Source organism: Camelus bactrianus, chromosome 2, assembly GCF_048773025.1.
Source record: "Camelus bactrianus isolate YW-2024 breed Bactrian camel chromosome 2, ASM4877302v1, whole genome shotgun sequence".
NCBI lineage: Eukaryota > Metazoa > Chordata > Mammalia > Artiodactyla > Camelidae > Camelus > Camelus bactrianus.
In genome coordinates, this window is record NC_133540.1 from 18,134,280 (window position 1) to 18,416,927 (window position 282,648).

Here is a 282,648-nt window from a genome sequence, read left to right on the forward strand (position 1 = left end):
CTACAAAAGGGTTTTAAATTCTACTCCAACTGTCTCACATGGCCGGAGTCAGTGCTCAGCCCTGGTGGACAGACAGAAAGTAGGTCAAAGGCCCAGTGGTATTTTTCACTCAACAGAGCAGCACAACTTCTCCTTCTCTTCCACCAAGGACACTGGCTTCTACTGCAGCCTCAAAAGTCACCAAGCTGTGCCGAGGTAGGTTATACCAGCGATAAAAAATAATAAAATAATGTCATTTGCAGGAACATGGATGGACCTAGAGATTACCAGACTAACTGAAGTCACAGAAAAATACCATATTATATTACTTATATATAGAATCAAAAAAAAAGACACAAATGATTTACAAAACAGAAACATAATATATATACATGCATATATATGTGTGTGTGTGTATATATATATATGTGTGTGTGTATATATATATATATATATATATAAAATAAATATATGTATTATAAATAAATAAATGCCGTCCTGGAAACCAAAGTGGACTCTTTCGGGTAATCTTATTTCTTATAAAATGAGAGTCATCCTGAATAAGACTTCATTATAGGCGTTAAATTTTTGTAGGTGTGAAAATGAAGGTAAATTTTATTCAATTCACACTCTTCTTAGGCAAGATGCCTAATACCTATACCTAATAAGAAAAAAACACCAAGGCAAAGGTAGAAACATCCCTTTAGTCCAAAGAACGGTCCCTCTTCTGCAATAAATTAGAAAGAAATGGCAAATTTAAATCTGCGTTTTTTAAATAAAACTTTCAACTAATTTTATTTTTTTTTTCCCCTCAACAATCTATTACTTTAAATTTAGAGAACAGGAAACAAATACACTTTCTACCTCAATTTTCCAAGCAGGTGATGCGTTTCCAGATATGAGAGATGCTGATACTAAATTAACTGAAAAGGCAGGTTTCAAAGGCAAAACATGGTTGATCTCCACCTCCCCAACCTTTATAACCCACAGTGAGCTTAGCTCTTTATTTTTATAATTTTCTTTGTCTTGCTATTGGGGAAGGTATGTCCTCTGTCTTATCTGAGAGACGTGTGGTTCAGTAAGCCCTCGGGTTATCCTTTATTTGTCAAATGAGTAAATTATGAAACAGGGAAGTGAAAAGATTTTGTTCAGATCACTGAGCTCAGTAGTGAAGAATAGCAATGAAATTTTTAAATTTATTCTTAGAAAAATCCCTGAAGGAAGAAATTCTTGAAGTGAGAATGTCAGTACGAATATGAGGATGAATTTCTTGAGTAACTGATTTAAAGTCGACCTTTGCTATAAGGGAAACCCATTTGTGAACTCACCTACAAAACAGAAGCAGACTCACAGACATAGCAAAGAAACTCATGGTTACCGGGGAGGAAGGGGTGGGAAGGGATAAATTGGGAGCTTGAAATTTGCAAACACTAACTACTATATATAAAATAGATAGAAAACAAGTTTCTTCTGTAGAGCACAGGGAACTATATTCAATATCTTGTAGTAACCTACAATGAAAAGGAACATGAAAAGGAATACATATGTATGTATACGTATGACTGAAACATGATGCTGTGCACCAGAAACTGACACAATGTAAACTGACTAGACTTCAATTTAAATAAATAAATAAACAAACAAATAAACAAATGCCATTTGTGAATGCACTGGGTCACAAAATTAGGTATTGGTTTTATTTTCACTATTGTTAAAAAAAAAAAGTTATACAGACATAGCCTGGGAAACCCCAAATATGATATCAAATTATTCACAGGGCATTTCATTCTGGTGAAAGGGAATGATATTCTAATACAGATCATCTCAGAGCCTTGGTTTTATCACAAAAGTAATTATTTGGTGGAGAGGGAGAGAGAGAACACATTTGCATCACTGGGAATGGACACTAAATTCCTCATATACAGTTTGTGTATGAAATATTAACAGCTAGTCTATGCTCTCTAATGTTCTTTTGATTTCAACTGTGCCAAAAATTGGTGTTAACATAGGGCCACCCAGAGTTTGGGGGGAAATCCATACACCGAAGTTTTGAGTTCAACCCAACATCATCAGAATCTCCAGCACATGAGGCTGTTCTAAGCTCTCCAGGTGACTCTGAAGCTGTCCAAAGTGGAGGAGCCATGGCCACTGTGCACACGACTGACTAAGATGACATACCTCAGGGTGTGGTGTGCATGCGTGAGAAGGAAAAGAAATGTGTGTTTTAGTTTTAATTAAAAAAAATAAGCAGAACTTCCTTTCATTTTTTTTCCATTAACAATTTAATATACAGTGTCTTGAAAATTGGCTATCAAACATCTCGGTGTCTTAAAACACAGAAAATGTTAGTCAATGGAAAAGAATGCCTTTTATTTCGATTTGAGTAGGGCATACTCAGAATTTAAGCTTAAGACTTCCTGTTCACCATTAACCATTAACCTTTTTTTTTTTTTTTAAGAGAACAGCAAGACATTAAGTCAACTTAGTCAGACAAAACAGGAACTGTAGATATTATGTGAGCAGCTAAGAGGATGCGGGCCTCACGTGCTAGCTCGAGATCTCCATGCAAAAGCACGATTATAGCTTGTAATTATCATTACAGCATTGCATTACTCTGGGACACGTATGATATTACCAGAAAGAATGTGCTAAAATTCTGAGTCAGAAATGTAAGCCATGGATATGCACTTGATCACAATATTTTGTTTTTGTACAGGGGGCTGTTAGAAGAGTGTATAGATTATGCTATGAATTTTGGAGAAGCTGTATTAACATGAATTTGCATCAAAAAAAGTTTTCAAGGGTGGTTTAATATATACAAATCAATCAATGCAATACATCATATCAACAAGACAAAGGACGAAAACCACATGATCATCTCAATATAGATGCAAAAAAAGCATTTGATAAAATTCAACACCCATTTGTGATAAAAAACTCTCACCAAAGTGGATACAGAGGGAACATATCTCAACATAATAAAAGCTATATATGACAAACCTACAGCCAGCATAGTTCTCAATGGTGAAAAACTCAAAAGCTTCCCACTAAAATCTGGGACGAGACAAGGATGCCCACTATCACCACTCCTATTCAACATAGTCTTGGAAGTCCTAGCCACAGCAGTCAGGCAAGTGAGAGAAAAGGGATCCAAATTGGAAAAGAAGAGGTAAAAGTGTCACTATATGCCGATGATATGTTACTATATATAGAAAACCTTAAAAGGCCCACACAAAAACTACTAGAAATAATCAAGGAATTCAGCAAGGTAGCAAGTTAGAAGATTAACATTAAAAAAATCAGTCATATTTCTTCACACTAATGATGAATCAACAGAAAAAGAAAGTAAAGAAACAATCCCCTTTAAAATAGCACCCAAAGTAATAAAATACCTAGGAATAAATCTAACCAAGGAGGTGAAAGACTTATACACAGAAAATTAAAACACTGAGTAAGGAAATTAAAGAAGACTTAAAAAAATGGAAAGATATTCCATGCTCCTGGATTGGAAGAATCAATATTGTTAAAATGGTCACACTGCCCAAGGCAATCTACAGATTTAATGCAATCTCTATCAAATTACCCAGGACATATTTCATAGAACTAGAACAAATCATACTAAAATTTATATGGAATCACAAAAGACCTAGAATTGCCAAAGCATTACTGAAGAAAAAGAAAGAGGCTGGAGGAATAACTCTCCCAGACTTCAGACAATACTATAGAGCCACAGTCATCAAGACAGCATGGTATTGGTACAAAAACAGACATATAGACCAGTGGAACAGAATAGAGAGCCCAGAAATAAACCCACAAACTTTTGGTCAACTAATGTTCGACAAAGGAGGCAAGAACACACAACGCAATAAAGACAGTCTCTTCAGCAAATGGTGTTGGGAAAACTGTACAGCAGCATGTAAAACAATGAAGCTAAAACACTCCCTTATACCATGCACAAAAATAAACTCAAAATGGATCAAAGACTTAAACGTAAGACAAGATGCAATAAACCTCCTAGAAGAAAATATAGGCAAAATATTATCTGACATACCACATCTCAAAAATGTTCTCCTAGGGCAGTCTACCCAAGCAATAGAAATAAAAGCAAAAATAAACAAGTGGGACCTAATGAAACTTACAAGCTTCTGCACAGCAAAGGAAACCATAAACAAAACAAAACAACAACCTACAGAATGGGAGAATATTTTTGCAAATGATGAAACTGACAAAGGCTTGATCTCCAGAATATATAAGTAGCTTGTATGACTTAATAAGAAAAAAACAAACAACCCAATCCAAAAATGGGCAGAAGACCTAAACAAGCAATTTTCCCAAGAAGAAGTACAAATGATCAATAGGCAATGAAAAAATGCTCAATAGCACTAATTATCAGAGAAATGCAAATCAAAACTACAATGAGGTATCACCTCACACCAGTCAGAATGGCCACCATTCAAATTCCACAAATGACAAATGCTGGAGAGGCTGTGGAGAAAAGGGACCCCTCATACACTGCTGGTGGGAATGCAGTTTGGTGCAGCCACTGTGGAAAACAGTATGGAGATTCCTCAAAAGACTAGGAATAGACTTACCATATTACCCAGGAGTCCCAATACTGGGCATATATCCAGAAGGAACCCTACTTTAAAAAGACACTTGCACCCCAATGTTCATAGCAGCACTATTTACAATAGCCAAGACATGGAAACAGCCTAAATGTCCATTGACAGATGATGGATAAAGAAGAAGTGGTATATTTACACAATGGAATACTATTCAGCCATAAAAACCGACAACATAATGCAATTTGCAGCAACATGGATGTTCCTGGAAAATGTCATTCTAAGTGACGTAAGCCAGAAAGACAAAGAAAAATACCATATGAGATCACTCATATGTGGAATCTAAAAAAAAAAGAAGAACATAAATACAAAACAGAAGCAGACTTAAAGACATAAAATACAAACTTATGGTTGCCAGGGGGGAAGGGGTGGGAAGGGACAGACTGGGAGTTCAAGATTTGTAGATACTGACAGACATATGCAGAATAAATAAACAAGATTATACTGTATAGCACAGGGAAATATATACAAGATCTTGTGGTAGCTCACAGTGAAAAAGAATGTTACAATGAATATATGTATGTTCATGTATAACTGAAAAATTGTACTCTACGCTGGAAATTGACACAACATTGTAACATGACTATAACTCAATTAAAAAATGTTAAAAAAAAGTTTTCAAGTTTGGATTGAATAGGACAAAAATATGTCTAGTGGAGGAAGAAAATTCATGCTTTAATTTTATGGTAATTGGGTTGATGAGAGAAACAATTTTACCTGCTCAATAAGGTGAATTCCTCTAAGAGAAGAAGGAATTTAGAAGATAGAGGAAGTTGTCTTTGAAATTATTAATATAGAATCTATTTTTTCATCACATTAATTGACATTAGCATAATGCAGAGATTATACCTTGTTCAAATTATCCAGACTTGTTAAAGAGCAGATGGGGGAGGAGTCTCTCTCCACTCTTTAAAATACATGGGTCTTCATTAAATACCAAAAACGTTCCCTAATTTACTCGGATTTATGACAGTCCTGAATGTCATCTCCATCTGTCTCAGCCTGGGTTATGAGGAAACAGTGTGTGAAGCGGAGAGTGGCATGCAGAAATTTTTCCAGGGAGAACTTTCGGAGACACGCCCATAAAAAGGGAGGAAGGCAGATGGAAACTCTGAGGACACAGCGGCTTTCCCTGGGACCTGTGAAGAATCCACCAGGAACCGTGCAGCTTCATGGTCCCTGCAGCCCTGGAGGCCCATCCCAAGCCGTCCCCCAACCTCCTCCACCAGCCCGTCCAGTCTTCTCGCTTCTGGCTCCTATGTGATCAGTTCCAACCCCCATGAGTCTGTGGATTTTCTTGCTCGGTTTTGCTTCTCTGTTCACACAAAGTCCATGACTAGGGACACCACCTGGGACTCTGCCCTGTGGGAGGACTTCCCTTCCCCACGTTTTTCCAGGGCCATCCGGAATGGGACTGCCGTAAGCAGCGGACCGTCTTCAGCTGCCACTGATATGCTGAGCAAACCGGTGAATGAACCAAGTCAGCCTTCCCCTCTATCAGACAGTCACTGAGGGACCCCAGTGCCCGCAGGGAGCAGAAGGGAGAGGTGATGGGCGGGGGGGGAGGGGCTTTGCGCCACCATCTTGCCTTGCTTACCTGTGCTGTCCAGTCCTGCTTGTGCTCGGGCTCTGTGGAGTCACTTCTGACTCAAGCCCGATCACTGCTGGCCTTGCCTGACCTTATGACTTGGTGGGTCAGCAGGATGTTGCTCAACATGAGCATCTTTGACCGCATGAGCCTGGTCCCTTGATGTTCCACGGTCAGGTCTCTACAAAGGACTGGTAACGTTCCAGATGCTGCTTTTCTTTTTTTTTTTTTTTTAACATTTTTTATTGATTTATAATCATTTTACAATGTTGTGTCAAATTCCAGTGTTCAGCACAATTTTTCAGTCATTCATGGACATATAACACACTCATTGTCACATTTTTTTCTCTGTGAGTTATTATAACATTTTGTGTATATTTCCCTGTGCTATACAGTGTAATCTTGTTTATCTGTTCTACAATTTTGAAATCCCAGTCTATCCCACCCACCCTCCACCCCCCTGGTAACCACAAGTCTGTATTCTCTGTCTGTGAGTCTATTTCTGTCCTGTATTTACGCTTTGTTTTTGTTTGTTTGTTTGTTTTTGTTTTTTAGATTCCACATATGAGCGATCTCATATGGTATTTTTCTTTGTCTTTCTGGCTTACTTCACTTAGAATGACATTCTCCAGGAGCATCCATGTTGCTGCAAATGGCATTATGTTGTCGGTTTTTATGGCTGAGTAGTATTCCATTGTATAAATATACCACTTCTTCTTTATCCAGTCGCCTGTTGATGGACATTTAGGCTGTTTCCATGTTTTGGCTATTGTAAATAGTGCTGCTATGAACATTGGGGTGCAGGTGTCATCCTGAAGTAGATTTCCTTCTGGATACAAGCCCAAGAGTGGGATTCCTGGGTCATATGGTAAGTCTATTCGTAGTATTTTGAGGAATCTCCACACTGTTTTCCACAGTGGCTGCACCAAACTGCATTCCCACCAGCAGTGTAGGAGGTTCCCCTTTCTCCACAGCCTCTCCAGCATTTGTCATTTGTGGATTTTTGAATGACGGCCATTCTGACTGGTGTGAGGTGATACCTCATTGTAGTTTTGATTTGCATTTCTCTGATAATTAGTGATATTGAGCATTTTTTCATGCGCTTTTTGATCATTTGTATGTCTTCCTTGGAGAATTGCTTGTTTAGGTCTTCTGCCCATTTTTGGATTGGGTTGTTTATTTTTTTCTTATTGAGTCATATGAGCTGCTTATATATTCTGGAGATCAAGCCTTCGTCGGTTTCACTTGCAAAAATTTTCTCCCATTCCGTAGGTTTTCTTCTTGTTTTACTTCTGGTTTCCTTTGCTGTGCAGAAGCTTGTAAGTTTCATTAGGTCCCATTTGTTTATTCTTGCTTTTATTTCTTCTAGGAGAAAATTTTTGAAATGTATGTCAGATAATGTTTTGCCTATGTTTTCCTCTAGGAGGTTTATTGTATCTTGTCTTATGTTTAAGTCTTTAATCCATTTTGAGTTGATTTTTGCTGCTTTTCTGAATGCTATATCCTCTCCTGCAGCTCCTGGGTCTGCCACCGAGCTCTCTCCTGCCTGGGCCCCCGCTCAAAGCTGGCAGCCTTTTGCACAACCAGTGTATGGGTTAGAAGTGGGTTTCCAAATGTAGACTATGCTGTCAGCAGAACCGGAAAAAAAATCTACCAAGAATTGCTTTTCTTAGTGGTGAGAGGCGAGATAGGCTGGAATCTGTCCTTTGGTTTGGAAGGGACATCCTAGAATCCTCCAGGCCACTAGCCCCCTGGACACTTCATCAATGCAGCGGGTCCCTCAACCTTCACAGGGTCTGTCTCTCACCCTGTGGAGTGCGCAGGTCTTCACACAGCGCACACCGTGTGCTCCTCTGGTCCTGCCAGCACGAGGCTGTCATTACATCAGACCAGTGTCACAGAGTGACCGGTCCAGGCTCCTGGGGACCAGATGACAGCAGGAGACGTAACAGACCTGGCCACCCAGCACGTGCCTGTCCCGAGTAAGTGCGAGCAATTCCCAGTGCTTTTTATTGATGTGGATGGAGAGGCACGCATTCCCCAGGTCAGAGACAGCGTATCACAGGTCAGGATTTGCCTTCATCTGGACCAGCAAAGACACCGCATTCAGCCTGGCAACTACCAGTGTGGCTCCTACTTGATTAAGTTGTAGAGTTCCACCATTATCCGTCATGATCCGTCACATTTCTGTAAAGACTGGGCTGGCTAACTTAATGGGAACAGGATGGAGACCTCCTTGAGTCCCGTGAGCAGGACACGAGGCTCCAACCCTCACTCCCAAGGTGCAGGGTTGATGGACTGACTTGGAGAGAAGGAGGTGATTTCAGAAGCTTCGACTTGGTCTTCCCACTACAGCAGCTCTCACCCCGAAGACCAGGAACCGATTGAGGGGTCTGCCAATTACCGAGTCTGCCCACTGTGAACCAGACCTGAGCCACGATTCCACTGACTACCTGCCCACCACCTGCAGCCACACTAGCGGGAGGGGCATGTCAGTACTTTGGGTGTCCGGCTAACAATATTAATTTAGACTCTCTGTGATCGGTCTCTGAAGGTCTGAGTACCTGTCTGCCCAATGCATGCTGGCATGGGTTAACGTGCATAATTCACTTTAGGGAAGGACGGGGGAGCTACCACCGAGTGGGCTTGCGGTGATGTTGCAGAGTTCAGGGGTTGCAGGGTCCTTTCTCCTGGGAGCCCGGCTCCTCCCTCTGTAGATGGGCTCCAGGTGTGAGGACTGGGCCAGGTACAGGAACTGGCTGAGGAACCACAACTTTTTATTGGGGCATCCTCTTCAGTCTCCTACTTATCCATTCTCAGATTTTTTTTTTTTAATTCTATACGTTCGAAAGTATCCTTGTTGACTGCCTTTCAGTCTTGTCTCCAGGAACACCATCCCTACTCCTCTCTGAAGCTTAAGCCCCCTTGGCCCCGAAGGTGATCACCGCACACACCTCGCACTGTCACCTGGCCCCTTTATCATATTCTGGAATCCCACTGTCAGGAAAGGAGCCCAGTTCTGTGACAGCACATCATACATTCAGCCCTGGCCTGGCTCAGGACAGACACTACTGGGCTTCTCAGTGATGCTGATGTCACTCCATAGCAGGTTTATTTGTTTTAAAAAAAAAAAAGTATCCAAGAAAGCAGGGTCCCACTGTTAATTTAGAATCATATCCTTTGGAGAAAAAATATATCGCTCAACATCTGAGAACACACAACCACATTGCCCTCCATTCTTAATTCTCTGCAAGGCAGGTGTGTTTCCATCACTGAAACTGCTACAGAATTTTACAGAGAATCATCTCCTTCTAGCGGAATTTTTTTTAAAGTTCTCAGATGTACCGGAAGTTAGCAAAGCCTGGCAGAATCCGCACTAAGGTAAGGAACGAGATGTTACTGTAAGAGCTGAGATAGTCCTGGAATGGATACACATATGCAAAGAACGGTAATGATATCCAGCCTCACAGACTGTGGATGAAATAAAACGTGGCATTTTTCTTGGGCAACGCAATTAGGGCATCGTGGAAAGTTGAAATTAATGAGGGCATTTAGGTCATTTTTCTTTCTTACCATGGGAACTGCTATTCAATTATTCCAGGTGGGCTGTATTCCCTAGTGTTTTCCCAAATTTCAACGGCATAGCAGCAGCACTACGGTGGATTTATGACAGAGACCACAGAACTTTGAAGTTTCACCCCTGAAATGCCTGAAATTAACTGGGTAGCAACAAGCTAAACAGCTTCTATTACAGAGTTGCTGTATATTAATTCCAAATTACTGGTTTAAATATGGGTAGAAGAAAAATATTTGAAGTGTCTTTGATCAATATTTTCTTTTAGAATCATGTTTGCTTGCTTTTCACTTAAAATTTTTGTGGAGTGAGGAGGAGGAATCCAAGAGATGCAAGGTCAGTGTCTTGGTGGAGGTCAAATGGATGGGTGGAGAGCAGAGATGGCCATTGGAGAGGTAACACGTTCACATCTTCCCCTACAGACAAAGACGACTATATGATGCCACTTATATGTGGAATCTACATTGTGATACAAATGAACTTAGTCACAAACCAGAAACAGATTCATGGACATAGAAAACGAACTTATGGTTATCAAAGGGGTGGGGAGGAGAGGGATAAATCAGGACTTACCCTCACTCCACAGTGTCTATTCAGTATCTTCAACGAATCCTCTCCAACAGCTCCCTCCTCTCTGCTCTGTTTGACCCCCTCCATACACCAACAGGCACACTCACTGACCTCCACAGTCTCTTATCATCGCCTTACTTCTTTCCTTTGATGACTTCTAGAATAAGTATTCCATGAATGTAATCTCCTTTTTTTTCATCAATTTAAACAATCGACAGATTGATTTCCAACAGTACCAACAAGTGAGGCTCAGAGTCCTTGCTGATGACTCCTGACTCCTAGTCACTCCACTACGTATGATCAGGAACCTAGATTTCTGCCATTTATTTCACAATCATCCTTTCCCTCTATCTCTGCTGTGATCACTGGACTTGATGGGTTTGGAACTGATTCTTCCATCTTAACCTTCAACCGGCGCATCTGCCCTTGTCTGACTTTTTCAACGTATGGAATCGCACCTCTGCAGAGTGTGACCTCCTAAATAACACCTGGATCATGTATCTGCCTTGTATCTGAACTCGCCAAGAGTTCTTGAGGTCTCCGGACAATGGAGAAACTCCTCCACCAAACCTCCAAGCTGTCAACGTGTGGAATCTGCTCCGAGTCACTTTTCTCTTCCTCCTATCCCTGTGCCAAACTCCTCTTCTTACGTGCCCCTCCCCCGACATCGCAGTTTCCTCCACCCAGCTCCCAGGTCTCGTGTTCAGACCCAGACCTGCTCCGTCCTGTGTCGCTTCCTCTCCACCCCTCGGCCACCTCACCTCCCATGCACACCAGTGTCCTCCGAGGAGTCTTCCTGTCTCGTCCAGCAGGCTTCCCACATTTGTCTTTACAGTTTATTTGACATTTTTAAAGTTCCGTTGATCATCATTGTCATGCGTGTATATCTTGCCTCTTAAGCCAGATATAGCATTTCCTTGAGAGCAGTGAGGGATGGTGGGCCATTTCCTCCACACCCTTATGCCCTTGCCCTTCCCCTACAATTAGCAATGCAATGCTTTGCCCGTCACTGGCCACCACTCTATATTTGGTGCATTAGTGGGAGGTAATATTTAGTTAGGATCCTACACTAACTCACTAAAGAACTGGCAACCATAGATTAAGGGAATCCTGTAACAAGTGAAATAATTTCTTATTGAAATACTTTTCAGGATACAGATGGCTGGATTTGTTCCCATCTTCCTCACCCCCACCAAATAGAGTGTGTTTCTTTCTTTTCCGACGTGTGCACTTTATCAAGAGACCTTCAGCGAGCTTAGTCTCTGGCACACCGCTTACTGTAACATTAATACAAGGAAATAGATTCAGATTGCTAGAAAATTAAAAGTCTGAATTCCCTCAAAGACAACCCCACTCTGGTAGTAAAAATTTTTAAAAATGCAAGTGTATAAATTTGTTCCAGGAAGTCTTATATGAATGCTAGAAACAACAGTCTACAAATGTAGCCTGAAGCCAATTTCTCCAAAGATAGGTTAATACTATGACAAATGTTTCCATTTGTTCCTTAAATAATTCTCCATTTCATGACTTGAGTTGTCCAAGTGCTAACATCACGCTCATCGGAACAGTGCCAGCTTACTCTTGGCATGGTCAGAGCTTAGCTTTTGAGAGACTGCACTTTGAATGCTTCATTTGTAAGGCGAATTTAGAAAAATTTAGGCTATGAAAATGAGCACAACAGATAGTAACCGAAGGCGAGGAAAGAAGAAAAGAGGTCCACGCATCTAAAGAGTTGCAGCAGACCCGGAAGCATTACTTGTCAAATAAGTTATATTGCACCAAAGAGTAGAATTCTGGACGGGACTCTAGATGAAAACTTAGGAGTTATTTTCTAGATTGTCAGCTCACTGTGAGATAGAATGAAGCTAGACTCCTTACAAACCACTCTTAGGAGAGTATTAGAAAACGGAGAGTCAAATGTTACCAGAAATAGGGGTGTGTCCAATGAGGCCATCAATTATTTCCAGTCAAATACATTAATATTAAGTATTATACAGCAGTATCTCTGATATCTTTGACTGAATGATCTATATTGATTCTGCAAATTTATAACAATTGTATTAGATAACTATTCAAACTTTAATAGTAATTGGCATAAAATACAAAGCAATATTTATGTAATCATGATTAATCATTAAGATCATCATTTTAATTGAAATTTTTTTTTTCTGGACTTCTGCTTTGGGAAGGATGGAGTACATATAATTTCTCTATTCCTCTCAGTAAGTGCAGGTAATAACCTGGGATAGTATATACAAAATAAACAGAATACTCTGAAAGGTGGAGAGAAGGCAAAGCAGATAGGGACCTCGTGATGTGAAGAAGGAAGGACACAGAGGTGGGTACCCTAGATTCTCTTTTTGCCTGGAATCCCTCAGACATGGTTTATGCAGTCCTGGAGAAGCAAACAGCATGGAAATGCCAATAGGGTCAGATGAAAAAAGCCCAAGAAAAGGCTGCTCTCTCACTAAAGGAGCTGGAAAGGGACATCCTAGAAAGACAGAGAGCATACCCACTCTGCTTCAGCCAAAGCCAGAGAGAAAGCTGTGGTTCATCCCCATCCCTGTCATTGCAGTCCAGGTTGAAAGTGTGGACTCCCGCCCTCACCAGACACTCACAAGACACCCTTCCTCCCTTGTGTGGTATCAGAGAAAGCTGAAGAGGGAGACTGGACTTCACCCACCAGCAGTAACGAGGCTCTCCTCATCCTCACTAGGGAGGTACAGGAGGCCCAGTGGACTCAGGACTCCCCACAACTCAGCAGTGATGGAGCCACCCTCCACGACATGGGGGTGGGGGACAGACCATGTGAATAGCAGTAATGGAGCTCCCTCTTCCTCTCAGCTAGGGTGTTACAAATGGAAATCCAATGGAAAAGGTTAATTCTCACCCCCTCCCAGGAGCAGAAGGAGCCCCAGCCTCCCCAGGTGTCAGTGGAGGCAGATGGAGGACCTAGACTTCCACTCCCACCTGACAGTCATGAAGCGGTGCTTTCTTCCCATGCTCATGAGGTGTCAGGAGAGGTCTGCTAAAGTACATGATTTTAACGCTCTTAACATTATACCAAAAATATCCAGATTTCAGATTTCAATCAAAAAATCACTCATCTTACCAAGAACCCGGAAATCCTCAACTTGTATGAGGTAATCAACAGACAATAACACTCAGATGTCAGAATTGTCTGACAGGAAATTCAAACAGCCAACATAAAAGTAGATACATAACCAGTCATGAACACACTTGAAACAAATTTAAAAAACAGAAAGTTTTAACAAAGAAATAGAAAATATAAGGAAGAATTGAACTGAAATGTTAGCATTGAAAACTACAAAAACTGAAATAAAAACCCTCAAGAGAACAACAGAAATCACCCAATCTGAGCAACAAGAAAAGAACCGGGGCACGGCAGACTATAACAAAAATTCTAACTTCTCTGTCATCTGAGTCCCTGAAGCAAAGGATAAAGAGGATAGAGTTGAAAAAGGATTCACATAAAAAATGGCTAAAAACTTTCTAAATTTCTCCAAAGACATAAGCCTACAGAGTCAAGAAGCCAAAAAAAAAAAAACACTGAACAAGATAAACCCAAAGAAACCCATACCAAGACATATAGTCAAACTTCTGAAAACTAAAGACAAAGAACAAGTCTTAAAAGTAGTCAGAGAGCAAGGACAGACTGACCTACAGAGCAAAACCAATTTGAATGATAACAGATTTCTCATATGGAAGTATGAAGCAGGAGGAAGTAGTGCATTTTTCAAGCACTGAAAGAAACGAACTGCCTATAAGAATTCCATATCTAAGGGAAAAATGCCCTTCAGAAATGAGGGGAAAACCAGGACATTTTCCTACGAAAGAAAACTAAGCACTAAAACTAAAACTGTCAACAGCGGACCTACCCTAAAAGAATGCCTTAAGGACATGCCCTCGCTAGCTATAAAATGATAAAAATAGAAATCTTGGAAAACCAGGAAGAAAGAAAGAACAACAGAAAGAATGAAAGTATGACATTCTCTTTTTCTTTTGGGGGTGGGGATTAGGTTGGTTGGTTTGTTTGTTTTTAATGGAGGTGCTGGGGATTGAACGTGAGACCTCGTGCATGCTAAGCACATGCTCCACCACTGAGCTACACCCTGCCCCCAAAGTATGATATTCTCTTGAGTTTTCTAATTTATATTTGATGGTTGAAGCAAAAGTTTAACACTGTCTACTATGGTCTCAATGTATGTAGAAGGAATACTTAAAACAATTATAAATGGCGGAAGTAAACATATTATAAAGACAAGTAGGTGTCTAAGTAGGTGTCTACACTTCACTTGAACTGACAAAATGTTGATAACGATAGACCATGATAAGTTAGCTATAACCTTGAGTAACCTAGAACAAAACAAACAAAAACAAAACAAAACAAACAAAACAAAAAAGAAACTTAGAGCAACCACTAAAAAAAACCTATACAAAGAAATGTGCTCAAAAACACTATTTATCTCCAAACATCAAGATTATACTGATGGGGAGCAGGTTAGCTGTTGCCAGGAGCAGGGATATAATGGAGAGGAAGTAGTCCCATGAGCCTAAAAGGCAGCACCAGAGAGATCTTGAGGTGACGAAATAGTTCTGTACCTTGACTGCAGCACATCACATGGGTCTCCACACATAATAAAGTGACGTCAGACTCTGTACTCATCATTGTGACAATGCTAGTTTTCTGGTTTCATATCAAACTCTAGTTATGTAAGATGTAACCATTGGGAGAAACTGGGAAAAGTGTATATGGGACCTCTCTCCACTATTTTTGTTAATTGCTGTACATGTACAATTATTTTAAAATAAAAAGTTTTTTTTTTTTTTTTTAATTCTAAGTGCAAAGTCAGACAAGAGACGCTAAATCAGAGCTAAGTGGCTCTGGGTGGGTGGGAGTGATAGCTCAGTGGTAGAGCACGTGTTCAATCCCCAGTATCTCCATTAAAAAAAAAAAAAAGAAAAAAGAACTAACTGGCTAGAAAAAAAAATAAATAAAGATCTTAAGGTCAAAAAAATTTTGTGGCAAGTAGTTAACTCCTCTGGCAACATATGTGTAAAAGTTCATAGATACAGTATGGATGTTAATGACACTGGCCAATGTACCTAGAAAACAATAATTTTGTACTCTGTAAGAACTCCGTCAATTAGAATGTGCCTTTGCAAATGCCCTTTTGGTTCCTCTGCAGTCTCGTCAGTCTCTACTCAATACCTTGTATCAGTCGGGACAGGCTAGGTTATGTTGCTGGTTATTTCACTGGCCCAAAGCTACAAATCCTCCTCTCTGGTTCATGGTGCAAGACGCAGTGCGTTGGCTGGCGCCATCCTTCCCAAGCATCTTGCTGAGGGAGCACGTGATGGAACCACAGTGATCTCTGGGGCTGCTAGTCATTGTGACAGAGGGAAAGAGGGAAATAAGTCACTCACAGCTGTGGCTCCCGGCAAACCTCGTCTGGACTCAGTCTGTAAGCAGCGTCACCACGTCCACCACCAAGCCCCGTTTCCTCCCTCGGTTAACTTCACCCTGAGCTTGGTTCTGTGCCAATTACGGTTGCTGGGGAAACAGAATAAGCAGGGTCCATCCTTGGTTGTGTGGTTGACATCACTCCCAACCAAACCTTAAAATTTAGATGACGAAGGAATGTTCCCAAAATAAAGTCAACATACTCTTACCATAAAGAAAGGGAGATTCTTCTGGGGAGTAAACAATAGATGTTCACTACATGGTGGAATATTGCATTACAGACGAACATCTCTGCCAATAGAATGAGAGGCCGTTTAGACCTGTAGCAAAGAATGATTTGCGTGTTTCCCAGCATAGGCATCACTGGCCGGTACAGAGCAGGTGACCAATAACTCTTTGTTGAAGGACTAACCGAAGCAGGGAAGGAAGATGGAAGAGAGGGAGGAAGGAAGGGAGGGAAGGAGGCTGAGAGGAGGGAGAGATAAAAATAAAAGAAAGGGCAAATTGATAATGATTCATGATTAATTAGACAGAATTGCAATCTTTAATTTTTCTTTTTTCATTTTTATGTCTAATTTTATAAAACAAAAGAAACATCAAAACAATGTTGATAGAAAACAGAAAATGTAACAAAAATACAATATGTTAAAAAATATTTCATTTGCAATTAACCCACTAAAACATAAAAAAATTGTTACATAATATGTTTACAGTAACAATGATCAAGTTACTATTCATCTAGAAAAAAACGTGACTTAGATAAACAAATAAATAAAGCATCCTGTTTGCGGAAGGGAATACTTTGAATATTTTACCCCTTAGATTTTGTATTCAACAGTTGCTCTAATATCACAAATATAATTAAAATAAGTACCATAGTTAATAATTCAAATACACATTTTTTAGAACTGGTAACACCGGCTAGAAGAGGGGAAAAGAGGTCAATTCCTTCCGTTCTTTTCTGCTTACGGGGGTCAACAAGGATTCTGTGGTTTGCAGGTAAGACCCCGGATGGACACACAGCCCCAGGGAGCACTCAGAACGGAGGGAGGCCGGGCCACTCCCAGTGCACGGGGGCCCCCTTGGGTGTGCACATGGAACGTGGGTCATATCCTCGCTTCTCGTTTTTCCCTCCTGAGTAAGGAGACTGAAGAAGGCAAGGACTTAGGTGTACCTTCCCAGACACCACTCAGGGAATCCTTCCGTGTTTACATCCTTGAAGCCTCAGCTACCACGTTTAAGACAGAATCCAAACTCTGGCACCGTGACTGAGTGTTGTTTTTATAGCTGTGATTTGTTACTGCGGGGGCCACAGAGCAAAATATTTATGCAACGAGTCTTGTTCATGGCTTTTGTGCTGGAAGGAATGTGCACTTACTGCTCAAAGTGATGGCGCAGGGAATTAGAACGTATTTTAAACAGACATTTTGCTGTACATTTTCATAGAGGCAAACACATGCCCTAGTGTGTTTTAAAGGGCAAGCCCCAAAGGGACTATTTTAAATTAGAGATCGTTTTTATCTGGGATGGGTAAAGCATGTTTTGATGGCTGTGGATTTAACACCAGTGTGCTGTTACGATGTGACTGGTGTAGAAACCAACTTTGCACATGGCGCCCAGCGCCTACTTCCATCCCCTATGTTCTCAGAGCTGCGGTTACGGCTCACTCTGTGGATACATGTCATGATTCCTCAAGCAAATTGCTAAGATAGTTTGCATTTCCTAAACTATTTTCTGAATGTCCATCAGACTGCACACGAATTTTATTGGCCAGCATTTCTTTCCCTCCCCATCCAAGGGGACCTCACTTAGACGGATTGTCCCAGAGACCCATCCAGTCTGCATTCCCTCCCTGCAGACTGCAACTGAGAGCCGTGTGAGCAGCAGGTGTGGGTCCATCCCCGTCTGGGCGGACGACTGGAGGGGTATCTGTCTGCATCTGCGTTGGTGGGCGCTGTGCAGGGGAACCCAGATGCAGCCCTCAGGACTGAGACTCCTGATACAGGGCAGGAAAGGCTCAGCCCCTGGGCATCACTCAGGACAACTGGGAAGGGCACCTCAGGGCCAGGGCTCCCAGGAAGTTTGTTTGAGGCTTTTGCTCCCTGAACATCAGAGCTGGAGTCCCCTTCTCGGTCCAACTCTGCTGCCTTCTGACCCTTGGAGTTGTTGGTCCACCTGCCAATAAACTACGTCTGGATGAATGTATATATGTTTTTGTAGGAGTTTTATCAAGAATTGTTTAGCATTTTGGAAACCATTTGGGAACATCGCTCTCAATATGCCCATAACCATAAAACATCCTTTTCTGTCTGCATTTGCAACTGGCACTAGCACAGTGATTCTAACCATAGGAGCAAATATTAGACTCCATTATATTTCATAGAGGCTTAGAATCTGAACATTTACATGTTACATATATTAATTTATTATGCATTTATTTCCTTGTATTTCTGCTTTATATGTTTGACCATTGCATTGATTTTTTTTAAAAAAATATTATTCCTGTAGTTAGATTTATTATCTCTGCCTTATTTCAGGAATGTAAAGAGAATATTATAAAGTATTCACATTAGAAAAGAGTCACTGTATCTACTGAAATGGAGATACGGTAATGTTGGGGGAGAAGATTTTTAAAACAAGAGAAAGGTATGCAGAGAAGCTATAATAAGAAAAAATTCTGAAACCCAGAGGACTTTTAAAATTCATTTGGCCACAAAATCTGACTTGAACTTAGCTTAATAGGGAGAAACACATAAGCTGAGCAGACATCAGGCTATTTGTAGAATTTATTTATTTATTACGTACATCTTCATCCGTTCTGCTAAATTTTAAAGTGCTGGAGTCTGGGGTGTTGCCCCAGATAATAATATCCAGAGTATGTCCCACTATTTTGCCTTCCAAAAATCTGAAATAGTCTGCATTCCAAAACACAGGGACTCCTGGTCGTTCGGAGAAGAGATTGTCTAAGTGGTGAAGGTGTCGCTGGTAGCGCCCAAGCCCTCTTGGGTAGGGTTACTGAGAAGATGTAATCCTGAATTTAATCACAACTTGATGCTTTAATTAGACAACATTTAGAGTAACTGGTATTTTGAACGAAGCTACTTAACAGCTGCCCAGAACGGAACATATTTAAAAGCTATAATCACAGATCCAGCTACACTGTCAGGTATCTTAAGATCATAAATTAGGAAGGGATATTTTCCATCGGCAAGACGGGGGGACCAATCCCCCGTGAAAGTGCATTCAGAACATAGCTTCCTGTGGGAAACGCAGATTTCAGAGCTGAAACCTCTTTCACAGAGGCTCTTACTTGCTTCCAAACTTTTCTTAAGGGAAATGAAGCAATCCCGTGACTCACTGAGGTATAAAGGAGGAAAGGAAATTCTCCTAGAAATACAATATTTTCAATTTCACTCCCTCTGGTCATGTCTAATAGTGAACTGCTCTAATGGAAAAAAATGTATCCGTTTCTCCTAATTAGAAAGTGTCCCTCGCCATGGTATTGCACTGAGGAAACAGGAATAATAAAAAAAAAAAAAAATCAAAGGAGTCCAAAACTTGAAACACTTCTCTTTTAGGTCTTAGACTGTGCTTGCAGGATTTCAGATAAGATGTAAACATAACACAGGAAAGAATGAGATACAGTGGGAGAAAACAACACAAAAGATGCCAAAGAGACAAACTTGGGTGCACAGTGCACTCTACACACCTGGTCTAATCTGTGTGTGTGACCCAAGGCACACTTGAGTTCCTTAAGATGAAACACAGATTCTGGAAGGTTTTGTCAAGGAAACGTTAAATGTGGATGCTTTAGAGAATTAAACGTATTTACTCTGGGTTTCTCAGTTTTTTATTTTGTTAACAGCTTTTCTGAGGTGTCACTGATATACGAAAAACTAGCATATATTTAATGTCTACACTTTGCTGGGGTGGAACCTGTGCGTGCACCCTTGAAACCATGGCCACAATTAAGGTGATAAACACACCCATCAGCTCCAGAACTTTCCTCTTGCCTCTCCCCCACCACCCCTGCTTTTTTTTTTAAAACATGCATGTTTCAGAGCATTACATTTATTTACCCCGGGTAAACTCTCAGGATATTCTCAGTTATGTTCACATTTTTAATGTATTTATTCCATTTAGTCAACCAGTCAAGGACACATATTCATTCAGTATCCATTAAATGTCAGACGCAGTTCCAAAATGATTACACATATGTTCAGGCTGGGTGCCTCTGTGTTTGTGTGTGTGTGTGTGTGTGTGTGTGTGTGTGTCTGGTCTGTTTTATGAATGGAACATTAATAACCACACATGGTCATAAAGTTTCTTTTCTTCCTCAGGGCTGCTTGTGCAAAACACTGAGGTAGTTTTTTTATTTTTTATCTTTGGCATTAAAACCACAACAACTTGTGAGTGCAAAGGTGCAAGGATTTTGGAGGGGACGTTTTTATAGCCAGGGCCTGTTTCTCGTGGTGGTTGAAACTCTTTTTCTCCTCATTCTCTTTGAGGTTGACAATTCTTCACTGTCAAGCTACGATAGACCTTTTAAGTTTAAGCCGTGTGTCTTTGGTATTAGGGGCCAGATTAGGTTTAGCTGCTGCTCCAAGAGCTACACAAATACACAGTTAATTCCTTCCACGACTTAGAAGGGGAAGACAGCATCTCCAATAAACTTTAGGGAAAATGCAAGTCGTTTTGCTCCCGTATTAATGGCAGGAATCTAACAACAACTCCATGATAAAGGTGATCCAAGTCACCAGATAATTTAATTGACTTGATTTCATTAAATTAATAATAAAACTCGTCAAGCTAAACAGAGAGCAAAACCAGCCTGGCAATTGGTCCCCTACTTAAATTAAAGCATTTTCTAAGAAACAAAAGAGACAATTTTGTATTGGGGTTAACAATCTGCATACGAGAGACATATGGATTATTAAACATTTATTTAAAAAAAATTAACTTCCAATGTAGATGGAATCTTTGTGTAATAAAGATGCCCCAAAGAGATCAAGCAACTTCATTTTATTGCTTCCTTGATATTGCCCTGATAGTGGGCACAATTTAAGTGTAGGAAAAGGTGTCTCTATCCATGAATAACAGAGATTGGGCTGAAGAAAAATCAGTAAAACAAGAGATAACGTCCTCTCCAAAAACACTACCTGCCTTATTTGCACCATTGTCACTACCAAGAAACCACGCTCGTGTGTTTTGCTATCATTTGTTCACAGTGGGTTTATAATCCAACCACCATCACATTTACCATAGAAATCAATTCATCAGTAGATTCAAAGGTGCTCACCTAATAACAAAAAGTTATAAATGCAATTTTAACTGAAGGAGAAGATCTAACTAAGTGATGGTATATCCATGCTTTGGAATATGATGAAACCGTTGAATTCAATGATGAAATTTTAATATCATGGGGAAAATGTTCATCATACAATATGAAGAGCAAAAAAAGAGGGGGAAGTTGTTAACATTATGAGACCAAATTTATAAGAGGTAATGGAAAATAATTATGGCAAAAGTTAAGGTGAGGAAAAATATTTCCTTCATAAAATGTAATCAAGGCTTCTGAAATTTGCATTCGGAGGCAGGTTTTATCAAGGGAGACCCTTCTTGGAGTTGACACATATGCTTCAAATGTTGAAAAATTAAATATCCCATGTACATTTTATGTTGGACTGGTTTTGAAGGATGTGTGTGCATTTTCTGAAACAAATACAAAACGAAACTCTAACTTGTAAAACATCCCTTATCAGGGACACAACTTACTAGGAAGTTAGAACCCTCTGGGGTCACGCTCAGGCAAGAATCCTTTCCCTATTTTATACTATTCTAAATCTGGACTATGTTGCCTGAGCCATATGGTTTTCTTCTGAGCACATGGTGAGGGCTGCTTTCTTAAGGTTTTGGAGGCTGGGAGGGGTAATGTGAAAATTAGGTGGTCGCGATGTTGGAGGTGATCTCGGAATGGACCAGAGGTTAATGTGCTTAAGCTTTTGTTGTACGCCCTGTCATCTCCCCAATAATTTCACCAAAGAAGGTTCTGTTTTCTTTCCTAGTAATTATCACTGACATGCATCTGGCAACTTAATCCATGAGAATCTTCCTGTAGTCCTGGAAGGCAACTTCACCTTGCACTGAAGCATCCTCGAACTTTACATTTTTAGTGTAGTTCGGCTGTGAGCCAGATTCCCACGGGCTTTCACTGGTGCTAAATACCAGTTAACAACTGCAGTACTGTTCCAAGAGATGGTCTCTGAGTGAAACAGCCTGCCTCTCCCGCATGGCCGCCTCCAACAGAGCAGGTCTACGGCGTACTTTAACTGAGAGTCAGGTTCAGTTCCGCAGAAACTAAGAAATTTAAACACCATCACTGCATTGTTTTCCAGCTTCCTCTGTGACGTCACGGATCCCTAAACTTTTGTGAGTCAAGTCCTCTGACAATGTTGGAAAAGTGTATGCATGTTTACAAACTGTCCATGTACCACCTCCTGAAGTTCACAGGGAATTTCAAGTGCGTTCATGGACCTCAGTCTAAGAGCTCTTTTGTCTAAGCCTTAACATAGATAAACAGATTTTTTGTAGTAGACTCTTGGAATAGGAACTCATGGAAATTGAGAATTATGCTGATTTTCTGAGAAGATTCTATAGTTGAGTCCTGTTTTCCCACTGGTTGGCACTGAAATTTCAGATGCATGTCTAAATACTTCTTTTTACCAAAAGATATAATAAAGTGATGCTCAGATACAAGCATCCTGGAAAACAGTAACTTTCCAATATTACATCATCAGTAAACAACACATTCTGAAACTAAAAAGCCTGTTGAGAGGCAGGGTGAGGACGTGTATCTTCAGGGAGAAGTTCTCCATGGATATGTTGTAACAAAAGTTGAATTTGTTCATTCTTCACCTTTATAGTTCCTAGATCTACCTCCAAGTACATCTGGTTTGGGGGAGGGGAGAGCTCAGTGGTAGAGAACATGCTTAGCATGTACAAGGTCCTGGGTTCAAACCCCAGTACCGCCATTAAAAATAATAGAAAACAAAAACAGATAAAAATTTTAAAAAAACACACATCTGGATAAGATACCTTTCACAGGTACTGGAAGGGATCTCTGGCCAGTGATCTGGCGACACTGTTAAATGGCTTGCAACTGGAGGCAGCAGGAGATTGATAAGAATGCTTCAAAAAGTACAGGGATCTCTTAGAAAGAAGAAAAGAAGAAGAAGAGAATCTTTTTAATTGTTACAAAGGTAAAAACCTGAACTGATGGGTGGAAGTTATAGGGAAATGTTTTCTGAAGTGTCCAGAGGAATCCTGACCTAGTGAGTAGGGTCTTCCCTCTCTGTGAAGGTTTTCAAATGGAGTTGTCAGTGTAAGTGCTGGGAGAAATCTCAGAGATCATCTAGCTGAAACTACTCACAGATCTAAATATGAAGGAAAGAAATAGAAGTTTCTAACAGTCAGGTTTTGTTTTAAAACTGGCTCTTGTACTGAAGACTTGATGACCTCAAAGGACGGTTTTAACTGAATGATCTTTCACATTCATCAACTGGAGAAATTAACATACAGATCTTCGCTCCGGGAACCAATTTTATAGTCAACTTGTTAAGTAAACGAAAAGGAAACTTAGTGGGTTTTTTATGGGGAGTGGATAGGTTTCTGAGAAATATCAGAAATTTGCACCTATGATAGAATCAGGACACTATCTAGGTACTTAACTGTGGGTTACATGTGATCAAACTGATTAAATCATCTCATTGACCAACTGGAACCATGAGAGGTCTTAGGAAAGTAATCTGAATTTTGACTTTTCAGTTTACTTATTCAAAATTCATTGAACAATTATTGGGTATGAGATCTTAGGCTGAGGTTATTGATGAATTTACTCCTGTGGGATGACTGAAGGCTGCCTGTGAAACTTGAGGAGGAGTGAGGCTGGGCTGGAAGGTTTGAGCCATTCCTCATCAGAGCATCTAAATGTCTTTGAGCCAAGACTGTATCAACTGTAACCACAGGGTGACGAGTGGGCTCACTGAGGACTTCACACATCTCATCATTTCTGATAGAGACAGCAGCAGCCTGGGGTTGGAGGGAACAGGGCTTTGTGACTTGTTTTGATTCCAGGATTGGGCTGGGCACCCACGGTCTAGGTGTTCCTAAACAGACACTGGGCAATACCTTGGATAGAGTTCAAGACTGAAAAATGAAGCTTGCTTTACGGAGATAAGAACACAGATTGTGTTTATTCATAGGCTAATTGTAAAAGCAGATGCATGTGGATGCAAAATAGTTGCCTTCCCCCATGAAGAGAAACCAAATATGAGCCTTGTAATTTTCTTCAAGCATTTTTACATGTCTGTGTGTGACGTCGAGTAATTATTCAGTCACATCACACTCTCACTTCCTGACTCAATCTCCAGCTGCAAAACTTAAGAGAAACTTTACACAAAAGTAATCATTGCAAAGTATTTAAGTGTCTTTGGATAAAAATCTGTTTAAAAACAAATCACTCTAATTGATTACCATGCCACTTAAGACTGAAACAAGATGTATGTCTTGTTGATAACAATTTGTATGCCTTTATTCCACAATGATGACACAATGTATTGTCAAAGCACATAAGCCTATGCAATACAGGAAGATTTTGATTTAGCAAATCCTGTACATTAAGTTATCAAAACATATCAGATGGTAATCAAAATTCACTGGTTGAATTGTCATGTCTTCTAGAAGACTTCTAAAGATATTTAGGATATGATTGGTCAATATAAGTCTCCTCATTTGATACTTTTTGCTTCTGGTTAGTTTCTTCTCACGGTGGTTGAGGACAGTATCCCCTTAAGCTCCAGGGTTTCCATGAGCTGAGTTGGAGGAAGCACTTCCTGCTTGCTCCCTCCTACTTCTGCTCAAATTCTGGCAAATCACATATTCAGATCACAGCTTTAGGATGAAAACAAGGCACTGCTTTCTTTCCTTGTAATTGACTTCTTTCCAGAGATACACAACCTACAGGTGCTGATGTCTGAATGCTCACTGAAATGGAGACTGCCAGGCTGGAAATCTGGCCATTTGTACTCTCTTTAAACAAATTAGCATCTGCATTAGGAGGTATTAAATATAGGACACTAGGAATATATCTTACTGTCTGGATTTTGGAGGGATTGATGCTCAAAATTTATCTATTGCTTACTATTATTGAATATATGAACATTTTAGTTGTGTCAAGTTATTATATACAAAAGATATTTTATATACCTCTCTCTCTCATCTGGGATGTCATTGGAGTTACTTGTCTATCAGTAAATCCCGCAAGTACTTTTCAAATAACTGTATTAAAACTGATTGTTTTTTCCCCTAGGAGTTCTTTTGGTTAACAGGAAGCTCAAATCACATTTAGTGGGTTGTCATGAATTTGGCTTATATTGGAGGTATCACTTAAGGAAGTGATACTAAGCTCTTTAAAAAGAATTAAATTTTGTACTCCTTTGTAAGATATGTACTTATTAAACGGATTTAAGACCATTACAAAATGTATAATAGTTTTGTTTTTTCCTAAACATGAGACAAAAAAACACTTGTACAAAATTATTTTAAATTTAGGTTAGAAAATTATTGTTTGTCTACCTGAGTTCTGTGGAAAGCCTTGTAACAAACGAGGCTAGGGTAAGATCTCAGTTTTCTCGACAAATGGGCAAAACATCCACCACCTACCTGGTACTGAGCAGTAGTAATACTTTTGATAAATGTGTAACAAAAGGTAAACACAGAATTCAAAAACTATTATAGGGTCACACATAGTATTTAGTTTATAAGTATAAAATGGGAATAGCTTATTTCAGTTGCAAAAATAAGTATGTAAGCAAAAATTAAATTATTGTTAGAATCATAACAATTTATGGTATTAAAATATTTTCTAACACCAGGATAATAACAGCAAAGGGGAGTGGAACCTCAGAAAATTCCAACAAAGGGCTAATTTGCTAACAGCATCCAATGAAAGAGACGTAATCTATGCTACATTAATGACAGTTTTAGAGTGAAAGAGTAGCTTCTGGTGAGGCTTAGGATAATCCCCATTCCAACTTCCCTTTCCAGATATGGTACTGAAATAAACGTCGAAGCATCCTCACGGATACGGCTAACTTTAAAGAGCAGCGGTCAGAGAAGGTGCCATTATCCTCTCTCTATTGTGCGTGAAGGGAGAGGGGCAATGATTTCTGGGGAGTCAGATGAAACATGCAAACTGGAGAGTGAGGACCCATGCCCTCGCATGAAAGTACAGCCTCAAGGTCTTTACACTGAGTCATGAATAAGACCTGAAATCCATCTCCCTTCCCCACTCCATGAAGAACGCATGCATGCTTCCGCCAGAGTGAATCCCACCAAGAGAGATTTTGTAAGAGGGATGAGCAGAATTCTCTCACCAAAGGTTACACATTTCTCCAAGTCCCCTTGACCTCCTGCCTCCACAAGAAACAGAAAATTAAATTGAATGTAAGTCTAATCCTCAAACTGTAGTTCCGTTTGGCAAACAAGTTTTTGAAAAGTAATAATGGAATCAAGAATTCATCCTTCCCACATAGAGTAAACAATAGTCTGGCCATAAACTATGCATTATGTAAATGATCAGAAAAAAAAATTAAAGGCATGGAAATTATGCAAATAACTTCATAAAAACAAAAAGGAGGGAGGAATGAAGGAAGCAGAGAAGAGAGTGAAGTTTGGAAACAAAAATAACTGAAAGAACAGAAGAAAATTTCCCAAAGTGCTTCAAGTTATAAAAGTTTATTAAAATACAAACATGAGACATTTTTGTAAAATGGTTTTTAATGTTTTGTATTACTTATATGTATTAAAACACAAAATAAATAAACAACAGTGATGATAGTACTGAAGAGGTGGGCTGTATGTCCAAGTGCTTATTTCCTCTTCTTAATAACAAAACAATAGACACTGACTGAAATAGAATCCAGTGCTTAGCAAATGATTCTGTGCTTTTAATGTTTTCAGCATCATTTTTTTTCACAACTTTAGTGGGAATGTTTAGAAGGGCTATCTCTTAGGTTGATAAAACATTTTCAAAGTACATTTTTTTCTGTTCCATTTCAATTTTTTTTGTTGTTCAAAAGTTCCAAGTGAAGGTATATATGAAAGTTTCACTAAAATATCTTAAAGGAAATAATATGTATTGGTCACCACTGTCAGTTAATGCTGCATAACAAACATCCTCAAGCTGCCAGCAGCTTACAACAAGAATCATCCATTTTTCAGCCAAGAGCTTGGGGGTTGCCTGGACTCCACAGGACGTGACCCCATGGCAGGGACTGGGTTCAGATCTGTGGCAGGAGTCTTCTGGGACCTATGTTTCTCTGGACCATTTTTTTCTCCTGGTGATGACAGCAAAGAGACCAGACCCACCTGTGCCAGCATACGGCAATTGTCAAGGCACTTTCATCCTGCTGGTTAGACCAAGATGAGGCAAAGACCAACTTCAAATGAGAAAACATCCCCCAACCACCATTAAGCCATGGCAAAGGTGTAGACATTAACTGTCACTACCAGGGACCAATGTGAGCCTGGGAATTCCATCACACTGCCCACTCATTTATCTATGCACCGACACTACCAGAGAGTGGACAGAGATGGTGTGGACTAGGTGACTGCATTTTAGATAATTTCTTTTATTTTATTCCTTTTTTTTTTTTTTTCAGGAGGAGGGGCTTTGTTTCTTAAATACTGTAGTATATGAATGAAAAAAATTCTGGAGTTCTAATTAAAAAGAAATGACTACATGGAGGTATAATTCAAATACAAAAATATTCACCCTTTTGAAGTGTATACTTCAGGAGGTTTAGCATATTCAAACAACTATGATCACTATCTAATTTAAGAATATTGTCATCACTCCAAAGAGAAAACCTGTTAGTAGTCACTGCCCATTTACCCCTTCCACCAGCTGTGGGAAGAACACTAGTCTACTTCCTTCCTTGATAGATTTGTCAGTCCTTAACATTTCACATAAGTGGAATTATCCATTCTGTGGCCTTTTGGGAATAGCTTCTTCTACCAAGCATGTTTTCCGGGTTCACCCATGCTGTTTGTATCAGTACTTCATTTAAATTTATTGCTTACAAATACTCCACTTGTATGGGTAGACCACATTTTATTTATCCATTTATTAGTTGATGGGCCTTTGGGTGGTTTCTATTTTTGACTATTATGAAAACTGTTATGAACTTTCATGTGCAGGATTTTCAACTTTCTTAACTACATGCCTAGGAGTGGAATTACTGATTTGCATATTAACTCTGGGTTTAACATTTTGAAGAACTGAGTAACTGTCTTCCAAAATGGCCACAAAATTTTACAATCAGACCAGCAATGTATGGGGTTCCAATTTCTCCACATCCTCACCATTGTTTGCCTTTTTGATTCTAGCCATTCCAGGGGGAGTAAAGTGATTATCTCAGGATTTTAATTTGTGTTTCCCTAGTGACTAATAATACTGACTACCTTTTCATGAGCTTTTTGGCCATCTGTGTATTTTTTTTTTTCTTTTGGAAATGTGTAATCAAGCCCTTTGCTCACTTTCCAATTGAATTACTTACCTTTTTACTGTTGAGCTGTAAGAGTTCTTTACATACTCTAAATAGACTGTCTTCAGAATATGAATTGCAAAATTTTCTCGCATTATGCGGTTTGTCTTTTCATTTTCTTTTTGGTGTCCAATGAAGTACACAAGTTTTTTTTTTTAATTTTTAGAATGTCCAGTCTATCTATTTTTCTTTTTGCCATGTGTGCTTTCGGTGTCATAGCTGGGAGATGACCACTTGATCTAAGGCCATCAGAGTTTTCTCCTTTCTAAGAGTTTCAGTTTTATCAATTGTATTTTAGATCTTTGATCCATTTTGAATTAATTTCTGTGTATGGTGTGAGGTAAGGGTCCAGATTTATTCTTCTGCATGTGGATAACTTGTGGTCCCAGCAACATTTGGTGAAAAGAATACTCTCTCACCATTGGATTGTCTTGGCTCCCTTGTCAAAATCAATTGACCATAATCGTAAGGGTTTATTTCTGGACTCTCAATTCTCTCTGCATGCGTAAACTTATTAGCCTTACCACACTGTTTCTATGGCTTTGCAGTAAGTTTCAAAACTGAGAAGTGGCAGGCAAGGTCAAAGGCAAGGCTCAGGCACTGAAGACACCTACCTATACACCTGCCTGTCTAGTGATCTGCATCTGAAACTGCGGCACCCACCTTGAGGTGTCCTGGGTACAGCGTGTGGGTTCATATTCGAGACGGACCTGCGCTCACCTCACCTAGTCTCAGCCCTTGTTAATGAAGACATGAGTGGAAGGCGACAGGGTTCTCCCCCAGTCTCACACTGCCATACGAGCTATCACCAAGCATTTCATTCATCACACACAACTCCAAGTCGCTGCCATTTAATTTAACCAAAAAGTCAGCATCAAGATGATGGAGAAAAACAAAACTACTGCTCAAAAGCCCTGAAGCCAAGAGACAGCAAAGTTTTAATGAAAGGGCTCACTTTTCTGCCTATTTTTTGAATTGATAAAGTTTTTTCTCACAGTAAATTTTTTTTTGCGTAATAATTTTTTTGTGTGTAATAAAAATAATTTTGTGTAATAAAAATCTTGGTAACACAAAACTTTGTCACTTTTATTTTCTTGGAGTTTAAGAGACAGATTTTGCAAACACACACTCAGTTTCTCCCTAGAATAGCTGCATTCTTTTATTTGGTGATTCAATCCATTTTTAATTCAAATAGTCACCGCATAACCTAGGCAACAATATTAAGCATTTTACAAGCAAAGTATTTAACTGATTTTCCTCTCAGTTGCCGGTGAGTACAATAAGCAAACTGGTTAAAGGATATACTTCTGTACATAAAAATATCCATGTATTTATACAAGTGTATGGAACTGAGTTTAAAGATAATCTAACCAGAACGTCACAATAAATAGCACGTGTTCCTACAGGACAGCAAATCGCTTTGTCAGGAAGCTGTCACGTCTCTTTTTTCAAGGTGCTTTACGATCTTCTGAGCTAGGCTCATGTTTCCCAAAATAAGGGTTAGGGATTATTAATGCCTGGATTTGGACACCTGTTCCCATGTGCTGCTTCTTACTGGCGCCTCCAATGATCCAAGTGAATGATAGGCTAATTTATTTATTTTCAAACAGTCTTGGCAACTTACCAAATTCTATCCATTCCCCGCTCCAGTATTTTAAAATGCAAATTAATCTAAGCTCTAGCACCATACAAGAATGAAATACATGTATTTTTTTTTTTTTTGTCAGAGCAACAATATTTTATATCATCTTTGTCCCTCTGGCTATAACAATTCTGTTTAGAAAAATTTACCAAGCTAAAAATAGTTGATCTAGGTTGTCATAAAAAAAAAGAATATTAAATACCTTTGGTAAAAATAGATATATTTAACAAGATTAGAAAAGCAAACAGTTATAATGTCAAAAGGAGAATATAAAAATGTACACAATGAAACAAATAAACTGACTTATAAAGTGAAAATAAGGCCACTCTTCTGAAAGCTGTCTCTTCCTGGCCATGAATGTAGTTCTCTGCTTCTAAGTGGTAGAAACTGTAATAAGAAATGTGGAAACTCCAGTCTTTCTTATCAGGGTGACAGAAGCTTAATTCATGGCAACAGAGTTCCTTTTTAAAACCCACACTGGCGGGACATAGAACACTCTGGCTTATATATGTGAATAGAAGAAGAAAATCCCAGATTTCCGTCGTTTTAGGCCCAGAGCTCAGAATTGGAGAGTTAAGCGAGGTGACAGCATCAGGTGCTCGGCGCCACGCGTTTCTCCCGTGCTGACGTGAACGCCAGCCGCCTGGAGACCAGGGAGCACGTGGGGACGGGCCACTGGCCAGCGGCCGACAGCCCTGCATCCTTTTCCACGCCTGGACCGCGCCTCCCCGCATCCGAGCATCCCCTGCAAAGAGCGGGTGCCAGAGCCCTGACGCCGCGGGCCGCCTCCTCCCTTGGATCGCCTGTAGGCCCCGCAGATGGAAGGGCCCTGGAGAAGCACCGGGCAGGGGGCCGGAGGCCGGTGCGGGCCCTGTCCCCCGAGGCAGCCCCAGCCCGCGCTGGCTGGACTGCGGGGCCGTTATCCTCCCGCGTTCCCTCGGCACACGCAGTCACACTCCTCGTGGTGCTCCAGGGCCACGTCGGTCAGGGACTTGTGCAAACCCCGGACACCCGTCTTGGGTCTCAGCTGAAGGACCTGAAAGGGAACAAGGCCACCACCTTAAAGTCAACCCACGCCTGTGACGTCTGATCCCAGGGACGAAGACGATCTCCTGGCACAGAACCTCGGGGCCCCAGCAGCCACTCAGCACATCTTAATTTTTCCCTAGAGCATTGGGAACACGTTCCCCCACCCCTCAAGGAATTCATAAACGCTCGCCATCATTTCCTGAAAAAGAAGACCCTGTAATACCAATCATTTGGAAGGAGGCTGCTAGGAGTCACCAACAGACCGTACGTCCAAAGACCCGCCAGCCCTCTTTACTTTCCATATCCGATCGCACTAGGGAGAATGTCACCCTGGTTAGGGAGTTTGGAACCACTGCCGCACCCTTCACACGATTCATTTCCCCATTTGTTGGTTTCTTTCACTCATTCATTTCTTCACGCTTGGAACAGATACCCATCCTTGCAGCAACGCACCGAGTCCCGCGCTGCTGTAGGAGGAAACACGACCCCTCCGCAGCTGAGTCTGCTCAATTAGGCCGCCCATTAATTTTCTTGGCCACCGTCCAAGTCCGCTATGAACTCGATGAGACGGATTAGATGTACTTCACAGACATCAGCCTCCGTCACAACTAACACTCGGCAGCTGGGTCCTACCGGGCGGAGATGGCTTGGCATTAATACCAAGCATGCCTCAATTAAAGAAGTTATTTGCACTTTGAATGGCTGAGATATTTCTTTTTTAACAAAAAAGTATAGCAAAATTAACAGTGATACAAAACATTCCCCTTTAATGCTGAGACAAAAGGACGGAGCTATGGATTATCTGACGTATTTGATAAGAACCAACTACTACTCAACGTGCATTGCCTAGAAATGATGTGTGTTTGCATTATGAACAAAGCTCAGAGTGTAGAATGATAAGAGACTGTCTAGCTTCTATGCTCTCTGGGTCTGACACACATAACTTCATAGAGCCACTTCTGAAAGATACCATTCCTGGAAATAATCATTAATCCAAAAAGGCGCCTAGTTTAAGGGGAAGGGTGTAGTTCAGAGGTAGAACACGTGCTTAGTAGCAAGCATGAGGTCCTGGGTTCAATCCCCAGCGCCTCCATTAAAAAGACAATAATAAATAAACAAACCTAATCACCTTCCCCAAAGACCCTAAAAACAAAAACAAAAACAAAAACCCCCAAAAGGTGCAAGTCAGGTTTTCTGACTATTCTACTTGAAGATTTAAAAAAGAAGAACAGAGAACGGGTCCCTCATTTGAAGGATGTGATCATATTAAAGGTTAATTAGCTAACATTTTTTGAATGCTTACTGGGTGCCAGGCTCTATAATAATGTTTTTACATGATTTGACTCCCAGGAATTCCATGAAGTAATTTACAATTATTACCCCTATTTTACACATGAGTGAACAGCTCAGGGAACACAAGCATCTGTACTTCTGCCAAAGAAGAATTAGTCAAGTTTGAGTGACAGTTACCAATTTCATGAAGACTCAGAACATGACTAGTCATACTCTATTTATTTAGTAACTTTCTTTCTAAAGGGATAAACTGCAAAATCTTGTAAAACTATGAGACATAGTTAACTTTTTAAAAATTTAAGTATAGTTGATTTACAATGTTGTGTGACTTTCAGGTGCACAGCGGGAAAACATCACAGCAGTAACATCCTTGCTATATTTTATGAGACTTTTAAGTTTGTACACTTATTTTTGGGGGGCTCACAGTGGTTGAACAAAACCCAATGAAAATGCCAAAGGAAACCAAGAGAGGGAATAATTCAGTCACATCTGTGGTGACACAGTGACTATGATTCATCTTAGTGTGTCAGGAAGCTGGTGTAACAGAGCGAGATGAGAGAGAGAGAAATTCCACCTTCCAAGCCGTGTCCTTGCTTGTGCCTTCTCCGTGAAGTGGAATGATCTTTAAACTGAAAATTGGGAGAATGATCATCAAAAAGAATCAGCCCAAGATGGGCTTCACTTTAAATGAGTTAAATCTCTAGATCCCAATTAATGGTATTCAATGACTTCATGATTTTAGAACTATTTTAAGTTATGTTTTTTAAAAGTTGCCATTTACTTAGGAGTACTAGGAGACTCGGAACTGCCTTCCAAAATCTAAGACTGGGAAAAATTTAGGCCTCGGAAATTATGAATTCCACCAAGCAAATAATCCTTTTTTTCCTAGGGTAATTTGATGGGTAATAAAAAGACCACCACAGAAAAATGTATAATTCCCACAGAGCAATAAAACAAAGCAAGACACGACTGTTACTGGAGATATCTGAGAAGCGTGGAGAAGGTAACATGTAGTTTAGAGATATTGGTGGGAAACTTGCGCTACACGTCACATGATTAAATACACATCCAGACTCGTGCGTGTGCACACACAGATGACACGTGTGTGACCAACCCCACTCAAAGGCAGGAGAAAGGCGAATTATTGTCATTCTGGAAGGCCAGTGAGTCTACGCACTGCCCATGGTCTTTCCCTGCACATGAATTTTATCTGAGACTTTAAAAACAGATTGCTCACGCTCTGCAGTGACTTTCTGGATAACCCGAAAACTAATGTAATTTGCAAAGAAATTTACAAGTCTAGGCTGGAGGAGGAAATGCCTGATCTGAGGACTGAGTCAGCTGACACCAGAAGTATGATCTCGACTGATGAGCTTGTTTCAAAAAGCTAGTAAGACTACTCTGGGTTTTATAGTTCTTAGAAAGGTGGTGCATAAACCCAAGACTTGTTGGCTCAAATCAGGTCCCCAAATACACTTCGCTTAGTAAGTACCTGCTTCAGAGAGCTCAAAATGGAATGACTTCAGGTGGGAAAGGAGCCCTCTCATCAGATCCTTGTGTATCACGCCAGTCAGCTCTGCTATCTGCCTACCCTTAAAGGCATTTTACTTCAGCATGCCTTAGAACTACCACAGGGAGGGTCTTCTCCTGACTAGACTCCCAGTTCACAGCACAGCAACGAAGCCATCGCCGGGGCAGAGCCGGCGGGAGCTCCAGTGAGCTCCTGCAACAGGCATGGAGGCTGACCCGGCACAGGGATCTTGAGAAGCGTGCGCTGCAGGAATGAAAGTGGAACACGAGTGACGGCAGCCCGCAGCCCTGTTTTTAGTCACAGACCGCCAGCTCTGGACGTCCTCTGCTAAATCTCGCCATCTAGTAACTGTCACAGAATAACACCTCTAGGGAAAACCTGGGAGACTCTCACAGTTCTCCCTCGCTTGACTAAGGTTAAGTGTCCTGCATCTGGTCCCAACAAGGTGATGGTCGATCTGGGATCAGGAACCTGGAGCGTTTGTTTTCCCACTTAATCAATTGTCCACACAGTATTGTGAAGGGCATTTCTGACCCCGTGTGTGTTCAGATCACCCGACAGATGGGGTTTCTTTGACGTCTGCATGCCTAGGAAAAAAACCACTTAATTTATGAAGCAGATATTTATTTATATTCTTCTTTTACTTAGTAGGAAAAAAAATAGCTAATGAAGCCATACTGAAATGATGTCAGAAGGCAGATTTTGGCATGGTGTGGTAAAAATTAGTTTGTCAAGAACGTTTTGTAAAAATTAAAGTTGGCCCATCAAGAGGGATTGCTTCCTGACAGATGAAAGCTACGTGAAGCTAGGGGAGAGAGGGTGGGGTGTCACTAGGGACAACGAAAATCTGAATGTACAAATTCTAAGGTTCCCAAGACTCTGAGAAACAATAACTACTCACATTTAATTTTACATTTTCCTTAATTCCATAGAATAGAGACAGAAGGATGAAGAATGTTTGAAAGAGTGAACATATTATTGGGGGCAGCGTGAAAAACAGGATGATATAAATTGTGAATAATAGGACCTATAATTATGAGTATGTCTCTTAGGATTTATGTGCCCACAATGCTCCAAATGGAAACATAAATGTCAAAGATCTCTTTTCTCCAAAACAGACGATCATTTACCTCCTCAAGTTTCTCTTGAGAATATTATCCCTTCCTATTTCTTTTTTGTACAAGAGATAAAAACCCAGAGAAGGAAAAAAGCAAGTTTCTTCTGTATGGCATAGGGAACTACATTTAATATCTTGTAATAACCTTTAAAGAAAAAGAATATGAAAACAAATATATGTATCTATATGCATGACTGGGACACTGTGCTGTACACCAGAAATTGACACATTGTAATGGACTGTACTTCAATAAATAAATAAAGACCTGAAACCACTTAAAAATAAGTAAAAAACAAAAAAACCCCAACAACTCCACTGATCATCCATGATGAACTCTTAGAGGATAAGTTTTCTTAATCCTTGCTGTCTAGGTTTCTGAGTTCAAGGTCCTAATTAAAAATAAAAATAAGATAACAACATGAACTATTTTATAAGCCTTGTTTCTGTTTTGTTTTCACGAACGCGGCATCTCCTTCCCAACAAGAATCCAGTTCAGATACACTGTTCTGTTCCTGTTTCGGACACACCCCTCCCTCCCCAGAGCCGCGGCGGGAAGGGCACGCCTACCTCGTGGTACTTCTTGGTGACTTTGCTGGGGACGCACTGGCACTCGCTGCAGGTGTGCAGGCAGCAGGCGCAGTTCCCTCCGCAGCGCTTGACCAGCAGGCAGCCCGGCCAGAAGATGGTGTCCGCCCTCTTCAGCTCCTCCCTGACGGACACCGAGAAGTTTCTAGGCGTGCAGCTGTACAGCCTCGCCTCCTCCTTCAGGAGGTTCAGATCCACCGCTGCGGGGCACACGGGGGGCAAGCAAGACAGGCGTTCACGCGCTGAGCCGTGCGCACCTCCGCAGACTCCCTGTCCGCATTCGTGCTCAAGTCTAGCTATTTCACGAACAGCCCCCCCCCCCCCCCAGCAGCATCCTCATCACCTTCACCGGGTCTGAGCGTGAAGCTGCGGGAAGCCTGGCCTCTACGCGATGGTAAAGCAAGCTTCCTACGCCTCAGGGGCCAGTGAAGAGATGGCACTGTGCAGAGGGAAGAACACAGCCACCCAGAGTCCGGAGCTACAGGCAGGAGACTTCAGAGAGAAAAAGGAGGGCTACACGCGTAACCTTCGTGGAAAAGTGAACAAGAGGATCACTGGAGGAAGCCTGGAAGGTCCAGCGACGAACGCTTCGATGAAAAGGCAAGTGCAGTTTTTGAAGGATGACAAAGCTCACGCAACTCATGAGGAATGACTTACCAAGCTGGTTAAGAGAAATTTCTACAATCTTTCTGGCAGTAAGAATCGTAGAGTGTGAAGAGGAATGAGAAGGAATGAATTTCTGAAGAGGGCTGAGTGGACCAGGAGTGAAAAAGATACATTAAAAAGGGCAGAAGCATTGGTGTATTGAGTAATTTACGGACTTTGAAATTTAGTGTAACTAGACTCCTTCAGATTTCTCTTCTTCTAAGGGATGAAAGAATATCTAACTTAGAACCATTGTTATTCTTTTAGCAAGTTGGTTAACTATGTTGTGCCTTATTCTTTAAAAGAATATCTATTTGTGAAGACCAAACAGAATTACCTTTCATTAGATTGTTACAGTAAGTTCTCAAAGAGCCACTGTTTTTAACTACAAAATGACACTGAATAACACTTCATGTTTAATATGAACTTATATGTAACATGAAGTCGTTGATAATTATTAGGATAAGCATCTCTAATTTAATTTTAATTTCTGCTTTACAGCTTTGCCCTCTTCCCCTAGAAACATTCAAGAAAAGCAATTCCGATAAAATTGAAGTTCTGAATAACAGACAATTCATCAAAGCTCTTCTTTCCTCAAACTAGAGCTTTTGTTAAAATTTAGGAACACTATCTAAAATAAAATAAATCTGGCTAAAAACCTTTTTACTAATATTGGGAACATTACAAATAATAGGTTCTGGCTAAAGAGAGCTTCAGATAATAATAATCACTCTGTAACCCAGTTTTAAAAATTGTGCCAACATGTTTTTAAATACTTTTAAAACGACAAGGTAATTAAAAATCAAATGCTTATTTTCTTAGCTATGTTATATTTGTATTATGTGGTCAAGTTTTTCTAAAATGTCAAAGGAAGCCAATATAAGTATTTTCAAAAAATATGTTATAGATTATGCATGTGCAACTGTAAATTAAAAGTGCCTATAAACTATATGGTTTACTATATGGTTGACTAAAACCTTGCTCAGGTAGAGGGAAACACCAAAGAAATGTTAATTCAATTGGCTCATTTCAACACCTTATTCAGCTAAAAATTGTTTTCTCCACTGCAAAAGAAAAATCACTGTTTTATCTCAACAGCTAAAGATTTCCTTTTTATCGGAAAACTGGTCCTGTGAAAGGATAGCTTTTCAATTTTTAAGAGGAAATGAGTTTATTCTTTTTGAGTGTCATAAAAGGCCAGCTTATCCCTAATAAAATTAATGAGATAATTAGGTTAAACGATGTCACGCATTTATCTGATTTCATTTTGCTGAACTAACGGTCCGTGTGCACGTTACTCTTCTGCTGCCGAACGGCAGATGAGCGTCTTTAACTCTTTTCTCTGGAAGTTAGTACTGAGGCCGGGGGAGAGCAAGCCTAAAGCAGGCACACACCTACCAAAGCCGGCTGCCAACATTTTTAATGCTTATTGAAGATTTATGCTTCTTTATGCCGTGAATGAAGCTCTTAACTTGCAAAAGCTATTCATCTACCTCAAAGAGTTTGAAGCAGACTATTTCATGAAACTAGAAAATGAGACTGTGTATGTTCCCTTTCAAATGTTTACTTAACCACAATAAAAGGTTAGATGGATTTCCCAAGGGAACGAAGTTAGGGTACCTGCTACAATGTGAAAATTTAAACACGCTTTCAACCTCACTTCCACTCATTTATCATGTTTGACACAAAAGTCAAAAGCCCTTTTTAAAGTACTAGTTAAGCTTGACTTAGAAAATATGGTGTTTTTCTTTTTTTTCGGCAGGAATAAGGTATGAATGAAAACCCTGAACCAGAGGAAGGCAGGGCAAATAAAGGAACGGAAAAAACATTAATGCAGTGCACCCTGGGCTGAGAATGCAAGGAAGGACCTTCAGTCTGGCATATCTCATTTGAAATTCTGGTTTCCTGCTTTCAGGGCTTCAAACTCATCTAGGCCTCATTAAAGTTAAGTCACATGACTACAACTTGGTGTCATAAATTCTCCAAACGGGCAGAACGTCTAGGCAGCAAAGAGACAGAGAAAGAGGGATCATGTACCAACACATACGTTTAAAAATAACTCAAATATTTTGAAGTTTCTCCCTGCAAAATATTTGTAAAGTAAAACTTGGCCTTCAGAAGTTTTATTTCCTTTTCATAACTGTTCCCTAAGACAGTACATGCATTAGCCTGTCTTTCTGAAGAAGGAAGATTTTCAGCCTGTCATCAATGAAGACTTATGTTTCTAATGCGTATTTTCTTGTTCAGAAGCAGAAATATTGCAGGTTTTACTAAAAAGGATAATACTGTTTGAAAAAAATTTATGATCACATTTTACTTTGTTTGTGTTCATTCTCTTAAGATAGTCAGTCCAAAAGTATTCTATTACTATAATGCAATCTGAGGGTGGTCCTTCTAAGATGAATGTGGTAACACTGTGATATGTTTATTCTGTGGAAAATCTATTTCAGTGTTTAATTAGAAGCTTTTAAACGTTTTTACTCCTGGTTCCTTTGTAGAAAGGCTCTTGGGAGGGGAGTTGGTTTTGTCTACATAGATGTTATCTCACACCTGCGTTTTAGTTTATGTAAAGTTCCAAAAATATACACTGCTTTTCTCACACTTACTGTATGCTTAAAAAAGTTAATAGCTTTGGCAAACTGCAAAGGGCTTCAATTTGGAAAGTGTTCAACGAATATTTGAAAGATCTGATGCGGTGGGTGCTGGACCTTTTAAATACACGCTAGCCGCTGGCCAAACCCTCACTGAGCACCCAGAGCAGAGAGAGATACAGGCAAAAGAGGCATGGCCAGAAGGGAGGTTAGCAGGCTTGAATCCCTAGATCAGCTGTCAAAAAACTAGATCAGAGCTCAGAAGCCTGTTGACTCCATCTGCTCCTTACAGATCTGCATGAAAATCTACTTCAAATTTGCTCACAAAAGCTCTATTCATGGTGTTTCAGCTAGCCTTGCAGGTCTGCATTTTTCCCCTGTTCCTGAGTGGGAGGGGAGGGAAGTGTTGCTTGTAAGTTATTCATCAAGATCAAATCTTATAAATATGTAACAGCTTTCAGCATCTGGACAAGATTCAGCTGCCTATGGACTTGAACCGCGATTCCAAATATCGCTGAGGGAAACAGCCAAATACCATGGCTGGGCAAGTCGGAACAGCACCCACGGAGCTGAAAGTTCCTGGGGCAGAAAGGCTGCACCTCTAAGCAGGAAAGGGCAGGAATCCGGTTTCTTTCCGAAGAAGAACACGCCTGATGCAATCTGCCCTTGTGAGTTGCTGAAATTAACACTGCTGTTTCTACAGACACTCTTCAGACTGTCCGTCCCTTCTTTAAAGTGACCCTGGGTAGATTTCAATGTGTCTGACAGACTGAAACAGATTTTTGCATTCTAATTACCCAGTTAACATTTTCATCTGTGTCTGACTGGGATGCTTTCCAGTTCCAATGGTACTGGGAAGATAAGCCAGCCTTTGAGCAAACTCGGCTGGCATTATTTCCAATATCTTGACTATGTGGAATTAAGTTTAATTATCAACACTTTCACTGTTGAAGGGAGATGAGCTCAAACAGTCAGAAGTGATCATTTTGGAAGCATCACGCAGGGAGCAATTACCACCATGTGGGCTCCTCCAGGCCATTATTTTCTTACAGTGCACCCTAATCTTGGAAACTACTAGTTCTAGTTTATGACAAGCCACTGTTATTTTTCACATTATTTTCAGAAGTTTCTAGGCTTAGGAAATGGGAATTGATATAATCCTGACTCAGGGACATGTGGACAACGATTTTAATTGAGTTTTCCACTTTTCTAGCCCCAAACTTCGGTTAGCAGCTACAATAATCTCCCTTGAGTCTCTAAATCCATTTACCTCCCCATATTAAATTTGAAGAAGCAATGATTCTGGTGAAATGTAACAGAAGACTTCATCAAAATATTTTTGCATGAAAGAAATGAGAATTCTCAGCAAAAGCATCTCTTTAAATCTTCCAAGCCCACTACGTCAGGGCCTCCTTCTGTAGGTTTTCTTATTTCACAGGTAAAGAGGCTAACGTGTTATGACAATGGATTGTTTAAATATCTCACGGGAGAATTTCAAACTCGACTCATCCAAAGGTGGGGCAGAAGAATCTGAAACATTAGCTGTGGAGAAAATTAAATGAGGTTCTAACCTGAAGAGGGTGCTTACCTCTGGACTTCCTCCCAAAAACAAAAGCTTTGCCCAGCAGTTGCCAAGTTGGCCTGTACAGGTCTTCCAAGTCCAACTGCCATCTGTCTGGTTCAAGATACCGAATCAGGTCTTCCAAGGTACTGAAGGCAGTGACCGCGTTATTAAGGAGGTCCAGGGGCAGGGCCGCGGCGGGCAACACTGAAGGACTCACGGTTTCTGTGAACTGCTGAAAGGAAAACGGACCTATGTCAACTGTTTTAAAAGGGACAACGGGCTCCTTCCGGGCTCATGTGTGAAGTTAGGTAGGTGGCTGAAGACCAGGCTGAAAACCCCCAGAGGTGAAATTATGTTCAGCCCCAGCGAGCAGCCATTCCTTCACAAAGACTTCATGGAGATGAACTTGGACAGGGCCTCTGTGGGAAAAGATTTTCAACGGGAAAGACGTTCACTTTCCTCACCACAAACCATGGTGGGTGTGGGTCTCTGGTGTCTGAACAAAAAAGAAAACATCTCAATGGTTCAGGTAGGGACTTATACAATGGAAGCCCGTACAGAGTCTACCCAATTTTTTTGTTTCCACTTTTCACTCTCCTCATTCTGGAAAATCACCTGGTTGTTACACAAATGAGTGTCAGTTGAATTAAAAATTTATTATAAAGCAATTAACCTGTAAAGAATTACAAGAAAATACAGCTGAGAGCCTATGACACTGGAGAACTTGGCAATCAAAATAAAAAACACCCAAAACATAAGAGATAACTTTAATAAATTTGCCTAAATTTTATACTATACAAGAATCAAAATCCAGATACTGGGAGAACACCTTGGCAATCCATATACCTGTCACAGGATAGAATATGTATTAAAAAAAAAAGACAAATAACAGAAAATGGGCAAATTTCAGGTAAGAAGCTTGAATGGCCACTGGATGTACAAAAACATGCTAAAATTCATTAGTTATCAGAGAAATGCAAAACAAAGAGGTATTTCAAAAAAAAGGAGATACCATTTCACTTCCATGAGCTTGGCAAGCACGTAAAAGAAAGGACTGCCAAGGATGCAGGTAAATTGAATCTCTCTGCTCTGCCTGCAGAAGTGAGTGTAGGTTGGTACCACTTTGGTGGATGTAACTGATGGACACAGGATGCTAGAGTTGAAGGTGCGTCTGTCCCAGGGCCCTGTAATTCACTTTGGAGGTTTGTATCCTTTTATTTGTACCCTTGGAAATACATGCACGTGAATATCAAGTCATCACAGTATTGAAAAGGAGAAAAAGTGAAAACCCCCTAAATGTCCAGGTCTAGAGCAATAGATTAAAATACACCATTTGAAACAGCAAGCACCAAAAGGAGGCGATAGTTTCAGGAAAAGTTCGATTAGAAACATTAGAAACTGCCTCCCAATTTTTATAGTGGACTATGGATGGGGAGTGGGAGATACGAACCAAAATCAAAACAGGCCAAAAAAATAAGGAACAAAGGCTCCACTGAGTTTTTTTAATTAATTAGTTTATTTGCAGGGAAGGGAGAAAAATCATATTAAATAAAATATTTATGTTGACTATGTTGACTGGTGCTTATCAGAATAGCATTTATAGTAACAAAACATTGATAAAGATCTAAATTTACGATAGTGGAATAGTTAACAACGCTGTACTCTGTACTCTTAAGGTGAAATACTGTACAGGCATTAAAAATGAGGACTTCTAGGATTTTTTTTTTATTAAAATAAACAAATTTCTTCCGTACAGCACAGGGAACTATATTCAATTTCTTGTAATAATCTTTAATGAAAAAGAATATGAAAAGGAATATATGTATGTATATGGGTGACTGGGACATGGTGCTGCACACCAGAAACTGACACATTGTAACTGATTGTACTTCAATTAAAAACAACACCAAAAGAACAACAAAAACAGAAATGGCCACTAGGTAGTAAATTACAAGAAATCCAAGCTATATAAAACAGAACATTAATATACCATGATTCTTTGACACACATTAATTGAAATAAAACAAAAAAAATCAAAAGTGCCAAATATGCCAAGAGTTTTCATCTCTGGTTTTAATGAGAATGGGTGATTTTAATTTTCTTCCATATACTATCCATGTTTTCAGCATTTTCTGTATGATAAGTCTGGATTCTTTTTGAGGACCAGGTAAAAATGATAACATTTGCTATAATAAAAAAAAGATCCTATTAGGTCCTCCCATTTCTTGGATGTCAGGTAGAGACCGACAACCATGGATGACACAGAGCAGCCTTGAACTGTTCCTTGCTTCAGTCTGTCCTTACTGCTTTTATTTCGTGCTGCATAACCTTGGGTTAATCTACCTAAAACAAGTTATTGCTGGTCATGTGATGAATTTGGACAAACGCCTAGAGTGATCTCTTATCTGGAGGATAAAATCCAAATTCCTTCCCCTGCACTAAGGATCCTCACTGTCTGACCTCGCTCGCCTTCCCACCTAATCCTCAGATCATCAAAGACAAGCACTTTGTGTCCCGATCAGTCTAGTCTGTTCACAAGCTGCCGCACAGGTCACATGCGTCTCAGACCTTGTACCTTCCCCCCTGCCCCTGTGGGCAAGACTCTCTCTCCCTCTTGTGAGCTACAGAAGAAACCTTTACACTTGCAACAGCCTTTCTTGAAACGCAGTGTATCCCTGAAACCCTTCTCAGTGCCGTCACCATCCCCTACATCTCAGCTGTGTCAAACTGGAAACACCTCCTCTCCTCTCCAGGCTGTCCCAAGGGGAAGAGGCTGGAAAAGCAGAAGCTGGTCTGTCAGTCAGGAAGAAGGACATCTGTCCTCTGGGGCAGACCCTGCCCCTGCTGGGACTCACGCTCTGTGGGCGTGGGGCCCCGCTTTGCCACAGTGGGGAAGCGGGGCAGTTTTACAGAAAAAATAATTGGCAGAAATTAATGTGGCAGTCTTGGGTCAACACTGATTTTATCGTTATTTAAATTTTTTTAAATTTAAATTTATTATTTATTTATTTATTTTTACAATGTTGTGTCAATTTCTGGTTTCAGTCATCCATGTACATACATATATTTGTTTTCCTATTCTTTTTCATTCTAGGTTACTACAAGATATTAAATATAGTTCCCTGTGCTCTACAGTATAAACTTGTTATGTATCTTGTATATAGGCATTAGCATCTGCACATCTCAATCTCTCATCTTATCCTGTCCCACCCCCTTCCCCCCGGTAACCAAAAGTTTGTTCTCTATGTCTGTTAGTCTGTTTCTATTTTATAAATAAGTTCATTTGTGTCTTTTTTAAAGTTCCACATATGAGTGATATCATATGGTATTTTTCTTTCTCTTTCTGGCTTACTTCGCTTAGAATGGCATTCTCCAGGTCTATCCATGTTGCTGCAAATGGCATTGTTTTATTCTTTTTTATGGCAGAGTAGTATTCTGCTGTATAAATGTACCACAACTTCTTTCTTATTTTAAATCTCTATTTTTAAAAATGTCAAGATTCTGGCTAAAATATTAGCACTAAGCTATTTTCAATTATTCTCTCCAACCTTAAGAGTATAAACCAAACTGAATATATTTGTCTTCACTCCTAGTAATTTTCTCATTGTCCAAGAAATGCAAAACTGCTTTGATAGGGAGTGCTATTATGATTGATAACTACAGTATAGCTGTAAATAAGCAATTATCTAATAAAAGTTTTCATGATGAATTTAACCATTCTGGTTAATATTGATTCCACTTATAATCTGAAAAAGTTAATGCAGTTTCTTTTGCAGATTTTTAAGCTATAAGCCAAAATGTGTATGTTTATATAAAGGGAGAATTAAGGCTCAGAGATGCTCAAAGAATAAGTGAGTTACTACTCATGACTATGATGATACAAAATAAAGGGAATGTGTCGATCTGCATGAAGGGAGTAAACAGCACACAAAGCCAATACAAAAAGTGTATATTCAGTTATATAGTGATTAACTGAATCACTTTGCTGGACACCTGAAACTAACACTGTACATCAATTACATTTCAAAAAAATTTTTTTAAAGTATATACTGTTCATTGAGGTGTCAGAGTGCAGATGTGTATTTCAGATATGATATAACATTGTTATTAAAGGTATGGATTTGGCTTATCTGCTTCCACATCTGCTGGAAAGGTACAGAGCATTCCTTCAGAAGCAATGAAATGTTCCAACTGAAGGCAGTATTGGGGAGATAAGGTTGAAAGAAGTTCTACAAAAGGAAGCAAAACAAAATTAAGTCCGTGATGTGGGACAAACAGAATATGCACATCTTGGGTTCAGTGAAGTATCAGACATCAATCCCCTCCAATGACAAAGGCTGGAAAAAAATAACTCAGCAAATGCTACTGCAGGCATATACTAGTTGCTGCTATTAACCTCCATGCTTTTAAATATTTAAATTAAAATAAGATACAGTTTTAAGAAGATCACCACACACCCACACATTTCAAGCACACCCAGCAGTCCCCACCCAAAAAAGCAGGAGCGGAGAATGAACTCACTTCCGCTGGATTCAAAGATTCAACCCTGGGACAGAACAGAGAAAGCCAGTGCTTTTATTTTTTAAGGGTTTTCTTATGACTGTCACCCCACCCACTGGTTCAAGGAACAATTGAGTTGTTCACTTGTGAAGTTCTGCTTTTTGAAGCTGTCTACAGGGATTTTCAGAGAAAAGGGGGGGCAATGGAAAAAAAATAAAAAGAAGTTGGAGGAGAAAAACACCGTTTACTATTTTTTAAGTTTTAATTTTTCTCCTAACCAAAGCCTCCCTGCCCTCCTTTACTTACTATCTAGAAAATTCCAACAATGTCTTAGCTGTATAAAAACGCTGATGATTGGGCCAAGTGCCTCCAAGTGAAAACTGGATTTGCACACCCCCACCCCGTATCTCAGTTGCCATGAAAACTGACGCGCATTCCGAGGTGACAGATTGCTCTGGGGCTACTGAGTGAGTGACCGTGGTCAGCAATGGAAGGCAGAGTCTTGGTTCTGTAACATACATCACTAACTTAATCCACGCCCCTGCTTAGTAAGCCAGAAGGAAGCTTTTCTGCTCTGACCTGCAGGGTGGCAGCAAGCCCCTGGGTGGATGACCCGTTCGGGTACAGCACTTTGGGAGGACAGATGGTGGAAGACCAGAAGACAGATCTGAAACCTCGATGCAGCTGAGCTGTCCTGCCCAAGCACGCATTTCTAAAACGTCGGGCACGTGGCCATGATCCTACACACGGTGAGGTCGTGTAAGTTCTTTGGGGAGAGTCGCCCCGAGTGGTAGCTCGATATGAAAGAAGCCCCTGATCGGGAGTCGGGGAGCCTGCAGGGACCCAGAAACTGTGGCACCAGGAAAGGGATCTGAGCCAATCCGGTAGCCCCATCAGCCTCCGTTTCCTCCTCTGTAAAGCATGGCTGCTAAACTCAGTCACCTTTAAGTTCCTCTTCAGCTTTTAAATTTAAGAATTCTAGGTAATCGCCGGATACAAGAGGGTCTGTTTTCTCCACTTCCCCGCCACCACCTGCCATCTCTTGTCTTGATGAAGAAGACAGTCTAACAGGTGTGAGGTGGTATCTCAGGGGGGTTTTGGTTGGCAGCTCACTTGTGATCAGTGACGTTTAGCATCTTTTCCTGGACCTGTTGGCCATCTGTACATCTTCCTTGGATAAATGTCTATTAAGTTCCTCTGCCCATTTTACAATCAGATTCTTGTTTTGTTCTGTTTTACTGCTTATTGAGTTGTGTGAGTTTTTTTGTGCGTTTTGGATAGCAACTCCTAATCTGGTGTTTGGTGTGCATGTGCTCTGTTCCATTCCACAAGTCGCCTTTTCAGTTTTGCTGATTGTGTCTTCTGATGTGCGGAAGCTTCTCAGTTTGATGAAGTCCTACCAGTTTGATTTTTGCTTTTCTTGCTGTGCTTTTGGTGTCATTTCCCCGAAATCCTGTGCATCACTGGTGGGAATGTACATCTGTTGAGCCACTATGGAAAACAGTATGGAAGTTCAGCAAAAAAAAAAAAATTACAAACAGAGCTACCATATGATCTGGCAATCCCAGCAAATCCCACTGCTGGGTTTGTAAGAAGAGGACATTTGCAAGCAGAGGTCCTTGTAAGAGGAGAAATTTGGGCACAGAGATGCACAGAGGTAAGTCCCCATGAAGACTTGGGGAGAAGGTGACAGTCCCCAGTCAAGCAGAATGCACCCGGAGGAAACCAGTCTTGATCTCGAACTTCTAGCCTCCAGAACCATGAGAAAATAAATTTCTGTTGTTTAACCCCTGCATCTGGGGTACTTTGTAATACCAGCCTTAGCAGACTAAAACATGCTGTCATGGAATTCTCAACTCAGTATCTATTATAGGGGCAAACGAAGGTTAATGGTATATACCACGTCCATTAAATCATTGAACAAATATTTATTAAAAAGTCCATCACGTGGGCACGGTGAGCAAAACAGACCAAAATTCTTGCCCTTGGGCAGCTGAACCTCTACAAGACAGGTACTTGCATCACAGGAGAGGTTCTGCCCTCGCCCAAACACAGCCAGACGGAGAACTTCTATCACAGATCACCTAAGCAACTCAAGATGTATGCAACAAATCCTGCTGAGTGTGACCCATTAAAAGCGACCTTAATCTGAAAGAATAACTGAAAAGCCAACATATTTCTGCTTTTCTTGGTGAAAAATAACTGGCAGCCCAGGTGGTTGGACCATGTAATGACCACGTGAATCCCTGTTTACAGCTCAAGACAGCAGCCTGCAGGAGGAAGTTCCCCTGCTGACTTCTCCCGTGTTCATTAAAAAAAAAAAGCAGCCTCTCAGCGTGTTTGTACTTGATCGCGGCCACCTTAAATATGTTACATGTGGATTACTGTCTCTGTGTAGAACAAGGAAAGCCTACTTCCTATTTGGGGAAATGCTTTCAGAACTGCCTGTCTTTTCACAATAAATCCTTATCTCTAAAAACACCGAGCTTATCTTTTTGTTGGCATTTCTGTGGGGAGGGCGATCTTAAAAATACAGCCTTTACAATGAACCGTCCCTGGGCAAACACACTCACATACACAAATGTTTACCCCGAGTAGCAGTGTCTGTCACCAAACTTTTAGGGCTTACGAAGCTGCTTCTTCCTTTCTTGGTTTTTTTAATGTTTTAAATTTTAAAAAAATTTTAATTTTATTTTTTTAAATGTTGGGGGAGGGGGAGGTAATTAGGTTAATTTATTTATATGTATTTTTTCTTCTTTTAAATTAAAATTTAATTGAAGTGTAGTCGATTGACAATGTTAGTTTCAGGTGTACAGCAAAGTGATTCAGTTATACATACACACACATATATATACGTTTTTCTGAGACACTGGGGATTGAAGGCAGGACCTCACACTGCTACCACTAAGCTATACACCCTCTCCCTAAAGCTGCTTCCTTTTTTTTTTTTTAATGTTTTAATTTATTTTATTTAAAAAAAAACTAGGGGGTAATTAGGTTTATTTTTATATATGTATTTTATTTATTTAACAGAGGTACTAGGATTGGACCCAGGACCTTGTGTATGCTAAGCACATGCTCTGCCACTGAGCTGTACCCTCACCCCAAAGCTGCCTCTTTTTGCTTTTAATGTTTTAATTTTTAATTTTATTTTTTAAAATTTTGGGGGGAGGGGTAAATAGGTTTATTTTTATTTACTTATTTATTTTAACGGAGGCGCTGGGGATTGAACCCAGGACCTCGTGCATGCTAAGCACACGCTCCACCACTGAGCTCCACCCTTCCCCCCCGAGGCTGCCTCTCTCTTAGCCAGCTGGACACAGGCCACTTCAGACTGATAAGCAACCTGCCGCCTCATTCATACCTAACAGCAGGGTTAGGAATGCTGATTAGGTTTTATTGTGGCTACTAAAAACAAGACAGCACCACAAGAATAAAACAGTAACAAACAGAAGAGAAGGAAAAGTCGACCCTGAAAGGGTCTCCCGTCTCAGTTCCCTAATGTGAGCTGATATTCTGAACACACGTCTGACTTCTCTAAAGAGGCTGAGCAGCAGATGGGGCACGCAGACACCAATTCCCGCCAGGAAGGGCTGCCGGGAGGTGCTGGAAAGACAGCAGCATGCCCTGGAACAGTCGAGTTAAACGCACTTCTTGGTCTTCCCCTCCGTTCTTATCGGAAACCATCCAAACAGTCATCTGGGTTATTGTCTGAAATTACTTTCAAGCCAGCAGAGAAGATGGACAGCTGGCACCCCTGCTCAAGGATGCGTTAGCACTGTGAGTGCTGCAGCTTGTGTGTGTTTAAGTGAGAAATCCCAGGGAAGGAGGCAGCTGTGTCACATCGCGTCTCAAGACTGGGAGCATCTTCCTCCCAGCGTGTGGCAACTGAATAAAACCTGGCCCGTCTATACAGTCCTCTCTGGTGGTGGTCCAGTCTGAGCAGGGCGCGGTATTTACCCTTCGGCACCGAAAAGCAGGCATCTTAAGGCTGGAACCTAGAGCTGACCTCCTAAGGCCACGAGCATTGGGGTTCTGCCTGGGCTCAGTTATGGAAAAAGAGGTGCCCGCTTTGTGGAAAATGTTGCCCCCCTCCCCCCTAAAAGGAATGCTTTGTTCTAAGCGCAGTCCTACTGAATTAGTGGATGAAACAACCGTGTCTAACGGCATGAAACTCCAGCACCACCACGATCTGACAACACTTGCAGACGACAACACCGTTACCTCATCACCTAAAGTCCAAGGTCTGCAGTCACCCCGGTTAAAGCACTTCACCCCGACACCAGCGCCTCAGGGTGGAAGTTCTCGAAGCCAGCGCCCTCCCAGGGCCGGCTGGACTGCACGCCGGTGCAACACACAGACTTCCCACTTCCTCGGTAAAACTGCGGATTGGACATCCAAATCTTGACGGAAAACTGGGATTCCAGGGGCCAACTCAGCAATCTGGTCCCAAGGGCATCTTCCACGTTGGCATCTGCGGGAAACCAAAATCAGGGGGTTGTTCCTCCTAAGACTTTAAAAATTATTCCTTTGATCCAAAAAATGTGACAAGCCATGCGAAGCTGAAACGAGATGTCGCCGCTGCTAGCGTCTGACAACAGAGCCCACGTCATCACACAGACGGCCTGGGATCTGCTGCATGACAGCGCTCGGGAAACACCCCCAGTGAGGGGCCGCAGGTGCAGGAGAATGCAAACCAAGAACGGCTGGAAGGAAAACGCACCTCCCCTGAAACACCGCAACAGCCGTGCACCTCAAACCAGGATCCTCAGGGATCTTGCTTGCAGAACCTTCTCTTGTTGTTCAGTATTTATTCAGGTATCACTTAAGGGCCATTCAGGGAAATTTGCAGGAAGTTTCGTGGGGATCGAGCTGAAAAATGGCACCTGTGTTGGTAGGTATTTTCGATTTTCAGTTCAGTAAGCTTAATGGTCATAGAAGACCCTCAATCTCTGTGGGCAGAAGACTTTATTTTGGAGAAGAAACACTAGTACTGAGTTTTTTATTTAAATAGCTTGACAACACAAAAAGTGTGAGCAAAGAGCTGAAACTGGGAAGGGTAATAAAGAAAAAAAACCTCAGGACATTGCTTTGAGGGGAAAAGTGAGATACGCTCTAATGGAAGGTGAACGTCTGCCCAGACTGCTTCCCTGGGGTGGGTCCTGTCTTTGTTTTGTCACTGCTCCTCCAGGAGGCGGTCACAGCCAGACTTCTGTCCACACCGCCCTTCCTCAGCTGGCCGCATGACACTGAAATTAATGCACATCTCTCTCCCACGTGCCTGCATGCTCCTTCCTTCCTGGCGGAGGACTGGTCTCCTGTCTCCTGGACACTTTGGATCCCTAACGCCTTTTGGGATCTGGCCAGAAAATATTCACGAGGCTGCAGGAGAACACTTGATGAGGTGATGACCAGCACCGAGGCAGAGAAAGGAAGGGCGTGTGTCCAAGTGCCTGACTGTGGTCGTATCCACGGGAGTCGGGAGCTGATGGAAGAGGGTGTAAGGGAGGGAAGGATCCGTGGGGGGTTGAACACTGGCTCATGAGAGGGGCTGCCCGGGACATAATCGTCCAGTGTGCGCACAGCAGGCAAGGATGGGAGGAAAGGGAAAGTTCAGGCTGGGGCGTTCTAAGGAGGAGTCTTGGGGCGTGGACATGCAAACCACCGCCTCCCCTGCATTAAATACAGAGTTACTCACATACACTGTGAGTCACGGCCACGACTGAGACACAAATAACATGAGAAGAGACCAGGACCAAGGAGCGGAACCCGGGTGTCCCGACACTCAGACGCGCGGTGGGGGCAGCGGAGCCGGCGCCGGGCCTGGGCTGGACCAGTCAGAGGACCTGCGTGACCGTGATGATGCAGCCGGAGAGGACAGTGCTGAGCAGCGAGACCGGGGCAGCCGTAACGCGGCGGGAAGACGGAGGAGAGGGAGGCAAGAGGTGTGCAGTCACCACCAGGGGCCTTCTGTATCCCAGGATCTGCTGACTTTTATTGAAGTCGTGAGGAAGAAAGAGGCCTTTGAGGAACAAGAGCATAAATGGAGGACGGGAGGGGAACCTGGTGAAGTCTGACCGTGAGAAAAAAGAACGAACAGTGGATTCCTGGGAAGGACGATAAGGAGGCTTAACAGAATAAGGAGAGAAGTCTGTGTGTGTCTGCAGTCAGAAGAGAAGAGCCCTCCACTAGGGAAAACAGCATGGAGAGCCCTTAAAAACCTAAAAGTAAAGTTGCTGTGTGATCCAGTAGTCCCACTCCTGGGCACATACCCCGAGGGGACTTTAATTGGAAAAGACCCCTGCACCCCAGTGTTCATAGCAGCACTATGTACAACAGCCAAGACATGGAAACAACCTAAATGTCCATCAACAGATGACTAGATAAAGAAGCTGTGGTATATTTATACAATGGAATACTACTCAGCCATAAAAAAGAATAAAATAATGCCATTTGCAGCAACATGGATGGACCTCAAGATTGTCATTCTAAGTGAAGTTAAGCCAGAAAGAGAAAGAAAAATACCATATGATATCACTCATATATGGAATCTAAAAAAAAAAAAGATAAATGAACTTATTCACAAAATTGAAACAGACTCACAGATATAGAAAACAAACTTATGGTTACCAGGGGGAGAAGAGGGTGGGAAGGGATAAATTGGGAGTTTGAGATTTGCAGATACTAACTACTATATATAAAACAGATAAACAACAAGGTCCTACTGTACAGCACAGGGAACTATATTCAATATCCTGTAGTTACCTGTAATGAAAAAGAGTATAAAAACGAATATACGTATCTTCATGTATGACTGAACTATTATGCTGTACACCAGAAATTAACACAACATTGTAAACTGACTATACTTCAATTAAAAAATTAATAGATCAAAAAAAAAAAAAACAAAAAACCTGGACTAAGATTCAACAAGGGTCTGTAGAAATCTGTTTTAGAGGCTTTTAAAGACAAACTAATACAACACGTTTTTATAAAAAGAGGTAAATTTCCATGTCAGAAACTCCTTAACTGAGTCGGGCACTTGGCTAACTTAGTCATCACAGTGAATTCAATGTCACCTCTTACTAAATGTGAAAAAATGCTGACATTAAAATTCTACTTTTAATCACTTTCTGAGCACTTAGCTTCCAGGAAGAGTACTGGGTTGAAACTACTCACTTCATGGGGAACTGGAAACTTTGAACGCAAGCAGTATGATTTCAGATAAGTCAGTTTCAAAGAAGCTCACTTAACTCTGAGAATATGAATATTCATGCAGTGACTATGACGCCACTTCCCCAACTCCTCGTTTTTCACAAATGGTTGCTTTAAAATAATTTATCTTTCTAAACGTCTTTCCTATTCACTGATGTGGAAATACTTTCTGGCTTCTGATGATTTTCTGCAGAATATATGGAAATAATTACACACTAGTCCCGGCAAAACTGTGGTTTTAGCTGCTCTAATCAACTGTGGTTTCAGCTCTCGCTACTGCTCCTCACCATCTAGGAAGTGGTTAGTTTTGTTCTGGGGTTTACGGTATAGAATTATATAATTGTTGACACGGGGCTAACCTCTTCCTTTGATATTCGGAGCACAGTCTAATCCCTTACCAACTGGGTAGAGCACTTCCCCAGCGGACTTTGGAAATCCTTAGGTTTTACTGAGCCCACTGCTACAACCCAAAAGCATTTATTTCCTGAGCCAGCCAAGCTGAATGAAGTTGCTCAGACGGGAGGTTTTCCCTGGAAACAAACACAGGGGGCAGACAGAGACACTGACGCACGTTAAACAGCTGTTGAGAAAAATACGATTCTCTGCTTTTACTAAAGACTAATGTACAAAATCAGGAGGAGGCCCGTAATTCTTCAGTTGGAAACTATGGATTCTGAAATGGTACATGAGGTCCACATTTGTTTTTAAAAATACTTATATAAAATTTTACATAAGATAAGAGACTCAGATTAGTCAAAAGTATCTGTGTGGGGGTGAGAGCCTACGCAGACTGGCTTTGATTCCAAATACATGACAACCACCAGAAGGCTGTGGGCTTTTTCCAAGATCTGCATGAGCAGGTACACCTGCATGCACACACACACAGACGCACACACACACAGCACCTAGAATCACAAACATTTTTCTCACTGAAAACCAGGTCGCTTGAGGAATGGCTGGCAAAACTGAGAAAGTAAAGAAGCTGAGGCGATCAGGTGTCTGAAGGAGGAAAGAGTACACGGGACGTCACTCACTGCTGGAAGGGATATTTTAAGGCAACACAGCACCATGGGAAGAACGTAAGATTGTGAATCAGAAAATCTGGGGCCCAGTCCACCATTCATTATATGTAGGCGTGACCACTGGTAAATTGCTTATTTTCTCTGTGCTTTAGAGTATTTATCTTTCCCTTAATTTATTTTTTAAAATTTACATATATGTACTGTTTATTGTTTCTAAGAGCAGTATAGAGCTTTAGCTTTTTGAACTTACATGGTTATCAGAGGAATAAAGCCAATCACAAAATAAGAATCAACAGAATGCAGTAATCCAATCATAAAGGACAGTCAGATGTGCTCACACATATTCAAGAAACCAATCATCAAAGTTATAAATAATAAGTAGTTCATTTGTGTTCTTTTTCTTTTTTAGATTCCACATATAAGTGACATCATGTCGTATTTTTTTCCTCTGTCTGGCCCACTTCACTTAGAATGACGATCTCCAGGTCCATCCATGTTGCTGCAAATGGCATTATTTTATTCTTTTTTATGGCTGAGTAGTATTCCATTGTATATACGTACCACAGCTTCTTTATCCAGTCATCTGTTGAGTATTTATCTATATGCCAAAGATAATAATTTCCTGGGTGGTTTTAAGCTCAAATCAGATAATGTACATAGGTATATTTTTTAAGATAGTAGGTGATTATGCATCACTAGTGAAGGAAAAAGTCATAGAATAATTACATGCAGTTTCAAAGGAACAATTAGGACCAGTAGGAGGCAGTGAAGACAAGAAAGATTTTTGCTTAATATAAGAAAGAAATTTCTAAAAACAATACTGTTTTGAAATGGAGTGACCTCAACAGCTAAAAGACAATGAAATCGTAAGTTTTGTGTCAAAGTCACAAAGTCCTTTTGTTTGGTAAACAGAACTGTGACTCAGATGGAAGTTATGCAACAGAATTAATTTAAAGGGTTCTCCCAATTTTGAAACTCTCTGAAGTTGGGTAGAGTAAAATATTCAAATATTAATAATACAAAGACTCTCTGCCCTAATTTGGCCACCAGGACCCACTGCTCTGTGTGCTACTGCAAACCCTACTCATCCCAAGCTTTCAAAATAAAAATATTAATAAGAAGTAAACACAGGAATTTGCACCAATTATTTACTGACACTTTAAAAGTCTCAGTCACCTATTACAATGCATACGTGAATGCATGTAAAAGTACCATGTAATTTGAAAGGTGTGATATAAACTTAGGTATAGATATTATGGTGCTCTACTAAGAAATGAGCAATTCAGGTCATTCACAGGGTAGGAATTTGCGCATTTTTATTCCTTCATATAACCTGAGTTTTTTCTCCTGTCTCACTTTTAAATTTACATAATATAAGCATCGATTTCATATCTTGAAAGTGACAGTGATTTCCCAGGCAAACCACCAAGGTTTCCCAGGACAAGCATTCCTGGTGGACACAGGGCTACCCCTGCCTGGCTTCAGGCTCTAGGACTTGGTGTAACCGACACAGAATGCAAAGCTGGTGTCTGTCCAGCTGGCGCCACTCGTGCCTGTGCAACTGGCTGTCACAGGATATCATCTGAGCCCAGAACACCCATGAAGCTGTCAGTTATCACCCATTCACTCGCTGAACACCATGCAGTGCTCCCCGGGCACCGGCCACCCTGCGAGGTAGCGGGAACACAGAGCACCAGGCAGTCCTGCGGAGCAAGGTGTGCTGATGAACTACCACGACCCCTGCAGAAAGTGTAATTACTGTGGTTCATGTGCAATTTGTGATTCTGTGAAAATGAGAAAATAGGAATCCCAGTTAGAGTCAGGAGGCCAGGAGATGGAAGTCTCATGCCCTGTGGTGATAGCAGAGCCCTAAAGGAAGAAGACGATGCCCTTCTCACCTGGCAAGAGCTCAGCCAGTGGGAGCCTGTCAGGCTCAGACAATAAGAGTCTGTTCTGATTCAGCCAGTGAGAGCCTTTCTCAGCTCAGCCAATGAGAGCCTGTCCCAGCTCAGCCAATGAGATTCTGTCCCAGCTCAGCCCAGGAGAGCCTGCCCTGGCTCAGCCAATGAAAAGCCACCACACTTCCCTCTCCCAGCTCCTCCAATGGACTCTCAGTTTACTGCAGCCTCACTTCCTGTCCCCTCTATAAAAGAGGTCTTCTCTCCCTGCTATGGGAGGACCTGTATGCAGCTCACCATGGCTGTGGACATGAAATTGCAATTCTTTGTTGACCCCAAGTAAATCCACTTCTGCTGGAGAAATAACTGGCAGTCTATTTGTGTTAGGTCAACAAAACATTTATAGGGAACTTGAACATTTAAAAAGGACCACGTTGAGCTTGATGTGCCTTTAAAACATCCAAACTGAGAGACCTCAAAGATGGATTTTCTTTTTTATCAAGAAAAGAGTTAACAACTTTTGGAAATCAAAAAGCAAAACAGAGGAAACAATGTGAAAAATGTACCAAAATGACACGATAAATAAGGATTATGTAAAATAAGAGTTGAATGCTAAAGAACTGATTTCCATGTTGACTGTGGAGAAATATGCTGAATACAAAGCACGTGGAAACAAAGATTTTATAGCAGTTAAATAAATCTTAAAAACAAAGTTTTACATATTAATTAGTTAGCTTTAATTGTTTAGTATTATGAAATCCCCAACACAACTGTTCTAAGAGTAAAAAAATATGTTAGCAGCAGTCACTTCACACAGACACAATGCAAAGGTGAGTCTTAAAACATATTAAAAACGTGTACTCCCTACGTTCCACTGTGGTGGAACCAGTGAGATACCCTGCCATGATGGGGCTGGAAGTCTAATCTCCATTTGGCCATCAACTTGCAAATCTATTCTAGGAAGGCCTGGAAACTTTGATACACTTAATGAAACCCTCCTGTTTATTATTCATGGAGATCAAAAGGGCTTTATGAAAAGTACTTTCCCCATGGTTAACATCTGTAAATATTTTCCCTCAGTCCCAAGGGTCAAGAAAAAAGTCTGGCGTCTTTGTCTGCTTAAAACAAATGGGACAACAGGCTGAAATTCTCAATATTCTCAAAAGTAGGCTACTGGGGGTGGGCGGGTAGGTAGGAAGATTCTTAAATAAGTATTAATAGCTGTATATTTACAAGTGGATAAAAGAGGGAAAACATACAGATTTCATTGGCGCCATAATCCAAATAAAGAAAGGAAAAATACAGTTGTATTAATATAACTTATTCAGAATATGAATAAAATGGCAGTATTGGTGGGAAATTTGAGCCAATTTGGAATTGAATTAAGACCTAAGTATTTCCCACTCCATGAGAAATGCTTAGCTCTAATTATTTAGCATCACGTTTATCCCAAGGAAATTGTTCTGAAGGTACTGAAACACATCAGCAGCAGTCACCTTACACAGATGCAAAACAAAGTAAAAATCTCAGAGCGGATGTTTCACAAAAACCAGCGTGTCAAAATCAGAACACCTAAGATGAGCAGAGAAATGTCGTGAAACGAAAATACCTTTCAAGCAAAACGTCTCCACTGAGTGACAAGTTATTTATTTATTTTTTACCCCAAATGCTCTCTCTTCAGGCAGAAGTGTCATTCATACACAAAGAGTAAATGCCACTAAGGGCCCCATTTCACGGTGTGCACAGTTTAGGAAGCCTAGAGACCTGTCTAAACAATGAAGGATTGTGCTTTCCAAAACCTTTCATCTGTGTTTCCAGTTCTGCCACGGAGTGCACAGAGAACAAGTTCATACTCCCGTGTTTTATGAGCACCGCCCTGAGACCTTCCACGGCAGCGCCAGCCTCTTCTTAGCTTTCCCTGAACATGTGCAGAGGGCCGGAGGGTCTGCAAGAGCAGACCTTCACCTGTGCTCACAGCCCCGAGCACCAGCCAGTTCCGGGGGGTGGTTGGACTCCGGGCTGTTGACTCTGACACCACGAAGTGAGCCCTAAATTCCTGCACTAAAAGGCGGATGAGTTCTTCAAAAGCCAAGTGGGAAAGCAAACTAAACCAATAGTGCATCATCACAAACAAGTTGTCCATTTTAACGTCATATAGGGAGGCATTCAATCAGCAGTTCTTATCATGACTGAGGTATCAGTACAATCCTGGAAAGTGACCCCCCAGGGACAAGTTCCGAAAAGGAGTTACGTTTTCAACAGGTCAACATGGATGGTCAACATTCAACCCAACACTGAATCTGGGCTTCCTAAAATCCATTGTAGGTATTGTAGGTTATAAAGGAAGGTGTTCTTTAATATCTGTTTGGGGATTTTAAGAATGAATTCTTACATATTTTAGCATAATATGGTATTTTCCCAGAAAAGCAAGTAAAATGGTCAAAAGTCATACACTTTCAAGCACAAATGGTACACCTTTTATATGCTAGGTCAGATTTTTCAAACTCAAGTTGTGACATGTTTAGTGGGTTGTGAAATCACTTGAGTACATTGCACCAACATTCTTAAAAAGAAGAAATGAAAAAGAAATTATAAGACTGAATTCATATGTTAAGGTTAAGTATTACTTCATAATACGTACATGTACACATACACATATATTTTAAAATGCAATTGTGTGTTTGTGCATGTGCATGTGCATGTGTGTGCCCATGCAGATATGGCCAGAAATTTTAAATATGCCGATTTAGGGAGAGAGTAGCTTGGACCCAGATCATGCCAGTGAATCTGACTTAAAACAAAATAACACGTTTGTTGACTACTTCACCCCAAACACTGGGCTAAGCATTTGATGTTTTATCCTCAACAAGGCTGTAAGGCATTAACTTTGGTCATTCACATTCTGGGGGCAGGAAAACTTGCCCAGGGTTACAGAAGTAGTTTAGAGGAAGAGTGAGGATTCCAGACTCAGGGCCACAGGCACACAACCCCCTCGCAGTGAGGCCTCGGGAAAGAGTCTAGGTCAAGGTTAGTGATCCTGAGGTCAAGGGCACCTTGGCAGTAGCCACGACCTCAGAGGAGTAAATACTCCTGCTGAGACAGGTTGGGGGGCAAAGGTCAACAAATACATTACCTCTGTTTTCAGGTCAGATTCACAGGCATGATCTGACTCCAAGCTACTCTTGCCCTAAATCAGTATATTTAAAAATTTTTGACCATGTCTACAGTAGCACACGTGTCCGCAAGGTGTAACAAACCATGGTTTGAGCCAAGCCTTCACGAAGGTGTGTTCTGTGTGCATCATGATGGTTCATGAGGAAAATGAACTGTAGCTCATTTGAAGCTGGGTGTCTTCAGCTGATCTGTTCACCATCCTGGGGAGGCTGGCACAGGGCTGGGGGGTGGTGGCGGCTGACAGACTCAGCCCCCTTCTCCCGCAGCACGAGGAGACGGGCAAGTCAGCGCACAGCCTGTGTTGGAGGGGCAGGTGGTCGCTTAGAAAGCAGGACACCTGGTTCGAACTAAGGAGTTGGTTTAACTTAAATGACCAATAAGCACATGAAAAAAATGCTCCGTATCACTAATTATCAGAGAAATGCAAATCAAAACTACAATAAGATATCATCACCTTACACCAGTCAGAATGGCCATCATTTAAAAGTCCACAAAAGATAAATGCCGGAGAGGCTGTGGAGAAAAGGGAGCCCTCCTGCACTGCCGGTGGGAATGAAGTTTGATGCAGCCACTGTGGAAAACAATGTGGAGATTCCTCAAAAGACTGAAAATAGGTGTACCCTATGATCCAGCAATCCCACTCCTGGGCATATATCTGGAGGGAACTCTAATTCGAAAAGACATCTGCACCCCAGTGTTCATAGCAGCACTATTTACAACAGCCAAGACACGGAAACATCCTACATGTCCATCAACAGATGACTGGATAAAGAAATTGTGGTATATTTATACAATGGAATACTACTCTGCCATAAAAAATAATAAAATAATGCCATTTGCAACAACATGGGTGGACCTAGAGATTGACATTCTAAGTGAAGTAAGCCAGAAAGAGAAAGACAAATATCATATGGTATCACTTATATGTGGAATCTAAAAAAAGGACAAATGAACTTATTCACAAAACTGAAACAGACTCACAGACACAGAAAACAAACTTATGGTTACCAGGAGGGGAACGAGGTGGGAAGGGATAAATTGGGGGTTTGAGATTTGCAGATACTAACTACTATATATAAAACAGATAAACAATAAGTTTCTTGTGTATAGCACAGGGAACTATATTCAATATCTTGTAGTAACTTGTAATGAAAAAGAATATGAAAACAAATACATGTATTTATATGTGTGACTGAAACATTATGCTGTACACCAGAAACTGATGCAACATTGTAAACTGACTATGCTTCAATAAAAACAAAACAAAACAAGGAGAGTTGAAAAACAAACAAGAAAGCATGGCATTTCCCTAAGTAAACACAGAGTGAGATACTAACTTCAAAATAACAAAAGTCAAACATTAAGGAAGGAAGGAGGAAAGGGAAGGAAAAAAAGGAAAGCCCGCTCCCCCACTACTCTGGTGAATATCTAATATGTTTCATAAGTCATTTTACTTGTTCAATAAGATAAAACTATCTCCTTCGAAATCTTCACCCGGAGTTCTCCTTAAAGGGCAGCTCCCTAGTAGAAAACTCACTCCTTCAAACTAAGTAACTTCCAGGGGTCAAGCTATCCTCTAAAGCTCAAAACACAGTGAAGCTAAATCATAGGAAAACTGACAGAAGAGACTAAAAATGCATTCCCCGTCTACAGTGTGCCGGGCAGACCGTTCCCGCCTTGACAGACACACGAAGGCAGTTACCAACGACGTTTCCATTGGCCCCACTCATTTCATTTCCAGTTTTCCAGGGACACAGCATCAGGCAGTAGCCATCTGAAAACTGGACAAAGGACAAGAGGCATTATCTCAGCCGACCTTCACTCAAGTGGCCTCCTGCTTCAGGTAACTTTCCTGTCGTGCAAAGCATGCAGACCCACGATTCCCATAACCCACAGAATGCTACCGGCATCCTTTCTGCTCCACCAGCTGGATTTGATGGTTACCAAGAAATACCTGTATTTGTTCCCCAAACTGTTCCTATCAATGGTACTTGTTCCTGTAACGCTCCTTACTTATACATTATGTAACCCAGTCAAACAGAGGTGTCGCCTCTTTGAAAACTTAGATGAACGCGCTTTGGAAGGATTCCATCCCAAATGAGTTACTATACAAAGATGCTGTTCAGGTAGGGATGACAGACAGGGCACAGGAGGGAAAAACCTCACAGCATCCTACAGGAATTCTGCACTTCGTCTGCTTCGAAAGGTAGTTTTGAGTTCTCAGGTTGACTTAAAGTCAACTGCAAGTCAACATTAAAGCATCATGGCTGTGATTCTTGGAAGAAATACATCAAGACTTCAAAGCGGCATATCCTTACTTAAAGAAAAGGTCGTGACCTAAATAAAAAATCAGCCCCAGGGTGTTCGTAAGCTGGATTCCACTGAATTCTAGGGTTAAAACATACCTGGAAAACATCGCATGCTACTGTATTTTGCTTCTGTAATAGCTTAACCTTACAAATGGTACAGTTCCGCGGACTATGGAAATATTCCCACATACCATACCTATTGGAACCAAATTACACACATTCTGCATGAGAACAGATCTAGTAGCCCTGAAGTCATCAGTCTATTCTGGGGAAGTGATGGGCTTTTCAAGCAATCAGTTCTGAATCCTGACATCAGTTTAAAGCTATAGATTATATCTCGGGCTCTCAGCATCCTAAAAGTTCATTCGTCTCTGTCTCAGAGGCAGCAGGGCCTTACTCACGGATGTATTTATAGCGACGAGGTTTCCCACACTCACTCTGAATCCCAGGTCCCGAGGGGTGATGGGCGGTATTATTTTTGGTTTTGTAAGCTTTCGTCTATGATAGATGTCCTCCTCCCAGCTGCAAAGGATGGTTCTGTGCCGCACTACTGACTTTCAGATGAAGGAGATGATGAGAAGCTCCCCTCCTGGCTTCAGCTGAAATTCTGAAGCCACCGAGTGATACAAAAATGTGTACTCTCTTGTTCGTCTCGATGGAGGCGTTTTAAAAACTACAGATTCACAAAACATCCTTTTAACCTTTATTTCTGAGTCTTTTCACAGAACACTTTCATGTACTACCTACTACGGTGTCATGCATTTTCATTCAAAAATGTCTTTTGGAGGTCAGGGGGCTGTGTCAGCGTCACTGTCGTGATACTGCCCTATGGAGAGCCACATAAGATGCCGCCCTTGGGGAAAATCAGGTGGAGGGTACGGGGCTCTTTCTTACAAATGAAGGTCAACTTGCAGTTTTCTCCAAATAAAATGTTAAGAAAAAGTTCTTACTGGGGAAAGTTGATTAGGGATATCATACACGGTGGGTGAGATTCATGGTTTGACTATAAATTTTTCCCTATGTATTTGCTCTGCACCTTAGTCAAGCTTCCTATTTTTCTGAGTTTATTTTCTCCCAGGTAAAATGGGAATAATTTCTCCTAAGAGTTATTTATTTAAAAATTAAAAAAAAATTTGTTTTATTTATTTAATTTTTAGGGTGGAGGTAATTAGGTTTATTTATTTACTTTGATGGAGGCACTGGGGATTGAAGCCAGGATCTCGTGCCCGCTAAGCATGCGCCCTGCCACGGAGCTACACTCTCCCCCCTCATAGAGTTATTACAAAGAATAAACAAGATGACCTGTATCTACAACCCAAGCCAGTAGCAGATATTAAAGAAATGGGTCTGTGTACTTCTATGATCTACGTAGGAAGGCTGGAGTTGTAAAAATCAGCTTAATACAAAACTACAGCTAAAAAACAACATCACACATTTCTCCAAGTCAAATGACTTGAGCACCTACTTAAGCTAAATTGCATTTGGCCACTGCCTTGCAGTCTAAATAAAGAAGAAAAAAACAGATGCAAAGGGCCTGCAACAGAAGGTCCAAGATGGTGCTTCTAAAGCCTTCAGGCCCTTGAATTGCTCAGTGACGCAGAAGGATGTCACACCACTCACACCGCAGGGACTGCGGCCAGCCAGGGCCGACAGCGAAGCCCTCCTGGGTAAGGAGGAGTTCCATCGGAAGAGAAAACAGAACCTTTTAGGGTAAATGAAATGCATGATTCCAAGATGTTGGGGAACCGATTTAACTCTGCAGTCCAAATGCACAATTCTTAATCAGTACTGTCACTTAATTAATGTTCTGTCACCATCATAGACTTCCGTCAGCTGCACCCTTCCTGACGTCTGCTCATGGAGTAATTTTTGGAGTTCCCAAAGGTGACAAAGCAGCACAAAAACATTACATTCAGGGGGAAGTCAGGAGAAGACCAAGTCTGAGAGGGGTCCCCTGGCTTTAAAAACAAAACACCGTCAACCTGGGTGGACCCAGGGGTTCTCTTTACTACTGTGAGCAGCGCTGGGGTTAGAAAACCACAAAGCATCACTCATCAGGTTCCCAAAAGAAAGCAAAACATTTCTGTCAGAAGGTTTGAGATGGTTTCTAAAGAATCTCACCCAAAGGACATGTCATGTCTTAACATCGCCTCACTCAAGCATGGGAGGTCAAGTCTTGGCAGGCACTGTCTCTGTCTCTGGAACAATCCAGTGTCTTTAGCCTGTCTTTTCCTAAAACAACTAATTATACTTAATACTATTTCATTAACTTAGACCTGGCAGGAAAATGCCTTTAAAAAAAAAGAACTCCATCAGAATGTTATTCTTCTGGAAAAAGGCATTTCCTCTTTAGCAATGCTATGAAATCTAAAAGCACAATTTCAAAGAAGTCATCAGACCCTTGCACAGGCTGACTTGGAGTTACCCACGCTGAGTCCCAGTTCCCTGCTCAGATTTCATCTGAAAGTCTTAGATAATTGCCACCTCAGAGCCTTTTCCATTATTCTTCCCAAGGGGCGGGAAAAAAAAAAGAAAAGGCTTTTAATGTAAATCTTAGCTTTCTTAAGCAAACCTGCTTTGGAAGTACTTAAGACAATTCATAGAGTATTTTCAGGCAACAGATGACAGCCTTTATCCAGCTCCTGAATTACTGCTTGCAGTGGGGAAAGCATTTCCATAACGGCTTTTACTCACACTTACACAAAAGCTGACTTCCTTAACCAGAGTGGAAACACCCAGGCAGGTGCAGAACCTCTGCCCTGGGGCCGAGAGACCAAGACATCCTGGTGCAGAGATCTCCTCCCCCAGTTCAGCGGGTGTCTTGGGGCCTCCAGGCAGTGATTGTGCAAACAACTGCCAAGTAGCATCTCCCTGCCCCACATTAGTCTTATGTGTTTCCACTTGCATCTGCGTGAAATCTTATCAAGAGGCTAGCATATTTCAGACACTGGGCACAAAGTGCTTAATTTCAAACCAAAAATGCTGTGTCCTCTGTATTCCAGAGTGAGTGACACACCACGTAGGTGCTTCATAGACTTTCCAGGAAGTCTCGTTTGCCTAGTTAACGCCTGTATTCCAATTTTATTTTCCTATTTCTTTATATGAATTGTAGCCTCCCAGGCTTCCTTGATGATCACTTTCTGAAAAGCTGCTCTGGGGCTGAAAAGGTCGCTGGGGTGCTTACATGTAACTGTGTAATTTCTCAATAGTGATGGAATTTGACTGATCGGTGAAATCTGATCAGTGAAATATTGACTTCATATGCATTTTTACTTTTTTGCCTTAACACTGTGTTTACTTTGAAAGTGACTCTTAAAGAAATACCTGTCTTGTTTGCATTTTAAAGGGAACTGTGTGGAGAGAGGATGATAACCGTTGATATTTATTACCACTAGAATTTTTTTACCAAATTGGTGAATTCTGATTTAGTTCACCAACTTCTCAAAGCTCCTAAAGTATCCATGACACCATAATCAACAGAAATTACACTCAGGTGTTTTAATGGGAATACATTTGCTTCTCCTTTCTAATATATTTCCCAAACCAGTCTAGAGGCAGCCTGGCTTTCAACAGAAGTAGTGAGGCGGGAAGCCTCATAAAAAGACCGGCAGGACCCCCAAGCAGGGCCACTACTCTCCTGCCAGCACCATCCAGCTCCACAGGCTCTATCTCACTTTTTGCCTCTGAAATGGCTTACTTACCCCTAAAATTCTATTGGTTCCCTGAGCTCACTTCTGATTGGTTATTTCCTTCACTCCTGATTAGTTATTACTCTCACTTCTGATTGGTCCACTTCCCTAACTTCTGATTGGTCCACTTGTAGTACTTCATTTGCATGGAGTTCACTCCTGATTGGTTATTTCTCTCACTCCTGATTGGTCTATTTCTACAAAGCTTGTTCCTGGTTGGTCAACTTCTGGTATACTTTATTTGCATATGATGTTGCCAAGTGTAAAACTGGAAGCCTATAAAAGGCCTGTGTAAACCTATAGACGGGGTCCAGAGCTTGGAGTGTTAACTCTTCTGGGCTTGCTGGCATAATAAACCTCCAACTCGCCGAGTGCTGCTTGGTCTGTTACCCAGAGCCAGGTTGCTGTCACAACTGAGCTGTAACACATTTTTCTGCAATAGTAGGAAAACCTTAATTAATATCCTCACTTTTCTGAATTACACTCTGCAAAACGGTGGTAACATTGCATTACGGGGATGAAAGGATATGAAAACACCCCTCAAGCCTAGTGCATCCTTCAATATACGTCCATCCTCCTCTGCCTGATTCAACTATTTCCAAGCTGATCACATTACGCACTTCCTTTCCAAAATATGTTTAGAACACACCTGACTTTCAAAAATCAACCTCTTCAGAAGTACATAACACTGATTGCACTCACCTTTTAGTTTTGTTCTAAGACTGTCACAGGATGTAAAACTGATGGTTATAGTATAGAGAAAAGCAGATTCATGTGGTTTCAAAGTAACCTTAAATAAACGACACTCCAAGTGTGTCACCTTAGTTAAAGGAATAGGGAAAAGTTGTGAAACTCCAGTTTTAATGTCTGAAACATTCAAATACACAAATAGCGCTACTCAAGCAGGTGAATATTTGAAGACTGTTTTTAAGGATAGCGTTTTCCCAAATGTATGGATTATATACGGAGTTGTTTGGTTACAACTGATATGTGTAAGGAATAAATCATGGTTGGTGTTCTAGTGGTTACTACTAATACTGAAACACAGTTCAGAAAGTGTTAAATAGCTAATCAAGCCCTCTTTGCCTCTCTACTGTAAAAAAGTAAATATAATATTAACATAATCAACGCAGAGTAACTTCTGCAGGGGCTAATTTTATCCGGCCTGGGGGGGATAACGGAAGGTCCTTTCCAAAAGCCAGTTACAGAGGCTGGTATCTGCTCGCACTGAGTCTTTGATATACTGTGCTGACTTTCTCAATATTTTGTTGAGCAAATATAACCTTAGTGTTTAATAAGGACTTTGTTATATGAATAAAGGGGAAAAAAAAAGGGAAAAGATTGTGGTGTAGGTTCTGTTCTAAAGGTATTTTTTAAATGCACAATTAGTTAAAGTTAAAGAAAATTGGAAAGGAGCCAACTGAGATAAAATTTTGAAAACGGAAAAGCAGGTGGATGTGGAGACCTTGCCTTGGTGGATCTGACAGTTCAGCAGGAGGCAAAGCCAGGAATCATCTGTGTTACACGGAAGAACCACCCAAAAGCTCTGGGACCACGTGGCATCAGGTACCTACGACCCCGGTCATGACAGGGAGGCTGAAAGTGCGAGGACGGGCTGGGATCCCGAAGCCATCAGACGCCCCAGACCGACACCCCTGCTGGGGAGAAGAATGATGTCCTCCCTGCTCAGACGTGTTCCCTGAACAGAATAAACCTGAGGATCTATGGTCCGGGAAGCCCAGCCGAGCTGGAAGCAGGGATGCTGTTCTGAATGTGGGGTGTGGAGGAGGCTGAGAAAAAACCTTTCTACTGAACGCTGAGTCTCTCAGTCTTACTCTACGCAGCTCTCAACCCAGAGAACTGGCGGGGTTATGCCCTCAGAAAAGAGGTGAGAGGAGTCTGGGGGGTTTCAAGAAACTAGCGTGACAGGACAGCTCACAGGACAGCAAACAGCGACGTCAGCAAGCCCCATCAGGTGCACAGGATGTCCAGTCAGCTTCCAAACAGTCAACTCATTCTAGACTGAGCCACGTATTCAAGTTCGAGGGTTCAATAAAGGCATTTTCAGTTATGCAAGGTCGCAGACATTTCCTCTTTCTTTTCTTTCCAGGAAATTCATGGGGGCCTTACTCCCTCCACAAACAAGAAGTAAATGAAGAGAGGAAGACAGAAGATTCTGCAGACAATGGATGTAACTCACGAAGGTGGCCAAGGAAATACTCAGGACAGGGATGGAGGAGACCCCAGGGATGACAGCTGTGCAGCAGGTTTGGGGATAACCAGCCCAAAGCGGAGGAGCCCCGACTGTTTCAGCAGGGATTTCTTCCAGAAGATGACACCAGCAGGAAACCTAACACATCTGACTGTATTGAGCTCCACACCATTTGAGGGATGGTTTGGGGATGAATCGGTGATAAACATAGAGAAAGCTAAGCAAACCCCGAAATGACACAACTCTAGGGAACAGAAAACACAACACAGGGCAGGAAAGGAAATGGAACCAAAGCTTCATGGCTCAACTGAGAAGAACGATTCTGCGGATACCAGATGCACAGTGCACGTGGGTCTTCGTGTGATTAGGACCTAGTGGAGGATGGGGTGATGTGAAGAACGGGAGAGCCTCACCTTGCAGAGTCTGAAGTCAATAGATGTGAATCCACAAATAATTATTAAAACCAAAGATGCAGGACATCACAAGCAAAGTGCGTGACCTGAGGGTGAAGGTCAGTTCTCAGAGGACCAGATAACAAGAGCTGGGAGGGTCTGTCTCCAAGGGAGCGGGACAGTGGTCGGGGCAGGGAAAGTGGGGGCGACCGCTGTGTCTGTCACCAGCCCAAGGGAAATAATTGTCTCTTAAAATGACGTACACGTATGTGTCAGATGAAAATTAAAATTACATGTTGAAACAAAGAGGAGGAGAAGGAAACATTTCTCGATGGTTGGCACTGTCTTGTTTACTGAGAGCATCTCATACCTGGGAACGAAAGGATATATCGTCCGGAACTGTGCCCTAGTGCCGGACCAGCTCCTGGAACCCCAGGAAAGGTGGCAGGTGGTCATCTGTCCTGGCTCCACGGGCAACGGACGTGGACAGTTGACAAAACTGACAGGCTTTCACATATAACTTAGAAAAGTCGGTACAATAAATGCAAAGACTAAACACTGAAATCCATCCAATTCTACCAGGACATCCCACTCTGTCTGCAATCCTGAAAATAGAGAACACAGGGGGATGCCAGCTAGAAAATATGCAAGCAGTTTCCAGTCTGTTCCACAAAATATTCATGCTTGCTTGATTCTAAAAAATATTTCCCCCAAAACTTGCTACATCCTGCCCAATATACAGTGTAGAGCAATTTCTTCCCCCGAGTTCAGGGTGGAAGTATCTTTCCTAGGTCAGAATCTCTAAGCAAGTTTGATGAAAATGCAGAGAACTGGGCATCGCTCCTGAACCAGAGAATCCTAATCTCTGACATCTAGTAATATACATTTTAATCAGCTCGTGACAGGTTTTTATAATATAGTTGTTATCAAACTTACACCCGGCAAGTCTCAGGGGTTTTGTTTGTTTGCTGGTTCTTTTTTTCCCTTTAATCTAAGAGTGATGAGATCCACTCTGCTCTCAATAACTGCCTCTCTTCCTTCTCAAAATCTTTCCCAACCACTAACAGGACACAATCACATACTGTATTTTCCACAGGTGTGTCTATTTCTTCTCCAAAACAAGCGAAGTTCTCAGAGACACAGAGCAATAGCATACACATCTTTGAATTATCTCATAATAAAGTATATCATCACATACTCTTCAATAAATGCTGAAAGCATTAACAGGCAAATGGTTGGGGGTATTAAAGAAAAGTATTTTATCATTTTAAATTATAACAAACTTACTTCCAGAGGACAGTTCTTCCCATTGGGTTGAGTTGCCGCGTTAACACTAAGCTTTTAAATCTTTGCGGCTTTAGAGGTAAAATGTGAATCAACTTCTGAGCTTTCAATTAGTCTAAATTCTAATTTACAGCCCCCTTGTATATCAACTTAAAACGGTCTGTCTGCCTTTTACCCCTCCTGCTATACTAACAGCTGCCTTTGCTAACTACAAATCACACTGTCTGTGAAATTCATTCTTAGAGGGCCAGGAATTAGGTAGGGCAAAAAGAATCAGTAGATACGGAAGAGAGACCATGCTCTTCGCGTGAAAGAGTGCGTGGTGGTCCGGGCGGCGAGGTTGGCTGAAAAAACATCTTAAACATCTCTTAGGCAAGTAAGAGTTTAGCCTCTGCAAAAACAACTGCATCATTTCTTTGACGCAATAAAATGCTGCCACCTCAAGACTCCCTGCATAAAGATACAAATACATTGTATATTTTAATAAAAATCGTATCATCCCAAAGCGTGTCAGGCTGCAGTTTAGACATGCAATACTGGAGATACTTCTATGCTCTCTTACCAAAAAATTCAGAGAACAAAATTTCCTCTTAACTGTCTCAGAAGGTACATGAAACTTTATTTTGAAAGGTTTGAACCTAAAGTTTTACTTGATCAAATCAGTTGAATGTAATAATATGGGAGGGCAGGAGTTTGTTACAAGGATTTAGGATTTTTACAAATCCTAAGTATATTATCTGACACTTTTTTCCTGAGGGATTTGGGCTGTGATATTTCTCTAAGTGTTGTGTTTTTTTTTCCCCCCTAGCCCGGCTGCTTTTTTTTTTTTTCTTTCCCTGAGAAAGTGAACTAGTGAACCGGATGCCTTGTTTGAGAGTTGGCTGGAATTTTTCTTACCCTGAACATAAAAGCAAACTTGGCCTCAGGTAAGACTTTTTTTTTTTTTTTATGAGATATTAACACTGATAACCCTACTGGCAGACCCAGAAGGGATGGGGAAAAATACCCAGCCCTTTCCTTCTTCCCCCAACACCAATATGCACTGAGCTGCTTTGTTCTCTGCATCCTGCATAATTAATAACTACTTTGGCAATCGGTCATGCATTCCTTAGTGGCACCTCGAGCATCAAGTGTCCTTCTAAGCCTTTGCCCCGAGAAACCACACACCCTCGGCAGCCAGCACTGGCCGAGCACGACTTCACCCTCGACCCAAGTCCTTTACAAGATCGCTCTTCAGGAAAACACACAGTTGGGGTTATAACTGACCGCAGAAATAGTACCCCTCTCTCATGTACATCAGTGTCTGGATGTAATTTCACTAATAAGAATAAAAATATGTGATATCCAACAGGTGCCAGTGGTTATACATATTTAAAAAGAACAAGTAAAAACCATAAAAACAATAGAAAAAACTGGGAAGCAACTTAAAGCTTTCAGTTCATTCATTCCCCCACCCGCCCCTTTTCAGGCAATAAAGAAAAAATCTAAATATAAGGAATCTAATGGCATGGAAGCTGTAATTTCCATTGCTTTTCATCTAAATTGATCCATTCATTAGGTTGAAAGTGAGAGCAAATACACTGTTGAAAATACTATGGTATTACTTCTGACCAGAAAGCTTAAGGTGAAAACTCTTAAAAAATAGAATATTCAATCAAACCGTTTTCCAAGAAAGCCACAGTAGTTTAAAAACCCTTCAGAATGTTAGCCAGCTTGGAGAAAAAGAAAATCCTCAACTCTCATCACCATTTAAGCAAGTGCGGATTACAAGTAAAATTATACTCAAGAAGAATAGTTCTATATAGAGAGGGAAAAAGCTGTAAAAATATTCACATTTGGATTTGTGTATTTCATTTCAAACACGGGTACAGCTTCGTGAAGTAACCACCTGACAAAACCGTGCGATGTACTTTACACGGAGGCTGAGATTTTTAAAAAAGAATAAAATTTTTTCATAAGGGTTTCTGGTAGTAGGAGAAAAGACGATGCCTCTCAGCTCCTGGAGATTTCTTAACATTTTAAAATCATGGTGCTCATGCTGCAGTCCCCAGAGTAAAACATACGTAATCTACCATAAATTACTCCAGAATTAAACAAGAAATGCTCTTCTCCTTCAGAGAGAGCTGAACTGTGCGTGGGGCTCTCATTGTGTGTGGCCTCCAAGCAGAAACAAGCTCGTACTGTTTTACTTCAGTTTTGCTTCATTTCTTCCCAATCTCTCACTGCTAATCTACCAGGCCTTTTTTTTTCTTCTCTTCCAGCACGAAGGGAACAAAAACCAAAGACTAGTTATTAACCCCTTACACATAATCATAAAGCTGAATGTGTTTCGTGTGGCATCAATTTGCATGAATTTCTTTTCTATTATTTACTAACGGGGCATGACTGGGAAATACTTGTTTCTATAAATAATTTTTGAAAATAGCATGAAAATTCTAAAATTTTAAATTCTGTTTTGTTTTGTTTTCTAATTTTATTTTTTATTGAAGTGTAGTTGATTGACAATGCTAGTTTCAGGTGTACAGCAAAGCGATTCAGTTATGCATACATGTACATATATATATTTTCTTTGCAGATTCTTTTCCATTATAGGTTATTACAAGGCACTGAATATAGTTCCCCATCCTATACAGTAGGGCCTCGTTGTTTATCCATTCTATATATAATAGTGTGTATCCGCTAATCCCAAACTCCTAATTTATCCCACCTCCCCTTTCCCCTTTTGGTAATCATAGTTTGTTTTCTATGTCTGTGAGTCTGGTTTTGGTTTGTAAGTAGAATTTATCATTTTTTTTGGATTCCACATAGAAGTGATATCATATGATATCTGTCTTTCTCTGTCCGACTTACTTCACTTAATATGATCATCTCTAAGTCCTAAAATTTTAAGTTTGTATAGTACATCTAGAACTATTTTCCTAAAGCTGCAAACAACTAGCTATAATTTCAGGTGAACATCTTATGCTGAAGTTTTTCTAAAGTAAAACTTAGCTTGGAATGCCAACTTAAAGTAGCCAAATGGAAAGATAAATTTTATTTATGCCTTATCCTTATTCTAAGGTACCTGGGAATCAAGACAAGGATACAGGAAACATATCATTACTAAGGAAAGTGTATCTATGTATAAAAAATATGAAATATATTAGATCAGCATCACTTTGTTCAAAACAGTAAGAAACTCCTTAACTACATGCTGTCTCATTCACTAGCTGAGGGAGAAATGGTAGGTGAATCATCTTACAAAGGCAAACATAATTTTTAATGACGTGTGTGGCAAAGACCGTTTCTGAGAACTTTAATGCCTTAAAGCTCTGCTTCTAAGATATATGGTAATCGGAACCACGGACCCTTAGGGCTTGACTGGAATCGAATATTCACCCGTGCTCCCAAGGAAGGCTGCAGGGGTGTCCCCCTTATCTGTTAAATAGAAAGAATATTAAAGTAAGCTCTCTGTCATTATCCCAGAAAAAAAAATGTGAGTAAACTCAACATTTTTTCTACATGTGAATAGATGCAAATTATTAAGTTAATTATAAAAAGCAGGTAAGGGGTGGAGGGTAGAGTTTAGTGGTAAGGTGGATGCTCAGCATGCATGAGGTCCTGGGTTCAATCCCTGGTACTTCCATTAATTAATTAACTAATTAATTAATTAATAGTATTGCTTCCCTACCCCCAAAAAACCAAAACAAAGAAACAAACAAAAACCCCAAAACAAACAAACAGAAAAAGCAGGTACACATCAATTATACACATGCATGCCTACAAAGCCATAAGTATGCACTCATTTCTTTAACTACCTTAGAGGGTCCAGCCCTCAGTCAAGAAAAAAAGAAGAAAAGGAAAGGAAAGAAAAAAAAAAAAAAAAAAAAAAAAAAAGAAACCAGTTCAGCTCTTTAAGGAGGATAAGAATGTGTCCTTGGCAATACAGCCTCATATTCCAGGACCAGGAGACTATCTGGCATCGTTACCGCGATTCTTCAGTTTTCCGGTTGGCGCCTCATTACTGCTGTGGGACACATGGTAAATCAGAAGTCAGCGCCAGCGCCGCTCCACACAGGCTCAGACAGCCCTGGGGCAACAGCGGAGTTTCTGGGAGGTACTGCTGAGCAGCTCGGGGAGGTTAACAGTCCACTCGGGACATGTGGTTAATACCATGTTATCACTACAAATTTAAGACCCCATGTGGCCAGTGGCCCCTAGGGTCCTACTCTGCCCTAGTGGGTTTGCCATCAGTGAGACCGCTGTCTCTGGAGGGCTGGGTGTGCTCATTCTCAGGTTCATCTCTGGCAACAAAGAGAAAAAGGAAGCATCAGAGATGAACCAGGGGCTGGGAGGCGCACATGTCCCTGGGCAAATGCCACAGAACTTTACAGTCTACTCTGTAGAAGGCAGACCTTCTTCCCTTAACTTTTTTCAGTGATGGACAGGACTGATGGAAGCTGTCCTCCTGGCGAGTGTCGGGGGGCGAGGCAGGCAGGGAGGGGTGTCATTTAGCCAGACACAGTCAGAGTTTAAAACACTCTGCAAGGCTTAAAGGCAAAATCACTCATCGAGTTTTCGCTCCTCACGTCTTGGGGAGATAGTGGAGAATGAGTGTGCCCTGAATGGGAGGACAGGTGGATCTGTGGACTCAAGACAGGATAACTCAGGGAACAGCAGATACGCCATCAAAGTAAACCAAAACCCGAAAGATTCAAAGCTAAAAGTCATGGATCGACAGTTGCTCCGGAAAGCGATCCGGCAAGATTAACATCACCAGGTCACACTTATCAGGCAAGGCAGGAGCCCACGGCCGTGTTCTCTGGTTTCTTCCAGCCCGGGCTGCTGTCTCCTAAGCGTTAAACAAACTAGAACAAGGTCCCCTGTGCTGTTTCCCCACGGGTCCCTGGGTCCTGCAGCCTGGCCCGGGTACGCTTAGGTACCAATAGAGACATGGAGAGCTACTCAGCAGAGGCCAGGAGAGTGTGAGTCTCCGGCCACCAAGGTCCACAGGGACAATGTAGCAAGCTATTTCGACAACTATCTGAAAATGCACTGACTCCGACTCTGATGATGTGACCACGAATACCTTTTCCACAAAGTCCCTCAGGTGCAGTTTCCGGCCTTGGTCACAGCGCATCTCCGGGGGCAGGGCCCTTCTCGGTCTAGAGGATGGACTTACGGTTCTTTTTTCATCTCCAGGTTCACAAACATGATACACACTTACATGTAGACACATGAGCATTGGGGAATCTGCTGTTAGTTAAGCTGGGGTGACTGTGTTGTAAGATCAGGTCCGCATTCAACTACTTACTGAGAAACTACAGTGGGGCTAGAACTGAGCCATGCTATACGTGTGCTGCGTTTTTGTATTTACATACTTCATTTCATCCACACAACTCTTTGGGTCACACAACCAGCTAACTCACGACATGGTAAAAACAGAAAAAGACAACCCCTAGTGTCGGCATAGACACCTTTTAGTTTTCATGTCTTATTCCATGGTATGGTGCTAGATAGCTATTCACAGAATATGAAGACACTAGTTCATTTAAAATACAAATATCTTCTCAGTTCCAAGTTTATTTTTGTCACAGGTTTGGGATAGATAAAACCTTTGCTGTGATACGAGAACTACCATTATGTTTTATGGTAAAATTGAACTGTTTCATATTTAAATATTTGAGAACATTAGATGTGCTAAAACCCAAACTGAAAGTAGGGACTGAATAACTCTGTGAAAGGGTAGCCATGGCTCCCAAGGCCATTTTAGACTTAAAAAAAATTACACTCATAAATTTTGTGAAGCAGGGCACCGTGAAAGTGTGTTAAACAGATTCTTAGTGGCTTTATTCAAAGAAATAATCACAGTACCAAAGTGTCTTTAAATAAGTTCATTCTTTTCTACTATTGACACATTTCTAGATGAAATTACCAAATTTTATTAAATTTAAATAAAAAACGTTAAATTAAGAAAAATTCTGGAAATTAACAAAGGAAATGGTAGCGAATCTATCCTGGGAAAAATATTTTATAATGGAATAGATACAGATATGGTAAACAATCTACATAAGGAAACTGGTCAAGATACACCATGTAAACTCACTGTATATAGTTTAGAGATGTCTCCTTTAACTTCAGTTGTACCCCCATAAATGAGTCTGTTACTAAATAAATAAATAATCATTTTCAAACTTCAGTTTACACTCTGTGGCTTCTTTTCAGCTGTATCTCAAATAATACTTAAATTTCATAATTGAATCAGCTGTTAAATAACATTCCACAGAACTGAATTTGGGCAATCAAAAAGGGAGATTTCTGCATAACATTACAATAGAATATAACGCGTTGAGTTAAATACTGCTTGTTTGTCTCATGAATCCCTAGCCTGCTGTGTGCATTGTTTTCGTGCCCAATTAGAATACACGTATTAACGCATGTAACCCACACTACTGCTGCCAGCATGTCTGCTGATTTGCTAAACTTGTCAAAATCATTAAAGGTGTCCATGTTATATCGTTTCAAATAGCGATATTGATCATATTTTAAAAGTATAGTAGATGACAGCATATTTATAGAAGTACTTCTGAATGACCATTTTCAGCAGAATGTGACAAAAAACAGCAAACAGGTTTTCAGTATTTTAGTTGTAGTGCAACAAATAGACACAAATGTTTGAAATGATATAGAAAATACAGGGTACGAGCAATTGCAACACAACCAAAAATACAGTAACAATTATAATTAGAGAAAATAGACAGGTTTCTTAAATTTCCGTGAGAAATTTCAAAAGATGCTTTTTGGGGGCACAAAGGCCATAAATTATTATTTAAACAGAATAAATATTAAGATAAGTAGGAAAACTGAGATAACTACTTTTTAAAGTGTATTTTACTAAAACAGTGATTTGAAATGAACAGTAAGTTTACCTTTCTCCAGAAAAAGATAAAAAGAAACATGTTACATGCATATTTGTAAACAACACGTCTAAGAAAACCCAACTTTTGGTGGGTACAGAACGGAATGACGTCGCCTTAACGGGGGAAAAAGGTAAAACATCCCATAAGACCATGGACGTTGAGGGCAATCCAGAGACTAATGATCCACCATGACAAAATTGAAGTTATTTGTGATAACTAATAGCGACATTTAGTAAAAAAATACATGAAGTGAGGGAAAGGTTTTTGGTTCTTGGTTTTCCTAATTCTCTGGTTTAATGGGCGGGAGGAGTAACCAAACAACCGATCGGGATCAACAGGATCTCTGAGGGACTCTTACCGGCACCACGATGCTGTAGTGGATGCAGAACCCCGGTTCCGAAGGGAAATACTCGTCAGATACAAATCGTATCCTGATTTGATTTCCTTTAGAAATCTGTTTTCCAGGCACACTGCCAGAACCGCACCAGCGCCCTAATACACTCCCATCACTTGGCTCCTCCACTTCCACAAAATCATACCTGCAAGAGACGAAGACAAAAGAGACATAAAGCCACGATTTCAGTGATTCATGTTCCACGTCCACGGATGGCGCCATGGATCCATCTAGGGACCACGGCTGGGAGTTCACCCCAAATTCAGAGTCAGAGACTCCAAAGAAGAGACACACTGAAAATGCATTTACAAGCAAAGAACCACGAGCTTTCTATTTTCCATATGGATTTTGAGTTTTGCTCCAATCCCTTTTTTTTTTTTTTCATTTCAGTTATTGTGCTTTTCAGCCCCAGCATTTCTTTTCGGTTTCTTTTTATGTGTTCCATCTCTTTATTGATATTTCCATTTTGCTTATACAACATATTCTTGAGCATCTCTTTTATTTGTATGTGTGTGGGGGGAGGTAATTAGGTTTGTTTGTTTATCTATATTATTTTTTTCACAGAGGCACTGGGGAAGGAACCCAGGACCTCGTGCGTGCTAAGCACACACTTTACCACTGGGCTATGCCCTCCCCCTGCTCCAATCTTAATTCTCATTATCACTGCCTATGACCTCCGACAGTACCTTCCGCACCTGGTCAGACTCTGCTTCCCCTTCCTCATCTGTGTTCCAAGCCTGTCTAGGGCCACCTGTTACAGACACAGCCTCCAAGTCTCCCTCTGTCCTATGCAGAGACCCTGTGAGTGAGACCCTCCTGGGTGCCCTCAGCCCGGTGCTGCCATCTTTCTTTTTTTGATAAACACACATCTTCAATATTAAACACATCTCTGCAGGTGGTCCAACTTGGTTGCTAGGCTGCCAAGCCCTGGAAGGAACGAGCCAGTTCCTACATTCTTCTGTTTTACACCGTGCTATACTCAGTATCTTAAACCCAAGGATTGAGTGACACTATTTTGCTAGCAAGTGTTAACTAGGGTTTGAAAGTTTCCAGCAGTGGCACTCATGGAGAGCAGCGCTGCCCCTGAAGACAATGTTTCAGACACATGTCAAGGCATTTTGGGTTGTCCCAGTGGCTGGGGATGGAAGGGCCAGGCCAACAGACATCCAACAATGCCAAGTCCCGAAAACGGGTGTCTGGCCCCGTGGCCTCCAGGCCTTTCCAACAGCTCTCTGGACATTCATGTAGGTGACATGGCTGCTCTTTACTGGAGTCTGGAACCTAATACTGTCTCACCTAGAAACACAAAGACGTTTTGCGGGTTTAGTTTAAGCCAATCTTTCTAGAAATTCAACTATCGAATAAATCGAAGGAAGTTTCTATACTTTGGAACCTCACCAAGAGTTATGATTTTGGAAAATCACATGACTGCCTGGAACACTGCTTACACTATTTGCATCAAATGAAAACAATTAAACATTTCCATATTAGTCTATTTCTACAGCTGTCATACTCACAATGAGTCTGCTACTTAAGGGACATAAACATCTGACTTGTAACTGTGTATGTGTATTTATGTACTTAAATACATTATTTTGCTATCAATTACTGTTATTATTTCAGCTTTCCATAGCATTTAAACCATTATATTTACTTTTTAAACAGCTGCACATATAAATAGATGATCACTGTTATGAGCTGCATTTCAGAATACTACAGAGGACATTGCAAAACTTTTCTTAAGGGAGGTCTGACACAGATGAAAACCACTGGTCAATTTCTTCAGAAGTCTAAATTCAGTAGATACTGGACAACTAAAAGTAATACATTTTGAGCAGTTGTGAATTTACAGAAGAAAAAAAAAACTGTTGAAAAAGGACAAGGTAGCACAGGGAACTATGTGCAATAGCTTATAATAACCTTTACTGGAAAAAAATATGAAAAAGAATATATGTATGTATGTGCATGACTGGGACATTGTGTTATACACCAGAAATTGACACATTGTAACTGACGGTACTTCCATTAAAAAAAAAAAGAAAAGAAAAAGGACACAGTGTATAACAAACCAATTATACTTATGAACTTCTTTCCTAAAGAATTAAGCAGAGCACTCTCATGGCATACAGTGCAGCCTGTTTCAGCCTCATTTTCCTCTTTCTTAAACTGAGGCTAATGCGACCTAGTGTACAGGGGTGTTTCAAGAAAGGTACCTGGGACAGCACTGGTACCCAGTGGCCACTCGGTGAAGTCTGTCCCTCATCTCTGCCCTGCATCCCCTGCCCCCAGCCACACCTACCTTTTAATATAACCTTGGGAGTTGAAAGGAATAAATAAGAAAACTCAGGTACAAAAGGAAGAGAGTGTTCCCGCTCCATCATGTGACAAGTCCGGGTCACAAATGACGAAAGCACACGCCAGCCGGTATAACCATTCTGGGCGCTCTGCTGGATGTGGGGGGGGGGGACCCAGCAGAGGTGGGGGCGGGGTGAGGGGAGGGGGCGAAGCAGACTGAGTGGTTATTTCAGACGCACCTGGTACAAGAGTTACAGCTAGAATCTCACATCAAAGGGTGATTTTTAGATCACGATGGTTTCCACGTGGAACAAAGCTTCCGTCAAAGTACCTGCTTGTTCTGTGCTGGGAGGTAACCTGTGGGATACAGGCCACCACCACGACCAGCCGGAGGACAACCTGGTCAGTCGTTCCATGAGGACGCAGGAAGCACTGCCTTGGCATTAAGTGCTGTGTGACATGTCTCAGGGTGAAACCACAGCTTTATGGGCTCAGGGTTCCTAAAACACTGCAGGGAGAGCTCACATGCGAGGATGCGGGGAACCGTGTGGGACGCTGGCGGGTGAGGGTGATTCCACACGGTGGGACTCAGGTCAGCTCACGGAGGGACACGGGGGCTGTCACTGAGGACTGCCTGACCGGGGTTGGGCAGGGGAAATGGAAATGCATTCCAGCCAGAAAGACAATACTTACAATGCAACAGAAGAAACAAGGGGCCGGGCATGGGTGATCCTGAACAGAGGATGAGAAACCAAGAGGTGGATGGAGGTCAGGAGGGAAAAACAAACAGGTGCGGGTGAGAAGGCCTGCGGATGTCAGAGCCAGGCACTGTGATACTGTTTTGTGGACTGATGTCCCAAACAGGTAAGCACCGTTCTAATGGGATCTACCCATCTTGAAAACATTGAAGTCAGCATTGGTGAAGGTCGCATTTCACAGGAAAAATTGAAATTCAGTCTTTGTCTTTAAAATTTTTTTCTTTCTTGGGGGGTAGTGGTAGTTAGGTTTATTTATTTATTTGATTTTACAGGAGGTATTGAGGATGGAACCTGGGGCCTCAGGCATGCTAGGTGTGCTCTCTACCATTGAGCTATACCCTCATCCCTTGGATTTCAGTCTTTTTTTTAAAAGCAAATTTGAATCCTCGGCAATGCTAAATGTTATTAGGCCTAATGTGCCTCCCTGAGGGCTCGGGGCTCTGGGATGGGCATCAGCCCCAGGGGAGGCAGTGTCTTTGTTTAATTCTCTGCCTCACCCTGGCACGTGGAGGGTTTGCTGCACCAGATCAGGGTGGCTGGTCCCCACTCCTTCACGGAAACTGCAGCTGGGCCAAGGGGAAAGGCCTTTCGATGGGATGTCCTCTTCCTGGTTTTTAAAAATCCTGGTCTCCTTTCCATGTTGGTGGGTTTTTTTTTTGGGGGGGGGTTGTTTGTTTTGTTTGTTTTTAATGCCCAGATCTTCATTTATTTCCATCCCTGGCCCACACAGGCACCTGAGTGCATAGGAGGCCCAGTGTGACGGTTTCGATGAGGGAGCAACAGAGACTTCGGATCAGAACATGTCTGAGGAGTGCCCGGAAACAGCAGTATCTCTGCTGTGGGTGGAGAGAAAAGGCCTTGTGACAGAAACACCCAGAAACAGGAGGGAAACTGCTGCGAGGAAGGGCACGGCACTGAGAGGGGAGGGAAGAAGGGTGTCCAGGGGGCGGAAGCGGCCGCAGCTGTTCACGCCAAGGAGCCGTCAAAGGCAGTGAAACCAAGCAGGACCCACCGGACTCGGCATGACTTCACAATAGTCACTTTCGATAAACTGGTTGGGCGAACATGGAACATCCAAAATTCTCTCCAGCCCATTTTCCAAATAACTATTTACAATCTTTCCTAACAACTCACGTCACTATTTTACTATCTATAATTTCCCTTCCATCTCTGTTGAAAAAGAAACACCATTATGTGTTAATCTGATCTGTAAGCGCTTTAAAAGTTAAGCAGTTTTTAAGCACACTCAGGAATATCTGGATTAAAAATGTTAAGAATGCATTAAGGAATAACTAAGTTTTATACTTTGCCTTATTTAACTTTTATCCTGATGCAAAAATCACTATCCTGCAAACAAAGGAAAGACAAATACATTATTACTTTTTTTTTGTCATGAAGATTTTCCACTGAATTTGATGCCATTAAAAAAAAAAGTACCCTAATCTTTATAACAATTTCTGGATTTGCAGTTAGATAGCTGGTAATTAATTCTCACATGCTCACACAAGCCTGGTGCATTCATTTATCAAAGTGTTTTAAAGATCTACATAGTTTCACATTCCATGGAGTTAAGTGAAATGAACGTCTAAAAAAGTCCTGTTTTTTGCCTTTAAAACAGCAGAACTTAAAGTTATGTGACTAATTCTTTCATTGTAAATTAGGCGTTTTAAGATTTTTTTTTCAGACGTGGTGTCACATGACACTGTAATTCTAAATTTCATCCCATTATTTTACCATTAATTTGATGAATCAAAACAGTAAATCCTCTTGCTAAAGGGTATGATTACAAAAAACAGTGTTCTGTTACTTAAATCACAGTCAAGTCGTGTAAGACAGAACCAGTGAAGATGTACCTGGAAAGGGTTCCATGCCTCATGGTCGCTATCAAATCTCCAAAATAGAAAACAAAACCAAACAAAAATATTGCCACTGGATTCCCTGTTTTCTTCCAACTTGCCTTAGTTGGAAAAAGACTCATGTATTGAATCCACTCATCTTCTCCAATAATTTGAATTTTCGAATACGCTGGCTGGTTGATCGACCAGGACTTGGCTCAGAACATCAAGAAGACGACGAGGGAGGACAGTGATGAAGGATGGTCTGGGCTCCGGCAAGGGAACGGGAGGAGAGGACACCAAATGACACTTGACCCGTAAAAGTGAAATTACGAATCAGAGTCATCTGCAGAGTCAGGACTCTGCACACGCCCAGGTGACTTTCTGGAGACACAGCAATCCCTGTGAGGCCCCCTCGGGTATCAAGTTCCAAGGTGCGCAGGTGCCCACATCAGTTACTTCAGGGATTTACTAAACCTCTTTTACGAGCCAATCAAACGTCACTTTCTCAGGGCGAACCTGATACAGAGCACACAACACTGAGTGCTTTGTGCTCACTCCCCGTCTCCGGCATAGCCCTGGGGCCCGCGGAGGATTTATGTTCTTTTATGTTTAACAAACAAGTCTGGGATTGTAGACTAAATCTTCCTTCTCCCGTGGGAATTTAAAAACTGTGACGATAAGAGGAACCAAAGAAAGAAATTCACTGGTAAACATAATTGTCCCACACCCAGCCTGTCCTTCAACAGGAGTAAACCAGCCCAGCCAAGCAGGTGGTTTCTGGTTCCTACTAACTAAAACCCTGTCGATGAAACCCACCGCGTGACTTGTGGACGCTGATGGTCCTGTGAAACTCTGCCAACAGATACACGTGGGGCCGAGGAGACTCCTCGCCCTCCTAGTGTCCCCTGGAGCCCGGGCTTGCTGGGACGGTAATGACATGAGTGAGAGGACAACCACCTGACCGTGCTGGCTGCTTTACACTTCAGTCATCAGAATGCGACTCAGACGCGGAGGAAGACGTTTACATCCCTGTCTGGACACCAAAATGGTTATCCATGCTTTGCCTCATATTCAAAAATAAGTTTAAAAATAATAATTACACATATTCATTGCAGTTTATACATTAATTTGTTCAATCCTCACAAAAATCATGAAATGTCGACAGTATTATTGTGCCCATTTTCCAGATTATAAAATACAGAGAAGCTACGTGCCCAGCCAAGGTCACACAGCAACCAAGTGTGAAGTCAGGGCTCCAGTTCTGCGGGCTGACCTCCAGAGCCCATGCTCTCAAGAGCGAAGCCACACTGCCTGTGATATTTAAAATACTTCTATATACTTATACTTGCTCTGTTTTGAGGCCTAATTGTGTAGAATTTGTGTGTCTTTGTTCAGATTGGCCAAAACTTGTTCAGTGGCTGGAGAAACACCAAGGGTCATTCAGATTAAGTTGATCAGTCAACTGGATAATTTGGACATATAAGTTTTACAGATATTTATTTTAATTGACTCAGCACTATGTAATTTGGGGCACACTAAATCCTTTATGGAGAATTTGAAACCTACATAGGAAACGTGCAAGTCAAACCAATCAGCAAGGGAGACAGAAAAAGACAGCATACGATGGAATAGTTCTCAGGAAAATACGAGAGTTCTACCTGCAAGAAATGGGAAGGTGTACGTGTGTGTGGTGGAGCTGTCCCTGGTAGGAAGGAGTAGCTTTAAATGATCTTATTACTAAATAAAAATACTGCAAATATATAAGCCATGAATTCCATCTACAAAGCTAGAAAAAATTTTAAAACAAAACACGAGTATAAGGTGAAAACAAGTGAAGACAAAAGCTATAAAAGATATAATCAAATATAAAATTAGAATTCAGAAATAAAACCAAAAGCTGGTTCTCAGAGAAGAGGAAGGGGGAAGGGGGGAGAGGGGTAGGTAGGGGGAGGGAACCTAGAATTTAGATACATTGGGAATGAGGATATAATCACAGGTAAAAATGTATCAACATCTGTAAGTATGTTTTCAGTAACTTTATGCCAATTAAATCTGAAAAGCTAACAGAAATAGATGACTTACTAGGAAAACATAAATGATAAAGGTTGACTAAAAAAGTAGAAAAAGTGAATAGACTAATAAGTGGAAGAAACTGAAAAGACTGTCAAACGGTTATCAATAAAAAAGCAGTGGCATGGGGTTTACAGAGGAGTTCTATTTGATTTTATAGGAACATATCATTTCAACTTTATATAAGCAATTGTAAAAAAACTGAAAATGGCAAATATTCACTCAATTAATTATAATAATAAAAAAGCTAGCTTAAGTGAGCATAGGTAACAAAACTGCATCATATGCTTGAACACTGCTAAGAGAACAGATCGTAAATGTTCTCACCACAAAAAAGAAACAGAAGTATGTGGTGTGATGGAGCTGCCTGCTAACACCACAGTGGGAACCCTACTGCAGTGTGTGAGTGTAGCAAGTCAACGGGTGGCACCTCTTAAATTTACACAATGTTCTATGTCAACGATGTCTCAAGAAAGCTGGAAAAGATAAAAATAAAAATTTCTAGTAAATGGAAAAAAAAGTATTGTATCCAAGTTCTTCGAAATGGCAGTATCAAACACGACAAATTAAGACCAATTTCCCTTCGAAATTGAGGGAAATACAAAACTTCTAAATAAAATGTAATCAAATATCATCAATCAGTGGATTAAAAGAGAATACTTCTTGACAGCGTATGGATTTAGTTCACGAACTTGAGGATTAATGTAAGAATGACCTTTTAGAGTATTCAAGGGAGAAAAAATAGATGCTCTTATATTAACAAATGCTGAAAAAAAATGACAGAGTCAACTCCTTAGATAAAAACTGAGTAAACTGAAAAGCAAGAAACTGTCAGTAAAATTGACACATTAAAAACTGTCATGGTAAAATTATGTAACAGACACTATGTGTAAGTATTTTATTAGGTAAAATCAAAGTCACTCTCATTAGAACAAAGACAGGACTGGACATCCTCACCACTATTTTCAGCATTTGGGGGGCGGCGCTAGCTAATTTAATAAGAGAGGAAAGAAAATAAATGTAACAGAAACAGAAGAGAAAAATGATCCTGAGATGATCGCAGATTCCCTTAAGAGCAGACTGGTCGAGTAAGCACTGAGGCCGGAAGGGCTTGGGGGTAACCCAGCTGTGGGTGGTGTGGCTTGGAGGACGGTGGGGACGTGGATGTAAACAGCATCCACATTGTGAATATTCTGAAGGCAGATCTGATATGAGATCATGTGGGTGTGAACAAAAACAGGTGTCAGAGACAATGTCAAGGTTTTGGTGTTAATAAATCATCTGGAACGAAAAGTAGAATTTAGTAAAGTGGATAAATATCAGATCAACATACAAGTATCAACAGCTTTTCTTTAGGACAGCAAAAAGAAGTTAGAAACTGAATAGGGAAAAATGTCTTTCAGCAGAATTATAAAAAAATGTGGAGTAATATAAATAGACTCACGGACAGAGAGAACAAACTGTGGTTCCTGGGGGGGAAAGGGGCGGGCAGGGATGGATGAGGAGTTGGGGATTAACAGACACACACTACTGTATATAAAACAGATAAACAGCAAGGTCCTACTGTAGAGCTCAGGGAACTTTATTCAATTTCTTGTAATGAGCTGTAATGGAGAAGTAGCTGAAAAAACATACATGTATATATATGTATAACTGAAATACTTTGTTGTACACATGAAACTAAAATTACACTTCAATAACAAAAAGAATAAAAATGTGTAGTAATAAATTTAACCAATAAAACATAAACACTATGAAGAAATGCCAATAGTGTTACTGAATGACAAAAAGGCATGTCTTACAATAATTTTGATCAAAATCCCAAGTCTTCTAAAATATTTGTGCAAAAAAAAATCATCATAATAAAGCAAACAGTATGAAGTCCCTACTATGTGCCAGATAATTAGTATTGACTCATTCAATCTCCAAACACAGCCCCATCTGCAGGTCCCATCATGGGACCCATACTGCAGACAGGGAAACTGAGGTACAGGGAGGCGCCGGGACCAGTAACAGAGCTGGGGCGGACCCTTCATCCCAGCTGCAGAGCCCGCATTCTTAACCATCACGCAGGACTGTCTCCAGCTGAACAGGACAAAACAGACTCTTTGAGTCCCAAACCCACTGTTGAGAATTCAGATTAAACTCCCCAGATTCCCTTCTTACAAAGGAGGATAATATTCATTAACTCTCTAGGCTGTTGTGAAGATTGAGAGACTGTATGTAAAGCACTTAGAACGGTGCCCAAGAAATGAGCTGCTGCGTAAGTGGTAGTTTTCCTTCAATACCTGCTGTCATCACAACCGCATCTATGCAGGGAAGAGCCCACAGCTCCTCCCCCGGCCAGAAGGCGCACAGAGCACCGCTTCTGCCTCAGCGCAGACCTCAGATCCAGCCCCCCGGCCTTTCTTCCTGAAGTGCACCTGCCTAGAACAACACAAGCGAGCATGTGTTGCTATTACTACTATCAGTTGGTCCTTCCACTGTAATAATAGAAGGCAGATTCATCGACAGACTGTAAAAATAGTGAATTCTTAGATTTTGTGTCTGTATCTTACGTCCTACAAAGCAAGCACACCACCAGTATCACTGGTGACGGCTGTGGGCAGTAAATGAGTCACACTGTGCAACAGGCACTCACCTGCCTGCTCAGATCCCTTCCGAGACTGACCCGCCCTTGAAATGCAAAGTCACCCATCCCCAGTCGACAACGACTTGTGCGGACGGTGCACCTGGACAGAAGCATCACCTTGGATCACTGTGCAGTTCCTGACACAATGCCAGGGTCTGCGCAGCCAACGCTACTGTGTGGATTCAGAGATCGCGCTCCAGCCAAGGCACAGCGTTCAAGCCCCTCGCATCATCTCTGCACAAAACCTCATTAACATCCAGGCACCTAGTGTGAGGCTTCGTGGTGCGTGGCTGTTTATTAAAACATGTATCGTGTGAAGCACTATTAAATTAGTAATAATTAAGAAGAAACAGTTCCTGTAAATGTGAGGCAACACACCTTTATTACACGTGCCCACAACTAAATCATCATAGTACTGACGGTTGAGGAAATAATTGAAGAAATGAAATGAACATGGGGATGGTCGGGGGTAGAGCACGTGCTTGGCGTGCACGAGGTCCAGGGTTCAATCCCCAGTATCTCCATTACAGGAAAAAATAAATTAAAAAAAAAAAAAAAAAGAAATGAAATTAACATTTCTACTTTGACTTAAGCAAAAATTTTCTCTGATGAATTATCATCTTGTTTTCCCGTCTGCTTTCAATACATGGAGTAATAATAAAGGGAGCACATGCCTGGAGAGGTAGGTGGACAGGGGAAAACGGAGGACGTCCTAGATTCAGTTTCTTGAGGTAACACGTAATGGAAAAGAATCTGAACAGAAAATACATATGTATGTATACGTATAACTGATCCACTTTGTCATACATGTGAAACTAACATCGTCAAGCAACTACACTTCAATAAATGTTTTTTTAAAAAGGGGAAAAAAGAAAAAGAAAAAAAAAAAAAAAAACAGGAGGACTTCCTGCCATGCATTCCACCTCCTGAGTTCAGGATAGCAGGAATGTTGGACTGGAAATGTAGGTAGCAAAGCTTACTCAAAGGGCATCAATATTTAAGCCAGGAAAGAGGAGGTATGAATACACTCTCCTCCACCCAACACCAGGACAGTTCCGGGCTTAGGAAACCACAGTTAACCATCACCCAGACCCCCCAGAGACCACTCCTTCTGTCCACGGTCTCCTGCCCAATCACGTATGTTCCCTGCATAGCTGGATTCCAGTGCCCACACATATTAACAGGAGGCCATTTCATCATTCATCAAGACATTTTTAAAGAATGACGATCGGTTAGGTTGTTTCATTTTTTATCTGTGCCGCATTGTTGGTACACGGCACACACACCAAGGTCCACTAGATATGGGCTTATCTGAAGCTGAGGGAAACATTTAAGGAGTGTGATAATAAAATTTGGACAGAGTTCAGGCCACGCTTATCACAGCGCTATTATGACTTCACGCCTGACTTTAAAAGAAAAAATTTAAGTGGCTGCCCAGCGGCAGAAATCCTTTCAAAAGGCTCATCTGTTTGGACACACGAATTTACCTTCTGGTGATAAAATGAGTTTGTTCAAGAATACACCGAAGTGAAATAAAAATATTCTTCCTCTTAAGATAATTGGAAAAGTTCAGGTACAGTTCCTGGATGTGAGTTTTTGGGTTTTTTTTTTTGTTTTTTTTTAACTCTAAGCATTTGCTTTTAGCATTTATATTTTCTATTATCTGTAATTTATAGCTTTGTCTCTCTCACATGCTGTGTAGCCAAGTCATCCCCTGGAAAACAAGAACACGTTCTGGAATTCATCTGCCACAGGTGTCACCTGCCTCTTTATTTATTTGATGGAGGTACCGGGGGTCGAACCCAGGACTCGTGCCCAGGACCCTGTGCACGCTGAGCATGCGCTCTACCACTAAGCTATGTGACTCTCCTGATACGAAATATATCCTCATCCCGCATCAGATACACCAGTCAGAGGGGCTCCAAGAAGTAACAACAGGACATAAGGAAGATGCTTAATTAATGGAAATTTTTTTATCATCTAATGAAAATTCTATCCATTTTCTTGACTTCCCAGTTTCTCATTCACCTTTGTTGTCAAAGTCGTAGAAATGGAATTTTGTGTTATCTTGTTTGCTCCTCCTTCTGCCTTACCTCAGTGACCACTGTACAGAAACATGCATATATTTGTGTGTGCACATACCCCACCCAGATGTAAATACACACACACACATACATGTATGTATGTAAGGTATAAATATTTACAGTATAGGTAGGATAGTTAAAGTTCTGCTTATACTTTTCTTTTTATGCAATGAAATCAGACAGGTATTTCCTTTAAAGATGTTCAGTATCAATCTACACAATTAATCTCTTGGAATACTATGAAAACATTAAAAAAAAGTAAGCTCCAGAAACTCGAGCTGGGATAAGTTATTTTTAAGTTTACTTGGCAATTTTGAAACCTTCCATCTTTGTGTTTTTCTAGGGTCAGTCACCACCTTTATTTCCGATGACTAAAGATTTATGGGGTCTGTGGGGTGATCTCTCCCTCAGAACCTGATCACAGAATGAGGCAAGAGGCAAAAAAAAAAAAAAAAAAAAAAGACTGTCATTTCTCGAGAAACTACCCTGAAGCCTTCAGATTCAAGGCAACGTTTCAGATGGTGGGTGGTCGGGTCGGTCTGGTGAGTCCCGCGAAGGTGACGACCTCATGCTTCGCGGCGTGAAAAGGGGAAGAGCCCCGGGCTCCCGGCCACGCGGCTGCACCCGCCGCCCGGGGCAGCGTCGCCGAGCCCGGCTTCTTTGGCCCCCGGTTTGTCGTCTTTTCCTCGTCTCACTTTTAAAACGTTCCCCCTGCTCTGGATTTCTTGTCTCGTTCTGGTAAGACGACCCCTCCAGGGGCTCCGATGTCCAGGCGTCCTACCCAGGCCCTTAACGGGGTCCTGGGCTCCCAGAAGACCCCGCCCTTCTCAGCAGTTTCAAATGCGTCATTCACTGTGTTTCCGCATTTCTTTTTTAAAATTTTCTTACTTTCAACTTTACTTTTTGTTAGGCAGCATGCTTACTTTTTTCAGTTTTTTTAATAGATTTGTTTATTTTATTTTAATTTATTTTCTGAAGGGGGGGAAGTAATTAGGTTTATTTATTTACTTATTTATTTAGTGGAGGCCTTGGGGATTGAACCCAGGACCTCATGCATGCTAAGCACACACACCGCCACTGAGCTACACCCTCCCTCATCATTTCCTCTTTTGCTCCAATGTTTTCTCTTAGATTTCTCACTCTGTGATGGAAAGGGCAGAACAACTTTTTTTTCCCACCTTAATTTCTTTGGTTTTCTTTTTTTTTTGAAATATAGTTGATTTACAACGTTGTATTAATCTGATATACAGCATAGTATTCATTTATACATATACATGTATTCCTTTTCATATTCTTTTTCATTATAGGCTATTATGAGATACTGAATGTAGTTCCGTGCTGTACAGTATAAACCTGTTTACCTATTTTACATACAGTAGTTAGTGTGTAGCTGCAAATCCCGAACCCGCAATTTACCCCTCCACCCACCCCGACTTCCATGGTACACTCAGAGATTTTTATCTACCTACTTAGTCCACTAAGCCTCAGTTTCCTCTCTGAAAATGACAAGAATCAATCATGCGTTTCACCGCTTAATTTTATTAATCTTATAGATAAACAAGAAAATCATATAAAGTAGGCGAGGACCAAGTCCTGTGCTAGTTTGAGAAACCTCCTATTAATATGACTCTGGTAATTTAATAGAACCAAACAGAAATGAGACCTCATTGGTTCAGAAACATATCTGAAAAGCCGTGGTAATCACCCCACATACAGGCAAAACCAACGTCTGACAAGTAGGCACTCAGAGCAATTTACGTTCCCTGGTTTCAGTGACAGAACTGTTGATACTGTCATTCAAACTAGAATTTAAAGACCCGTGAAATGTCTTTATAATACCGTATTTGCGTAAGACACGAGCTTAGAATATAAGCGCTTGGAAGGCAGGGGCTGCGTTTCTTTCCTTTTTTCCTTTATTTTTAAATCTCCAAGTCCCCAGTCTCCACTATGTGACACGTGACACTAAGGCAGGAACACCGACCTATTCATTCCCTTGGGTTGACGTGACAACTGAAGTCCTTCAAACAACACAGCAAAGTGAAAGATAAGACAAAATGTGCGTCCTCTCCCTGCCCCCACCCTCTGCAAACTTCAGGGATCTCATGACACAGACGGCTTTCCAGTCCACGTGTGGGCCTTTGGGCAACTGAGTAATTGTGGGCTACTCGGCTTTAGTCATCCGTGGACCTCAACCCGGGCGAGACAGCACTGCTCACCAGATGGCGAACATGATCACATCTTTCAGAGCAGCAACTCGACAGTAATAATCCTGTCATAGGTCAAGAACACACTTTATATCACTAAGTTATGACTAACGGGTTCCAAGCGCATAGGGCAGGACGCTTCACTGGGTGCACTTAGAACTTGCCTAGTGGCAGCTTTTAAAATACACAGCGTGGACGCCTCTAAAACAAGGGGTCCCACGCCCAGTACTTTAACAGTTGACTGAGGCCACCCCCATACTGCCAGTAGCATTTGCTCCCCCACTTCACTCGGCACAATGCCATGTATCCTCCAGATTTCAGCTGAATAGGATCTTCTGAGAGACGCCGTCTGGGAGTCCCACAGGCAGAAGGATCACAACCTTTTCCAGCATGTCCGCACCACATCCATTACAATTTTCAATTATATTTTTTGCATGCCTGTCCCTTTACTATTCAGTGCCTCCTGGAGCCTGGGGCTCCAACTAGTAATCGTTTTATTCCTATTATTTACCATGGCATTTAGTTCATGCATAGTAAGGACTAAATACTGCTGAGTGATGGATGGGTGGATGGATGGATGGATGGATAGATGGATGGGTGGGTAGGATGGGTGGGTGGATGGGTGGGTGGGTGGATGGATGAATGGATGGATGGGTGGATGGGTAGATGGGTAGATGAGTGGGTGAGTGGGTGGATGGATGGGTGGGTAGGATGGGTGGATGGATGGGTGGGTGGGTGGATGGATGAATGGATGGATGGGTGGATGGGTGGGTGGATGAGTGGGTGAGTGAGTGAGTTTACACATACATATATGCTAACTTACATATTTCTATACAAATGTATGCAGGCAGAGTAGGTAACCAAATAGTCATGATTCCACGTATGGTCTTGAAATAACCCTACATAACTAATATTTATACTCCTGAGTATTTCTTTTCCTTCTTTCTCTCATTCTGGCTATTCACATTACATACAAGCATGACTGAGTTTGTCAAAAATAACTGCAAGTGGCTTTTAAAAAATGAGGACACTGGACTTTATTCAGAGTAATAAATTAGACACAATTTTTTAGAAGTTCATTATGATGTTAATCATCCTGCATTTTCTCACACACTAATCATTACCATGGTGGGCACTCTGATTTGCACACTAGCACACTGGCACACTCGCCTGATACTGGTTATGCAACTCACTGTGCTTGAATTCTGTGGTCGAGGAATCTCACTGTTTGGTTTTGAAATCTGTCTCTATCTCCAAGTTGGGAGACATACATCTCAATCTCAAGAGTGGTCGCTGGACTGAATAAAGGAGTGCACAGCAGTATTTACATATTCTCCAGTAAACCTCCGGCCTTGTTTTTATTATCAATCATTCTCTTTGATTAAACATTTTTACCTCTTCCAAGGAAGTAGCAAGCAGAACTGTAGCGAAGGCTTTCTAGCTCTCCCCACCTGCTTTGTTAAACAGGAGATTAATGAGTCATGAAGTGGTCTCCGACTAACCCTTCCTTATCACACGCAGCCCGGCCCGGAAGTTGTGAGTGCAAATACTGTTGTTCATTTCCAAAGACTTCAGTCTACTTCCTCCCGTCATCCTGAAATCCCATGACTTCAGGCCCTCCCTAACACAACCCAGAGGATTCCAACAGCCACCCCGACTCTGGATCTTCCTCCTCCTCCAATTTCTCTACACGTTGGGAGATTTGGTTCCCTTACACACCAGCCTTCTTTCATCAGCCACTCTCTGAGGACACCCTGGCCCACACACCACATACACCACAGACAGAACCACCAACGGTTATTTATCTGCCTCTCTGTGGGATCAGAACCTTGGACAATTACATTTTTCATTTAAATTTAATGTATTTCATCCTGGTTTACAGGTTGGTATTTAGGGAGTTGTGTTCTCATACCCCTGTCATCCAGAAGCTGGTCACCGTTCTGTGTCTAATTCACACCAGATTTTGGATCCCCTCAGCTAAAGGCCACCTTCCAGCGATGAGTTCATGAAGTTAAATATCAACTTTTGACATCTCCTGGACTTGTGACCCTCCACCAGGCTATTCATTTCTGCTCAGACTTCTCTACACTTTGCAAATCTAGTCTTTGTAATTCAGTGATTAATTTCATATTATCTTGTCTCTTTCAAACACCGCTGTGTCTGGCTCCTGGGATGTTCCCCAAAGCCCGTGCTCTGTCCCTGAGGCATCCTTACACTTAGTGGCCCTCACTTAGCTCACACTTAATCTCCGTCCAGGGAGGGGAAGCTCACGTTGTCCAACGCAGCACAGTAAACCAGAGCCTAAGTAAGTAAACTTGAACTTTGCACTGACTGACCATAAAGATCTGACGGCCATAAATTCCTATTATTAGCAAATGGTTTGGGGAGGAATGACGTGTGGTAAGCCAGTGACCACTTAATCATCAAAATCATCAGAGAGGAAGTAAATTGGTCATGCGATCCTGGCTGTATTAATGATTTACTCTACAAGGTGTTGTTTTTATTCGGTTTTGTGACGAATGGAAAAGACAGATAATGATGTTTCTCTTGCTGAGCAAGTAACATGACAGCCGGTAGAGACAGGGGTAATTCTACTCTTATATCATGCTTCACCTTCGAGCCAAGGTAGGAAGACAGTCTCTACCCTTTACCAGCTCTGTCTGTTTGGACAATTTCCACGTCGTCTTTCAGCCTGTGTCCTCGTTTGTAAATTAGGACTAATCTCTACCGAGAAGAGTGGCTGAAAGAACTCATGTGATTAACTAGCCCAGGTCAGGGCTTCCCAAACAGCTGCTCTGTAGGTGGTGGCAGCGGTCACATGGCCACTACCTGCCAGGGTTCTCCGCCCCAGCCCCGTGACAGGGACTTCGGGAGAGGAGTGTCCCCTGCAGATGGCCCGTGGCATACAGATCATCTTCCTCCCACCCTCTCTTCCTTCTCTCTTCCCTTCTCTTCTTTCTTTGCAGGCTGCATGGAAAACTCCAAATGGGGTTTCAAACCTTCCTCTTAGCTCCTAAGAAATTCCCCCTTTTTAAGTTCTTGAGAGAAATAAATAAACCTCGGAATTTTGCTGAGCCTAAAGGAGGAGTGGCACCACATGGCGAGTGAGGTACCACTCTTAGAGTCACGCTTTTGGAAGCTCTTTGTCTACATAAGTGATGGATAAACTATGATTAGAGAGTTGGGGCCACAATTCCTAGGATAACATGCTGTGTGGCTGTCACTACCACTGAGCTTAACCCCGATGCCTCAGCACAGACAGCGCCTGCCACAATCCCATGAAACACTGTTGGCAATAAGTTAGGACTGGATCTGTTCACACAAATATTTTGATATCATGAAATGGCTTGCTTATTCAAACGGACGGGCTGAGATGGGGGTGCCGCAGACAGAAAGGTCAAGAAGTGGATGACGGTTTTGAAGTCAAAGCATGGGGTTTCTGCTGAGAAAGGAGGAGGGGTTAAGTCAACGGCCATCTGGGGAACAACCTGTGGCTCTAGGCGGACGGGGAGCACAGGGTCCTTGAGCTTCGAAAATTTACTCAAACATTCTTCCACGTGCTTGAAGGAGCTCTGAGGAGTAACTCGGGGGTTGGCTCTTTGAGCAATGAAGCTTCAAAGTGTCCTGTGTGCAATGGGTAGGTCCTTTACTATGACCTCTCAGCAGCACGTTCAACCAAAGCTGTCGGTTCCGGCACATTTAGGGGTCTGTCCTGGGCTTGAATCACAAAGCTTGAAAATGACAAAAGAAATAACTAAGCACCTGATAGGTTCCTAAGCAGGGAAGTTTCTGTCCCATTAAAATTAATTTAAAGGAAGGTGATTTTTTTTTTAAATTGAAGTACAGTCAGTTACAATGTGTCAATTTCTGGTGTACAGCACAATGTCCCAGTCATCCATACACATCCATATATTCTTTCATATTCTTTTCCATTAAAGGTTATTACAAGATATTGAATAGAGGAAGGCAATTCTTAAAGTTCAGAAATGGGAAGGAAGGAGGCCAAGTGATGTGCGAGGTGTGGAACCTGAGAGAGGACAGGATGGCGCAGTATGGCATTTCCAGAAAATGTGTTTACTGACAGCACTGTGAACTGACTCTACTCCAATTAAAAAATCTTAAAAAGAGAATTGATGCACAATAAGATTATAATAATGATAAATGTTAGGGTCCCAGAAACCAGGTTTATGCTCATTCAAGAAAAAAAACAAATCCAGAAAAGATTATCTGATGAAACTTCCACCATTCTGCACACACACACAATTACTTTCATAGTAGTGGTTTTTCCCATAGGAACAAAAGAGTTATGATGTTATCTTGTATATTAACATTTTCAAAGAACTTTTATAAAGCATTACCTGTTTGGATAAAGGCAAAACAAATGTTACTGTGACCCTATGTGTGTGGGCATGCCGAGGAAACTGATCTTTCTATGTTGGAAGTGACTTGAATCTTCATGTGGAATCCAGCCCCCTTATTTTATTTAATTTAAAGAATACAATGATAAAATAAAACAGGTTAAGTAACTGAACCCAGGCCACAAAGCCAACTACAAATGACACAAATGTGTCTGAACGGTGGCTGGCAATCCAAGCCAGTGTTCTTCCTAGTGAATTAAATTCTCTCACGTGCAGGAGTGGCCAATTCATCCTATTAAAAAACCTAAGCCATCTGTGTGGGACCTGGAGCAAAGTACAAATGGAATTTCTTCAGTTTCCAAGCTAGTAGTCTCAATACTGTGTGCGCTGAAAAATGCACCCAGAATTTCACCTTGCTGCATGAGGAAGAATCCATTCTCATCATGGTGTCCCCTGGGGTTTTAATAACAGAATAGGAACACACAGCTCTGTGTGCCAGTAACCTGAATGTTCCTATAGACAGAAATTAAAGACGGTACACGTTACTCTGGGCAAGACCATATATCCTGATCTATATAAAAAGAAGTGTCTCCCTACATTACTAACCATTCTTGGGCTCTGAATTGGAGGTCACGGAGGCAAAGTTCACTCCCTGGGGATCAGACTTCTGCCCTCCTTCCACACCGCCCACCTTTGGGTCGGTATCTTGGGACACACAGAGGTCCTGCCAACTGTTGTCAAGCCAGGCGGTGGCTTACACAGGCACCCATCATCACCTTCATTCAGTTTCACCCCATCTGTAGGCAAGTGGTGAGCACCGTAAGCCCTTGCGTTGGAGCACTGTCCTTCATTAAGGCGAGGTTCCCCTGACTTGGCTTAATGAGATGTTAAAGGTCTCTTCCATAGCATTTACTCGGTAAGTATTTTCATCCAATAAAAGAAATTCCTCTCTGACTTCTGAGAGGAAAGTCCTCTTATTTCTGTTCTTTCTGTTACTTTCAGTGAATGATCGTACTTGCTTCTTGCCTTCACAGAATCAGCCCCCTGGGGCACACAGGGGCCCTGCCTTACCTGCAGTGAACGTGGACAAGAGGACAATACTCATGCCATCCCTGCTGCCACAAACGGAGCTGTAGGGGCGACCAGCAAGGCCAAGGAAGCCAGGAAGGTGGCCCTTAACTCCCATCCTCACCTTCACACACAAATCAGGCGCGATGACATTGCTCAAGCTGAACTTGGAAGGGTTTTGTTAAACACTCCGACTTAACCTCTGTCAATGGCACAGCAAAATAATCATCTTTTTGTGAAACTTACGTCTTCTGATTCGTTCTGTCAAAAACATTAGATGGGAACTCAAATCATAATTAGAAACAACTCCATCAATCAGTTAGGAGTAAACCCTAAGTCAGCATCTCCCTGTCCTATAAAAGCCAGAGGAGGTGGCCTACTTAAAGACGGACTTCTTCAGAAGTCAGACTGTTCCCTAAAGAGAGCTGGCATCTGAACCCAGCCCAGCTCTCAGAGTCACGGCCAGCTGAATTGAAAAAAGCCTGCGGTTTGAAAGCTATATAGCAAAATGGTATTAATAGTTTAACACAGGAGATACAAATTTTTCTTTCCTTTATTTTTTTTAGGTAGGCTCAGTGTGATTTTTAATATGCTAATCAATGTTGATCAAACACAAGTCAGACAAGTGCAAACATATTTTAAACCAAAATTAACAGGAAAGCAAACAATAGAGAAATTCTTTTGGGGTTTTTTTGTTTTTTGCTTTTGCTTTGTTTCGCAACATCTGTTAGCCAGTATTGTTAGTCAAATGGCTAATCACAGATAAAATATATTTAGTGGAAAGCTTGGAATAGTCAGAAGTCATTCTGGCATTTGGAACAGCCATGCTCTTATCACCAAGATGAGTTTACGTCCAGAAACACTGAAGAGAAACCGGGCAACGCATTTCAAAACAGACCAACAGTACAATCAAGTTCAACACTTGGGTGGAGGGAGGAAACGTTTTTTTAAAGAGTCAGGGAAGGGCAAAATCAGGAAAAATTACAAAACCAGTAATAATTGTGCTATATTAATACAGCACTCCAGAAAGGGGAAAAGGTACGTTTCTCCAATGCACTGTCTTCAAAGTTCGAACAACAACAAAAAGCAAATAGCTGGTTTTTGCCTTTTTCAACTGCATAAAACACTAAGTTTAGGAGTGAGAGGCCAGTGCAGAATTATAACAGTATATTTAAGGTTCATACACGTAGAGGTCCTTTGTTACTCTGGTGCTGTATATTGATCTTGGGTGGTTTTTCTTTGGGGGTAAAAAGATACAGAAAGATAACCAGCTAGCTAGCTAGTGATATGGGCATTTCTTTGGTCCCAGAAGTTGCCCATGTGTATCACTGTGCCAGTGGGAAAGTCAAACCGAAGATCCCACCATCACCCCAAAGGAAGACACGGTAGCAACTCCAAGTACAGACCTGGCACTGGGTGGTACCTAAATACTCCCCAAATCCTCGCAGACTGCAAAAACCATCAAACTCCTGCTGCATCACTGCGGGAAAGTAGTACCTGGGCAATAAACAGGAAGGGCAGGGATGGAAAGCAAAACAAGAGGGTGGTATTGGGAGCAGGGGAGGGTGGACAGGCCCCGGGACAAAGGTAGACGATCTGAAACAGACAGCACTGGGCGAGCCAGACATGTGTGCTGGGAGCTACACGACTCATTCTTTCTCGGCTGGAATGTTGATTTTGAACATTTCAAAACATAAAACCAAAACATCTCATTAAGCCAAGGGCAGAGTCCCTTGATCTCAGACTTGGTCAGATCCCCACCCTTCATTTTGAGCCCTCTCGGGAATGCCTTTTTTTTTTTTTTTTTTTTAAGTTACAAAAGTAATTGCTACAGAGGTCAAAGGATAACAAAACTATAAATTACGACATTGAGCTAACTGTACTCAAAAGAGATGCTGGAAAGGGCAACGTCTTCACTCTAAAGAGAACTGGATTCTGTGGCCACAAGTGCCGGCAAGAAAAACAATAGGTGTACATGTCAGAGCTGCCCTTAACTCCTTCTGGGTCTCAACAGCAATCCTGGGGATGGTGATTTTTGCACCACCAACACTTCTTCCTCCTTTTGATGGGAAAAGAAAGTTTGGCTTTCAGGAACCATTTTTCCACCAGTACAGTCCATCACTTCAGGATGGGCAGGTGACCCAAATCTCGCCAGGCACCGTAACACCTGCTCGTAGCTCCCCCTGTGGTAACTGGTCCGGGGTGGCTACCTGGCTCAAACCAGGCCAAGCAAAACTCTTTCGAGAATTTTGGCAGGAAAAGTTCTGGCCCTTTCAAAGACCGCATGTGCTAAAATCTGGGCACTTCTCTGGTTTTTTCTGCCATTTTACGAAAACGGACTGATGGAGGAGAAAGTCAACCCTGGGGGAAGCAGGTCTACGGACGCAGAAAAAGAGACAGAGTGGGTGACACCATTCAAAACCTGGATGAAGCCCATTCCTGAAACGTTCAGTAACAGATCCAAACGTTTCCTTTTTAAGTCGGCTACTGGCTAATTTTTTGTGATTATTTGAAACTCAAAGAATCCTAGAGTGACTCTTGTACGAATCCCACTGTCAACTCACGCCGTTCCCTAGTAGGGGGATGTATTCTGTTCCAGCACACTTGCAGCAGGGCTGTAGCAGCAGGGCTCCCGGAAGCTACCCAGCAGCGCCTCGTACCCTCGGCTCCGCTCTGAGCCCGTGGGAACCTGACCCAACCCTTGGAGGAATGAGGAAGGCGGCTCTTCCCTGCAACAGAGCAGCCACTTAACACACTAAGTTATTCCTTGGTCTGTCTTTAATATAAACATTTAGATTGTCAGCAGTGTTGAAATTGGTTATTGTGTTCCTCCCAAAACTTGTGCCCTGGGACCAAGAGGATGGCGTTTTGAAGTACAAAGCATCCATCCCAATGGAGAGTTCAGGCGCACACAGTCCCTGAGCCCCCACTTCCGCCCTCCCCGACACGGAGTTTAACAAAGAAGCAGGTGACGGTGAGAAAGGAGGGTGCGTGCTGTCCTTAGATGAAGAGGAGAACAATCAGGCCAAGGGTGGGGCTGAGCAACTATCAACCTGTGAAGTTTTGTGTCTGAGAAATAAAATTCTTTTCATCTCTTCTAAGTGCCCTTAAACTCTTCTTCCATCTGTTTTGCGTGGCTTCTGTCAGTTTTTCATCTAAAATAATAGAGACCAGAACATGCTCTGTCTGCCACTAAGGGTTTAGCTTCGGAGAGCAAAAGAAGGCAATCCAAACCCATCAGCCCAGCATCCCAAGGGCTCCGGAACCAGCCCCGCCCCCGGGACAGCCCCGCCCCCAGCCACACCCCACAGCCCCGCCTGCTCCCGGGAACCAGCCTCGCTCTGTCTGGAGGGCTCAGTCCTCCAAAACCCACCTATTATTTTATTTTAACTGAATTTTCTCCCCTTCTTCCTTAAAAGGGCAGTGATCTGTTTAGGTAGCCCACCTGCACTTGCTTCTGCTCAGACAGGCCCTTTCAGAAAGTCTTGGGAATGAATAATCAGGGCTCCAAGCCAACCTGGTCCCCTTACCCCTGGAAAGGGGTCCGGGAGGCACACCGGAGAACACCAGGCAAAGCTCATCCGGTCTTACGTCAGGGTTCCCACAGCGCACCTTCCAAAGGCACCGACGCTTTTGTCCCACCTGAGCTTTTCTTCCATCTGAACAGGACTGGGATTCTCAGTCAGAGGTGCTCATTCCTGCCCAGCTGCGCACTCCGAGCCCCGGTTCTGGAGATCACGGAGGCCTGGGGCTTCCCGGGAGGCCTTTGGACCTCTCAGGGCTAAAGGGTAAGGTCCTTTATGCCCAATCATGACTAGCGCTGCCTTTTCCCTCCCTTCGTCAGTACAAGGGGCTCAGGCAAACATCTGGCTTGAAAAATTAACTCTTTATGACGCACGGACGGGTCTCTAAGGGTCATTACCGGCTAAATAACACTGTCTCCCTTTATTTCAGTTGCATGGCAGCGGAACTAAGAAATATTTTCTGTTCCTTTTCATAAAATAATTGTTTCCTTCAAAATGTTAGCAGCTATAGCTTGCACTGTCCTTGAGAAGCTGATATAAGAAATCTACACTATGCTCGAACGTTCTGGCTACTGGAGGGAAACAGAGAGAGTGAGTGGGTCTTTGAGGTCTGCCTGGTGGGTTCATGTCTGCACCCACTTTCTCCATAATAATGAACAGCAGTTTTTTGGAGACTGTTGCTGGTAAGATACACAGTTAAGTCTCAAATAGAGAATGGTCAACAGAGCAATCTAGATGCCGCCAGTTACGGTAATGACCGGGCTCTGTGTTTACAAACATCCTCGGGGGCTGGTGGCCTTGATCTTAATTGCCTACTTACTCGTCTGCCTCTTTCCCCAGACTGTGAGCTACCTGAGGGCGCAGCCCCCTCCGACCTCACACGGTGATCAGAACACGCGCCTTGAATTCAAGAAGTACGTGAGCAAACAACGAGGCCACATGGATTCCACTGCAAACAGCAGGAAGTGAGGAAAGTGTCTAAGAGACGGCTTCAAAAAAGAACAATTTTGATCACCTCAAATTCTAAATATTAAAAAAAAAAGTGTTTATTTCATTTAGTGTATTTAGCATTTCTATCGTTAAATTCTTTCCCCATTGGACCGATGAGTTTCCTCCAAAAGAAAGTCAGCTGTTTTTGGTGAGACAGAGACACTATGTTAAATTGGACTGATTGGTTTTAAATGCTGTTCCCTATGGTCTTTCTCTTTGTAAAATACACCGTATAGTAAGTATAAGTTATTTAGGTCAGAAGGAAAACAAACAAAAAATATTTTTTAAAAAGTTTTCCACTAAAAATAAGACCGTTTAAGGACACCATATGTCACTCATGTAAGAGCCACTCAGGCACAGACAATTTTAAAAAACAAGACCTATTTCGGTATTTTTTTACACCAAAGTGCACTCGCATGCGCGCACACACACACACACACACACACTCCCCGTCCCTCTGCTCCAGCCCCACACCGACACCTCCACCATGCTGCCTGCACACCTTCTCAGGCTGTTAAAGCAATGGAACCTAATTTGCCTCTGACTTGCTTTGCTCTTTGTAATAACATCCATCTTCAGCAGCAGAAAGACACAACTCTATCTCTTTCTTTATAAAATATGATTTGAGAAGCCTCTAGGGCCATGGGGAAAATGTCAAACATCTCACTGGAGTCTGTCCTTTTACAGACATAGCTGAAACACTGATTCACATTTTCCAGACTCTCCTATGTTTCAGGCTTGAAAAAAATACTGAAAATGGGGCAGTTTACATTCATAAGATGCATTTCAGCAACAGCACATCTGTATTTTATTTCTCTAGCACTGTCATGGAGAAAAGTTGATTTTGCCATTTTTTAAAAAATCAACTTTAAATTTAAACTTGAGATTGCTGAATCCTGTTAAGAGAAACTTTACTTTGCTTGAAACAGTCTTGCTTCCAGCCACGCGGTAGACAAAGGCAGTGAAATTCCTCTTGGCACAGCACGATAAAAATTGCTGAATAAATGATTCAAAGAAAACCACTGTCTTTAATGCAATACTGAACTGTCAGGGCAATAAGAGAGTTCTCAGGAGGACAAACAGGCACAAGACACCAAGATTACAGTGAGACAAATATGCTCTGGATCCTGTGGGTCTCCGCCGAGCCTCAGTACGCAGGAGCAGGGGTTCACGGGCCACGGGTGGTACACAGGGGCCTGGGGCAGGGTCCTAGCTCCATCCTTCCTTCCCACCCTGAATGTACCACCCAATGGGAGGCTGCGGGGGTGTCTCAGCAGTATTCTGACCTAACTTCTCAACACTTAAGACAGTGGAATGGCATCTTCACATTATGGAGAAAAACACCAATGCACAGCCAAAAATTCCTGTCCAGCCTGACCAACTTCCAAGAATGAGAGTGAACCTAAAATTCCATGTCCAGACTGATCAACTTCCAAGAATGAGAGTGAATCTAAAATTCCATGTCCAGCCTGATCAACTTCCAAGAATGAGGGTGAACCCAAAATTCCATGTCCAGCCTGATCAACTTCCAAGAATGAGGGTGAACCTAAAATTCCATGTCCAGACTGATCAACTTCCAAGAATGAGGGTGAACCTAAAATTCCATGTCCAGCCTGATCAACTTCCAAGAATGAGGGTGAATCTAAAATTCCATGTCCAGACTGATCAACTTCCAAGAATGAGGATGAACCTAAAATTCCATGTCCCATCTGACCAACTTCCAAGAATAAAAGTGAACCCCAAATTCCATATTGAGTCTGACCAACTTCTAAGAATGAAGTTGAAACACAGAACTTTTCAAATAAATAAGAATTGAGTATTTACTTCCAACAGGCTTTCACTTGAAGTTGAAGACTGTACTTAAAGAAATAAAATAATCCCACCCCTACAATTCCAAAACGCAAGAAGAAATCATTTGCACCAAAAGCAGACACAGAGGTACAGCTACAGAAACAATGATTACACGAAACAATAACAACACGTGCTTAACTTGTGACATCAAAACATACAAAGCATTTGAAATCCAACTTCAAATCCTCAAGAAAATCTGGTCCCGCTCCCGACCCCAGACTCCCCAAGGCTGTCCGGTGGTCTCCCTGTCACCGCGGTGAGCAGTAAACTCTGCCCTGTCTTGTCAGCAGGGCATGTGAGCTGGGCCAGGGCTCTTCCCATAGCAGTCCGACGCCCTCAGATGATTTTGTATCTGGGAAGGTGGGTAGATATGAACTCGCCCTAGATATTAAGTTCAACGTGGATTTCCAAGGTAGCCACTTAAAAGCAGAAATAGGTGTATACTTTCTAAATTAGCACAACAGAAAATGGGGTAAGAAGAGAAACTAAACCAATGCAAGAAAAGAAACAGAGAATCAGAAAAATGAGCAGAAACGGAATGGGCAAAATAAATACCAGCCTTTAACCTAAAATATGCATACTGATTTCTACTGAGTGGAATACTACTCAGCCATAAAAATAATGAAATAATGCCATTTGCAGCAACATGGATGGACCTGGAGATTGTCATTCTAAGTGGAGTAATCCAGACAGAGAATGAAAAATACCATATGATAGTATCACTTATATGTGGGATCTTACCAAAAAATGACACAAATGAACTTATTTATAAAACAGAAACAGACTCAAAGACATAGAAAACAAAATTATAGTTACCAGGGGAAAGGGGTGGGAGGGATACATTGGGAGTTTGGAATTTGCAGATACTAACTACTATATATAAAATAGATGAACGACAACTTTATACTGTATAGCACAGAGAACTATATTCAATATCTTGTAGTAACTTACGGTGAAAAAGAATATGAGAACAAATTTATGTATGTATATGTATGACTGAGATATGATGCTGTACACCAGAAACTGACACATTGTAAACTGACTAAACTCCAAAAAATAAAATAAAATAAAATATGCATACTAAGAATCAATGTTCTGGAGTAAGTTCCTAAGTGAAACTATAAAGTTTTTTTAGTTGCATTTTTAATGTTTCTCATGTTCTTCTCACAAGAGACAACCAAAACACACAGACACACAGTAACATGCATGTACGTACACACACACACACACACACACACACACACACACACACACACACACACACACACACACACGAAGGACACAGGAAGGTTGAAAGTAACAGGGGAAAGATTTCCAGGCAAAAAACAACCACAATCACCTGCTGCAGCTACACAAACATCAGACACAATACACTCTGAAGTAAAAACAAAACATTAATAATGAGTAAACCAGCTCAGACCTCTGAGCTCACACGCACCAACCGGCACGATTTAAAAACATAAAAACCCAAACTGACAGCCCTACACCCTACAAGGCAAAGCTGATAAATATACTTATCCTCTGTTAGGAAGCTTTAGCACGTCTCTCTCAGTAATTGGTGTATCAGGAAGAAAACAACATCAGGAAAGATACGGATGCCGCCATCAGCACAAGTGCAAAAAGTGAGGTACCCGCACATCAGGCGACGGTGCCGCCCACAGCGGAAGGGCGGCGCATTCGGAAAATTTAAAAAATGGAAGCAAATGAAGCCAAGTCTTAACTTTCAGATAATCACAAAGGGCCGTATTCACTATCCAAAATACAATTAATTTAGGAATCTATAGTAAAAATGCATTTTAAAAACCTTATAAATTTAACGTAGAAAACCAAACAATATGCTCCTATATATGATCTATGGTTTAAAAGAAGAAAACAATGGATATTATTAAAATCCTCAAGTGACAAAATTAAAATACTACATTATCAAAACTGGCAGGACGCATCTAACACGGGATAGAAAAAGCAAATTCGTGTCACCGAGAATACAATAAGCAACACTCTGAGCAGTCAGTCAGGAGCGCCCATCCCCTCGAGAACATTCCGGCCAGAATCTTTCAGCAAAGCTTAATTACTAAGACATACGCGGGAAAACTGAAATTGAGAGATGTTCTGCAGGACAAACAGGCTGGACTGGTCAAAGAAAACAGCAGTGTTGAGAGAGCCAACAAAAGAGTTACAATAACTGAACGTAATCAATGGTCAATTACTGAATCAAAACATAATAGGAGAAAAAGAAAATAAAGAAGTGGTAACATTTTGGGATCATGGGAAACACTGGAAAATCCACTATGTATCTGGTGATAGTTCGATACTAATGTTACATTTCCTGCACGTGACACTGTTGTAGACAATTGGTTGGAAATCTCCTAGTTCATGAAGTAAAATCTCATCATGTCTGTAACTTACCTTTGAAAGCAAAATGAAAAGAATAAAACATGTTTCTCAAAGGGGGAAAAATGCCTCGTAGGTAAAGAACAAATAATACAAGAAAATCATATACTTCAAATAGTAAGAAAATCTGCATCGATCTTCTTAGTCAATATCAGTATGTAAACAGCAAATCTTTAAATTCCAGGGGCCAAAGGTGAAACAATTTCAGCAACAAACTGAACAACAATAGCACTGGATTATAACACGCTGAATATAATGAATATCCCTGAGTCTATACTGATATAAATGATGGAAGAAATAAAGGAAGGAAAGGAGGAAGGATGGACAGTGTGGGGGAGGGAGGGAAGGAGAAGGCACAGTTTTCTTTACTGAAGAATTCCAAATGGTAGATTGTATATATCCCCCCCTCCAGAAGGTGGAACTTAACCACTACCTCCTTGAACGTGGGCTAGACTTGGTTACCTGTCTCCAAACAACAGCTCATGAGAGGGACTGCGACTCCTCCCCAGACGAGAAGCCCGCCCTGCCCAAGGGATCACAGTCAACAGCATCAGGGTAGGCGGGGTTCACAGCAGGCACCCTCCGCTATGCTATGAACAGAAGGGCGTCTCACCGATCTGGCATCCCTCCTCCAAACTCATCACCCATGGGGAATCATGAGAAATCCTCTGAAGACCCTAAACTGAGGAATATTCTACGAAATACCTGACTAATACTCTTCAAGAGTGTTAAGCTCATGAAATACAAGGGAAGAGAAATTGCCACGGACTGGAAGAGACTGAAAGGCGAGAGGCTAAATGCAATGCTCATACTGGAGAGGCTCCTGAAACAGAAAAAGGACAGGGAGGGGAAAGATGCTGACACCTGAAGAAAGTGTGTAGGTTAGTTAACAGTACTGTGTGAACACTAACCCCGTGGTTGTGCAAAGGTGTCCTGGTTCCAGAAGATGTGGCCACGGAGGGACATGGCATCATGGAAACTCTTTGTGCCACCTTCACCACATTCTGTAAATCTAAAGTTACTCCAAATTTTAAAGTGTTTGATTTTTAAGAGAAGCAAACTCTAAAACCAGGAAGAAGCTGGAGATACGTCCCAATGCAATCGACAACTTAGTAAGAGATAGAAAAAGAGTGAAAGAACTGAAAGCCAGAGAGAATCTTTTTCACAAACCACATGATTTTTTTGCATAAATCCAAAATAACTGCCAGAACAATGATTAAAGTAAAAGAGTTTAGCAAGTTCGCTAGACAGAAGATCGATACTAAGAATCGACTGCATTTCTATACATCAGCAATATACGATTAGAAATGTCACTTTCAAAAAGGGACTTTAGCAACAGTCTATTAAAAACCAAAGAAATAAATGCAAATAATGATGCACCACATCTTTATAAAAGATTTATAAATCCTTAGAAAGAATATTTAAAACCATATGGACAATAAAGACCAGAATAAAAGGAGAAACAAAGTTCTCAAGGACAGGAAGTGTCATTACTATAAGGATGTCAATTCTTTTCCAAATAATCTATTAAATAACCAGAGAGTCCATTAAAAACTGAGCAGAAGGCATGAGGAGGCATGTCACAGAGGAGGAAATCTGAGCAGCTGGAAACAAAGTGAAAAAATCCTCAGCCTTATTAGTCATAAGAAAAAATAGATAGAGCTTAACACTGAGGCACAATTTTACACTTAACCACACTACCCATAATTAGAGGAATGCCAGATGAAAAGGTTGGGGAGGATGCAGGAAAACAAGTTTTTGTATACTGTTGGTAGAAGTGTAAATTGGTCACTGCTAAAAATAATTTGATTCCACCTCGTAAAGCTGAAAAGTATTAATGTCTTAAGATAGCAGTACTGTTCTTAGCTACAGACTCCGAGAACATTTCCTTGCACTTTTGGAGAAAGAACTGGAAACAAGCCAAAGATTCATCAAAGTAGAAGATTCCAGAAAGACTGCCTGTTTATTCAACAAAACACTGTCCATCAGGGAAAACAGAAGATGGAAGCTATCCACATCGACGTGAACTGAAAAACACAGTGCTGCTTAGTCTGCTTGTTTTGAGATGCGTACCAAGTCACAACAGTGAACACACAGCATGGTCCCATCGGATCACGCAAAGCAAGCAAAAAGTAATTTACTTTTCATGGGATAGTACAGAGGGAAATCCGTACATGCAGTAAAATAGAGAAAATCAGGAGACAGAGTCAAAAAGGGAAGTCAGGACAATGATTGTGTTGCAGGACTGAGAAGCAGGTGCTCTCAGGCTGGCACAAGGAAAGGGATCTCAGAACTATCGGAAGAGCCACTTTTCTGGGGTTGAGTCTCAGGCTGAGTGAAGCTGAGTCCCACGTGAGGTGAGGCATTCTGTACGACAGTTTATTTTTTTTTATCATCTGACAATTAATAAATGCATCACAGTCACCCACACATGCACTTCCAGTGCTGCCTCTCCTGCCACGTAAACCACCAGGTGCGCAGGGGCCACGTGGCCCTCCTGGCCCGGACCTGTGGGGACGGGACCAGAGAGCACTGGTCCTCTGGCGAGTGCTGTCCTCAGTCCCTTGTCAATGACCCGGGAGCCTCAGGTCTGCGGTCGGCGTCCATGCAGCCGTGCTAGGCTCACCTGCTCCTCTGCGGGGAGGGCAAAATCTCAGACCCTTGGCAATTTTGACAGGATTATGTGACCCTCCGTATGACGAGAAGGCAAGAGCTGCGGTTTAACGTGGTGATAAACTATCTACAGCACTGTGGGGAAAACGGATTTGAAAATCAGTTTAGTTAGAAACCATGAATGAGACTTCACGCTGCTCACTTGGCTTCTCTGGCCCCTGTGTCCTCACCTATAAAATGAAGGGCTGGAAAACACCATCTCTAACAACAGCTAGGACAACGTCTAGTTCTCAAAGGCTAAGGTTACACATGTAAGGGAAAAAATAACCTGAGCTGCAGAGCCACAGAAAGAAGAAACTGAAACAGAATGTAACTCGCTATATAAATGGTCAGGATACAAATTATGGTGACAGCAAGTATAAAGTTTATTTCATCTGGACTAAAATATTTATCTGTAATACACCGTAAAGCGAAAATTCTCTTTGAACTTGTATACCAAAGAGAAAATAAAGAACCCTGCAGAGAAGCTCAGGGAAAATATTTGCATGATACACAAATGCCACTGAAGTCAAAGTCTCCCATGAGACCGCCCAACCTTGACAAGTGTATGCACACAGGGTTTACGGAGTAGTATTTGTATGCCATGCGGCAGGTGGTCCTTTGCCCGGGTGAAATGCTCTAGCTGACTTTGGTTCGTGAGCACTTCTAGGAGAATTACGGTGAATTTCTACCTGGCCAACTGGAATGTCAGCTGACATTCCTAAATCTGCTTTCAGAACGTGTGTTTCTTCCTTGTGATGAAATATTCAAACTTCTTCGTCCTGTATGTGTATTTATCTATATGTGTACCTGTGGGTACTCTAAGTATCCATGCATACTGCTTTTTCTTTTAATAATTTACTATCTGTTTTATTGAATTGGCTATGAGGAAGCTCAAACGTAAAATTGTGGGCACTAACGGTAACTCTGGCACACTGCATCCCTTTACGTGGCTTTTTAATTCTCTATTCCTTATTTTTTTTAATTAATTAATTTACTTATTTTGACTTTTTCTTTGGGGGGAAGGTAATTAGGTTTATTTATTTACATGTATATTTTAATGGAGGTACTGGGGATTGAACCTCGTGCATGCTATGCTAAGCAGACACTCTACCACTGAGCTATACCCTCCCCCCTCTATTCCTTATTTTAAATTGTTTTACTCTATATGTATTTTTGACCACACATCACCTCAAATTATTTTCGGAAGTAGACAGAAACATACCATAAACAAGGCTGTAAATTTCTTGGCTCATCAGAAAAATATAACAGAACAAAAGATGGCATTGAAAATCACATCATCAAAGTGAAGCAACTGGAAAGACTGTAAGAGTTGTTACACTCTGCGGGCATTTCGAGTGTGATAACTTACTTGCATATGTCATCTTCTGGGTCTTCGAGCCCAAATCTTTCATCAAATGTGAGCTGTATCCACACATTTTCCTCTACTGCTACTAATCTCCACACCAAGACCATATTTCTCGGGTAAGTATGAGGGAACCTCGGACTGTGAATACTTCCATTAGTAGACACAGTAATAATTCGCTCATGCTGGGGATCTTGTACTCCTAAAAGTAAAAACACAGGCATGAACACACACTTAGACATTTTAAAAATTATGGGTTTCAAACTAACTTCTGAAAAAAGTTATCCAATACAAGCCCCAAGTTTCATATGAACCATAATTACCAGATGATCCCAACCTTTAAATGACCTTGAAAAAAGAAATGGGATCAAAATAATGGTCTCAATTCCTTGTTGTAAGGGAACTATCAGCACTCTGTGAAGATACTAAATTATAAGAAATGCTGCAGGACTTCTCAGTGACTTTAAAAAGCTCAAATGAATTTTAAATTTCTAAGAGGAGACTACAGTATAAAATAGCTTCCAAGTTTATTAGACACGGCAACCTTCTGCTCTGCAAAATGCTAAACTACATTCTTAACAACTTCATGTTAATGATCTCTCTCTTTTGATTAGATTGTTGGGGAGAGATGAGGGGAAGGGTGAATTGGTATTGTTGAAAGAAAAGTGTTCATATATCCAGCCACTTAAGAGTTAATGAGACAAAACATGGAAAATGAGCAGCTTTTTATCTGCACAAAGAAAATCCAAGAAGTAAGAGAGTTACACTCTCTCAGGCCATGAAAATCCAATCCATTTAAGTATGCTAAATTCCATTTAAAAAAAGTTTTAAACAATCTTTTACTCAATCTCTAAAACAATTTAAAAGTCCTAAACCAGACGTTGAAGACAGGTGCACGGTATAATTCCCAATGGGGCCTTTTTTTTGGTGCAACTTTCATATACTTGTAATGTTGGGACAACAATTTTAAATTCTACGAGTACCTCTTTGGTTGTCATGATTTAGAGATACACTTTATGATAGTGGACGTTGTATTTGCAGTAATTACAGAGAGATAAAGAGTATTGTTTTATATTATATTATAAACACCACTTTTTCCTTTATTTGTCCTTCTCCCAACATCCAGTCTCAATAAACACATAGTTACTTCCAGAAATATGACAGGTTTCTCATTTTATTTTCTCCTTTCAGGCATGTCCCATCAAACTGTGTAATAAAGACTTGTCTAAGGCCTCTTCAGTCATATGACATTTTACACTAAAGTACATTTTTCTTCTCTCTTCTTTTTTCTATTATATTTTTCTGCCTTTTCCTCTTTAATGCTTTCACTCCCACACCCTAATCCCCCCTCACTTTTTATTAAAGTGTAGCTGATTTACAATGTTGTGTTAGTTTCAGGTGTACAGCTAAGGGATTCAATTATTATATATTTATATATATACTTTTTTAGATTCTTTTCCATTATAGGTTATTACAAGACACTGAATATAGCTCCTGGGCCATACAGTAAGTCCTTGTTGTTTATCTCTTTTATACATAGTACTGTGTATCTGTCCAACATAACTGCCTTTTAACCAAAGAATTCCCTAGTGCCCAATTTCCCTACTCATTACTTTAAACTCTGATTTCACACTGATAATCTCACTTCCCACTCTGGAAGGCAGACTCTAAGTGACCCTGATGTCCCTCACGTGTGTATGACCCCTGCCCAGAGAGGGCAGGAGCTGTGAGGATGGGCTGTAACTCCCCTGATCAGGTGTGTTAACTCTGACTTAATCAAAAGCTAGACTGCAGGGTGGGCCTCGCCTAACAGATGAGCCCATAATGGAAGTTGGGTTCCTCCTAAACTCACAAATTCACAGTGGGAGAGAGACTCAACAGGAGGGAAAGGCTGTGTTTTTTTGGCCTTGAAAAGAGAAGCAGCCAGGTGCCGAAGGTGTGGGAGCTGAGTGCTAGCAGGAAGGCGGGGACTCCATCCCGAGGCCACAAGAGACATCCGTGACTTGGAAGCAGACTCTTCAGCAGCCTCCAGAAAGGACTCAAGGCTAGATGGCACCATGGTTTCAGTCTTGTAGATACTGAGCAGAAGCCCAGTGGCCCAGGCCAGTGCCTGGACTCCTGAGCCCCAGAGCTGCGAGCAAGCAAGGCGTGTTTGATGCTGCTGGTTAGTGGTCCTTTCTTAAATAACAGGAGAGGACTGGCACATCTTACACTATGCACAAAGCTATTTGGACTGCTTGCCCCCAGTCTTCAACAGCAGTTACGGTGATGGTAATGGTGATGACATTTCACTTAGTATTTATGTGACTCAAAATACCTATTTCATAGGGATAGAATCCAATTTAAGAACACTGCTCTAAGAAACTCTGAATTGAAAACACAATGTCAAGGGTCATTCATTAGTTAGAATACGATTAGGGTTAAAGAATATCTGTTTTGATATACATTACTACATATAAAATAGAAAAACAACAAGGACCTCCTGTACGGCACAGGGAATTACATTCAATTTCTTGTAATGAGCTGTAATGGAAAAGAAACTGAAAATGTACACATGTATGTCTATGTATAACTGAATCACTTTGCTGTACACCTGAAACTAACACTGTAAATCAACTACACTTCAATTTTAAAAAAGCAAAAAAATAAAATAAAATAAAATAAAATAAAATGAAATAAAATAAAATAAAATAAAATAAAATAAAATAAAATAAAATAAAAATATCTGTTTTATTGTTAAAATGCCCAACATGATTTTAACAAGTTGTAGTTATAATTCTTAAAGCAAATTTTTTGTTCTCTTAAATGGCTGTTTCAGCAATGAGTCTGGTAGGTGTTATTTTACAGTGTGAAACTTTTAATTAGGAAGACAAGATAAAGACAAACGTAATTTCCTTTAAATATATTCAGTGCATATTATGTGGAGTATCATCATAGTGGTAAATATGCTTTAAGCACCATGAAATTTTTAAATTAAATAGTTTAATTTCAGATGCGCTCCTCCCAGTGCCTAATCTTGTCCCCAACAATAAGTAACCTGAGCAGAAGCAGGCTCCCTCTTATTGGGTACTATTGTTCAATACAGCCATAGGCAATACTGCCAAATATGAGATGATCAATATTTCTCCTATGCACATCATTTATCACCATGACCTATCTCCTAAGAACACAGTTAAATGAATTCTCCTCTATACTGACAAATTTTTTTAAGAAAACAATGATAATTTACTCCTAAAACTAAATTAATATATTGTCAGTTTTCAAAGAATTCTTTTAAAAATGAGACATTTCCCCACTCTGTAAATAGTAATACAATAATCTACATATTTCAGAGGAGTTTTAAAGCACTAGTTTATATCAAGAGTCCTTCTCATTTTGGCAACTAGCATTTTTAAATGAATTATTTTTTTTTCAGTCAGATCTATTAAAATTTACTATTTGCCCCATTCGGTCTCAAAAAGAAAAAAAAAGAGTGCCTTATATCATTCAAGGCCCTCTTTACAAATACAGCAGTGTTTATTCTCTCATATGGAGTCTAGAACACTACATTGCCACTGAAAGACCTGAAGTCTATTTTTATAACTCCAGTCAAAAACACTCATGGCTAAAATGTATATACTTAAATTGAGTTTGCATCTTTTTTTCCTTTATAGTTCACAATTCCATTAAACTATAATTGAACATAATTTAAAGACTGAAAAGCTAGGCCTTAATTGTGGTAAAAGAATTGTAAATGTCCTTTTAAGTTAAATTGCTGCTCCCTCAGATCATCTCAGAATACAGTGAGGTTTGCACCGAATACATATGATTTGCACACGACTGTCAACATTTTATGTAAATCTCAAACAACCAGGCCTTTAATCAAATAAAAGAAGAAGAAGAAGAAACAACAAACACTAGACTAGGTTCTACCAAGTTAAGACTCTGCATTTATAGTTTGGTTGTTTAAAAAAATCATCTTTTCAAACATACAGCTTTACTGGGGTTTTAGGAATGAGGCAAGTATAGATTTTGTGACTACTTTATGGAACGTTTGCTTTTCCTGTGTCCAATGGACAGCACGCTCAGAGAAAGTGCCAATGCAATAAACCAAGTGCTTGTAGCCAAATCATTATCTACGACACGCTCCTTGCAAATGTCCCCTAAACGGGACTAAGTCTTGTTTTATCTAGATAATCAGATTAGCCATGAAAAATGAAAATGCACATAAACACTAAATTTTTAAAAATTAACATTATACACCATATCATTATTATCCTGCTCAACCCTCCTTAAGGCAAAAGCATTGAAAACTAACGTGAAACAAAAACAGAAAAGGAAAGCATGTAAGATTAATAATGTAAATACTGCAAAACTGTCACCTGTGCACAGACACACACAATTCGGAACAAAGAGACATCACACATCTGTACGTAGTCAGTAAGCGTATCATTAAAATCAGAGCGATTTCGCGATATTTGCCCTGCATTTCATACTGTCGGTCCCTTTCAGGTGCCTTTATTATGAATGAGAGAGGGCAGGGATAAGAGAATCATAAAAAGCAATAAAAATGTAATGATTGAAGAAGTTGTATTATTTAAAAAGATAACATCAAAAAAGAATTTTCTGGGCAAGGTAGAATTTGCTCTGCTCACCACTTTTTTTTTTTTTTTTTTGGTCTGTGATAGTATTTCTTTATCTTAATCTTGCTAGTTTTTATATGGCTATTTCTATTTTCAATCTCATTAACTGTCCATTAACAATTTCACTTTTAACAAAAGTTGATTAAACTCATATGACATATATATACATACACACACATATATACATTTGCATACCTATATATTATATGTATATATGGCTAGTTGCTCTGGCTCCATAAATTGGCACCTTTTTGCCTAGAAAATCCAGAGTAATCTCACCTAATCTTTTTCTGATTTTGTAGAGAAAAGGCATACTTGAATTCCACATGCGAACAAGTCACTCTATATACATTCCAAACTATATACAAGTACCCCATTTTCGTGCTTAATATTCTAAATTCTGACGACTAATATAAAAGTACAATAATATGCTAGACAGAAAACTCAGACTCTAGTTTTGGTTTCATCATTGGCTCAATCTACCATTTCCCATACCTTTAAAACAATGGCAAATTAAAACAAAGACAATCAAAAAAGTTAGTGATGTCTACCGCACACCTTTTACAAATTACAAGAATAAATGTTCGCTGAGGAAAAATAAAAGAAGAGATTGCCAGATTAAGTAAGCCATAAAAAACAAATATAACAGTTTAAAATATGCCCAACTGAGGATCTTGAATTTATTCCAGAACGTTGTTAATCATTTTACTCCTCAAGGGGGCGAGCAGTCAGAAATCATACATTGAGAACCCATTAAGGTTCATTCTCTGCACGGAGGGCTTGGGACACCAGAAACAAAACAATGCCTTGTCCTCTTAATGGGACAGCTTCTGGGACTCTAATTTAGGATCATTTCTAGACTACGTATACTAGTAAGCATATTCAATTATCAAAACCCACGTCAGAAGAGCCCTTTTTGGGGATGTAATCCTTCATCCTCATTGTGCACATTCTAATCATCACGTATGAGCTGACCTCTCTCTCTTTCCCACCGCACTCTGACCTTCTAGTGAGGCAGAAAAACTTCTGGGGAAGACGGATTTTCACGTCCACACCTGTACCTCACTTTGTACCTGGCACCTGGCACCTGGCACTGCCTAGTATACACTGGTGCTGTAAAGAAACTTGCTATAGTAGAACACGGCAAAAAAAAAAAAACCCAGTTTCACATATGATTTCAACATTCCATCTTTCATTCCTAAGCTTCCTCAGACTGTACTTATAAGAATAAGCAGCTTTTACAATGCATATTCTTCTCCAGCTAAAGTCCCTTAATTCAAATTGATATTTTACTCAAAGGTCATGCAACCTATGATTATAAGAGATGAACTTTGAGTAAAATATGTGTATGTTCATCTACATATGTATACATATATTTTTTAGCTGAAGGTGACAGGTTTCAGATTACTCATTACTGAGATTTGCCATTTTCTAAACATGGTAACTTATTTTTAAATAAAACATGTTCTATAATTTTACCAGACTGAGAATGCCACAATTATTGTCATTATTTTAACTCTGAAATATGAATCAGTGCTGATAAAACCTGTGATTTTAGGCAAGACACTTGATATCAGGGTTTTTTTTTTTGAAATAAATTAAAGATAACCAGAGGCTGTTTTAAAGTTCAAATGAAGTGGTATTTGTATAAATTAACTACCTTGATAATTACAAATCAGTATTACATGAAGGAGACACTTTGGTCATCATATTCTGTCTAGTTCAAATACAGTGAGGAAGAAAAGTGATTATCAGGTACCAAGTTTTTCTGATAGGAGATTGCTAGGGAAGATAATCAGAATTGTTCAACACGAATACGGAATCCAACTTTCACAAGGATCAAACTGATTAAGCAAGAAGCTGTCATTTTTTGGCAGATATGGCCAATTTCTGATTCCCTCCTACACGCTGACTGAAGAAGGAGGGGAAAAAGATAACTTTGAAGAAATGTTGTCATTTCATTAGCCTGACACTGTAACAGAAAAGAACAAATCTGACTCCTCATTAGCTCTGTTCCTTGGCTCTAACCCTGTGCTCTGTTTCCTGTGCTCAGTCATGCTGGCTCTGCACCTTTTGTAAAAGACTGTTGCTTTAGCCTGAAATATACAGAAGAGCTTATTCTCAAGGCTCTGACCTTTAAGGATATTAACACTTTTGCACTTATATAAAGATAACAAGTTGCAGAACAGAAAATGATGTTTGTTTTGTTAGAGGTTTTACAGGGGCACCATGCCCTGACATACATGGACAGCTGCAAGAATGAAGGATTCCAAAAAGTTTGTACAACCAACCACAGCCCCCCCCCCTTTAGTATAAAAGAAGCCTGAATTCTGACTTGGGGAAGATGGTTCTCCAGAACATTAGTCCCCTATCTTCTCGGTCTGCCAGCTTTCTGAATAAAGTCACTATTCCTTGACCCAACGCCTTGTCTCCTGATTTACTGGCCTGTCATGCAGTGAGCAGAATGAGTTTGGACTCGGTAACAACACTATCTTTTTTAAAAAGGTTTGAATTCTTCTGTGTCTAATAAGAAGTAAAAGAATTCAGCCATTGGCCTCCTATCTAACTATGAGCAACAGCAGGAAATGAGGCCCTGTGTCCAGGGCGTTCACAGCAGACCTTTCACGTGCAGAGAGAGTCTTCACAGTGAGCACCCTCCCAGCTCCCCTCGCCCCCTGTGAAGCACACCCACTTTGACAAAATCCAGAGATACATCTGGAAAGTCAACACGAGTCCATCCCCCTCACTCTATGGGTGGCTCTAATGGGCCAGTCAGAGTGAATCCAATGATTCATTTATTTATTTTTTTTTTCTCAATGGGGATTGGACCATTTTGGGTGCAGACATGAGCTTTAGAACTGCCGTATCCAATAAGCAGTCCTGTTGAATCCGGTCTGATGGAAGAGTCAGTGCCCAGAGGTAGACAGATACACAGTAGAAGAGCCCCTGGGAGCCAGATTCCAGCCCAAACCACACAACAAACTCAGCCCACCTCTGCGCCTCACTTTTACTATTGAAGCCAATGAGAGTTAAGATTTTTATAAATGCAACCAAAATCACTGCATAGTGAACGTGTTTAGGTTTTCCAGGAGTGGCCGTGGTTCCGGCCTGTTATCCTGGTGTGATTATCACTGGTGTTCCCTGTCTGTGCACTTAAATACCTTAACTTTGAGTCATAAAGGACACATCAAGGAAGATCTACAAAATTCTTCTGGTGTTGAGGCGTGAGACAGAGAAAAAGTAACGATTTGACTGTATGGTGTTTGAGCCTTAAGGTAATGGTAAAAATCACCTATTTTGGTTGTATACAATAGGATATAATGTTTTAAAATTACGAAAGCTCAATTATGAGAGGCAAATAGCAATAATCTTTGTACCTATCACCCTGCAGGATGAAAAGCCAAGTATATATACACAGAATCTCCTTAAAGCTTTTGATTGATTCATACCAATTAGTAATGAATATAATTGCCTACCACACATTAGATGCACCACTACAGGGAAACATGTCTGGGCAATGCTATTATTTTTCATTCTGCGTTAAGTTGTGTTACTTCAGATACCACAAGGAGGCCAAAACCAGAATGAACAGAGATAAATAAATTTGGATTAATTCGCTTTACAAAAGAAACATTCACTTTAAAAGTTCAATAGTGATTTCATTTTTCAATACTGAATCAACTGTCTTGTTGAATTAAAACTATTATTTAGTGTAGAAAGTTTACATTAAAAGTTAGGAGCTCTGAAATGTTTTAAGCAGCGAAATGCATTTACATGAGATATTATGACAAAAACTGGCTAACGTGACGAAGCACAAAATCATATTGTATAGCCTATAAACAAACATGCTTATTTAAGAAAAAGATGTATTCAATAGAGAACCTCGTCTGTTTGGAGACCCACGTCTGTCAATTTTCTATCTGTACTGGACATATAATTTATAACATTCAGATGGAGTTTACCAGCAATTTCATCAAGAGTAATAATCATGAAAAGGTAATCAAATACAAACTTCCTCTGTCAAAAAAGGCAAATAAGGCCATTCGTTCATGAGCTCAGGGAATATTTAAAATATTTAAAATTCTCTTTTAGGGTAAGGTCTGCATTAGGCTAAGGAAATGATTCCTAAGAAACGATCAAATAGGAATGCATTTATTTCCATCTTATTATATTTAGCAGTCATTAACACTGAAAAGTCAGATTCTCTACTTATATTTAGGATTTTATGTTCCAAGGTGAATGCATATAACTTATATGTAATGAGCCTATGAATTTCTTACGAGTAACATCCAAAGGCAGGCAAAATAATAAATTTGGTCACTTCTATACAGATCATGTCCTCCCATCTGATGTTCGGAATGCTGTCAATTACTGATAAAGGGTTTGTAGTTCCATAAGCAATATTTGAGATTTATCAGTTATATGTGTAGCAAGATCTTTGGTTTCTGGAGTAATTCCACACCAAGAGAGCAGGAATAAATGCAGCACACTTACACTGGACAGGACTGCCTTTCACAGGCTAAGTTCAAACCAACTTAACACTCATGAATATCCACACCATTCTGCCTGCACGCAAACGTCACCTCCCCATCCCACACTCCACGTTCAACAACCCTCGTCAATCTTAAAGGGAAGTTAAAATGCGATTAAAATATAAACGTGAGGCTTTTCAAAGACATGAGAGTCATAAATTAGTAACAAAACACATAATTTTGGTGGGAAAATAGATCAGTTAAATTATATTTCTCAAAGCAAACACAGTTTTCATCGTGATCCTGAGAATACCTAAGCATGCCAAGCTATCTCCTGTCAGCTTCCTTTATTTTATCATCCCGTGGGTCTATTATTAAAAAATAAATAAACATACACATGAAGATATTGTGTAACTGTCTTGAATATAACCATTAGCAGAATTCTTCAGCCACAGCTAGTCTTAGGATGGTAGTTTAAGAAACAAACCAAAGATCCAGAAGTAAGTGGTCTAAAAAGAGGAGCTGAAACAGAGGACAGGACAGATTCCAGAAGATAAGTCTTTGAATTTTTAGTAAAAATTCAAAATAGGGACTGGACTGGACTTGAGCAAGTCCACCAGAAAGAAGTTCCATTTGTGAGGAGACATGATTCTCTAACACCTCATTAGCACTAGTTCCTTCAACATTATCCAAAAATATCTACTCCCCTCTCTTCTGACCCCTAGGAAGACTTTGAGGACACATCTGGCAGATGGGACGTTGTCAGATGCCACAAGATTTAAGAATCCTTCTTTATGGTATTTGCACTGTCAATGTGAGTTTAATCCCCCGGCCAGCAAAGGGACCTGCTGCATCCGTGGCCTCCCATCACGAGAACACACCTGTCTGAACAGAGTATTTCCTTGAAAACTCATGGCCGTACAGTCCAAGTTTGAAGTTGGAGACTCTCCACCCATGTTCCCTGTAAGTGCATCCATTCCTGTCCTGAAAAAAATGGAACATTGTCCAAAGTATGGAGCAAAGATGCAGAAATGCAAGCCCAGGGGGCAAGGACAAGCCGAGAAAACTCACAGAGGAGGAAGTACCAATTATATTTAATTCAATTACAGCAAGTGTAGTAATACTAATAACGTGGCGGTTATATTCTCAAGCTGAGATAACGGGTTTTTAAGAAAGCTATGCCTAACAGAAGCCCTAAGAACAACTAACCATTTAAACGACACGATTTAAATTTCCAGAGATCTATTCCAGCACCACCACACACACCATCAAAATACTTATTTTATAACAACTAGTGGTCAGGCTTTAAAATCTGATCGCCCTGTGGTAATCCTGTGAAAAGTCAACCCAAACAAAGGATCCATGATGGGCAAGCAAAACATCAAACCAAACCAACAAACAAAACTCACAAAACCTGATATAAATATGTAGTAAGCCTTTTACTCAGTAATTAACAAGGTCCTTTTATTCAGTATTTTCCTCCAAAGAAAATAAATAGATGTGAAAGAGGGGGAAAAAAGTCTAAAAACACCAGAATAATCAATTACACTTTGCAAAACATACTTCTAGCCCCTCGCTACTCCGTAACAGTCCAAATAATATGCCAGATCTTTGACTTATCAGACAATACAGAAATGAGACCAGAGGCGTTTCAGCAAGCACACTGCAGTCTGAAGACCATGAGGAATATGACAACAGTACTGGAACACTGGCAAGCTAGGCGGAAACTTAGAAGCACAAGGACAGAAAAGAGTCCCACTAAGAAAGGAGGGTATTCAAGCCTACACTTGTTCCTGTTGAAGAATCAGCAAAGAGTGTCAGTCCACCTAAAACGTTCTCTTCTTTACTAGGGTTCACTGGACAAACCTTAATCATGTGAGATTATCTTAGAGTGTGGGAGAACAGGCTAAAAATGTAGAGTAAATAAAAACACATGTTTCGCTTACCTTTTAAATGTTCTTTCTCCTCTTTTCTATGCCAGTCCAGATGCTTGAGAATAGTTCCTCCCTGCCAGTAGACAGAGATAGTAAAATTGAGTCTTTTGGTGACCTCAAATCCCAATCTAGGTGGTTCAGAATCTTCAATGGCAGATTTTGGAAGTAAAAATAATTTGAATGATTGAAAAGACACAAAAAGCCTGTAATAATTCCTATCTGAGTCAGTCAAATGAACTTTTCTTTGTGGTCATTTGTACGAATCTATAAGGGAGAGGGTCTTGGCTGGCATAGAAAAAAAAATAAAAGAAAGAGCATTATTTGTAGGCTGTGTTCCCTTGATGCCTCATTCTTTCCAAATCTCGCTCATCTACTCAACTCACATTTATAGACGAGCCACTCAAAATTGCAGGTCACTGACCAGATGTTTCCTTATCCACTAGCTATTTACTATTTTTAACAACCCTGTGAGATAGTCATCATTATCCCCTAATATCTTGCTCATGAATTATATTTTTAAAAGTTCCAAATGGTGAGCTGACTCTTGCTTGCTGAGTTTTTTCTGCAGTCCATACGCTGTTCGGTGAATGGCTTCTTAGATTTCGGCAGAATTAGTATCTTCTTCCTGGAAACTCGTTTGCTATTGGTAAAAACTGTTTTTGCTTGCTTTTGTTTCAAATTAACACAGGTCCTCTAGCAGCTTTTCAGGAAGAAGTGCAAAAAGCTAAGATGCAACCATTTGATAGAGATTAAATGGTACCATCTGAAATAAAACAGAGTCCCGGAGTAGCACTCCATGGAAACTGCTTCCTTTGAGAAATTGCTCACTTAAGATCAAATTCCTAAGGATACTAACATTTGTGATTACTGGTGTAACAACAAAGAACAAATCTGACTCTGTATGAGATCTGTTCCTTTGGCTCTAACCCTGGGCTCTGTTTCCTGGGCTCAGTTATGCTGGTTCTGGTACCTTTTGTAAAAGGATGTTGCCTAGATCCTGAAATAGACAGGAGAGCTCATTCTTGGGGCTCTGACCTTTAAGGGTGTAACATTTTTCCTTTCATATACAGATAACAAGTTGCAGAACAGAGAATAACATGTGTCTTATTGGAGGTTTATAGGGACATTATGACCTGATCTACAGGGACAGGTGAAAGAACAAAGGATTCTGACACCAAGAAGTTTGCAACAACCAACCACACCCCCTCCCCTTTTAGTGTAAAAGTAGCCTGAATTCTGACTTGGGGAAGATGGTTCTCCAGGACATTCGTCCCCCATCTTCTAGGTCGGCCAGCTTTCTGAATAAAGTCATTATTCCTTGCCCCAACAAACACCTCATCTCCCGATTTACTGGCCTGTCGTGTGGCAAGCAGGACGAGTTTGGACTCAGTAACACTAGCAATGACTTACAAAAAGAATAAAATTATTATCATTCTCCAAGCTCATAGAAGGATGTGTAAGTACCTCTTAAAGATGATAAGCAAATTGTAAGAGCTTGAATTCAAAATTGAATGGAATATTGATGAAATTTCGCAGTAATTGGTTCCATTTTTCTCACTTAGTTTAGGAAAGCCATTGAAATTTTAATACGATGGATTCTATCCCTTTTCCTAATCACAAGTCAAGTCTAGGTTTCAATAATCCTTGTTGTCATGGTCTGTGCCTTGATTTCAACATACCATACTTTGGGAAAATAAAACTACCACACAAGAGTAACACCATCGTGTCCAAGGATGAGTGACTAAAATAAACCTACTCTCATTTCTACATTCACCTTAGTCATCCTGCCCAAATGAATACACTAATATTTATATACCTCTTCATAGTTCTTACAGTGATTTTCAGATTACAAAACATTTTCTTACACAGGTTTTTCCCAGCTCTCACAACCACCTTCAAGACCAAATGCATTATGCAAACTTCATTACTGTAAAAATAGGGTTGGTTGTCACAGTTAGATGACCCTATAACTTCCTGTCCAAACCAACACACATCTGAGAATGAAAGAGGGTGGTATTTTCAATTGTGTCAGGACAAAGACAAACCATGATGGTCCCCAGAAAACCTGGATGTAGGGTGACCCCAATGACCAATGACAATGTTAACCTTCAGTCCAGGTCTTTTGAGTCTAAATCCTACTCTTTTCCTGAGACATCACATTACTCCATGAAATCTTTCAACCTAAACATCTGAGTGATGAATTCTTCAGTGTCTGTTTCCCTGGTAGCCTCCTTACCCAACTCAGCACACCCACACCGAGGAGAACTTTTCCTTTGTTTTCATAAAACTTGGTAATACCTATTACTTTCACAGTGCTTTACTTCAAGGTAGGTGCAAACAACAGCAGCAAAAATAACAATCCTACACTGAGATTTACGTCAGAGAATGTTTTGCCTATGTTTTCTTCTAAGATGTTTACAGTGTCTTGTCTTACATTTAAGTCTTTAAGCCATTTTGAATTTATTTTTGTCTATACTGTGAGGGAGTAGTCTAACTTCATTGATTTACATGCTGCTGTCTAGTTTTCCCAGCACCACTTGCTGAAGAGATTGCCTTTACTCCACTGTATGTTCTTGCCTCCTTTCGCGGGGTGGGGGAAGGGGCTGGGAAGGGATACATTGGGATTCGAGAATAAATTCAAAATTTGCAGATACTAACCACTATATATTAAATAGATGAACAAGTTCATACTGTACACCACAGAGAACTATGTTCAATATCTTTTAGTAACTTACAGTATCAAATGATATGAAAACAAACACATACATGTTCATGTATGACGGAAGCACTGTGCTGTACACCAGAAATTGACACAACATGGTAAACTGACGATACTTCAATAAAAATACAAAAGAATAATCCTAGTAACTTTTTTCTGTTTAACCACTTTTTAATGGGTTATTTGTGGGGTGTTTCTAATCCTACCAATGAAGTGGGAGACATTTTCACCAATTACTATTCATTTGGTGGATTCTGGCTTCATGCCACTGCTTGGCATAGGAGAGTTGCTATTAATTGTACTTCTAACTGTAAATATTCTTCCAGAATTTGGTACTCTTTTACAAATGACAAATTCCACATTAATTTAGAGAAGATAAGAGCATTTAAAAGATCCATTATCATTACGGTTAAAAAGTACAGAAAAATGAAGCTATACTAAAAGCAAAAACTGTTTATCTTTCACAATGAACATAGTCTCACATGCATATTCATTTATTTACTGGATTACGTAGTTTTTAAAGTATCTGTGTGATTTAATTACTAAACTCTTAAAGGATCCTGGACTTTGCTGAGGGAGTTGTTTTATTTTCATTGTTTTTTGACTAATGTAACCCCCAAAGCATAACAGAGCACCTCACCCACCATAGATAATTAATAAACAAATATTTGTCGACTGGCTGAACGACGTAGGAGTAAAGCCCACATTTCACCTGCAGACACATTTATAAAGAAAATTTAGTGGGTAAAGAGAATGGCATGTGGATCGACTTCCAGCCCACCGCTGCTTTCTGAGGACAACTCGCCTAAAAGGAATTGATCCAAGTCCCTCACTATATTATAAGCAAAGACACCAGCACCCTCTTGCGATGCCATCAAATCTGTTTCTGTGGAACTGAGTTGTACTAAATTCATATTTGGAATGACTTCACCATCCCTTTGAGATCCCTAAAATAAAACTGAAGGCAACTGCAAGATTTCATCCAAAGAGCTGATCACATTCAGGGAAGAAGCTATTTTTCCCTTTCTGAAATCAAAAGTCAAGTACTTGTTTTAAAAAAAGAATCCCCATTCTCTTGGTCAGACTTGAGAATCACACATATATCCATTTTAAACAAGGAGAATTTTGAGATTTTCGTCTCACAATTCCCTTTCTTACCACAATTCCAAGATCGAGACTTGTTTTAGTTAGCCCAGATCTTAATTTTTCTGTGCCAGAAGAGAGGTATGACAGGCAGTGTGCAGACCTGACTGTGAGTATTATGGTATGGTAGAAGGATCCAGTAGCACCATTATGGTGGAGAGCACGCTGTGGGACGGTCTGGGCAGAAGAATATAATAACGTAGGAAGCTCATGAGACAAAACAAACCTTGACATGATTTGCTCAAAATGCCTATAATTCTCTGTTCCTTTATAATAGCTCCAATTATAAAACCAGGCTTCAGAATTCCTCAAGTAGGTTAAACTTCTGAACCAAGTATAACAAGAGCTACTTTTTTAAAAAAACCTTGTAAACCAATCACTTGAGAAAGTTCTGAGAATCTGATGAAAGGCAGGAGTGTTCAAGCCAGAAAATTATATCTCTCAATACAGACTCTCATAGTTTTCACACAATGGCATACAATTTCACAGGACTCACCCAGCCCCAAGAAAGTATCCAGGAACCCTTTTACCTATGAATAGTCAAGGTTAAGAACGCTCTACTCAAAAATAACATGCCCGTCAGAAAGCCAAACAAACTCAGTACCTGTTTGGTAAGACAACATCAGTGTAAAAGAGTAACCAATTTAGCAATTAGGGATGAAAAAAAAATCGGGGGGAGGGTAGAGCTCAGTGGTAGAGTGTGCACTTAGCATGCACGAGGTCCTGGGTTCAATCTCCAGTACCTCCATTAAAAATGAATAAATAAACCTAATTACCACCCCCCAAAAAGGAAAAAACACAAAAATATAACAGTGCTATATATATATATATATATATAATATATGTAACTATGTTTTTTTACTCAATAATTGTAACTGAAATGGTTTTCTCTTGACCAATATACATTCAGTAGTTTCTTTCTTTAGTCAGCATGGTACAGAAAATTTATGGGAAAATAGTGCACAGTAAGTATCTTCTAAATTATCATTGGATTCAGGCTCATATAATGCTCTGGAATCACCATTAGTTTCTACTCATCATTGCAGAGTGTAAGCAGGATGGAGAAGACAATTAGTAACTGTGATCTCCTTAATTTTTCACTTTATCCCTTCTCCATAAAAAGTCCAGTAGAATATAGTATTTATACTATTAAAGTCCAGTATAATAAAAATCCTAAAAGGGGATTCAATTATAATGACAAAAATGTCTTCACCCCCAAATTTTACATTTCAGTCAAGAGCAGAATATTTTAGCATGCACACGAAGCTGAAATTTTTAGTTAATCACATATAGAACATATCCAACTAGAATTAGAGTTCAGAACTGTAACTAAATGTCACAGTCAACAAATATTCGTTCACTGCCTACTGAGCTCAGGGCACCAGCCGTGGAGCTAGGCTGCTGCAGGGGTCGGGGGGAGGTCCAGGTCACTGCTACCCACTCAGGTGTTACATACTTGAACTACAAAGCTCCAAGCAATAATACTAGGGGACCCTTCTACCTCTTGAACCAAGTGACTTTTAAAAGCATATAATGTCTCCATATTCATAATCTTTAAGGCTTCTTCTTGCCCAAGAGATGGTGGGGGTTGGGGATGGTCCAGGTGGTGGAAGGTGGTAGAAAGCCACCGTTTTAACATCACAGCCATGGCCAGGTGTGTGTGCCTATAAATCCAAGAGAACTTATCTGCCAGTTCTCCCACACTCTGCTGCAACCTCAAGAAAACCAGCCAGTCATCTAGAGAAGGCTTAGAGAATTGAAAAATATTCAACAAAACCTCAGGAGGTTCATGTTTTAAGTGATGGTCTCTCTTGTGGTTCACAAGCATGTGATTATAGCTAGTTTTAATACTTTCTCTATATTAAACAGAGTCCCTAAAATTAAAACCATAAACCTTTAAATACCAAAGAATTGATGGGACTGCTAAGAATCTATGTGAGTGTAAAAGAAAAATGTGAAAGTTAAGTTCAAGCAAAAAAGTCTGAAGCATTTCACTCACTGACAAAAATAACGTCATGGGAAGAAATTAAATGAATAAATATTTCGTGACAATAGAGGCAGTAAATTAAAGACTATGAATGTCATGCAAATACCACTCATACCTGCCACTAAAAAGAAAGAGAAGCGTTTTGGAACTTCAAATGAAACATTTTTATCTAATGTAAAACAAACTGTGGAGTTGGAAACCAAATCTTTCACAGGTCATTTTAAAGTCAAATAAAATTTTAGTACTGCAAAAATAGACGGTTCTGAAAAGGATTCCTGGGCAAACACTGTTATTTAAGGATTATCTGTCACCAACACTGAAAACGTAAATGATGAGTTGGTGCATCTGTTAAAGGGTCAATTTAACAATGCTTGACAATGAACTAAAACAGCCAAGGAAAGAATGGATGTGTAAAAATAACTCTCCGAAATTAGAAGCCTGTACTATTTTCTCAGACATTTTCAGAGACTGATTTTTTAAACTGTTTTCTATCAATGAACCACCAATCACCAATGGGAAGATATGACAGAAACTGATTGATCTTTTAATTGGTTTATTTTTGTTATCTGGCACCCCTCCTACTCCCTTTCCTTCTTCAGATGTCTTCGCGTCTACAGAACTGTCTCCTTGTACACTGAGAGTTTGTTCTTCTCTAAGATGTTATTCTCGGTCTTCTTCCAAATCCCTGGCAACCTAAAATACTTCTTGGGTTGAAGTCAGTCTCTTCCACAAGCATATGCTCTTTGCATCTGTAGTAATAGCTCAGAACTCTTCCAAGTCACAAAATCACATTCCCAGGGGCCTCACTAGCCCTTTAAATCAATGGATCCTACTCCAAACTCATTTGTAAGGTCTAGTCCATTTTCTATTTTGTTTTTCTGGTTTCTACTAATGGAATCCCTGTTTCGCCAGCCAGTTAGCCTCAAATTTTCATTATTTTTGACCTTCGCTTTTGTTTCTGCCATTACATGGCCAATGTAATATGACTGAGATGACTTTTAAACAGAACGTGGCCCAGCACATAGGTAACAGGCATGCGTATTGGTTGCTGTTGTATCTGTAACTGTCTTCAGTATAGATCACGCATCGGCGCACACGGAAACCTCCCTCCTCCTTAATGAAGTCTCTGTTCTCCAGCCCAGTGACCCACCTTCAAGCAACAGTGTATTAGTGTGCTACCCGGACACATCTATAAGTGAAACAAGTCTCCCGTATTAAAATGAATACTGGTAACCCCATACTTCCTTAAGGAATAAGCTTGTAACAGGGAAGAACAAATCTGACTCCATATTGAATACGTCCTGAGCTGAGTCGCGCTGGTTCTGCACCTTTTGTAAAAGAATGTTGCCTGGAGCCTGAAATAGACAGGAGAGCCCATCCTCAAGGCTCCGACCTTTTAGAGTGTAACACTTTCCCATTCACATAGAGATAGACAGTTGCATAACAGAAACTAACATGTCATGTTGGAGGTTTACAGGAACACCGTGACCTGACCCACGTGGACAGTTGCTAGAACAAAGGATTCTGATACCAAGAAGTCTGCAACAACCAACCACGTCCCCTACCTTTTTAGTATAAAAGGAGCCTGAATTCTGACTTGGGGAAGATGGTTCTCCAGGACATTAGCCCCCATCTTCTTGGTCTGCCAGCTTTCCAAATAAAGTCATTATTCCTTGCCCCAACACTTTGTCTCCCAATTTGTTGGCCTGTTCAAATGAGTTTGGACTTGGTAACAAACTCAGGAAGTAAACGTATTTCACCAAATATGCTTATTCATGTTTGCTTCTATTAGAGTGAATTTTTAAATGAACACAATTGAGAGGAAAGCTATTTGATTTTTTTTTTAACTTTGGTGTGGTTTTTGTCATACACACATGATAGTTTAATTTTAATAGTCAAAGTGTGAGTCTTTTGTGTCTTATTTAATAAACCATGTCTTATAAAGTCAAAAGGATATTCTTTTATATTTCACCCCGAATGTTTCTAAAAAAATATTTTTGTTTATGGTATGAGTCATGTTTAATTTCATTTACTTTCCCATATAGATGGTCAATATTCTAAACATTTCTCCATTCTCTGTCTCGTAAACCAAACTGCTATATGTATGTCAATCAATTTCTGGTCTTTTGTTCTTTTCCATTGTACAGTTTTGCCTGTTCTTATACAAAAACATCATATAGCTATTATGTCTTTATAATAAGCTTTGATGCCTTGGCTACTCACGGCCGTATACTGTTCTATATCAGCTTTCAGATTAGCTAATCAATTTCCATGAAATTCTACAAGAATTTCATTCAAATTTTGTTTAATTTATAAAATTAATGGACAGCACTGTACATAACTGTAATATTAAATTCTACTGCCAGTAAATGTGGTATTCCTCTTTTCATGTATTTACATTTCATGTATTTATTTTCTTTTTAAGACTGTTAGAACAACTCCAAAGACAGCTACTGAAAATGAAAGGAACAGTATAAAACTTCTGATCAGTGTGCCTTTGTCACCTAGGAAATGCCAACATCAGATGTGTGACAACTTCCCAAAGCTGAATCTAAGGGTGTGGAACACAAACAGATGCCCGGTGACCATAGTAACCACTGCTATCCTCGAAAATGTCAGATGTTCAAATTTTCTAAATCTTAGCTCACTCACCCATCAACAGAAGAGACGCAACCCCACTGAAGTCACATTCACAGCCTTTAACAGTTGTCGAGCTACTGTTTCAGTAACATTTTCATTATTGTCACAGAGACCCTGCACATCCTTTTTCAGGTGAATTAAATGGTAATAACTCTGTGGCCATTATGAATAGGATAGTTTTTCCACTTTATTTCCCATGGGTTCCTCATCACATCACTTTCAGTTTCTCTGTGGTACTTACAGGTCTGATGCCGTCTTACATAACAGGCATCTGCTCCACTGCCCATCCCTCCCTTCCAGAAGGTGAGTTCCTTGACAGCCAGCATCTTGTCTATATCTCTCATTGCTGCATTTCCAGCAACTAGCATAATCCGCTGTCCCAAGGAGGTGCACAATATGTACTTGTTGAGTTAATCAATTCATATTGATCTAATGATATGTCTTACATATAACTATATGATCGTCGGATTTGTCCTGTTTCATGACTCTGGAATCCTGCCATCCACTAGAATGAGACCAAAGGACCAGCATCATGGCCAAACCAGGAGGATCTACTAAAGGAAGATGAACTGACATCCCCAGTTCATGTCTCCTCCAATCTCTTCTTCCCTTCTCTTCTTTCCACACATTTATTACACTCAGACAAGTCTTTGCTTGTCTAATTCTACCTTCATGGGATTTCCTTTTTCCTCTCCTCCCCACTCCTATCTGTTTATCTCACCCAAAGAAATTTCATTAGGAGAAAAAGTTTAGAGTGTTTTGAACAAACTTCTTAGTGTTATAAAGCCACGAGGCTGAAGTGAACTTCAAGACATACTTTTGTCTTAAATCTTGCAGGAAAGGATGAACACAACGTATTATTTTCTTCTGCTTCTAAGAACTTTCCCTTTGCACGATGCTGTCTTTTTTCTCTGCAACTAATTCTGCCCCATCATCTTCTTGAACCAGATGGTGCCCCTGCTGTATTTAAATAGCTCTTATCCCCTTCACCTATAAATAAATTGATATTACAAAGTTCCTTCCACCAGGCTTATTCATCTAAATTTATCTTTAAAAAAAGAAACATGGGGTTACTGCTTCAAAAGCACACTCAATCCCTACACAGCAGATACGTAAACACCACGAAGATTAAGGAATCCTTTTAGAACAGAGCCACTGCCGACGAAGAACTCAATGACTTTCTCACCCGTCCATGTTCACAAGGTATTCCAACCTTTCCCCCCATTTTAATGCCGCTTATTTGTATATTATATCTTGCTATAGTTACACGATGACAGAATCGATGCTTTGTGGAATTGTTGGAAAGTTTCATTGAAGAAACTGGACAAAGGAAACATAAAGGGGAACAGATAAAAGAAAACACTGAACACTGAGGGACTCAAACGACTGAAAGGAAATGTGGAGGGAAAATCCTAGAGGTAAACAGCACAGCTGTTCTCAGGCGGAGCGTTTTTGTGTACCAGGCATGGAGCGAAGGAAACCAGCGTGGGAGGGAAAAGGCCACCTTCCTCGGACGCCTTCCTCTGAACTGCTCAGCTTGAAGGAACAGCTGTGACTTCTCTTAAATAGATGCCAACACAGGGGTTTTAATCAGCTTACGATGGGAAGTGTGTTCGGAACTCCTTGCAAATATTAGCACTAAAAACAGAGACAAATGGACAGAACTGGAACAAATCTAGGCAATTTATAGGCTGAAAAGGATTAGATTTTAAAATACTTTCCTGGTGAGGACTGGAAATCCAGAAAACATGAACGCAATCACAAGGACCCAGGGAGTCTAACCGAAAAGTTCCTGTGTCACCCCGAGTGTGGGGTTTACAAGTGCAAATGAAGATAAGAAATGATGCAGGTATAATAATAATAATAATAAAAAAAAAAGAGGGATGAAGAAATTTACTCTAAATGGGCCGTGCATAAAGGAACTCATCTGTTACGACTGTCATCTAGTTTAGTGCTTTCAATCATTTTTGCTCAATATGTATATATTTATGTTTTGTTTATGGATTCATATAAAGTGTGCTTAAGTATTTCATTCAACTGAAAATGAGTTATGACAGAATCCAGGAAAATGTATTAAAGCAAATACACTGCTTAGAATATACTGCTTAAGACACACACTACTGTATGCAAAATAGATAAACAACAAGGACCTACTGTAGAGCACAGGGAACTATATTCAGTATCTTGTAATAACCTATAATGAAAAATATGAAAAAGAATATGCATATATATGTATGACTATCACTATGCTGAACACCAGAAACACATTACAAATCAACTACACTTCAATAAATAAATATATATATATGTATGTATATAGCGCTTAACTACTTTATGCACAAGCTTAAATAAAAACTTTTTTTTAAAGCTACAGGCTAGTCTGTAACATGTCAGTATTACTGTAAATAAACATTGGAATCTTGATCATGTGTTGTACACAGAAATATAAAGGTGGCGCCAAGGACATGTCGGTTTCGGAATTTTAGCCCTGTGCGCCTGCCTGTTGCAGGACTCTGAAGACTAGCTCTCGAACAGTTTTCCTCATAAATCTGCACTTTTTTTAGGTTTTCAATCATTGAATGGCACATTTTAAAGGAATAAAACTAATTAAAGAATGAATAATAAAAACCCTAATTTAAGGTTATAAAAATAAACCTCTTAAGAAAACCCACACACAATATAAGATCACTAAGCCTCTAATTTCCCGCTGCAGGTTAAAAATAACAGCTTGCCCACTCCAGCCACACCTGGGCCACTTACCACAGCAGTCACATCTGCTGTCATTTACCGTGCTCTCCCTAAACATGATGTGATGAAGTTTATTTGTACACATACACACACAGGCACACACATCACTAAACCCAAGTGCAGAACAACGGACCAGAAGTGTGGATTTCTGGGAAGCCAAAGCCAGGAGGCTGCGGCCTGAAGGAAATGCACACGAGGCTAGGTCTTCAAACGCCAAAAGCTGAGGAGGATTTGTTTTCCTCAGCACACACATTAGCAGACACCGCTGGTGGTGCCGCTTTGGTGCACTCCAACAGGAGGACCCTGTTGACCCAAAGCTCCAAAGGACCGGCCAGGGCGGGACGCGCACACAGCCCGCCGTGACCTCATCCCATCCGAACGCCTGGGGCCCACCTGTCCGACTCCCACAACCTGCAATGGATGCTCACAGGCCTTCACTGCTCTTTAACTGAAGGGTATGTGTAAGTTTTATCTCCTTAACTAGATGGACATTACTTACGGCCACAAAATACACCTGATTGTGTTTTCCTTTTCAACCCTCCCCGTTAATTCTACTGAATATAGAATTTCCAATGGTTCCATCTTTGAGAAGAATGACTCTGTACACAGTAAGCACTGAGGTACATATGCATTTTGGGGTTTCTATGAATTACAAAATTCGTTCAGACTGTTGGTTAGTCTTTTGTTAAAAAACTCTTACACTGACCAAGAATGTATACATAACGTTAAACCCATAATGAGCTTCACAAAAGACACAAAACACCTACTATTTATTACAACTGCCCTCTTCGAACACTAGGTTTTTCCAACTGCCTTCCACCCACCAATATTAGCAGCTCGCTGATTGGCTGAGGAAAACCGCTGGACCACAGCTCTCATCCCCCACACCCAACGCCCATGGTGACAATGACAACCGCTCCTTCCTGGCGGTCTAGGTCAGAACCCTGGTGGCTGAAAGCATGGGAATTGTACCGCTAGAAGTTGTTCATATGATTTTGGTTAGCACATAAAAATGCCATGCTATTTTAACAGTTGATAATTCACTCTAATAGATATTAAACATCTGCAAATGATACTTTGTTTTCACGGACATTTCTTGCTGCTTCTGTTTTAAAATCTATTCCTTTAAGAGAAAAGTTGTTCAATTTTAAGGAAAAAATATTTAGTGACTAATTTAGTGAGTAACAGGTGGGGATAATTTTGCTAAAAAGTGTGAAAGCATGTAATGCCAAGTCGAGTCTGGAGGAAAGGCGTCAAGGTCCTGACGATGGGACCGAGGCTGATGTGTTCATTGTTTTATACCAAGGGCCTCGTGCATTCATTGGGCTTATCATGATCTTAATAAACATTTGTGGAACACATATAGCACATAGGTCTTGTCACTGGATTTTAAAAATAATGTATCAGCTTTGAGCAAAAGACATCATAATTACATATGCAAAGTAATTCAGTGACTATGAAACTCTCGGTGCTGGAAAGACCTTTCTTACTAAACTGTCTGAAACTACCACAAGTCAATCTGGTCAAACCCCTGCAAGCCAGGTTCAGCCACGAATGACAGCTAGATAACAGATTTGGCATCTCCTGTCACATGTGCACATATCCTCACTCGCAAGAGCAGTTCTCAGGCGATTAAGAAGACTGAAGGGGTGTGGCATGGCCAGATTCCAGACACGAAGTACCTTCTACGTTCCAATCAAAGCCAACAGCTCATCAGCACTTTGGGCATCAGCTCTAATATAAGACATTAAATTACAAGATGTTCAAAAACCACACTGTGTTGTTGTATAATTGTACAACAGTATAACCGTGAAAATGCACAGCTGTGTATTACACAATTAATAAATTGTCTGACCTCTAATAAACATGGGAAGAAAAATTAATACACCATAAAGACGGCCTCTTTCAAAGAATTTAAGAAGTAAAATACTCCAGACCGCAGGCTGTATATCCATATTTATTTCAATCCTTAAAACATTGATTAAATATCCAGTTTGAAGACTCAAACAAAAGACCATCTTGCGTTTAAAGTGGTTTCTAAGACAGACCCGGGGGAGCCATAAAGACGCAAATGTAATTACAAATTATGATGAGCGAAACCGATCTCACGCAATCGGGGAGAGTCTCCACGTATAAGAACGTCAGTGCAGCTGAAATAAAAAAAAAAAATCAGTAGCTTACCTACGATTTAGCTCAAGAAGTCCAAAAAGCCAACCCGCCTGAAAAAAAGGAATCTTCCCTCCCGCTGCCTCTTGGTCAAAAACACTGGACACGTGTCAGACAAGATGAACATTCCTCTATTTGATAACTTACTGTTGAAATGACCAGGGTCACTTTAGATGTATGCAGCGCCTTTTATGGGATGGGTCACGTAGATACTGCAGCCATCAGAACGCAAAGCAAACATAATGGGTGAGTGAGAAAGTTAAGAGAGATGGCATTTAACATGTGTGAAAACGGACATGTTAAATGTTAACCTGTCACGAGCAGAGTGCACCCAGAAACACAGGAGCTAAGTGCCCGTGGAGGGATGTACGGGTGTCTGTGCTGTCTCCCTTTGCATCAGAATAACAGAATAGGAGGCCATGAAGATTAAGGACAGCATAGCTCACTGGGAACTGGCTGGATCTAAAGCTCATGGAGCTTCCCTCTACTTGGTTGAAGAGGGACTGTGACCCTCATCCAAGCAGATGCTGACCCTTGAAAAAGTCCCCCACCTCCCTGCCAGTAAAACCCAGTGCCCACCAGATGTCTCTTCACTCAATCAAGGTAAGTGGTAAAATAAATATACGGATACTATGAAAAAAATGACTGCAGCACAGACAAAGGGTACTATCATCCCGACAAATCAGATCAAAGATGACCGAGCACAGAAGCGTGACGAAAGAATTCTAAGACTGTTCTACATCGTCAGTGAATTGCTGGGGAACCAGGACCCCCGAGCTGTGGGAGATGTGAGCTACGGAACACAAATAACAGAGATTCAGCCATGATACACACTTATGGGAAAGAAAATGGAAACTTGGGACAGAAACAGAATCAAATGCAAATACTTGGTTGTGTGGAAGAAGAAAAAAAAACAAACAAAACAAAACAACAATGTGAGTAAACAGATAAAAAGTTCCCCCACTGTCCTTTACAAACTTACTGAAAGCAGCTCTGTTCCTAATCATTTCCCCACAATATTTTAACGTATAAAAATACAGGGAGAATCCTCGAGTAAACTTCAGATCACTTATTCTGTTTATTCTTCCCAATACATCTTTGAATTAAGTACTACTTAATCTCCTAGTTAATAGCTAAGAAAACTGAATCACAGAGAATTACACAGGACCCTGGAGGCAGGGTTTATGGACGGCACCACAAGGAGAAAGAGGGAAAAGGCCTATATAAACGTGAGTCACTGTCCACGTCGCTAAGAGGCATGGTTACTCTGATTTCTCCTGATTGCACTGCTTAACTCTTCTTTAAATGTGAGTTTACAAGGGGGAGCTCAGTGGTAGAGTGTGTGCTTAGCATGCACGAGGTTCTGGGTTCAATCCCCAGTACCTCCTCTGAAAAATAAATGCATAAATCCAATTACCTTCCCCCTAAGAAGAATAAATAAATAAAAGATAAATATGAGGTTGTAACATCAGTTCCTTCTTCATAACATAGAATTTCTGGTGAGAACTTTGGAATATGCTTAAAATATTAAAACTATACATTGTTTTTCATATTATTTGTTAGGATAAGAGGATCTTTATTAAAATTATGGAATGTGGATGGTTTTCTCACCATTAACAGCCTACTTTCATTTGCTGAAACACCATCAAAGCAAAACATGCCAGAACAAAGGCTAAGCACAACACGCTGTTCCCTTACGAGAGTGTAAGAAATGCATCTTCCATTAACAGATCAAACAGAGCTATATTATGCCTTTCAGCAGTCAAAAACAATACCTAATCTAAAAAGAGGGGTGCATTTATTTAAATATCTCAGATTAATCATTTCAATATCACCTAACAATGAATAGCTTCTACACATCCTCCTAATAAAAAAATGTTTTTTTTAAATTGAAGTATAGTTGATTTATAGTTTTGTGTTAGTTTCTGGTGTACAGCACAGTGAGTCAGTTTACATAAATAAATGTATATTTTAACATACTTTTCATTATAGTTAGTTATTGAATATAGAGATAGTTTTGTTTTTAACATTGCTCTCTTTTAATCTAAAATTACGACAATTTTTAAGGGGCACATTCAAAGGGCCATAACTTAATAATTCTAGGTAACTTATAAAATTATAATAGGATTAGTGATGCATTGTGTAGGCTATTTTTATAAAAATCTCTTCTTTCTTCTTGATTCCATTCCAAACCCTGCAAAAACTATTCGTATATTGTAATCAAGTATCCCGCTGAGAAAATACTATATGTAAAGCCTTGTTCGAGAGACTGTGGAGGTAAAAACAGAAATTCCAAAATTCTACGATTGTACAATCAGGAAGTAAGGCAAGATGTAATAGCCAACTTCATATTTGTATGTAATGAATACTAAATGCCTGTTACAAACACTGGAGTGCCAAGAAATTCAGAAGCACTGTTTCCTCCTCTGAGGTCATCTCTTTGGGGTCCCCACCCCACCCCCTTAACCCACATCCCAAATTTTCTTCTCAGTGGCCGTCCTCGGCTCACGGAGACTCCCCGTCATTGTGCAGGCTAGGACAGGACCCCGCTCGGAGGTGGCTGCCCCAGACTGTCTTTCACAGCACACACAGTAAATGCAACAAGGCTGATCAGGTCTCTGCTGCTCACGTACCCAACCAGACGGTAAGCTCCTTAGGTAAGGAACAAGGTTTGTCTTTCAACCAGCACACTGCAGGACTCACCCGTGGGCTTTGCACGCACAAGGCACTCAAATATTTGCGGAAGTAGCCAATGGCTGGGATAGAGAGTTATCTGTGATTTCGATCCAGGAAAGGAGAGCAAGAAAGTCCTCAGCTTGTTGGGGAAGGTATGAGCCAGGGGCAGGCAAGTCCCGTCTGATCCAACCATCGTGAAATGGCTGAGGAAGTAGGATGCCGCCGAAATACAGCGGCATGCACTTGGCTAGGGATACAAGTCACCACAGAAATGATTTCAACATTATAATGAACAGATCGGTATAGATAGTATCATTCTGTTGCTCAAAAACATTCATGGCTTCGCAGTGCAGACAACAGTAGTAGAGCATCACTGGTCTAGTGTTCAAAACCTTTTCCTCTAACTGGGAGAGAATCTTTACACAGCCTGTAAGCTCCACCTCTAGCACTATCCTATAATAAACGAACAGGGCTAGAACTTCAGAATCAGAGAATAATGACTCACTTCCGGAAGGAATTCCTCCAAAGCATTTCCATGTCTGATTTATCCTGGCATTTCCAAAGACTAGTATTTACTACTCGGCATCTTAGAGGTCCTAAGCAACTGGAATGCGTCTGACTTTGAACCTTCCCAAACCTTGGCTAGCTGTGTGACCACGACGGATTTACGTGACATCTCTGTGCCCCGGATAGTTCTTCTGTAAATGTAGATGCTGTCAGTTGCCTTATGGACTGGTTCATGCATAGTATCTGCTCCAAAGTCAGTCCACTCTTTTCCCCATTCCTCTTTCTTCCGGAGGTTTCCTTGCTGCTTTGCTCTACAGTGAAAAGCCTTGATAAATCTTAGAAGTTTAGTTTGAACAACACAACAAAAGGTGACCCTTAAACCATTCTGTCCGTTGACATCACAATAAGGAAAGGTTTGTCCCTGCAAGTTGATGAGAATAACTAACTCATTTCTGTTATTGTCACAAGGTATTTTGAAAGACTTACTTGCACATTTCTGGATAACAAAAATCTACCAAGATCTGAGGGTCCACCATCCAGTCCCGTGGAGCAAAGCCGGAGGAGGCAGGTTGATTTAGATTTCAATTCCTCGCTGCCTCTTGTAAGTTGCTTACTTTCTTAAAGCCCTCCCCCTTAGTAAAAAGCCTCAGAGTGACATATATTTAAAAAAAAAAAAAAAAGCCAAATCTCTAAGGCACAAGAAAACCAAACAACTGGGTGTCACTAGCAAACACAGTACATTAATAATAAAGGATAAAACTGCTGACGCCTTTAAGCCTTTCTACAAACAAGGGGCATTTAGTCCAAATTCCAGTATTCTAAAGCATGACTTACAGACATTTTCTAGCTACTGAATAGAACATGCAGATTTTCATTGTTTTGATTTTAAACAATAACATGCTATTTTCCCTCTCCTGAAATACAGTTCTTTCAAAGCCTCCAGTGAAAAAGAGCCTTTCACTCCTATAAGTGAAAATGTATCAGTTACTTTTCTGACCATAGATTTCCAGGCAGACTTAGAATTCTAAGCCACATTTTTTTATCTCAAATAGTAAGTCTCCCACATACATACCCGGCTGTTTCATTATTTTGCAACCGAAAAATCTGTATTAACTTTGAAAGTTGAGTCTTTAGTCTCAAAAATCTTAGCATTCATAAATCTGTCTTTTACTCCTTTTGTAAAATGGTAACCAAGGCATTTTCTGACAAAAATATTTTAGGGAATACAAATTGCATCAAGACTCAAAAACTTTAAGAGAATTGTCTCCACTATTTCTAAGAAGTCATGATTGTATGTACAGAAATACAATTAATCATATAATCAGCTGAAGATGAAGAAATACTAAGGCAGTTATCCTTAAATGTGCATTTAAGGCCCTAAATATAAGACAACCTAAGAAAGACTCCAAAAAAAATACTGTAAGATAGTAAAAATGACCGTGTTACATACATAAACACACAGGGCAAACAGAAGCCGCACCTGATGCTTATGATTCTAGAAAGTCGCATATGGATAACGATAACTCTTCTCTCTTCTTAAAAAGCTTAAACGTTCTTCAGTGGAGCTCTTTTCACTAAAAGCAGTCGGCAGTAGATTCTGAAACAGGTTTCCCTACAGCCATTTTAAGCACAAGTTTAAATGAACTCTATCGTTACGATACCTGCACCTTTCAGTCCCACCGTATAAGCGAGGAAAAGCCACTCAGTGACTCTGGCTTGACGGCCTCACTGGTCTAGCCCCAATGTCACGTCTACGCACTTTTCTGAATGTGTCTTCGTCTAGATCAAACCATACTGCATTCTTTCACATACTGTCGTATTTTTTCTATTATTTCAGAATATTGTGCAGTCGGAGAAGACCTCAGAGATCATCAGCTCCAACTCCTAATTTACATACAAGGAATATTTGACTGAGCACCATGGTATGACACAAAGCTGCTGGATGAAAGGTACCTGGGTTTTCGGACGCTGAAATTGGAAATGCAGCCCGGTGATCTCGGACTCTTGGACTACAGCTCATCCTAGCTGCTGCATCACGTTCTCTTCACATGCTCACAAGCAGCCTTTCAGGGCAGGGGCTAGGTCAACTCTGCTTGTGAAATGCTTTAAAAATGCGCACGTTCAAATATAGTTGCCTTGATCGGTTACACTGCCCGGGTACCATGTGCCGAAGAAGACAAATTAGCTAGGATGATTCCAGCGATCATTTACTATTAGGCGTCACTGTCACTGGATTATAGCAGTCTTTTTTCTTTACAACTGTTTATTGTTGCTTGTTTTTTAGGGTCTTTTTTAAAAACTTTTTTGTTTGTTTAGGGGGAAGGCAATTAGGTTTGTTTGTTTATTTACGTATTTATCTATTTATTTTTAATGGAGGTACTGGGGATTGAACCCAGGACCTTGTGCATGCTAGGCATGCACTCTACTACTGACCGACTACTACTCCCCCACATCAACCTTTTTTTTTTTTTTTAACAACTTTTTAACCCACCCACCAGTGGGTATCCATCTCATGTGATGCCTTCGAGGTGAGTGTTGGCTGATGTGAGCGCAAGAAAGGCACCATGGACATGGTAAGGTGTTAATTTTGTATTCCTGGTCTACCCCTGGTCCTGAATCTCTCCCTGCTGCCTGCAGTTACCACCCACTAAGCCTGGAAGAGTAGATTTTTCTGGAGACAGATGTGAATTAGGGGAAGTCTGACTTTCTCTTTGACCTCCTTTAATATATTTTTTTCAAAACCTTCTCAAAGTAGTCCACGCTAAGCTCTTTGCTATTCCAGTGTCTTCAGGATCCGCCACTGGGTTACAGAAGTCTTAATGTGGCTTCTTAACTTTCTTTTCGATAAGGGTATGGAAGTCTTGGATGACCTGGGACTTCTTTCTCTCCCTCTCAGTATCTTAAAGAAAACCCAAGTAGCTGCTTATCTAAATGATTATTTTCTAAACTGTTGTTTCTATGCACTGAAAAATTAATTAACAACATCATCCTATCTGATGGAGCCCTTCGGACTTCTGCTTTTGCTAAGAGTATCTACCTAAATCCAAGCACAAGGTCCCCTGGGTCTCTCGGCAACACCACTCACACACCGACCTGGGGGGAAGGTGAATGGGCTCCACCTCTTCCAGGTCACTTAGAATTGACCCACCCTGACTTCTAGCAGGAGAAGTAAAGGCGTAGATTCCATTGTAGGTCCCTATGGACCTTTCTCCTCTTTAAGGTCATGTCCTGTCTGGAGATCTGCCTCCAAGAAGGAAGTTAAGCAAGATCAGGAGGAAACTCGAGGGAAGGCAAACCCAGCAACTTGGTTTTACGTTCAAATACATTTAGATTCCACGACGCCACATTTACTTGCTTTATATTAATGAGATAAAATCAGCTGAAATAATGTATATTTAACATCTGTGAAATTTGAAGGACTCTCTATCCTGAGTTTTCCCCTTTTCCTTGTAACAGAAATAAGTCAGGAAAACAAGGACAGTGATAATTCTTTACATTTAGGGAAACATGCGTACACCATGCTGCATTTTTATTGGGTGTTAAGTATTTGTTTCTGAGGCTGATTTAAATACATACAGATATCTTTATGGACGTAATTGTTAATATCAGAGACCTGTCATCAACAGAAAGAAAATTGCGTTTGTATTTAGAAAATGACTTTTGCAGATGGCTTGGTTACATCTGCCGCAGCGGTGTAAGCTGTATATAGTATCTACTTCAGTCAATTTAAAAGTTCCAGTTCTCTCCAAAAATGAGAGAAAGAACCTACCAACCCTGAAAAAATCATGCTGAGTTTGACAAGCACGTTCACATAGCCGTTGGAGGTTAAGGAGACACTTACCTGATGCAAATCTCAAATGCAAGCCAGCCAAGGCTTAGCAGACAGGGACCCCAAATTCTCCGCAGAGAATGTGGAAGTCACTTTACACGCGCACTTGTATGAAATGGCTACCTGGCTGTCGTGAGACACACTAAGTCACCTAACACATTCTACAAAAGCAGAATCTTACTGATGCTTTCTTACAAAAAAAAAAAAAAAAAAAAATGATGGCCCATCTGTAGCTCTCAACTTTCTGGGAGTTCAGGCTTGGCTTAGGCAGACCTCTCACAAAAAGAACCCGTCCAGTCCCTGGAGATGCATTATAAATAAACCTTTAGATGAAAGACACTTTCAGTGTTACTGGCACTGTTGCTTCGGGAGAGACCGCAATCATAATATTTCTTCTGCTAGACATTTCAGGATGGGTGACCTAACCCAAGCAGAAACAGAACAGGAGGGGCAAAAGGACTCAGCCTGCACGTGTGTGCATCTGCGCGCACGCACTCGCACGCACACACACACGCTTACACAAACATTTAATCTCCAAATATTTTACCAACTGTTCTGCTCCACAAAGGGACGGTATACGTGTGCCTATGTTGTCTCCTCTCTTCCATTTCAACAGCGTCCAGTGAAACCCTGCATTACCCACACATCCTCAAACAAACCACGGGCATTACTTTTAAGAATCAGAGGCACAGAAGTGCAAGTCTCGGGATTCTCTAGACAGCAACAATTAATTAATTAAAGTGAGTTTAATCAGGCTTATTAGACTATTTGAGAAGCCTTTCAAAGCAGCCTGTGTGGCTTTATGACTTGAAATTTCTAACTGTAAATACGAATGTCATATAAAAAACGTAAGTTTTCATGGCTAATTTGAGGGACGCACTCCCTACCGCCAAATTGGTTCCCACTGCATTTTGTGTAATGAGATTGAGGCGTCCAGCAGTTCTTACTCTCAGCTCCCAATATAGTAACAAAATAATTTTGCCAATTCTCTTAGTATCCCAGCGCACTTAGAGGAATATTTACTCTTACGCTACATTTTATCTCCTGGGTTGATAATTAGCACCTAGAATTCTTACGAAATCATTAAAACTGTGCATTGCAAAAGCCGAGCTCCAGCCAATTTGCTACCAGGAAATAAGGCTGGGAAGAGGCAGACGTGAGACAGGGTCTCAGTTGGGGAGAAGAATCCGGGGAGGTTCCATCAGAGCAAGAGAACCTGGAAGCCAGGTCTCTTAACTAAAATAACTCTTTTTTGTTTTGAATATTCACCTATGAAAAGGCATTGTACTTGGATATTTTTCCTTCCAGATTAGACTTCTTTACTTATTTTTTATCACCCCTCCCCACCCAAGATACACACACTGGTAGTCTTTATGTTTGGAACATATTCTGGAATTTTTAGAGCTTGAAGTGTCTTCAATCAATGGCCCATTCCTGGGATTTTATATCCATTTTTCCTTTTTCTCTATTTTGATAGCTCACCTCAAGAAAGTCTGTTTCTTACTGAATTCCTAACTAAATGTACATTTCCTTCTGACTGATTATTTATAGACTAGCCCCATGGCCTGTGAGTCAATCCAGTAAGGCCAATCGGGTTCCTTGTGATTCTCAAACAGCACAAATAAGGCCATTTCTGGAAATTAAGCCACTGTCAGTTGAAACATTTGCAAATATTTTCTCCTATTCCACAGGTTGTCTTTTTGTTTTGCTTATAGTTTCCTTTGCTGTGCAAAAGCTTAAGTTTAATTAGGTTCCATTTGTTTATGTTAGGAAACTCTAATTTGAAAAGATACGTGCACCCCAATGTTCACGGCAGCACTATTTACAATAGCCAAGACATGAAAGCACCCTAAGGTCCATCCACAGGTGGCTGGCGAAAGATGTGGTATATTTATACAATGGAACAATATTCAGTCATAAAAAAAGAATAAAATAATGCCATTTGCAGCAGCATGAATGGACCTAGAGATGAGTGAAGTAAGCCAGAAAGACAAAAAAAAAATTCCATAGGATACCACTTACATGTGGAATCTAAAAAGTGAGACAAATGAGCTTATTTACGAAACAGACTCACAGACATAGAAAACAAACTTGTGGTTACCAGGTGGGAAGGAAGGCAGGTGGAGGGATAAATTGGGAGTTTGGGATTTATAAATGCTGTATATAAAATAGATAAACATCAATTAAAAAGGCCATTTCCAAGATCCTAGAACAGAAATGACAAAGATAATACTATAATAATAAAATCTTATCTTTTGATGTAAGTATATTTGGGGGAGGCATTTTTTAGAGATGTCACTTATCTATCAGTAAAATGTCAATGTTCTCTAAACTATCTTTCAATGAGCAGTGTGCTCACAGTTAAAAAAAGATTAACTGCTGCTCCATCCTTAATGATCATTCCCACAAGACTTGTTCCAATTGAAACACTTTTTTAACTCTCCTGGAAAAAAAGTACTTTTTACTTTTCAGCAGCTTAGATGAAATATTGTGAGTTAATATTTGGCAGGCACATTCTCGTTAATACCCCAACTGTCATCCTACACTCAGTACACTCTGTTAACAGAATCTGGATTTTTTTTTCCTTCCTTCGCAAAGTGGCCAGGTCCTTTGGGGGAGGGTGACCACCTCCCCAGCCCAGTGGTGAATCGTAAATGAACTCGCACAGTTCATGGTGGTCTCCTTGCCCTGTGGCCAGCGACTGTTTTAGACAGGGTCCTGAGACCAAGTTCTGGCCGAGGAAGGAAAAGCCGCACTTAAAAAAGAGATAGCTGTGCAGAAGCTTCCTTTTTCTGTGTCTGGACACAGCTGTGTGAGGAGGTGATACTGGACTATGCCTGAGGTCTAAAGTCTACAGACTGAGGATGATAGGAAAAAAAAAAAAAAAAAAAAGGTCAAGGAGCCTGGTGGTGATGCCTCTGAGCCCTGGAGTTAAGAAAGCCTAAACTTGCCTGAACTCGAGATTTCTTGTTACATGAGACAATAAACTTAACATTCAAGCTCTGTTCCTGCAGCTCTTAGCACCTGATATAGATGACACCATATTAGAAATTGCATCTGGATAGATACATAATGTGCATCCTAAAACAAAGCCATGTGACCGACTGTTAAGAAACGTCTTTCATCGCAGGTTGCTAAAAGATACTGAATAGAGTTCCCTGTGCTGTACAGTGTAACCCTGTTCTTTATTTGATATATAGTGGTCAGTATCTGCAAATCTCGAACTCTCAATTTATCCCTTCCCACCTCCTTCCCCCTCTGGTAACCACAAGCTTGTTCCATGCTGGACACCAGAAACCGACACAACATTGTCACTGACTATACTTCAATTAAAAAAAAAGAAACGTCTTTTTGCATTCAAACACCCTTTAGATGTCACCTTCGTTAGAATTTGAGGAAGATCATCGTAAGTTTCACAGCATCCCGATTTAGTGGAGGTGTGAAAATCTGACTTGGGAATGAATTTACACCACTTATTTATTTAAAAGTCTAACTGCTGGTGGGTAGAGCTCATGCCTAGCATGCATGAGGTCCTGGTTCCATCCCCAGCACCTCCATTAAAAAAAAAGGAAATAAGTAAATAAAAACCTAATTACGCCCCTCCCCCACAAAAAACAGATAAAACTAAAAAAAAAAAAAAAGTCTTACTGGTAAATTGTTAGCAAGCCTTCCTCTAGCTCCGCTGCGTAGTAACAAGCCAGGCAGGGAACTCACTGCACTGCCCACTTCACTGCTGCTGTCTGCTCTGCCTTGTGACATTCTCACTTCTTTTTCAGGAACAGGAACAGAGGGTGTGAGTTATCCTTAAACAGGAGCATGAATATTCTGCCTCAAGTCATGTATTTTAGTCAAACTCTTCCTGAGTCATGGGTGAACTGACAGCATCACAGAAGTAATAATATCTTTTTAAAAAAGAAATCAATCCATTTTTAAAGACAGTTTCGGAGTCCGTGTTGGTCTCGGACCCGGAGGAGAGGCGAGGTCAAGCTGGAGATGACTCCCTGCCGCAGAGCAGAAGCAGAAGCTGCCACACACAGTTCCAAGAGCGTTCTCTCAGGAACCTCCCTGAAAACGGAGCACTTGCCTTCATCTCTTCTTGATAAATATCCACAGGGAATTAAAGCCTGGTTATCATGTGTGTGTCCCATGGGTCATCACAACGTCCAACCCGGGAGGGACCATGGGTAGGGAGAGTCAGGTGATGGAAAGCAACCCCCTGCTCGTAGCCCCAGGTGTAGACTGTCCCCTTTGCTTGGATTTCTCACAACCATCATATTCATCCTGGTATTTAAATAACGTGAAGAAAAAAAAAAAAAAAACCCTCACCACTGTGACGCGTCATTTAAGGCTGTAATTATCCAGCCACCAACAGCGACTTAGAACTCAACTTTGTGCAGGTGTTTATACCATTTGCATAGTTATAACATAATCAGTTCAAGGGAGCCCGTAAAGAAACCAGGCCTTTACGGATCATAAATTCAGATGCAAAACTCGGTTTGAGATCAAAAGATTCCCTAAAAAGCACCCACCCCCACCACGTGACACTGCTCCCCCTTCTCAGGTCGTCACCCAGAGCCTGTCCTCAGACGTCCCTTCCTGCACATTCTGCCTAATGTTTTCATCGACTTACTTCACCCGCTGCTTTGATTTCTGCTCAAAACACTCGGCCTTGCTCCTTCTTTTGTTCATCTGCAGTTCACATCATCCTCGCTTAGTGTTTAATCCATTTTCCCTCCAGGGTCCCCCCCACAACAGCGTATATTTACTGCCTGCCAATTTTGCATCCTTTACCAACCGGTGGCTGAGGCTCCAGCAGCTCCCTGCACTCAGTGTTCACAGTGGTTTGGAAAAAGATGTTTTAGATTTCACATATAAGTGATATCATATAGATTTTGTCTTTCTCTATCTGACTTATTTCACTAACATAAGATTCTCGAAGTCTATCCGCATTACTGCAAATGGCAGGATTTCATTCTTTGTTATGGCTGAGTAGTATTCCATCATATAAATACACCACATCTGCTCTACCCAGTCATCTGTCAATGGACATTTAGGCTGTTTCCATGTCTTGGCTATTGCATACAGTGCTGCTGTGAACATTAGGGTGCATGTGTCTTTATGAATTGGTGTTTTCATTTTTCCCAGATATACACCCAGGAGTGGGATTGCTGGATCACATGGTCATTCTATTTTTAGTTTTTGAGGAATCTCCATACTGTTTTCCACAGTGGCTGCACCAACTTACATTCCCATTAACGGTGTAGGGGTTCCCTTTCCCCCACATCCGCACAAACGCTTGTTACCTGTAGACTTTTTGATGATCACCATTCTGACAGGTGTGAGGTTAGTCTTCATTGTGGTTTTGCTTTGCACGTATCCTTAACATACTCAACGTTAAGGCTTTCTCCTCCCGCTGCTCCCACGTGGACCCCTTTTGTTGGTTTACTTGTGGTTGTCACTAACCTGCGGTCTTGCTCATGCAAGATCTCTGGGCTCTCTTCACTCAGTTTATAACAGAGTAAACTGATGCTCAATAAATGTGTTGAATAAAAAGCTAATGTTTAAAAAAAAACTTAGTAAGCTGTACAATGTTTCGTGTAAATATTGCTATGGCCACATAGTAGCAAACACAAATTTAAAGAATAACTTTTACAAACATAATTCTCCCTAAATGTGTCATTTCAACATTTACATTTTTCTGCTGCCCATCACACACGTCATTTGGTAACACAGACACACACATATTACATTTTCACTGAGGACGGCGAGGCTGTGGACATTAACCTCACAGTCTGATGACATCCACCCTCAGACAGGAATAGTGACTTCCACCCGGCTGGCCACCAAAGACAAACTGAAATGACCTCAGATTAGCCTTGCCGCAAACTTTTATAGTGTTGAGTTAACTAAGTTAATCACAGACTCAGGCAAACAATATAAACCTTTCCCCCTTTCTTAGCATGTATGCTAAGATGTCGCGGTGACTGAAGGTAGCAGGTTTTCCGGCTGAATGAGTCAGCAATCATTTATACCAAAAGGGAGAGCTTTCGTGAAAAGTCTGATCATTTCCCACTAAAAGTGAATTTTCTATCAGCATCAATATGGGAAGGCCTTTCATAACTGAAAAACCTGAACACAAACACAAACAGTGCTTTTGTTCTAAAGGCCATCACCGAGATGAACAGAGTTCTGTTTCACCCAGACATGATGGATGTCTGCCAACCGGCATGTACCGAGCCCTGCTGTGTGGGTTTAGAAGTCTTGCAGAAGCTCTGAACACAGCCAAAACCAGGCTCAGGGCTAGCTCGACCAGCTATATAATCTGGAACCATTCAAATCCTGACCTTGGAGCTCCTTATCTATAAAATAATACATTTTATTATTATTAAATAATATCTACCTATAAGACAAATGAAAAAAGATATGAGGGGGGAGGGTGGAGCTCAGTGGTAAAGCCCTTGCTCAGCAGGCATGAGGTCCTGGGTTCAGTCCCTAGTCCTGCCATTAGAGAAGTAAATAAGTAAATGCACTTCCCTCCCTCCCTCCACTCCCCCCCAAAAAGATGGAAAGCACCAGTAAATGCCAGGACCACGGAGACACCAACAGTGGCAGATACTGTACAATAATGATGGTCAGTGTCTTCAGGTAGATTACACTCCAGCTGAGGTGTCATCAACAAAAGTGACCTGTGCTCCTCAACTCAGCTTTGAGGCCCTGCTAGCGACTAAAATGCACCCCATGAAAAGCAGAATTAATGGTCTCCTCCCCAGAAACAGTTCTCAGACAGGGTCTATTTTTTTTATTTTGTTGTTGTGAGTTTTTAATTCCTTTTTAATTATCTCTGAGGACACCAACGTTTTTCCTACCATGACTCTCAAACAAAAATGAAAGGTAATCCTCATAGAATACCGTCCTGACAGTGGATACCTGGTAGACTGGGCATCCAAAGCAGGAGATGAAGATCCTGAGAGATTATTATGAGGGAAGTTGGAGAAAGCTATAAAAATGCAATGAATTAAAATATGGGAGGAGGGAATAATTGGGAGCTTCGGATTGGCAGATACAAATTATTATATAGAATAGATAAACAACAAGGTCCTACAGTAGAGCACAGCGAACTATATTCAACACCTTGTAATAGCCTATAATGGAAAAGGATCTGAAAAGGAATATATATATATATATATTGTATAAACATACCACAGCTTCTTTATCCAGTCACCTGTTGATGGACATTTAGGTTGTTTCCATGTCTTGACTATTGTAAATAGTGCTGCTGTGAACAATGGGGTGTATGTATCTTTTTGAATTAGAGTTTCCTCTGAATATATGCCCAGGATGGGGATTGCTAGATCATAGGGTAAGTCTATGCTTAATTTTTTTAAGGAATCTCCATACTATTTTCCATAGTGGCTGCACCAAATTACATTCCCAGCAGCAGTGTAGGAGGGTTCCCTTTACTTCACACCCTCTCCAGCATTTATCTTTTGTGTACTTTTGAATGATGGCCATTCTGACCAGTGTGAGGTGATACCTCATTGTAGTTTTGATTTGCATTTCTCTCATAATTAGTAATACTGAGCACCTTTTCATGTGTCTGCTGGTCAATCAGATGAGTTTTAAAAGCACTTCATAACATCCTTCCTCAATATTTTGTATTGCAATACTGTTCATTAAATAACAGACTAACAGCATTTGCCACAATTCTTTTAAAACACTGTGAGTCAATGACAGAATTTTAGTGGAAAAACAAAGGATAAGGTAAGAAGAGTGTCTGGTTTTCTGAATGTGAGACGCACTCTCCTGTTCATTACATACACCAGCAGCAATGCCTGTTTTAAACTTCAGTCCTGGCGTTGATGGCGAGAAGGTACGCGTGGTCAGAACGGATAAAAAGAGGTCTACTAGACCTACTCACGAATGGGAAAAAGTAATGTCAACACAAAAGTACTCTAAAGTATACAAAAATCTAAATGCTTTTATATTGAACTTGGGATAACAAAACAATAGAAAAAACACAGATTCATAAAAGTGATAAATTCTACCTGAATTCCTCATAAAGGCATAAAATCTACGTATAAGTGCACATGTCTGTGTATATATAGTACAGTATACATGCACAACACTTCTGTGGTTTTAAACCAAACCACAAGACTAAAGTAAGTCACACAGAAAGGCAAAAGAAAGTGAGGGAACAGGGAAGAATGAACTTGAAGCAGAAAAGTCAGGGAAGTAACACAAGAGCTGAAAATGTTGATTCACCAGGAAAACAAACATGACTAATATATTAAACATTAACACAGCCACAATAATAAGTAATCCTCTTTCACCGAGTGAATCCAAAGAAGGTAACTTAGTCAAAACTCCACAAAACTTAAGTAAGATTAGAAAAGATTATAGCATTTCAACTACAGATTACGAAGAAAACGAATGATAATGGAAACCTGATAGCAGGATGAAGGAATTCTGACTGGTTAAATAGTAAAGCAATTCATGTATCAAACATGATGTACCTTTTTACCAAACACACAACACAGAAATATACAGGGCATAATTGAATCTTTCTTAGCATAATTCAAAAATATATCACAACTCTCTACTGTCTAAAGATTAGACATAAACATCATTGTTGCCTTGAAGATGCTTCTGAGAGCCACCACTCTCCAGCAATGTCTATGAGGGTCTGACCCATGACTGGCAAAATGCTGAATGCTTTCATACATCCCCACTCTCTCCCCAAATGACCCTGAGAAGAAGTGACAGCTTCATTCTACAGTTTAGACACCTCAAGATCAAGTCGTTCACATGCTCCTGGTCACATAGGTCTACAGGTCTGCTGTCAAGAGAACTGCCCCCTTGATCCAGCAATCTCACTCTTGGGCATGTATCCAGAGGGAACTCTAACTCAGAAAGACACATGCACGCCAATGCTCATACCAGCACTATTTACAATATGCAGGACATGGAAGCAATTTAAAAGTCCAATCAACAGATGACTGGATAAAGAAGCTGTGGTATATTTATACAATGGAATACTACTCAGCCATAAAAAACAATGAAATAATACCATTTGTGGCAACATGGATGGACCTAAAGATCATCATTCTAAGTGAAGGAAGTCACACAGAGAAAGACAAATACCATATGATATTTCATATGTGGAATTAAAAAAAAAAAAGACACAAATGAACTTACTTACAAAACAAAACCAGATTCACAGACACAGAAAACAAAGTTATGGTTACCACCGGGAGAGAGTGGATAAGAAGGGATAAATTGAGAGTTCAAGATTTGCAGATACAAACTAACGTATATAAGACAGATTTCAAAAAACTATTCTGTATAGCAGAGGGAACTATATTCAACATCTTGCAGTAAGCTATGATGAAAAAGAATATGAAAACGAATATATGTATGCATATATATGACTAAAACATAATGCTGTACACCAGAAATTGACACCACATTGTAAACTGACAACACTTCAATTAAAAAAAAAAAGAAATGCCACCTGATGTGGATTCCTCCAGCCCACATCACAGCTCCTGCTTATTCAAAGCTTTATCACAATTTTAAACTGACACATTTTAATTAATAGATGGATACAACACAATTATCAACAAATCAGAATTTCAGTTCTACATTTGAAAAAGTCATACATCTAACAAGTTACATGTGCATTAAGAGGTGGAAACACAGAAAACTATGCAGATTTGCTGTGCTTACTGGACGTCAGTTACCACGGCAACCCAAGGAGTCAGAAGGTAGGAAGCTACTCAAGCGTCCAGTGAAGCCCAGAAACATGGCAGCTGCTGAAAGAAACTTTATGAGAAAACCGAGCAAGTTTTCAGCACCACTGGGTGACATATCTGGAAGTGAAGTTTGGAGGGGGGGGGGGTTTGTTTTGTTTTGTTTTTTAAGAAGAGTAGATTCTAATGAAGGTTTGAAATGGAGCCAGGAAAAGACCAACAACATACGTCTCTGGATCACCTGCTAAAATGAAGGCATCCCTTTTTGGCAGAAATGATCTTACTCACTTCACGAGGAGCATAATTTAATACCTACGGTGAAGAAGGCCTGTCAATACCCTGCTGCAGGAATGCAGAAATCTACAGATGCTCAGGTTTCTACGTGTAACAGGACAGAGGACAGAAGCTGATTTGGGGAGGGAAAGGCAGTGAGATTAATTTTTTAGGTTTTATTGAGGTATACAGAAAATCATCTTGACTCAAAAACAGAGATGTGGTCTCACTTTTTTGAGTTATTGGAAAGCTACATCTCCTTTGATAATTCAACAAAGGAAACTGCTCGAATTAACAACATGATAGCCAAAATCATTCTTTCAAACTCACCACGCTTTAGGTCAGCCTTCTTTTTTGACTTTTCAGTCTGCCTTCTCTGCCCCCTGCACATACACACATTTTCTGGCCCCAAATCACATGACTTTGTCCATATGAAACTGAATGAATGAGTTCCACCCGACCTATCAGAAAAGAGCCCCACCAGGGTGCAAAATTGTTCCTTGTTCTATATTAAATGTGAGTTGAAAATAGGGGAAAAAGCTGAGACATCTGAATGGCCTAGACAGATTTCCAGAAAGGCACCATCAATACTCACATTCGTGAGCATAGCATTTTGGAAGGTATATGTTACTTGCAAGTGAAGTTAGTTCCGTTTTTAGAGATCTGAATGAGCAAACCCAATCACCAAACACAAGCGACAGTAAGACACATGAAACCCACACTGCGAAGAGATTTGCCTTAACCCTTCATCAGTGATTGAGACTTCGAGTCATAAATGTTGGCTTTAGGATCAGACTGATCAGCTTCCCACCAGAAAGCTGTGACTCTGGGTGAGATGGATGAGGTGAAGCTCTATGGTATCTCAGCAAACAGGCTATATGCACTATTGAAAGTGATCAGCACCCACCACGGAGGATCAGATAAAGGAGTCTGGAGTGGACCGACCTCCAGGTCTCTCTCTCACTTCTCCACATGCATGTCTCCCGACGGGGCCTGTGTCCCCTCTTCCCTGTTCACTCCGGAGGAAGAGGCGTGTGTCCCCTTCTCAAGCTAACGTCCCTCGTTCCTCCACTTATGCTCAGGGACCCAGCCTCCATTCCTCTCCATGTCAGTAACGTCCAATCCTTCCTGGTTCCTAAGGAACTTTCCTTTTCCTAGGATTTCTATCTCTTGGGCAATTACACGTGCTCAAGTTACAGGGACCAGAAGGAAAACCAAACTAAATCACCCCCGGGAAGAGCACGCCTCTTCGCCGTCCTGCTGCCCTCGGTCTAAAGCTTCCTGAGCACGGAGGTGATTCTCAATGGCAGCATCTTCACTGACCACCCCAAGGGCTCCCACCCCTGTCACCCCATTAAAACTGCTTGCCTTAATGTCCCTGCTGACTCCTAAATGCAAAGTCCAAAAGACAGCTTTCAATCCTCACTTCACTGGATCTTTCTGCAGCATTTGTCACAGCCGACCACTCCCCGTCTCCATAAAACCTCCCCTCGGCTGCCAGTCCCTCTCTCTGCTTCCTCCTCTGAAGCCCTCATTCTCAGTTTCTCTTTAAATACAGGTCTTCTCTATCATCTACATCCTAAGCTGTCCATTCCTTCCTCTAAAAGATCATCTAATCACGTTACTTCAATGACCCCAGCTTGGCTGGTATCTTCCAGACAGTTCATTTCTAGACTTTAGATCATGACTGTGTGTCTCTAAATGAATACCCTGATCATCTTTGTTAAATAAATAAACAGCAAGTTTGAACCAAATATGTGTAAAACATAAAGCCTCTGCATCCACCTGGCTGTGGCCCCACGATGCCAATCATCTCTTCCTAGATCTAAGGCGAATCTCCAGTCGTGAGCTCCTAAACATCCAATTTTAGAAATTCTTACTAGAATTCAACATGTCCAGTTTTGACCTTCTCTTTCTCGTCTATCTCTTGCGTGACCTACCTAAAACGCAGGCTCAGCTTCCATAGTGGGCTCCCTGTCCACTAGAAAGTGGTGCCATCTGTTCACCCATCTAAAATTATTTTTTGAAAGATTTTTTTTAAAGGTCTACCTTATGCCAGATACCTTGCTATGTGTTGTGTAAACACGACTCTCCAGCCTCAGGATCGTCATCGTCTAAAGGGAGGGAGGGGCTGAGAACAGGATAAGAAGACTGACAGAGAGAAGCACGTGCAGTTGGGCGGCGGGAGAACAGATTAGACCCTGGGATGAGATGCTGCTGTCTCTGGTCTTAAAGGATGAGCAGGAGAGGCCAGGGGACCGGGTGCAGGAGGCAGAGAGGAAACAGGTGACACGAAGAGTCAAGAATGAGCTTTGCACACTCCATTCCAGAGCTGGTATTTTATCTAATACATTGATGATGCTCGGATCGTATCAAGCATGTAAGTCATCTGGGCTGTTTCTTATAAATATTCATGGGGGTCCCACCTCTAGAGGCTCTGATTCATTACATCAGCGTCTATGCCAGGGAACTTGCGTTTTTGACAAGGACCACAGCTGTCTTGATGCTGGGACATCCGTGGATTATAAAAAATGCCCTTAGAGAGAGTGGGGAGTCACAGAAGGGTTCTCAGCAAGGACGCTGCTCTTAGTAGTTCTCTCTAGAAAGTCCGCAAAGGATTTACATGCAGAGGGAGCCCAAGAGTGCCACCAGCAAGGCAAGGACACTGCAGCAGGGGAGGACAGAGGGACTGGGGGCCTAGCCTCAGTTAATGATGGCAGGAGGGTTCCATCACTTATAAGATACAAATAGGAATCAATCTTCTCTTAAGATGTTTGTGTGACATAAACTTTAGGAGATACAAACAAGCTTTAAATAAATTTCATTCGCGTGCGCATGTGTTTTACAATCATTCCGACTATCGACTTTACCCCGAAGCTCAAAAGTGCCTCCTCTGTGAAGCCTTCCCTCACTACTGAAACAGCACCTGCCAACCTGCACATCTGTCACTCCTGCTTTACTTCCCTCTTAGCACTCCTCACCACCCGGCACATCTACACTTACAGGTTTACCGGCTGTCCACCCTCACAGGGATGAAAACTCATTGAGAACAGAGAGACTTTATCTGTATTTTTTCACTGCATAATGGGTGCCCAGTAAGTATTTGCTGAATAAAAGTGTAAGTTAAAAGGAAAATTACCATCTGCAAATCAAACATCACAAAAGGAACAGCATCCTGGCCTAAATTCATGTGTCTTAGCAGCAGGAGCACCTGGGCACTGCAGGGCCGGCAGACCAGGTTTGGGGCTTCCTCTACCCAGATGTGAAATATAAACGGATGGAGACGCTCAATGCCCCTCGACAGATGGCTGGATAAAGAAGCTGTGGTGTATTTATATAATGGAATACTACTCAGCCATAAAGAGAATGAAATACTACCATTTGCAGCAACACGGATGGACTTGGATGGTGCTATGCTAAGTGAAGTACATCAGACAGAAAGAAAAATACTGTAAGATCTCACTTATATGTGGAATCTAAATAAAAAGGACACATGAACCTATTTACAAAACAGAAACAGACTCACAGACATAGAAAACAAACTTAAGCCTTATGCTCACCAGGGGGGAAGTGGGGGAGGGAGGGGTAAATTAGGAGTTTGGGTTTAGCACAAACTACTATGTACAGGATAGATACACAGCAAAGTCGTACTGTTCAGTACAGGGAACTAGATTCAGTATCTTGTAATAACCGATAATGAAAAGGAATATGAAAATGAATATATAGATGTATAAATGAATCACTATGCTGCACACTAGAAATTAACACAACTTTGTAAACAGACTAGACTTCAATAAAAAAATTTTTAAATTAAAAACATAAACAAAAGGATGGAGTTGTTACACCTAAGAGCAGGCTTCCAGCTAGAAATAAACACAGATTTCACGTACAACCTTCAAGCTTCACCGAAGGAATTAACCCTAATTGTGGAGAACATGAGCACAGCAATCTGAGAGCACCGCTGAGCAAGGAGGACCCCACCTGAGTGCCCACCGTGTGCCGGACGCGGCTGTAGACATCTCACTCGTACGATTTCACCAAATCACCACTAAAACCCTGCATGGCTTTGGCTCTACTCTTGAATTCTGACTCCTCAGACACCTTGGAAGGTATTTCACAAAATCACGTGTTCATTTTGTTTCCCAAAGATAAGAGAGTTTCCCGTATCGTGCAGATGTGTGAACTCAACTGTGGCTCAAAGGTATTAATAAAATTCACCCAAATGACATAGAGACTTCGGTACCAGAACCAGGATTCATACTCCTGCCTCAGATTTCAAAGCTTCTTATTCTGTCTAAAATACTGCACGTCCGCTCCAAATTGCTGTCAAACAGATCTTCTAAATTATCATGTGGTTCACACCTTGGGGTGGGAAACAGGTATCGGCTTCTCGCCTTTCTGTCAACTGTTTAGAAGGATCTGCGTCCAATCGCTGATTCATTCCCAAAGAAATACTATTTGCCCAGATACCAAAGTGAATCTCTTTAGAGTTTAAAGAGCTCAGCTTTATTTTAATTACATTAGTAAAGCCTTTCTGTATTACCCAAAGGGCACCCAAAGCAGGCGTTCTCTCTCTCAAATGGAATAAAGGAACACAACTGTCCTACAGCATCTCACATTTAATTTACTGCAGATAAATGGCCTTGAACACAGAGATCAGCTCTGCTTACAAGTCCATTATGCAAATGTGTCAGTGAACAAAAGTAAAACATGAAACCAGTATTGTTGGGAGAAAGGTGTCCCCTCCTTTGTCTGCTTGTATTGTGGGGTGGAGGGGGGCGTGTGTGTGTGAAACAATCGAGAGACATACGTTTATAATCTACACACATGCATTTAATGTCTGTTTGTATACATGTAATAGACACAAAAAATACATTTTAAATGCTGGCATTTCTGGACTTATAAGGTCAGAAGTTTTAAAAACAAACAATAGAAAATTTCATGGGCTGACTGTACCTAAACAGATACAAATCACTTAAAAATACTGCTACTTGGACTTGTTAATGTTCTAAATTTAGAAAATGGTTAAGTTCAAGCTTTTTCCTGCTTTTCCTTTCCATTACAATGGTACCCATCGTTAAATATAGTACCTGAAATCCAGTTTCTGTTTCCTTGCTTAAATTCTCGAGTGTCTGCGGCTCATGGTAAGGGGTCGTCTGGCCTCATCTTTTGTAGGAATAATGACTTTCTCTCTTCGATTTACTCTGTTTTTTACAATCACTTGTAAAACGTGGGATACAGCGGAACGTAAAAACCATAATCTTAAGAGCAAGCAGATGAGTAATGGGGCTGACTTTCTGGTCCTTTAGTGCGTTGTAATTAAGCATTCTTGGAAGGTGGCTTAGGGGGGCAGTTTATAAAAAATGATTTATGAAGTACTTTAAAGAAATTCTGAGCGTGGACACAGGTTTCCCTTTGAGGCTGGGGGAAATGATTGAAGTGGAAATAGACGTATGACTCATGAGCTCTTACAGCTTCCTCTCTGCAGTCCTGGGCGCTGGCTATCCCCTGGCATTGCCGGAGGGAGTCCCCAGGCGGGGGTGGCGCCCGGTGGGGTCTACCTGTAGCTCAGTGACATCAGGCAACAGGGATTTTCACTTCAATTACATAAAGTTACACGTAGTTTTATTTTATTTTATTATTTTAGAGAAATTTGCGATTCACAGAAAAATTGTGAAGACAGTACCGAGTGCCCCTTAACCCTAAACGTTGTCTCCCCATCATCAACATCCTGACCACCCCTGTGGTAGCTTTGCCATCAGTGAACCAAGACTGACACGTGTTACCACTAACAGATGTCAAACAAAACAGATGTACTCATCATGTGTCCTCAGTTTTTACTGACAGTCCCGTCCCTTTTCTGTCCCAGGAGATCACAGTAATACTTCGATATTATCTTACGTTAGGCTTCCCTTTACTGTGACAATTTCTCAGACATTTCTTTTTTCTTTTTGCCGGCCTTACCGGTTTTGAGGAGCACCAGCCAGGCATTTTGTTGAATGTCTCTTAACTGAGATTTGTCTGGTGTTTGTCTCATGATTAGTCTGAGGTCATGGATTTGTAGGAGCAAGACCACTGAAAAAAGGTTATTCTTTCCATCATTATTAAAAATCCACAAACAATAAGTTCTGGAGAGGGTGTGGAGAAAAGGGAACCCTCTTACACTGCTGGTGGGAATGTAGTTTGGTACAGCCATTATGGAAAACAGTGTGGAGATTCACTAAAAAACTAAAAATAGAGCTATCATATGATCCAGCAACCCCACTCCTGGGCATATATCTGGAGGGAACTCTAATTAGAAAAGACACAGGCACCCCAATGTTCACAGCAGCATTATATACAGTAGCCAAGACATGAAACCAACCTAAATGTCCATTGACAGATGACTGGATAAAGAATATGTGGTGTATTTATACAATGGAATACTACTCAGCCATGAAATAATGCCATTTGCAGCAACATGGATGGACCCAGAGATCATCATTCTAAGTGAATTTAAGCCAGAAGGAGAAAGAAAAATAGCATGACATCACTCATATGTGGTACCTAAAAAAAGAAAAAAAGAGGGCACTAATGAACTCATCTACAGAACAGAAGCAGACTCACAGACACAGTAAACAATCTTATGGTTACTGGGGGAAAGGGACGGGACGGGATAAATTTGGGAGTTTGAGATTTGCAAATGTTAGCCACTATATATAAAAATAGATTAAAAAATAAATTTCTTCTGTATAGCACAAGGAACTATATTTAATATTTTGTAAAAACCTTTAATGAAAAAGAAAATGAAAATGAATATATGTATGTATACGCATGACTGGGACATTGTGCTGTACACCAGAAACTGACATATTGTAACTGACTGTACTTTTATACATTATGCTAAGGGAAAGAATTATATCACAAAAAAACACATATACATATTTATATACCTGATTCCACTGATGCAAGATGTCCAGAATAGGCAAATCTCTAGAGATGGAAAGTATATCAATCTCTGCTTAGGGAGGAGGACATGAGGGGAGACGGAGATACTAGCTGGAGGGTACCACTTTCTTTCCAACGTGATAGAAGTATTCTAAAGTTCACTGTGTGACAGTTGCACAATTCTGTGAACATACTAAAAATCACTGAATTTTACACTTTAAACGGCTGAACTGTAAGGTACATGAATTAAATCTCAATAAAGCTGCTATTAAAAAAATTCCTAAAATGAAGTGAAATTTCAGTCCTATACAAACAGCACTAGCACAAGTTCCTCTATCTAAACATCTCCCAAGTTGGGACATGCAGAATTCTCTTTGCCTTGCAAACATGAAGACTATAAAAGAAAATTCCAAGGAAAAGAATGAGTCAAGAGAGACAGATGCACAAACATATTCGACGTGGTATAATTTACAATGATCTATATAATTATAATTACATTTCATTCAATTCAAGTTGACCTGGAAAAGATGTTCATGATACAAAGCTAAACGAGAAAAGAAACATATAAAACCTTGGCTATAACATGACTTCACTTATACAAGCATAGGTATTTTTCCATAAATATCCACATGCAGATATATTACAATATTAAAACAGTGGTTATCGCTGGAGAATGGAATTGCGGGTAATTTTTCTTTGTTTTCGGTTATTCTGGTGGTTTTTTCCCCAAAAAAGACAGTGTAGGTCTTAAATCTCTGTACTCGTGAATGGGACTTTCCATGGAAATAACTTCTTGCAGAAAGAACTTGCATTCTTCAGTTGAGGGTTTGGGGATAAGACCATCTTGGACTTAAGGTGGGCCCTAAACCCAATGACTGGTCCTTATAAGAGAAAGCTGATGGAGACGTGACGTGGGGAGACACAGGGGAAAGCCACGTGAACACAGGAGAGACTGGAGGAGTGAATCCACAGGACCAGGAACACCAGAGGACTGGGAAAGGGACCTTCCCCAGAGCCACCAGGAGGGACCAACGCTGCCGACATCTTCATTTCAGACTTCTGCCCTTGTGAACTGTCAGAGGAGGAACCTCCGTTATTTTAAGACTTGTGGTATGTGGTCATTTGTTACCATGACCCTGGGCAACTGACACTGTTATACTTCATAACTTTTTTAATTCTAAATATTTTGGAAAGACTACAGACTCAAAAAGTTGCAGAAGCGGTGGCCCTTTGACCCTCACTGACTCGGCTCCTCTCAGCGGTGGCATCCTCAGTAATTCTAGTACAACAGCCAAACCAGGCAGCGAGCAGGGGGACAGGCTGATAACCAGGCCGCGGCCCTGCCTGGGTCTCCCGAGCACGCTCACCAGTGTGTGAGCGTGAGAGTTCCAACCACCACACCAGTCGCAGGAATCCTCCACCCTGTCCTGTCTGGTTTCTAACTCTCTAGTTTACATCGAAAATTCTATATAAATGGAGCCATACATCACACACCTTCCTAAAACTGTTTGTTTTTTTTTTCATTAGCTGTCATGTTACCATCCACCCAGTGGCTGCACTTTATCCATAATCTGCTCTTTTTTATTGCTGAGAAATATTTCACTGCACAGACGCACCAGATTTTTTTTTTTTTTTTGACCATCCACTGGTTGAAAGACACTTAGCTTGTTCCCAGTGAAACTTCATATACAGATTATGTGTGAGAACATAGCTTTCATTTATCTGGAATAAGTGCCCAAGAGCACAGCTCTGGATCAGATGGTAAGTACGGGTTGAGTTTTGTAAGAAAATGCCAAACTATTTCCCAGAGTGGCTGCATTTTACATTCCCGCTGCATTCCCCACCCCCTAATAACCCCATTTCGCCTGAGGCCAGGACTTCAGTGGATGACACTGGTGGGGACACAAACCTTCAGCCCAGAACAGCGAGGAAGTGGCAGAGATGTGAAATGAATCCAATTCTGTCTGATGCCAGGATTAAACCCTTAGGCACAACACATGTATAATTACCCCAGACAGACAGCTGCACAGAGCGGGTGGGGAGATACAGGAGATAACCTAATTACTGGGAGGGGGAAGCTATATTCCCTGTGGGTAGACAGATTTTTGACTTACATACAATAGTACGAGACTGGAGAATTTGTTACAGCTACACAACAAATATCTATATTCTTGGGCAGATATTAAATGGTTTTCGATCAAGGTTTCAATATGAAAAAAGAGGGGCTAGTGTCTGGATTTGAGGGATTAAGGAGAATTTTGTTAGCATGTAGACAAAAACAGAGAAGGAGACAAGAGAGTGAATTTAGTTTAAACCTTGGAAATTGATTTTCTCTGGAGGTCAGAAAAAGGGAATCCAGGACAGGAACAGGGCACCTAACTTTTAGCAAACTGGAGTGAAATCTGGAGATTAAATGAAGGAAACCCTAAGAAAGTCACCAACATTACAAATAGGTGACTCTGCGTGTGTCCCACTGGGCTAAGGCCACCACCACCTGAGGAACGAGCTGGTACACTCCTCAAGGCCGGGCGTCCTGTGTTTTCTGACACTGAATGTGCTCCACTTAGGAACTCAGTCCTTGTACAAAGGAGATGCCCAAAGCTCACAGATTTGTTAATCCAAGCCTCTCATGATTGGGAGTGGTTACTGCACTCAAGACAAACGTCCTTAGAAAACACCCTCTCATCTTCCCTCCGTCCCTGGGCAGCCCCCTCCTGCCTCCTCCCCTCTTTCCTTTCCTTCTGTCTTTCTGGTAGGTGAGGAAACGGCATGGAAGGCAAAGCCAAAAAGGCTCCCTAAATTCGGATAATCAGCAGCATTCGAAAAGGCTACCATGAATTAAGTTAGCTTCATTTGTCCACTTCACTGAGATTTTACAGTGGCAACAAAAATGTATAAAATTGATTCAATAGTAATATTAAGGGGAGGGGCAACCTCACAAAGCATGTGGTATATGGTCCATATCATATAAATATTTACATTTTTCTCTACATTGGAGGTAGTCAGTAGGATGCCAGATAGTCTACATATATATTTTTTAAATTATAGACTATAAAATTAAAGGAATGCTGCTAAAAAAGCTGGAGGGGTTAAAAAAAACTTTAAGAGCTATTTTCCCTTCATTTTGATGATTACAGTCTTTTGAGACACAATCCACATCCATCCTCACATTTTGGACACAGGATTCCAGTTGGGAATTTGACTCCCATGATCCCAGAGCAGAAAAACCCAGATATAAAGTCTAGGTTTAAAAAGCCTGCCTTTAAAAAGCAAGTGTCATGTGTCTCCTTTCCATTCAAAGAGGAGAGCTCCTGAAAGACTTCTTACACATCCTGGGCGTCAACTACTGCTACGGAGGCTGTTGCTCCCAGGATCGTGCCCCGCCCTTCCCTCCAACGGAAACCAGTTGCTCTGATCTAAGTTTCAGGAGGAAGCTGCAACGAGAAAAAAACAAACCCGGTTAGAACCAACCAGGCCCAAGATGGTGGTGGATTTGACGTCCAGGGCACCCTGAGCCTCATTATGCGCTCACTGTAATGCACTAACTGCTAAATGACACACCCATCACATCATGACAGTTGCCAGTTGCCATGACAACAACGGAAAAGCCTGTACAAGGTTGGAAAAGGAGAGCTGCTGTCAGTCCAGGGTCCAAACCACAACCCGGTTCTCAGATAACTCGTGAATGTCCTTCCCACTCGTTCCAGTCCCCTCCCACTTACCTCCACCCTCTATCTATTGGCTGTCTCCGCCAGAATTGGGTTCAGAAGCTGATCTGCGAACCAGGTTCCCAGTGCTCCGTTCTTTGGCCACAGAATAAAGCCCGTGCTGTTGCATCGGCTTTGTTACTGGCGGCGCAAATCCGATCAGAAAACGAACCTCCCTGACCAGGATGGGGGTCTCGGGCCAGGCTAGGACCTGACCAGTTCGGTAACACTGCCACATGTTTATATATCCAGATGCTTCCCAGTTCCCGACCCACCCCCATCCTTCGGCTAGGAGGCAGCCCACCTGCATCCCGTGGGTCAATAATTTACTTTCTGTAACAGCTTTACTGAGATATAACTCACAACCACACAACTAGTTCAGTGGTTCCTACACATTCACCATTGTACGCCTCGATGCATTTTAATTAATTAGGATTGAGTATGGAGTTCTCTTTTAAAAATTACCATTTACTCTTGTCATTTCCTAAAATATCGGATCGCCAAGCTCTCAGAGCATTGTCTTTCGTAAAACAAGACACTTAATCAGTTAAGTGACAGGTGTATACAGGCACGAAAGAAACCGGTCCAATTCTCTCTCCCAGCCAAGGGTAAAACACCAGCAAATGGCAAGGGTCCCAGCGAACAGCATTTCAATCACGTTCGTGCCGTCGCACCTGTACATGATGAACTATGCTGAAACTTCATGAAGGTAAAAATTTCCATTTAAGCCTTGAGTCTGGTCTTTCACTTAAATAGCAAAAAATAAATATATAAATATAGGATCTCCTGAGCAGAGTTGGAAAATAAGATCATTAAAATGTTTGTTTTGCAAAATCTTCAACAAATTTAGTTCATCCAACTTTAACTCACCTACTTTGCATGAGTTACATTCGGTGGAATATTTTGCTGATATGTGGAGTCTTCAGCTTTCAAGCTTTCAGAATAGGAGAAAATAATTCTACAAGAACTGTAAAAAAAATGCTTTTTTGTTTTCATCAGTTTCTCAAGTAGATCCACACTTAACATCACTTGTCTCTTCCAACATTCAGAAGAAGTTTGTTTCAAATCTAATTAAATTCTATTCATGAGAAAAAAAATCCTCTTTAAATTTTAAATACGTGCTTAAATGCATTTGGTTTTCATCTTCACAAACTTGACATTGCTAAATAAATCACTTCCACCACATCATCTTTAACTCATAATTGAATACATTTCATGATTTTTTGCCTTACTGGCACTTTTCAAATTTGGTTAAACTATTGTTTCTCCTTAGGAATAACTATTCTGGGGAAATTTACTGTAAGAAATCATAATTATTTTAATACTGCTACATATATGGAGTTAAAAAGAGTCTATATTCCATTTAGGAAAAATAAAGGCGAAAACAGGAATTTAAAAGGCTGTGTCTGTAGGACCCGTCCCCTAGACAGGGCTGAGTATTGCTACGCTAATTCGTTTTACTGAATATCCTTGAAAGGTAAAATGCATGAAGTTATCAAAAAAGGTATTATCAAGTTTCTTAAAAAGACCTTTCTTTGAATGTATACTTTACAATGGTTTCTAGTATTGTGTTAAGGTTTAGGGTAATAAAGACACTGACAAAAAGCAAAGCGATCGTACCACGTGACTTTCTAAAGACCAGCATACTTCCAGTGCTATTTACCAAGTACCCTCTTTTCAGGACTATAAAGACACTCACTTGTTTCCAAATACGCATTCAGTCTGACACACATCAGCTTGTGAATGAAGAGTATAAAGTGTACAGTTCAAAAAGTGTTTGTATCAGGGTGTCTGAAAAAAGCAAAGCAAAGCGTTATCCTTCAAAGCAGGCTGGCCTTACCGATCACATTTTCTCACTGATCTCACTATAAATTAGAAAGGGAAGCTAACAGTTCATTACAGAGATACACATGTCCTAGTTTCTACATACAGGTAATCCCTAGCTTTCCTAAGTGACCCCAAATTTAATCATCTCAATCTGAGTAGAGAATTTGTTGGTATGGAAAATGGAACAGATAAACCACAAGCTTATACTGTACAGCACAGGGAACTATGTTCAGTATCTTGTAGTCACCTATAATGAAAAAGAGTATGAAAATGAATACATGTATGCACATGTATGACTGAAACATGATGCTGTACACCAGAAATTGACACAACATTGTAAACTGACTAGACTTCAATAAAAAGAAAATGGAGCAGACCAAAGACCTTACTTAAAAGTTTTCTGAAACTCCAGACCGAAAGAGGGAGTTACTCCAGAGGAGGAAACCAGACAGTCCAAAGGACAGCCCAGCCCCATTTCCTCGAGAGCACCCTAGTCTGTTCCTCTGCGTCTTCCTCTCTCCCCAGGTTCCACTTATCAGACTATAATCACTCTCACGCAGCTGCGTAAGTGGGCTTTGTCCCCGGGGGGAGCACAGAGGATGAGGAGAGGACCAGAGGGCCAGAGAGGGGGCTGCCCAGGATGCGTCATCAGCCCCCCAGGGACAACCAGCACAGAGACATCACCTGCCTGAGCAGGGCTCCGTCAGCTGTGACTTCCTGAGTCACTGGGATATACCAGGACAGTATTCGTTTGGACAGGATCACCTGTATGAAACTCCACTGGAATTTCAAAATATCTTAACTCTCTAAACACAGAACTCTTCTTATTATGGTGAAAAAGAATATGAAAATGAATACGTGTATGTTCATGTCTGACTGAAACACAATGCTGTACACCAGAAATTGACACAACATTGCAAACTGACTAGACTTCAATAAAAAAAAATATATGTATAAAATATATAAGCCTATGGTCAACTTCTCAGTTTTGATCTTTTAATACATCCAAGAGGTACATTACACAGGAAGCAGGGTATGGCCTAGACACCGTCTCATTTAGTGCATTAAAAAATTCCATGAGGTGGACACTGCCATCACTCCCACAGATGGAAACCACTGAGACCACAGATCAAACAACGAAAACTGGCAGACAAAGGTTTGAATGCAGAGGAGTCTGCCTCCCAGTTCTACACTGTCTCCAAAGTCCGGCACGACCTCACGAAAAATGTCTCCATTTTCAAGATAATTTTTAAATTAGCTTAAACCAGCAGACTGCTCCAGTTAAAAGAAAAATCCAATGATCTGAGAGAGTGTGTGTATTTTGAGAAAATATAAATTCTGCTTTGGAAAATCCTCAAAGGAAGGGAAATTCACACACACACACACACACACACACACACACACACACCTCTGCAGTTTGTCCTCTGGGTCGGGAACAGGTCTGCCTAAGAATTTTCTCTGGCCCAACTTAAGTGAAAACTGTAACTGCAAACCCTTTTCTCCTTTTTTTCTGGTTCTACAAGTGCATGGCCTGGTAGACGGCACTTCTCTTCAGGGGAGTATAATGCCTCCCATTGTAAGTTGCAGCCTAGAGGTGGCACAGTGAAAGTTAAATTTCTCTGCAAAACCAGAATCACGAGTTTGTAACTTTCAGGAGACAGTACTGGAGACAGAAGATGAGTCGCAGTAGAGAGGGGGCCCCTCAAGCAGTAAGAATACGACTGGGATCCGGGGAAGGAGCAAGACCACCAGTAAGACAGCCTCTGTGAAAGGAGCAGCCAAGAGGTTTCCAAGTATCTAAGCAGTTGGAGTCGTTTTCTTCCCATGCTGGGCAGACTGCCTTCCTTCCCAGTCTCCATGCAGGTCTCAGAGGGAGCTGGCCCCGGTGTGAGCAGATCCACCGAAGGCAGGATGCTGGAGGGAAGCACTGGGGACCAAGAGTCAAGCTGCACCCAGGCATTCAGAGCAATAGGTGCTGGAGAGTAAGACCTCACACCCTGACCTCCAGCTGGAGTGGCAGTGAGCCTGCCGTCATCAGTGGGCGGGGGCTGGTGGGTGCAGAGGGAGCTGAGCCCAGGAGGGTCTCTGCTCCCTGCCTCTGCCTCCACTTCACCCACTGGGGCCGCCAAGCTCTGAAGGTTTCTTTTTTCACCTTGTGTGTGTTTTTTTTGGGGGGGGCAGGGGGTATTTTTTATTTTTATATTTGGTAGTTTTGCATTTTTTTAATTGAAGTATAGTCAGTTACAATGTGTCAATTTCTGGTGTACAGTACAATGTCCCAGTCATGCATATACATACACACATTCCTTTTCATATTCTTTTCATTACAGGTTATTACAAGATATTGAATATAGTTCCCTGTGCTGTACAGGAGGACCTTATTTATCTATTTTATATATAGTGGTGTGTATCTGCTAATCCCAAACTCCTAATTTATCCTTCCCCCATGTTCCCCTCTGGTAACCCTAAATTTGTTTTCTATGTCTGTGAGTCTGTTTTTGTTTTGTAAATAAATCCATTTGTGTCTTTTTTGTTTTTTTTAAATTCCACATGTGAGCAATACCATATGGTATTTTTCTTTCTCTGTCTGACTTACTTCATTTAGAATGACGATCTCCAGGTCCAACCATCTTGCTGCAAATGGCATTATTTTATTCTTCTTTATGGCTGAGTAGTATTCCATTGTATAAATATACCACATATTGTTTATCCAGTCATCTGTCAATGGACATTTAGGTAGTTTCCATGTCTTGGCTATTGTAAATAGTGCTGCTGTGAACACTGGGGTGCCTGTGTCTTTTTAAATTAGAGTTCCCTCCAGATATATGCCCAGGAGTGGGATTGCTGGATCATATGGTAACTCTAGTTTTTTGAGGAATCTCCCTCCTGTTTTCCATAATGGCGGCACTAAACTACATTCCCACCAACAGTGTAGGAGGGTTCCATTTTCTCCACAGCCTCCCCAGCGTTCATCGTTTGTAGACTTTTGAATGATGGCCATTCTGACCAATGTGAGGTGATACCTCGTGGTAGTTTTGATTAGCATTTCTCTGAAAATTAGCAACACAGAGCATTTTTTCATGTGCCTGTTGGCCATGTATCAGCTCTATCAGGGACTCTGAGCCTCAGCTCTCCGTTCCCAGGGCCAGGAACAAGGCCTGGCACGTCACAGATGATCACAAAATATTTCTGAGTTAAAGACATTCCAGACTGAGAAGAGCTTTGAAAGGAATAAGGCCACCAGGGGACAACTTCAAAGGGACCAGCAGGTAGGCAGGTGGCGACAACAGTGACACAGAAGATGAAACGTAGAAGACAAGTGCAGGTACCACACTGGGGGAAAGCTCAACAGGCGGGGGGAGGGTTAGGATACAAGAGGATGCAGATGATCAGTACATCACTTATTTTTCATTGACGTGCAGTCGACTTACAATGTTAGTTTCTAGTGTAAAACATGGCGATTGTCATATATATATATACACATATATATATTTTTTCAGCTTCTTTTCCATTTGAAGTTATTATAAGATGTTGAATATAACTCCCTGTGCTCTACAATAGGTCTTTGTTGTTTATCTATTTTATATGCAGTAATTTGTATCTGTTAATCCCAAACTCCTAATTTATCCCTCCCGACCTTTCCCCCTTGGTAACCACAGTTTGTTTTCTAGACCAAGAGTCTATTTCTGGTTTGTAAATAAAATTTGCACCTTTTTTTTTTCAGATTCCACATATAAGCGACATCATGTAACATTTGTCTTTCTCTGTCTGGTTTACCTCACTTAGTATGATCATCTCTAGGTCCATCCACGTTGCTGTAAATGGCATTAAGTCGTAATAAGAACATGTCTTAGGTGGCTCTTCAGCTTTAAAGGTGACTGCCTAAGGGTACCAATGAAGCATCCCATTAGCACTTCCTAGGATGCTAGGGACATCTTCACTGTCTAATACACTAGCCATACGTGGCTGCCGACTTCAAAGTGACTACAGCAAGTGAGGAGGTGAACTTCTGTTTTCACTTAGGTTTACTTTGCTTTAATTCATTTAAACGTGCACACCCCGCTGTGGCTGGTGGCTACCGTGTTTGTCTGCACCACCAGGCCACAGCCGCAGTCCCAGCACATTAGCAGAAGCTGGTGTGTAAGAAATGGTATCGCTGCTTTCTCTCCCACCAGCACTGAAATGAGAGTTCCCCCAAGCCCTTTCCAACGCGCTGGATTACCAGCATCTTTACTGGTCTCTTACTCGACTCATGAATGTAATAGCTATTTGACTTTCCATCAGTTTTTAATTTCTCTGAACCTCAGCTGCCTTATCAGTAAAATAAATGACTGTGAACTAGGCAGCTATTGGACACCTTAAGGTCTTTTCTACATCAAATATGTAGGATTTACTTTAGTATACTTCACACTTTGAAAGGGTTACTCTTTATATGTAATTAACGTCCCTAAAATGTCATTGACTTTAAGATGCATCATTGATTTAACAGCAGCTCTGAAGGAAAAAGAAAAGGACATTAAATGCATTCTGACTCAAAGGTCTACTGCAATTGCAGCAATAGAAATCCTGTTAAAAAAAAAAGAGTAAAATAAAGTGCATCTTAGAGTCAAGGAACTAAAAATATTAGACAGAGGTGTAATAAATTATTATAATACCATCAGCAGTTTTCGTTCTGTTAACTTAATCAGACAGTACTTTTATAAAAAATAAAAAAATTCAGACATACCATATTAACCCCATGCAGTAATTTCCCACAAAAGTAACAAATAACATACACAATAAACGTCTAAGTGGGGGAAGGGCACACAGCTCAGCGGCAGAGCACGTGCTTAACATGCACGAGGTCCTGGGTTCTATCTCCAGTACCTCCTCAAAGAATAAATAAATAAGCCTAATTACCTCCCCCCACCAAAAAATAAATAAACAAATAAAAAAAAATGTATAAGAGGAGTAACTGGTAGTGTCTCCCATAGTGAGGCCTACCCATTTTATTTTTCTTAATCATGGCAAAGTCAGTTCACAGGAGAGGCGTTTGTTACTGATGAAGTATCAAATTAAGCTTTGAATTTCCTAGCTTTTTACAGATAAAAGCCCCTAAAGTGACTTAAGGATTGTAGAATATTGTACATTAGACATGAAATTCCAAGCCATTGTTATCTGTTCTGGCACTGTCAAACCTTTGTTTAAAATATCCCAAAATATGTTTACTCTGTTGTTTTTTGAAGTAGTTATTTTGGCCGAAAGAATTACAGAGTAATTAATTTCTTCTTCATATAAAATTAAAATGTATGAGAAAAATTAACATGTATTCATAATGAAATAAATTATTAATTCATTATGTTTGCATCTCACGTTCTGCTACAATTATAGGAAACTATTCAAAACAGCGAGACCTAGTGATACACCAGTTAGACCCAAATGAAGAATATTTCAAATCTATGGATGCTCTGTGAGCCTTCCAAAAAACAGCTAAGAAAACCAGCTCAAGAACAAAAAGAAAATAACCATGCTATTCAATTTATTCAATGAATAGATTTAAGAAATCAGGACTGGATGTGGTTACTAATTATTTTTAAATACATTTAATTACCAGCACTAAAGGGAAATGGTGGAGAAAGCAATTAATTTGTAAATAAACAAAGAAGTCGTTTCCAAGAAAACTCAAAGCCAGTTTTTCAAGCCGTCTTTTGAAACGAAATATAAAAGCAGAGATTCTTTTTCCGAATTCCATTCAATGTCATGAGAATGACCAACGATGGTGAGTCACTCCTTTTGAAATAATGTATATCATTCTCAAAAGAGGAAAAATCATGCAACACATAAACCCATATTCCAACAGACACAGCGTCTAATCAGTCAGCAAATATTTATTCATCGTTTACTAATATATGCCAGGAACAGGGGACAAAGAGATGTTTTAAAAGGTCAGGTCCTGTAATTCTGCAGTTCATGATCGGGAGACCATACAGGACCAAAAAAGCAGCTAAGATGGAAAAGTTGGGGGGTTCGGGGAGGAGGGTTAGAGAGGCCATTAGGAAGACACGCAGCTGCGTGGTCGGGGAGGGAAAATGAAAGAAAAGATGTCCAGTGTGGAACGGCTGGTGCCTATTCCAAAAAAGAAATGTCGCCCCGCCTCATGCAGAATTAGAGCAGTTGAAATATTATTATTTCAAGGTCCTGCTTAATATGCCGCCCCAGCCACGCATCCTAGCCTCAGATGCAAAGAGGAGGCTCTCAATAATCGTGGGCCAAGTGAATAGCCATTTTTTTGTCTCTGCAGAGCTGGGTCATATAAAAGTTTCCAACTTCATTAGCCTGCAGTCAAGTGTCTATTCAGGAGCAGATGAACCTGCACTCTGCATTCTTGAATTTGGGCTTTTTTTTTTTTTTTCCTGCGTAAACTCATTACCTCTTCTTTTGTCAATCATTGACCAAGTGCCTGTGATACACAGGGCTTCCTTCAGTTGCTGGGTATACTGACCTGAGAAAAATACCCTGCTCTTAAAAATCCCATCGGGAAGAAAAACAATTTTTAATAGATTTTATCTGAAGTAATGAGAAAAATATCAGGCGATGACATGCGCTTCGCAGGGAATTAAAATGCTGCCATGTGACACAGACAGGTGGATCCCCTGGGGGTCACAGGTGTCTTAGTTCTGCTATCCCAAGAAGCAGACCGGGGGGCAAGGATTTAGGTGCAAAATGTTTATCTGGGAGGAGGAAGAAACATCAGTAGTGAGGGGGACTGAGACCAGGGAATCAAGTAGCCAAGAGAAGTAAGGACAGCGCATCAGGACAGCGACCACTGTGAGCAACACCACTTCATCCCTGATGCTAATTATCTGGGTAAATGCTGGGACCCTGTGAACACACACGTTTCTGACTTTCCCAATCCTGTGTGATGGGGAGCTGGGGTACTGATACACCAAATTCTGCCAGTCATTGGTTGAGAGCTGATGGAGGAGAAAGCATCCATTCTGGGCAGTAAAGGGAGGCTCACTGGGGAAGAGACAGCATGCAGGCAGTGAGATTGGGGGGTGGGGCTGCAGGTGTGCAGTAAGGTGGGCAGGCAGCGTGGACGGGTGCCCCTGCAGGACCAGGAGGCACCTGTGCTGGCATCTAAGCAGAAAGAAGGACCCAGGGCAAAAGATTTCCTGACAGAAGGCCTTGCTAGATCAGGGCAAGCTTGGTGTGCTTATGGAAGGTCCCCTGGACGGAATGTCAGGAGGAGAGCGGGAGACTAGTGACAAGTCAGACCACGGGGGCTCTGGAAGCCAGAGTAAATGCCTGGGGGACCCTGGGGTGGGGGAAGCGCAGGCTTGTGCATTTCCAGAAGGGGACTCCGGTGCACATGAACAGGGAGGCCTGAGAGGAAGCAGAAAATGAGGGCGTGGCTGCAGGGAGGGGTGGACGTGAAGAGAGAGACGTGGGCACAGAGGGGAGAGGATGAATCAGAACCCTTCGTCCTTCTTCATCAGCAACTCTGTCCATGGCGGGGGCAGTGGGATTTCCACCAGAAGGAAGACTTGGGGAGGAGCACATTTGTGGGGGGAAAATGAAGGGCTCGTTTCAGTCAAGTTAAGACGCCTACGTGATACCTGCAGACAGGTAAATAATACAAGTTTGGATCAGAGAGACATCGGAACTACAGACGGACATAAGAAAGTCATCTAGACACATACAGCATCGAAGGCAAGAGACGAGATGATGTCACCTCGGATTACAGATAAGGAAGAAAGGTTCCAAAGACAGACTTTTGTACTGCAAGGAATAATTTCATGTCAATAGCCTTTTACTGGACCAGTAAAAGGTACCTCAGTTATCATAGCCAACTCATTATTTCATTCATTCATTCAATATTTATTGACTATAAAATAGACTTAAGGCATTATGCTGAGAACTACAGGAAATTAAAAATAGATATTAATCCTCCTTTTTAAAAGCTAAGATTTGCAAACCATTCAAGATTAAAGATTGACCACAGTAACTGTCCTAAGAGGTACAGAAAAAAGGACCATGAAAACTCGGGAGAAAGGGATTACTTCCACCTGGAAAAATCATAACAGGTTTTGAGCAGAAAACAGCATTAAAGCTGAGGCTTAACACCTTTTCAAACTTGTAGAACTTGCACTGTAAACACTTAGAAAGTGGATGCATTTCAAGACTTAGTGATTTACAGAACAGAACCACAGACCTTGGAGGGAGTAAAATTCTAGAGTTCATTAAGTAGCTGAATTTGCTGGATGATAAACTAGATGAATGGGCAAGGTGGTGAGTATTTCTAGAACACCACATTTACTCAATTCATTTCGAAAGTAGCCTATGTGAGGAGACAATTCACTTTTTATGTGCCAAAAATATACTTGGTTGAGTTTAAGAAAACTATTTCAGAAGCCACAATTTCAGTGCACTTCCATTTTCAAGAATACTACTTCCGTGGTACTAATGCACTGTGAACCGTCATTACGACCTGAAAGTGCACTTCTCAGTTACATTGTCCATTTTGGTTACATTTTTCCCACAATGTAGATAATTTAACAGCACCTTTTCCATCTATCTGCCTGTCTGATTTTTATCTTTAAAGACTGGAAATGCATGTATGAAGTTGGATCTGCAAGGTGGGGTTACTAATTATTGGTCAGTGTACAGGGAAAGAGCAGACCTGGGCTGCGGACGAAGATGAAACAGGCTCAGGACAGCAAAGTGCAGGGACTCGCTGCTGGGAAGAGGCCGACGGAGGGGACGGGTGGACACACGGACAGTTCCACGCTCCACACTGGTCTCCAGACAGCCTGCCCTTTACGCCCTTCAGCTCAGTTTCTGCCATTCTTTGAGACCATGCAAAACAGCCTTTTATGGTGGTGTTTAAAGACTTCTGAGTACACAGCTCCTAAAAACACAAATTTAGCCATAAAGGACTTTGTGAAAAACACTGTGTACCCAAGATGCCACATTTTCTTGTACTGCTTGTTGTCAGAATAAAGTTTATAATAACTGAAGGACCGAGTGTTTATCTCCACGGTGGGTCTCAAGAGGGCTGTCACGATAACAATATATGATTACGCAGACAGGAGCGCCAAACCAAACAGCAAACAGAAAGCATGACGGGCAAAGAAATGGTAAATTCGATGACTGTGCGTGACCTCTTTCAAAAAGAAAGGAGTCGAAACAGTTGCGATAAATGAGTGCCCGAGGAGCATCGCAGGGGGTCAGCTGGAAGTAACAGACAGAGAGGCAGTGTCAGCCCTGCACAGACCCAGCGTCTGAGACCATCAATGACCTGGAACCCCTGAGATAAAAAAAAAAACGTGTGCAAATGACATTGAGCAAGAAGGTACAACATACACACCCATCAACCGATTTGGAAATAAGACTTAATAAAGTGCTAATCCAATATTTAACTCTCTGTGCACTCCCAAAGAAAACTATCATTGTCTGCTCAACACTTAGAAATTATGAAAACATAACATATTCTCTGTCCCAAGCCAAATAGGTAAGATGCCAACTGCGGAAGGAAGAGGAGAAAAAGGAAATTAACAGGAGGAAAGTACGGACATCTCATAAAAATAACTTTTATAGTTTGTAAAATATCGATATTTCATAGCAAAGAAAAGGGCAATAAAATATAAAACTACTCTCCAGCTAAAAAACAAAACTGGCTCTGCCCCGTGGCATCTGCACATGTAATTTCTATTCTTCCAAACTCCCAGAAAGCACCAGAATACAAAAGAATGATCCAAAGAGACAAAAATGGGTCCTCTTCCTTCTCCTCCTTCAATGAATGATTTACTGTTCAACAAGGGTTAACACAGGTCAGCTTAAGGGGGAAAAAAAAAAAAAGAGGGCACTCGTGCTCAGCCTTCACACAGAGCAGAATGAAAAATTGTCCCCAGTTATTTACCCTCCCGTGACTTATGGGTCCTGGGCACAGTTGATAACGCTTTTAAATACTTGGTTTCACATCAAGCCACCTCTCCTCCTTTCAAATGGCCTTTTCAAGATATCTGTGTTGACAGGCTCGAACTCGCAGGGTCCTGCTCGGGGGGCCACCCAAGTAGAATGCTGAAAAAACCCTCAGCTCACAGATGGTAATATGCCAGGTGCCAGAACACCAAGCGGGCTGCCTTTTGGGTCTGGATGGAAACCAAATGAACTGAGCTACTCACTGGATTAACTTGTCATTAGACTCACATTTCTAACCTCCAAAGGGCACATTTTATTTTTTTGCCTCACCTGCGTGCCTTTGTGAAAATACTGGGTATCTTACATGCACTGGATGTAAATGTTACTTAAAACCGCATGTTAAGAAATAATCTTGTTCAGAAGCAGGTTTTAAAGAAAAAAAAAATTCTCTCAAGGTCACCCTTATTGCTATATGACTTTTCCAGGGAGACGCTTGGAAAAAGAATTTCAGGCAGTGGGAAGAGTGTGTTCAAATTCATGCAAAAATCATCAAATTGGGGGAATTGAAAGGAGTTCAGAAAAGCTGAGGCTTAAATAACAGAGGTGGATGGGTGAAGGCAATAAAGCATTTGAGCTTGATCTGCGAAACAGGAAATCCTGCTACTAGGTTTTTGAGCGGAGAGGCAATCAGGTACGGAATGAATTGTTGACATGACCTTAAAAGGTATTTTTTAAAAATATGGTGTCACCGCAATTGTTACAGAGTTGTAAACAAAAATGAAATCCCATTATAAAGCTGAGAGTCCTTGTCACAAAGGCCACAGCGTAGGACCTAGGTTTCTATGTTGAGCACACGTGAAATTCAGCCTCACCCTTCCCCCTTTATGACTGGTGCTAACGTCCCAGCCCAGTGATCCCATAATGGCATTTCACCTTCCCCTGCTCCCTACCAGCTGGGAAGGGAGGGTGGGCAGCGAAGTGTGGGGCGCAGCCGGGTGGTTCTCTGTAGACGACACTGACAAGAATTGTGAAAGCAGAGGATGTGACAGCGTCAGAGTCCTGATCTGCAGAACCTGAAACCAGAGGTACGACCCAGCTCCCCGAGACCCCAGGAACCCCTTCATGTGATGGGTAAACTGGCACAGATTTCCTGTTACTCCAGCATTTGGGGTTTCCTGCCTTGGAATACTGGGGAGCTTCTGAACAGATAACTGCTCAGCGACAATAAAAGTTCATTGGGAGAGCTCTCAGCACCGGGACAGGAGTGTGCTATTTCTACCAGGAAAAAGGCTTCAGTTACAGGCAAAGATCTATGGAGGCTGAAGTCTCCTGGGATCACGTTCATCCCACTGTTCAGTGCATGTGCCTCGGAACAAGGGACAGTCGCCGGGCAGGCTGGCTGCGGGGAGGGGCAGGGGGATAACCTTTCCTCACCATCCAGGAATCACAGCCCCAGGTTCCCTGGCAGCCCATCACACCTTGACCATGGGTTACAGCTGGACAACCAAGGCCAGGACAATGGACAAATGCCAGCTGTTACCATTGGCCCTGCCTCCCTAGGAGGCCCGAGTCCCAGGAAACCCGGGGCCACCCAGATGCTCGCTATGTGAACCATTCTCTTAAACTGAAGTGGAGATATTTATTCAGAGTTATAGTTTATACTTACACTGGAATGTATCTTTGTGTGGGTTTTAAACACTACATTTATAGGAGTTTATTATTTTTTTTTTGACTACATCTGTTGAACAGAAAACTCTCAGGTGGTACAAGATGCTTTCCTTAGGTTTTAGAATCTTCTCTCCTTTGAAAATTGTTCCATACAGCCTTCAAGGAAAGTATTTTATGGCAACATTTAACAAGCACGTGATGCTTGGTCAGGACATTTCTAGTATAGGATTTGGCTTAAAAATAGCTCAAAGTTTTAGACAATGTATGAATAAAGAGCGAGGAGGGGCTATTTACTTACTAACATGATGCTAATTTAATTTACTATGAGGAAATTTTTTAATACGCCAAAAAGTCTTGTTTTGATCAGGAGTCTGTGTTAATTTCCTCCCCACCTTTTCTACCATCTCCATTTCTAAGGGCAATATTTAAAAAGGTTTATGAATGAATGCACTTAGGTTTCGCTCTTGGATCTCCAGGCAGGTATAATATTGACTTTATCTGGTTGAAGAAAGTAAACCCAGAAATAGCCCCTCTATTTGTGCTGAAAGAGGGAACCAAAAAAGTGCGGAAAGAGAGTTAATATGTAACCCAATCATCGCCAAAGGGGTCAGACACACCTGCTGGGAACCCAGGTGTCGGCCCTCAGGTTCTGTGCCACACCTCCCTGAACCAGGAGCCGGGGTCTGCTCCAAGACCCGCCTGAGGGACAGTGAAGGAAGCCCTGGTCACAGGAAGTGTCTGGATTTCAGCTTCACATCCTTCTCCTAAACTGAAATGCTGCTCACTCGCTTGATAGAACATTCACACCCACTACAGTATACTCACTGTTCGTTGAGTCCGTGATCGCTAACGTTCCAATCAGCTCAAACGTGTTTGTAACCGGAAATCCATACGCAGCTTTCCTGTGGTCATTTGGGGACAGGTTGTACGGGGTCCCCCAAGGTACCTGGTCCCCGCTGGTGTCCATCCAGGGGACGCTCCCTTCCTGTTTTCAGTCCCATCCTGTGACCAAGTGTCCTTTCCCCAGTATACTGAGTGCCATATCTTCCTCATTTTTATGTTTTGGGGGTGACTTCACTGTTTTCAATGGCCCCAAACACAGTTAAGTGCTGGCTAGTGTCTTGAGATGCCCCCTACGGGTGTGCGACAAGCCTGGTCCAGAAGTAGCCATCAGCCATGAGTTCAATGGTCCTGAACTCACAGTACATGTCAGATAAGGTGTCTTTAAACAGAGACACACACAGGACCAGGTTACCCAGAGATCGGCTGAGGAAACCTGTGACCAGGGGCTGGCGGGCCCCGATCCTGTATCTCCCCCAGGTGTGATGGTTCTGTATTTGCCAGGTCAACATTTCCAGTGACCGATCCAATGTAACTGCCACAAGTAACCAGAGCTTATGTTAAACCACAGGCACACACAATTAAAGACCACTGTCCCTTGCTCTCGGGGAAATTAAACTGTCAAGTACACACTCTGTAAAACATCCAAATACAATCGAAATTTGTGCCATTCTTCTCCAAATTTTAAAAATACATTAACATCACGTCACTGGGGTTAATATTAAAATATAAATGCCCACGGTCTCGGGCTGCTGTCAGATGATGCTAAAAAGCGCGGGGCTCCTTGCTAGCTCGGTGACATCCTACCCCAGCCTGGTGTGTCCACGAGCTAAATCCACACACGCCCTTCGCCTCCATAGGTTTCAAGAGCTGTGTCTGTTTGTCCAGGATGTGAACTGATTCCCTGGAGACTATTTAAACGTCGAGCCTGGACGGCATCTGGAGAGTAAGTTGTGATAGAGACTTGGGGTCTCGGGTAGGGGAGAGGGGTCCTTCCTTCGAGGACGGTTTCCACCCTGCTCCACTGCTCCTGCCCACATCCTCCACCCTCAACCCCCTCCTCTTAGAGGGACAGGGAGGAGCTCATGTGATGAACTTTTCTTGCTGGTGTCTTACGGTGTCTTTAAAGCAAACACAAGCAGCTTCTGGCTTCTCTCTGTGACCCACAAAGAGGCCCGCACTCAGTGCTGTTCTGTTCTCAGGTCATTCTCTGGTCCAACAAGCAAACAAAGGCAGGCGGTGCATCGGCCATTCTCCCCACCCAGGCCGCCCCCTTCTCACCTGGTCCCGTGTCCTCAGGTCCTGAGCTGCACAGGCCACAGACCAGCCACACCCCCTGCATCCCCTGCTGGGTTTGCTGAACAGCAGGCACAAGCTCAGGGGGCAGGAGGAGGAAAAGCCTGGGTGTTTCTCCCCCAACTCCCTCCTCCTTCCCGTCCCCTAACCCCCCAAACCCCTGTCCTCAAATTAGGGGCTAAGTGAGTGTGGTTCAGGCACCCCTTGGGGTCTCCCAGGGCCTTTCCAGGGGTCCGTGAGATCCAAATTATTTTCATAATAACATTAACACACATTTTGCCTCTTTTAATCTCAGTCATGAGTGTGCAAGTTAAAGAAAGATCCCTTTGATTACCTATTTCTTATCTTCTGTGCACAAGTTGAAAAGCAAATAAACTGGAAAACATATTCACCAGGTATGTATCAATGGATTACACATTTAATTGTAAATATATTCTTACACATAATGAGAGAAAGACACTACATGATCCAGCAGTCCCACTCCTGGGCATATATGTGGAGGGAACTCTAATTCGAAAAGATACATGCACCCCAATGTTCATAGCAGCACTATTTACAGTAGCCAAGACATGGAAATAACCCAAATGTCCATCAACAGATGACTGGATAAAGAAGACGAAGATGTGGTGTATACATATGCAACGGAATACTACTCAGCCATAAAAAAGAATAAAATAACGAGGAAAAAACAAACAGACCAACGCAAACATAGATCCAGGGCATGAAGATGCACTCACCAAAAGCGAAACCCAGATGGTGACAAATTATGAAGAAAAACATTCCATGTCACCAGTACTAAAATTGCGCTATGCAAAATGAGAAATTGCTTTCTAAGTGTTTTAAAACAAGATGTAGCTACAGAGGGTAATCATCACCTCACTGCCTACAGAGACACAAAAAACTGGGCCAAAATGTGTGTATTGTTCAGTGGAAAACTGGTTGAAGGAATTACAGAACATGAAAAGACCTGCACATCATGAACAAAATAATGCTGTCAACTCATATTTTACATCCATGGTATTCTATTATTTAGCAAAAACTCCTATGACAAAGCAGATGGACCGTAATATTCCACTTTGGTGAAAAGAGAAATGTAAACATGCACACTAAGAAAATGGACGGTGTCACACCAAAATTTAACTTCAGTGAACACGCAGCCGAGATTCATGAAAGCAGAGAGCAGCAGGTGACACAGGGAAGAGATCCTGGGGAGGCTTCCTGGACCGGAGAACACAGAACCTGGGACTAAACTGATAGCCGTCCCAGGGCGGAGGGGTGGGTGCTCCAGGAAGAGGGCAAGAGGCATGCAGAGCTGGGAGGAGGAAGGACAGCTCCACCTCTGCTGTTGGGTTCCCACGTGGGACCAAGAGGTCCATGGAGGGAGGAAGAGGAAAGACCGGACTGAAAGATGTGAAAACCACGCTGAGGAATGTGGATTTTACCAGAAAGGCAACGGGGAGGGTGGAGGAGGCTGTAAGGGTCAGACCCTATAAACACAAGGAGAAGGAGACAGGGGAGGGCACTGCGGGGGCCCGGGATGCTGTGACCTCGCCCTCAACTCAAGCAGCAGCAGAAGGACTGCAAGGAATCCTTAAGATGCACTGGGAAGTAGAAACAATGGCTCTTGGGAAACATTTAAATACAGGGAGTTCATAGGGGAATCAGGGATTCAGATTTCTGACTCCAACACTTTGGTGACACGTGTTACCACTCCCCAGCTTCAGGCTGAACATTTGGGTCTCCTCAGGGAATCCCCGTGTTGAAGTCTAGCCCCTCCCTGCGATGTTATCAGCACTCAGGACCTTCTGAGGTGGATGAGGCCACGGGGGTGGGGCCCTCACAACGGGATCAGTGACCCCAGAAAGGGACCTTCCACGCGGTGAGGTCACAGGGAGAAGAGTGTGTGAACAAACGGAACCAGCTCTCACCTGACAAAAAGTCTTGGACATCCCAGCCTCCAGAACTGTGAGAAACAAATCTTGAAGGCTCCCAGTCCATGGTCTTTTTGTTCCAGCAGCCCAAATGGACTGCCAACCTTCCCGTATGGTGGAATTCACGAGGGGTCTCAACTTGGGGAGGTGAGATCAGTTTTGAACATGTAGAACTGAGGTTCTAAGGGACCATCCAAGTAATTATGACCAGCAGGCACTGCCTGTGTGGGTCTGGAGCATGACAGCCAGGTGTGGGTTGAAAATACAGATCTGGAAACTATCGAAGGACAGGTGGTTATTAAAGCCATGGTTGTGCCTCCACGACCTACATTTCCCAAGAGGAGGTCGCAGTAGGAGAAACGGGTCAAGGGAGCCTCGTCTGCCAAGCCCTGGATCCCTGTTTCTCGGGCAGCAGTGGCATCAGACCCTTTGTGGGGCTGAACACAGGGCTCCTGCCTTTCTGTCACAAACCCCACGTGAGCTATTTCTTCTGCACGTCCAACCATAGAACCCGGGGTGAAGAAACCAAGCAAATACTTAGATGGCATAAAATAAGGAAGGCACGCTCACGGGTCTGAACACAGTGGGCAGTGTATTTTTTAAACTGTCTGACATCGCTGAGTAATTTTCCGAGTTTACTACTACCACATGATCTCTAAGATTGGTTGGACGTCAAATTTCTTTCTGTAGGAATTTTATTCTGGGTGGGGGGAAAAAAGTCACTTTAGATAAAGTTCTTTAATAATTAAGAAATAGAAGAGTCAGAAAATGAGGACCTGGCAATTTGTCTCAACTTTAATAACACATTTAATATTAATATACTACGTTTACTAATTAAAAGATTAATATATTACATTTGCATATCCGCTTGGCAAAGACTAGAGGAATTATCCCAAATAAAGGAAAGTGGTACTCTTATATGTTTCTTATGAAAGGACACTTTTATGTTTTTTAAAAGGCAACATGGTAATATATACCAAACATACTGAAAAAAGTGAAAATCTGACCCAATAATTCAACTTTCTAGGAAGTCATTCTAATGAAATAAATAAGAAAATATTTAAAGAGGTATGTATACATCAAGGTGTTCACTGTACAGTAGTTTTATGAGAGTGAAATTAAAACTAACCTTTAAGTCCAAACCTATGGCACTGGTTAAACAAAAAGCTGTCCATTAGTCAGAATGCTGATGTGATCAAGGCTTCTTATCTGAGATCCACAGCCCTGAGACCCCTAAACTTTATACAGTATTTTCCTCTATATGCATATTTATGCGACAGAGAGAGATGTTGCACAGACTTCTTTAGAATATCAAGTACGTTACAACCCAGAAGAGTTTAAGAATCACTGACAACACAAGCAAGTACTTACAGTGAAAGACAATGACAATATTTGGAAGAGTGAAAAGAGGCAGGTTTAAAAATAACACATTATGTGAGATCTCATTTTAGTAAAAAAGTAACTTGAAATGAGTCAACATCATATGTAGAAAAATTATAAAAGCTGTGCAAGAAATATTAAAATTGGTAAGCAAATTTTAGACATTTTTATTTAAAAATCTGGAAATTATCAATATTCTGCATAGTTAAAGCTTTCTTGTATAAATCAACTATTAATAATGTAAGCAGTTTATCTAATGATATTTTTCAGTATTTAGGAAAATATTACAGTAATTTAAAGTTTTTAAATCAAATTTGATTTGGGATAAAGATTGTATTACTATCAAATATTATATTTCATTTAAGCAGATGTCAAAACCAATACAGAATAAACTGCCTTAGGGTCTGGGATTTGTGATTTAGTACTGTGCACGAATCTACCCAAACTGTATGATGGTCTCTCCCTCACTCAGCCTTTGGATAAATAAAGTCTAGGCCTGATTTATTTATTAATTAAAGAATCTTTGGCATTTAATTTATATATCATTATTCTTTAAGCTCAAAGGTGTGCCTGGCCACACACCACAGTCCAAGCTCTACTGTAGTTACTACACCACCACTCTAGAGTTATGTCTTTTTCTGGTTCCAAATATTTTCTTAAATTATATTATATGACATGGGTGTAAACTTGTAATGATGACATCGTGAACAAAGTGAATTCACTAGAAAAATAACTCAGTGAGTCAGCTACAGAAACAAGAAGCAACAAGCTCGTTCAGCTCAACAAGCTCGTTCATTTTCAACATGAAGGAAAATCCTACCATGGGCTGAATTTTCCTCTCATAACCTAAAAAAAGGAGGCTCATAAAAGAAGGCTTGAACAGATGAGTCTATGCGAATCTCAGAGTTAGGAAAACGCATTTTTCATTCAAATGGCAAAGAGGAGTTCACTTCAGAACTGTATTATGAGCCAAAGAGTGTAGACAAAGAAAATGTCTTATCACAGCATGGAAATAGCCTAAATGTCCATCAACAGATGACTGGATAAAGAAGATGTGGTATATTTATACAATGGAATACTACTCAGCCATAAAATCCAACAACATAATGCCATTTGCAGCAACATGGATGCTCCTGGAAAATGTCATTCTAAGTGAAGTAAGCCAGAAAGAGAAAGAAAAATACCATATGAGATCACTTATATGTGGAATCTAAAACAACAACAACAACAAACAAAGCATAAATACAAAACAGAAATAGATTCACAGACATAGAATACAAACTTGTGGTTGCCAAGGGGGTTGGGGGTGGGAAGAGATTGGGATTTCAAAACTATAGAATAGATAAACAAGATTATACTGTATAGCACAGGGAAATATATACAAGATCTTATGATAGCTCACAGAGAAAAAAATGTGACAATGAATATATGTATGTTCATGTATAACTGAAAAATTGTGCTCTACACTGGAATTTGACACAACATTGTAAAATGATTATAAATCAATAAAAAATGTTAAAAAAAAAAAAGAAAATGTCTTATCACAGCATAATTAGAGTGATTTGCTTAAATAAAATAGCTTATGAAAACATGATGACATCGGTGTGTCTGCAGAAGAAATAAAATTAACATATTCATCTAAGAAACACTGATTCTAAGCACTTGATATGTAGTAACTGTGAGTCCTAACTTTAAACCTCCATCTTCAAGCTACTTGGCAGGTGTTGCCCGTGGGCCACAACACTGTCCACCCCGATACCAGCTTCACGGTGAAGGACGCAGAGTGAAGATGGAGCTGAACCTACAAGGGTTCCCGACAGACGACGCCGTCTTACTGGGAAAGTCTGGGGAACTGGGAAGTCACTGCAGTTGCTGTGCAACTCTGCTTTCTCCGTGCCAAAAGAAATAAAAAATTAAAAAGAACTGACTTTCTCATTTCTTTGTAAGACCTGAAACAATTAACAATCATTCAGACAGACCTTCATACACGAAAGCCTGTTATCCCGCTGAACTAGGTGAATTACCAGAAATACGCATTTAAAGAATGAAACTGCCGACTTGCAGTCGAGGAACGACGAAGGAAGCCATCTTATTGTTACATAAAATCAATTATCTTCAAATTTGAAAGTAGCATTTTTTCCCCTAAGTGTTTTAGTACAGTTGAATCTTGAACAATGCGGGGGTCAGGGGTGCCAACCCTCTGCGAAGCGGAAAACCCACATATAAGTTACAGTCAGCCCTCTCAACCCACGGTTCTCCTGTAGCCTAAGATTCAGCCAACCTTGCATTGTGCAGTACCATATATTTACTATGGAAAAAAATCCGAGTATAAGTGGACCCATGCAATTCAAACCTGGGTTGTTCAGGGGTCAACTGTATACAGTCCCAAGTATCCTGAAAAAGTTCAGAGAGTCTAGCACTTCACCCAGAGGGGTTCTCGAAGCTGCTGGAGTCGTGTCCAGACTTGTAGAATAAACGGCCTCAATATGGAATTAGAAAATTTATATTCAACACCATCAACAGTTGATTTTATCCACTCACTCAATGTTTAATAATGTGAACCAGAAAAATAAACCAGGGAGTGAGAATCAAAAACAAGGAGTCTTTTTGTAGACTTTACTGAAGCGGGAGAGTTACGAGTATTAATTAAGAAGGAAAACGGCACGAACTGTGAGGAGCCACCCCACTCAGGTCCATCAAAGCTGGGACTAGTGGCTCTTTGTGGAGGAGTCTACACTCACGGCTGGCACAGGGGTTCTCAAAGTGCGCTCCGGGAGCCTTTGGGGGGTCTGAGGTCAATGTTCTTTTCCCATAAATGTGCAGTGGTGTTGTCTTGGGGTTCCCCAATGCACAGCATCACAGAGCGCAGAGCCAGACAGGAGAATTCAGCTGCCTTCCAGCAAGCCAGACACAAGAGCGACACCCAGACACTATAAACCACCACCACTCTCCTCACTGTGTCTGCTTTGGAAGAATATAATTACGTTTTGATAAATCATAGTAATATTTATCACAGCTATTTCTAAAGAAGTGTGTTTAGGCATCCTCAGTTTAATTTCTAACATGGTAAACTCCGGTAGTTTGACACAGCATTGTAAAGTGACTGTACTTCAATACAAAAATAAAAATTTAAAAAACATTAAAGAAGAAAAGTTAAAATATATATCGATTGATTTTTTAATATATTTTTATTGAAGTATAGTCAGTTTACAGTGTTGTGTCAATTTCTGGTGCATAGCATAATGTTTCAGTCATATGTGAACATATATGTAATTCATTTTCATTATTCTTTATCACCGTAAGTCACCACAAGATATTGAATATAGTTCCCAGTGCTGTGCAGTATAAACTTGTTGTTTATCTATTCTATGTATATTAGTTAGTATTTGCAAATCTCGAACTTCCAATTTATCCCTTCCCACCCCCTCCACTAGTAAACATAAGTTTGTTTTCTATGTCTGTGAGTCTGTTTAATCTACAGAAACAAAAGATCTTTGGCATCATCAATAGTCTTCACCAGGATAAAAGCCTCTGAAGATCAAGAGGTCTGGAGCACTGGTCCTGCATATGGTTGGTGGTCAGGACTGAGTCAGGAACTAGCAGGGACGCCACACAGATGCAGTGATCAATAGACACAATTTAAAGTCGTGCTATTTAAAATGTTCTCCATGCAGGGGAAGTATTTCCTTACAGAGAAGAAGCTGGACAGGACGAGGCGGCCGCAGCCATGAAAAGTCATCACTTCTCTGCAGACTCAATGCTGTGATTTTAGAGAAAATCTTGGATTTAAAGCTGGGCATGCAGGCATCTTTCATAGCAAAACTGTGCTGAGGGGACAAGTGTGGTTTCTTGTTAGGTCCTTCAGTTTCTAGAAGGCATCACTTTTCAAATAATGTTACTATGATCAATGTTAATAATATCTGCTACTAAAAATAAGGTCAAATCAAAAGAAAAACACCAATTAAGCATTTGCTCAGAAATGTTTCCTAAAATGACTCACCCACGGACCTTTCAGGCTGGCTAATACTTTCCTTGCGTATAGAATTCCCCGAGACTCTTCCTCAAAGACAAATGTGGAAGTTACTTAAGCCCCAGAATAAGATACCGTATATTCCTGGAAGGAGCACAAGCGATTCTGAATGTAACAAAACAAAAATAATAAGGTCCTGCCTACTTTGTCAGCAGAACCTACTGATAAAACTGAAAATTGAACAGGATTAGAGGAGACATTGACAAAAACAAAATAAAAACGCTGTCTTTCTGCATAAAAGCCTTCACAAGTTCCCAGACGAACTTTCACTGAATAAAGGGAAACACCGCAAAACCGTTTCTAAGATTTCATAAAAGGAAGCCAGCTTGGGAAACCACTCTCAAGGATGGTATCATTTAAAATACACTTGGGGGCGGCGGGGAGGGCACAGCTTAAGTGGGAGAGCGCGTGCTTAGTGTACATGAGGTCCTGGGTTCAATCCCCAGTACCTCCTCCAAAGAATAAATAAATAAACCTAATTACCTCCCCCACCTAAAAAAAAAAAAGAAAGACTAACACTAACATACACTGGAGCACTGAGCCTTGCCATCTGCCGACAGGCCAGAGGGAAGCCCCTGTTGACCATAAAAGGGCCTGCACGCCCTCGGTGGACAGCGCTCAGGGTCTGCCTTCCCCGAGCGTAAATGCATGCCATTCCCTTGTGCTCACGCGCCTGGAGGCTGGCCAGCACAGGAGGGTCCGGGGCCCACGGCAAGCAGGATTCAGACAGCCTGTGCCTTCACCCCTCACCCAGCGCCCTTTATTTTTCTAGCTCGTCTTGTCTCATGGTGAAAATACCCACAAAGCGTAAGATCACGACCATCCCACAGGTGACAGGTCTGGAAATCCTGGAAAATACGCCTTTACGATTGAGCAGGAGGAGGGGAGACACACTCCCCGGAAAGAGGCACTGCTTTCCCAGTCACGTTCCAGCTGTGCGAACACTGCAGAAGGAAGCAGAGGGTCCTTGTGTCCCTAGGACGGCCTGTCCACTTACGCTTCTAGAAGATTAGAGTTCGAGAACTTTGGAGAAACAGCAAGTGCACACACTACCATGGCGTGGAACTGAGGGAAAACACTGGTCACAGTAATTAAAGACACGGCACCACATGATGCCTAGTGGGGGTGTGTGGGGTGTGTGTGCAGGTGTGTGCACGTGTGGGTGCGCGCGCGTGTGTGTGTGACTAGAACACTGTGATCAGAGAGCAAACATATAGATATGACTATGAATACAGTAAATAGCTTCCATGTAAAACTCAGGAAACCTGAGATTTCAGGTTAGTTACTTGTGTTAAAGAGACAATATAGGGATCTCAGATTATGGCTTTCCCCAGGAGACCGTGTTTGACTTTTTTTTTAATAGACTTTTATTCTTTTAGAGCAGTTTCAGGTTCACAACAGAATTGAGCAGAAAATACAGAGTTCACATATAGCCCTCCCCACCCACACATATACACTCCCCTACCCTCAACATCCCTCATCAGTGAGGCATATTTGGTACAATCAATGAAGCAACATGGGCACATTATTATCAACCAAAGTCCATAGTTCACATTAGGGTTCACTCTTGTTGTACATTCTATGGGCTTTGACAAATGCATAATGACACGTAGCCACCACTATAGTATCATACAGAATAATTTCATCACCTTAAAAACTCCTTGTGCTCCATCTATTCATTCCTCCCTCCCCCCGCTGCAAACCCCTGGAAACCACGATCTTTTTATTGTTCCTGTAGCTGTGCCTTTTCCAGAAGGTCATTTGGTTGGAATCGTACAGTTTGTAGTCTTTTCAGACTGGCTTCTTCCATTTAGTAATATGTCTTTTAAGTCTCTTCCATGTCTTCCATGGCTTGATAGCTCATTTCTTTTTTTTTTTAATGGCACCTATATTTTTAAATTTACTTATATGTACTGTCCATTGTTTCTAAGAACGTTTAGAGCTTTAGCTTTTTAAACTTACATAGTTATCAAAGGAATAAAGCCAACCTCAAAGTAAGAATTAACTCAAAAAGATACATACAACCTGCTATTAACAACAACACTATTTATAATTGCCAAGATATGGAAGCATCCGTATTCGATTTAAAGTCCATCACAAGGCTACAGGGAACATGTTCACTTCGCCTGACCACCTTCTCAGCGACTGAGTCCCCTCTGAAACATCTGGTGGTCTCACTGTCCAGAGAGACTCAAACTCCCTTCCCCAGGAACCTATTGAACCGACGCTTAAATGCTGTCCCCACTTCTACCTGAGGGTAATGGGGACCAGTGGGCAGGAAAAGATTCGGGTCTGGTTCACCCTCCAGAGCATCAGCAGTATCCACATGTGAGTGGGGACGCAGCTCCATCACCTCAGAGAAGCTCTGGGAAAATGCTTCCCTGATACTGACCTGAGCATCGGCCCCTGTAACTTCCCGTGTGCTTCATGGACCATTCTGGATAAGTCTTTGCTAGTCATGAAACCAGCGGGACCCCAGGGAGCCCTCCCAGGTACAAAAGGCCCTCTGAAGCCCCTGTTTCTTGTTTGCAGAAAAAGGCTTCGGTCTCCTAGGTCTTGCCTGAGTCCCAAAGAGCAGACTCATTCAGTGACTAATAAGGGAAGGGAGGGAACGCAGAAACACAGGAAAAACAATTAAGCCAGAAAAGTAACAAAAATAGTTCAGAGATAAAACAGAGTCCTGGTTCCTCCTCAGGGGATACACGTTAACAATCTGACACATATCTTCGCCTTGTTCTGCAGAAACTAAGACCCCCGTCCATGTGGACGAGGGTGACTACTTGCTGACCTCAAGCAGGTGGACCCCAGGCTGGTTAGAACCAGAAGGTTGATTATTAAAGATTTCCGAAACACCACCCTGCTTCCTCACCACCAACCAATCAGAGGAAAGACACACCCTGCAGCTTCACCCCAAAGGTGGCCTTAAAAAACACTTCCCTGAGAGACACGAGGAATTTGGGTCTTTTGAGCACAAGCTGCCCATTCTCCTTGCTGGGCGCCTCAGTAAACACTGTACTTTCCTTCACCACCACCTGGTACCAGCGGCTGGGCTCTGCAGTGGGGCCAGTGAGTGGACCCCAGTTTGCTCCACTAGCAGCCAGAGTGTGGTCCACAGAACAGCATCGAAGCAGCTTGTTAGAAACACAGCACCACAGGCCCCACCTCAAGCCTACTGAGCAAGGTGTGAACCTTAGCAAGGTCCCAGAGGGGTCAGATGAACATTCCAGTCTGCCAAGCACTGATGTAAGTAAAGGCAGGCAGGTTATATCTTTAACCTTCTCCAGTGGAGTGACTCTGCACTGCCCTGACAGCCTCCAGCATCAAATCTCTTTTTTCCTTTCTATCCACTTTGTTTTTAGAAAGCCCCACATTCATTTTCAGCCTCTTGGGCCAGAAATATGGGCAAAGGATGTCCAGTGTATTAAGCAGACCAGACCCGCTGCTTGTTTTCGTGACTTGCTCTGTGAGGTAGGTATTAAATTTAAAATTTTACAGAGCAGAGACTTGGCCGCTTAGAAAGGTGAGGCCGCAAAGATCACATCACATAACTCACAAGAGGGTGAACCTGGGTTGAAACTCAGTTCCAGGCTCCAGGGAGCCATATTTTCACACTTTTCTTCCTTTAGGGGTTCTTCTCATCTTAAATACCAAGGCTTTTCCTGAAAACGAGCATATGATGCAGGAGAGAAAAACCCTGGCGTTCAGAGCCCTTGCTGACCTGTGGACACAAGATGAACACGTCTGCGCAGGTCCTAACTGGACTTCAACACGCAGAGTGGCAGTTACAAGCAGGAGGATGCAGAGGTCACGGGCACGCACCTGGGGCCGGGCTGCCTGGCTGGAGACACTGACCTTGGCCGAGTGGCATCCTCCTCACACAGGCGGTTATCCCAGCCTCTGGCCCGAGAGGGTGCCGGTGAGGGTTAAAGGAATGGATGTGTGTGAATCGTACATCACTGCACGCTAGGTGCACAGTGAGCATTTGGTACGTGTTAGCTATATTTACTATTAAATGGAGTTTATTGCAGTATTACCTGCCTCTGCTACAAATAAAATGGGCCTGTCTTCCACGGAGCCACGCTGTTTGGAACGTTCTCCCGAATCCATGCACCATTTGCTTTCTTCTCTTTGGATGACCTGAAACTCACCTACATTGATTGCTTATCATTGTTGAAAATGAACAGTAAGATACTAATTCCTGTAGATAAAACAGGTCAACAACAAGGTACAGCACAGGGAACTACATTCAATACCTTGTAATAACCTATAATGACAGAGACTATGGAAAGGAATCTACGTATGTGTATGTATGACTAGCTGGACACCAGAAATTGACACAACATTGTAAACTGACTATACTTCAATTTAAAAAATATATAAGCCTAAATTTTTTTAAAAAATGAACAATAAAATCCCTCACCAATTTGTATCTTTTACATCCTCTCACGGTCAACAATTGAGCTGTGTGTCCACTGGTACAGTTACCAGGCGGCAGGAAGCCTTCGAAGACGTCAACAAAGGCCACGGACCAAGATGTCCAGCCAGACATCTTGGGCGAGAGCGTCCAGCTTGTCCTGATGACTCAGTCACTGGTTCAGATGCTCTGACAGCTCTAACACCAGAGCAGACCTGAAATCTCATCAGCCACTGACTGCCTGCAGGTCCAAGCCACCGTTTTCTCCCCTCCCCTGGCAGAAGCAATAATCCTTTTGGAAAAGTCACTCACCCGCTCCCACCGCTCCAGCCACTGCCCGGTGTCCCCTTGGTGTCCGGCACAGTCCTCGCTAAGGGCCCCGCCTGTGAGGCCTTCTGTCCCACCTCCTCGGGTCTGAACACAAAGCCGCCTCGAGAGGCCCCCACAACCTCAACTTCAACACACACAGCCGCACAGCCCCCCCCACCTCAGTGCGCAGCACCGACCACACAACAGCGACCTCGGTGCGTGTCCTCGCCCGCTCTCTGCCCTGGAACACAGGCGAGGCGCAAGCTCAGGGTATCCACACGGTTCACCGTGGCATCGCCTGCGTCCAGGAGCCTGTGGCCTCCGTGATGAGAAAGCAGGAGGCTGTCACTGAGGGAGCAAGTGGACAGGGGGCTTCACCTCCTCGCCCCCGCTCACCCCGAGACTAAGTCTGCACATCTCCTGGGGTGCACCCGCCACCTTTATGGTATATATATATCCTACCTTTATGGTGTGTGTGTGTGTATACACACACACACATACATATGCTGCCTTTGTATTTTTATAGTACACACACTAAACATTTTATAGTATATAGATACACTACCTTTATTTTTTATAGTGCATACACTATACTATGTACTTTGTAGTATATATATACTACCACTAAGCATTTACAGTACATATACTACCTTTATATTTTTATAGCATATACATTACCCTATATATTTTATAGTATACACATACTACCTTTATACTTACATATATTTATGTGTATATACATTTATTTCCATGTCTCAGGTACAGCCATACCACAGATTAGATCAGGCACTCATTATTGACGATACAAAGTTACTAAGCAAATTGGAGCAAAAAAATTCTTCTAAAAAATTTTTTTCCCAAGAAAAGTATAAGTTCTGGGAAATACACTAATATTTAGTCATATTTAGAATTATATGTGTGTGTGTGTATATACACACACATATAATATATAAATACATATATGTATACACATATATATATATAAATCTCAGAAGCAAAAACTTAAAAGACAGCAATGTGCATCCTCCTGCACAAAAATCTAAATCAAAAACCATATGCCTGTCAGTATCCACAAATTTTGAACTCCCAGTCTATCCCTTCCCACCCCCCAAAAATTTAAAAGAAAAAAGGGGGAAAAAGCTAAACTCCAATTTATTTAGCTAAACCACCACAGTTTCATTTCCCAAAGCAAAGAAAAAAAAAACATAACTGTATGGGTTTGTTAATTAAAGAACCCGCCCCCTCCCAGTTAAAGAGGTCACTCTCCCTTAACATGGCAGTTTAGCTCGGGAGGTGGACGCAAAGAACTCGTACTGCTGAAACCGCAGAGCTGACTGGCAAGGCGATTACTCAGGGTGCTGGCTAACAACTTGGAATCTGGCAAGAAGCACCTTGAGGATTTTCATGACCATCCAGACTTAGCAGTGTGTTTCCTTTCTAATCTCAAAAGTATCCAATCTGGCTTCCCTCCCTCTCGGTTGTGGTACCCACTCCCAGGTTCAAGATGACTCCCGCCTCTCTGCCTCACTCCCACACGACTGCCTCACTGCCTCACTCCTGCATCACTGGTCCACTATCCCAAGGGTCCAGCCCTCAGCTCCCACACACCCATCACATCGCATCCATGTCAGCTGCTGAGAACTAAGAAACTGCTACTCATGTTCTGTCCTCTTCTCATAGTTGCTTTTGTAAAATTTATCATCCCAACCACAGGATGCTTCAGCCTGGATATTTCTTCTTGTAAATCACAGAGCATTTATTATTTACAAAAAATGGATAAAAGTAGGTTATGTCCTACCTATTACAACAGCCTACAGAATCTGAAAAACAGGAGTACAGTGAGTCCTGCAGAAAGCACTACTTATTAATATGCACACCGCACAGAGAAAATAGAAAATTATTTTAGAAATCAAGAAATTTAAGGTACTGAAATGCTGAAATGTCTCCTTATCTATCACCTAGAATATGAAATATGTCCTCAGATCAGACAAAATAATAATAGAAATTGGTAGAACATTGTATACTGACTATATGTCAATAAAAATATATTTTAAAAAAGAAATATAAATAATAGCTCTGATGTCACAGCTTAGAGTAATAAACTAGCCAGAAACACAAAAGGCATACGTCAGAAAAGGAGACCAACCCGTTTAAAAGCATACAGTAGTCACCCCTGGTGATTTTATTGGTTATCAATGAAAATTACAAACAAATATGTCAGAGCAAGGGTTTCAGGTGTTTCTCCATTGAATGGGCACGAGATTTTTTTTTTTTTAAGCAACAAATCCCTTTTCAGAGGCAAGGGTGAGCTCCAGTGGGCCAAGGTCACCTGAAGGCAGAGCTCTGCTTTTCGCAGGGCGTCACCTACTTGCATCAGGACCACCCGAGCGGAAGGGCAGGTCAGGATGCAGCCCACAGCCCAGGGCCCAGAGCCAACCGCAAGTTCTGGTCCTGCTGCCAAGCCCTCTGTGACTCAGAAGATGAGCTCACCTCCCAGACCAGAGGAGGAGCCCCTGACGGCACCCACATCCCTCGCAGGGCCTGGTCCTGGGCTTTCAAAGACTCTGGTCGCCCTGAAAATTTCCAGAACAGAACAAGCATGAAGAAGACATCCTCAGGTCTGCTGCAGCATGCTTGAGATAACGGTTAGGGCTACGTGGTGAAGAAGGCGAGGCCCTGGTCTCCCAGTTTCGACACCAGGAAGGCTGGAGGCAAGCCTGTCACCGGGGCTGAGAAAGCCCCGCCGCGCCGCCCAGGCATGAGTCACCCTGAAAGTCTGCAGCCGCAGGAACGAGGTCAGCAGGACGGACAGAGGGGATTGCCCGTTGTTCTCCTGGGATGCTGGGCCCTAGGAAGTAAACAGGATGGAGGACCAAAGGCAGAAGACAGGAGGAGCCCAGGCTGGCCCAGCTGAGCACTTTCTTGCTCAGATCCATGTCCAGACACGGCTGCACCCCAGCCCCCTGCCAGGGATGCCCTGACCCCCACAGTTTACACAGGGGCAGCTGGGGCACTGGCTACCCCATGCAAACTTCCAAATCTACTTCCTTCTTCAAACTCCCCCCGTTTTCACTGAAGCACAGTCAGTTACAATGTGTCCATTTCTGGTGTGCAGCACAATGTCCCAGTCATGCATTTACATACATATGTTCCTTTTCATATTCTTTTTCATTATAGGTTATTACAAGGTATGGAATGCAGTTCCTTGTGCTATATACAGGAGGACTTTGTTATTTATCTATTTTATATACAGTAGTGTGCATCTGCAAACCATAAACTCCCTTTTAACATAGAGTTCTCCTGAGATGGCCAAGTCTCGGGGGCCAGTGCACTTGCAGGGGTTCCAGGCTCTGCAGACAGAATTTTGCATTTGAATCCTGGAATCATAATAATTAAACATCAAAATGAAGACACAGCCGTGAAGGATGAGGGCAGCATGAAAAAAAAAAATCCAGTCATGTGTGTGGTTTCTTTGTTATTTTGGTTTTTGTTTCTTTGGGTTCTTTCATTGACGACTAATGTCACTGCTCCTGTGACGACTGAACTGCTGAGTGGGGAGGTCCCCACATCAGTCTCTTGCTCGACGTATAACTCAGCCCACAGGCATGAAAAAGAATATTCCTTTCTTTTCCTCATTCCCTTAACTCAACCTTCGGTGTCACAGACACTGCAGTGTTGCTTCCAAAAACAAAACAGGGCGGGCTGCTCAGAGCAGAGTGTTCTATGTGCCTTACACCTAGAGCCTAAAATCATTTTTGTTCTTTTTTTCCCCTTTTTTAAGACTTTTTTTAAGAATATGAAAACGAATATGTGTATACATAAATACACGACAGGGACATGATGCTGTACACCAGAAACTGACACATGGTAACTGACTATACTTCAATAAAAAAAATTTTTTAAAGACTTTATTAAAGTGTACTTTATTTATAGAGTTGTGCTAGCTTCAGGTGTACAGCGTAGTGATTCAGTTATACAGATACATATATACACACTCTTTCTCATTATAGGTTATTACACACTTTCATTCTTGCATTTTTAGAAAGGTAGTCACAGAGCAGGTGAGCTTATATGATCTGAAGTGTGAGAGTGTGAGGCCCCAGGGCCACGCAGCCCCGGTGGAAGCTGCCTGACCCCAGCAGGGGACCAGGTGTCTGTCCACAGGACCTGCTGGACTGAGAAGGTCAAGTGCTGTCCGTGCCTCGATCTCCCTGCCCCGGCGAATGGGACCAGCAGAGTTTGCGGTCCACACGGACCTCGTATCACATGTGCCGGGGATGTGGCTGCGGGAAGGCAGGTCTTTTACTCCCTGGTGGTTCACATCGCACACTTTATAAATGAAGCCCGTGGCATGCAGCCTAGTGGCATGTTCCAGATGTTTCCAAGAGTGCACAAAACAAGACCACAATATTTTCTCCATCTTTACGGCTTAAGAGCAGGATGCACAGACTACACACTAAGCTTAAAAAAAAAAAAAAAAGAGAAAGAAGAAAACCCCGTATGGTGCCAAATGTTGGCCACTCTCCTCTTTCTTCCCAGACAAATCTCTTAGGTCTTGGGAAAACAACACTTCCTGTAAAGTGCCAGAAACAACACAGATCATTGTGGTGATGTTCACCCTTGGCCACGGCTGCTCGGCGGTGCCTGGAGCCACATCGGCCACATCCAACCCCCCGGGAGAAACTAAGAGGCAGCTTCAGCCCTCAGCCCTGAAGGGCCATGGTCAGACACGCCATCTCCTCACTTCTAACCACAGGGTTGCCTGCTGGGCGCCTTCCTTCGGAACAGGAGAAACACTCTTGCTTGTGTCCACCTACCCCTCACTGAAATTAGGTTTAAAAATTTGGTACCCCATTGCTTCCACTGTACAAGAAGTATGTCCTAATTAGAGGGGATTTTTAAACACTACCTGCGTGGTGGGAGGGAAAACATTAGCCCACTGCTTCTCTAGGACCCTTGTAGATAAATACTGATAACGCGTGAGTCTGTTTCATTCCAGTCCATCTACATCCACGGAAAAATGTGTGCGGGCATATGTGAACGTCTCCCAAGTCCTCCTTCCACCCTCCTTCCCACTGTCAGGGCGGGCTTGTCCCTGGGGAGATGGGGCTTTGTTCTGTTTCACTGAAGTATGGTCAGTTACAGCGTGTCAGTTTCCGGTGCACAGCGTCACGTCCCAGTCATGCACATACACACACATATTCGTAGGAGACAGCGTTTGGATCACCATCTCGTACCCCATGAGCAATGGCATATTTGGACACTTCACAGCTTTTCTCTTGGGAGGCTGACTGCCCTGCTGGCCCCTCCTGGAGCCGTGTGAAGTTCACCGATGGCGTATGGAGCTGAAACAGGAGACGGTGAGGACGGACCACAGGGCACAAGATGGAAATCCGGAAGCCCATCTGCGAGCCCATCCCTTCCTGGGTGATTTCTTCAGGAAACTAGGAAGAACCTCTTTTTGTTAAGAACTGAAAAAGACAAATGCATTCTGTTTCCTGATCTCAAGGAGCCTTAAAAGATTCGTGATGATTCCTTTAAATATTCGAGCTACTCACGTGTGTGTACAATACAGAAAATGAGGCATCTGATTTGGATACTGGAGAGAAGGTAAAAAGCATCCGTTACCTTCTGCCTAAGGCTGTCATGTCCTTGATTAACATGCAAACTAGGGAGGGGGTAGCTCAGTGCTAGAGGGTGTGCCTAGCATGCACAAGGTCCTGGGTTCAATCCCCAGCACCTCCATTAGATAAATAAATAATTAAATAAATAAACCAAATTATCTCCAGTTAAAAAAAAGAAAAAATAAAAAAAAACATGCAAACTAAAGAAGCAAGCACAGTGGGGGGGGGGGTGATGGTTTAGCCCAGTGGTAGAGCACATGCCTACCATGCAGGAGGTCCTGGGTTCAAACCCCAGTACCTCCATTCAAAAATAAATAAATAAATAAATAAACAAATAAAGAGGGAAGCATCCAATGCTCACTTGTTTCTTTCCTGCAGAGCATGAATACCAGGTAATTTGGTCATTAAGGAGTCTTCATACACACACGCACACACACACGCACTGCCTGTGCTGCAGTGTTTCTTTATAACAAACCAGCCTCAGGGAATTATCACTGAAGGGTTAGGGGGTCCCATGGCAGCGAAGCCCAGAAGACTGTCTAAGCAAAGAGAGAGCCACCTCTTCAGAGGGATGAGGACCACTTGCCGCCCTGGGGATGGGGGGGACCGGCAGTGTGAAAGGCATTGCTTTCCCAGCCCGAGGAAGTTTCTACACGGTGCAAAGGCAAAACACAATGCGTCATAACACTGCACACTTCCTCCCTGTGCGTGACTAGAAGGGCCTCCAGTTGTCGATGGAAATCAAGGATGACACAAACGAGGATGTTTCACCCTCCTTCCCTGCAGTGTTTGAGGACATAACTGAGATCATGCAGATTCAGTCCCAGCAGAAGCCACTAAGATCAGATGCCACGTTATTTGTAACTTTCAGCTTTCCCAGGAAGAGAAGGAAGGAGTGTGCCAGAAAATACAAGTCGCTTTACACAGAGTTGCACGCCCTCTGGCATCCCCAGCCACCAGCAGCCCACCTAAGACCCCTTCTCTAGGCTGCATGTGCTATTAGCAAAAGTCAAATGTTGTCACCATTGGTGAGCGGTCCAGAGTATGACACCCAAAATGTGCCACTCTGGCACAAGGATTACTTCGGGTGGGAGGCAACTAAGGATGGACACAGGGAAAGTTCTCTGCCCTCCCCTCACCTGCCTACAAGCAGAGCATCAGCTTCCCTCTGTGAGGGTGGCACATCTTCCTCCCCTCTACCCCAGTCCCGGGATGAGAAGAGCTTCCCTCATCCCTGGAGACGGAGCGGAGCACCCAGACACAGACCCTACTGAAATAATCATAGCCCTCATCTTCCATTAGCTTCCCCCATAAAGTTCCCGGTCACTTTCACTCAATTTCCAGCCCTTTGTTAAAATGGTATTTAATAATACGCCCAAGTCTAACTGCTTCTTTGTGTTTTTCTTTCCGTGCTGTGAAGCCTCTCTGCACATAAAATTTAAAATATCACAAAATGTGTTTGCCTTTCTCCTGTTAATCTGTCTTTTGTCAGTTTAATTTACATACTGCACCACACGCACCTAAGAGTGTGGAGAGAAAGCCCCCACCTTCTACAGTTCAATAGACAATTTGAAAAGCAGCTGAGTTGGAAAAATCCCCCTCTCTGAAATGTTTATAATTGTTGAAGTGCTAGCTGACTATAAGTTTATGAAATGTAAAAATTGATAAGAATTGGCCAAAATGTCCAAATAGAAATGTTAATTGACAGGTCTTTATCACAGATAAAATCAGCAGCTTACATTTTTGTACTTTGTAAAATTTATTCATTCATTCTTTCAATTTCTGAGCACCCGCCACTACCAATGCAGACGGTTTAAAGAGAACACACAATAGACATATTTCTGCTCTTCTATATGGTTGCTTGTGAGTGTACCACCATCGGATTGTTTTTTAAAATTTTGAAATCACTGTCAACCACACAGTTCTGCTGAGTGGACTGTGAGGTTCTCAGTGGTTTTGTTTCTTGCTGAATGATCTGTTAAAAGGGTACTTTCCCCCGGGAGACCGCCTCCCAGGGCAGAAGTTAACCAGGGCTCCTGAGTGGTTCCATGTTCAAGGTCACGATACTTGTCTATTAACTACAATTCAAATGGCAAAGACAATGGGAAGAAGGCAACTCCTGCCGGGTCCCAGAGGCAGCCTTAGTTCTGGTTCTACTCTAACCAGAGAAACACTTTCTCCATTGAGCCAAAATCTCCAACCAGCTGGAAAGATGAAAGTCCTTGCTTTCCGCTGCAGACTCACGCACAGGGGTCCAAGATGTCACTCCTAAAGCTGCAGTGTACCCAGGTTCCTAAAATGGTCCACATCTGAAATCTCCAGGCCATTTCAAGCATAAGTTTTAGGGACAAAGAAAGTGACAGTGAAATGTCTACACTGGCAGAAAAGAAACCAAATCCTCGCCCTAGGCACATTCTTCTGCTTCAGACTTCCTTCCCCAAAACAGTGAAATGACAACCGTCGGTCACATTCTCTTATTTGTAACAGAACCTGTTTGAAATAGACAGTGAAAAGAAACATCCGATTTATAACCCAAGACAGTTTATTTCGGCAAAAAGGATCAATTTGCTCGGTTCCACAATGTTGGGTGTTTCGAATAATCCAATTTTTCTTCTAAAGCTTTTACTAAATATCTGGTTTTACCTACATCCTTTTCCCCCCCAAATAAATAAGGTATTTTCCATAAAATTTAAAAAGAGTCATGAAACAAGCAGAAGCCAAGAATTTCAAGTCACAAAATAATGATGGAGTTAGCCTAAATTATAGGTTTGTTACTACATCCAGACTTACGAGGATACAGTCAAGTTTCTTAGGAAATGTAATGTTTACTGTTAATTACCATGTAGAAAATCAAACAGAAATCTTCAGTTCTTTAGTTCCTCAGTTCCTTAAATCTACATTGAAAATACACATAAAAAAGGGTATTTTTGTTATCCACTAGAAACACTGACAACCCTGGAACTTAATCGATTAATGTTTTAAGACATGACTGTTTATTTACCCCAGCATCTACTCCAGCACAAAGACCCAAGTTGCATACAAAATGGGAGAATCAATTTCGGCAGCTAGATGAGAAGGTAAACAGCACAGGTCAGTTCTCCCAGTGCCAGCGGCCTTGCCTGGTAAACCAGAGACCTACCACTAAACATTCAACAAATTGATCCACTGATGGACTGCAAAAGCCAGTGATCCTCCTAAACCTTCTAATATGCAGCCAAGGAAATGTCCTTGGTTTTTTTCTATCAGTCTGCCTAGGACTTAAACACCCAGAGTAACGTCTACAGTTTTTTTTTTTTTTCCCCAGCACCAAAATAAGTCTTCAAAAGATCAGTGCAAAAATCTGTGATCAAAAGGATTGAATAATTCATCTGAAAAAAATTGCAAAGTTTGTTGTCTGTTTTGTCTATTTTTAAGAGAATTACTTACAAAGAAAGGACATACTGAATTTTGTCTTTTTAAGGAAACACCAAGGGAAATCTTAATAGTCAATGTTTGGACGACCAAAAAAAGAGCTTGAGCACAATGTTTAAATTACAGAACTCAAGAAAAAATAAAATAACGTCTTAAATATCTTGGATTCTATTGCATCATAAAAGAAGGATTTACATAGTCAAGCTTCCATTGCTCATAGGGGAGTTACTCTTTGAAAACTTCTTTTCTCCTATAAATGAGAAAGATTTCCCCCTTGTAGAAAAGAAGGTCACTTGCTGTCACCAATTGTGAAAAACTTTCACTTGACACTGACTTTAGGGGACCATCTCCTGAAGAGCCAACCTGTTAAAGATATCTGGTAACCCAGTTCCTGTCCACATTTTTTCTAGACCAGAGATCTCAGCTAAGGATAGAATCAGAAGGATCCTGACAAAAATCTAGGCCTTTCAAAAGGATCATTAAGAATGCATTCCCACTCCAGTGTCACCCTCACCAGCAAATGGGATACACTGTTTCCAATAAAACCACTGTAGCTTTTGTATTAGCTTTGTCACTTACAGGGCAGCAGGGGTGCCTAACAGTGTTATTACAACTTAAATTACTAGATTCCTTTGTCTTGTAAAAGTGGAGAACTAAGATGTGCTTCCAGCAATGCTTCTGGACTTGCACTGTTCTTAAAAGTCTACCAGCTGGTAATACTTTAAAAGTTGCCATAAAAAGACATAAAATATGTCTTCTCATCAAAAATAAGCTGGTCTGTTTTTTTCCCCCCCAAACTAGTGTAATCCAGGTCCTCTCCTCACGTGAAAACAAAACACTAGATAGAGCAAAGACTGGGAACTACCACCTAATGGAAGCAGCTGTCCGTGCTCACGAGTAACCAGGACATCCGTCTCCTCCCCGTGCCTGAGAGGACCAGGGTGCGACCGCCCTGAACACAGCACGTGTGAAAGCACAGAGCCAGTGTGCCCCTCTGCTAAAGGCAAGCCCTTCAGAACCAACAGAAGTGAAGACGATTCACTCTCCAAGAGCAAAATGTGAAAATAGAGTCTGGTCCCTCGGCCTCCTGCGCGTTTGTCTTACCTCAGATTTACTGAGAAACAGGGGCACAACCTTGTGCAGTCGGGGTGCCGCACTGATGTCAAGGGCAGAGGGCGTGGTTTGCAGCTGGTTGTGACACTGGAAACCCTGGCTCAGTGAGCCTGTGCCCCCTGCCAGGAGTCCTGAACCCTCCCCTCCAGGGTCTGCTGCTGGTCCGTCCACAGGTCAGAACTAAAGACAACATGCCTGCAGTCTCATCCGGTCAGAGCTGAGAAAGTCAACTGTATTCCAGGCGGAAAAGACATTCTCTGATCATCTTACACAGTATATACATAATTAATTACTTCTGTGTACATTACTCATTTGTAGCTTACATAGTCTATTATCTTATATAATCTATACATAATTACTTAATTATCTGTTACAATTACAGTTATGTACTGTAGTAAATGATTATAAAAAATAATTTGTTTCAAGATGTTTGCCTTCCAGGGGATAAATCACAGTTGTCAATCTCAAAAAGAAAAGTAAAGAAAAAGGAGAAAAAAGAAAAAAGAGAAAAGAAAAGAAAAAAGAGGAAAAAGAAAAAAGAAGAGAGAAGAGAAAAGAAAAAAAGAAAAACAAACTAAAAATAAGAAAGTACGTGTGTCAACTAGAAAGAACACAAGGTGGAAACAATCAAAACAGAAACAAGTTAAAGTTCTTAAAAACTGGACTTTTGAGAGTTATGCTCTTCTTCCAATACACGGATTGCACTCAATGGTTTCGCGAAGTTCCCTATTTAAAAATAATTTCCCTGGAAACAACACATTCCGTGCTCGCGCTGAGGAAATAAGATTCCAAGCAGTCATCATTATCGCACAGAGCGAGGCTCCCAGTCCCCTGATTTCACTGTCTAAGCAGAAAGACGGACAGGCCCTGCAGTGTATCCCCTTTTACTTCCTCAAAAAGAAGCAGACGGTGGTGGCCTCCCTTGGTTGTGAAATAGGGCGGCTGACTTCGGGGGAGCCCGTCCACGGGGACCTCTGGGACCCCGGGACCGGAGGGCCCCATGGACAGAGCCCACTGCGTTGGGCCAAGCGGGCTTTTTTCATGTCGCTTAGGAGACCTGCCGGCCAGCGGGGCTCTGAGCCACAGGCTGCTCCACATGTAACCCTCTGACCTCTGCCACTTGAAAATGACGGGCGATAAGGTAGGTGTGTGATCAGGCTCTGAAGTAGAAAGTGGTCCATTCTGCACTATTCTGGGAGTTTAGAGAAGGTATGGATGTCAGACTGAAAAACAGGAAGGCCGGCCTGGTTGTGAACACCAAGTGACAGAGACATCATGCGTGGCCCTCATCCCCCCCAAACTGGTCCATCTCTGCCCCTCCCCCTCCATCTGAACTGCCACCAACACCTTCGCATAGGTGTCCCTGCCTCTGGCTTCCCCGTCCTTTATGATCATCCCGATGCACCTTTTTTTGAAAGCAGAAAATAAATTACACGAAAACAAACAAACAGGAAACAAATCTGACCGTTCAGTGGACAGTTACTGGCCTGTGGTAGGTGTAAAAATATGAAAATGGAGGGAAAGACAGACCTTTATCTTTGGAGCTAGTGCAGAGGAATCCAGCCTTCTCCCTGCATCACCCCTTGGGTCTAACACGCCCCTCAGGATGTCAGACAGAGCTCTTCATATTTAAGGAATAACTTTTCCAATCTTACTTCCCACCAGAGTTGATCTGATAGAGTGTCCTCACTCCCAAGTCAACGCCTTCTGCTTAGAACTCTCTTCCTTTTCTGTTGAATTCTCCTTATCCTCCAAGACATGGCGGGCCCAACAGCCTCCTGAGGAGCCTTTAGTGGCTGGGAAAGGGAGCCCCCAGGTTTCCTTTGCTTCCTCAGTGAGCATCTGAGCACTTGTCTGCGCGTCACAAGCCACATGACTGCTAACATCAAGGACCCCAAGGACTGCACTCTGGTCATCCGTTTTCAGGATGCGACCTGGTACCCAGAACACAAGGCATTTGATGTTTTTTGGACTGAACGGACCTCTTGATTAAAAGGGCTGCATGAACGGGGTGCAGAGGCATCTCTGTGCTGAGCAGAGACGGGCTCTGTGCAATCCTTTTATTAGAAAGATAATCAAAGTGAGGGAGGTCACAGCGGACCTCGAGAAGCTCAGGAGACCCTCAGAACTCAAAGTCTGGTCCTCAGCCCAGCTGGGGGCTGGCTAGGATGCAAACTCCCCGGCCCCAGCCCTGACCCACAAAATCAGAACAGATTCACTCAGCTTCCCCAGTGCTCTGTAAGCACATTAAGTCTGAGGGGCACAGACCCATCTCAACAAGAGTAACAACAACCAGAACTCGACCGCGGGGAGGTTGCCTGACATCAAACTCCTACAGGTGCTCAGCTGGAGCGGGGACAAGGCCCGGATGCAGAAGGCAGAGCGAGGACACGTCTGCCAGAGTTTAGACAGCCAGCCCCTGCCGCGGGGTGATGACGGTGAGGACGCAGGAACTACAGACACAGTCACTCTGCCTAAAACCAGACACGCTAATACTCAGGCGTCAGCTAACCAGTAACTCTTGGCTTGTGCATTAGGAATTCTTGTGAAGGAATGATATATAAACGGGACCAAAACTGCTGGCTTCAGGCTGCCTTCTCCGACTTGGAGTGCTAAGATCCAGCCCAACTATGAGGCCCGGGGAGACTGTAAACCTGTGTGTAACTGGTATCCCTCTAATGGGACTGAGGTGCCAATGGCAGGTGCCCAGATACCAAAGCCACAGGAAGTCAGGGGCCCGCCATGCGCAGAGTTCCGAGGCCAAAGACCAGAAGCCGGTCCCTGAATTTGGGTCCCTCAGGCACAGCAAGGCCCCAGCCCCTCCACCCCACTTCCTTCCCTGGACAAGCCCCCACCCAGAAGCAGCCCTGGGGAGGGACCCCAGGGACCCAAATTGGTCACATTTAGAGTTTTAGTTACTTCACAGGACTGGGCCATCTCATCTCCAAACCATAAGGAATTTATACTCGAAGTCACTCAGAAGCCTGCATCTCTTCTGAGTGAGCTGCAAGAAACCACAGTTCTGCAGACCCATCCGTCTGGGGACAAGGGAAGGTTCCCCCTGCTCAATTAAATTCAGGAGAAACAAAAATCACGTTGTATTTTGAGCAGGATCCAAGGGTCATGATCCTTCAGCAAACCAATTCCAAGTCCCTGTTGCCAAGGGTCACAGGGACGCAGAAAAGGGTTCCCTAGGACAGGAGCACACACGGCCCCCACTCTGCAGACAGACCCAGAAAACAGCTGTCTTGCGAGGCTGTCGAAATGCTCTCTCCTCTCGAGCAAACGACTCCCATAACTTGACACCAACAGGTTTCTCCATGGCTTTACAAGGCGTTAGAACAAAACAGAACAAAACAAAACTGCGCGGTGCTTCCAACAGATTGAAAGCGGCCCAGCAGAGAGCCCGAGGGCCTGCCGTCTTGTCGGCCCACCGTTTATGACTTGAGGGCACATTTTTTTTCAGGGCATCAGCACCAGGAAAATAGAAGGCATTAAAGTGGTCACATCACGTGCATTCCACTGGTTCATTTTTCAGTCCCGCAGCTTTTTACAGGTTGCACCAAGTCCTTTCTCCACGTCGGTCTCTTCTGCGTAGTTATATTCACTGCTACCCGCACCCTGGCTCCCACCGCTGCACTCCTGGGTCCTCGCCTGCCAATCCCACTGTTTCCTGCGTCTCCAAACCCCACGCCTGTCACCTCATCCTCCCTCTGGACCACGGACCCTGCAAAAACCCGACGCTGGTGACCTCTGCTCTCCTGTTACTAGTGAGACTTGAGGCTGGACCAAAGCCGCACTGCAGGGCTCGCTCCGCCTGCACTGCTGGGACCTCTGAAATCGCTCCCTCACTTGTCAAACATCCTCTCCGGACTCACTTCCCCCAAAGCTGAACCCCGCTGCTCCCCGGGGGGGCTCAGTCCTCACCGCCCCAGCAGCCGCCCACTGAGGTCAGGTCACAGCGCCGCGCGTTAGACTGTGGGTCCCTGACCCCTCACTCTGCACGCTGGCTCTCGGGTCCCCTTCCCGTCCCCTCCGCCCGCCCTGACCCTGCCAGCACCCCCGCTGCTCATCTCCCGGTCCCCTGCCCGGACTCGCCTCCCCCAGGGCCTATCTAAGCCTTTTCTTAACTTTTTTAATACATACATTTATTCGTTTTCATATTCTTTTCCACTAAAGGTTATTACAAGATATTGAATATAGTTCCCTGTGCTGTACAGAAGAAATCTGGTTTTTACCTGTTTTGATATCTAGTGGTTAATGTTTGCAAATCTCAAACTCCCACATGTACCCCTTCCCACCCCCTAACGTGGATACACCTGCCTTTCTTTAGGTCCCACCAAACCCTGTCTTTTATCCACATCACAACCAGCAGGGCCTGGCCTCCGTGCTCACGCGGAGCCCCTGAAGCCTCAGGTCCGAGCATCGCCTTGTGGGAGACACCTCCGTCCATCGGGGGAGCTTCACTCAGGGAGGATGTCACCGTGCAGAGCTCTGGGCCACATGGGGGAGGTTAACAGGTTGTGAATTGCTGTTTTCAACATCACAGAGACTCTGACTTATCATAGACTTAAGGCCATCCAGCCCTGAGTTATTCATTAAAAAAAAAAAATAAAAAGGACCAGTGAACTAGCACGCCCCAACTCCACAGCAACTGGTACGTCCACCTTTCCCCCTTGTTTGTCAGGCCCGTGAGCCGCAGCCGTGTTTCCGCTGCCAAACCTCCAGCAGCACCACGTGCAAGCTGCCAGGACGGCACGGTGCCATCGGCTTTTAAAACTTAGAAAGGCTCATTGATTTTTACTGAGGTTTCTTACACAATCCACTTCCTTTCAGGCCAAGGGAGCCAACCCTGACTGGGAGAAGTTACAGGATGAAGAAAAGCGATAGGACCGACGTGAAGGGGTTCCGTTTCCTTCCCCACTTTGATCTCCAAGTTGACATCCGCCTCCCGCCCGTGGCCGCGGGTCACCTGATGCCACCAACCTACCGAGCCCCCTTCCCACCCACCCAGCCCGGCCCCTTGGGCACAGCCCTCCCCCACTTGTGCAGGAGGCGTGTTAATGTTCCAATGCAACACAGCAGCTCTCCAGAGCAGGACCACCTGGGGCAGGACTTTCTACCCAGGCCTCAGATGAGACCAGAGATGTCACAGCACGCTGGCCATCGTCACCGTTTCATTACAGGATGGGCAGAGCTCCAGGGACTGTAAATCATAACTGCTGCTGGATTTCTGCTTTGCAGAGTTGCAGTCATGCATCTCCTCCTGCTGCCAGAACAATTATTTTACAATTAGTTTAGACGCGTCTGAGCCCGGAAGGAAAATTTCCATTTCAATCATCTTATTTTCCTTGAACAGAGAGAGCTGAGGGCTACCCAAACCAGGTCACCTCCACACTTCGCACAAGGGTTTCTCACCGTTCTCCAAAGCTGAGTGGAGGAAAGTGTCAACGCTCCACGTCTTATGTGCTTTCAAACTGCGGTATGAAACAGCAGTCAGGGGTCTCCATGCACCAAAGCAAGACACACAGATACACGACCCCCCCCCCCCAGAAAAAGCTGGTAACTCCGTTTTCAAGGCAGAACACCATGAGGATCCTATAAAACGTAACACACACCCCTGAACCAGGGCTGCAAATCCATCACTGAAACATCCAGTAAATGACTCCATTTGTTTACATGGTTCTGCACCTTTTTACGGCCTTTCCATAAAGAAGTTATTACGTCCACTCCCTTTGTCTTGTTTAAGAGTGTCTGAATGGGCCCAGGACCACAAGCCAGTTAAACAAGCTCCCCTTAGACGGACTCAGTCTCATATAATTCACCACCACCGGGGACGTTCTCAAAACAACATTTGTAGTTTGGAAACCCTGCCCATTTCCACACCCCGAAAGTACTTCCTGTGCTTTCTGCAGGTTTCAAATGTCCAGCAGATATATTCAAATAAGTCCAATTTTTTTTTTTCCATTTTTCAAGCAAAAGTGTGGCATTTGCACGTCTTCCAGAAGATTTGCACCTCTGAGTGTTCTGCTACAGGAGGCTGGCCCCTTCGGAAATGACTGCCAAGGAACACGGCAAGGAAACCGGAAATCCAGGCACCCTGGTTGATTTCCGAGGATGTGAATGTCAGTTCTAAAAGGAAACCATTCTGAAGCAGTTAGTTTAATGGCATGCCCAACCGATCGATGCCTGTTAAAAGTTATCAGCACAGATTACAGATACATTTTCTAAAGTGCCGGAAGAGTGCTTTCTTTTTTTTTTTTTTTTTAACATACAGAGGTTATTTAATCCCTAATTTTACATTCTTGAGCACACCCGGGAACTTCAAGCCAGTTACTATTCTCAAGAAAACAGAGGTTGCCAAGAGGGCGGAGGGCGGGAAGGGATAGATGGGATTTCAAAATTGTAGAATAGATGAACAAGATTATACTGTATAGCACAGGGAAATATATACAAGATCTTATGGTAGCTCACAGAGAAAAAAATGTGACAATGAATATATATATGTTCATGTATAGCTGAAAAATTGTGCTCTACACTGGAATTTGACACATTGTAAAATGATTATAAATCAATAAAAAATGTTAAAAACAAAGAAAAGAAAAGAAAACAGAGGTGAAAACCACTTTTTCAAGAATCAGCATTTATCAATGTGGCGTCTAAGGCTCTCTCAGCATCTCCCAGGATCCTGACCAGATTTGACCACTGAGAAACACCTGCGATGTCGATCTTTCTACGAACGGTCAGATGGTTTTGTGACTAACACAAAATAACGATACAGTTGAAGCCACAATACATAACTACAATCCACGTGAAACTGCATCTGAAACTCTAAAAAACACTAAACGGGCTTTGAGATCTAGTCTCCCATCACAGGGTCAATTCATTCTCCTGGAGGCCTCCAGAAATAGAGTGCACTTCTGTTTATAAATAAAAGGAAAGGCAGTCACCAAACACACGTATTGAGACACTGCTGCTTATTCAAGAGGTAACCCCTCAATGTCTTTTTTTACTGAAGTGCAGTCAGTTACAATGTGTCGGTTTCTGGTACACAGCACCATGTCCCAGTCATGCACGTACACACGTATATCCATCTTCGTATTTTTTTTCATTAAAGGTTATTACAAGATACTGAATATAGTTCCCCGTGCTATACAGAAGACAGGTTTTTTTAAATTTATTTTTATATATAGTGGTTAACATCTATAAATCTCGAATACCTTGTATCACCAACAACATGAACTGACTGCCAGCAGAGGACAGCTGCCTCCCGCAAACCCGCTCCATCTCTGCTCCTCGAAGTACACGAGCCAACTCTGTTCCTTGTTTTCATAGGGTTCCATCTCTGTCCTTCGGATGCATAATCAGACGGGAAATCACACTCTAGTAGGAAGGAGTCTTCAGTGTATGTCCATAGGAAAGTAGGGAAATGCTGGAAGTCACTGTGTTTCCTGTGTTCATAAACCACCTGTCGGCCTGTCTCAAGGTTTAAAGTTAAGATAAATCAGAAAGGAACCCTGCAGGTTCCCCTTTCTTCCAAACCCAGCAAGAAATTTCCAGTAAGGAACTGAACATGTTTTTTTTTTTTGTTCTCCTCTGTTCACATCTTAATCACATTTTTAAGCTAGTGTTCCTTCCGAAGACACTGATTTTAAGCACGACTTGCTGCCCTAGGAAGAGAAATGATAAGACAACCAGTCCCAACTTGCATGTCTCCTCACCTCAGACTAGGAACGCGGGTGGCAGTGCAGGAAGCAAGCTCTGATGCATTCCTCAGTGGAAAAGAAAAAAGATAAATAATATGACTCTTTAAAAGACAGATGTCCTCGTAAATACCCAGCAAAAATAACTGCCAGAAACAGCAGCAGATAAGCACCGCGGAAGTCCGACTTCTGCCGCTAATGGTTTCTGAGCTCTGCAGCGATTCTGGAGGCAGGTGCAGTGGCCAGCTGGGCATGTGTAAACTCAGAAGCACATCTCCATCCTGCAAACACTGAGAAGCTTAAAATAGAGCCCGCTCACGAACAAGGCTGTCTGTCCTAGGATGCCGGGAGCCTGGCTTCCAAAACCTGGCATGGCATCTAGACAGCACCTCCAAGAGAATTCACTCACAGCAACTCCTTAAATACCTGGAAGTATTTCCAGCATTGGGTACAAGGGAGCAGAATGCCCTCCGCCCACCCCACCCCACCCCGACTCTGGGGGTTACTCAGTGCAAACTAACATCATAGGATTCAGTTTTCCAGGAAACTTGAAATCCTTTCCCCGGCTAGTAGGAAGGCTGCTGTCTCTGCTCCTGGAGACGGAAGAGCTCTCATGATGTTAACTCTAACTACATCATAATCTCCTGACCCTTCCCCAGCCTCCCTCCGCTTGCCATCCCTGTTGTGAAGGCAGTGTGTCATCAGCTCTTTGTTTACATAAAGCAGGCAACGGAGAGCAGTGTGGACGCACCGAGGCCAGGCAGCCTGCCCCTGCACCTGCTCAGAACTTCCAACGCGCCTAACGATGGGGGGAACCCCGCCACCGAGTCTCAACCACGCACACCAAAGCCGACCCCTGCTACAAGCCTGCCCAGAAAGTCACTGGAAAGATTTTGACTCAGTCTTAAACATGAAGAGCACCTTTCCTCGGATGCCGTCTGTGAACTGCACACTCTGGGGGGGGGGGGGGGGGCTGCCCTGCAAACAGCATTAGGGCCTTTGAATGCGCACACCCAGGACCCCTCTCCACTTCCCTCCCGCCTCTGCACCTGCTCAGCCCTGGACCCGGCTTGTCTCTCCCCCATGATGCACCTTGTCCAGCCCCTGCTCTCTGGAGCAGGCGGTTCCCTTGGTCTAGACCGCCTTCCCCTCTTTCCCTCTCGAGCCCACTTCAAAATATGTCACCCCACCGCCACCGTGGGAACTCTTCATGCACTTGTCTTCCAGGCAGAATCCACTGTGTAGTCCATCAGTGGAGGAGTCCTGAGTGCAGTAAACCCACCGCCTTCCCAGAGCACCTGGGGCCCAGAACTAAGTCCCAGATCTCGAAGCAGGAGATGCCAGCCTCCTTGGCCACAGTTTCTCAAGGGCAGAGCTGCATCTTATTCTCTAAGGCTCTGGGGCAGAGCTTAGCAAAGAGCAGATGCTCGTAAATAGTTGCTGTTTCCAAACAACGTTCTCATAAAACATTAGGCCATTTAACTCAGGAAGGAGGGGGCATGCGGCTCTGAGTCCTGGCTTGGAGTCAGACCCTGATCCAGACACCTACCAGCTGTGTGACCTTAGCTACTTGGCCAGTAAAGCCTCGGGGTTTTTCCAAATACTGCACTGGGAGGTTAGAAAGACAGACTGGGTACTGCCTGCAAACACTCAGCATAGTGTGATGCCCACAGGCGCTCCTGAGGAGCTGGCATGAAGCATCGCAAATCCAGAGACCCGCTAAGAACCCAGCCCTGAGGCCATCTGATCACCCTCAAAGGCTGCATCCAAATGCCGCCCTTCCCGGGAGCGCTTGCGTGGTTTCTCCTCAGTGGACCGGGACACGGGGCAACGCAGACCTACACCCCGCACTTAGCACCGATGTGCCGCGTGCTCTTTGGGGATGTTGGTTTCCCTCCAACACCCAGACATCCGCTTCGCCTCCATCCGCCCAAACGCTATAACAACACAGTGCCTCCTCCTTTGATTGAGAAATGGCTTGATTTCAACAGGGGAAATGCCAAGTACAAAAAAAAAAAAAATACACAGTTTGAAAATTAATTAAGAATTAAGCCCAAACCAAGAAAGCAAAGTTAGGGAAGCCGGCCCGGCAAAGACGGTTTGGCTTAGAAACAAGGCGGATGTCCAGAGAGGAGTCTGCGCCATCACCAGGGGATTGGGAATAGCCACTCGAAGACACACAGGGTGTCTGACGTGGAGGCAGGTAGCCGAGAAAACTGGCTGGACTCCGTTAAAAACGAATTCTCCAGAAGCCAAAGGTAAAAGGAGCTAATGCAACCCAAACACTTCACTCTCAACCCCTTGGCTTTAAGGATCAGTGTAATTAAGATAATTCCTCTTTAATCACTTTAGCTCCTTGGGTTCTCACATTTTGAACTTAGCAAACAATTTTTTTTAAAGGTAAATTAATCCTGTTTTGGGCAAGCCATTCAAGGCCACAGCTAAGAATTTATTTCTTGACGCTCTGGACTTGAAAGAGAAACCTGAGCCACAGAATAGAATATCCTATATAATATAGGGGTAAATAAAAGTTAAAAGTTGCTTATTAAGCCCATTTCAAAGGAATCCCAGGCTGTGCGCTCTAGAGTTCACCAAACCACACCTATGGACCCATTTCTATGGAACTCTTACCATGGAGACAGCCTGCTGTAAAAAATGTTCAAAGTTGCTTAAACAAAGCAAAGCTCCCTGTGGAACCAAGTTTTCCAACGTCAGCCTTTCTCTTCAACCTCATCAATAAACACACCAAAATACGGAAATAAACATTGTCCACCCACGGACCTGGGACACCTGCTTCAAATAAGACCCCAACACATAAGAGTAACGATTCTAAAGGAAGTATTTCAAGTCATTTGCCAAACTATCAGATTTCTACCCCAACAGAGTGTTACAGTAGACATGACGCAGATTACCTGGTCAGCTGAATTAATGTGATTATTCTGAGATGGTCGCCTTTAGTGTTCCTATAAATAATGCTTCAGGATCAAGGGAGTCCCACCTCCTCTGAAGACCCCCAAAGCATGAAACGTCCTGAAACCATAAAGAAAAGCTTTTATACAAAGTTCTGGGATTTTGAAGCCAGAATTCCATTTGCCTACTTGGGTCCCCTGTAAGGAAGAGATATCAGCATGGGAGCAGCTGCGCACAGGTGCCCTCGAGCGTGACCTTGACAAAGTCACCTCAGGGCTCTAGTCCCCGCTCCACATGTTGGTGAGGACAGGCTTCTGGGACCCCCCTCCCAAGTCCTAAGAGTCCACACACCAAACTTCCTACTGATTTCTAGTCTGTGCAAGTTCTCCGTGAACCACACACAGAAGATGGAAAGCACACTGACTTGAGGTGGGGTGGTGTCAGCCTCTCAAAATTCACCACTGGGAGGGGTCCCTGGTCCAGATCACCAGATGGCCCCATCTGCAGAATACACAGGGGTGTGCACAGCAGTGGTGCTCATGAGAGAGGAACGCCCTTAAATGTTCACAGCAGCAATGTTTACGGTAGCCTAGACATGGAAGCAACCTAAGTGTCCATTGACAGATGACTGGATAAAGAAATTGTGGTATATTTATACAATGGAATACTACTCAGCCATAAAAAAGAATGAAATAATGCCATCTGCAGCAACATGGATAGACCTGGAGGTCGTCATTCTAAGTGAAGCAGGTCAGAGAAAGACAAATACCATATTATATCCCTTATATGTGGAACCTAAAAAAAAAACAAATGAACTCATTTACAGACTGGAAATAGACATACAAACCAAATTTATGGTTCCCAAAGGAGAAAGGAGATTGAGGGAGGGATAAATTAGGAGTTTGGGATTAACAGATACACACTACTGTATATAAAATAGATAAACAACAAGGTCCCACTGTACAGCACAGGGAACTATATTCAATACCTTGCAATAGCCTGTAATGAAAAAAAATATGAAAAAGAATATATATGTGTATAACTGGGAAAAAAAGGTAAAAAAAGACCACACAGAGAGGATGGTCTATTTAATCCTGATGACAGCAGGTGCTACCCAGGCCCCGTGTGCCAGGACCTCGCTCTCCCCTCCCAGGCCCCCATGCCGAGAGGCCACAGGCAGAAGGCTGGCCCAGGGCCAGTCGCTTTCTTCCTCCAGGACCTTCAAGCAGCAGGTGGGTCGGGCCTGAGTGCCAAGCAGTGGGGAGAAGAGAAGGATAGTTTTAATCCCCATATGAACTAAATCGTCCATAGCTCAAAGTGTCAAAATCTTTGACCATCAGGGTGGCAGGTGCACGGGTCAGTTGGGAAGGAGGCCAGCAGGGTTGCCGGAGCGTCCCAGGTGTCCTGAGCCTGCCAGGCATCAACCCCCAGTTTCAGGCTCATAGATGGTCCATTTGTCCCAGAGGAACAGCCAGGCTCCTTCCTGACCCCCTGGGAATGTTCTGATGCTTTAATGACCAACGTGGTGGTACCAGCGCACGACAACTGAAAATCAGCCACGAGACAGGTGCTCCAGGGACAGACAAGGGAGATGTTGGGGGAAAAATACCACAGTTGGAGGCAGGGGTGGGGAAAAATAATTCACAGAGGCTATTTAACCAATGAGTTACACAGACATTACCCAGCATTAGACAGACATATGCTGGCTTAGTATCATGCTTTCAAAACCATCAGAGACAGCAAAATTAGACTAAGTAAATCGACGGACTTTTATTATGACTTCTCCTATCTGGGCTGATATCAATAAAAACCTATGGGGGTGGAGGGATAAACTGGGGATTTGGGATCAGCAAATATTAACTACTATATAAAAAATAGATAAACAGCAAGGTCCTAATGTACCGCACAGGGAACTATATTCAATACCTTGTAGTCACCTATAACGAAAAAGAATACGAAAAGGAATTTATGTATGTATATGTATGACTGAACCATGATGCTGTGCACCAGAAACTGACACAACATTGCAAACTGACGATACTTCAGTTAAAAAAATAAAAAATAAATAAACTGTGGGGAAAGGTCTAGGAGTCTTGGCCACATTGGGGGGGGCGGTGGTTGTGGACATTATGAATGCATTGATTCAATTATTATTTATTTAACACACATCATCACATCGTCATCTGAATGCTGTTTCTACCAAAACTGTGCAAGTTCACAGACAAAACGCAATTCCAGCGGGCCAAAGACTGAAAAACACGAGCTGGCAGAGGCTGTGAAGAAGATACGCAGGAAACACATTTCAGGAAGGATGGAACAAGAGCAGACACAGCTGGATCACAGTGCCCGCGGCGCGGTGCTACCAGACGCGCCCAGGAGCAAGGTCCGGGTCTCGGGTCGGACCCCAGCATCTACTTACAGCCATTTAACAAATGAGACACTCAGCCCTGAAGTGTCTTACAACCTTTGTGCTTTCTGATCTGTTCTTAGAGGTAAACACCAAGAATGGCACATTAAGTGTACAAGATGACAGCGGGCAGCGGCGGGGACAGTTACCGTAAAATAGAAGGGGGCTTTCTGTGACCCAGTGTGAAAAACAACATCATCATTACATAATGGTTCTTCACTGCTTCCACTTCCTCAACTGTCCCAAGCAAAGAACCAGGGGGAAGTTAAATAAAAAAAAAAGTATCTAAAAAACAAAAATCTATGTCACAAAGGTCACGCACTACAGCTGACAGACGAGCTGGCAGGAAAGCCCCTGTGGCCCTCGGGCAGAGCCTTCTCACTCAGGGACACAGCTCTAAAGGTTGTGACGATCTGCTCTGAAGCCACCACCTAAAAAGGGGGATGGGGAGTGGACTGGCAGCAGGAGGAGGAGGAGAAAGACAGACAGGCGAGCCACGCACACAAGACTGTGTTCTTGGCAAGGGGTTACGAGGGGGCCACTTGTCCCCAGAGTAAACGGCCCCACAGGCCACAAGAGCCCTGGAGATAAAGAGCAGGAACCATAAATGACGCTCGGTGGGGGGATGAGAGGAAGGAGGGGCTGGAGGGGGAGGGGGTAAAAGGTACAAAGTATTGTGCATAAAACACAAAGATGGCTCGCACCACACAGGGGCTGCAGCTGATACTTTATAATAACCATAGATGGAGTGCAGCCTTTAAAAACCGTGCATCACTATGTTGTACACCTGCAACTTGCGTCATATCGTACAGTGACTACTTTAAAAATGAGGTTCACAGGGATAGCCCAAGCAGGGCATGTCCCAAAGCTATCCTCGGAGTGGGAAGAGAAGAGAACAGAAGGAGGCTTGTTTCAGGTCAAAAGGTGAATCAGAATCCCCCTCCTGGCTGGGGGAAGGTAGAGCTCAGCGGTACAGAGCCTGCTTAGCATGCACAAGGTCCTGGGTTCAATTCCCAGTACCTCCACTAAATAAGCAAATAAATAAATAAACCTAATCACGTCCCTCTAAAACAAATAAGCGTTTTCAAATAAAATAAAATAAAAAACTCCCTCTCCAATGACACGAGACCTTATTCCAGCAACAACGCTGTGACTGGTGTCTCTTAGGGTTTGTTCCATTTTTGATGGACGTGACCTCTTCCCTGAAGCACCACCCCAGGACTGACCCCCTCCGTGCTGGGCATTCTTTTCAACGAGCGAGCGCACACAGATGGCGGTCATTTTCCCTCTGCTCTTACAGGGAGGCCAGGCCAGAAGCCCCACCTAAGTCAGGGTTCTTACCTTCTCCCTCCCTCTTTTGAGTTAAATCTGGGTGGAGACCCTGGGGTGATAGGTGAGACTTCATTGTGAGTAGTCAGGTTCAGGATGAAAGACACAAAGGCCACTTAAAATACTGGAGGATGCAATTACGTTTACAGTCAAGAGGCAAGAATTGCGGCAGGGTTTTAAGTAAACAACCAAGTAACTAGTAACAGGGTAAAGGAGACTGAGCCCTCAAACCTAACTGTGAAGCGCCTGCACCTGTCCCAGCCTCAACCCCAGCCCCTAGCACTGACTATAGCAATCAACATCCACCGATAACCACGTCCCAGGACACCCAGCTGACCCTGACACTGAGCAGGCCCGGGGGTCTGACCCGGTCGGCCCAGCAGGGGGCCTGGGAGTCTTCAAGGTAAGAGACTACCACTGGCGAGGGGCGGCTGAACGCCAGAAGGAGCTCCCACAGTCATGACAGATGAATCTGGACATTTCCTATTTAGCACCGGGAAGACCTTTCACAAAAGGATGCAGTGTGCAAACTGGGCTAATGGCATTTTCTGTGTGGCCTCCTCAGGTGGGCGGGCACTTGCAGAGCCAGACAGTCATCTAAACTGAGAAGAGCAAGCAAGCAGGCACTCAAAAACTGGTTGGAGTTTGGGATTCACAGATACACAATGCTGTTCACAAAACAGGTAAACAACAAGGGCTTACTGCATAGCACAGGGAACTGCATTCACTATCTCGTAATAGCCTATAATGGAAAAGAATCTGGAAATATATATATATATGTATGTATATGTGTAATTGAGTCATTTTGGAGGGAGGGTAGAGCTCAAGTGGTAAGAGCGCATGCTTAGCGTGCATGAGGTCCTGGGTTCAATCCCCAGTACCTCCTCTATAAACAAACAAATAAGCAAATAAATCTAATTACCTCCCCCCAAAAAACAAAATAAATAAATACATTAAAAAAAATAACTGAGTCGTTTTGCTGTACACCTGAAACTAGCATTGTAAATCAACTACACTTCACTAAAAAAAATTTTTTTTAAATCAACCATAATTCAAGAGGATGGCCAAAAATACCCACATGAGGGAGTGGAAAACGTGAAAGCCACAAAAAAAGAAGTTGCAGCAAATCTGTGGACATTCCAGGGGGCCCTCCTTTAGCGTTCACCTGCTAAACTCCAGTCACGGACCCAGGAATCCTAAGATCACCCGCAAATCACTCTGAGCCTGTGCAGGGAGACAGCTCCACACTGCCCCCTGGTGCTGGCCGGCCCCGCGGCTCCAGGCTGGAGGGGACAAGGTGTGGGCAGGGCCTCTGCCTCCAGGGACTTCCGGCTGCCCACCCTACAAGCACTAAACAGAGCCTCATCCTCGCACGCCCATTCAGAAATAAATGGCTATTTTTAGCAGCATGCATCTTAGGAATGGAAATGGCTGGGCCCCAGAAGGCAACAGACAGTGTGTGCCTGGCTTCCTGGACCCACCTCTGGGAGGGTGTGAGCCTCCCCCCGCCCACAAGGACCCTGGTGAAGTCCGGGAGCCCAGGCAGAGGTGATGATGCACGTGGATCACAAGAAAGAGGGACAAGGTCAGGGCGAGGACTGGCACAAGTCGCACAGGTAATCAGGAAGATGAGGGCCGATGAGTCAGAGCTGCAGGAGAAAGGACTTAGGACAGAAAAAGTCAAAAACAGAAGACAGAAGCCAGGGAGGGCGCGCATGGCCATTGTGGAACAGCTGGTCCGGTAAGAAGTGGTATTTTGAGCCGCATATTTTTTTTCAAAGGAGAAAGCACAAAGGTGGGTCGGGCCGTTTCCTGCCAGGGTCCACCTGGGGCGGGAGCTGCTGGGATTACTGCCCCCAGCCCTCCGCAGCTCCCGTGGCTGGAGACCCACCCGTGCAGGTGCCCCGGGCTGTCCCACCCAGCAAGCTGTAGGCAGCAACCGCGTTCACAATGGCTTTTAAACCCGGTCCTGCTGCACATCCTGCAAATGCAAACTGCCAACAAGGTCCCAGGAATCCTTATGGTATCTATTTTTTGTACTCTAGAACTTTCTGCACTTTCTTAAAGATGAACACTTTAGAGAGTTTACGTTCAAAGCTGAAGCTCTGAAACTCCCCCAAAACATAAAGTTGCTGTGACTTAAAAACCCTACACACCGATCTGATTTCCTAAGTATGCCACTTGCGTTCATTTCGCCTGGTTAACGAAGGGACAGCATGCTGGCATTCCCAATAGATGGCATACAAAGCAGCGAAAAAACATATACATTTCTCTTCAAATAACACTGAGAGCCACCTCTGGTAAACAGGGTGTTTAATATTCTAATTTTAGACAGCCTACATTAACATGGTGGTTTCACAGGCAGGATAAGATTTCTATTTACAAAGCAGTCTCAAAAAATGACTTCATAATGGGAGATCAAGAGGAAAAGAGTTTAGAAATTGAATGATGTAAATCATATGGGGTTCAGAGGCTAAGCAAATTACACACCCTGAAGCAGCCCTGGCTTTATGAAAGGAGCCTTTCTCCAGCTCCCCACAATCCCAGCCCAAGAAAACTTGCATCTGAGAGTTTTCTAAACATTTCAGGTACACTTGAAAGCTGAAAGTAATTCTCATTTCCTCGGCAGGATTAAGTCGTTTCCAGCACACACAAAATAGCAGTCACTCACCATCACGCAGAAAAACACACCACCAAAAAGGTGAGGGCGTCAGAGTACAAAGGCGCAATAAAAAAAGAAAGAAAAGAAAAGAAAAAAAAATTTTGGGCAAAAGAGAAATCCATGTTTTAATTCCCCCTGAAAATGTCCACACGGCCTCTTGACCTCTTTATTTCCTGGCTACTTACTGATTAACTGATGCCTTTCCATTGCGAGCGCTTCAATTAAGGGGGCTGATACATGTCTCGGCAACTCCCCCAATAGAAAAAAGCTGAGGAAAGTCAAACATGCCAAGACTCATTCATTTTGGACTCCTTTTTAGAGGCACTTCTTGAACTTAGAACTCTGGCAAGGAGAGGTCCTGCAAGGCGCGTTAGGGCTGACGTCCCCCACCGCCCCCAGAATGTCCCCTCTCCCGCTGCGCCTGCGGTGGCCCTCGGGTCACCCGGTCGGAGTCCGGCGGCCGCTTCCGAACTCGCAAACGCGGCGGATCCTCCCCACGTCGGTGCCCACAGGGGCGGGTGGGCGAGGGGACCCTCCCGTATCCCGCACGGGCGCACGAGGCGGCCTCCCGCAGCGGCGGGACCGGGGCCGGGGGACTCACCGTTCTGCTCCTTGGTGCCAGAGAGCTGGAGTTTACTGCTCAGGTGGGACTCAGCCCGAGTCCCGGGTCTCTGGCCGGCCAGGGCGGATGTCAGCAGGAGAAGCCCGAGGAGGAGCATTGGGCTGGGCGGGCGAGCGCGCTCTCGGCGGGCACTGGGGAAGCCGGGCTCCGGGTCGGGCTCAGCGCCGCCGGGGGAGGGCCGCGCCGGGCTGGACGCGCCGCGCCTGCTCGGGCCGCAGGGGCTCGCGGGGTAGCTTCCACATAATCGCCTCCGAGACTTTCTCCGAGGGCCCGCTTGTGCGCCTCCAGTTTGTGAAAGGGATCAAAGCAAAACCTGGACCCGAACCAGTTTCCCAAGGTTTCCACAAATCCTGCGCTCGGCCGACGCGGTGGGGGTGGGGAGGGGAGGGGTGCGGGGGGTGGGGACGCGGGGGGCCCGGGCGTGCCCACCCGTCCCCAGCCGGTCGCCAGGAGCACCTGTCAGCTGGGGGGGCCCGGAGCGGCGACCAGTCGAGGGTCGCGCGGAGCCGCCCGGAAGCCCAGGCGGCGGCGGGCGCTCTCCGATCGATAACAAAGCGGCGATCGATGCGGCTCCGCGGCCCCCGCTCCCGCCCCGCCCCCACCCCGCGGGGGAGGGGAGACGCGGGCGCGGCGCCGGGGCCGGGGGTCCCAGCCGGGCCGGGGGTGCCAGGCGCGGGGAGGCCGTGGGTCCCTCTCCCGCCCCGCGCTGCGCGGCTCCCGGCACCTGGACGGGCCTCCGCGACCCCAGCTCCCCGCTCCGGGCGCGAACCCGCTCCGCGCCGCCGGGAGGTCGGACTCCGGGTGTGCGGGGCCCTGCTCGGTGTCCCCTCCCCCGCGCCTTGGGCCTCGCGGCCGATCGGCCCCGGGCGGAGAGCAGGCCGAGCGCCGGGGCTCGGCTGTCCCCTCCCCTTCCCCACCGTCCGGGCCGCGGGGAGGAGGGGGCCGGGGGCCGGGCCAGGCGGGGCGCCGCCGCCCGCGGGAAGGGGGGAGAGGAGGGAGGAGGGAGAGGAGGGAGGAGGGAGAGGAGGCCGGAGCCTGCGCGCCCGCCTGGGCGGCCGACCGCCCGTCGGCAGGTGCCGGCGCGGCCTGGGTACGAGGGGCCCCGGCGGGGGTGCGGCGCGGGCTCCCCTCCCGGGACGCCCTGGCCCGGGATACAGAGCACGCGTGGTGCTGCGGGGACCGCGGAGGTCAGAAGAAGTGGGAAGAACTTCCTGCCCCTCTACACCCCCGTCCCCACGCCCCCCTCGCCCGGGCTGCTCCTTCCCTCCCGAGGGCATCTCCATCCCCAAAGCGCTGGCGCGGGGCCCTTGGGCCGGACTTTCTGGCCTGAAGGAATACGGGAAACTGGAAGGCAAGGATTCCCCTCCGCTTTCCAGCTCTCCCGAGCAGGGAGTGGAAAAAGCAGAAGTCAAGACATAAGGCCAAAATGATAACCACGTCGTGCATTCATTCAGGGAACACCGCATTGACTTGACTGCCTCCTGGGTCAGGCAGTGTTCTGGGAACTGGGGCCGGAGTAGTGCACAGGGACCAAAGTCTCTGTCCCGAAGAAGCCTGCCTACAAGTTGGCCCGCCTCAAATTTACAGCAAGCGAGGGCCACGCAGAGCAAAGCAGAGCGAGCTTTGGTCAGCCGGTCAATGCAGAAGATCAGACCAGGTCCGGTGCTCAGTACAGGTTGGGGGAAGGACGGAGCCTTAAGGTGTGGGCTGGAATCAGGGTGGAGTCTCGACTGTAAGGAGCTGCCCTTCCTGGCCTTGCGAGGCCATCTGTGAGTATTGAGGAGAGCTGCCCAGTAAAGGGGTCCAGGGGTGCTCAGACTGAGGCATCCTGTTAGTGGACCAGACCAGGGCTCACCCTTCCTAGGTCTGGCGAAAGGGTCAAGCCCTCTTCCTGTGCCTGGACGCCCACTGAGACCAACCAACTTGTGACGTCCTAGTCCTCTTCCTTTTTTTTTCCCTTTTAAGGTTCTCCTCAGCTCAGCTCCTCCTTGTACCCTTGAGTCACCCATCCTATCCCTTCATTCTTACTCCTTTCCGCCTTCTGTCCTCAGACTGCAGGATATGAGGGCCCATAAATCAGGCCCAGTCTTTGACGTTCGAGGATTTACAGTGTAGCAGACACAAGCATTGTCATTTCATTCACTTCAACAGCAGCTCAGCACCAGTGTGAATCCCTCTCGGCACAATAAATATGTTCCCAAAAGGTCTTGTAGATGTGGGACAGAGTGGGTGAGGGTTCCCGGTTCTGGTAGCATGAGACTTGCCATCTAGAAGACATGCTTTCTGAGCACATTTTCATCTATTTGTAATAAAACTCACTACTCCTCAGTCTTTTTAACTTTGCAAGTTTAATTTTCTCATCGAGATGTTTCTTGGCCACCTACCGAGAGAGAGTGAGTGTGTGTGTGTGGCTGCAGATTTAATCCATTTGCTCTCACAAGATTGTCAGGGTGATGACTACTCTTTATTCCGTATCATTTCATTTTGGCCAGAGCAGTGCCTGGCCCAGGGGGACAATAAATGAACACTCCTGACTGACTGACAGGTTTCTTTATTGGAGTCACTTACATTCTCCCTGGAATTTCAGCGTGAAGGTTGTATTTGAAAAGTTACAGATGATCTAGCATAATACCTCACCTCTGCCTTTCACCTCATCCACATTCTACAGATTGATTTGACAGCCGCCTTATAACTGAAGCCAGCCAGGTTCTCCCGAGTGACCCCCCCCCCAGACTAAACTGCGTCCACGTTGCCTTGTTTCCTTCCAGGGGACCCGCACTATTGTCTCTTGAACGGCCCTCCCCCTTGGCATAGTTGATTCTTTCAGCACGGTGTCCGCTGCCTGTCTCCATGCTCCATTTTGCTCATAAACCCTTCCTAAGAAAGTGAGATCCTTGCATCGAAAGTAAATTTTATATAATCCAGACTCTGCACAACTACTAAACAAGACATTTTGAATGAATGTGGCTTTGTTTTGGCCTAAAGCATTTTCCTTGAGGAAAAGCATCTGTTCCACCAACCAGGAGAACATAATTGCGAGCATTCTTTGTGGTTTTCATGTTTTCTTAAACCTTAGGAGGGAGTGCCCACTCCAGCTGGATGCCTGCAGAGAGCTACCTGCAAAGCCCTGCTGAGGGACATGCTAGAATGTACTTGGGTATTAACCATGATAATTTGGGAGAAGGAGGGTGGGTGTCACTCCTAAAAAAAGGGTTTTTTGAAGTGAAATAAGATTTAAAGCCAATTCTCCATTCAATTAATCACTTAACACCCAGGAGGGCAGGAACCATGGGGCCTGACTTTTTCTCAGAAAATCAAATGTTAGAAGTTTTCTTGCTCTCTCTTCTGATTCAGCACAAACACACACACACACACACACACACACACACACACATGCATGCAAAATTAGTTAAGACTTTTCCCAGAACTTTTCAGTATTGTAGTGGCAGGTAATGGAGTTTGAGTTTCTTTTCTGTGCGGAGAACTATGACCCACCTAAATGTCCACTGTGTGTCTATAATGGCTACTGAGCAAAACTTCTCCACTCACTTTGGTGAGGCTGGGAGCTGGGGGTGTCATTAGTGAGCAAAGCGAATGCCGGCACCTCAGCAGGAAAAAAGACTGCTCAAGGGGGAAAAAGGAAATGCACTAATCTCTCAGAGCATCCTTTTCTCTCTCCACTGTCTCTACCCTGAGAAACACACAGCCTTGCTATGTCTCAGTACTTCAGGTCATATTAATACTCTGTTTTCCCAACCAAAAAACTAATAATACAACACACTTTTCCTTCTACCTTGTTTATCGAGATCAGTCACCCTCTACCTCCCAGTGTAGCAACTGCCAACTAACCGAGAAAGGCTTGCTTGCTGAGACCAATGGTCGAGGGTTGTGTTAAGGCCTGGCTCTCGAAAGGAGCAGGTGCACGTTGGGAGATGGAATGTTAGAGGTGAGTGGCCACGAGAAATAGGTGACAAGGACTAGCCTTCAGGTGGCCCTCTGTGGCTGTTCCCATTCAAGTGAAGCTGCTTTTTCCTTTGGGAAATCACAGTTGAGTATGCAAGATTTCTTTTTGAAATCTCAGAAGGGCTTGTCTGACTCAGAAGTCAGAGGGAGTAGGCCGCCTGAAATAGCCCCAAATAAAGAGGAGCCCTGGTGACCTTGGATCACCAAACAAAAGCTGATTTCACCGGGAGGCGGGAGACCGGGGACTTGGTCCGGCTTTACTGCTAACAGACAGCACAAACTTGACCTCAAAATCCTCTCTGCTCCTCTCCTTTACAGGAGAGATTTGCCATGGAGTCTGCCTCATTCTTCTCACCCCTTTGGAATTCTTCCATTCTGTGAGCTACCACAGACAGTGATGAAAAGGCTTTACCAACGTAATGGTGCCGCCATGACAATACGCGCATGGAACACGTTGCAGAGGCTCAACTCGAAGGCGCCTTGGAGGCCAGCAAGAGATGTTGAACATGCACTTCTCCCTACATTCGTCCCATCAAGGTATCTCTCTTTTATCTGTTATTACAGTTTGGAAAGACAAGTTCTACTGAGAACCAAAAAAAAGAGGAGGAAGAAGAGTTGGGAAATCCCTGGCCAAGGCAAGTCTCGGGAATTGTACTGAATTTGGGGAAACTGAACAAATTATGTGTGGGTATCCTCATTTCAATTTTTATGTATTTACTTTTTCATTTTTATTGAAGTAGAGTCAGTTTCCAATGTTGTGTCAATTTCTGGTGTACAGCATCATGTTTCAGTCATACATATACACACATAGGTTCCTTTTCATTTTCTTTTTCATTATAGGTTGCTACAAGATATTAAATCTATACAGAAGAAATTTGTTGTACACATTTTAATTTTTAATATGTGTTTGATATCATGGGAACAACAACAAAAGGGGCCAGTGTGGTCCCAAGGTCAAGAAAAATAGCTGTAGCACATCGGTGAGTTGTAAATAAGAAAGTGACATTGCTGTGAGCCAAGAACGGAAGTCCAGTGTCCTGCAGTCCCGTAGAGTCCCCCTGGTGACATCTGTACAGCCCTGAGAGCAAGGGGCATCCCCTAAAATGTGGACAGCCACCAGCGCTGCGTTTGGTTGCATCCTCCCGTCTCTAAGATGCCATTTTTCTCTCCCCGGAAATCACGTGTCGGATAGGAAGGCTTTTGTCCGTGTCATGACAAATCGTAGTCAAGAGGTCAAGATGCAGCTACAGATCTTCCTTTCTTGGATACTGACCCTCTCCTTTCAAAGGTCCTGGGAGAAGGACCCTTTCACTTTGTGATCATTGTGTCAAACGTGATCCTTCCCTTGGCTACGAGCCTTTGTAAAAGAGGTGCGTGGCCCCAGTCCACTACTCAGTGGACGTTAAAGAAGTCTAGTTGGTTAGCAGAAAGGAAAATAGAGCTTCACTCATCTGCCATTAAAGTAGCCTCAGCTGCTTTTGAAGTTCAAGACAGTTCAAGGGATTTTCAAGTCCTTTTCTTCTGTGATTATGACTGTCTGCCATCTGCCATCTTCATAGGAAGAAAAGGACTTGCTCTCTTCTGTCCTAAAACAGCCCTGCAACATCCTAAGGCATCATTTTCTTCTTCCAGTTTTATTTTTATTGGCGCAAATTGCTCTGATGCATTCCCCATCTTCCTGGACCACCTTTTCTCCTTCCTCATCACCTGAATTGTCTTTTACACATCCTCCAGGACATTAAGAGGGTAAAAAACAGTTTTTCTCCTGCTGACAGCTCAGAAGGATTTATAATTAAACAAATGCCAACCAGGGAAAATAAATGGAGGGGAGAGTCATTCATGTTCAAATTTACTTTTTGAAGCACCTGTCATGTCCCAGGAGCTATCAGATGCCTGAGGATATATTTTCTCATTTCATCTTCCCACCAGCCCCTGGAGGAAAGTTGGAGTTTCCCTCGGTGATCACAGAGAAATGGAGAATTAATTTTCCCAGAGCCACACTGATGCAGGAAAAACCGATGTGGGGCGTGAGGAGGGCTGTGTCCCAGGTCTCGGTTGAGTCCCTGGGACATGCCCCACCAAGTGTGGGCCCTTGGCTTCATGCAGGAAAGAATTCAAGAGTGAGCCACTGTTGAGTAAAGGTAGATTTATTTAGAGAGATACATACTGCACAGAGTGTAGGCTGTTTCAGAAGACAGGAGAAAGGCCACGAGGTGTGGGGCTGGGCACTCAGATGAGAGTAGAAGTAGGTGCACACTCCACAGACAGTGTGAGCCGTCTCCGAAGGGGAGGGAGCAAAAAGGCCGCCACGAGGCACCATGTTGCCAGTTTTTATGGGCTCAGTGGCTTCATGTGCTAATAAGTGGAAGGACTAACTACCCTGGGGAAGGGGCTGGGATTCCCAGAAATTGGCCATCTCTCACTCTTTGACCTATTGTGGCTAGCCACAGGACTGTCATGGCGCCTGTGGGCGTGTTATTCACCATACTAGTATATTACAATGAGTGTGTAATGAAGCTCAAGGTCTACTAGAAGTCAGATCTCCCACCATCCTGAGCCTCAAGGCTTCTGGGGGTTGAATCTCTCACCATTCTGGTATTAACTTCTGTCTTACTCCTTGAGTGGCTGTGCCCTGTCCACTTCCTTCCTGTCTCAACACCACAGGGGACAGGCACGGTTATCATTTCTCTCCTGGTCTACCCCTTCGACTCCTGTGACTCTCACTGGACACTAAGGCCCTGGATTTTGGACAGAAACCTTCCTGGGTGACGCTTTTATAGGTTTCTCTAAGTTCTCTTCCTGATGACTGCCCTCCCTGGATTTCGCTCAAGGTAGACTCGTGGGATGGGAGACACACGTTCCCACGTGTCTGAGAACAGAACACGACACTCAGACAGCTATCTTTCTGGAACAGCCTAAATAAAACAGTTGAGCCAGGAGGCAGCGGTGGTGACTAAGACATCATGGGGAAGCTGGCCTGGGGGTTGAAGCCCACCCAAAGCGCGGGCTCCCTGAGCCTCCTGTTCATCCCGGGCGAAGCCAGTCACCCCAGATGCCTTCCCCTGGATGTCTGTGGGCAGTTAGATCAGAGGATCCATCTCCTGGTCTTGGAGGACAAAGGGAATGAATTATCATTCCTCCTTCTGTACTCATGATTGCTACCGAATCACAGCATCGGGGCTTGGGAGAAATACACTATTTTCCCAGTTGCTCCCTTTGAAGACTCAATTTATGATTCACCGTAGATGTCAGCGTCTCAACCTCTTTTTCATAAGATTCCTACCGGTCTCCCTCCACCTGTTTCTAATTCAAAATTCCTGGTCAAGTTTTTTTTGGTTTGGTAATTTTTTGTTTGTTTGTGTGTGGGAGGTGGGTTTATTTTAAAGTCTGATGGCAAGGCAAATTAGCATCTTCACTGATAATTTGACAAAGGTGTTTTTAGATTGGTTGGAGTTACTGAAAGCACAGAGGCTCCAGGAAATGACTAGTGACTTATTAAGCCCTCAGGCAAGCAAATATCTTCCCCCTTGAAGTTCTAACTCTTTAGATAAATTCCATTTGTATCTGAAAGGATATATTAGAGAAAAGACACTAGTGGCTGTCATTTTTTTTTTTTGTCCCACTGGACAGTCAGTGGAAAAAAAATTCCTTACTTTCTTTTGTGAATGGCTTTTTAGACACACATAAAACCAAAGTGAAAAATGTGAGAATCGGCTAATTATTATAGCTACTATTATTCCTATTTACTGAGGCAAATGATTATACTACACACCTGTTAAAAACAAAAACAGAAACAAACAACAGCCTTTTAAGAATTCAAAGTACTTCCTAATATCTTTTTCTTTCTGCCTACCAGATTTCTGTTCGAAGATGATTATCGCTGTGAAACCCACTGTCAGGAGTCTCAGCCCAGCTCAGGGGAAAGAAATCTCTTGTTCTGCAGAGTCTGTTCAGTCTGGCCTGGGAACCCACTGTCACCTGTTCTGGGAGCTAGAGTAGTCTGCTCATTTTCGTTCTGCATCTTGCCAAGCTGGTGACACCTTACTACCCTTTTTAATGAAATATCCACAGTGAGGTAAAGTGCGCTGCAGCAGAATCCTCTCCCACTTCCCAAACAATGGGGAAACTACAACTCTGTGAGTAGATACTCATTGAATCCCCATTTTTGAAAAAAATGGGGTAGGGGGAGTTAGGTTTATTTGTTTATTTTGTTTATAATGGAGGTGCTGGGGATTGAATCCAGGACCTCATGCATGCAAAGCACACACTCTACCCCTGAGCTATACCCTCCTCCTCAAAGCCCCATCTTATAGTTGAGAAACTGAGCCCCTGAAAGGCTTTGTAAAACTGGACCAAAGTCACACGTTTATAAGGACCAAAGGCAGAATTTGAATCTGGGGAGCTGGTTTCAGAGCTGGCATGTTAATCCATCTCGTTTTTAGTCCTCCCTGCTGTTAGTACAGTGCTAGGTGTGGTACGACCCCAAAAAAGACGTTTCAAACCTAGGAAGTGCACATTTCTATTAAGCACTTGGTGTTTATTTGGTAACTCCGCACAATTCGAGTCATAAGTATGTAGTTTAAAACTCTATTGCCGACAACAAACTAAGTCATTCTGCTTTTGTCTGACATGGAAAGGACAGTGCCCAGAGTGTACAGGAACTAGACATTGAGTCGATGAAACCGTCACTGTGTCTCAGATGGAATACCCTTTTCCGTGGCTACAGACATGAGAAATGAAGCTTCTGAAACCTTATGAAGGAAAAAGGGTCTGCTGCCCTGATTCTTAGCAATAAAACCTGGCTGTAAAATCACCGTTACTGTCTTGCTGGTGCTGACAGCCTGTGATGAAGGAAACTTACAATATGTATTCAAGTATGTTTCTGAAGGACAGAAGGAGAAAAATGCGAAGTTAGGGAGATGACCTCCTAGTTTCTGGGTGAAGGTGAACATTCTAAGTTGGAGACAGAGTTTCTGTTCCCAGTGACCTTGAGATTCTCATGGACTTGACCAAAAGAGCAACCTGTGGAGACCCTCAATGCATCCATAAAAATGGATCATTGTGCCCTCGGTGAGTGCCCTCTAATGTGAGGCCTCCAGTCATCTTCCTTTGTGTTTGTTCCCACCCCGGATAAACCCTGGTCTTCTTGCAGTGTCTCCTCCCCACAAAAAGCCCTCCAGACCGCTCTCTGCCTCTCCTATGGTGATGTTCCTGCAAACTGTCCTCAGATTACCAGCCTGATCTGTTTAAACACAAATTGATCACAACCCGAGCCCCAGGTCTTAAGGTCTCAGTCTCCCTTTGTCTGCAGGATACAAACTTCTCCTTAAGCGTGATCTGCTCTGCCCTGTAGGCCGGGCCTCCCACTCCTGCAGGTCTCGGGGTTTCCTGACATACCTCAATTCCTGTCCTCAGGCCTGCCGATCTTTGCTTCCTTTCTCATGCTCACGCCACAAGGATAGATTCCAGAACTTATTCTAGAACATTCTAGAGTTCTCTTCCATTACACTTTTCTTTAGAGCCTCTTTTTCCTAGAACTTAACGTATTGCACTGATCATAGTGTAATAGCTGATTGACTACGCGCCAGGTGCTATCTTAAGAACTCCATGTGTCACCGGAGTTGTCACCGTAACCATAGGAGACAGGTGGATTTAGCGAGTTTTACAGAGGAGCTGTGTGGGGTACTGAGAGGCTGAGCAATTGGCCTGAGACCATTCAGGAGGAGAGCGGCAGAGCTGGGATTTGAACTCAGGTAGCCTAACTCTAGAGTCCATGCACTTGACCATCACTCTGCCTCTTATCAAGGTTGTCCAACAAGTGTTTGGAGGCAGTGTAGACAGACGCCCAGTCATGATCCAAGCTTTGAAGTCAGAGGTCCCCGTTTCTCTCTCTCTCCAAAGGCTGTTATTAATTCACTGGAGAGTTTTATAACTAATGATGTCTTAAAATGAAGATAACCCTCACTCATTTTTTGACTAAAGAGGTCTTTCTGTCCCCTCTTCTTTATCTCCGTCACTAACTACATTACCAGGGAAGTCTCTCATCCTTCCGAGAACTTTCTAGGATGAGTCCTTAACCTCGCTGCTGCAAATTAATGATTATCTCCTCTAGTTTATTTGATAGACCCTCCCTGCAATTGACTGTAAACTCTCTGATGGCAGAAATTTTGCTTTCTTGCTCTCTTTCTTTTTTTTGATCAGCTAAGGATCCCTGTCCTGCCTCTCAACTGCAGTGTCCAATGCCAGGTGCATGCGGTTCCACGTTTAACACGTCTTTTAATCACTGCTGAGTGAAATTAACAGAACTATGAAGCAGCCAAATGTACTTACACCCATGATAAACCTTCACAGAAGAAAACCAGGTTGGACAACAGCTACTTCTGATGGAGTTAGGGAGACTGGAGCCACTGAAGTTCATGGTCTTGCTTGGCTGTCAGAGGATTTTATACAAGGAAGACCTACATCATGGAAAACAGCAGTCAAGCAGCACTGATTTCTGAGCTCACACCTAAGTGAAATTTATTCATCTCATTTCTTTGATGAGCTGGAAGAAGACCAGGGAAGCATTTTCCAAGATGGAACCCATGCAGAATCTGTGTTTTCACAGATACCATGGTCACGTTCACTCCACAGTATTACTGAGGCCTGGCAAACAGCCTCTACTTCCATTCCTTGACTGGTTTAAATATATGGTAGAGAAATTTTACATGACAGGTGGTTCACAAGACTCTATTTAATAGCCTACCTGTTACAGCCAAGATGTAATGATTTTGGAGACTAACTTCTAGGAAAGACCTCCTTCCTAGTTTGAAATCATGATGTCAAATGAAGTTCTTCTTTTTTAATTTTAGATTTTGAAGTTTGTGTTACAATTTAAAATATGTGTGTGTGTGAAAGTGTGGTTTTGAACTAATAATTGCTGACTGCTGTAGCCTGGCTAGAGGAAAATTTAAGAGCCACCAAGCTAAAATGGGACATGAAATGTCCCTGTTTTATGGATATTCTTATGTAAAGTAAATTAAGGAAGTGACGATTCATTTTGCATCTCGTGTGCTTTGAGCAGTTAATTATACTGTGAAATCGGACTAAAATTTTTCTAACTACATAGAATGAACCAAACACACTTCAACAAAAATAAATAAAAATGCTATTTATAATATTTCCTTTTTCCTTAGTAGGTTTCATCTGATACACTTAGTAGGTTTCGTCTGAAATAGTGCATTGGCAACTGACAAGGTATGGAGTTTCCAAGCAATGCTCCATTTAAATGTGCCTTGTGAAGCTGATCAGACACAAAACTGCATGGGAGAAAGGGAGCATGTATTTCTGAAACTACGAGTGAGTTTTCATTAGAAATTTAATTTTGAAAGATATAAAAAGGGCTTTAAAATATACCAAATGCTGGTGCAGGATGGTAATTTATCATAGGGCATCGTGTTACAATGCTAAGTGCCCACAATAGAAATTCTGTGCTCTACCACAATTAGGTACATGACTTTAATAACGACAAGAGAAAGTCAACTATTCTGGTCCTCAGCTTCTATAACTGCAAAAATAAAAGTTCAGCTAGTTGATTTCAAGATTCTGTTTCCAACATTTTCTGATTCAATTTCCAATTCTCTGATTTTTTTACTAGAAAAAATATATTCTCATAATCTTTATTGTGAGTAGACAATTGCTTTTTAAAGAATCTTTTTATTTTCTTTAAAGGGAAACAGCCTGATTCCAGAGAGATTTTTTTGGCTGGACATCCCATCAAAGCAGTCATGATGTCTTAGAAACCTGCCTACCTGAACCTTAAAGACTTTTCTAGCCAGAGGCAGAGTATAGCTCACGCTAAATTTTTTTTTCAAATGTTTAAATAAACAAAAAAACACACAAACTTACTAAGGAGCAGGGCAAAGAAGGTGGAATCTAAAAAAAAAAAAAATAAAGAAGAAAGCTTCCAAGGGAGAAAGATAAAGATCCTCTAATCAGAATTTCCATTTGTTTAGAAAAGTCTATTATCTGAATTATTCTCCAAGTGTTGAACAGTTTAGGATTCTTAGACTCCCTTTGGTCCTTATCTTTCTATATAAATACGAGTTATGAAATGACAGTGGCCACTTTCTGTTTGGGCCTGTGCCGATGGTTCTGTGATGTGTGAACTCCTTGGAGCACCAGAAAGGGACAGTGATTGATGGCTGCGGCCAGTCTTCCATACACATGCAAATTGTGTTTGCATTAACATTAATAGTGTTTAGATGTAGAAGGAAACATCGCCTTTATCATTACATAATAAAATGACAATGAATATTAATAATTTCTAGATTTAAATGTAAATTAAAACCACTGCAATTATTAAAACTTGTGATGTCTGCTATGGGTTTGTTCTTTGCCATTCTCTGAATCTAACATTGTGTGGTTATGCACATTGATAACCCCAGGAGGCACATACAGGGGACTCTGAATCTGTTACTATGGAGACTATTGGCCATATTTTAAAAGAAAAAGCAACCATTATTATGCATAAATTTAAATATCATTCTCCGCTTTTTTAAGAATTGTTACTGAAAATTAAACATCACGTTAAAAAAAATGTTTAACTCCTATGCCTCCTATTTTTCTTCCCAAGGAAAATACAGCTGGTTTCAACAATATGAACAAATAAGCTGAGTTTTTAAAAACAGTGAGCTACAACTTCTGTTTTCCTCTAAAAATGCTCCCACATTAGTATGTACATGGGCTCTTGAGACTGATCTGGGTCAGACCATAGCTCTGTCCCTTATCTGATGTCTCTTACTGTTGGTAACAGGAAAGGGATCACAGAGAGGAGTTGGAAAACACAGGGGACGTATTTTGAGACGTATCTGAGAATGCTGACCAAAATGATTTTTAGGATGAGTGGACAGAACAGCACATTTACCTTGTAGTATTTACCAATGTAAATTGCCATTACGAACATTTTAGAAAGAGACTCTTCCAGATCAGGACTCGTTAAGACTGTATTGATATAGCTGCATTCTGAGCTTGGTAATTTGCAGTATTTTATTTATTATTTACCCTTTTTCTAACAAATATTAACTATGTGTGTCAGGCACTGTGCAAGGTCTTGGGACAATTGAGGGCAGCCTAGATGAAGCCCTGAGAAAGTCTGATTTGTAGGCTTTGGGTGGAGAAGAAAGATTGAGGAGAGGGGCTGAAGAACCAATCTTGTAATAAATCAGGAGGCGTGGTCACAAGGGCTGGGCCCAGAGTATGCATTCCATTGTTGGAGGTCAGGAAGGTGGTTAATGGAACCAGGTAGAGAAGGTGCTGGATCTGGGAATGTGGAGGTCACTGCTGACTGTGAAGAAAGCCGTGTTAGTGGCCAGGCAATGACAGTAGGTGGGATGGAATGAGTTGGGGAGGTAATTGGAGATTGCTTTTCAATTTAAAAAAATTCATTTATTATGACGTCTATGAAATTAATTTGTGCACTTCAGGCACACAGTTTGGTAAGCTTTGCCCGGTGTAGACACTGATGACACTGAACTGATGGGAATGACCGTATGAAAACACAGCAAGAAAGCAGCGCCTGTCAGCCACCATTGTTCCCTGTTGGTGTTTGTTGGGGTCATTTGCAAAAACACTTATTGCGCTTTAAGCCTTGTCTCAGGAACTGCTTCTAGGGGAATGTAAGCCCCCGTTGTTATGGACAGAACAATTTAGTCTGACGCAGGCCCCAGGACTTCAGCACTGAGCCAGGCCCCCGACTCTTGGCAAGTTTTGTGTGACAGAGCACACGTGTGTTTTCGGGGCATCCAGAGAACCTACCAGGTCCTGCTCAGCAAATCTGATTCCTCAGCCCCACCTTCTTGAGACAGGAGGGAAGGGGGCAGAGCACAGCCATTAAGAGAATGGCACAGCCCTTAGCACCAAGATGGCAGAAGACTCAACTCCCAGTAGACCCTGAGCTTCAGTCCACACTCATTGAAATACAGTAGCTGCCAAATGGCACTCCCACAGGCGCTGGGACAGTTTCAAGGCTGCCCATCAAAGGTCAAAGGGTGAGTGGTGGCCCAATTCCTGGGCATCCCAGCCCCTTCCCCAAAGTGGTTGGAGTAATCCTCCCACTTGTTGGCATGTGAAGTTACCGAGCCCATAAAAACAAACAACCCTGCAGCTCGTGGCCGATCTCATCTTCCTGGCCAGCTCCATGCTCTGAGGCCCCCCCGCCCCCCACTCTCCCTTCTGAGGAGGACAACCCACATTCTGCCTATGGAACATACATGTTCCTGGCCTTTCTCTGGCCTGTTGAGACGACCTGCACTCTGTCTATGGAGTGGGCATGTCTCTGAATAAATCCGTCTTAACTCTACTATGACGCACTCTTGAATTCTTTCCTGCGTGAAGCCCAAGACATTCACTTAATGGGTGCATCCCAAGGACCCGCCTGGGACCTGGGACGTGACCATCCTCTCGCCCCCTTTCCCTTGCATCGCTCTCAGATAGCGAAGCCCTCTACATCACGTGTATGGGACTCTGAAATGAATATGCTCCATGAGTCTCATTCCAAGGGCTGATCCCAAATATTTAACTGTTTGTATGACACCCACATATTGGCCTCAGTCCTGGAGCTGATTTGTGGAGGCTTTACGTTGGGCTGGGGTAGATCTTGCGACTGGATTTTGGAGAAGACCAAGGGGCCCTGGTGAGGCAGACAGGGGGCCAGGGTGTTTGAAGGGGGGACTACAGGTACGGAGAGGGAGCCGGACAGAGACAAAGCCTCATGACGTGCCGTGGGACCTGTGTGCTGGAAGGAGGAATGTTTCCATCTCACTTCTTTTAAACCCGGTTTACAATGAGATTTCTTTTGTTGTTGTTGTCTTGTTATTTACTTGTTTATTTGTTTACTTATTTATTTTTATTGAAGTACAGTCAATGACAACATGTCAATCTCTGGTGTACCTACATGCAATGAGGTTTCTGTCACTTGTGAAATAAACCCTTCAGGCTGGTTGATCACCTGAGGTGGGGTCTGAGAAAGCATCCCCAATTCCTCCTCTCCCTCCTAGTGCAGGGACCACCAATGCCATCTTTGAAATAGTTCTTCAATCTGCATCCCCCCGTCCTGGTGTTATTGTTCTATTTAAGGGCTTCGTTATCTCTGCCTGAGCTATTTTAGCTGCCGCTAAGTTGACCTTGCTGCTTCGGGTCTTATCTTTCTCAGATTCACACTCCTTCTTTCCAGGTGTGACCGTGTGGCTCCTGTCCTTGAAATTCTGCAGTGTTGTCCGTCGGGACAGATGATGCAGCTGGACAGTCACCAGCCTGTTGTCTCTGCCTGTCCTTCATCTTCTAACTCTGCCGCTGGTCCCCGCGACATCAAACCACATGCATTTTCTCCTGCGCATCAGGCTGTCTCTTGCCTTCAGACTTTTACTTCTAAACTCCTCCCCTTTTCCTCCCTGGCAGGTGTCTGTTTACATATGAGGTCACAGCCCTGACACCATTTCCATCTGGAAACATTCTGGATAACTCCGTGCTGAGTCACAGGACTCTTCTCTGTGATCCTGGAGCCGGAGAACCTCTCCATCCTCCCACTTGCCACACCATGTTACTTCTATTCATTCACATGTGCTCACCTCCCATCCTGGTCCCCAGAGTCTTGGGAGAGGACTTGGGACACAAAAGCACATGGCGGACATTCATTAAATGTTGGCTGACTCAGAAAATACCCATCCATCTGAGCTTAATACACAAATGGAACATGCTTTAAAAACTGTATTTTAAGCAATGTCAATCCTCTTGGAATTTGTGACTGACATCCCACAGACTCTATGGAGTATAACAGAGTCCTTTGGGAAAGGTGTTTGTTAAAAACAAAATTAGCCACATTAATTTATAGATAGAGTTCTATTAGGAGCATAAATTTAAAAGTACATTATTGTTCTGTCATGAAACTACTAGAAAGGTATTGAAACTACACGTGACAAGTGTGCGAATTGGAGTCACTCGTGTTTCACTGCCTCCTTCACCCCAACAGAGCCAAAGAAAAAATTGCCAAGAATTGTATTCATAAAATAGCAATAATTTTTCAACAACTGGTAGGCTCCCCTCACATGAACAGGAGAAGATTAAAAATATGGGGTTATTGGAAGCTCATGGCATCAAGTCAAATGTTGACAGGCCAAGTCCTGTGAGCATATTCTAAATCTAATAAATTCCAAACAGGAAATGTGTATCATTGAATCAGCACACCCCTGTTACCAGGCACATGGCATTGTACAAAAAGCAACATTATATACTTTTTTGATGGTAAACAGATGTTATTTAAAAATATATACTAATAAGTCCACAAAAACTTGAAAATTTTCTTTTTAAGTGTTAAAGAATTATTATTGTTCATTAGGCATGCATTAAGAGATTAATAAATATTAGAATGGAGCAAATTTTTTATTGTAGTCAGTTTATAATGTTGTGTTAATTTCTGGTGTACAGCATAGTGTTTAATCATATATATGTGTGTGTGTGTGTGTATATATATATATATATATATATATATATATGTTCCTTTTCAGATTCTTTTTCATTATAGGTTATTACAAGGTATTGAATATAGTTCCCTATGCTATATATATAGGTCTTTGTTGCTTATCTATTTTATATTCGGTAGTGTATATCTGCTAATCCTAAACTCCTAATTTATCCCTTCCCCTTCCCCTTTGGTAACCATGTTTGTTTTCTATGTCCATGAGTCTGTTTCTGTTTTGTAAATGAGTTCATTTGTATCATATTTTAGATTTCATATTTAAGTGATAGTGTATAATATTTGTCTTTCTCGGTCTGACTTACCTCACTTAGCAAAATGCGCTTCAGGTCCATCCATGTTGCTAGAAATGGTATTATTTTATTCTTTTTCATGGCTGAGTAATATTCCATTGTATAAATCCTATACCACATCTTCTTTATCCAGTCATCTGTCGATGGACACTTAGGTTGCTTCCGTGTCTCGGCTATTGTAAATAGTGCTGCTATGAACATTGGGGTGTATGCATCTTTTTGAATTAGAGTTTCCTCCAGATTTATGTCCAGGAGTGGGATTGCTGGATCATGTCATAACACTATTCTTAGTTTTTTCCATCATGGCTGCACCAAATTATGTATTTTTTAAGTTTAAATTATTTAGAATAAATTTGAAAATGTATTTAAATTCCTTAAAATACATTTTAAAATTTATTAATAAATCTTATCCCACATTTGTTCTTTCTCATCAATAAAAAGGTGTATAAAAGACAAGTTATTGCTAATATCATCTAACAAAATCAATAGACCAAAATTTAATTCTCTTGCTATATATTTGGCTGAGCTTGTTCATAACAAGCGTTTTGTCAAAGTGAAAGTATGTACTAATGTGGATTATCCACTAGAGGGATCACATTTCTGAAAAGATTATATCATGCACCAGGTTCCATGAACATTAGCAAGTGCTGTTGAATGCCTACACTGTGGGTAACCCAGTACCAAAATGAGGAAAACATGTTGCCCATATGTTGAGAATCTAGAATGAGGGCACACTCATCCCTAAATTTTTATAACAACATGTAGAAGTTCTGTAAACAAGAAATATACACAACTTCAGGAACACAGATGATCAAGGAAGGTCCTTGAAGTTGACCAAGTGAGTCCTGAGATCAAACCCTAGAACCACAGGAGCGTTGGAAAGCTGACACTGGTCCTGTGTCTCCATTTTGGTTTCAAAAGTCAAATTCTGCAACTCCACCACTCCCTGACACCCTGGCAGAGTCCCAAGGGTCTCACTGGTGCTAGCACGTCCTAGGTACCAAGGACCTACCAGTGACCAGAAGCTCCTGGCTCTCTGGGAGCCTGATGGCAACTGGAAAAGGCAGGCATGGTGTCCTAAATGCTGTGGGAGGAAGATCAGTATCTGCAGAACAGAAAGGAAACCTCACCTGGACGACGGGGCAGAAATGGCTTTCCCAGTGGGAGGTGCTTCTAAGCAGAGATATTATGGAAGGTGTTCAGGTAAAGGTGGGAAGGCAGAAAGTTCTAATAAGAAAAAAAATTAAAAATCATCTGTTAAAACCTGGAAACAAGGGGAAGCTTGGCTTATTGAGGGAATTGAAACAAAACTGTGCAGTGTCATTGGCTCTTGAGGACTAAGGAAGGGGAGGGGTCAACACAGAGGAGGAGGAGGGGCTAGAACTGAAGATCTCAAGATGGTCCAGCCTCTACGTGGACTATTTAAAAGAACATCAGATCTTAGATGTGAAGTTTCACTTCTAGCTGACACCTTCTGGCTAGCACGTGGTTCCAGTGGTAGGATAAACCAGGGTCTGTCTCTCCTTCACCTCCAACTTGTTTCTTTAAATACCTCTTATGATATTATTATTTCCCTCCACCCCTTTGTTTTTGCCCCAGGCTGCAAGTGGATAGAGAGTGGGTTGTCATTGATGAAGGATGTGGTCGAAGAGGAGAAAAAAAAAAATCCTTCAATCATACATCAACATGTTACTTCCACTAATGTTCTCAAACAACAGATGTGCAAAACTTATGACATTGTTTAGTGCAAAAGGCAAAGACAGAAAGAGTGTGAATGAAAAATATTTCGGCCATATCAGTAAGCAAAGGATGCTGTGACCAGCAAGTGATCACCGCTACCGTCACCCCAGACAGTGAGCAGAGGGAACTTGGGATACTGACAAGCAGGCAGCCTGGCCTCTGCCACCACCCCCAACAGTTGAACTCAGGATGTGAAAAAACAGGATACTGGTCCTCAATGGCAAGGTGCACATCAAAGCAATGATTTCAATGAGCGCAGACCTTCCCACCTTCCATACGTAGAAAAGTGCTAAACTCATTAACTTGAGACATCTGGCTTTTTAAAATCAACAGTCATTTTTGATGTTCTGACTTCTTGGTCCTTGTGGCAAAAACCCCTGTATATCTTGCGTCCTCCCTTGCCTGGGTGGAACAGTCTCTTAGAGTGATCTGAGAGGCTGCCTCCCAGGCTTGAGGCCTCAGAAAGTGCACCGAATAAAACAGAACCCTCAGCTTGTAGCTTGTGCATCTTATTTCAGTCAACAAGAGGGAAAACTTGAGTGTCCTACTAGTCCATGGAAAGAAGAATTTCTGCAACCATTTACATCTGTTGAGCTTGATGTTAACTGAAGGGTGCAAGATTCAGATGCTGAAACAGGTCATTTCCTCATCAGATCTTGACATAACTGTGAAGAGTGACCTGGAAGGAGGAGCTTCTGTTTGGGCAGGAAGGTTTGCTGTGACCGATGAAACAGGTTCCTAAAGTCAGCTGTCCATTGTCGGCGGAAGTAAAACGCACAAGCTAAAAGTTGAGAGTTACGTTTTAGTTGGTGGATTTTGTTAGGACTCAAGCCCGGGACACAGCCTCTCAGATCACTCCAAGAGGCTGTTCCAAAGCGGTAACGAGGAGCCAGGGTTTATAGGCGTTTTTGCAACAAAGACCAGGTGGTTGGAACATCAAAAGATTACTGTTTATTAAAGAAAACCAGATACCCCAAGTTAAGGAATTTAGTGGTTTTCTACGTAAGGGAAGGTGGGAAGGTGGGAAGGTCTGGGCTCATTGAAATCATTCCTTCAATGTGCACCTAGCTGTCTAGGGCCAGTGTCCTGCTCATTCCCATCCTGAGTCTCCTCAGGGGGAACCGCTGGGGGTGGCAGCAGAGGCCACACTGCCTGCTTGTCTGTACCTGAGCCCCCTCCGCTCACTGTCGGGGGTGGCGGTAGTGGCTGATGACCTGATGGTCACAGCATCCTTTGTTTACTGATACGGCTGCAATGTTTTCATTCACACCCTGGTGGGGGTGTGACTGAGATGGTTTTGTTTCCACACCTGCCATTGGGCTCCTGTACAACCCACTGGGCAGAGGCCCCAGCCTCCCTGGGCCTTTTGGATATTAGCACAATGTCATTTTAGCTTTAAATTGTTGCTCCAACCTAATGTCATCATTTCAGTCTCTCAAATCTCCTCCCCTTCCAGCTCCGACCCAGCCTGGGAATCCTGCCCCAGTGTGGCCTGGGCGGGGGGGGTGGGGGGGCAGGTTGCCTCACTCCTTCCCCAGCTGGCTCCTCCGGTCCCCCTCTTCCCACCTCCCTGCTGATGCTCTGAGGATGAGGACTGACTGGGTGGAGGAAGGAGAGGAAAGGACTAGTCCTTCAGGGACTGGTGCTCTCGCAATACGGAATGTGGGCCTTCCCAGAGCCTGTTTCTCTCCTGCTGGGTTGGGGACACCCCTACACCCACCCCTTCTCCAACGGTGGTTTCCTAACCCAAGCAGTACAAGTTTTGGCCAGCATTTCCCTGATATTTGCCACCCCACTCTCGGCCCGCGGGCACTCACGAGGAGCCATCGCTGATGTAACATGCCTTCCGCCTGACTCACACCTGGCCGCCGTCCAGACCACGGCCTCGGGCTTTGGGAAATGTTCCACTTCTTTTGCCCATCAAATTCTTTACGGCCCGGCCACACCCCTGGCAGCTGCAGTCTGTGCTCTGATTTTTCAGTAACTCCAACCCTGGACTTGGACTCCTCTGGGGAAGAATCCGTCACCTCTGCCTTGACTGTCCCCCACCCCCAGCCCGGGGGACCACAGAGCCCTGAGCACTGGCCACTGTGTTCGGAAGGCCTGAGTTTCTGCATCTTCACGGACAGCAGCCTGGGTCCAGAGATACATTTCTGGGTTTCTGGAACGCTGCTCCATTCTCCACCACTGACTGTTTCAAACCATCCACATCAAAGGTTCTTATCATACTGTCCTCGGCTTTGGAGGCTGAGCCAAAGCACCCACGAAGCGGAGTCTCACCTTCACATCCTACTCCAGGAAGATGACTCATGATGGTGTTTCCGATGGTGGGGCTGTCCCAGGAGACGCAATCCACACACACGACCAGGATCGAATTGAATCATGAAATTAGTGACTCTAGGTTGAAATCCTCCACAAGACATGCAGTCCAGTTCCAGAATCAAAACAGTTTAATAAATGGTAAAAGAATCCTGATAAGATTCTGTCCAAACTCTGCATGAGCACCCCTGGAAACAGGAAATTTCTACATCTCAAAGGTGACCACACCGTTTCTGTACAGATCTAACTGCTGGCAAGTTTGGACTTACATTGTGTCAAAATTTCTGTGTAAATTTTACCCCATTTTTTTCAGATTTATCCTCTAAGAACTCATCAAACCTGACTGGTCACATTTCTGCATGGGAGCCCTTTAGGTTTTTGGAAAATAATAATCATTTCCTTTTTAACTTATTTTTAAAAATGTTTTTAATCGAAATATAGTCAGTTTACAATGTGATATTAATTTCTGGTGTACAGGATAGTGATTCAGTTATATATATATTTTTTTTCTTTTCATTTTTTTCATTACAGGCTATTACAAGGTGCTGTATATAATTCCCTGTGCTGTACAGTAGGACCTTGCTGTTTATCTATTTTATATATAGTAGTGTGGATCTGCAAATCCCAAACACCCAATTTATCCCTCCTCGCCCCCCTTTCTTTTCCCTATTAGATTAATCTTCTCCAACCTAAATTTTTCCCACTTGTTCTCTATAAAGCAGTTTCAAGGTTTCCCTACTACTTTTCGCCACCCCTCTCATTGTTTTCCAGTTTATCCAATGTCCTACTTAAAAGCTGGTAGTCAGAATTTACAACACCAGGAACAGTGAAACAGGAACACATCTCTGTCTGAAGTTAATTTCAGAAAAGGGTTCAATCACAACTCTCATGCAGATGTAAGATGAATACCTGTTAAAGATTCCTTAAGCTCAGAATCCACGACAAAACCAGGCAGATGCGATAACTGGTTCCAAAGAATCCAAAGAATGGACATATTTATAGGTCAAGAAAACTGAAATGACGGCGCAAACGGGGGCAGAGCTGTTTATTCCACGATGGGCGGCGGGGAATCGTCCATGAAGCCTCCATGGACAGGACAGAATTTGCATGGACGTGGATAAGAATGATCTTGTGTTGCTGCCAGTTGTCTCCAGTTCATGGAGTCAGGGCGACAGCTTTCAGATCATCTGAAGAGTGAAAATCAAATCACCCAGGGAGGGTCCACTTCCCTTGCTAAAGATACTGTCTTACCTTGAACTCCACAAAATAATAACACACATAGAACCCAACGCCTACATAGTTATAAAACAGCCGTGTATCTTTTTAAAAAGTTTCTTCATATGTATAAGGACTAGTAGTCACCCCAATAAACACTGAAATTAACCTTAGCTTATGTAAGGGGGAAAAAAAAGTAAGCATTAAAATCGTGTTTGCCCTTTGGTGGTGTGTCCTAAATGAGATTGATATCAGTAGTTTACTAACTGTGCCCCATCCCTCAAGTTCCCCACCTCACGAAGTCTCTAGGTTTGTCAGTTCCAGATCAGTTACTAAGCCAAGTAAATTCAACAAACGTCAACTGAACTTGCAAACCAACGATATACACGAAAAACAACAATAAAATAAAAGTCTAGAGTTATGTGAAGGTAAATCATATTCCATCTGGACAGGGCAAGGGGAGGGCGTGTGTAAATAAATTGTAAGGCAAAATATAACTTAATTACAGGCAACAAAAATAAGCTATTGGAATTTTTTTTAATGCATTAATGTTTTCGGTCAAAAAAAAATCCAAAACTTAATGGGAAAATTGCATTTCCTTAAATTCTGTCAGGGTACAGACCACTCACGGAAAAGGAACACAAAGAGAATGCATCTTAGATTAGAAGAGTGGGAAATACAGCTGGGTCATCCAAGGGTCTGGAATGTCAAGCGGAAGAATTTTTATTGAACTCATAAGCGAAGGAGGGCCATGGGAAGTTTTCGAGATTTTTCTTTGCATGAGAAGAGCGACATTGTGATTGATCCTGGCGGGGCTGTGAGGAAGATGGTCAAAGGCAGAGACTGAGGAGAGGGTGCCCCCAGGGAGTAAAACTGACACGACCCGGCTGCCGCATTTTGCCTGGACGTCAGCAGGGGTGTGTGTGGACAGGGGAGAAGGAAATGGAAGATGCTTCCGAGTCTTCCAGTTTAGGTAAAAATCCGTTGTTTCCTGGGGCTACCGGAACAGAGTACCACAAACCTGGTGGGCTGACACAGTAGAGATTTATTCTCTCACTCTTTGGAGGCTGGACGTCCCAAGTCCACTCTGAAGGCTCTGGGGAAGGGTCCTTGGCGTGCAGGTGTGCCCCTCCAGCCTCCGTCTCTGTCTTGACATCCTCCTCCTCTGTTTCCCCTGTGTCTCTGAGTGTCTTCCTCCCTTCCCATAAGGACACCAGTCATTGGACTGTAGGGCTCAGCCTAACCCACTTTGATCTTAAGCCTTAACCCTTGGCAAAATAAAGTGACTTTCGGAGGTTCCTGGAGAGGGCAGCGGGAAACAATGACTTTGTAGGAGACACACTTCAACCCACTGCAGGTAACTTGGACAAAAGTGGGCTCATGGAGGCAAATAGATGTTTCCCGGCCTGTCCGCTTGGGGAAGCAGCTTCCTGTGAAGGTAGATTCACGTCGGGGTGCTGACGGCAGGTGTGTGAATGGTAGAAGCTGGATCCCACTGACTCTTGGCCATGAAGCACAGAGCCAAGGATGACAACTTCATCATAATCATCATTATTATTATTAATAACAATAGATGGGGTCAGTGGCAAAATTAAACGTATGGAAAAGAAGATATTTTTAAACAAAATTGACTCTAAATTAGTGAGGCAGAGAGGCAGAAACCAGACAAGAGGTCGTTTCCTGGCTCCCCGAACACTAGCAACGTGGTGTATTGGTACCAACGCAAAGCTAAGATCCGGCTCACTGTGCACGAAGAGCACCACCTCCACCCAGGCTGGAGCCTCTGCACGTGGGAGAAGGAGGTCGGAGATGGCTGGCAGTGCAAAGCCTGATCTAAGATGGGTCTTTTGACTCAGGGGCTTGATCGGGGTTGGGAATGATCACGCACAGTGGTCCAGGGCTGCTGGAAACAGGCAGGCTGGGATCTGGAGGAGAGAAATTCAAAGTCGTAGGGCTCAAGATATCGATGCTTTCCACCGAAAAATGGGTGGGTCTCTCCGAAAGCTCTTGTCATGAGCAAGCACGTCACTTGCCTGAGTGAGTCTCCAGGAAAGGGAGGGAGAGACAGTCAAGTCAGTGGGCCGGCAGATCGCTGACGCCATCGGCAGCGAGGCGTGGCTTCTGCTCTCAGTGTCCTTCTGGAGGTGAGGGCAGACAGCTCCGCGGCAATGAGAGAGACCAGGTCCCCGCCGGCAGGCGTAGGGCGAGAGGTCGGAAAAGGAATCTGGGTGAATTTCTCAAGGCATAGACACGAGGTCAAGGTGATGGTAACGCTTTATTTCTGTTTATTTTTTTTAAAGATGCCTGTACAAATACAGATGAAAAAAAACCCCTGATTTCTTCTGTGTAGCACAGGAAACTATATTCAGTATCTTGTAATAATCTTTAATGACAAAGACTATGCAAATGAGTCTATGTATATATATGCATGACTGGGACATTGTGCTGTACATCAGAAATTGGCACGTTGTCATTGACTGTACTTCAATAAAAAGAATAAATAAATAAATAATTTTAAAAAGATGCCTGCAACTTTGGCCAAGGGTTAAAAAAGGGGTTCTGAGTATATCCAAATTTTGGAACAGAATTAATACGTGCAGGATGGAAATGATAAGATTGATAAATAGAAGGCATTAGGGAAGCATGCTTATGTTAACAATAGTCAGGATGGTTTCAATATATTGGTCTGGAAAACGTTCTAGAGCATCGCAATATCCAAGTCTCTTCTTTCTGGATTGTTGGAAGAACCTTACTCACCAGCGCTCTTGCAAACAGGCAAAGCCATGTGGTTAGTGATGACCCAGGAGCTGAGCTGTAAGGAGACATAGCTTCTGCATGTCCCTTCCGGGCAGAGGCAGTGACATCTACTGTGTGACCCTCCAGCTCGCTCCTTCCCTGACTGTGATCTTGGGGGTGCGGAGGGACATGCTGGAGCCACGGGGCAGAACACTTGTAGACCCCTGACCCATTTGAAGGGAGTTGCTTGGGACAGGTCACTGGGCTTGCAGCAGACTCTCTGAAGGCAAGAAATATGCTGTGTGTGTGTGTGTGTGTGTGTCCATTGCCGCTTTGGATTGTACTTATTCCTGCAAAAAGTCTATCATACACTGTATGCCAAATGCTACAAAGTAATAAAAATGACCAAGTGATGACAAAGTGGGTAAAAAACATATTGATTAATGTTTGAAGGACTCTGATGATGAAGAAAAGGAGAAAAAGAAGGGTAATTTCAAGGTCTTAAGGGAAAATGCACATTTTGGCTGTTTTATTTGATTTTATAAAATTTGGATGGGAGGGCTGCATTCAGAGATTCCAAGTTAACGTTTTTGATTTTTAGATCATAAAACACAACCTGTTTTAGCGGATCCTGCCACTTTTTACCTTCTGATCCCATACTTGGTTGGAAACTCATGTCAGAATTCACACATTTGGTGATTTGCCAAGAATTTGAACTCGTCATTGCCAGGAACTTGATCTCATTGAAACTAAGGGCCCAAAATTAAATCACTTTATTCTTTCCCAAAATATTCTCTGTGACTTGTTTGCTCTAGATTATTGAAATATATTTAGGTAGCATTTGACAGAAGAAATACTTTAAATTGTTCTTGATTTTATCGTACACTATTTTCGTGGGAAATTATTTTTGTACCCTTTCCACCAATTGCCAGTTCAGTACAATGTGTTCTCATAATGCCAGGAAGTGGTGCTCAGGTTGTCAAGATGATGTGTTGCATAATCGGTAACAGTAAATAGGCTAATTCTTTGAAGCGATTCCTGCTGGAAGGTGTGTAAAATTATCCACTGGAAGGTGCCAGAACATACCTGCCAACGACGGAAACCCAGGAGTTGAATAAGTCAGGGAGATAAATAAGGAAATGTGCTATAACTGTCTTAAAAATTGAAATATTAGGCTGGGAGGCACTGTAAAAGTACACAGTGATCCCTTGTTTTATGAGGAGAAGTGTTCTGGTAGAAAAAAAGATGTATCTATCACTAACCCACTATTGCTGCTGGACTCGGAGTGCGTGCTTTGTCAAAACATGTCAGTATAGAGGAAAAACAACCCTCTGCTATTCAACATCTGTCCATATACTTTTGGTAACAAGGGAATGAATGAATGAGTGAATGTAGCCACTGAGCAATTGGTCTAAAAGATGAGAGGATATCCCTTTGTGAAATTGAGAAAAGGCTTGAAAAACCAGGAAAAGCTTAACCTGTTAGTGGGTAATCTCTCTTCCTGGAGGACAAGGGAGCCCAGTTGCTGGGTTTGGTGCTGGGTTCGGGCCTGGGTAGGAAGTCACTGAGCTGGGCTTGGAGGTGGGGGACGTGATCACTTGACAGGAGGCTTAAGCGGCTGAGCTTTGAGAAGCAGTCATAGGAAGAAGCCAAATTAGAAGGAAGACAGATGTCCAGAAGTCTTCTTCTGAAACCCCCCAAATCAGAGGAAGGCAAGAGAGCAGAAATCGGGATAAAAACTGGAGGGTCAGGACCCAAACCAATTCTTGGAAGCAAAGCGTAATCATTGCAAAAAATTCTTAGAAGACGAGGCAAACATGCTGTTGCAGGGATTGCTAGCAGTATCCTAATGTCTAGTCTCCCTTACTTTCTTAGTAGTAATAACTTTGAAGGTCAGTGAACAACTTGTAGTCCAGGAAAAAATAAGGACATTCTCCATTCTTTCTTGCAGTTGGTTATGGCCAAGTAGCAACATTTTAGCCAATGAGCTGCAGCAAACGTGATGCACTACTTTTAGGAAATGTACTTTAAAGGAGCTGGATATTCCCTTCCTGGATTTTCCCTGCCATTCTGCTACGTGAAATGCAAGTGTGAAGGCTGGTGCTCCAGCAGCCATTTTGGGCCATGAGAAGAGTAGAAACTACAAAGGATCCTGGCTCTGTAAAGACTTCATGAACCTGGATTGCTTATCTCTGGATTTATTTTACATGGGGAAAAAAGATCCATCTTTTCTCAAAAGTCACTATTTTTGGAGTCTGTGTTACAGTTGATACAGAGTACAGTTAGCCTTGGCAGCTGCAGATATACCTCCATTTACTCTCTAAAAAAGGAGTCATCTTGAATGTAATGAAAACATTTTCTAGAATAGCCCTAGAAAAGAGCATGGATAACTGACTTGGATACTGACTGATGATACTAATCATTGACCAAGCTTTTTATAATACTTAAATTTTTATTTGGTTTTGTGTCACAGTACAAAGCAGAACATATTTGTAATGATAGATTTTATATATTCTGGTGAACTGATTGTCATATTCCTATAATTTTCGAATAGCAAGAAACTGATTAATCCTCTAAGTTTTTAGATGAGAAAGCTAATTTAATGACTCCACCAACGGAAAAAAAAAAAAAAAACAATTTACTGTAGAAATGAGACTAGCAGCTAGCTATCCTGGTTTTCAGTCCTGAATCTTTCTATTCTACTATGATGCTAGTATTTCAAGAGGGATAACATGTCCTCAGTTCTGTCAAAATGCAATCACTTAAGTACTCTCCAAGCCAGCAGAGCCTATTTAGTATAAATATTGAAAACCTAAGAATTTCTCCTTCAAAAAATATAAGAAATAATCTTAAAATTTTGAGTTTCATTATAGTACGTTTGTATCAATTTACTTTCCCACCAGAGCTACACTTTTATATCGACATCTTAAGACACAGATAACACTGTATTAATATTCGAAAATATTTCCCTCTGGCGGGTGTAGCATTTACATGGTACTGTCTGATACATACCTGTAGGAAATTTTTCCTATAGTATTTTGATGCATTTGATGTATTGTCTAATCCACCTCTTCATATAACTATAATTTTATAATATCAGCTGCTGCAGAGAGAATAGAGAAATAGTCTATTCTGTCCTATACCATGGTGGATCCAAAATTTATTTCTTCTTCTTAATGATTTAGAGATGATTGTTGCAGATTTTCAACTTGTCAGATTATGCTGTAAATTTTTTGGATTGCAGCCACATTTAAGAAAATCTCTGTCCAGCTAGTCTCCAGTGTGAGCTGTGTGATGTAGGGCATTTTAAATGCTCTTGTACTGTGACGAATCTTAGCCAGAATGTCAGCGTCATCCCTGCAGGGTCGATGCCCTCACTGTAGTGGCATCATAGGAATCGTATATTGTTTTTAATTCATGTTAGTGTTTCATGTTAAATCAGCAGAAACTAAGAAGCTCCTGGATAAACAAGATACAGGCAAGCCCATTTCAGGCCAAGGGAAGGGTGTGATTAAAGGCGCCAGCTGGGGACAGCAGAACAGGATGCCAGGCAGAATAGGATGTCCTGGAGGGCTGGGAATCACCAAGTGGTTGATCAGAAAAGTGTGTCAGAGCCAGGTAGGAAGGTGGGCGCTAGCATCAAATGCTAATGACTTAGCAAGAATCAAGTATCACATGCTGGTAAGTCATCATGGAGAGACTGTATTTCCTGAAAATCAAGTAATTAAGAGCCGGATAACAGATCCCAAAGACAGCGGAAGGTAATTTAATGAATGTGCCATTAAAATGATGAAGAAGTGAGAAATGGCTCTGTTGGCAGCCAGTCCATGGTGTTCCCACCCCTCCAGGCGGGAAGAGATCATGCTGCAACCATAAAAGAGTCACAGTGGTGCACGGTAGACCTCCTGCTGGGAGACCCCGTGGCTTCCAGCTGCCCCATCTGTGGGACCTACCGTGGTATCCACATGGAAATGACACTCTCCCTGGGCTGCTTCCAGCCAGTGACTGAATGTGGCAGGGGTACCGGAGCTGGGTGTTCTGCCCAACGTGGATCTCTTCTCATGGACTCTGGATGTCCGGCCAAGGTGTCCTCAGCACAGCTCTGCAGTCAGAAGTGCTTCCCATCCGATCTCCTTTCACAAATGTCACACCAGCATGGTAGTCAGTGGGCTTTCCCTCCTTCCTCCTGCTCCCTCTTCCCTTTTCTCTTCACAGGTGTTTCCCCAAAAGACCTCTTGCACGTCTGCTGTCTACTTGGCATCTGCTTCCCAGAGCATGATCTGACCCAGGTGGTGCTGCAGGTGGATGGAGAAGTCAGGAGGAAGGATGGGTCTGTAGGTCCCAGGACTCATCACTGACTGGCAAAGAGACAAAAGGATGCTGCCCCTTTTTGGTGTACAGGCCACAGACACTCCCTGGCACAAATGGAGGCCCAGCCGCTAAAGATGTCACCAGTGGTGACCTGGGAAAAAGTCCTGCTGGAGGGGAGTGCTCTTGCCAGGGTGGTGATTCTGACATTTGAAAGGTGTAGGGGAACAGGGCGTATGTGAATGGGGACACAGGAAAACCTTCCCGATGGGTGGAGCCTTACTTTCATGGAGGGAAAAGAGGGAGCCAGGTGGAGAATTTGTACAAACTTGTAGGCAGTGGTCCATGCCCTGGCCAGTAGCTCAGTGGTCTAGAAAGAAAAGTACCAACACATCAGAGACAAAGAAAAGGGAGGGAGAGGCAGGCATGAAGGTGGATATTTAGGAGTGGGCATAAAGCGTGATGATATTCTTAAAAATCACGTTCACATCTGCCAGAAAGTATCCATCTTGGGAAAGGCACGAATAACAACGTGACTTGGCCAGCTTTGTCACAGGCCATCCAAGAGCCGGCACAATGAGCCCATAAGCAGGGTGACCACAATGGCAGAGACGGGGAATAGGCACGCAGTCGCCGTACAGACTCCCACATACTGAGGCTGATCTGGGGCCTGTTGCCTTTAAATAGCTAACTTGCCAGCATTGAAGCCTCCAATGTGCTGCTGTTTCTCCAGGAGACCAGCTGAACCCAGGGCATCCTCTGCATCCTTTTTTAATTGAGGTACAGTCAGTTACAGTGTGTCAATTACTGGTGCACAGCACAATGTCCCAGTCATGTGTATACGTACACACGTTCATTTTCATATTCTTTTTCATCAAAGGTTATTACAAGATATTGATTATAGTTCTCTGTGCTATACAGAAGAAATTTGTTTTTTATCTATTTTTATATACGCATCCTTTAACTTCAGTATCTTCTGTGAGAATGGTGTCCTCGGGAAGGGAGTGATGTGGTCACGACGGACAGCCTGTGGATTCATCTAATGGAAGGAATTGCTGGAGTTGGGTGTCCGGGCGGGGATGGCAGCAGGCAGACAGGAATGGACGGCAACCCAGGCATTGGATACATTCTGTGTTCTGGATACGACTCTGCATCCTCTCCTACTTCTGTCTTTCTGTTTCCATTCCTGAACAACGGGAGACAGGGAGCTAGAAACCAGGTTTCCTGGGCTGCCTGGTAGCCCAGGTCTGGATGCAAATTAGGTTGTGCTAATTAGACACGTTCCGGTGAAATTTGCAATGTGGCTTTGTGGTGGAGCCCTTGTCTCGCTATTTTAGGTAGCAAATGATACCGTAGAAATGTCAGAGTTTAAAGACAGTTGTAGCAGCTAGGCTTAATGTTCCAGCACCCCGGGGGTCCAAGGCAGTCAGAGTAATTGCAGGAGCCGAAATCAGCACACCTGGGCCTCGTTGTCACCATCCAGGGTGTCCTTGAACTCCCAGGTCCGGCAGCAGCCCTGGGACTCCCTCCTCCTCCAGACCTTCAGTCATTTCGAAAGCATTTAATTTCCTGTGTCAAATCCCTTCTGCTGAAACTATCTGTTTACCACACTCACTTCTGGCTGATACAGCTTGTTCGGAGACCAGGAGATGTGAGAAAAGAAAATCCTGCCATCAGTGAGTGACTGGCAGCTGGGTAAGTTCCAGCCAGAGGTGGGGGCAGGGTGTAGCTCAGTGGTGGAACGCATGCTCAGCACGCACGAGGTCCTGGGTTCAATCACCTGTGTTCCCTCTAAAAGTAAATAAATAAAATAAGTTACCCACCGAGAAAAGTAAGTAACATTTTAAAAAATGAAAAATAAAACATTGGAGCCAGAGATGGAGAATGGTGGAAAAAGATGGAAGATTATTTCAAAGATTATGAAGTTTTCAAGTTTTATTTCTCCCAAATACTTGGCATCTAGTAGATTTTCATTGAATGTTTGTTGTATGGAATTGTATTTAAAAGCTTTAGCGTTTGGCCTTAAGAACTATTGAGGGCTTTTACTTAAGGGAATAACACAGTGAGATCCCTGCTTCTCATGGAAAATTCTCTGTGGATGACGTGGGGAAGGAATTGGAATGGGCTGAAGACAGAAAAACTATCACATATTAGTCTGTAGCTTATAAGGCTATTGAAAACAGTCTATAAATGTGGTCACATTTTATGCAAAATTTACTATGTGATTTTAAGTTGCCAGCATATTAATACTGTCACACTTTGAGATATTGAGAATCTAAAAAAAAATTTAAAAAAAAGTTTTTTTGGGGTGGGAGGTAATTAGGTTTATTTATTTATTATTATTTTTTATTTAATGGAGGTACTGGGGGTCAAACCCATGACCTCATGCATGCTAAGCATGTGCTCTTACCACTGAGCTATACCCTCCCCCCTGAAAAAAATTTTAAATATTCATCCAGAGCACATACTTTTAAAGCTGTTGGCAGAAGAAATCGTAAACCGTGTAAATATTGTTGCCGCATGGCGGCACCAGTCTGGCTGGTAAACAGATACGCCTTCCATCCGTATTTAGTCGGCATTACGTGTATTTGTTTATGGGCCTCAGATGGTCTATACATGAAGCTGCATTTTCTCATATGATATTATTATGTAGAATATTTTTATATCCTTTCACAGCAGCATCCGGAGGTTATCTGTACTGGTGGTTTTACTGCATTTGCTGAAAACTCTGTCTGCAAACTTTGGAATCAAGTCAGAAGTGACGAAAAGCCCAGAAGGCCCAACACTGCATGAATCTTGCAAATTTATTTAAAATGAGAAACTTTAAAATATTAGACCTACTTTGAGAAAATGGAAGGGGATAGGGTCAAGCAGAAAGGTGCTAAAATTGGAGATTAGTTACCCAAGTCATACGATATCCAAGAGCACACCTCCCCTAACAGACATTTGTTTTAATGGGAAAATTAGTTGAATTATGTGAGTTTCAATTTAACGCCTTTGGGAACCTCCCCTCTGAATAAAACTGGACTGTTTACACGTCTTTGTTGTGTCACTCACCACACTGTATCATAAATGTTTCCTTACATGTCAGTGTGACAGAAAACATCCCCTTCTGTATCAATCCCTTTTGTTTCTTCCTGGCCACACAGGAAGACTCTGCCTTCCTCCCTCCTTTACAATTCGGTTGGGACCGTGTGATGTACGCAACTGGGAGGCTTCCTTGTACAATCCTTACTCAGTCTCCGCATCCTCTCTTCCTTTTCCCCCTTTTGGCAATTTTTACAGCCACACATCGAAGCTGATGAAGCCACTGGATAAAAAGAGCCTGAATTTCTGCATCACCGCGTGGAGCACCCTCCCCCCCCCCGATTTCTGCCCCCACCAGGTGCAAGGGGAACCACACCAGGCTGCGACAGGAACTGGAAAGTCACCTCTGCTGTGTGAAGCTGCTGAGATTCCGACGTGGTCCATCACAGAACTACACCCGCATTGTCTCTTTAGATTTTGGGTGCGCCTTGAGCTCAGAGGTCTCGTGTTACTTATCTGCACCTCTCGTTCCCCTGAAACACCCAGGACCATGCCCAGCAGACAGTAGGTACTCAATATACGTTGAACAAATAAGTAAATGCGTATTCTAAGGAAGAGATAATAGGTACTTTTAACTCAGGCAATGTCAGGAGGCAGTGTGAGTAAAGATCCTTTCAATTTCAAAATTGTTTTAAAAGACTGTACTTTTAAAAATACATGGTTTAGTGGGAGGGTATAGCTAAGTGGTAGTGCTTAGCACACACGGTCCTGGCTTCAATCCCCAGCACCTCCACTAAAAATAAATAAATAAATAAACCTAATTACCTCCCCCCCAAATAAGAAAGAAAGAAAGATAAATTTAAAAATTAAAAAAATAAAAATATATGGTTTAAAAAATAAACTATAGTTTAGAAATATACAGCTTTTAAACACTCGGCAAATACTGTGCCAGTATTCGCTCTTCCTTTGACCTCTTTTCTGAATATATCTGGGATGATTATGAAATATGAAGTAAAAAGTAATGTTTAATGAAACTTACTGCCATGTATAACGTGGTATCAGTTTGATTCGTTTTAACTCATAGTGTTGCAACGTAATTCATTCTCTCCACAGCTCTCTCTGTCTTCTTAAACTCTTTTTCTTACAGGAATAGACTTTAATTGTTTTGAGCAGTTTTAGGTTTACAGAAGAATTGAGCGGAAAGCACAGAGCATTTTCTTATACCCTTCCTCTCCCTACAGCTCTCCCTGCTATTAACAGCTTGGATTATTGTGCGAGATGTTACGGAGGCAGGATGTGTGTCATTATTTGTTTCTTTTTCTTTTTAAAAAACTTTTTTGTTTATTATTATTTTATTTTTGTAGGGGAGGTAATTGGTTTTTTTCAATTTATTTACTTATTTTCACTGGGGATTGAACCCAGGACCTTGTGCTTGCTAGGCACTTGGTCTACCACTGAGCTATACCCTCCCCCTTGTATCATTATTTGTTATTGATGAGCCAATATTGATGCATCATTGTGACTAAACTCCATTGTTCACAGCAGAGTTCACTCCTTGTGTTGTGTTGTAAATGTGTAATATTGCACATCCTCTATTACAGTCTTATACAGAGTAGATTCCCTGCCCCCTGGATTCTCTCTATGTGTTCTGCCTTTTCCTCCCTCCCTTGGGCCTTCCTTCTGAAGCCCTGGCAACCACTGATCATCATGGTTTTGTCTTTTCCAGAATTTTCTATGATTGGAATCCTACAGTGTGTAGCCTTTCCAGATTGGCTTCTTTCACTTAGCAATATGCATTTAGGTTTCCTCCATGTCTTTTCCTGGCTTGATAGCTCATTTCTCTTTATCACTGAATCAGATCCCATTGTCTGGATGGACCACAGTTTATTTACCCATTTACCTATCAAAGGGCATCGTGGTTGTTTCCATGTTTTGGCAATTTATAAGTGAAGCTGCTTTAAATATTCATGGGCAGATTTTTGGGTGAACATACATTATCAGCTCATTGGGGTAAATACCAAGGAGCAAGATGGCTGAATCATATTTGTGAGTATATTTAATATGGTAAAATACTGCCAGACTGTCTTCCAGGGTGGCGGCACCATTCTGCACCTCCCTCTGAGTGATGAGAGCCCCTGTTGTTCCACATCTTTGTCAACATTTGGTGTTGTCAGCTCCTCAGTATTTAGTCATTTTCATAGGCACATAGTGGTTCTTCCTAAATGTTTATTCCATGGTACTTAATTCTGCCATATGTTTTCAGATCAAGTCCTCATCTGTCTTCAGATAAAAGTCCTCCTTCTTACATATGAACTGTTGGAAGAAAGTATTAGAAAACTGAGGTTTGCATCTGAGAATGCAGGCTTAATTTGTTGATATCTTAGATCACCTAGGGTCTTAGACTCAACTTTGACATACAAACAAGGAGCGACTTCAGTTGCAGAACGTGCCTCTGAGAATTAAAATTCTGTGAAGTTTGCTTTACCCTTTACTCAACCCAGTACTTTCTGGCTCATGTCCAAGAGCAGGTCTGATCGCAGTGACAAGTGGATGAATTGGTACTGCATCCCTGACGAACTGAGGAGGCAGCCTCGACTCTGGAACGAATGGCCCCGTCTTTGCCTTGAATGTGGTTATCCATGCCCTGCCTTAGAAATGTGAGCTTGTTGTAAAATAAACAGGTGGAAAATTGACATCAGCAGCTGGTATAAAATTCCTCTAGACACATTGAATCTTTTACCCTTATCCCTGCATTTATGAGATCTGACAGATGGATAACCTAGTGGTCACAGGATGGCTGAAGATTAGGGCACATGGACAAAGCTAAAGGCGCTGATACCATTGCTCAGCGCAGAGCGCCAGGGATCTGTTAGCATTCTGGAATGACTGTCAGGTGCTGAGTGAGACTTTTAAAGGTGCTGAGAGTGGATAAGAGAAATTCCTGGTCGGAGAAGCACATTCTCTGTGATTCACACTTCCCTTTTGGCTGGAAACTTTGGGATGACTGTTCTAATTCTGACCCTTGTATGTAAATATTATTTGAAGGATAGAGGTGAAAAATTCACATAATTCAAAAGCATTCCAAACTCTACACTATTGATTCTGGGCGCAGAGGATGGAGGGTGGGTCATGGAAGAAGTTTTACTTTATGCCTGGTCACGTTACAGAAAAACTGAATTTTCTTATTCTTCAAATGGAAACCAGGGTAAACCTGGCTGACGGGCAGACTGGCAATATTATGATGGTACTAAAATCCAACTTATTTGCTAAAGATACTTCAGTGCAACACTCTGGTGATTTAATGATGGTGAAATTTGCACAAAGGGGTGATAGATTGACTTTGACATGCTTTGACATTACAGATAAAGACATTACTGTCATTTTTTTCACTGATATTTTAATTATGACTTTCTCATAGCCTGGGCAGTTCTCGATGTACATTATTTTAATAAAGCCATTTACAGAGAGAGCAAGGAGTAAATATGTTTCAGCTTGAGTTCAAACTAAGTAACTACTAGTGATTATATTAAAACAGTTCTGTAAATGCTAAAAACGTAGATGATATTTTAGCATCTAATATCGGTTACAAAATATGGATGCTGATACATTGTCCTTTCTTTTCACTGATTCACATCCTAGTCAGGCCAACAAAGGTTTAGCAAATGTGGTAAATTTTGTTATTTGCCAACAAATATTCCATCTTTGCTCTTAACCACCGAGAGAAGCCTACTTCCCCATTCCATCGGTTTTGGGCTTGGTCATATAATTAATTGGCTTTGCCCATGAATGTAGCAAAAGTGACATTTTGATAACTCTGACAGCTTAAAAGAAATGACAAGTTTCCACCAAGTTGTGGGGCACACCTAAATCCCACACACAGCCCGAGGCACAGCCAACCACATGCAACATGAATGAGATGAAGTATTTGCATTGCTCAGTCATTATGATTTTGAGATATTTTTTCCTTTTGTTTGTTTATTTATTTTTGTTACGAAGCATAACATACTTAAGGCTGACAAAAGAAGGTAATATTTAGGACGGAAGTGCTCCCCCACCTCCCCCTACAATAACATCAAGGAAATGGAAAATTCTGACATTGCCTTGGGACTGGTTGGTGTAAGGTAAGAAAAGTTTTAGGAGTCTGGGAAGGTGGCACCCCGTGTTGTGTATTAAGTTAACATTTTGCTGACCTTCTGAAGGCAAATAAGAGCTGAGAATGTACTTAATGTATTTGGTGTTTGAAACTGGTTGTGATTTGATAGAGTTATAAGGCTAATACAAGAAAAACTACGCTCAGAAAAGCTTTATACTGTTTGCAAAGGGGACATGGAAAGTCTAAGAGAATCTGGAGAAATAGTTTCTCTTGTCTAGCGAGTCAAAGACAAAAGTGAGAAATTCTTGAGCTGCAAATGCTGATTGATACAGCACAGCATCAGGGCGAAAAGAAATCACAGTTGTGTCCCTCAGACCATCACAGACTTCTTTAAGACTACTGATTGGATTTCTGTGGCCTCCAATTCATTTGGATACAATGGCTGAGGACAAATAAAAAAGGACTTGGTCCCAGGGAGGGCTGATAAGAATAGAATGTTGTAACTAACTCTAGTGAGAGAGACATGGTTCACAGGGAATCCTGACACAGCTATTGCGCTGGAGTAAAAAACGTAAGTGAGCGAAGTCCCTAACAGAGTTGTGTTCCTGGTACTGCCAGCTTGGATTTAAAGGTATATGATTCTATTAAACCTAAACTGACACATGGGCCACCAATTCTGTTGTTGGGAAGTGAGCTGAGCTGCCCAGATCTCATCAACCCAGCGACCTCTTAACATAGAAGCAAAGAAATAATGGGGAAAAAACTTCCCAGAGGGCAGTTCCAAGAGCCATGGAGAAAATGGACTGGAGAGCTATTCCCAGGGAGCCACCATGGGGCTTAATCAAAAGCCATCCCCCACCCCCAGGAACAGGGGGACCATGTAACACCTAACCCAGCAGGATTTCAGAATTGCTATGGTCCAGTGCCTGCTCTGTGGCTCCCACTCTTCCACTTTTCAGAAGGTAGTGCTTATTGCCCTTAACCTGCTTTGTCCTACAATTGTGTTTGGAGTATGTGCATGTGGACAGGTGAGTTCTTTTTATTTCATGGGTCTCAAACTCAAGAAGAGCCACACTTAGACGTTACCTGGAGATGGTCACCAGATCCTGGGCTTGGACCCTGGGGCCATGATCAGATGAGATTTTCAGATGTCCTCCTTGGAAACTTCTGGTCTGGGCTGAATGGAGAGTGATGGTGTATTTGCATATGGTCTCCACCTGACAGAGGTCATCCTTAATGTGGAGGTGAGATCATCCTACTCTCTTTAATGTCAATAAGCAATGGATTCCTGTAGCTAACTTCTCCTAGGTCCCGCTCCTCTTCACCAAACATGTTTCAGGTTCAATGTCAGCTTCCTTCAGGTCAAGATCTATGTTTCTGAGGCTACTTAGCAGCTAGACTATTAATTATAAATGAATAAACAAGCAGTTTTTATCATTACATTCCCTCACAGCTTTCTCAAATAAAAGGAATGAACTTCTTGGAAGATATGAGCGCCATAAAAGTTCTCGTTATAAAGGAATAGTGTTGTTCTGATTATACATCAGCCTTGAGTCACTCCTGACGGTGCATGGCTGGTCGGATGATATTTCTCAGCTTGGAAAGTAGAGGACCAGATTCTGGGCCATAGCATCTCAGTATACTAATGATTCTCCAGTCTTCTCTTCTTCCAAGCAGGAGAACTTGTGCTGCAGAAGATGCAGCTGTGAGGTAGTGGTGCCCCTCCCCGTCAACCTGGACCTCATCTTACCTCTGTGGAACAGAGCCACCAGCCCACGTGTGTTGGATATTTACTATGATCAAGAAATAAACACGTGATGTGTTAAACCACTGAGTTCTCCCAGTTTTGCTTTTCCACACCATCATCTAAACTAACACAGTGGGTGTGAAAGACCGCCAGGCTCCTACCTCCTGCCGATGAGCTAGTATCAGGACAACACAATTCTTTTTCTAACTCCTTGTTCAAAAAACTGAAAGTATAGCATATCCTGCCTCTGACTTGGGGTCTCTAGCGCAGGTGCAGGTGAGGTCAGCTGGGGCCCTGCTCACCTGTACCTTCTCCTGGTCTAGGTGTCCAAGAGGGCTCGTTCTCAAGGCTGGTCACTGATGCTGGCTTCCACTTGGGTGTTGATCTGGGGCTTTTGCCCAGAGCACCAAGATGTGTGGCTTCTCCCTGTGGCTTCCGTATGTCAGCTGGGCTCTCGGAGGGAGTGAGCTCCCAAGAGTCAGCATTTTAAGAGAGCCAGGGATAAAGACACAGTCATGTTATGGTCTGGATTTGGAAGTCCTGTAATATTACTCGCAGTGCATTCTGTTAGTTAGATAAAGTATTAAGGGCAGCCCAGGTTAAATTAGAGTTCACTTGTAGAATGGAAAAGTGACACAGAAACTGCATTTGCAGCATCTTTAATCCGTCCGACCGCTGCTCTACGACACACAGTTCCACTTACCCACGTTAATTACACCCACATTAGAATTTGCCCACACATAATAATTCTTGCAGGCAGCAGCCGTGCCTCCTCATAACTGGGTATCTGTACTAGTGTCTCTTTTTGAGATTTAGCCCATTGCAAATGCTCAGAAGTAGCTGCTGAATAAATTCACGAATGACACATATACATCTTTGAACTTTTCCCAAGGTCTTAGATTTTAGATGCTAATAAATCTGTTTTGAATAAATGAAGGAGAAACATTTACGTTGTATAAAAAGGTAGACTTAAATGCTTACCAAATTAACATAAAATGTAAATACATAAATAATTTTTGTGCATGGGTCAAAAAAACTTTTAATTAAGACTTAAGGAAGAAAATCGAAGCTCCTGGGGCTATCTTTCATTAATATTGATATTAATATAAAAAACATTAAATGTACTCTTTTAGCCAAGATATATATTGACTTGATTCAATATTGTTTCTGACAAAGGCTAGGAAAATCCACACATTGCAACACTAAGAAAAAAATGCCCTGAAGTAAAGATGGTCTGCTACTAATTTTTTTTTCTAGTACAGTCAGAAGTAAAGAAGAAAAAATCTCCTAAGAATTCTTGAGAAAAATATTACAATGAATGTTATTTAGAGTGCAAGAAAAATGTCCCCCAAGTTTACTTGGTTTGTGAGTATATTGGTTTATTCTTCTGAGTTTGCATCAGTTTAAAACTCAGGGGATGTGAAACAGAATTGCCAATATTATGTCTAGATATACATGCAAACCAAGTGAAACTTGAGTCATGTAATTTGCAGCAGGACTCCAAGCGAACTGAACTTGCTTTTTTCCCCTGCTGCTCCCATCACCATGACAGAAGCAGATGTAGAATGAAGGAAAAGATCCTAAGCCTTCTAAAATCTTGTCATTTTAGAAATTCCTTCCCTTCATAGGAACGACATATTTTAGTTTGATGCTCTGTTCTCAGTGTAGTTCCAGGCAAGAGTCTGAAGACATTAAAACCCAAAGTCGTCTTTAGAATTCTATCCAGAGGAGAAAAATCTGTTGGAAATGAGCATAGATAGCAAAACATAGGGAAAAAAATTGTTTTAAATTTAAAATAATGGAAAGAATTTAAAAATACTGCTTATAAGACTAGAAGCTGAAAGTGTGTCTTTTCAACACAGACTTCAACTTCCCTTTCATTGTTATTCATGAATTTTATTATAAAATTCCTTGGCTTCACTGCACTAGTTTGCCAGTTGTTGTGCTTGTGGACCTGTGTGAAAAATTAAGCATTTCTCTATTATTTTACTGATTATTATTTATTATTCAAGAGGTTTTTCACCTCTTTTTTACTTACTTTGATAATTCAGTTTAATTTTAAGTTATGGAGACCAAACTCTTCCCAATTTACAGGAAAATTAACTTTATTTACAAAATATTTAAGATATTTAAATGTGTTAGAAATCAAGGGACCACAGCATTCCTTTTGAGCTACTCAGTGAAAAGAGACTTTTGAAAATCAAACACAATCTTAATTGAAATTCCTATCTTAACAGAGAAAAAGAGAGAGGAGGGGAATTTCTAGTATGATGGTCCCTGGCTTCTGGTGGGTTGACTTCTGAGTTTTTGACTTGAGGATCGTGGGGAAGAAACAGGCACACTTGGCATTTTGCAGTTTGGTCTTTCCCGGGCTGGTGATCTGCAGGACAGTTCTCTTTGGTAACGCTGGGCGACCGGGTGACCATGAAGATTGAACAACGGATACTCACCACCGTTCTGGAACCGTACAACCATTCTGGTTTTCACTTCCGGTACAGTATTCAACGACATGAAATAGTCAACACTTTAGGATAAAATGAGCTTTGTATTTTAGATGATTTTGGCCACCTGAAGGCTAATGTAAGCATTCTGAGCTTGTTTAAGGCGGGTTAGGTGAGCTCTGATGTTTGATAGCTTAGAGGTACTCAGTGTCTTTTTGACTTGCGATGTTTTCAATCTACAGTGGATGTATCAGGATATCCCTTCATCTCCAGTCAAGGAAAATCAGACTTTTCTGCAGATGATTTAAATCATGAATTAAAATGTTTTCCCTTGGAAGCTATCAAATGATCAAATCACACCTAACTTGATACATTAGCAATTGATGTCCTAAACGGTAAATCAATTATACGTAAATGTGTTTTAAAACCTTTGAGTGTAAAGCTGATAACTTTATAATCCTAAAATGTTCGAGGCTGAAAAAAAAATCACACTTACCATGAACACATTTATTATTATTATGAAAGTGATAAGATTGATTTTTATTAGGATGGAAGGTGCGAGGAGGGGGTCATGGAGACTGCAGGAGCGATTTATGTGTCCTGCAGTTTATGGGCCCCCATGTGAGTGGAGGAGTCACACCGGCACGCAGGGGCACATGGGAATAATTCTCTGGTGTTTCCCACCGGGCCTGCAGGCAGAGTCCTCTGGCGTCTAATGCATTTGCATTTTTAAGTGCTTAATGCAGGGGACATTCTTGTATGTACCTGATACAACTTTGTCGAGTGGTAAACACCATGATTTAGAAAAGACTGTCCTGCAGTCCCTCAGTGCCCAAAATTCTAAAAGCACAGCAGCACAAGTTTCACCCCATATCACATCCAAAACATTAGACAAAATACCGCACATTCCTGGGGCAAAGGTGGAGCTCAGTGGCAGAGCGCGTGCTTAGCATGTGCGAGGTCCTGGGTTCCATCCCCAGCACCTCCATTAAAAATAAACGAGATAAAAATAAATAAACCTAATTACCTCCCTCCAACAAAATCTTTTTAAATGTTGTACATTCTTTAGATACATCTTCATAGAGGTTTTACAAAACTCATATTAGCTCTTAATGCCAAGACTGAGGGATGGCCCTGATGTGGGTATTGTCTGATTATCAGTTTCTCTTTGTTTTAATTTCCAGAAGAACTCTAGAGTCTCAGTACAGTTACCTCAAGTTGAACAGTAAGAAGAATGGGGGGAGGGTTTAGCCCAGTGGCGGAGCACAAGCTAGCATGCACAAGGTCCTGGGTTCAACCCCCAACACCTCTGTTTAAAAAAAAATACACAAATAAATAAACCTAAGATTAACCCCCCCCATAAAAAATTATTTGAAAAAACGAGAATGGAACAATCCCACCTGGCCAAAAGGTTAACTACATACAAGGGCCAAGAACTTTAAAGAATTCCAGGGTTCCTCTTCTCTACATTACCTTGTCCACCCCTCCTCTTCTGTATTTATGGCATGATCATCAGGCACGAAGTCTTGCCATTTTGTATCATAATATCAATGTGTTATAGTATCACTCATGAGAGGACTTTAAGTCTCCGCAGAGATTTGCTGTGGAGTAAACATTTGTGGCACCCAGCGTTTGATTCTGGTTTTCCTTTATTTTGGGATGTGGTCCCACGCAGAATGTCGGAACTGTCCCAGCTGCCCTGCCTTCAGGCATGATTCTCTGGTTCTCTCTTGCTGCAACCAAGAATACTCTTTTTTTTTCTTTTTAAATTGAAGTATAGTCAATTTGCAATGCTGTGTTAATTTCTGGTATGCATCACTGTGATTCAGTCACACATCATATATTCCTTTTCACATTCTTTTTCCTTACTTTCTTTTCCTTGTCTCTGTCACACACACGCATACACACACATCTGACAATGAGGGGAAAACATCTTATTGTCAGATGTTGATTTATTCAACTACATAATCTTTATGTATTTTTAACATTTTCCAAAAAGGATAAGAAAAAAATGTCTTGAGTAGAAAAACATTATCAAGGAAAATTATTTCACCATGCATCAAACTTACTTCATCCTTTCCCCTGAACTGGGCATCAGAACTTGGTAACAGGGATAAAAAGAATTATTTCAATGGTGAGGCCAAGAAGCAGCAGTTTTCCTCCTAAGACTTCATATACTTATCAGAGAGTAAAGCAGCTTGATGGAGCACCCAGTGTGATTGCTTTCACAGGTGCATTCATCACAGAGGAACTCCTGACCTTAGGGGAGCAGCAGGTGCTCCGTGGGTGAGACAGAGACTCGCCTTCTGCAGCGGGGCGGTCACGGGCAGCGTCGGCAAGGTGGTCTGGTCACCGTTTACCCCTGAGCCACCCCGAGTGACCGTCCCACACCTACTAGGTCAGAATCTGCAGGGAGCGGGGTCCGGGGACTCCCCCGTTTTCATATGCGCTCTCTAGGAAGATGCTAGGTTACCTGAGTGAAATTCTGAGGGTAAAGTGTACATTTCTGCTCAAGGCAAATTTAACTCTTAAAGCGAGAAGTGAGTCATTATTAACCCCAACAAATGTTTTGGATCCTGTTTCGCGCGTGCGGAATTTCAGGTTGTAATTTTTACATGTTTCAATGCATCGTTTCATGTGCTAAATTTAGGGTGACGACATTTTCTTCATCCAACAGAGAAGGAAACCGTGGCAAATTGTTTCAAACGCTTCCAAATAGGGAGAGCCCTAAGAGTTGGATTAAAGGACATTGCTTCACAAATTCTAGTTGTGGACACATTTTAATTCCATGCTATTTAGATTCCTCAAGCTGCTTTTTCCTGCAGCACCACCGTGTCACCATGATCCCCCCGTGAGGCACAGAATTGGAGCAAGTATTTATCAGATTGTTTGAAGCCATTACCCTAAAGTGTCTCAATGCTCTGTTTAACTTGACTATGACTACTAATCTCAGCTGTAAAATTTCTACAGGCCATGAATAATCACCCAGAGCCACATTCTGCAGAGTCTGGACTCAATCGTAGGCTGAACTGAACACTCACACGTGTGCCTTTTGACACCTGTTTTTGGTAGCTCATGCCTGTTTATACGTCAGTCCTGACTTTCTGACGGGTCTGTCTTCTGCTGCCCTGTTTGTTTTGGCTGCGGAGCCCAGTCTCCTGGTGTTAAGTCCTGCTCTATCTAGTGGCTAGAACCCTGAGGAGTATCTGTCTTCAACTCCTTACCGCACTCTCAGGTGCTGATGTATCAGAGCCACATCCCAAGCAGGAAGACTTGTGCGTTTATACAGAGATTTTCAACGTTCTCCTTTCCAGGCAGGGGCTAGTAGGAACCACTGTGTACTTACACGCAGAGTCACAGCAGCTGGTATAAATGAATTAGTTAAATAGGCATCAGAGGCTCTGAAGAGTCAACAGAATGGCTTAGGGTTTAGAGTGCTGGACATGAGTGTCGGTGATATATTCACTGGGATCTTGTCCAAACCTGCCCCGGAAGAGGCGATCGTAGTGCCAACCGTTAGGGCATGTTTTGTTTATTCAAAGGTTGATGGGTGACATCTTTTAGAAGAGTCACGCGAGGCACCAACATCGCTGAACACGTTCATTCTTTCGCTCACCTTTTCCACCTCCATTCCGTCTTTGAAGTCGATCATTTTTGTTGGCTCATTAATTCAATTTTTCTTTGTTCAACAAATTCCCCGCATGCTGGTGTGGAATTGCTGGGAACGAGGAGACTGATGACAGACGCAGCACCAGAGAAGGTGCTGCTATTCTTGGCCGCAGACATTTCCAGTCTGAACAATAGCTGTTTTCTTCATAGCTTTCACCAATGTCATATTTTAAGCAGGGATTTTGTGGGCTCAACTGATGAACGGGAAAGTCTGCAAAAATCTGTTGCAGGAATCTCTCACAGGTAGGCAGGAAATCCGGAGTCGATTATCAGGCCAGAAAGGTTATAAAGAGATATCTAGGTCAAAAGACAGCATAAAACTGCTGAAAAACATGGGTCAGAGAGCCCCGTGACATAGTCAGCCTCCTAGACTTCTCTTCCCAGCTGACTGTGAGTCCGCTGCTTCATGGGGAATAAAACGCCAGAAGACAGGGCTATCTGAAGGTTTAAGCAGTGTTGAGGATGCAAGTTTCATAAGGATAGAACTATGTTAAGAAATTTTATTTTACAATTTGATGTGCTAAATCTCTTATCCTCTTTAACAATCACGGTTGCAACCACAATTTCCACAGATCGCGAAGATGCAAGTCGGGAGTCAATTCCAGAGTTCAGCGGAGGTGAAGGATGGAGACTGGGCAGGGATAAAGGTCACAGGCTCAGCTTAGAGCCACCTGCCTTTCTTGGCTTTCCCATTGATGTGGACATGGGAGGTAACACATGCAAAGACAACTGTATCTAATTGCACACACACACAAAAAAGGAGAGTAATAAGGAGTTTTACGGAAAAACACCTGAGACCTAGGGAAATTTCCTATGTTTATTCAGGTTATCTTTCTGTCTCTCTAGAGATGCTCAAGCATGATGGTCGTCCCTCCAACACTCCGAATCTTTTAAACCTTTCTCTTGCCGTCCTGTACTATTTTTCCCCCTCTTTCCTCTTTAGTTCTCTCTTTATCATGTGAATCAAGATAGTCCTTAAACTTTTCCTTTGGATCACTACCATGACTCCAGCATGTGTACATCATTCTGAGGGTTTACCTCAAAATGTCAATGTGTTACTCTGGGAGATACACCTCTTATTAGAAAAAGGCGATTGATTGCACTGAGACATCCCAGGTCTTTGCTGGATTCACTTCTGTCAGTTCTCAGACACCGTTAGGGGTCTGGGAGTAGCAGTGTTCATTATGATACCCGCTAGCCATATCTGACAATTTAGCCTTTAGTCAACTTAAGTTTACCAAAATTAAAAATTCACTCTCACTTGCCATATTTCAGTGGCTTACTTGCCAGCTATGCTTTGTGCCTCTCCTATTTGAAAGCACGGTTAGAGAATATTTTCACTGTTGCAGAAGTTCTGTTGGAAACACTGTTCTGGAACCTTCCATTCAAGGGAGGCCAGCAGTGCCAGCTTCCTCTGGGCATTTAATAGAAAAGCAGTTTCCTGGGCTCCACCCTAGACCTACTGAATTGTCATCCGCACTTTTCACAAGATACCTGTGGTTTCATTTGAGGACACATCCAAGTTGCAAAGAGGTCATTTCTGAGTGTGCCTTTAAATATTAATTTTCTTACAGAGACATTAAAAATCCTTAATTTTTGAATAAACTTATGATCTACGTATTTGTTCTTGAAGATGAATATTCATTTCTTTGCTAAACACCAGGATTCTAAGGTAAGCAGTTCTTGTAAGGATGGCCTGGGCTTAGATCAGGCTCTGAAGATAATTTGAATTCCAACTCTTGAGATAAACCAGGATCCAAATAAAACAAGCTAATCTGGCTTAGGTTTTATAAAATCATGCCCCAGATCCCGTCTTTAACTGGTTAAAAATTCAATCGTCTTTGCGGTGGCCAAACAAACAATAATCACATTAATTTATGGTGAAGACTGTGGTCCATGTCTTTCTTTGAAGTGAGATTGGATTTGTTTTTCTCTGGCTCGGCTTCCTCAGTTCAAAGATTACAATGTGTGTACCTGAATTATCCAAGAAATTGTTCAAAGTGAAATAAAAAATGTCAGACTTCAAAGCTCGTGGACCCTCATGGAGACCTTTCCCCTCTTGCTATGCTCGGTACTGCTTTTCAAAGCTGAAAGGCAGGGGAGTGAAAGGATGTGTCTGTATGCTAAGAACTCAGTCCCCACATTGGTTCCTGCTGGCCCGCTACACTGACTAAAATTTCACCGTTAGGGATTTATCAGTTTATCTCAAATCATATCACCTCCAAAAATCGGTTTTTGGGTTGTTTTTGCAAAGTCCTGGGGCAGTTTTCCTTTACATTCCACTGTATGAATTCTTTTATCACACGACTGACCTCCAGCTGTGACAGGTGGCTTGTGTTTTAAGGAATGTGGCTGGGTGGGGGAAATGGGACAGAAGGAGGAGGCCAAGCCCAGAGCGCTCCCTGTGGACACCAGGGGTGGCCGGCCCAGAGACGACCGTCTGTGTGGCCCTGGGATGCCCTGGATGGAGGACAAGCTCACAGAAAGGGGAGGGGAAGGAGGAGGCTCAGGCTTTGCCCAGGACTCTCATACCTGGAGACGGCTCGCTACACTAGAGCATCTAATGCAGTCAGGAACCTGGTGTGTGCAGCTGAAGCTGAGTGATTTTTAAAGACTAAGTTTATGAATTAAGCAGATGGAGTTTCGATTCAAAAGTTGCTCCAAGCAAAGGACGCAAAGCAACAAACACTTTTCTCATACCGATAAAGCTCATTCAAATAACCATTTTATCTTCTAATTTGCATATTTGTGAGAAGGTAATTTTTGGAATTTTTATAACCACTTCATTGTCATCCAGCTGATGGCCGGGGACAGTAGTGGATTGTAATTCACATACTTCTGGAATATAATAGAAGAGACACTGTGCCTCACCAATGAAGTTATCACAGGATGCCACTTGATTAAGAAGGATAAATCAAGAGGAATCCGTTTTAGTAATTAAACATATATATTGTTATGATGTATTTATAATTTTCTAAGTTGTTCTGTGTAATTAAACAAGTGAGCCATTTCCCATAATTGTTTCTATCAGTTTTTAAAAATTATAATCAGTGTACAATGTTGTGTCAATTTCTGGTGTGCAGCATAATGTTTGTGTTTCTGTTGTTATTTCCAGAAAACAGTTCTTCCAAAACCTTAGAGGATAACATGCGTGAATAAATACAGAGAATAACATGACTGGATGAATATAAGGAAAGCAGAGCTGATAGTGATGTAAATTCTAAGAGAAAATAATACGATCTCTAAAGCAAAATCATTAATAAAATTACATTTGTGTAAATCATAAGAATTCACCAGGATACAAATTAGTTACATTAATAAAAGACTAATCATCATACTTAAGACTATATGGCAAGATTCCTGCCTATGAAAACTTGCTTTTAAAAAATCCAACTCTTTTTCTTCATCTTTATGATATGATGCATTAATAGGATGAGAATGACATTCTGCAAAAAGTTAATAACAACAGATTCAAAAATGGAAGAACTGTCATTTTTTTTTCCAGAGTAACACTGTGTGCTATTTGTAATTAATTATTAGAAATAATTATTTAAAATTAGAATTTTATTCACTCCAGTTATTAAATCCTCCGAGGACTTCGTATAAAATAGATGTGCTGTAGGAAGTACATTCAGTCCTTTCTAATTAACACAAGTGCTTACATGTATACACATTTTGAGTTTTATATTTAGAGACAACTAAACTTGGCTAGCTAATGTTACTCCTCTTGGATTTCAAAACTATATCCTAAGGAAATTGCTCACATTTTAATTTTTATATCCTCTCCCAATTCTACAAATACCTGACCTAGTTGCATTACATTTAAATTTAAACTATAAAGCTTCAACCATAAATGTTCAAAAACAACAAAAAATTAAATTATATTTTGCATGAATACTATGAAAAACGTATGTAATAGGGAAGAAAAAACCTGACTCCGTATTAGACCTGTTCCTTTGGCTCTAACCCTGGGCTCTGTTTCCTGGGCTCAGTCACACTGGTTCTGTACCTTTTGTAACAGAATGTTGCCTACAGCCTGAAATACACAGGAAAGCCCACCCTCAAGGCTCTGACCTTTAAGGGGATAACACTTTTCCAATCATATAGAGGAAAAAGTTGCAGAATAGAAACTAACACTTGTCTTGTTGGAGGTTTGCAGGACACCATGACCTGACCCACGTGGACAGCTGCAAGAACAAAGGATTCCTACACCAAGAAGTTTGCAGCAACCAACCACACCCCCTCCCCTTTTTGGTACAAAAGGAGCCTGAATTCTGACTTGAGGAAGATGGTTCTCCAGGACATTAGTCCCCTGTCTTCTCAGTCTGCTGGCTTTCCAAATAGAGTGGTTATTCCTTGCCCCAACACCCCATCTCTCGATTCATTGGCTTGTCATGCGGTGAACAGAACGAGTTTGGACGCGGTAACGTATCCTTTGCCTTTTATGCACATATTTGATAAATATTTACAATACAGCACTTTGCTCAAAGCTGCTTGTGCCGTAGTAATGAATTATTTAAGAGACTTTCAAGGCTAATTTGATTGGACCCTATTTCTATTTTGCACACTGACTTCAGAATTTAATTCTAGCATAAGGTACCTTGTTTCTCATGATGACTTGTAGAGTTTTTGTCCAAGGAAAGTAGATAGTCACACCATGCTCTGATTTTCTCTCTCTCTCTCTTTTGTTCTAACAGTAGATAATTCTGAACTTCATAGTACAAAATTCTAAAAAATAAAGAGAAACAAATGTCCAATCTTTCTTTTGACCGGGCCAACCTTACCTGTCAGGGGTCAGAAGCTTTTAAATAGGGAGGATTTAATACAGGAAATTTGCTACCGAGGCGCTGGAGGATTTAGGAGCAAAGAGAAACCCCGAACCCTCATAGAGTAAGAGCAGGAAGTAGCTCCCAGTCTAGGTCAGGGGAGTAAAAAGAGGTACTCGTACCCCCAGAATCTGGGGCAACTTTCTGCATGGAAGGCCCGGCCTGGCTGCTCTGCCATCTCTGGGCGGGAGCAAGGAGGCGGAGGAGGCTGGATGCTGAATCCAGCTGGCCCTGCTTGGGTAACGACGATGTCCTCTGCCCCTCCCGCTGTCCCCTAATCTTCCTCTGGGTCCTGAGAGCTGCTTTTGTTGAAGTCTGTTAGGTGTAACCCGCGGAGTTTCAGCTCGGCTTTGCTGGGTACAGTAGGGGGTCGATACAGAACAGAGATACAGTGGGTTTAAAGCCAGCAAGACCATCAGGCAATGATTGACAATGTTTATTTATTATCTTCTTTGAAAATACGTCTCAAATTTCATTTAGTGCTAATTACAAATCATATTTACAAAAAATTAATGATTTTTTTTTTGCTGCAAAGCTACAGTTATTTGGTACTTGAGTTCATAGACTGAAAGCTTCTCAATGTTATTCCCAATGGACTTTTTCATGAAAAGTTACTGAAGTGGCAAGTTCAGAGGATGGTGTTGTGTAGACGAAAGAACCTTGGATTTTTGCCTCAGAAAAATGGGTTTCTAATCCAGTTTTGATCACTAACTAATTGATTTTAGACAAATCTCTTAAGCTTGAACCTCAGAGTCCTAATTGTGGGGATTTATGTGATGATTTCCAATGTCATTTCAAGATTCATAGACTTGAGGGTGTTTGATTCAATAAATTATAGTAGAACAATACAATAAATTGTGTTGTCTGCCGAACAGTGTAACTGTATGCTATAGAACTTATACATATGACCTTACTTAAAATAATGGTGCAATAAAAAATACAGAGAAATTATTCTATCTACCTATTTGCTTCCAGATACATTAGTGTTAAAACTAAAATAAAATATTCTCCTCTGTCATAGCACTTTATTGAAAGACACGTAATAGAAACGGGTCTTTGTTTTGTACAAAAGAGTTGCATCATTGTTAAGTTGGAGAAAATGCTATTAAATTTGCCCGGAATCAGCAGGGCATTGTAAGTTACTATCTGAATTGTGCCTTTTTAAAATAAGTGTTCAGATATTGGGGGGAGAATACAAGGTAATTATTTTAAAGGTCAATACATGGAAACTACTGAATGATCAGTCTCATGCATGCAAAGGGTTTGAGATGTGAAATAATCTTGGATTTGGAAATCTTGCCATCTTTTCCTCAAATGTTAAAATAAAGATCAAAGTGGCATGAGCAAAAATACTGGTTTCTAAAGCAGGATAACAGTTAGTAGAAGTTAACAAATGGAAAGGACTGACCAGACAAAAATATAAAAGGAAACTTGGAATCTTGATGCTGAACCCAAGTAAGTAAGGATTCTGGAATTTATTAAAAGGAATAATTTGTGGGCATTTGGAAGCAATCTTTCTGCTGTATTATGCATTCATGAACCCTTCATGAGGAAACTGTGGCTACTTTTGGTCGCTATACTTTCTAAAAGATGTGGACAAACTAGAAAAGGTCAGGGAAGAATGAGGAAAATTAAGAAAGAGATAGAAAATAGTAACCAAGGAAAGGTTTAAAGAGTTGCATTCCTCATAACAGAGAAGGGACCCCCCCCCAACCCTGGGGCAGCCTGAATGCTGTAATTAGATACATAGCGTATCTTCAGGAGATTATGACTAATTATTATTTTTTCTCCATACCGATGTTTGCTAGAACGAAAGAAAAGATGTTTAATTAAAGAGTATTTAATTGGCATACATCTCCCCAAGTTAAACGCCTGTTTGTGTTTCTTTGATCTAGAGAGAGAGGTGCTAGGAAGTCATCCTTAGGAAGAAAATTTCCTTTGAGCTCTGGAAATAGATCCCTGCCCTTTTCTGAGCAAACGCAGTCACTTCCCGGGTCTGTAAAAGGGGCTCTGGGCCTCTGCTGTGTTTTGCCTGCTGTTAGAGCCGGGACTTTTAGTCTAACGGTCCTCACAAGGGCCGGTGCTGACCTGGACAGAGGGGCAGAGGGGAGTTTTGAGAGTTATAAAGGGAGGGCTCAGAACTGCAGAGACAGTTTTTGGGAAAATGTGGAAGCAGTGCTCCCTGCATCTGGCTCAGGGAGATGTGCGTCCAAAGCGGGCGGATGCTGGGAGAGATGCAGGGACGCCTCACCTGGCCGACGGTGGAGGACCAGCTGTCAACAGAGACCCCGTGTGGCGGGGAGAAGCAATGGCAGCTGGAGGAGAATGAGAAACCCAGCCGCCCCCTCCTTGGGCAGAGGGAGGAGGTGGCCGAGGAAGCAGGCGCCCCTCCTGGGGGATACCCCGGACCATAGGAGAGACTGGAGGGCACCCACAGCCCATCTCGGAGGAGCTCCGTGGAGGAGCAGCTATGTTAACAGGATGTTTTTAAAGATGAATAATTATAAAGAATAAACACAGATAAGTTGGAAGTATTTAATTATGCACAAATAGAATTTCTTTAAGAAAGTTACCCCTAATACACCCAGAGACCCAAATCTTCCGATTATGAACGCTTGTGCTGTCCCGAACCTCTCTTTAAATTCTTCAAGATTGAAGTATGATATTTATGGCTGTATATTTGACAAAAGCCTGTCTCCCCCTACAGAGAATGCATTCCACAAAAGAAGGGCCATGCATCTCACCTTTGTGTTTTCAACACAAGCTCCTTTTAGCTTCACGGGATTACCTTCGCATCAGCCTCTGTCACTGTGGGGCGTCATGTACACTTGACATGTTACTTGGTAAGTAAGAACCACTCGGTGAAGAGGGCTTGGATGTCGCCCCTGAACAGTCTGAACGTTAAAGTTGGATACATCATTTAAAAAACCTTCCCACAGTAAAAACCCCAGGCCCGGAAAGCTTCACTCGTGTATCTTGCCAAAAATTGAAAAAAGAAAAGTAAATAGGAAATAACACCAGTCAGACATAAATTCTTCCAAGAAACGGAAAGAAGGGAAGAGTTCCTCATTCTTTTTATACTAGCATTCAGCCATCGATTTGGAATTCCCACAAGGAAGTTACAAGAAAGAAACACTACAGACCAGTTGTGGACATAGATGCAGACACTCTTCATCAAATGTGTACTTTCCAGTTCAGGAAGTGTGTTTGTGTGTGTGTGTATATGTACACGTGCTGATGTCAGGTAGGCTCTGCCCATGTGCAGAGTTAAACACTGAGAAACCAGTGTGACTTACCAATCTAAGAAAAAGATGGGGGAGGGGAGAGAAATCACATGACGATTTTGATAGGTTTAGAAAAATCATACGTATGAAAAATAGATTAAAAAACAAATTTCTTCTATATAGCCCAGGGAACTGTATTCAATATCTTGCAATAACCTTTAATGAAAAAGAATATGAAGATGAATATACGTATGTGTACGCATGACTGGGACATGGTGCTGCACACCAGAAACTGACACATTGTAACCGTGTCAATACTTCAATAAAAAATTTTTAAAAATTAATAATAAATGGATAAAAGGAAAAAAGAAAAAGAAAAATCAATTGACAAAATTCAACTGATTCTAATGCTAACTAATTCTCCTGATGAAAACCTCTGGGTATACTAGAAAGAGAAGGGAAGTATCTTAACCTCTAAGTAGTCTATAAGAATATCTGAAAAATCCTAGCGTAAGCAGCTTTCATGATGATGACATACTGAAGAGATGTTCCTTGAAATTAAGAATGAGATAAGGATGCTCATTGCTAACACAGCATTCAACACTGTACTGGAGATGAAGCCAGAAAAATGAGGCATGGAAAAAAGACGGAATAATTGGAAAAGAAAAAAATTAAACAATCGCTATTCACGGACAGTCATTCTGTGCCTAGAAAACATAAAGAGTTTACAAATGTTTAGAATTGATAATTGAATGTCACAACGTTATTGCATATGTGTCCAATCGACAGAAATCGTTTGCATTCCATCAACAAGATAACCAAAAAAGGAAATGGAAAAAAATACCATTACAACAGCACCAATAGACGTCAAATATCCAGGAATAAATCTGTCAGAGGAGGTTCAAAGCCTCTACACTGGAAATTAAAATCCTTATTAGGATGAAAGAAGACTAAATAAATGGAGGGATAATTTATGATCCTTGGAAGAACAATGCTGGATGCTTCCAAATACTCAGACTTATTATAAAGCCGTAGTAATTAAAATGATGTGACAGTTGTGCGAAGACGGAGAAGTTGAACAAAGGAGCGGAATAGAGAGCCCGGAAATGGCCCCACATACTGTCATCTGACAGCGGCAAGTGCTCTGATGTGCAGCCTGTGTTTCCCAAAAAGTGAGGGGCGTGTCCTTCCAGCCGCCGGGTGCTCCCGGGAGATGCTCCCCGCTGGCGTCTGTTTCTGGGGATTGCTGTGGCTGGAGGAGACTGGCCCACTCACGGTCACAGCTGCCTCTGGGGTTGGCTTGCACCCTGGGGCCCATTGGCCCAGCCCCTCTCCCCCACCAGGGACAACTCTGAAAGGCCATCCCTGCTCCAGACCTCTCTGCAGAGTCCAGAGACCAGAGTCCAAAGAGGGAAGATTTCGCTGGGACATCATCACACCTCAGCTTCTCTCTTGTCCAGCCCCATTTCCCGTCTCTCTCCTCCAGCTGTGGGTTCCCCTGAGCACCCTTGAACAAAAGTCTGGCAAAGCCATCTTCATCGCAGACTCAGCTTCAAGCGGGAAGCCAAGTCGCAGTGGCTCCTGCCAGGAGTGTTCAAAAAAGCAGATGCTGACACGCGACTCAGAGCTGGCCCACCTGCCGCTTGGCCGCAGGAGGAAGCTGACTCCTGACACGTCCACCCAGGTGGCATCCAAGCTGCAGCTGCGGGCCAGCGGTGACTGTCCCTGCTCAAGTAGAATCAAAGGTACGTGCTGTACGGCCGGGGACTTGAGGGACCTGTTCTTTTCCATTCTAGTTGGAAGAGAGGATTGTGGACAGCTGACATGGACTTGGAACAGACCAGACATTTCCAGCCCTTTAAAGCTTTGCCCCAGGGCTGTGTTCGCCCTCTTGCACTGTCCAGATGTGTTCCCAGGAGACCTGTGTCCTCAGAATGACCCACAGAACATCACATGGATCCACGGTATTCATGCCGTGATGCTAATTGGACCTGATGAGCCAAAGTGGCTAGCGAATTGGAAGCCTTGATAAGACCCATGTGCCCGAAGTGGGGAGTCAGATCCACAAAGATCCAGGGGCCCATCACGTAGGCAACGCCCTCCTGTCTTCAGGTTTCTCGACTGTAATCTAGGTCAGGTAATGTGCGTGCATGTGTGCGTGTGTGTGTGTTTCCAAACTGACAATCCTTATAATACTGCATTTCTTGGGTATGTAATCTGGGGCACATTACTTCCTTGGAACTTATTATTCCCATCTATAAAATAATTTCCTAACTAATAGCCCATAGGAAATTTATGTCCCAAGAAATAGAGTTTTGTAGCGTAAGATATTCTGGTACTATTGTCTCTGAATAGGAAATTCAGCCTGTAACTTCCATAGCATCATTGTTTTGTATTGTGAGGATTCTGACTTTCAATTTCCTGAATTAAAGGTTCGTCGTTAGCCATCCATTTTTAATTTCCTTTATTAAACTTTTCTTAATATATCAAAATCATGTTGTTGCTGCCTTAAAATCTTTTACGCTTTTTTTTTTGTTCTCTGCTAGTTTCTGTTTGAAGTATCTTCTTGTATTATTTTAGGAATTCATTTTTTATTTCCCTACTCCTAGCTGGTAAATGTCTTACCCAGGTGGTGAGAGGTTAGAAATGAATTCTGTCACCAGTTGGCAGGAGCCCATGGACTGGCAGCCTGACCTGCGGGTTGAGTGCCTCTATTTAGAAGACACAAGTTTAAGAGGCACTTCTCCTGACTTCCTGTCCCCTGGCCAGTCCTCTTTTTAGGGGACACTACAGATAAGAGCTTTATGCTTTGCTCCGAGCTGCAATCACAAAGTGCTGCTGGTTATTAATTTTTTTCCATCTTCTTCAATAACAAAAATTAGACAAAGCAACTCTTTTATATTGACGCCTTTCTTTTTTAACTTATTTCTTTGGGGGGAGGAATTAGGTTTATTTATTTACTTATTTATTTTAATGGAGGCATTGTGGATTGAACCCAGGACCTCGCGCATGCTAAGCACATGCTCTAACATGGAGCTCTACCTTTTTGAGTCCATTTAAATACAGCAATGTGGGCTTGGAGAACGCTGAAGAAATTTTAATATTTCATCCTTTATAAGTAAAAGGGATCCTCACATTTGTATGAACTAAAGAAATATATCTATGTATTAGAAAAACTCTTCAATTATTACTTCGCTTTTGGCCAAAGTCAAGTTCTCAAATCCAGACTGCTCTGCTTATTCACAAAATAATATTCTCCTGATAAACTGTGAAAATGAAGAGGCCTATTTCTTGAACTATATCTTGGCCTACTTGTCAATGTGGCGATGATAAAAAATATTGCTTCAAAAACAATGGGAGAAAAAAAACCCAATGGGAATTGCATAAATTTGCTGGGCTTTATTCACATGTTGACATTCCAGTTTCTTTGGACTTCCTTCAGGTTGAACACATGTCCTCCTTCTTGGCTTTTCTCATCTTCCTGATCAATTCCCATTTAGAGCCACAAATTTATTGAAAGCAACACTTAAGGGTTCTTAATGAAACCAGTGAAACGGCCCTAAATGCCACCTATTGTAAAATCTGAAACATACTCTTTCTGCGAGTCTAATAAAACCTCTTCTGCTTTGAGTGATTCCGTCAGTAACACTGTACATGATTTGCCATCTGGATGAGACCTCTTTTGTCTTGGTTTTCAAATGGAAACAATTAACCCAATCAATCGCCCAGATTTTTCCCTAGGAATTATACTAACCAAAATGGAATGCCAATAAAGTAAGAATTATTCCTGGAATTCCTATATTTCCTTTAAAAACACACTAAAACACAAACAAAAACCCCATAATTTTTCAAGGGGCATAGGCTCAAGTCTCAAGTACCATATTTACCTGTTTCTATATGTTTGTCCTCCTAAATACATATCATTATATTCTCTGTTAGAAAAAAAGACAATGCATCTTTTCAAACTCAGATGTATGATTCATCTGGAAAATTTCCTAAAGCCATAGACAGAGATTTATATTAAATAGCTGGAATGCTGATCCATTTGTATTAGATAATTCTCCAAAACTTAGGAAGACCAAATCTTTAATTCATAAATCTCGTGGAAAAGATTTCCGAGGGGAGCCCCAAATTCAGCCTGAGATACAGGTGTCCTTCTTCTTTGTCTTTAAATATTCCCAACGCCAGAAAGCAAGGTGCCAGAATGCGGGCATGGGCTTGCCTTCCGCTCCAGCTCCGGCACCAGGTCTGCCGGAGGCTCAGCCATCCCAGGTTACAGTTCCTGCAGAACAGGTGGAAGTTCCTGAATAACATTGATCAGAGGTAGAGCAGCTGTTTTGTGCCAGCACCAGGTTTTAAATTTGATTTACAGTATTATGTTAGTTTCAGGTTCACAGCAAAGTGACTCAGTTATATAAACACACACACACACACACACGTGTGTGTGTGTGTGTGTGTGTGTGTGTGTATTCAGCTCATGTTCCATTAATGCCAGTACCGTTTTTATTTAAAACAAATTTAGGTACAAAATTACCTAACTTGGGACAGAACCAGTTATCAATTGTGGATAAAGACTGGTTGACGGTCAAGTTTTGTACAGAATTTGTTAATGGAGAGCTGTAATTTAAAGAAGAAAATGCCATAAATAATTTCTTGCTTCAGTTTTATAGCTATTTCAAGAAAATTACCTGAAAGAATTAACATAGCACAAAAGTGAAATGACAAAGGTGTGCTATTTTGGGATCACAATCTGTTGCTTTGAAAGAGATTTACTCTCAGTGTGAATTCATTATGTTGTTTGCTTCATCTATTTTAACGACATTCTTTCATGTTTGGAAACAGTTCAAAATCAACATGTTCTCTTGCTAACCATACTTCTTAAATGTAAATCTGGTCGTGGTTTTATCTCCTACTTAAAATCTTCAATGACTCTGATCGTCTTCAAAATAAAATGAAAATAGACCTTAAGCCGGTGGTTCAATGTTCTTCATAACCTGCGCTTAAACTAAGTTAAAGCCATAACTCTCTGGCTTTATCTTTTTTTTTTTTTTTTTTTGCACAAAAGATTGGTTTTGTTGAAATTTTACATGACTTATGGACAGCCAATTTATGTGAAAGCCCTGATTTCCCCCCTTTTCAGATATTTCCATTTGGCTGTATGTGACGTATACCTTGGCATGAAATAAAATTCCAAATTCACTCATGTAGTATAACTAAACGTAAATATTTTAAACGTGTTAAAAAGAAAAATACAATTGAGGTTCAATTAAAGTGATTTCTCATTTTGTTACTTGATTTATCTCTTAAAAACTAACTCCGAAAAGCAGGTCAAGTTGAAGCAACGCTCTACTGAAGCATCACCGTGTTTTAAAATGTTCTGCTTATTTTATGTCTATTGAGGATGATATATTTAGAATTATGATTAAGCCAATCAAGGCAAAATATTGGTTGTCAATATTAACCCCTCTTGGGGTCGGCTAGGCTAGTTCTTCAGATAAGAAAATAGAAATGAAACAAAAATCACCCTTCATTTCTAGCGCAGATTAACTTCCAAAAAACCCAACTGGCTAGATCTGTGCTATCCAATATGAAAGCTACCTTTGGCTACTTAAATTTAAATGTAATTAAAAATTCTTCTTCAGTCATACCAGGCATTGCTCAAGAAGCACATGCATCTGGTGGTTCCCAAATTGGACAGCATAGATGTGGAACATTTCTGTCACTGTAGGAAGTTCCATCAGACAGCACTTGGCTGGACAATATGGGAGCTGACTCATATATAACTATGTGAATATATGTATTTTTTTCCTTCTCCATCACAAATGCTACTTGTTTAAACAAACTTCAGCAGATGGACAATCTTGATTATTTCAGCCCAAGAAAATAGTATAAAAATCCATATTTTTATAATTTCTCCAATTCATACAACACAGTGGAAAAGTCCAAAGCCCTGTAATGAATCCCTTCTTTACCAAACGTAAACCCAGTCTCATGAGCTCCCTCTGGGCCGCAGCATCTTGGCCGGGGCAGAGTTCTCCTGCGGCAAAGCCTTGCTAGGGGCGCCATGTCAGCGTGGACTAGCCACTCCCGCTACCTTACATGGCCTCCTTGGAGGATGGGGCCCTGGCAGCACCACCTCTGCTCCTTTCTCTGAGGGGCGCCCACGGTGCCCACGCAGGGCAGCCTGACCGTCCACGCAGGGCGCGCAAGGCTTCCCGTGACCAGCTAGGCCCATACTTCCTCCGCTCGGGCCACCAGGGCGCCATCTGAGCCCAGCGCCTGGGCAGAGAATCCGGCCCTTCCTTCTACCTTCAAGGCCAGATTATACACCTAAAAGCCTTTCCTGAGTGCCTACCCCTTGTAAAATATAACTTAAAATATATGAAAATAGCAATTTGTGTAACAAACCCAAGGAAAGCTGTTCCCAGTCAAAAGACAGAAATGTGTTAAACTCTTTAAAAATAAGCTTTCATCTGACTAGTCCAATATCAATATTCTTTTCACAGCCCCTTTTCACAGTTCCCTTTTCAGGAACCCCCTGGATTCCTGAAAACAATGCAATCAACTTCAAAATTTGGTCTTTAAGTGACAATTTTAAAAAATAACACATTTTCTAAAATACTAAATGTATATTATTTAGAAACGGTGTATGCAAATAAACTTTTAAATATCAATATATAAACCCATTTATCAATTCACTCTCCAGTTAATAGAAAGAGGTATTCACATACTTGAATGTGAAAATCATTTTTCCTATGACCGTGGTTTCTAGACTTTGCCCTTAAGCACAAGCTATTATCCCTCTCTGGCATGACCCACAACATGAAGATTTACAGCCTCTCAGGGCAGGAAGATTCTGCAGTCTTCTGCTGGATGGTATCAAAGCTGAAGGCTGAAAGATACTTTGGCGGTATAGCTGGGAACAGATTCTCTTTCTATAAGATCTTCAAGACAGGCTTTCATAAATTCATTATCAAAATGCTGGCGATCTCGTTCACTTTCTATCACTGCATCACCAACTTGACATTGGGTATTCTCAGTGGGATTGTCCATAAGGCTTACGAATTTTAAAGGTGTGGATGGGCCACAAAGGGCCATCAGGAGCTCCACAAGCGGTCCCCGTGGTTGACTAACAGAGCGAGCTTCTTTAGGTTAAGCAGGGCGTGCGGAAGGTGGTCATCCTGCTCTTATACAGGAGGAAGACCTGCATTTCCTCTAGCCTGTCGATGTCTTGCGGCAGGTCATTCAGGTTATTGTTGCTGATGTCCAACCATCGCAAATTAGACATCCGCGGGACACAGGTCGGGATGCTGGAGAGCTGGTTTGCTGAGACGTCTAGGAAGGAAACCTGCTTCAAATTACTTAACTCAAAGGGGAGCTCGGTTAACCCTAGATTTCCAGAACAATCCAGTTTCTCTAAGTCTTCACCGTCTCCCAGTTCTGGAGGAATGCTCTTCAGATGGTTGAAACTCACGTTGGGTTCCTTCATGTTCTTCAAGCAGCCTTCCAGTGCTCCCTCGAAAGTTCAAACACGAACTCACTTCTGGGTTTGCCTCTCTTCTTGGAAAGCGAACTCTGTCTTGTGAGAGAGTTCCTTTCAATCTTATCCAGAAGCCTCCCGCTGGTGTCTACGAAGCCATTCTTGCAGTACGCAGCCTGGGGGGTGCCTTTCCTCCTTTCCTTGGCCACGAAGTTCCACACTTCCTTTATCCTAAAATGTGCAGCAGAAGCCGCGGTTGCCTCCGTCATCTGCCCAGAGACGCCAGGTGGACCCCTCGGGCTTCATCTTCTTACATCTTCTGAGGATGCTCCGGCCATCCTGTAGTTCTGAATACTTACGTACTGGGCTTACAGTCGGTTCGCATGCCTGCGTACATCCCGGTTTGTCTGTTTAGAAAAAACATCTGCACCCGAAGGACTTTCATCCTGTATACTTCTAATTATTTTACAGGACTCCATCCAATATCTTCTTTGGGAAAACTTCATGATTCCCCGAGTCTGGGCTGTGCGATCTCAGGGTGTCCTTACTCACCTGTGTGGTGACACTTACCCATAGTTTATAAATATGTCTGTTTCCCTTACTTGGATCGCTGTAGTATAGACACTATTTCTTACGAGTTTTTATATTTCAGTTGCCTACACAGTGTTTGACCTATAGTAGATACCCAGAACATTATCAGAAAAACGTTATTAATAGGAAAATAGAATAAAAATGAAATATCTGGTATTTCTTCAGCCTTAATGAGTAATTTTCTTACTAAAAATAAACTGTGCCTGAAATTGTTCTAACTCCCTATCATTTCCATCTCCATAAATTTTTTTTCTTTTTAAAAGTTTTTCAATACATTTTATTTATTTATTTATTTGGGAGGTCATTATGTTTGTTTGTTTGTTTACTATTTTTTAATGGAGGTACTGGGGATTGAACCCTGGACCTCATGCATGCTAAGCACGTGCTCCATCTTTGAGCTACACCCTCCCCCTTCATAAACTTGCAATAATCAGATCCTAGGTTTCAATCATTTATGAAGAAAGTATAGGAAACTGAGTTGAATTAATTGGAATTCATAAATAAAAAAACTGGACACAAGAATAATGCTTTATCAAAAGTGCAGTTCATTATTTTGTCTTGGGAGAAAAAGTATTCATTTGGGACGATTGATTTTTTTTTTAATTGAAGTACAGTCAGTTACAATGTGTCAATTTTGGTGTCAGCACAATGTCCCAGTCATGCAGATACATACATGCATTCGTTTTCATATTCTTTTTCATTAAAGGTTATTACAAGATATTGAATATAGCTCCCTGTGCTATACAGAAGAAATTTTGTTTTTTAAATCTGTTTTTATATATAGGGGCAAACATTTGCAAATATCAAACTCCCAAATTTATCCTTTCCCACCCTCTCTCTCCCCTGGTAACCATAAGATTGTTTACTATGTCTGTGAGTCTGTTTCTGTTTTGCAGATGAGTTCATTAGTGTCCTCTTTTTCTCTTTTTTTTTAGATTCTACATATGAGTGATATTGTATGGTATTTTTCTTTCTCTTTCTGGCTTACTTCACTTAGAATGACATTCTCCAGGAACGTCCATGTTGCTGCAAATGGCATTATTTCATTCTTTTTTATGGCTGAGTAGTATTCCATTGTGTAAATATACCACAGCTTCTTTATCCAGTCATCTGTTGATGGACATTTAGGTTGTTTTCATGTCTTGGCTATTGTATGGGGTGCTACCATGAACATCGGGGTGCATGTATATTTTCAAATCAGAGTTCTCTCTGGATATATGCCCAGTAGTGGGATTGCTGGATCACAGGGTAAGTCTATTTCTAGTTTTTTAAGGAACTTCCATACTGTCCTCCATAATGGCTGCACCAATCTGCACTCCCACCAACAGTGTAGAAGGGTTCCCTTCTCTCCACAGCTTCTCCAGCATTTATCATTGTGGACTTTTTAATGATGACCATTCTGACTGGTGTAAGGTGATACCTTATTGAAGAAATGCAAATCAGGAGCTTACTCTTAGACTATTTTTGCCCAGAGCAGCATTTTTCCACATTACAATTCTTGAAACAATAGATCTATGGAATATTTACAGGTGTAGCATAAAAAAATTTCCTGGTCAAACACGTTTAGGAGATGCTGGGTTAAACAATGTTGACTTTTTTTCTTTAATTTACAATATAACCAAACATTTGATATACTAAAATACATTATAAATCTTAAATGAAGATGTGATAGACAAAATTTCCACAAGTCTGTTTAGTCCTTGAGTTATTCTTTGTCTGAGGCTAATGTTGCAAAGAATGTGCTTTAGGAAATGCGAGAGTTGTGTCCAAACGTTTAATCTGGTCCTTCTTTTTCTCATCCAATCTAATGCTTTACTGATTTTTCTCTTCCTTGGCCATGCCAGCTTCAGAAGTGGATGTTTCTCTCTCAGCCCTCACTCCTTTGGCTGATTCCACTACCCTTGAACAAATGTCCTTCTGCGCCAGCACTATATATAAATTCTAGTGACAAAGTGAGTTTTCAGAATTAGGTCAGAGAGATCTAATCTTTAGAATCCACAGCAAGCTTAAGGACTTCCTTAATGACAACACAAAGAGCTTAATTTGCTTGGTGAGCCTGATTTTAAATTTACTTTAAAACCATAAAAATTTGATAAATACTGTGGTTTTCTTTCTATGACTTACTGTTTTTTTTTAATTGAAGTATAGTCAGTTGACAAGGTTGTGTCAACTTCTGGTGTACAGCATAATGTTTCAGTCAGACGTATACATACATAGATTTCTTTTCAGATTCTTTTTCATTATAGGTTACTACAAGGTATCAAATGTAGCTCCCTGTGCTGTACAGTATAAACTTGTTATTTATCTATTTTATATATAGCAGTTAGTATCTGGAAATCTTGAACTCCCAATTTACCCCTTCCCACCACTCCCCCAACCCCAGTAACCATAAGTTTGTTTTCTGTCTGTGAGTCTGTTTCAGTTTTGTAAATAAGTTCATTTGTCTTTTTGTTTTTTTAGATTCCACATATAAGTGATACGTCATTTCTCTTTCTCTTTCTGGCTCACTTCACTTAGAATGATGATATCCAGGTCCATACGTGTTGCTGCAAAAAGCATTATTTTATTCTTTTTTATGGCTGAGTAGTATTCCATTGTATAAATATACCACAGCTTCTTTATCCAGTCATCTGCCAATGGACATTTAGGTTGTTTCCATGTCTTGGCTACTGCAAATAGTGCTGCTGTGAACACTTGGGTGCAAGTATCTTTTCGAGTTAGATTTCCCTCTGGATATATGCCCAGGAGTGGGATTGCTGGATCATATGGTAAGTAGCTGCTTTGGTTACCAGAGGACACCAGCATGTCATCACGAACATGTGAGACTTGACGTCCTGCCCGCTGGAGGAGCACGTGACCACTTCCCAGACCTCCAGCACTGCTGACCGGCAGATTCAAACTTGCCCAAAGAGGCAATTCTAGCTTTGCTCAGACTTAGTTAAAGCTGCAAACACTTTTGGAAGAGATTCCATTGTATTGGAAGATTTGTGGGCCTGAGTTGCCAGGCATCTGCTCCAAGAACTATTGTTATTGCTTTAAAGGAACGTTTGGGTTTGAGCTGTTGGGACTGAGCTGACCTGTCACCCAGTAACTGTGAAACAAAGGAACAAACAACTCACACAAGCTGATCTGTGGATGACAACTGCTTCATGACACCCAGCTGGGCGTGAAGAGCTGGGGCTTGTCCGTGATTCTGATGTCCTCCGTACTGGACTATCCTGGATAGCACCAAATAAGCTCTGGGCTTATCTGTTTCTTCCTAAGGTATGTTCTTGAGGGGCATTAAGAATATCATGTCATTGACAAAGATGTGAGTAATTCTTTGTCTCTTTACTTAGAACTAAAGAATAGTGTATATCTCATTTATCTAAAAGCTGTATCATACAATGTCGGTGCTTTCACAGTAAGTACTCTGACACAACATGAAAACCTGACACCCGCACACCGCCAATCCCAGGCAGTTCCTCTCTGTGTGAATAAGGGCTGGGATGGCTTGGTGGCAGTTACAGTAGCCTTTGATTGTTCTGAACTGTTGCCTCAATTTGATGAAACAGAATACAATCCTCAAATTCATAAGTAGGAGTATCTTACATTTCTACTGTTATGTTCTCAAAATTACACCGCAGTTGATCTGGTTGTATACTAATGCTATTCTGGGCGTCATGAGCTATTATTGAATGTGCAATTTACAATCACACACAAAATATTTTTACGAGGAGGATATAGCTCAGTGGTAGAGTGTGTGCTTAGCATGCACGAGGGCCTGGGTTCAATCCCCAGTACCTCCATTTAAAAAATAAAATGAAATAAATAAATAAACTTAATCACCTCCCCCCAAAAAACAATTTTAAAAAGTTTTAGATCCCAGTTTCCAATGTCAGACATACTCAGGGGCATAGTTCTCCCAATCATTTATTATGAATGATATTGACAAACTTTGGAAAATTTATATGATGCTTCTGGATATGTCCCTATAAATTGTGATAAGAATAATATTGACTTCATGGAGGTGTAGAGGAGATAATGTATTTGTGTACCAACTGGAGACTAGTACACTGTTGATGAATGATGGTTATAATTATTGTTACTGCTGTTACGTGGAACAGAAAGGAAAATTAAGTGAACAACAATTCACACATTAGTAAATCTTTAGGACCAAGCTGAAGTTGGAAGCAAGATTCCGGGTCTAGCACCAGAACGGCCTCTTGACTTCAATGTGCTAACCTGCAGTCAGAATTCTGTACAAGCCAAGTCTGTGTCTAAAAAAGAAGATGCTTAACCCACTTATGTGCAACTGACATGGGAAACTTGATGTTCTAATAGGACACTAAAGATGAACTAACTCTAACACTTCCCATAAAAAAATAATAAGAGTATTAACAACATCTTGCAGTCAGAGTGGGAATAGATGGAATAGAGATCAAAAAAAAAAAAAAAAAAAAAAAAAAAAGAAAAGAAAAGATCAGTGAAACTAAAAGCTGGTTTATAAAAAAGATAAACAAAATGAACAAATCTTTAGCCAGATTCATCAAGAGAAAAAACAGGGCCAGTAAATAAAATTAGAAATAAAAAAGACGTTACAACGACCATCATAGAAATAATCATAAGAGAATACGACAGTTACATGCCAATAAATTGGAAACCTGGAAGAAATGGATAAATTCCTAGAAAGATACAATCTTTCAAGGCTAAATCAGGAAGAAAGAGGAAATCGGAACAGACCAATTACTAGTAATGAAATTAAATCAGTAATTTAAAAAAAAAGAAAAACTCTTTACAAGCAAAAAATATGGCTTCACAGGGGAATTCTACCAAACATTTAAAGAAGATTGTTTGAAAGTGAGTTTAAAAATAATGATTGTATAAAAGTGAGTGCAAAAATAATTAGGTGTTTGGAGACTATTTTAAGGATAATGTGCTATGTCAGAAAAACATGTGGAAGTGATTTTTGGTTATCAAATAATATTTTTATTTTTCTAATACAGTAAGACTGATTATTCATCAACATTTCTCAATATAAGTTTTGCTGTCCTGTAAAATTCATGAATAGTACTTAACAGATGCTAAATAATTTATCCATCATCTAATTATCCTTTATTGTAATCTTCTAATTTATATTTATACCTCTATTACCTATTTTTGAGAAATCTTTTAAGATGATGACTCAAGGAAAAACACACCTAAAAACAACTGGACATGGTGGTGGAATTGGTTAATGGTGATCAAAGATACAAACTTCCAATTATAAGTAAGTACTGAAGTTGTAACATACAATGTGATGATAATAATACTGTATTGTATGTTTGAGAAGTGGCTGAGAGTGAATCTTAAAAGTTCTCATTGCAAGGAAAAGAATTTGTAACTACATGAAGTGATCATTTCACAATATTTACACATATCAAATTGTTATGTTGTACATCCGAAACTCGTATGATGTTATGCCAATTATAGCTCAATAACACTGGAAAAAAATTAAACAGCTGGACATACTTCTTCCTGAAAATATCTGATGGCATCCTAACTGAAGTTTTGAGAAAAATCTCATAAATGACAACGACAATTCAGATTATGATTAAAGAGTAAATATGACTCATCTAGAGAGGTAATAGAGGAGAGATAATGTATAAATTCAAGACTCATGTTTGAAGGCTGTTTGGGCAGTGACAACAGTGATGCTTATGTCACATGCACAAATGATTTAGTGAGAATTCTCTCTTTTTCTAACATTTGGTTTCTTAATCGAACATAAAACATTCAGGTCAGCATTTAAGTTCTATGAGCCAGTAAAAGAAAATTAATCTAGGCCACGTGAAGCTGGGTGCGCAGGAAACAGGGTTCCAATTGATTGTGTTGAGGTGGCCTCACAAAATAGTTCCGGGAAGATGCAAATAAAGGAAGAAAATAACAGAAAGAAATGTACCACAGGGTTGCATCACTTCAACAGTGATTGTTCCATCAAGTGAACAGAAAAACCAAGAGGGGAGGTAATTACTCATGGCCCTTCTTCTCAGTATCAGACACTTAACATAAATTCACCATTCAGTCCTTAGAATAATTCTGCAAGCCATGCCTTGCCATTTTCACTTCACTAAGAAGAAAACATGAAATGTGAAGAGGTTCAGTGACTAGGCCAAGGTTTACTCTCTTTTTCAACACAAATGCAGGTGCTCTGGGCAATGGCGATGGATAAAAACAGACAAAAATCTCTACCTTCCCTGAGCTCGCATTTTAGAAAGGTAAGTGAGGCTGTGTCTATTCATATATAATCTATTTATTTATATATAATTTATTCCTAGGTTATATATATTCTATTTTTTATATAATCTACTTCTAGGTTATGTATTTTCTATTTATATATAACCTATTTCTAGTTTATAAATTTTGTATTTATATATAATCTTTTTTTATTTTTTCTATTTTTATTTCTATTTTATAGATAATATATGTATATATAATCTATTTCTACGTTATATATATTCTATTTAAATGTAATTATTTCTGGGTTATATACCATATTAGAAGGTAATAAGGACTATGAAAAAGAAACAAAAAACCAAGTAAAAGGAGATCGGAAGTCCTTGAATGGGTGAGGAGCAGGTGGTACCTTTAAATAATATCTGATACATCGCTTGAGAGGGTGACATCTGAGGAAAAACTTGAAGAAGTTCGGGAGCTGGATGTGCGGCTGTCTGGGGGAGGGGCACAGTAGGCAGAGGGAACAGCAGAGACAGTAGGCTGTTGGAGGTGCAGCTGGACCAGTGTCACTGGGGCAGAGAGACCAAGGGGAGAGAGTCAGAGGGCGGCAGAGCACTGGGAGGGCGCCTGGCACTCGGGACCCTGTGTTGCCCTGGGAGAACCTTGGTTTAGCATCTGAGTGACGTGAGGAGTATTGCTGGGTCTGGGCTGACCAGGGATGTCATCTGACACAGACATGTCTTACAGGCACCTGGCCGCCGTGTTGATACCAGGGGAGTGGGGCAGGCAGGAAGCTACTGAAATAACCCAACTCAGAGGTGATGGTGGCTCAGTCCGGCTTTCCTACAGTAAACATAGTAGTTAGAGAGGATGCAGTGTTTCCTGGCAGACTGGATGTGGGGAATGAGAAAAAGGAAGCAATTAGGAACTTCTTTGAGATTTTTGGCCAGAGCCTCCCGGGGGGACGGGTTGCCATCAGCTGAGAGAAGGTGGAGTGGGAAGAGATTTGGCGGGGAAGAACACTGGCTCCATTTTGGACAGGTGAGAATGAAATGTGTTCAGTCTGCAAGGTGAGATGTCGAGAAGGCAACTGGATATGTGAGTCTGGAGTTCTGGAGAAAGGTCTAGTTCATCACGTGAATCTCTACCTACTATTACTTCCCATTCTTAGTAATTCAAGATTACAAGAAAACTAAGTTTCAGGTTTTCCTCCGCTTCTGAATTCCCTTGGTTGCGTGAAACTTATTTTTTGTCCTGTAGGGGAGGAAAAATGATTTTCTCCTCACCCTTCTTGGTTCTTGGC

The 282,648-nt window shown here is 42.1% G+C and overlaps 2 protein-coding genes and 1 pseudogene across 7 annotated transcripts; 1 reads left to right on the plus strand and 2 right to left on the minus strand.

Moving 5' to 3' along the window:
- Nucleotides 1–29,482: 29,482 nt before the first annotated feature.
- PDGFC (platelet derived growth factor C) lies at nt 29,483–215,933 on the minus strand. Of its 3 annotated transcripts, XM_074376577.1 has the most exons (7): nt 214,947–215,042; nt 118,530–118,590; nt 107,496–107,691; nt 75,373–75,553; nt 40,445–40,652; nt 35,603–35,820; nt 29,483–31,101 (listed from the first exon to the last, which is right to left on the minus strand). In XM_074376577.1, the coding sequence occupies exons 3-7, from the start codon at nt 107,597–107,599 to the stop codon at nt 30,985–30,987; spliced, it is 828 nt and encodes a 275-aa protein (XP_074232678.1). In that variant the 5' UTR covers nt 107,600–107,691; nt 118,530–118,590; nt 214,947–215,042; the 3' UTR covers nt 29,483–30,984. The 3 variants fall into 3 exon arrangements, with proteins under 3 accessions (XP_074232678.1, XP_074232668.1, XP_010953787.1); XM_074376567.1 differs by lacking the exon at nt 118,530–118,590 and having other exon boundaries at nt 40,445–40,649; nt 214,947–215,933; XM_010955485.3 differs by lacking the exon at nt 118,530–118,590 and having other exon boundaries at nt 214,947–215,926.
- On the plus strand, nt 205,543–226,089 carry LOC123616983 (uncharacterized). Of its 4 annotated transcripts, none has more exons than XR_012511305.1 (5): nt 215,167–215,304; nt 219,249–219,467; nt 219,771–219,910; nt 222,787–224,000; nt 225,132–226,089. XR_012511305.1 is itself a non-coding variant. In XM_074376582.1 (3 exons), the coding sequence occupies exons 1-3, from the start codon at nt 213,105–213,107 to the stop codon at nt 225,133–225,135; spliced, it is 543 nt and encodes a 180-aa protein (XP_074232683.1). In that variant the 5' UTR covers nt 205,543–213,104; the 3' UTR covers nt 225,136–226,089. The 4 variants fall into 4 exon arrangements, 1 of the variants encoding a protein (XP_074232683.1); XR_012511312.1 differs by having other exon boundaries at nt 222,787–223,066; XR_012511307.1 differs by lacking the exon at nt 219,771–219,910.
- Nucleotides 226,090–273,958: 47,869 nt separating this feature from the next.
- Nucleotides 273,959–274,828, minus strand: LOC105069396 (leucine-rich repeat-containing protein 2 pseudogene; annotated as a pseudogene).
- Between the last annotated feature and the right edge of the window lie 7,820 nt (nt 274,829–282,648).

Bases quoted from the DNA above. Each gene is read 5' to 3' on its own strand.
- LOC123616983 (XM_074376582.1), top strand. From the start codon at position 213,105: ATGGAAATGGCTGGGCCCCAGAAGGCAACAGACAGTGTGTGCCTGGCT. The intron at 213,425-219,248 runs GTAAGAAGTGGT...TCTCCTTTACAG, and splicing joins ATTGTGGAACAGCTGGTCCG to GAGAGATTTGCCATGGAGTC.
- PDGFC (XM_010955485.3), bottom strand. From the start codon at position 215,064: ATGCTCCTCCTCGGGCTTCTCCTGCTGACATCCGCCCTGGCCGGCCAG. The intron at 75,554-107,495 runs GTAAGTTATCAC...CGTCTCTTGCAG, and splicing joins CCAGAAGATGACATATGCAA to GTATGATTTTGTGGAAGTGG. The intron at 40,653-75,372 runs GTAAGAGTCCCT...TTTTCCTTTCAG, and splicing joins ACTACAGCATCGTGGTGCCG to CAGTTCACAGAAACCGTGAG.